The 233055-nt window shown below is 33.5% G+C and overlaps 20 protein-coding genes, 2 long non-coding RNA genes and 6 pseudogenes across 51 annotated transcripts in view; 13 read left to right on the plus strand and 15 right to left on the minus strand.

Annotated features, from left to right (window-relative positions):
- The first annotated feature begins 19954 nt into the window (after positions 1-19954).
- LOC146908542 (BON1-associated protein 1-like) lies at positions 19955-20707 on the plus strand. The gene has a single exon (XM_085723520.1). It carries the CDS (start codon positions 20090-20092, stop codon positions 20591-20593), a length of 504 nt encoding a protein of 167 aa, XP_085579646.1. The 5' UTR covers positions 19955-20089; the 3' UTR covers positions 20594-20707.
- Positions 20708-21262: 555 nt separating this feature from the next.
- Positions 21263-25098, minus strand: LOC146908543 (E3 ubiquitin-protein ligase At1g63170-like). The gene is made up of 5 exons (XM_085723519.1): positions 24484-25098; positions 22986-23105; positions 22760-22892; positions 22316-22474; positions 21263-21949 (listed from the first exon to the last, which is right to left on the minus strand). The coding sequence occupies exons 1-5, from the start codon at positions 25005-25007 to the stop codon at positions 21779-21781; spliced, it is 1107 nt and encodes a 368-aa protein (XP_085579645.1). The 5' UTR covers positions 25008-25098; the 3' UTR covers positions 21263-21778.
- Positions 25099-28713: 3615 nt separating this feature from the next.
- Positions 28714-31587, plus strand: LOC146908544 (pentatricopeptide repeat-containing protein At2g03880, mitochondrial pseudogene; annotated as a pseudogene). The gene has a single exon (XR_015020388.1). The product of XR_015020388.1 is annotated as a pentatricopeptide repeat-containing protein At2g03880, mitochondrial pseudogene (transcript).
- Positions 31588-32087: 500 nt separating this feature from the next.
- On the minus strand, positions 32088-36147 carry LOC146908545 (shaggy-related protein kinase theta-like). The gene is made up of 13 exons (XM_085729850.1): positions 35854-36147; positions 34841-35098; positions 34658-34750; positions 34373-34432; positions 33975-34247; positions 33818-33892; positions 33655-33711; positions 33429-33569; positions 33197-33247; positions 32998-33093; positions 32822-32905; positions 32598-32700; positions 32088-32518 (listed from the first exon to the last, which is right to left on the minus strand). The coding sequence occupies exons 1-13, from the start codon at positions 35914-35916 to the stop codon at positions 32457-32459; spliced, it is 1416 nt and encodes a 471-aa protein (XP_085585976.1). The 5' UTR covers positions 35917-36147; the 3' UTR covers positions 32088-32456.
- Positions 36148-53221: 17074 nt separating this feature from the next.
- On the minus strand, positions 53222-60626 carry LOC146908546 (homeobox-leucine zipper protein ANTHOCYANINLESS 2-like). Its single transcript, XM_085729851.1, has 9 exons — positions 60343-60626; positions 60007-60239; positions 59796-59913; positions 58887-59549; positions 58324-58425; positions 57966-58181; positions 55796-55970; positions 55269-55636; positions 53222-54190 (listed from the first exon to the last, which is right to left on the minus strand). Exons 1-9 carry the CDS (start codon positions 60430-60432, stop codon positions 53819-53821), a joined length of 2337 nt encoding a protein of 778 aa, XP_085585977.1. The 5' UTR covers positions 60433-60626; the 3' UTR covers positions 53222-53818.
- A 14980-nt stretch (positions 60627-75606) lies between these two features.
- Positions 75607-76852, minus strand: LOC146908547 (uncharacterized; annotated as a pseudogene).
- Positions 76853-80778: 3926 nt separating this feature from the next.
- LOC146908548 (putative F-box protein At3g25750) lies at positions 80779-82574 on the plus strand. The gene is made up of 2 exons (XM_085729852.1): positions 80779-82214; positions 82312-82574. The coding sequence occupies exon 1, from the start codon at positions 81078-81080 to the stop codon at positions 82188-82190; it is 1113 nt and encodes a 370-aa protein (XP_085585978.1). The 5' UTR covers positions 80779-81077; the 3' UTR covers positions 82191-82214; positions 82312-82574.
- A 1344-nt stretch (positions 82575-83918) lies between these two features.
- On the plus strand, positions 83919-86543 carry LOC146908549 (uncharacterized; annotated as a pseudogene).
- A 1482-nt stretch (positions 86544-88025) lies between these two features.
- Positions 88026-93763, plus strand: LOC146908550 (uncharacterized; annotated as a pseudogene).
- Positions 93764-98982: 5219 nt separating this feature from the next.
- On the plus strand, positions 98983-101241 carry LOC146908551 (uncharacterized). The gene is given in 4 exon segments (XM_085729853.1): positions 98983-99059; positions 99667-99919; positions 99922-100866; positions 100954-101241. Coding segments are annotated over 2 exon segments (1119 nt in total). The 5' UTR covers positions 98983-99059; positions 99667-99721; the 3' UTR covers positions 100843-100866; positions 100954-101241.
- A 1252-nt stretch (positions 101242-102493) lies between these two features.
- LOC146908552 (putative pectin methyltransferase QUA3) lies at positions 102494-108006 on the minus strand. The gene is made up of 7 exons (XM_085729854.1): positions 107302-108006; positions 105327-105530; positions 105020-105230; positions 104669-104930; positions 104160-104534; positions 103599-103694; positions 102494-102999 (listed from the first exon to the last, which is right to left on the minus strand). Exons 1-7 carry the CDS (start codon positions 107713-107715, stop codon positions 102792-102794), a joined length of 1770 nt encoding a protein of 589 aa, XP_085585980.1. The 5' UTR covers positions 107716-108006; the 3' UTR covers positions 102494-102791.
- A 1564-nt stretch (positions 108007-109570) lies between these two features.
- Positions 109571-110869, plus strand: LOC146908553 (uncharacterized). Its single transcript, XR_015019841.1, has 2 exons — positions 109571-109769; positions 110461-110869. It is a non-coding gene; the product is annotated as an uncharacterized LOC146908553 (long non-coding RNA).
- A 645-nt stretch (positions 110870-111514) lies between these two features.
- LOC146908554 (uncharacterized) lies at positions 111515-113416 on the minus strand. The gene is made up of 2 exons (XM_085729279.1): positions 112185-113416; positions 111515-112094 (listed from the first exon to the last, which is right to left on the minus strand). The coding sequence occupies exon 2, from the start codon at positions 112028-112030 to the stop codon at positions 111515-111517; it is 516 nt and encodes a 171-aa protein (XP_085585405.1). The 5' UTR covers positions 112031-112094; positions 112185-113416.
- A 1407-nt stretch (positions 113417-114823) lies between these two features.
- LOC146908555 (uncharacterized) lies at positions 114824-127101 on the minus strand. 3 transcript variants are annotated; one of them, XM_085729855.1, is made up of 9 exons: positions 127016-127101; positions 126805-126900; positions 126421-126690; positions 125876-126319; positions 125591-125783; positions 125414-125508; positions 125146-125245; positions 124217-124256; positions 114824-115151 (listed from the first exon to the last, which is right to left on the minus strand). In XM_085729855.1, the coding sequence occupies exons 1-8, from the start codon at positions 127028-127030 to the stop codon at positions 124225-124227; spliced, it is 1245 nt and encodes a 414-aa protein (XP_085585981.1). In that variant the 5' UTR covers positions 127031-127101; the 3' UTR covers positions 114824-115151; positions 124217-124224. The 3 variants fall into 3 exon arrangements, with proteins under 3 accessions (XP_085585981.1, XP_085585983.1, XP_085585982.1); XM_085729857.1 differs by having other exon boundaries at positions 114956-115151; positions 124217-124253; positions 125203-125245; XM_085729856.1 differs by having other exon boundaries at positions 114956-115151; positions 125203-125245.
- Positions 116635-117949, plus strand: LOC146908556 (uncharacterized). 7 transcript variants are annotated; one of them, XR_015020392.1, is made up of 4 exons: positions 116635-116789; positions 116878-116982; positions 117278-117318; positions 117842-117949. It is a non-coding gene; the product is annotated as an uncharacterized LOC146908556 (long non-coding RNA). The 7 variants fall into 7 exon arrangements; XR_015020396.1 differs by having other exon boundaries at positions 117288-117318; positions 117842-117924; XR_015020393.1 differs by lacking the exon at positions 117842-117949 and adding an exon at positions 117428-117445.
- On the plus strand, positions 118796-121858 carry LOC146908557 (abscisic-aldehyde oxidase-like). 5 transcript variants are annotated; one of them, XM_085729862.1, is made up of 8 exons: positions 118796-118891; positions 118967-119032; positions 119239-119607; positions 120087-120182; positions 120349-120722; positions 120823-120892; positions 120998-121375; positions 121629-121858. In XM_085729862.1, the coding sequence occupies exons 3-5, from the start codon at positions 119359-119361 to the stop codon at positions 120412-120414; spliced, it is 411 nt and encodes a 136-aa protein (XP_085585988.1). In that variant the 5' UTR covers positions 118796-118891; positions 118967-119032; positions 119239-119358; the 3' UTR covers positions 120415-120722; positions 120823-120892; positions 120998-121375; positions 121629-121858. The 5 variants fall into 5 exon arrangements, with proteins under 5 accessions (XP_085585988.1, XP_085585984.1, XP_085585986.1 ...); XM_085729858.1 differs by having other exon boundaries at positions 120611-120722; XM_085729860.1 differs by having other exon boundaries at positions 120611-120722; positions 120826-120892.
- Positions 127102-127379: 278 nt separating the features above from the next.
- On the minus strand, positions 127380-130107 carry LOC146908558 (uncharacterized; annotated as a pseudogene).
- Positions 130108-131818: 1711 nt separating this feature from the next.
- Positions 131819-137429, minus strand: LOC146908559 (COP9 signalosome complex subunit 1-like). The gene is made up of 6 exons (XM_085729864.1): positions 136937-137429; positions 136008-136328; positions 133918-134034; positions 133741-133826; positions 132394-132628; positions 131819-132288 (listed from the first exon to the last, which is right to left on the minus strand). The coding sequence occupies exons 1-6, from the start codon at positions 137330-137332 to the stop codon at positions 132112-132114; spliced, it is 1332 nt and encodes a 443-aa protein (XP_085585990.1). The 5' UTR covers positions 137333-137429; the 3' UTR covers positions 131819-132111.
- Positions 137430-139499: 2070 nt separating this feature from the next.
- Positions 139500-144463, minus strand: LOC146908560 (putative methyltransferase PMT16). Of its 2 annotated transcripts, none has more exons than XR_015020398.1 (6): positions 143667-144463; positions 142209-142419; positions 141765-142062; positions 140700-141242; positions 140105-140657; positions 139500-139986 (listed from the first exon to the last, which is right to left on the minus strand). XR_015020398.1 is itself a non-coding variant. In XM_085729865.1 (6 exons), exons 1-6 carry the CDS (start codon positions 144360-144362, stop codon positions 139746-139748), a joined length of 1917 nt encoding a protein of 638 aa, XP_085585991.1. In that variant the 5' UTR covers positions 144363-144463; the 3' UTR covers positions 139500-139745. The 2 variants fall into 2 exon arrangements, 1 of the variants encoding a protein (XP_085585991.1); XM_085729865.1 differs by having other exon boundaries at positions 140105-140182; positions 140850-141242.
- Positions 144464-153987: 9524 nt separating this feature from the next.
- On the minus strand, positions 153988-159024 carry LOC146908561 (sorbitol dehydrogenase-like). Of its 3 annotated transcripts, none has more exons than XM_085729867.1 (7): positions 158489-159024; positions 157845-157969; positions 157324-157530; positions 155875-155938; positions 155679-155789; positions 155411-155554; positions 153988-155148 (listed from the first exon to the last, which is right to left on the minus strand). In XM_085729867.1, exons 2-5 carry the CDS (start codon positions 157845-157847, stop codon positions 155776-155778), a joined length of 288 nt encoding a protein of 95 aa, XP_085585993.1. In that variant the 5' UTR covers positions 157848-157969; positions 158489-159024; the 3' UTR covers positions 153988-155148; positions 155411-155554; positions 155679-155775. The 3 variants fall into 3 exon arrangements, with proteins under 3 accessions (XP_085585993.1, XP_085585994.1, XP_085585992.1); XM_085729868.1 differs by having other exon boundaries at positions 157324-157535; XM_085729866.1 differs by having other exon boundaries at positions 157324-157560.
- Positions 154820-155575, minus strand: LOC146908562 (ATPase 2, plasma membrane-type pseudogene; annotated as a pseudogene).
- A 10860-nt stretch (positions 159025-169884) lies between the features above and the next one.
- LOC146908563 (F-box family protein) lies at positions 169885-176089 on the plus strand. The gene is made up of 6 exons (XM_085729869.1): positions 169885-169981; positions 170674-170850; positions 171940-172359; positions 172450-172631; positions 172982-173100; positions 175521-176089. Exons 2-6 carry the CDS (start codon positions 170715-170717, stop codon positions 175798-175800), a joined length of 1137 nt encoding a protein of 378 aa, XP_085585995.1. The 5' UTR covers positions 169885-169981; positions 170674-170714; the 3' UTR covers positions 175801-176089.
- A 2204-nt stretch (positions 176090-178293) lies between these two features.
- On the minus strand, positions 178294-183065 carry PEX11C (peroxin 11c). 3 transcript variants are annotated; one of them, XM_085729870.1, is made up of 8 exons: positions 183022-183065; positions 180647-180860; positions 180251-180325; positions 180094-180168; positions 179922-180002; positions 179727-179801; positions 179456-179629; positions 178294-178538 (listed from the first exon to the last, which is right to left on the minus strand). In XM_085729870.1, exons 2-8 carry the CDS (start codon positions 180836-180838, stop codon positions 178500-178502), a joined length of 711 nt encoding a protein of 236 aa, XP_085585996.1. In that variant the 5' UTR covers positions 180839-180860; positions 183022-183065; the 3' UTR covers positions 178294-178499. The 3 variants fall into 3 exon arrangements, with proteins under 3 accessions (XP_085585996.1, XP_085585998.1, XP_085585999.1); XM_085729872.1 differs by having other exon boundaries at positions 182874-183065; XM_085729873.1 differs by lacking the exon at positions 183022-183065 and adding an exon at positions 181444-182822.
- Positions 183066-185896: 2831 nt separating this feature from the next.
- Positions 185897-188608, minus strand: LOC146908565 (ARM repeat superfamily protein). The gene is made up of 2 exons (XM_085729874.1): positions 188516-188608; positions 185897-187748 (listed from the first exon to the last, which is right to left on the minus strand). Exon 2 carries the CDS (start codon positions 187715-187717, stop codon positions 186035-186037), a length of 1683 nt encoding a protein of 560 aa, XP_085586000.1. The 5' UTR covers positions 187718-187748; positions 188516-188608; the 3' UTR covers positions 185897-186034.
- A 153-nt stretch (positions 188609-188761) lies between these two features.
- Positions 188762-193409, plus strand: LOC146908566 (protein FAR1-RELATED SEQUENCE 5-like). Its single transcript, XM_085729875.1, has 3 exons — positions 188762-189167; positions 189943-192304; positions 192397-193409. The coding sequence occupies exon 2, from the start codon at positions 189946-189948 to the stop codon at positions 192298-192300; it is 2355 nt and encodes a 784-aa protein (XP_085586001.1). The 5' UTR covers positions 188762-189167; positions 189943-189945; the 3' UTR covers positions 192301-192304; positions 192397-193409.
- Positions 193410-195190: 1781 nt separating this feature from the next.
- LOC146908567 (uncharacterized) lies at positions 195191-196259 on the minus strand. The gene is made up of 4 exons (XM_085729280.1): positions 196164-196259; positions 195951-196072; positions 195789-195861; positions 195191-195688 (listed from the first exon to the last, which is right to left on the minus strand). Exons 1-4 carry the CDS (start codon positions 196257-196259, stop codon positions 195542-195544), a joined length of 438 nt encoding a protein of 145 aa, XP_085585406.1. The 3' UTR covers positions 195191-195541.
- Positions 196260-211753: 15494 nt separating this feature from the next.
- Positions 211754-218638, plus strand: PWP2 (periodic tryptophan protein 2). Of its 2 annotated transcripts, XR_015020399.1 has the most exons (8): positions 211754-212979; positions 214076-214327; positions 214409-214501; positions 214987-215358; positions 216294-216638; positions 217035-217262; positions 217726-218304; positions 218441-218638. XR_015020399.1 is itself a non-coding variant. In XM_085729876.1 (7 exons), the coding sequence occupies exons 1-7, from the start codon at positions 211798-211800 to the stop codon at positions 217894-217896; spliced, it is 2643 nt and encodes an 880-aa protein (XP_085586002.1). In that variant the 5' UTR covers positions 211754-211797; the 3' UTR covers positions 217897-218399. The 2 variants fall into 2 exon arrangements, 1 of the variants encoding a protein (XP_085586002.1); XM_085729876.1 differs by lacking the exon at positions 218441-218638 and having other exon boundaries at positions 217726-218399.
- A 12133-nt stretch (positions 218639-230771) lies between these two features.
- LOC146908569 (cyclin-B1-4-like) overlaps positions 230772-233055 on the plus strand; it is a 2709-nt gene continuing 425 nt past the window's right edge. Inside the window, exons 1-9 of one of the 11 annotated variants that reach the window (XM_085729882.1) lie at positions 230772-230998; positions 231184-231248; positions 231326-231367; positions 231453-231532; positions 231633-231714; positions 231991-232067; positions 232447-232573; positions 232673-232718; positions 232833-233036. In XM_085729882.1, coding sequence (XP_085586008.1) covers positions 232467-232573; positions 232673-232718; positions 232833-233036 — 357 coding nt within the window. In that variant the 5' untranslated portion in view covers positions 230772-230998; positions 231184-231248; positions 231326-231367; ... (2 more) ...; positions 231991-232067; positions 232447-232466. Of the gene's footprint in view, positions 230999-231031; positions 231062-231183; positions 231249-231325; positions 231368-231452; positions 231533-231632; positions 231715-231990; positions 232068-232446; positions 232574-232672; positions 232719-232832; positions 233037-233055 lie in introns of those variants that run through there. The other 10 variants (XM_085729877.1, XM_085729885.1, XM_085729880.1 and 7 more) reach the window with 10 other exon arrangements.

Raw genomic sequence — 233055 nt, forward strand, 5'->3', positions numbered from 1 at the left:
TTAGCACGGGTCGATGGTCTAGTTGTTCCAACGATTTTGTAAAATACCTTTCTAATAATTTTGTAAAATAAAATAAAAGTATGACAATTATTTTACTAGTATATGTAAATAGTTAGATATATACTCATTTTTGTTTTTTTTACTAGAGTTTGCACACATATATCTTTTATTTTTACACATTTGTGCAAAAAGATGAATCATAAAAGAAAAGAGGAAAATCCAAAGGAGTATATGTAGAGAAATAAGAGATCAAATACATTAGTAATGTTTAGGAGGTTTCTCATATAAGTTCAAAGTGTGTTGGAATTCCTAATTAATAAAAAAAAATTGAATCTTACAAAATTTTATTTGATTATTAAAAACACAGTTGTGTGATAAATAATAGACACACAATACATAAATTTAATAAAGGTTCAACTTTACAATTATTTTATATTTATAACATATATAATATCTATTATCACATAACATGCATGAATCAAAGAATCACTTAATACATGACTCCAAGAGTCGCTTAATACATGAAGAATTATAGGGAGTTGATTTTTTTTAAAAATAGTGGCGTTATAGATTTTGTTGGCGAGGTTCTTGTGATTGATATGCATGACTCAAAGAAGAATATTAAATAAATGAGAATGATGAAAAATCAAATGTGTATGATTCATTAATATTTGAAATTTATTTATTTATTTAATTTAACTTTACAATTGTTATTATTTACATAATATTCAAAATTTAATTATTTTAATTAAAATTTAAAATATATTATTTATGTTTTCATTAGTTCTTTAATTAAAATTTATAGCACTTAATTTTATAAATTAAAAGCAAAATTGTCAAGTTTAGATTACTTTCAAAATTAAATTTCTGATGTGGAGTATCAAGGTTGGTCTCAAACTTGAACAATACTCGAGTAAACAAAAATCTGGAACACGTCTGAAGTAATGGCAGTCAGGGCTACATTTTGTAAGTCACAATGCTTGGTCGATAGGATACATGCTATCTCACTTGCATATAGATATATTTAAACTTGCATATAGATAAAATATATTTGGTTACTTCAGACAATAATTTATATTTGGTCGATAGGTCTCAAACTTACACCAATGCTTGTAAATTATAGATATACGTTAAAATATATTTAATTTTTTTCTAACAATAATTTAAATTTATTTAATAAAATATATCATTTTTTTATAGAAAAATAAAAATATCATATTGAATATATAAATTTACTCAAAAAAAAAACTCTAAACAAAAATGTTTCACAATTGGTCCTCTAGCCTAGTGGTAAGTGGCACAGATATAACCTCCAACGCGGTGCAATACTTAAATTTTAGGGGATTCAGAAATTAAAATATTTATATATGGATAATTGGTGTAAATTAATGGAGCTAGTCAATATGTGGCTCCACCTGTTGTTGCAAAGTCGGAACGAAAAAAATGATGCAATACTTAAATTTCAGGGGATTCAAAAATTAAAATATATTAATGGAGTTGAGGGGTTTAGCTCCACACCCTGACCAATAGGTGGCTCCACCCCAAGTTGCAACTTTGTGTAGTGCAGAGATCCAATATGGCATATGACATGGAAATGAAGTTAATGGAGTCTCAAAAGATTGATGATGAAAATTGCTGTTGACACATTCCATTTGGCTGGGACACACATGTAAAATACGCTTTTGCCCCCTCGGCAGTTAACTGCCGAGGAATTTGAAATCCGGCTGCAGTTAACTGCCGAGGAATTCCTCGGTAGTTAATTGCCGAGAAAAGCTGTTTCATCAGATGAAACAGTCATCTGCTCCCCCTACACACTATTTTCTCATCACCTTCCATACAACTCCAATCCAACCCAAAATCCTAAATTTTTTTCCATCAAATCTTGCTCCAAAATGATTCAAGCATCAAGCATAGGATGATTCAACACACTTTTGACGTAAAAAAACAGGTATTGTGCATTTTATTCGGTTTATTTTTTGGAAATGTTACACTGTCATGGTTGGTTTACAACGTCAGTCACGTAACACTGGCATGGGGAATCTCGGCAGTTTACTGCCGAAGAAATCTTCGGTACCTTACTGCCGAGGAAAACTTCGGTAGTTAACTACCGAGGAACTCTTGGGAAAAAATTTTGGTGCGAAAAAATGGCAGCTACTGCCATTTTTTCCAAACTTTTTTTTCTTTGTTTTTTTTTTTTTGTTTTTTTTGTTTTAGTTCATTATGGCATTGATGTTTATGCATTAGTTAGTTGTTAATTCATATTTATGTGTTGTTTAATTATAGTAATGACCGAGAACGCGGAAGATGTTTTGGAAGAGACAAAACATAATTTTGTCCAAATTTCCGGAGATGTCAAGCCGCCTAAGGTTGAAGTCAAACCAAACATTGAACAAGCTTCTAAATATGTTAGCCCCGGTGTCGTCTCACTTCAAGCCCACGAAGTGGACACGGCTAGGTTTTTTTCTGACGACATTAAGTTTCAAGATAGAGAAGAATTGCTTGGGTGGGTACGGTGTCAAGCAAATAAGGCGGGATTTACAATTGTTACACAAAGATCAAGCTTGATCCATCCAATATTGCGCCTAGTGTGTGAAAGGAGTGGAGCTCACAAAGTGCCTAAAAAAAAACCAAAGCATGCGACAACGGGCTCAAGAAAATGCGGGTGCTTGTTCATGATTAGTGGATATCAAAGTACGCAAACAAAGGAATGGGGATTGAACATTCTTAATGGAGTTCACAACCATGCGATGGAGCCGGCTTTAGAAGGACACATTCTTGCCGGTAGATTAAAGGAGGATGACAAGAAGATTGTACATGACTTGACCAAGAGCAAGATGCTTCCAAGAAATATTTTGATACACTTGAAGAACAAAAGACCACATTGCATGACAAATGTGAAGCAAGTGTACAATGAACGTCAAAAAATATGGAAGGCAAATAGAGGTGACAAGAAGCCGTTGCAATATCTAATCTCGAAGTTGGAGGAGCATAACTATACTTATTACTCAAGAACACATGGTGAAAGTAATACAATCGAAGATATCTTTTGGGCTCATCCAACATCCGTTAAGTTGTTTAACAATTTTCCAACGGTTTTGGTTATGGACTCCACCTACAAAACCAACTTGTATAAGATGCCAATGTTTGAGGTAGTTGGGGTAACTTCGACCGATTTGACATATTCGGTTGGGTTTGGATTCTTGATGCATGAGAAAGAGGAAAACTTTGTTTGGGTTTTAAAAATGTTGCGTAAACTTCTTACTTCAAAGATGAATATGCCTAAGGTGATTGTTACCGACAGAGATGGGTCTTTGATGAAAGCGGTTGGAATTGTTTTCCCGGAAAGTTATGGTATGAATTGTTACTTTCATGTGCAAGCAAATGTTAAACAAAGGTGCGTCTTAGATTGTAAATATCCTATGGGAAAAAAGGATGGGAAAGAGGTGAGTAATCGCGATGTTGTCAAGAAGATCATGAGGGCATGGAAAGATATGGTTGAATCGTCCACTCAAGAGTTATATGCAAATGCATTAGTGGAGTTCCAAGATGCTTGTAGTGATTTCCCACCTTTCCTAGCCTATGCCATGACCACCTTGAATGAAGTGAAGGAGAAAATAGTGAGGGTATGGACAGACCGTGTGTTGCATCTTGGTTGTAGATCCACCAATAGGGTAGAATCGGCTCATGCTTTGGTGAAGAAATATTTAGACAATAGTGTGGGTGATTTGGGTACTTGTTGGGAGAAAATACATAACATGTTGTTGCTTCAACACACTGCGATACAAACAGCCTTTGGTCAGAGCGTTACCGTGTTAGAACATAGATTCAAAGATGTCACTTTGTACTCCGGCTTAGGTGGTCATGTGTCTAGATATGCTTTGGACAACATTGCTATGGAAGAGTCACGTTGTAGGGAAACGTTGTGCATGAACAAGGAAATTTGTGGTTGTGTTCAAAGGACATCTTACGGCTTACCATGTGCATGCGAAATTGCAACTAAACTCCTTGAAGAAAAGCCAATTTTATTGGATGAGATACACCACCATTGGCAAAGGTTACGCATGGGAGAAGAAAGTAATGAACTTGGTTTTTCGGTGGATGATGAGTTGAAGGGTATTGTAGAACGTCTCAAGAAACTCCCTTTCCAAATGAAGCTTGAAGTCAAGGAGGCTTTGCGGCAATTGGCATTTCCTGAAACCACCATGATGTCTCCACCACCACAAAAAGTAACAACCAAGGGAGCCAAGAAAAAAGTGGACATTGCGAGGTCTAAAGGAAGAATTACATCCACTAGCCGGATCCCTTCTTCTTGGGAGGTTGTTGATTCCCAAAATCCGGATAGTCAACCGTCACCATCACCAACAACATCATCATATAAAAGGAAAAAAGGTGCTCGTCTTGGTAAAGCACCAATTTCCCCACTTCCACCACCTTCTCGGTATCCAAAGCCTAAGGCTATCCCGGTTATGAGGCCTATTGATTATATGCCATGCTTCATGCTTCCATTTATTGAAAAAGTGGTGGATGTTATTGGCGATGGACATTGTGGATTCCGGGCTATAGCCGAGTTCATGGGCTTAACCGAACAAAATCATCTCATGATTCGTACACATCTTATTCAAGAATTGAAAGATCATAGAGATGATTATGTTGAAGTATTTGCGGGTGAGGATCATTATAACTACATTTTAAATGGCTTACATCCTCCCGCAAATACAAAAAGTTGTGCACATCTTGTTGATAAGTGGTTGACTTTTCCGGACATGGGGCACATTGTTGCTAATTATTACAAAAGGTGTGTGGTTGTGTTGACAAATCTTGAAGTTGGTAACTCAGAATCTTTTTTCCCACTAAGAGGGCCACCACCGCCGGGCAAGCAAAAAACTCCCATCATGTGCCTTGGGGTAATTCCTAATCACTTTGTGCTTATTTACTTGAGGAATGGTTGTCCACTACCTCCATCATCTACGGAGTGGCACAATCACAAGAAATAAGATGCGGTGACTTGGGAAGATGAGTATTTGGATCAACATGAGTTGTTCCGAAAGCTCATGGCTATTGAAAGTGGGAACAAACCGCCAAAACCACAAAAGGAATCAAACAAAGCGGCGCCTATTTTGTTGGACACTCCCGAAAAACCAAAGCAACAATTTGAAGTTATTGCGGAAGATGAGGAAGATTTTATGTCACTTGATCTTCTCCAATCACTTGGCAATTAACAAGGGATTTTCTTGTCGGTGTTAGTCCTTTTTTTTTGGTAGAAATTACACCGACGTATATTTTGGGGTCAAAATTGTAATGCCAATTTTTTGTGGCCAATATATAAGTAACATTATGTAATTTATATTGATATATATGATAACATGACTTTTATTGACTTGAAACTAGTGCAATACTTATTTATAGCTTATTAATGTTTGCGCATTTGATTTATTCGTTATTACATTCCATTTAATTTTGTTCTAATCTATGATTATTTTGTTAAAGCTTTTGTCAAGTGAAACATGTCAAAGGTTGCAAGAATTGAAGGGCGTGTTAGGTATTGCGCGTTTAAAAAGACGGTTAAGGTTATGATAACACCGACGGACTCTATTGATGATTTGAAGACACAACTTAACACTTATTTTGAGCATCTTGGTGAAAATCAATATACACGTCACTTGTCTGCTCTAATGCCAATGATAGACCTAGGAGAAGATAGAGATGAATTCACATGGAAAACGGCAAGCTATATGCCTTGGCTTATTAAAGACGATAGCGACGTCGGATTTATGTTTAGGAATATGGTGGAAAATAATGTATTATATATATATGTTCGTTCCATATGCAATTGTAATGAATGTAAGTAGGGATTTAATTTAATGATGTGTAATGATGTGTAATGACTTGTAATGTGTTGTTTGATTATGGACACTATGTTCCGTTTTGATGAATTTCAAACTTTTGTGTGGTTTGAACCAAATGTCGGTTTGATTTAATTATGGACATATGTAAAAGATATTGTATTTTTCTTGTTTATGACCGAGTTTCATTGTTGTATAATTTGAATTGCATATGGAAATGCTCTGGTAAAATTACAGGTAAAAACTGGCCGAAAAATGGCTTGGAAATGCTTAGCATTAATGCAGAACCTGATGTCTGCATAAATGCTTTCCTCGGCAGTTAACTACCGAGGAATTCCTCGGCAGTTAACTGCAGCCGGATTTCAAATTCCTCGGCAGTTAACTGCCGAGGGGGCAAAAGCGTATTTTACATGTGCGTCCCAGCCAAATGGAATGTGTCAACAACAATTTTCATTGATGATAGACAGAAAAAGAAAACTTGATAAGGGCGAGGATATATGTAGCATGCCTTGTCTTATACAAGGACAAATCTTATGTTGAGATAGAGTTTCCTTTTTGCGTGGTTTCACTGCTGCTGCTGCTAACCCTAGTAGGTATTTTAGATACTGTTATGAAACATGGCATCCATTGATGAAGGAGAGAAAAGCTTGTGAATTCTTTCTATTGATGGAAAATGAAATGTTACAATATGAGAGAGTTAACCCACTTATGGGGAGGTTACACCTATATATACTAATAGGACTAGTACTCCATGTAACTAAACTATGTATCTCTAATAGTCCTCCTCAAGTTGGAAGGTGTTCAAAAACACATCCAACTTGAAATGAGAAAATACAAGGAAAGATGCCGGAAATACATCGGCTAAGAAAAATATCAAACAAGTGCTCATCCAACAAGAAGCAACCACAACTCAAGGTTGAACCAATGGAAGGAAGGAGCGATGAAGGACGTCTTTTCTCTATCTTCAGGAGACATTCGTATTTGATTATAACCAGAGAAACCATCCATAAAGGAGAACACTTTGGATTGAGCAGTACTGTCAACAAGCACATCAATATGAGGCAATGGGAAGTTATCTTTTGGACTAGCTTTATTCAAATCTCTGTAATCCACGCACATCCGAACTTTCCCATCTTTCTTTGGTACTGGTACGATGTTGGCAATCCACTCAGGATATTCAGCTGTCATGAGGAAGCCCGCATCAATTTGCTTTTGTACTTCAGCCTTGATCTTAAGAGCCATGTCTGGACGAGACCTTCTCAATTTCTGTTTGACAGGAGGACATTCAGGTCTTGTCGGTATCCGATGTTCCACAATCTGGGGATCTAAACCCGGCATATCTTCATAAGACCATGCAAAGACATCTGGATAGTCGTGGAGAAGCTGAGTAATCTTCCTTTTCACTTCTGGCTCAAGTGCAGCACCAATCTTGATCTCTCGCTTGTTCTCTTCAGTACCCAGGTTGATAAGCTCAATTTCTTCCTGGTGAGGCTGAATGGCTCTTCTTTCTTGCTCAAGCAGTCGAGTGATCTCATACGGTATCTCTTCATCATCATCCTCATCTTCAGCTTCATATACAGGGAATTCAAAATTTGGAGGAACCATAGGGTCACTGTGTTCAACGGGTTTATTATGGTTCAATCTGCATAATATGATTGGAATGATTTTAGAAAAAGTTTTTCATGCAGATTTTTGAAATTAATAAGAAAAATACAGATGTTTTGGTTTTTTCTGGCATTACCATTATTTCCAAGAAAAAGGCACTAAAAAGTAAAAAAAACAAAGAGTCGTGAGAAAAACGACAACTTTTATTGATAACGGCAATGCCGAAACAAACACGCCCTTACAATGATATCACTTTCGCCTTGGGCAGAGCGAAAGGATTGTTATTTTGAAAACAAAAAAACATGAGCAACAAGACACATTACATGGAAGCATGCATGACTAAAGGAACATCAATGACTTCCCAATTTCTCACAGTGCCTCCTGGTATAACAAATGTAGGCACGTGACTTCCTTCAGCAGCATCTTCAGTAATAGCGTTGATGAACCCAGCACTGTAGAAAGTTCCCTTTGAAACAGCAGATGTTGGAGAGAATCCAAGGCCCTCTTTACGCTTGTTTTCCAGAATCTGAATTACTTTGCCCCAGCCAGCAGCTTGCCCTTGTTGAACAGCCCCCTGGGCATCTTTCAATGAAGCCATGCTAGTACCAGCCCTCCGGGGTCCTGCACCCTCGACAGTCAAGCCCTGAAACGACGTCCCTTCAGCGGACCCTGCTTCAACACAAGAGAAAGATGACACTTGGCTAACCAGATATGCCTCTTCACCATGTACAGTGACAATCTTACCGTTCCTCCTGAACTTGAGCTTCTGATGCAACGTAGAAGTTACCGCTCCAGCGTCGTGGATCCACGGTCTTCCGAGGAGACAACTGTAAGAAGCATTGATGTCCATGACTTGGAAAGTAATTTGGAATGTCTCAGGACCAATGGTAATTGGCAAGTCTACTTCCCCAAGAACATCCTTGCGGGATCCATCGAAAGCCTTAACCAGATAGCTGCTACCCCTCAGGGAAATTCCATGATGACTTAATTGCCTTAGTGTGGACTCAGGCATTACATTCAACGATGATCCAGTGTCCACCAAAACGTTGGATATCATATCAGGCCCACAGTGCACCGAGATATGTAGAGCCAAGTTGTGATGTTTCCCTGCTTCGGGGAGTTCATCATCACCGAATCCCAAACTGTTGCAAGCAGTGATATTACCCACTATTCCATTGAATTGCTCCACAGAGACTTCGTGATCAACGTAAGCTTGCTCAAGTATCTTCATCAACACCTTCCTGTGAGCTTCTGAGCTCATGAGCAGAGACAAGATGGATATCTTTGATGGGGTTTGTAGCAGCTGGTCAACAATCTTATAGTCACTTTTCTTGATAAGCCTCAGGATTTCGTCCAGATTGGACTCTTCAATAGATTGGCCTGCCGGGCCGGTGTTCTTATCAACAGGAGGAACAACTGGTGGAGTTATTGCGGCAATAGGTGTCACCGCCTTCTTTTGAAACAAGGGTGGACGGATTTTTCCGCTTCTCAGAGTTGTAATTTCACCGGCAACATTGTCAACTGCAGCTGGGGATACCAGAGGTACTTCCACTCCATTCTCGATCATGGTTGCATTGTATTTGTAAGGAATTGCTTTTGTAGAAGTATATGATACCGGACCAGGTAACCTGATCACCAAAGGTTCAACATTCCCTGTATGAGATGCAGTTTCAACAGGAGAATCATGGAACACTGGCACAATCACGCATACATCACTGACGATCAAGTATTTGTCATCCATCAGACCCTGGATATCATCTTGCACAACACAACAGCCCATAGGATTCCGAAGACATTCTGAACAAGAAGTATGATCATGTTTGAACAGAGAAGCCTGGCAAAGTTTGACATGTAATGGCACCAAGGGAGTAACGACATTGCGGACATCCAACATGGGATCCTCTTGAGGAACGGGGACCTTTTCAAAAGCCTCAATCATATTAACAGCAGCATGGTTTGGGAGTGGATTGTCAAGAACATGAGGAACACTATTCTCAAAAGTCAACCGTCCCTTTTCTATTAAGTCTTTCACAATATATTTCAGAGCAAGGCAACCCTCAACATCATGGCCCTGAGCTCCCTGATGAAATTCACATGTTAGATCCTGTCGGAACCTGGGAGGCAATGGATTAGGCGGAGGCCTGCCTGGTCTAGTGACACAGTGTCCCTTGGCCAGTAGAGTTGGGAGCAGCTCACCGTACCACATTGGTATTGGTGGAAAGGAAGGTTTGGGTCAGGGACCCTGTTGTTGCTGCTGTTGCTGTTGAGCAGGAGGCTATTGTTGCATTTGCTGAGCGATGGCATTGACGGGCACTGGTGGTTGGCCCGGTGGCAGAGGATATTGCTGGTAGAATGGTGGGAAGAAAGGATGCTGAGAGTACTGCATGTAATGATAAGGCATAGGTAATTGTGTAGCGGCTGCAGATGGGTTACCAGACACCATCCCCACATCAGATTCTTTCTTCTTATGATGACCATTACCATACTTCTTTGGTGCACTGTTTGAAGATTCACCTTTCTCTAGGACAATAATACCATCTCGGACGGCCTCCTCTAGACGCGTTCCCATTGTAACCATATCAGAGAAGTTGTTTGGGGCAGAGACTATCATTCTCTCCTTATATTCCTTCTTCAGAGTCTTCAGGAATGTCTGTGTTAATTCTTCCTCATCAAGTCGAGGAGAAACACGGGCAGCTGCCCCTCTCCACCTCTGAGCATATTCACGGAAGGTTTCATCTGATTTCTGAGACAAAGCTTTAAGAGAGTCCCTATTTGGCTTCAGACGAGTGTTGAACTCATAATGACTTTCAAAAGCAGTAGCCAGATCCTCGAAAGTATGGATGTTGTCTTTACTCAAACTAGTGTACCAATCTGCTGCATCATCTGTCAAGCTACTCTGGAAGCAATAGATCATTAGTGCATCATTGTCGGCGTAGTTAGCCATCTTTCGGACATACCGGATAACATGGTTGTGTGGACAAGAAGTCCCATTGTATTTGTCAAATTCTGGCTCTTTGAATTTCTTAGGAATCTCAAATCGGGATACCAAGCATAGATCACGAGCTTTAGCAGGAGCACCATTGTTTCCTCGGCTAGCCTTGACCTCACGGAGTTCTCCAGCCAACTCCATCAACTGTCTTCTCATAGCTTCCATTGCGGGATCTTGTCCACGCGGAGTATCGACATCAATTACCTGTTGCACAGTGTGTACAATAGGGTCTGTAACAACAGTAGTCACCTGAGGCATAGTAGTGGACACAGGAATCTGTCCTTGACCAGCACAACCAGAGACACCAGCAGCAGTATTAGGAGAATAGTAAGCTGAGAGACCATAAAGACGCCCATTGGGCATAACAAAACGAGCATCAGTAGCCACAGTAGATAGTGGGATGGACGGAATTGCTTCAGTAGAAACTGGGACAGATGTGGCTGGTTGTTCTTGTGCAGCCAGCAAAGCAGACATAGTGTCATGGGCCTTAGCCAAGTCTTCCTTCATAGCAGCCAATTCGGCACGGAGCTGAGCATTTTCTTCTTCAAAGTTAGCCATGATTCTTCTCTTGTGAAATCTTGTCTGATGAATTCTATCTGGTTGGTAGACTTTGCGGGCACGAGCCACTTTTCAGACTGCGGCGGACAAAACCAGGAGGCAATGAGCACGAGAGAAGTTTTTTGTGGCCAATGAATGCATATGATGCATGAAATGTGTTAATGCATATGCAAAAAGACTCTTTTTTGTGTTATCGAAGGGTTTTAGACAAATTAAAAACTTGTAAACATTACTAAACAACAATTAACATAAACGGGAAACAAACAACCAACATATAGTTTTACAAGACAATTCTGACATAAACAAATGGAAATAACAACAGGAAAAAGAAACCCTCAAGCATAGGAAGTGGAAGCATCATCCTCAGACTCAGACTCATAGCTGCAGTATCGTGCATAGAAGTCACGGGCACCCCTAGCCCTCTTGGAGTCCCTCATAAGCATCCTATATTTCTCTTCAATCTCTCTCTTAGCCTTAGCTAACTCTTTCTTCAGTGTCAAGACCTCATGAGTCTTCTGCTCATCCTTTCCATCCAAAGTCATGATCAAGTTCTCAGCCTCATAGTATCTAGCCCTCCACTGATGTTTCTCCCGACTCTCCATAGCTAGATGCTCCTGATACATCTCCTGGGTAGGTGGGAGTAGAGGCAAAGGCATGGTAGGAACAGATGCAGACACATATCTCATAGAGGGGTAAGGCATACCAATCTCCTCAGCTTGGTTTATCACCCACTGTGTATAGGCTTCATGAGCAACACCGGACCTTACACCCATATGCTTCACCTCTTTCTTCCGAAGCTTGGACCAAGCATCCATGAAATCCTCTCTTATTCCTGTGGGAGCATTGGAGTAGTGGAAGAAGTAAGGAGCTGTAGCAAGATTGATGGGCTTATCTTTCATCGGAAAACCAAATTGTCGCAAAGCGAGCTCCGGGTTGTAGTTGATTCCACCCCGGGTACCAAGAAGAGGTACATTAAGAAACTTTCCACCACCAAAGATGATTTCCTTGACTCTAGAAGCGGGAGTGAGCCAAACCACTTCATTAGGAGTGAGAGCCATAATCCTCTGTGAAATAGACCAATTCTCCGGATTGTCGTGGAAAGACTTCGGAAGGTGCGAAATAAACCACCTATAGAGGAGAGGCACACAACAAAGAATGTATCCACGACCCTTGCCAGAACGATCATGAATAGCATGGTAAGTGTCAGCTAGCAAAGTAGGAACCGGATTCTTGGAGTGGAAGATCATAATAGCATTCATGTCCACGAAGCCGTCAAGATTCGGAAAGAGAATAAGCCCATAGATAAGAAGTGCAAGAATAGCCTCGAGAGTGTCCTGACAAGTGGTATTGAGATTGGCTTTCCCAAGAAGATACTCTAAAGTGAACCCTCGGATGCGTGCCTTAGTGACAAGATTCTTAGAGACATCGGTGGTCTTGAGGTAGAGATCCTTAGCAATAACCAATGGAGTAAGAGGAGGCTCAAGTCCTGAGAAGGGTACCCCCTTAGCAATAGACAGATCCATCAAGGAAGAATAAGCCTCTAGAGTAGGCACCAGCTGAAAGTCCGGAAAAGTGAAGCACCGATAGTCCCGATCATAGAATTGCACTAGAGTGTGCACAAGCTTCTCATCCACATTAGTATGAAGAATAGGAAGTAAAGCCCCGTAGCGACGTCGGAAACCAGTCGGATCCTCAATCTTGAGTGCCAAATCTCTCAAACTAGCCAAATCCACTTCCTTGAACTTGTAGGACTTAGTCATCTTCATCCCTACAATGTTTACAAATTCAACTTGTCTAAGCCCTTCGATAACAATGCATGGAAAAAGTTTATGCATGTATGCATGTATGCATGAATGCATGATTATGTTCAAGTTCGGTGAAAACATGGTGGGTTGAAGTTCAAAGTCGAGGAGTCATGGGTGGACACGGTGTCCGGTGAAACTAGGGCTTTAGGATAATAGTAACCGGGTTCTAAAAAGGTTCCCAAGTTGCAACCTCTCCGACGTATATCACGGTGTCACGAGACAACACTCGCTCCATGATTATCCGTGGAAGGTCTAACTTGAGTGTAGTATCGCGTGACGACTAAAACTCGAGACAACACTCGGTTTAGCCTCCGCACTACATCCTAGAAAATGGCCATGGATGGGTTTGGTTATCTACGGTTCATAGCGTCATAGAACAATTAGAAGTAAAGTGCCTAAACGCGACAACACGCGCCGACAACATCACCCCCAAAATGCCTCAGCTATGTGGGATTGATCGCATAATCCAAAACACGAGGCAACCCCCGGAATGAATTGTCGATTATATCCCTCCTAAATCCTAAGTTCACTCAGCCCGGGTGCAGGACTTTTGATATTCTCACCCCACACGTTTGCAAGTAATTAAACATTTATTCATATAGGAAAGCAAGTAAAAGAAGCAAGTAAAAACGAAGCGCAAGCGTGGAAATAAAGACTAGGCGTAACTCTCGAATCTCCCCAGTGAAGTCGCCAGCTGTTTTATCTTGGTTATGGGTGCCTAACACCTTCCCGTAGCGAAAACAACTCCCGGACCTCGATTCTCAAGGGTTTTGCTTACTTTTTCCCTTCCCAAGAAAAAATAAGATATCACCGGTTTAAAAGGTTCAAACGTAATCAATGTTTGACACCCGAAAACCAAGATAAAACAACCACCATCCGGTAGAAGCCAATATCAACAAAGCCAATTAAGGCACAACGCTTAACCATCAAGAGTTCTCAAGAACTCAAGAAAGAAGCACAAGACAAGAAGAACAAGGATATCCAAAATCAATGATGATATCCAAAAAGAAGTGCAAGGAAGAGCCATAGTCTACAATGGAAGGAGGTCATATGCAAGACCAAGGTTCCAAAGATAAAAGTGATGCCCTCCTATGCCGAGCCGAGACAAGAAAAACCAAATGCAAGGAAGAGCCATAGTCAACAATGGAAGGAGGTCAAATGTTGAACAAACTTCACACCAAAAGTACCATGAAGCAACAAGACCAAGCTTCCAAAGATAAAAGTGATGCCCTCCTATGCCAAGCCGAGACAAGAAAAACCAAAAGCAAACCAATAGAGATGCATAGTCATGTGATGTGTCTTCAAACCATAGAAAACAAATCCATGTTGATGCATTCAAACCATAGGCCAAAACCAATGCTTCCAATAATGAAGCTAAACCAAATCCAAAAAAAAATCTTCAATTGTCACAATAGCCAGAAACAAATAATAGGCCAAATCACAAAGCTTCAGAAAGCAACCACTCCAAACTATGAAGACCAACAAAGTAGCAAATCATATACACTAATCCATAACCAATGATCAAAGGTGCACTAGTAGGAAAAGGGATTGTACTGTGTTGGGTTTCCATGTTTGAGCATAAAAGAATAATAGTCACCAAATTACCACTATTTGTATCCCAAACATAGACATTTGAACCTGATGTGCTGACAACTGTAGTATCATGAGGGACAAGTCCCCACACCCAGTCACTATGCCGCAACACCACAGTGCATTTCATCGAGTGCCGGTCCCAAACACGAACAGTCGTGTCTCAAGAGCCACTATAAATCCTTCTCAAATCTAAAGCAAGTGAAGTAACCGAACCATCATGACCCCAAAGTCGAACCTCAATATTCTTATTGGGTTGTGAGCTTCTAAGCTCAAACAGATGGGGCAAACCTTCAACAGCCCTCCAACAATGAATGAACCCATCAGTACCACCACGTTTAGCATCCATGCCATTGGATTAGTTGTCATGGATTCTAAACCAGCACCAATACCAAACTGTAGTACACAAACTCTGCAATGTTGCACATCTCCTTGCAAGAGAGTAAATCCAGTAGCTAGCAGTTCCCACACAATTATACCATGATGTATGCGCAACTATACAGAACAAACACCAATAACCAGTGTTGGAAAACTGAATGCAACACCAAAAAAAATCAGCGAGGACTTTCCACAAACACCTAGTGAGCAATATAGTCACATACTGCAATGTCGACACAACACGTTTTTGAAGACTGAATAGTCAATACGACACAACTTTAAAACCAGGAAGAAGTTGGAATATCAACGATGCAGAGAATCGATGCGAAAACGACTCCGACTTGAATCGAAAAATATGTTAAAGATGAGTCGCAAGACGAATTCGAATCAAGAATTGGAATCGAAACTGGAAATTGCGATCGAGTAATAATTCGATCAAGACTTTTGAATCACGCATGAAATTGAACCAAAACTACCAGAACAAAGTAGAACGAACAGAGGAAAACACGATGTGGTCGAAGTAACCGAAAATCGAAACTGAATTGCGAAAACACAAAATTGAAAATCGAATTGAACATGAATTGTGAATCCCACATGAAATTAGATGAACATTGAACAAAAAACAGAACGCGAAAACCTAGAATTTAGGGGAAAGTGATCAAAACGAGATCTAGCCGAATTAAGAGCAAAATCGTTGATGAGAAGCCACAGAAAAAGGATTGAATCAAAGAAATTGGATGAAATTGCGATAAGGTAAGACAAATCCGATCCAGAATGACGAAAAAGAAAACAGAGAAAATTGAATGGATTTTCTCGAGAAAGTGAAGAGAGAAAAAAAAATTCTAGAACAGGAAAGAAAAAGAAAATAGAGAAAATTTGATTTTCTCAAGAAAATGCAGCGGAAAATATCCTTCAAGGCGGATACCAAATATGCTCTGATACCATGTTATGAAACATGGCATCCATTGATGAAGGAGAGAAAAGCTTGTGAATTCTTTCTATTGATGGAAAATGAAATGTTACAATATGAGAGAGTTAACCCACTTATGGGGAGGTTACACCTATATATACTAATAGGACTAGTACTCCATGTAACTAAACTATGTATCTCTAATAGATACCAAACCCATGTCCTCGTGAGCTTAGCTCAGTTGGTTGGACAATGCATAAAAATATGCAAGATCCGGGGTTCAAACCCCGGCTACTACCAAAAAAAAAAAAAAGATACCAAACCCATAGTAGAATCCCAAAATAAGCAAAATCCATCGATTTTGATTGCGATTTTACGATTTCTTATAAACTAAGTCATTTATGACTATATACCATTTATAACATATATTTATTATTATTATTTTTTTGGGTAAAATCCATCGATTTTGATTGCGATTTTACAATTTCCTATATCGTTTCTACAAAAGTCCTTGAGTAAAATCCTTCGATTTTGATTGCGATTTTACGAGTCCCGATTTTGCTATTCCCTTTCGACCTGAAGTAAAGTCCCGATTTTGACAACCTTTGTAGCCATATTTTAGAGTTTTGAAACCATAATGATAAATTGTTAAGTGAGTAATACTAAGAGATCACTTCCTTCCTCATTGGATTGTAATTTCTCCTTTGTAGGCTCTAATTACTTCTTTGCAGTAATGATGTTTCCATTCACAATCTTTTTCATTTCTATTTTTATGTTTAAGTTCATTACGAGCTAAAGCACGCTTGTGGTCAAGGAATGATGAGGGTATGGATATGTTTGCATGTTAAGTTTGTAACAACATTTATGCTTCTTTTAAACAAATTGTTAAAACTCTAATCATTAAAATATAACTTGATCAAATTTATTTTACTGCCAAGTTCCTTGAGCTCGAGAGAGGAAAGGAATGGAAGTACCAAGCAAAATATCCTTGTATGTTATGTTTTTTAATCTTTAATTAGAGTATTGGTAAAAAAAAAATATGATAAAAATTATAATAACATATGAAGTATTGGTATATGAAGCATGGTATATGAAGTAATTGCTTTCAATCATTACTTCCAATGTCAATTTATCTGGAAACAAGTCTCTTAAGACTGCATCAAACGCAATTCAAGATTTCATAATCCTAAATAACTTCAACTGTAACATCAGACCTCCTAAGGCTCCCATAATCAAAGAAAAATTCTAGAGTCCCCCCATGATTGGTTGGATTAAGTGTAATACTAATGGAGTAGTCACTGGTTCTCCTGGAAGCTCAACTAGTGGAAGGATTTTTAGGGATTCTAATGCAGACTTCATTGGTTGCTTTGCTAAGAAGTTACCAAGCTGAGGTGGTTGGTGCCTTGAGAGCCATAAAAGTATCAAAAGAAAGACATTGGAACAATCTATGGCTTGAGACATATTCTCTTTTGTTAGTTGCAGCTTTTAAGAAAGATATTATGATTCCTTGCACCTTAAAAAAAAGATGGAATAATGCTCTTCTTGTTACCAGATATATGAATTTCATGGTTACTCATACTTATAGGGAAGGAAACCATTTAGCTATACTTGGTTTAACCCTCACTGACATACAAAATTTGATCCGAGCGGCTTTCATAAATAAAAGGCCAAATACCTCATGAAGTCCTTTAAGTTATATGTTTATAACAGATTAGTCCTTTAAGTTCTTTTTTGTTACCAATTGGTCCTTTAAGATATTTTTTGTTATAAATTGGTCCTTTAAGTCATAGAATATTTACAATGTCATCCATCTTTTCAGCAAACTTCATTAAAAAGTGCTTATAATTTAACATTAAGATGGTACGTCCAAAAGTGCTTATGATATCAAACATGATTATTTATACACATTTTCTTCTTCTTGTTTTTGAATTTCAAGCCTAAATTTACATATAAATAACCTAAATTTACATAATTCAAGAGGAGAGAAAGATAGAGGATGTCAATTAAAATAGAGAGCCTAAAGGACTTGTAACAAAAATAGAGAGCTTGCGATTGGGGAATTTAATATGACATAATTCAATGGGTTCGACACAGAAAGGAGATTCAATATTTGAAACAAAGAAAGAAATCGCTTAAGATGAGCTTCTCATGTTGTTGAGGATCTTCTACTGCTCTTCCTTCTGCAAAAACAAGGGAGATTGGAAATCGCTTAAGGTGTTTTTAGATTTGCTGCACAACTAAGCACAATTGCTTTAACACTCTCCCTTTGACACCTTCGCTGCCATTGGTCCAGGTGGTTGTTAATTTAAAATTTTGTAAAAGGCAACCGAGTAAGTCAATTAATATGGTTTAATTTATTTTTATTTTAATCAAGTCCTTTTGTAACAAAAAAAGAGTCTGCAAGGCTATCTGTATTCATCCATCATCCTCAAGCATCAATGGAATCCTTGAAAGTGTATCACTACGAGATGAGAGCATGCAATTTTTGGGAAGAAATTGAAGAACACAACCATTCACTTCACAAATACTCCATAGCTGCTGCTGCCCCAAACGAAGGATCTGAACCAACATCACATTCACAACAACCTGGCGGCTCATAACCATGCTTCAACCTTCAGTACCTAAATCACCTAAACATCAACCAAAAATCAAATCTTTCCCTAAGTTTCACAAAAGGGTCAAGTCAAATTATTCAAATAAACTATCCATCTCCAAAGAATTCATATTCTTGTGCCAATAACTATGAACAGTCACAAAAAACTCAAGTATTCCCTTTCTTTGTGTTACCCAGCATAGCAAAACTCAAGTATTCCCTTTCTACTGCTACTATCTCATTCTTCTTCTATCTGTAGCAAAAATAGAGAGCTTGCGATTGGGGAATTTAATATGACATAATTCAATGGGTTCGACACAGAAAGGAGATTCAATATTTGAAACAAAGAAAGAAATCGCTTAAGATGAGCTTCTCATGTTGTTGAGGATCTTCTACTGCTCTTCCTTCTGCAAAAACAAGGGAGATTGGAAATCGCTTAAGGTGTTTTTAGATTTGCTGCACAACACAATTTTTGAGTAATAATAATTAAAAATTAAAAATAATTCATGACTTGTTCAGCCGGTTACAAGTTTAAGATATTAAAAAGCACATGACGTGTCTCCTATAAACGAGAGAGTGACCAACCGCGACTGTACGGGCGACTGCCCCTAGCACTGCTCTTGATGAAATTAGGATAATGGTGCAAACATTTTATGACTTAAAGGACCAATTTGTAATAAAAAACACTTAAAGAACTAACTTGTTATAATCATGTACTTTAAAGGACTGTAGATGGTATTTGACCTAAATAACTACATGAGAGAGAGGTTGCATCATCTCTTTAAAGGTAAACTTTGCTTTATACAGAATCCTAGAATGTTTTCTCCATAATTCATGAAAATATTCAAAAGACAAGTCCAAACATTTACATGGACTACACCATTGCACCTTAATAATCAAGACAAGCCTAAGTATTTTTATTTTTCTTTAAAAAAATTGATAGAAAAATCACACTTGTCAAAGAACCGGATATAGTAAAAATATTTTGGACCTTATATAGTCAACTGTTTAAAAGTTTAAAAAATATTCTTTTCAATACAATTTTTTCATTTCTTAACAAATGTCTTGGATGCACTAGTTAACACGATTTAAAGGATGTGGGTACAACACGAATTTTGGATCAACTTATTTTTGAGAATTCCAAAGTCTAAAGTTGACTTGGTTGTACAAATTTTGGATTTGAATTTCTTTCCAAATGGAACTTACTTAGCATTGGGACTTTGGAACGGATTTGCAACCATTTACCAGGCACCACTTTGAAAACTACTACTCTCAGCAGAAATGAAATTTCCAAGTAACTTCAGCAAAAACTAGTCCAAACAACCACATATATAGCTCATTTTTCTAACCCCTAGCCACAGTTCAAAATGTCAACATGCATTTTCCACGGTCCTTCACAAATTGGACCATGTCTCATTACTTAAAATACATTCTTCTCAAACGTTTCCAAAAACACAATGAGAATCAACATAAAGAAACAACCTCTATCTTTCTCTCCTCTTTCCCTCACATTTCCTTCCAAAACACACATTTATAACCCTCCACTTCTTTCCCGTTTCATTTTCCATCAACCCTTCACTTCCCAAGATTCCTCTGCCCCAAAAAAGTACCCTATACATTGTTTTCAACGTTTTGGAGCAAATTAGCTACATGGGTTTTAAAAGAGGTCTACTATACCGCGATCAAGTTAAGTCACCACATCAAACTTTTTTATATCTTTGAACTCGTATCAGTCATATTTGACTGTGGTTCTCTATGATATCAAAAAACTCGACACAGTCATCATAATTGTAAACATTGCTAGTTATCATACAGGTGATGTCTCGCATTTTAGAAATAACCATTTTGAATGCAGAAAACCTCCATATGAATCAAAACTCCATAAAGAAAAATGCATTTGTTTCTCTTAAGTATGATTCAAGCAATGAAATTTGTTACTCCACAAAAGATAATTCAGATGAATGTGGTGGAGGAAGCTTTCTTTTATGGAATGAGAAGCTTGTGATGGAGGTGCCATTGAATGCAAGGTATATAATAGCTGATGTGAAATGCAAAACATCATGGGGGAATATTAAAAGTGTTGGAATGGCCAGAATACCAGTGTCAGATTTGTATTTGCAAGATGATCAGGTGCAATTTTTCAGTTACAGGTTATGGGACAATAGGGTTAGAAGAAATGGTGTTATCAATATTTCAGTGACGGTAAAAGTGATGGAATATTCTAATCCGGTGACCGGAATTCCGGTGGCTGGTGATGATGGTTCTGCTGGGGTTGTAACAGGGATTCCAGTTTGGTTAAGCAACATTCGAAGGGATTGTTAATTTGCTTGTAGTATTAGTACATGTTTGGTATCACCACCAAATTTTGGTAAAACTCAAATTGTAGATGTTATCCTGAAAATGAAGCAACAAAGAAAAAAAACATGTATTTTCTGATATGACTCCCTTGGAACAGGCACAATAAAGAGCAAAACCAAATAATCACCAAAATGAAAATGACAACTGAGGCAAGTATTTATAAATCATGATTTGTTCAACTCTAATATAGCCTCTTTTCCACTGCTAAATGCTGTGATATTAATTTCTGCCCGAAAAATAGAAAGCAATAGGTATACTTTTGATTGCTGCTATCATCAATCATATGGAATAACAGAATTGAATTTTTCTCATTTTTAGCAGTGACACAATCATGCTGTTGTCGATCTCAATAATTAGATAAATGACCCGTCGATTATATTTTAAAATTGATTCACAGAAATTAAAATAGAAGTCACCTGATCTTTATTCGACATAGAAACACATGATACTGGGAGCTTTTCATCAATTTTCATCAAGTCAAATGTTTGAGTGGTATATGCTTCTTAGAAAGTAAACACCAACAAATCATTTGAAAACGCTTAAATACAGGCCACTCCTCTTTCACTCTACACTAAATTATTCAAATTATTTTTTATGTTAATGTGTTTTATACTTTGAAACAAAGGAGAAACATTAAAACAAACATGCACTAAATCAAGTATTAATCAACTATAAAAAAGTATTTCCATAGCCCACAACACCTGTTAACTCATTTGCCATATAAAGCAACATATTTTTCTTCTAGCTTTATGACCTTGTCATTTAAGAGATATACTGTAAAATAAAACAATAGGTGGAACCTTAAGCAAGAAATGTAATTTAGTCAAGTTATGAGCTAAAGTGAAAGGACTCAAATTCTTCATATATACCAATGGAAACAAATTGTTCCCTATATGGTTTGGTTGAAACCGCTGATTATAGACAACACAATGAAGCAAGTTGTTACTGACAAAAATTAGAGACGAAGAAATGAAACTAGTCTTCGAGTTTTGCGTCTATAACATTTAGCGATGGAAATTAAAATTGAATTCCATTTTATTTCACCTCCAATTTTTGTCAGTGACTCTGGTAATGTACTTGCAACAAAGTGAATATGAGATTGTTGTGAAAAGGGTTATGCCGACCTAGTCAATGCAACAAGTAAATAGTTCAAACTTCTTGATTGGGGTTATCAGTGCTCAAAATGTCAAATTTGCAGAGAGGGCAGGTAGCACAGATTAGCAGCCATTTGTCGATGCATGTACAATGAAAATGGTGGTTGCAAGGAAGTTCTCTAAGTTCATCCCCATCATCATAGGCAGAAAGGCAGATACAGCATTCCTGGAATTCACCATCAATCAGATCCATTAAATGTAAAAACAAGTAAAATGTCCTAAACCTTTAGAACAAAAGTTAAATCTACAGCCAAAAATACTGTAATTTACATTGTTTACCATGTCACTATTTAGATATGATTTTGCAGGTGTTAAATAGGTAACAACATGATGTAAATAAGTTTTCATAAGCCAGCAAGGCTTTAGCACCAAACATGGAATAAACCAGCAAGGCTTTAGCACCAAACATGGAATAAGCCAGCAAGGCTTTAGCACCAAACATGGAATAGTTGTAAGATATTATAAAAAATAATATTTTTTTTTAACATTTTTGAATAAAAAGAAAATCCAAATTTAATAACTAGAAACTTACTGCATCTTCTAAGGCAATAACATGCTCAGAAGCTGTATCACTGTCACATTCCATCATCACTCCTCTGGATGATTCTTGGGCATCCCCTTCTTCCTTAGATTCCTTTATCATTCTAAACTTATATTTTGGCAACTGATCAATCTCTTCCATGGTTGCTCCCTGTTGCAACATTTGAGGTCAAATTAAGTCTGATAAAGTTGAAAAAGACTGATAAATGCGAGAAATGGAATGATAAAAGTTTATAAAAAAATTTATGATTGTTCAAAACATCCCCTTCATCAGCCCTATTGAAACTGAACCGGTTTTGACTAACTCTACTGACGTAAGACTGATGACACATACTCCAAATTCATTGTTCTTATTTTTTAAATGAATAGCTACAAAAATTTAGTAATCTCAAGATAACCTATACGACAAACAATAAAATAAGGAAAAACTATTTACCTGATCAGCCACTGCATACAAAATAGCAAGTATGCATGGAAGACAACAACAAACAGCAATTCCAATGAGACATGCAACAGCAACACAAATCACTACAATGACAACGTCGAAAGCAAGAAATGTAATACATAGCCTGCAAAACACAACATGCACGATGGTTACAAAATTGCAAGGAAGAAACATGGTACTAATGAATAAAGAGATACTGCTCTAAGTTGTAACTAACCAGTAAAGCTGAGGTGAATCCTTTGTCAAACTCTGACCACCTACAGTTACCCAGTAGAACCCAAGAATCCACCATATGAATGATAGAATGGTATTTGCAGACTCTATGTGCTTGATGATACTGATAGTTCAACCAATAATACAGGTTACAAACTTGATAAGGCCTAAATACAAAGTTAAATACAGCAAAGCTAAACCACATTCCAAACAAGATACTCTGAATTATGAACAGAATTCAGTAGGCAATGAAAATCTGAACTGCACAGACATGATGCAGTGCATATATTAAATGATTCAAATTTAAAATTTTCAGTTCTACTATCCTCCATTGTAATTCAATCATGTGTACTCCAGAATAACACTTCTCACATATCACCACGGCGCACAGCTCCTCGCACAAAGATAGGTGTTAAAATTAGAGCAAGGTAAGCAGAAAACAAGGTCAAACCAGCTCTATACGAGTAGTGATGGAAACTGAAAAGAAGTGAAGTAATGTGCACGGATGTGCATACAGCATTACTCCTCGCGTAAAGATGTGTCTCATTTGATCTACAAGAGACCGATCGATGCTTGACAATCGTTCAAAACTTTAACAACAACTGACACTGCAAACTTTAGGTAGAAGTTCAAGGTCTTCCACGTCCTTATGATTGAGATAGTGACATGGTCGATGTGTTGATTCAACAAAAACAACATAAACCAAATTTAAGTTTGATTTTGATGCACTAATATTCATTTTCCTCCACGTTCTTTTATTTGCAATTTTACGTGTAACTTTTGCCATGATTAAGGCCAACTAAGGTCTACATTCGAGAAAAACATATAGACAGGCATATCACTTCACGACTGTTGCACTACTAACGTGAACTTCACGTTAGTAGTGCAACAACAACAACAACAACAACAACCAAGCCTTATCCCACTAAGTGGGGTCAGCTACATGGATCAAATTAAATTACACTATAATGTTCTATCATAAACCATATTTGGCTCCAACCCATTAACCTCAAAATCTTTCCAAATAGTTTCTCTTATAGTTTTTCTATGTCTTCCTCTACCTCGTGTAATATAACTATCCTCCATCTGATCTACTCTCCTTACTACATAATCAACAGGTCTTCTCTCTACATATCCAAACCACTAAGCCTATTTTTCACATATTTTTTGCTATAGGTGCTACCCCAACTCTCTCTCTAACTAATGTTCTCAATTCTCATTTCTACAAATTCAACGCAACATCCTCATCTCAGCTACGCTAGTAGTGTATGCGAATATAAATACAAATGATACAACATTTTTATAGGTTCTCAATTCTCATTTCTACAAATTCAACGCAACATCCTCATCTCAGCTACGCTAGTAGTGTATGCGAATATAAATACAAATGATACAACATTTTTATAGAGATAAGAATTAACAAATTTTCAATTTTATATATAGACTAAAAATATATTCATACGAAAACAAGAAGATTGAAATTGAAAGAATTGTATGTGTACCTATTTTCCTCACTCTCATGCTCAGAAGCAAAATCAGATTCACTCTCAGAACTAAAACGCCACCGTAAACCACTCTCCAAAACAGAATCATCATCATCATCTTCCAAATGATGATCCCTTCTCCTTCTTCTAAATTCCGAAACAACACACACCGAATGAACCAACCCCTGCAACAAGTAACCCAAAATCCACACCCTAAGAGGCACACACGGTTCCTCTTCACTACTCAACCCCAAAACGACAACACTAACAACAAGAAACGACAAATTCCACGCTATATCAAGTGCTACAACGGGTTTTGAATAAGCCCACTCTCTCTGCCGGTTTTCTACCTCCGTTGCTGCTCTCTCTCGGACACGGACTGATGGTTCGCGGAGCATCATGCGATGTGAGCTGGCGCGACGGAAGAAATGGGTGGCGGTGCGGAGTGGTGGTGTGTGGTGGATGGTGCGGCGGAGAGTGCGGCGGAGGAATGGTTCGGTGTCGCCGGCGGTGGAATCAAGAGTTGGATTTGAAGTGTCCATTTTTTTTTATTTTAATCTTTGATGAGATTTGATGAAATCAAGAAGAGTGAAATGAATGAGTTGTGATGAATATTTTGGGGGGTTTTGTTTTAGAATGATAAAGAAGAAACGTTGGTTTTCTTGTAGAACGTCTTTCTTGACCAAAATATTCTCTTGAAAAGATTTGACCAATGCAATAATTTTAGCATATTCTTACAAAAGGATTTTTTTACATTATTAATAAAATGTGTATGAAACTCGGTAAAAAATAATACTAGTTCAAAATTTAAAAAATACTGGTATATCCCTCGAAAAAAAATACTAGTATAAACATTTTTTAGGGGGAAAATACTAGTATAAAAATTAATAACTGGTGTAAAAACATTAATATTATTCCTTAAAAAAACATTAATATTATTATTATAAATTCTGTTATTTTATTTCTGGGTTCGAACCTCGGCCCCTGCATATAATAATGCATGTCCCTACCAACAGAGTTATGCTTCTATTATAATACTTACTGTTGGAAGAGATTTTTATAATATTTTAAACATTCATGAAAATTTTAATTAAAAAATACGAAGATTACATAAGAGTTGAGTTAAAAATAAAAACTAAAAGTAGTGATGAAAAACTTCTAAGGGACTAAAAATAAAAGAATTTTTTTTAAAGGGATTAAAATGAGAAATTTATATATTTATAAGAATCAAAACATTTTTTTTTAGGGAATAAAAATCAAAACATATTTAACTCATTTTTGTATAAGTAAAAAAGTGATTGAATTGTGATTTTCGTTTTGTTATTCTTCTATTAGCCATTGCTGTTATAACATTAACATAATCACATTTATTTCTCCCTCAAAAAAAAAATCACATTTATTTCTTTTTTCACAAGAAAATAATACTCATTAATCAACTTGTGGCAATAAATCAAAAGTCAATGCAACATTAACATAAGGGGGAGTTTCTTCACCCCAAACAAAACTAGATCAACTAGAAATAGCAAATTTTGCTAAGAAATAAGCACTTTGATTAACTTATCTCCTAACCTGTGAAAAAACAACATTGTTAAAGTTAAAATAAATAAATTTTGCACTCTCTACAACAACAAAAAAGAAAAAATAAAAAATTTGCACTCCACCACAATTGCTCCCAAATAGGTGTGCTGCATGAGTATTATATTAGGATATTAGGTGTGCTACCTTAGTATTATTGAGGGCTGCTGCAACATTAGTTGAGTTTAAATTTGCTTCTTCACCTCACACAATTAAACGTGGAGAAGTGGGTGTTCGAGATTCGAACCTCAACCCCTGCATAAATTATGCAATGTTCTTACAAACTTAGTTAAGTTCATGCGGACGCTTTTACACTTCTAACAGTCTATTTTTCTACTCGCCTATTTTTTTTTAACAAATATTCACCATTTGTTTAAGGAATAAAGTTTTAGGGGGATGTATTGGATTGAGATTTCGAAGGATTTTAAAAGACTTTTTAGTTTTAGAAAAATCTCGAGGTATTCAATCAAGATTTTAAAAGATTAGAAATAATTCCGGTGGTATTCAATTAAGATTTTCATGATTTTTTAAAGAGTCCAACAAAATCCGTTGGTATTCAATCAAGATTTTTCACAACTTAAAAATTGTCCCTTGGTATTCAAAAACTTATAGATTTCAATGGATTATTTGGTAGAATGGATTTTGTGAGACTTTTTAGTTGAAAATTTTAAAACTAACAATCTCATACAAAGACCTGAGATTTCTTGAGACTTTTTTTTTTTACTCTCATTATATGTTTTTTCATTGTTTCTCCCACTTCACTCATCAACATGTGTTACTGTTGATATCCTCCTTTTTCATTTTTTTTCCTTTGAGTGAGCATTATTATGTCATGCCTGGTTTTTTTATCTTTTCAGATTTTTGTAGTTTTCATTGTTTTTATTCGAGATCACGCTACCAAATGTTTATTTTTTTTCCCCTGTTCTTACATGTCTATTAGTATCAATACGTTGTATAAAAAAAATGAAATTAAAAAATACTTTTTTTTTTAAGAAATGAGTTTTGTTAAGTAACTATTATTATTATATTAGTAGTCAGCAATCTCATAATAGTAAAAAAATACTGTATATGTATCTCGTTAATTGTTAAAAAGTTATTTCAAATTTGAAGTTTTTACAGTTTAGAAAATAATCAATCTTTGTTTTTTTTTTTTTACAAAAAAACATTAATCACTTTGTTAGTAAAAGAATTTTCTATTGGTTTTATTTTTCTTTATTCAAACGCAATTTATTTGTTTTTTTTTTTGAAAAAGCTAAAATTGAATTTATTAAAATCACAATGAATCTTAACCAGCACAAGGAGTGCTAGGCTAGGAGTCTTAAAGTAACAACATACAAATGATAGATGGGGAGCCCTTAAAGGAAAACCCATACACCCGTGAATCAAAGAAAAAATCCAAAAAACCTATATAAAATGCCTACTAACAAAAGGCTATCTCTGAGATCAATTAATAGAAAAACCAAAACCAAGCTAACCGCATGATCAACGAAACAACATAAACATATGTTGTACCAAAATCTTCAAACATCGTCACAACACCACAAAAAACAACTTTCACCACCTATATTATGCTGCTCGCACACAACCCATGAACACCAACATAAAAACCTACACAACAACCTTTGAAAAACAATCGGGAATAAAACCCCAAACACCACCCTTAACTCTCCCAAGCACCTTCATCCAAAACACACCTCGAAGAACCGCAAAAGCCAACCACAAACCCTTGTACAATCATACAAACAAGGAAATAAAAACATAGCCATCACTAACAACCACCAAAAACCACCACAAACACCACCACAAAAATCAACACCCTACCACCATCGTCACCAAAACTACCATTGACCACCACAAAAACCACCATTAACTATCACTAAAAAGCAACACCAGCCACCACGCGCATCACCACCAAAAACCACCACAAACACCACCACCAAAAACCACCACGAGCCCCACCACAAAAGAACCAAAATCAGCACCACCATGAAAACCGCCATGAAGCACCACAAACCAACACAACCAAAGATCCATCGAAACCATCACCACCTATGTTGCGAGCAAACATAACCTCCACCACAATCAATAGAGAAAACAAATCAAATAGTAGCCCCAATAAAACCAAAAAACCATCGACAAGCATCCAACGACACACCACGAAACCCACCAACGTCCCAACCAAGCGAAAAAAAAAATACCAAAAACACAAACCAACCTTTACGACGATAGAGAGAGCAACCGTACGTCGGAAAGGTACGGTGGTGTGGAGGACAGAGATCCTCATCGCACCACCATCCATTTGATCTACATGACGGCGGCGACGGATTTGAAATATGTGTGAGGAAGAAAGGAGTAGTGCAGTCCTAGGTTTATTGAGAAAGGAGCACGGCGGCTGTTGTTTTTTTTTCTAATAGCAGTAACAAAAAAAGTTTTTTTTTTACAAAAAAAAAGGTTTGTTCCTTTTCCCCTAAAATTCATTGACTCCTTTGAAGTATTAAAATCCCATAAAATCCTTAAAATTCAGTGTGATAAATCCATTAAAATCTTGAGTGTATAAAGTGTTTTACATAAATACTCTTTTAAAATCTCACAGAATCAGTACAATCTCACAAAGTCTTTTAAAATCTAAAGACTTTTTTTTATTAAAATAGTCTTTTAAAATCCTAATCCAATACATCCCCCTTAATTTAGGGCTTTAAGTATTAATAATATCTATCCGACTAGCGATATTAGTTCCATGCTTCTACTATTGCAACCTTTTGCCGTGGTTGAACAAAATCACTGATCAAAGAACGGAGCAACAAGTTGTTATGCACAAGTTCAGCTCAAAAGTTCTATCCTTTCCTCACAACCCATGTAAACTCATGTCATTTCTCCGTTCCGTCCACACCACCATTGCCGCTTCTTATGAATCCATCTACCAAACCAATCAACTCCTTAACCAGTTATCAAAATCCGGTCGAGTCAACGATGCACGTAAACTGTTCGACAAAATGCCTCAGAAAGATGAATATTCATGGAATACCATGATATCTAGCTATGTTAATGTGGGTAGATTAGTTGAAGCAAGAGAGCTTTTTGATGGGTGTTCGTGCAAAAGTTCGATCACATGGTCGTCTATTATATCTGGGTATTGTAAGTTTGGATGTAAAGTTGAAGCTTTTGATTTGTTTAGGTCAATGAGGTTAGAGGGATGGAAAGCTAGTCAGTTTACTTTAGGGAGTGTTTTGAGAGTGTGTTCGTCGTTGGGTTTGCTTCAGACAGGGGAAACGATTCATGGGTTTGTTGTGAAGAATGGATTTGAAGGTAATGTGTTTGTTGTTACCGGACTTGTTGATATGTATGCGAAGTGTAAGTGTGTTTCAGAGGCGGAGTTTCTTTTCAAAGGGTTGGAGTTTGATCGGAAAAATCATGTATTGTGGACTGCTATGGTTACTGGTTATGCTCAAAACGGTGATGTTTATAAGGCGGTTGAGTTTTTTCGTTACATGCATGCGCAAGGGGTTGAGTGCAATCAGTATACCTTTCCGACCATATTGACAGCGTGTTCTTCTGTTTTAGCTCGTTGTTTTGGCGAACAGGTGCATGGTTTTATTGTAAGAAGTGGTTTTGGAAGCAATGTATATGTTCAAAGTGCGTTGGTTGATATGTATGCAAAATGTGGAGATTTAAACAATGCAAAGAATATGTTAGAAAATATGGAGGATGAAGATATTGTTTCGTGGAACTCTTTGATGGTTGGGTTTGTAAGACATGGGCTTGAAGAGGAAGCCCTACTCTTGTTTAAAAATATGCATGGAAGAAATATGAAGATTGATGATTATACATTCCCTTCAGTCTTGAATTGTTGCGTAGTAGGTAGTATAAATCCGAAATCTGTTCACAGTTTGATAATCAAAACTGGATTTGAGAATTATAAGCTTGTTAGCAATGCTCTTGTTGACATGTATGCCAAAACTGGGGACATGGATTGTGCATACACAGTGTTTGAAAAGATGCTTGAGAAAGATGTTATCTCATGGACCTCCCTTGTCACTGGCTATGCACAAAACGATTCCCACGAAGAATCGCTTAAGATATTTTGTGACATGAGAGTCACAGGTGTAAATCCAGACCAATTTATTGTAGCAAGTATTTTGAGTGCCTGTGCAGAACTGACTCTGCTAGAATTCGGTAAACAAGTGCATTTAGACTTTATTAAATCAGGGCTTAGATGGTCGCAGTCGGTGTATAATTCTCTTGTAGCCATGTATGCAAAATGTGGATGCCTAGATGATGCTGATGCCATTTTTGTTTCGATGCAAGTGAAAGATGTAATTGCTTGGACAGCTATTATTGTAGGTTATGCACAGAATGGTAAGGGAAGAGACTCCTTAAGATTTTACGATGCCATGGTTTCAAGTGGCACAAGACCAGATTTTATCACATTTATAGGATTATTATTTGCTTGTAGTCATGCCGGTCTTGTGGATGAAGGTCGCAAATACTTTCAACAAATGAACAAGGTATATGGAATAAAACCTGGCCCTGAACACTATGCCTGCATGATTGACCTATTCGGGCGATCAGGAAAACTTGATGAGGCGAAGGAATTACTAGATCAAATGGATGTGAAACCAGATGCAACTGTATGGAAATCACTCCTTTCTGCATGTAGAGTGCATGGAAACTTAGAGTTGGCAGAAAGAGCAGCTACGAATCTTTTTGAGCTAGAACCTAAGAATGCTATGCCTTATGTTATGCTCTCTAACATGTATTCTGCATCCCATAAATGGAACGACGTCGCGAAAATTCGAAAGTTGATGAAATCAAAAGGAATAGTAAAGGAGCCTGGATGCAGTTGGTTAGAGATAAACAGCAGGGTACATACATTCATTTCTGATGATAGAGGACATCCAAGGGAAGCTGAGATTTATACCAAGATTGATGAAATTATACTGAGAATTAAGGAAGCTGGTTATGTACCAGATACGAGTTTTTCTTTGCAAGACATGGATAAAGAAGGAAAAGAAGCTGGTCTTGCTTATCACAGTGAGAAACTGGCTGTTGCTTTTGGATTACTAGCTGCTCCACCAAGTGCACCAATCAGGATATTCAAGAATCTCCGAGTTTGTGGGGATTGTCATTCAGCTATGAAATATATATCAAGAGCTTTCACTCGCCATATCATCTTGAGGGATTCAAATTGTTTTCATCATTTTAGAGAAGGAGAATGTTCTTGTGGGGATTACTGGTAGGATTTTTTTCTTAAAAGAACTTAACACCAGTAGTCTTCCAGTTTCAAGGGGAATTGCAAGCTTTTGGGGCTTGACACAAAGTTTGCTGCTTCTGTTGTACTATCAAGGTTAAGTTATTTTTTTAATGTTAAAATAAACATAGATAAGATAAATTAACATTATTCCAGAATATTAAGAACTTATGTTTGATACAAATTGTTGAGATGGAGGAGAATGCTAGGCTGCATTTTTTTCATTTGAAATTGAACATTATGAGCTGTAAAATGATAACATATAAGATTATAGATTAGTGATAGTTTGTTTCTTAAAATATTGCATGACTGAGGGATTTAGCAAATAAATATAAGGGACGCAGAAGTGTTTGGAGTCCAATGAATATTCCTTTCTGCTCAGAGTAACTTGCTGCTGATATATACAGGCATAACCAGTGTATCAATTAGCAGAGATTGTTATCTTAACCATGAAGTTAAACATTCTGGTATAAAAAATAAATATTTTAAAAAAAAAAAAAAATAGAATGGTTCATCTTAACCATTGAGTACCCGTGGTCTTTTATGGCATGAAATGAATAGGTGGAAAATAACTCGCAGATCACTTAGTGTTCTTTGGTGGTTTTAAAGAACTGGAAAATGATTCATTCTCAACATGTAAATCATGTCACTGAGAATGTTAAGAAAAAAAATGCTTACAGGTCATCAATTTATATGGTGATTTAGTCCGAAATATGTAGTTTAACAAAACTCTGGCTGTTATCTGAACCTAGAGTCACATGCAAAATAAAAAAAGAAGACCAAAACAAAATCAAGAAGCTTGTGAGAAATCAAAAAAATATGCCTATTCGTTTGATTGATGATTCCACATAGACCACTTTGAGGAACAAACGAGCTGGAACTATATGAAACATGAGTAGAAGAATTGTATGAACTCATTATCATTTAAAACTGAGGCATACATCAATGATAATCTACTTAAAAAATGGCACTCCTACATCATCCATGAGATTGTCATCTGCAGGTCCTTTGATAAAGAGGTTGCAAAGTTTCTTGAGGTTCAAATGAGTTGTATAGTCTTGATTGTGGAGGTTGGACAGCAGAGACCTGAACTGTTAGGGAAGGTAGCATTGCTAGTCTGGTTATCTATTCATCCAAAGACCAATTTTGCAATGCCCAAGACAAAAAATCAACTCCTTGCATGCTCAGGAATTAGACGTCGACGCAACTCATCAGGTGCGCCTGCTAACTCTGCAAAGTTTTTAATTTATGTAAGCAACGAAACAAGATTTCATTTTATTGATCATATTTAGTTTATCAGCATGTTTACCTTGGGCTGTGAAATCAAACAAAGGGGGAAGTTCTTGTCCATTCGGTAACCGGGCGTTTGGGTCCCGAAGGTCATCAAAGAAGGAATGTGCACATGCATCCAACTGTAAAACAAAATATAATCATCACTTTTGTGCAACACAGTAACTAAAACAAATGTATGTGACTGAATATACGATAAAGTTACAACTGGTATCATTAAAAAAATCAAATTAATTTTCTTACAGCAGTGCAGCGTAGATTTGGAGAATATTGAAGCATCCTCGACACAAGATCCACTGCTTCAGAAGGCATGCTCTTGTGAAAGATCTGGATATTACACAAGTATTAATATTTATATTTATCAATTACAAAATTTATAAGCCTCAGAGACAAGTAGGAAGTAATGAAGAACTACTAACCTTGTGCCATGGGTGAGCTTTAATCTGTGGAAACTTAAATTCACTGTAATTTGGATTCATGCACTTTATTTCTTCTCTGGTAGGTGTTCCCAAGATCTATAGTACATAATTACACTCAGATTGTAGATCCAAAAACCAATATAAAGCAATTTTCAAGAAGAACCTGATAAAGCAAAAGGACACGGACACAAAAATTTACCTTAATGATCTCTACCAACTGATCAACCCCACTCTCTCCGGGAAACAACGGCTGCAAATAACGTAGCATACTTATATAAGAATCAATCTAAAACTGTGGAACATTCAATAAATTAATGTCTGCGTAACACTTAAGAAATGCAAAATCAATTAAGAATTCTCGCACACAATGAACTTCAAGAAAATGTTGATTGCTATCAAATAATTTTTAAACTTCATCAATAACTTCGCACCTGTCCTAGAAGAAGCTCAGCCAAAACACAGCCAGCAGACCAAACATCAATAGCAGTTGTGTATTCAGTTGCACCAAATATAAGTTCAGGAGCTCTATAATACCGCGAACATATGTACGATATGTTGGGTTCACCGGGCAACTAAAAGATCAATAATATCATAAGGTTAGGTACATTCAATCACACAATTTTCAAACTCATAAAGAAAAAACAAAACAGAACGTACCAACATTTTTGCACTACCAAAATCACATATCTTTAACTGATGACACACGGGATTAACCTGTGACGCACAATCGCATGCCAGTTTAATACATGTTTAGCATCTCCCAAAATAGAATATGGTTCACAAACAAGGAAATTCGAAAGGGAAAAAAATAAATCCATACCAATAGATTCTGAGGTTTTATGTCACGGTGACAGACTCCAACCACATGATGCAAATAATTTAAACCGCGGCATATCTGCAGGAAAAATCATAAACATTACCAAGGAAACTCATAACCAAAATAACAATAATGAAAATTGACTCAATTTCTAGATTACCTGATATGTATATAGTTGCACATAAATTATAGGCATGTGTTGGTGCATCCTGACATAGTGCTTTGAAACTCTGTAGACAGTTTCAGGTACAAACTCCAAAACTAAGTTAAGGTACACCTCATCTTTTTCAGCCGTCGAGTAGAAACAGTGCTTTAGTTTAAGAACATTAGTATGTTCAAGCATACGCATAACCTGGAGTTCCCTGTTTTTATATCTCTTGTCTTGTAAGACTTTCTTTATTGCAACAGATTCGCCAGTTTCAACGCACTTAGCCTACAGTATATTCAAGCCATTGTGGATAAGCAAAGTCGGTAACTTGACAATTTCATACAACAGTGAAACAAAGGATATCAATCCTTTTACATTGAAAGAAATACCGCCAAAACTAATATAAATACCTGATAGACAACGCCAAAAGAACCGGTACCAACGACACGTTCTGCCATGTATGAGATTATCTGAGGCAGGCAAAAATGAAGTTATTGAATGCAAAATATTTTGCAGCCAGCTTATCAACATGATTTATTATGTATCTATGATGACATAGTAAGAAAAATGTTCTTAAGAATACCTAGTAGTACAATGCATAAATACTGTTAAAAAAATATGGATTCTAAGAAAAAAAATTCTTGAAATGAGAGTGGAGAATTGTATAGCAATTAAGGAGCTTGTCAGAACAATACCCTCTTTGGTTGTCCATCTCGACCACCGATAGAAGTTGTAATTACTTGACCAGTTTCCGTTCCATTTCCGTTCACAACAGTTGCCTCCATATCCTGCACACAACAAATCAATTAGAATTAGTTTGCAGTTTTAGAAATATCATGTTTATGACTAACATAGAAAAAATAAACTCCAATAAATACCTTTTCATTGTTGTTTTTGCTTTTATCATCTTTAATTTTCATTTCGTGTAATTCTTTTGGAAGCTGATCAAAACCTGACTTCTCGGTTTTAGCCACCGCAGAAACATTAGAATTACAAGAACTAGATGTCTCTTCTTGTGATGCATCTACATACTTATCCTGATTATTTCCACCCCTCTCAACACGGTTTGTTTCTTCATTTTCCTTTCCTTCAGTTTCTAAATCAAACTTGGCTCTTTTTGTTGTAGAATCCCCTCCCTGAAAAGTAACAGTTTGAATTTTATTTAACTATTACATCTTGTACATGTTAGCATGTGAAATAAGAAAACCATATCTCAAAGTACATAAAATTTCCTAGCTAGTCCACTTAATTCAGTTTACCATATTTAGCTCTTTCCATAATTAAATTAACAAAATGCAAACAAGCAAAACCTAGTATACATTATCCAATCAAGAACTTAGACACAACACATCTGTTTCTTGAATATTATCATCATCTTATTTTGACAAGGCTACACCTTCAGCAACACAATCATGCAAATCACACAAAGCTAATGTTCAATGGCTAAGAAAATCAGTGTCTTAAATTCACAAGTTCATAAATAAATAAACATATAAAACAGCAAATGAGACAATATGAATCTAGGAAGCAGAACATAAATTTGTAAGATCATAAAATGTTTTGAATAAAAACATCCAAATCTCATAAACAAAACATACAAAAAAATAGTGGTCACAACTCACAAAACCACAAGTTCCCATAGACAAATTTAGGAATTATTTAAATTAAAAAAACACAACAAGATCATCAAAAAATAAATAAAAAAAGAAATTAAATGTAATGCCTAAAATATAAATCCATTCCATCTTCCCTAATAAACATATTCATTTTATGAAAAACATTATAGTTTCTTCCATTTCTCCAGCTACCAAACAACAAAAAAACAACATTTTTAAAAAATTATAGAAAAAAAGTAAATTTTTTTGAGATGGTAAAATGTGAATAAACTTACAGGATCTGATGAAACAGAGGTTCTACCAGAAGCAATGCTTTTCAACCTTCTCATCATATTCATATTTCTTGATACCAACCACAACACACTCAAAAATCTAAACACCCACAAATCAAACCTAAAAAAAAAAACTTTTTTTTTTATCAAAAACAAAAGAGAGAAACACAAAAATGAGAGAAAGAAACACTCTCTCTCTCTCTCTTGTTTCTCTCTCTTGTTTCTTTCTTTTTCTTTCTTCTTCCTCCTGTTTCAGTTGTTTTCTGCAAACAACATAACAAAAATGAAACCAAAAACAAAACAACACAAACACAAAACAAATCTAATGAACCCTTTTTTTCTCTCTCTTTCTAAAAAATGGGTGACAGGTGTTAGTTAAGATTTTGAATGGTCAAACATCCATCAATTCCAATCATTCCAAGCTTCAAAGTTTGTACCTCAGTCAAAGGAAAGATTTTGACCGTTGATTGAAATGATGGAGAATGAATGGTCAAGATGTTCTTGTTTTCAAAGAAAAAGTTGGTAGTTTTTGGACAAAGATGTGAAATATAAACGGAATATTCGGGGGGTTTAAAGTAATGTTCCTACATGCGATATTTTAGGATAACAATGGATAACGTTTTATCAACAAAAATAAATAGATAACGTTAAACGTAATTTACGTATATACTTTACGTAAAAAAGAAACAAATTGGTTTTAGTAGAGTATGTATATTTTGAGGTGATACATGCAAGTATGCAACAGACAAAAGTGCTTGAGTTTAGCTGGCATAAGATTACTCTTAACGGTTACAATTGTCATTGTAATTAATATAATTAATGTCCCACAATTTGAAATTTTGAATAGAATTTGTCTTTTTGTGATATGTGATAGGTGGGTTCTCCTTTTTTTTTTTTTTTTAAAGGTTTGGTTGCCTCTGGTTGAATTATAATTGGGAGAGGATTTGATTTTCTTGAATTAATCTTTTGAAAACTAAATATATACATTTGCTCAATTTTATGTATGTGTATTATGTTGAACCTTTTTATTTGGACCAAATACACACGTACACTTTGTTAAGGATGTATTTTTGGGTTAATAGTGTTTTTCACCCCTGTAATATATGTCATTTCCGGTTTTCGCCCTCGTAAAATTTTTGGTTTGATTTGCACCCTCGTAAAAAAAAATTCCAGAAAACACCCTTTTTAGGTCATTCAAAAACCCAAAATTCTTGAAAAAAAGTTTTTTGAATGACCTAAAAAGGGTGTTTTTCGAAGAAAAAAAAAATTACGAGGGTGCAAATCAAACCAAAAATTTTATAGGGGCGAAAACCGGAAATGACATATATTATAGGGGTGAAAAACACTATTAACCCTATATTTTTTGATGTATTTAGGCATACGGAAATATTTGTGGTGAAGAAGGCACATGTGAACTTCTTGTCACAGTTAGGCCAACGGATAGGATAGAAACATGCATGTGTGGACTTGATTGGAGTTTCGCCACTTGTCGGATTACAAATTGGGGCATTTATGGTGGGACAAACAGCCCTCAAAGTCACATCAAGTAAATTGATCAAATATGATAAAGTATGTTCTGACAATCAACATGTTCTTATATATCAATTTGTGTTTGACACTTTTAGCTTTCTAATCACAAGATAGAAGATCAACATTTAGGCCAACGGATAAGATGGAAACATGCATGTGTGGACTTGATTGGAGTTTCACCACTTGTGGGATTACAAATATGGGGCATTTATGGTGGGTCAAACAACGCTCAAAGTCGCATCAAGTAAATTGACCAAATATGAAAAAGTGTGTTCTGAGAATTAACATGTTCTTATATATCAATTTGTGTTTGACACTTTTAGCTTTCTAATACTAGAGGTAGTTGACATTATACATAAATTTCAAATGATCATGCATAACAGTGTTATGTTTCTCAAGTCCATCCATGAATTTTGTGTTTAAAAGAATTGATTTTGTTGTCCAAATAGACTTGGCGGCGTACCTTGTTATTTGTTAGCCTTCCATTCATATTCTCTATAAATATATTGGATTGATAAAAAAAAACATTGCAAATTCTCTCTTTATTAATTTCTTTTTTGTCAATATTTCCTCGATCTCCATCTATCTATTGTTATAAAAGAAAAATAAAATTGGTGTTTGATTAATCTTGCAAGGCATTTTAGAAAGATAAAATTGAAACCAGAGATATGGATATGCGAGCGATTGCAACGTTAGAAAAGAAGGTGGAAGTATGTCTCTGCCTTAAGAATGTTTGAAACCAGAGAAGTAACCAAACTTTGATGGAATACAAAAATGGAGATAATTGGTCTCTAAAAGTGAAGAAATCAGAAGCTGGAAAAACGGGTAGGGGTGCAACACTGCTGTTGTGTTTGTTAGCAAATATATTTGTTATTTTTATGGAATTTGTAATTGGACACTTTACTAATGAGATCATGGACTCAACTAATGGGCCAAATCATTTTGTTTAATATATTTTTGATGAAAATTACTCTTTAGAAACACATGAATTGCTCACAAGCACCTAAAATTTCTAAAAATACTCCAAACGGCAATTAACTCCAATTTGCAGTTGAACGGTATTTACAAACCGTTCCCAGAAACGAGAGTTAGGATGCTCTTATATATATATATATATATAAGAATAGAAATGCAAAATCAAGACACAAAACGGCCTGTAACACACAAAGAATTCAAAACCAGTAATTTTTCCAATAACAATTAACTAGCTAATAGTCCAACCACAATATACCATCATTCATAATTCAACAACATTACACCTTAACTTAAAATTCAACAACATTACACCAAAGATTAAAACTCAACACTAGTTCAACATTATGAAAATTTATGACACAATTCAAAATTACATCATATCTCTACTTACATTTTCTATACTTACAGTCTAACGAACCAAAATATATAGTACGCCACATGAATAAGACATCCAAGAAAACGTGAATTGTATGTCGCTGTCATCCTTAAGAATCTCATAATGATAAAAAAAAAAAAAGGCTCAGTTGTCGTTATTATCCGCCAGATCTATGTATGGTTAAGTTGCGTCTTCAACTCATACAATTTTTTAGTGGGGGTTAAGAAATCTTAATTGTCTTCTTCAAAGCTATGTATTTGACATGAGCTTCCACATGATCTGATAGATACGTGATTTATTTGAGAGATGTAGACACAAAAGAAAATATCAAAAAACGATGAAATGATAAAATGAAATGTAGATTCACTAGACACATTGTGTGTGTGTGTGTGTGTTTGTTATCCACGTTGATTGTCGGTGCATTGTGCACAACATAAAACATAACAGACATATATTTATATAATGTTAGTGATATATTAGGCACAAAAAATTAACATTGCATTATCGACCACATAAAAAGGTATGAACCCCCAAAAAAGTGTCAGTGCACTGTAATATTATATCATATACATGTCATATCATATCTAGCGAAATTTCTTCTTCATCTTTACTTACTATCCACCGAAATCAGATTGTACTCTTCATTTGTTTCTTTTTTGGATGGTTGGTCTCCTCTTTCAATATCCATCAGTTCCTAAAACAAAATTGTCTCTCCATAAATGTATCTTCCCAATGACTCGGCTTAATCTTGTATAGTTTTCACTTCGTACATGAGGGAGAGGTAATGGATACTCATCCTTCATAATTGCATGAACAAAATGATTGAGGATAAATCCAATGTACATAATGTGAGAATTTGGGTTATGTGGTGGATGACCTCTAATTGGGAAAAAGGTTTCAAAAATACCATTTTCAAGTTTTTTCAACTCGAATACTACTTTACTGTAGCAAGTTGCAATAATGTGACCTATATTTGGTAATTTCAATCACTTCTCTTTTAGTGGTTGTGTTGCCAAGTTGCAAGACGTGATATGTCCATTATTGTTTTGAAAAGCTAGATGGAAATCTGATTAAAACACATTTAATTTCATATTATATAATACGAAAATTCCTATAAAGGTGTTCAAATTATATAATCCCAACAAAGATATTTTCATAAATAAATAGGGGGGGTGAGAGGAGAGTAGGGGAAAAAATAAATTGCTAAAAGCAAATTGAGTGTTTTTATTATAATGCACAAAATGATACTTCCTCCGTCTCAAAATAATTGTCTCTCTATCATTTTTTCTGTCTCAATCTAATTATCACTTTCGAATATCATCCAACTATTATACCATTATTTATTGAATTTAATCCAACTTAACTACTCTACTAACTACAATTAATAAGGTTAATTTAATAAATAACACTAATTTTACCATTTTTTGATAAAGATATTAATTTTACCATTGTAATCAACATAATTAATCATTTTCTTAAAAATTGTGCACAAATTTTAAATGACTATTATTTTGAGACATATGAAGTAGATTGTATCTTACTCATATTAATTAATGGATGAATGAAATCATTTTCTCTTTTAATAGATTGAATAGATCGAGGAACAAAAAATCTTTTACTACCTCCGTCCCTAATTATAAGACCCTTTTGAGAATTTTTTTTGTCCCTTTTTATAAGACGCCTTTGCTATTTCCAACTACATTAATTATTTCTTTACATACATGCCCCTATTTATTATACACAAGGGCGGGTCCAGGTATAGATGAGGGTGTGCACCTGCACACCTTGAATTTTTCCTATTTGCACCAATAATCTTACTTTTATGTTATTTGCACACTCTGGAATTTTTGTTTTGCACCTCCTCATCCAAGAGGCCAAGATTGCACTACACTCACGCGTCTCATATAACTGGTAACGTTTGTCTTTGAAATTTCAATGCTATTAATTTGTTCATAAACTGGCTTTTAATGTTATTATTCTCTTTGATAGTAGACTTTTATTTCCCATAAAAGCCAAAACGCATGGGCATTGAACTCATTTTTTAAGGTTTTGATTTCAATTACTCATCTGCAACACCAAGTCAAATCCATTTGTTATTTACTTGTAGACAAAAAATACTCATTCCGTCTCAAAATAACCGAGTCATTTGCAAAAAATAATTGTCACAGAGACACCAATTAATATTAATTTCATCACTCTCATTATATATATATATATATTAAAATTATAGTTTTAATATTAATAATAATTAATAAAGTTAAAATTTGCAACCCCGACTCAGGGTCTTGGATACGCCGCTGATTATACATCTTTTTCTTCAATAAGCAATAAATAACATGTTGAAAACATAAACCAACCCTCTCTCTTAAAGGATAAAATTGTAAAACCAATAGTAATTACAAACACATTTAATACAAATATCCACTATCTTAATTCCCGTTATTTTTTCAAAAGGGTCCTATAATTAGGGACGGAGGTAGTACCATATTTAATCTAATTAATATATATTTGTGACCTTGAGAAAAAAAAATGTATTTATTCAAATATTTATTTTACAAGCTACAAGTAATTGTAAATTGATTATTAGTTTAGCTTATAATTTTCTTTATTATTTATTGAAGAAATTATGCAGTTGAATCTAAATAGTAACTCATTATTTATAAATAGAAATATCAGTTATTTTTGTACCCAAAAATAACATCAATTAACCGATTTGACTACTAAGAAAAACCTTTTTCTTATAAATGGATCACCTAAAAAGGTGATCATAATGGATAAAGTTTTTCTAGTTGTACATGTAGAACAATCCATGAAGGTCACATTTACAACATCTTTTTCTCGAAAGAAATGGGCTTGAAATTGGAATATTAGAGTGGTTTGTAATAATTTCTTAGATGTAGTTATCTAATCCCATCTAATACCTCCAAATTTGGCCATCATTGTCTTAACTCTTAATACAATGCTTCAAGAAGGATGTGGGGAATCGTGGATCCCACTATCATGTGTAGGAAGCAAGGTAGTAGTGAAGACACCACAACACAATATATAAAGGAAGAAATAGGGAGTGGTTATGGTGCATAAGTAAAACTCATGCACCATGCATAAGCCCAGACCGGATCCGGCCCAGTAAACCAAGCCCAAACGAAAATTACTTTCTCCACCCGCGAAATTGCTTTCTCCACCATAATCATCACCTGTAACAACCTCCCGTCGCCTGTAACAAACTTCACCGGCACCGGCGAACATCATCACCGTCGTCGTTTTCCACCATCATCATCATCGTCGTCATTCACAATCTTCATCACCGTCGTCCTTTTCTGCGACTTCATCATCAACGTTCGATTCTTCCATCTTTTTTCACCATAACCGCCACCGTAACCGTCAGTCACCATAATCATCACCACCGCACTTCATCATCATCAAAATCACCTTCACGCAACCATTCTCAACTTCACGCAACCATCTTCTTCATCATTACGGTTGTAGAAACTGAACTTCAAAACTCAACAAAAATCAAGAACACTCTTCAAAAATGAAATATAAACAGGTATGAACTTATCTTGAGAAGTTGAAATAATTAGAAAGTGTTTTGAAAGTGATTTTGTTAGTTAGAAACCATTTCTGTTTTGTTATTATTAGTTAGAAAACCTAGATTGACATTCTAATTTCTAATTGGGGAAAATGAAGTCAAATTAATGGTTTCAGAGTGATTAAATGTGGTGATTATAGTATGTTTTGTTTAAAAATTATGCCAAAACCATTTGCCTGTGTAAATGGTTTCTGAGATTTTCACTATGAAACCATTTTCCTGTGGAAATGGTTTCAAAGTGTTAAGTTGGTTCAATTATAGTGTTGTTGTTGTTTGTTTGTTCATGATGTAAATTGATCATGTAGATCTTGTTACTATTGGAAAATTGATCATGTAGATCTTGTTCATGATGTAAGTAGGTTCAATTATAGTGTTGTTGTTGTACTATGTAAACACTTGTGCTGAGGAAATATGGTAAAACCATTGTGCTGAGCAAATGGTTTTGGTCAGTTGTACTCCAAAACCATTGTGCTGAGCAAATGGTTTTGGTCAGTTGTACTCCAAAACAATTGTCTGTAAATTGATCATGTAGATCTTGTTACTATTGGAAAATTGTTCATGTAGATCTTGTTCATGATGTAAGTTGATTCAATTATAGTGTTGTTGTTGTACTTTGTAAGCACTTGTGCTGACCAAATGGTTTTGGTAAACTCTAGAAAATATGCTAAAACCATTGTGCTGAGCAAATGGTTTTGATCAGTTGTACTCCAAAACCATTGGCCTGTGAAAATGGTTTTGGTGAGTAATAAGCTAAATTCATACTCCATCAGTTTTCAATCAAGTAAAATTCAGTTTACTTCAGTTTTATAGCATAAGTTTTATAGAATCAGTTTTCAATTCAATGATCCTTTACTTCAGTTTTATAGCATCAGTTTTGTGTTTTATAGCATCAGTTTACTTCTGAAGTTTTAACAGTAATTTTCAATGATTCAACCATAAGCTTTGTATGTAAAACCATTGGCCTGTGGATATGGTTTTGGTAAGTTATACTCCAAAACCATTGGCCTGTGGATATGATTTTGGTGAGTAATCATCAGTTTTATAGCATTGAGCTAATAAATCACAGATTGAATATTCACATTGAGATAAAAACATCACATATTGAATATTCACATTGAAATAACAACATCACAGGTTGAATGATTCAAATCTGTGATTTTATCTCAGATTGAATGAGTTAAAAATCACAGATTATAGCATCAATTTTCAATTCAATGATCTTTTACTTCAATTTTATAGAATCAGTTTTCGATTCAATGATTCAACAGTAATTTTGTATATTCAACAGTAATTTTCACAGATTGCATCGAATTAATAGAATAACTCGCTGGATAATTACGTCGGAGTGAATAACGTCGGAGAAGGTGAGTAATACGTCGCAGAGAAAGATGAGAATCACGTCGGAGTGAATAATCACGGCTAAGAATCAAGTTGCAGATTCGAGAAACAGTAAGAATAGCGGTGCCGGCGATGGATTTCTGAATCGGAAGAATTAAGATGGAGAAAGCGAGTAAGGGTGAATAACGTCGAATAGAAGGATGAGTAAGGGAAGAATCACGTCGAAGAAGCAAGCGACGCTGAGAATCACGTCGGAATGGCAAGAAACCGGTGAGAAACCGGTGAGAATCTTGATTGCGCCGGCGACGGAATATGGAAACGGTGAAACTCGATCTGGAAAGGGAAGAAACGCTGTAGCAAGCAGAAAGCATAAGATTAAAACACGTGTACAAAATCCGACGGTTATGATATATTTGGGCTGAAGCATCAGATTATAACACCTGTCCTTGATCTAATGGTTCAGATTGGCTTATGCATGGTGTATAAAAATATCCTTATGCATAATAACTTGTGCCGAAGAAATAGGCCCATAATATCGATAACCTTTCATTTTCTTGACTTTATTACCTTCATCAACAACTCAAGTTTTAGGATTTGAGAGATTAATTCTTGTGATCCTCATGTGTATCTTTGTGTGTATGTACATGCATGCATTCATGAGTCACAAGTAATTAGATAGATAGGGAAAGGAGAAAGAGTCAATCATGGAAATTAACTATGTTGGAAAAAATCAGACATGAAATTATTTCATTATAGTAAATCATAAAGAAATATCATCACAAATATACATAACTCTAAATAACATAGAATAAAGAACTCAAAGCTTATCTATTTTGACCAAGTATTTTGCAATTACTGTTATCCACTAGAAGTATTTTGCAACAAGAATTTTTACAATATCAATCGATCATAACTTCATATAATATAAACCTTTGACTTCTATTACAATTACTGTTCAAATCTCACACACGGCTGATTGTAGTGGATAATGTACATTTTTTTTTATGTGTATGACAATTAAACTCTAAAAAAGATGCATAAGGCCAACATTTTGACGTGAATACTCAATGGCTGATTTGGTACTTTGTGTTGTAAATTCAAAAGTGGGTCCTTCACTTTCAATAAATGAATAACAAAAATACAAATTTGGATGGCTACTCGTTTGGGGGTTCAACTTTTTTCTCTACTATTCACATTGAATCCAAATTTTACCATTTCTTTTTGGATACTTACATATATCTGTACAATTAATACTTTTTTTCTCTTCAATATTTGATTCATGAATGGATTATAGAATGTGATGGGTCTAAAGTCCAAAAAGCATATCTTTAGGCTTTTGTTGGAAGGGGATCCACACAACGGTACGACGTAATTGAGACTCCAGTCGAACAAAGGAACATGAACTCTAAGGCTTTGTTTGGGAGTTTGGAGGGGAAAGGAGGGGAGGACTTTGGGGGTTGGAAATATATAGAAAAATGGACAAAAAAATTCACATTTTTTGAAAGAACAGTTTTTTAGAGAATGATAAACTAATACTTATAATTAATATACTTTTAATTTTAAGAATATTATAACAACATAGATTGGATTTGAAAAATTCATATAAACCCTTCATAACCCTCAAAACCCTCCCTCAATACAATTTTTGAGTTCCCCCAAATGAGGGGGATTTTTTATTATGAGTAAAAAATTAATCTCCAAAGCCCTCTCCTCCCAATGTCTTCTATTTCTTCCACTTGCTCCTTCCTTTTTTCCAAAACCCTCCCCTCCCCTCCTCCTCCAAACTCCTAAACAAAACCTAAAGAAATCACACATTCACACAATCACACCTCTAACAATCAAGAGCAACTTGCCACTGTAATAATATATAACAAAAAGAGAACAATATTGAGACATCATCTATAACTTTTAGACATTTACAGAATTTGAGAACTTTTGAAGCATAAACTCTATTTATCAATAACATTTTGAGATTGAATAAAATTTCTAATATCTTCTCAAAACATGGTAGATTTTCTACATCTACTCATATTTCTCTAACTCTCTCTTATTATCAAACTTTTTTTTTTAAGAAACTAAATTAACCCACCTAAATTGACATCGGATAGAGTCGAACATGAGACATCGAGGAGGAGCACACTCCAAGCTCTCTTATTATCAAACTTAAATAGCTTTTGACAACAAAAAGATGCGATCATGATCAATAATTGAAGAGAGTCGAACCTGAGACCTCGAGGAGAAGCATACTCCAAGCTATCTTATTATCAAGGGTTAATATGTCTTTACCCCCCTGTAATATAGGCGAGTTCCGGTTTTCCCCCCTGTAAAAAAGATTCTTTCGATTCCAACCCTGTAATATAAAGATTCCGTCGAAAACCCCCCTGAGCACATTTGAGACCCCCCAGCTGATGACGTGGCATGACGTGGCACGCTGAGTCACCCTTTTCTGCTGACGTGGCGTGCTGACTGTATAATTAATTTTATTTTTTATTTTTTTATAGGGTACACGTGGCATTTGTCATTTTTTATGTCTTTACCCCCTGTAATTTAGGTGAGTTCTAGTTTTCCTCCCTGTAAAAATTTTTAAAATAAAAAATAAAATCTGGAAAATTTAAAAAAATAATTATTATTTAAAAAAATGCTGGAAAATTATTAAAAATTGAAAATAATGCAAAAAATACAAAAAAAAATTTAAAAATTTAAAATCTGGAAAAAAAATTCGCATGACATGTGTGTATATACATACCACATCATTAAATCATTTTAATAATAAAACTTAGAAACTGAAAATCTTTTAAAAATAACAAAAAATCAGATTATTTTTTAAGAAAAATAAAAGTTTGATTTTTTTTAAAATTTTAAAAATAACAAAAAATCAGATTATTTTTTTCAAAAAATAAAATAAAAAAGCAGAAAAGACATTAAGATTTTTATCAAAATTTAAAAAATTGGAAAAAATTTCGGATTTTTTTTGAAATTTAGAAGATATTTAAAAATACTGAAATTTAGTTTTCAAAATAAAAAGTTTAGATTTTTTTGCGAAATAAAAAAACTGGAAAATATTTAAAATTTTAAAAATCTGGATATATATTTTTTAAAAATCCAATTACAACATGAAAATCAAATTTTAAAAATCATATAATCTGAAGAAAAAAATTGATTTTAGTTTAATTAAAAATTCTAAGAAGCTTGAATTACATAGGAATATTTTTGTAAAAAGAATTATTAATGCGTGTAAAATTTTAAAAATTACACTCAGGTTCATCGAGCTCGAAAGAGCTTTATGCTTGCTGCTTGAGCAGGGAGTTGTTGACACTTGGGTTTGTTATTGTGTTGGCAGTCAATCCATTCGCTAAAATTAAATCCTAAATGTTTTTCACAAATGTTCACTGTTCATATTTTTTTTGTAATCTGGTTTCGTCTCCGTACGTGCGTTCGCTGATTTATAACGATGTATGCCCGTTTTGGGTTTTACTTGGGTTAGGTTTTATGTTCCCCCAGTCTCTGTATCTCTCTCTTTTTTTTAATGTATTTTTCTTTTTGCTTAAATTTTTTTTTAAAAAAGCGTCTAATTTAAGAGACATTAAAATTTAAAAAGTGAGTACCTCAAGTTGCTCTTCCAATGTCTTTTGAACTTCGCAAAAAAATCTAAACTTTTTTATTTTGAAAATTAAATTCCAGTATTTTTAAATATCTTCTAAATTTAAAAAAAAAATCCGAACTTTTTTATAATTTTTAAAATTTCGAAAAAAAATATATTTTTTCATTTTTATTAATTTTTTTGGAATTTTTTCATTATTTTCAATTTTTATTAATTTTCCAGAATTTTTTTTTAAAAAAATAATTATTTTTTAAAATTTTTAAAATTTTCCAGATTTTATTTTTTATTTTTTAAATTTTTACAGGGGGAAAACTGGAACTCGCCTAAATTACAGGGGGGTAAAGACATAAAAAAAGGACAAATGCCACGTGTACCCTATAAAAAAATAAAAAATAAAATTAATTATACAGTCAGCACGCCACGTCATCAGCTGGGGGGTCTCAAATGTGCTCAGAGGGGTTTTCGACGGAATCTTTATATTACAGGGTTGGAATCGAAAGAATCTTTTTTACAGGGGGAAAACCGGAACTCGCCTATATTACAGGGTGGTAAAGACATATTAACCCTATTATCAAACTTAACCAGCTTTTGATAACAATTGATCAATAATTGAAATGTTTTGATAAACAAAGAAGAAATTGAACTTCGTTATCATCTAATAATTCATGATTATGATCATTATTGAAATATTTCACCGCCCACTTTTTCTCAAAGTTAACTGTTGTTTTTTCACCAACAATTACATCCTGACGACTTCCGTTTCCTTGACCTTCCAAATTCCAATTTGTTTGTCTAAATTAATGTTACTTGTAGGATGACAAACAAACTCTCTTTTATAAATATCCGATGAATTATCCTCTGATTGATTCTTTATTTATAAACATAATGACGTCTAATTCAAAAACTATTTTTTCGTGCAAACATACGGTAAAAGTTTTAAGCCACATCATCACGGTTAAATACCCTCCCTTCATAAATAACCCAATCATGTTATGGCTCTTAAAACGTTAGTAAATCTATTATTTCCTCATCTTCATATACTAAATTATTATCTTTAAGAAGGTCCAAGGACCAATCAATGACCTCATTTCTTCCCTTAGCGGACATAATCATCTCAGTTCAAATCTGAATAATAGTATTTAATTAAACAAATAATTATTGACAAGAACAATTATAAATTACTGAAAAAAGAGAAGCAATAATATGAACTTTTTGAATCAAATGGAAAGGGAGAAAACCAAATAACATAGCAACTGATACATGCAAAAGATTGAATTTAGGGTTAAATAAATGATACTAGCTAGCCCCCCAAGTCAATCCAAGCATGAAGATTAGAGGCAAGATCTTTCATGAAGAGCAGTAGAAATCGGACAAACCACAAACTAAGCACACAAAGATCCACCACGGACAACCCCGCAAAACACTTCCACGAGGAGAATTTTATTCTATCCATTGGTTGTTCAGCAGTCACCGACTTATCAGAGAAAGCAAGCTTATTTCTTCGTAGATTTTAGGGTTAATTATGTTTTTGGTCCCTACAAAATTGCGACCTTGTAAGTTTAGTCCTTACTTAATTTTAATAGCATTTTTAGTCCCTACAAAAAAAAATTTACTTATAATTTCAGTCCTTGCTGAAATAAATTTTGTTTAATTATCCTTAAACTCTTAAATTTTTTAACGATTCTTTTTATACAAGTTTAGAACACTATGAAAGGTTCATTTACTAAAATCTATAATTTTTTAACATGAAATAAATTAAATATGAATTTTTTAAAACGACAAAAGTTTAAGATATAAGTAACAAAAATATGGACGTAGAAATCAAATTTTTGCGATATTTTTTTCGGAGGACCTTTTAATAACGTTCTTAACACGCCTGTAAAAAATTGTTGAAAAACTTAAGAGTTTAAGCATAAATTAAACAAATTTGGATTGAGTAAGGACTAATATTGAGTGTAGAAATTTTTTGTAGGGACTAAAAATGCTATTAAAATTAAGTAAGGACTAAACTTACAAGGTCGCAATTTTGTAGGGACCAAAAACATAATTAACCCTAGATTTTATTTATCCTTATTTATTAATTTTGTTACGTCTGCAGCAATTTAACCTAATTTTTTTTCCCGCTCGTTTGCTTTATTAGGTTTGCAATTATTTAACCTAACAAATTCCATCTATAAAAAATGCATTGCACACCAATTTCATTCCTATTCGCTTGCCTTTTTTTGTTGAAGAAAATATTTTCTACCATATCAATGATATTACGGGTTAAAGATTATTTATTGAACTATTAATTGGTGTTTGTAATTTTTTTTTCTTCTGATTCTTGCACAGCTTCTTCTTGGATTAGTATTTTTTTTTTTTTAGATTTGCTTTTAGAAAGTAAAAAAAAAAAAACTGGTTACATGTTTTGGTACGTTGGAATAGGAGGTTTTATACTTTCACATTATTTGATGGTGATCCTTCGCAAGAAGCTATTTTGAATATGAAGTGTAATTGTCATATAAAATAGGAGTAGGACATCTGCTTGTTGAAGCATTGGTCACTTTCCCAGTTAGAAAATAATTTTATAATCTTCCAAAGTTGAAACTATTCAAAATATATAGTACGTACTTATAACTAGTAATTAAGTAAACCAGATGGGGCATCGATTCAGCGTTTCATCCGGATCGACACATAAAAATAAATTAAATCACTGATGTTTTCAATTGTATATGAAATTTATGCAATTGAGATGCTCATACAAAACAATTCTACGAGTATTTATTTCTAAATGTTAAAAGAGTCTCACACCGGATAAAATATAACATGAACATGTGTTTATAAGTGTGGACAATCATCACTTCATAAAGCCCGTTTTGTGATTGTGTTAGACTCAACATGATTCCTAAGATGATATAAGAGCTTTCTTTAAGAAATCCGTGGGTCATCTACTATCAGGTTTCTGCTATTGGGTCATCCACCATTTATGTCTACGAACCAAAGCCTAATGTTGGTCGTGAGAGAGGTGTGTTAAAGAGTCACACGTCAGACAAAATATGGTTTGGACATGTGTTTATAAGTGGAGGCTATATTCTATTATATCTTTCTCAATACCTATATCTTTCTCAATACATAAAATTGCTAGTTCTTTCAACCTTTATTGTGACATTATCAATCCCATACATAAAATGGCTTAAAGCTTCCAATCACTCTCTCCATCATGTGGCTGCTATTTTGAGAAGTGGATAATTTGCAACAAAAACAATATACTTTATCTACATGTTTAAAGTAAGCTAACCATTTTCTTTCGAAATTCTCCCCATTACTCAAGTTTATGGAAAAAATAAGAATACGAAAAATGCTTAGAAAGTCTGTCTATAAAAAATGTGATATTCAAATCTCTAATAAGTCATTTTTCAATTAAAATGTCTTTGGTTTTAAGATCAAGATTACCTCAATTTTTAGGATCATAGATATCTACAGGAGGGATGAAGTGGTTATCGATACCTACGTCAATATTTGACGCATCAAGAACATTGTCATTGTTGGAATTGTCATCATTCAAATTTTCATTAGGTTTTTCAAGCTTATCTTCTACAACCAATCTATCACAATTCGAAGAATATTCTACTATTTTAAAAACAATTTTTTTGTTACCATCATATTGGTATGAAGTTACTACTGTCGTTTAACAGTGACTAATCTTCGTAGGGAACTTGTGGGGCACATAAGGCGGGTTCTCCCCTCCTAATCGAATTTTTTTCATACGCATGAGTCAGTAATCGAACCCTTGACCATCAAATTGTGTATTATTTTTTTGTTTTTGCTTGTTCTAAGAGTTTAGCTGCAAAACTCACACACACACACAATCTGTAGAGAAATGAAAAATTGTGGATTCGAACCTGCATCTCAACATATGAGATGTTGATTCAATATTTTTCTATCTAAATTGTATTTACATGAGAAATATTGATGTATCTATCAATACCATAAATGAAAAGTGAATTCTCAAAAAATAGAATAAAAGTGATATATATATATATATATATATATATATATATATATATATATATATATATATGGTTATGATAGAAGACACCTTTTATGAAGGTGTCTTTTATCAAGTTACTCTATGAGCATTTGCGAAAAGACACAAACTTACTTTTATGAAGGTGTTTTTTAGCAAAGTTATAACTAAAAAGTGAAAATCACACCTTAAGGTGTGACTTGATAAAAGACACCACCAAAGGGTGGCTTGTAACATAACCCATATATATATATATATATATATATATATATATATATATATGGGGTTTGCCAGAATAGACCAACTCATTTTTATGAAGGTCTATTTTAGCAAGGTGCATCTTTTACTTTATATATATATATATATATGGGGTTTGCCAGAATAGACCAACTCATTTTTATGAAGGTCTATTTTAGCAAGGTACATCTTTTACTTTAGACAAAAATACTCTTATGTTATTTTTTTGAAAAAGAATAAACTAAAGGATACAATTGTAATTGATGATTAAACATTTATTTTTATTTCTGAATTTAATTTTTTTGGGTCCCACTTATCCTCCTTGTTAGCACATGTGACATGTCTATTCACGTTTCTTCTTCTTCTCAATTCAACCTGTAACACTTTTTTTCCTCCAACTAAAAAGAAATGAGATCTAATTTGGGACTATAAGCTTCATGCTGAAATAAGAAAAGAGAAAGTGGTGGAATGGATGTCTGGTACAGAGAGAAAGAAGAGAGGTTCTGAGAGAGAAAAATTAGAGGAAATCTACAAGTGAAAAAAACAAGAGAGAGAGAGAGAGAGAGAGAGAGAGAGAGAGAGATTGATGGCCGGACTGTGCAGAACTGAAGATAGAGAGAAACGAACACGAGAGGGAAAAGAAACAGAGGAGAGGGTCGCGTGCGGTGGTCCATGTTGATGAGCACGGCGACGCTGGGGTGGCAGAATTGTTCACGGCGATGGCTGTGGAAAGTTGCTAAAAATTGCTAACAAAGAGGATAAGTGGGACCCAAAAATAATAAATTCAGAAATAATAATAAATAGGGTTAATTATGTTTCTAGTCCCTGTAAAACAACGACCTTGTAAGTTTAGTCCTTACTTAATTTTAATAGCATTTTTAGTCCCTAATTTTGTTTTTCTGCACTGAGTATTAGTCCCTACTCAATTCAAATTTGTTTAATTTATGCTTAAACTCTTAAATTTTTGAACAATTTTTTACAGACATGTTTAGAACATTACTAAAAGATCCTCCGCAAAAAATTATCGCAAAATTTGATTTCTACATCCAGATTTTATTACTTTTTATCTTTAACTTTTGTCGTTTTAAAAAATTCATATTTAATTCATTTCATGTCAGAAAATTCTAAATTTTAGTAAACGAACCTTTCATAGTGTTTTAATCTTGTCTCAAAAAAATCGTTCAAAAATTTAAGAGTTTAAGGATAATTAATCAAACTCTGTTTTAGCAGGGACTAAAATTATAAGTAAATTTTTTTTATAGGGACTAAAAATGCTATTAAAATTAAGTAGGGACTAAACTTACAAGGTCGCTATTTTATAGGGACTAGAAACATAATTAACCCTAATAAATATTTAATCATCAATTACAATTGTATCCTTTAGTTTGTTCTTTAAAAAAAAAAACATAAGGGTCTTTTTGTCTAAAGTAAAATGTGCACCTTGCTAAAGTAGTGTGGGAAGTATCAATTATATCTTCTTTTTTTTTTTTGAAGGATAGTATCAATTATATCATACACTTGAAAAAAAAATACAATTAATATCACTTAAAACTTAAATTGACAATTTTTTGGGACTAATATCGTTTCTAAAATAGGTAAAATAAATAAATTTGGAGGATAAATAGGAAAGTTGTAGTAGAGAAAAGGGGGTAAAATTTAAGAATAACATTTAAACACAAATTAAGAAAAGTAAAAACAATAAACCAATGGCAAAAAAAATAAATTCACATCTCCTCACATTCAACAAACTAGATTCAATTCTTACAAACTAGTAATACAAACTAGAGAAACAACTTTGTTCTTGCATGTTTTCTGCTAGTATAATGGGTCGACCCGAGTCAATACCCGAACCACCACCCTTTCCTTTGTGTTAAAGATCCGAACCCAACCAAGTCTTGGATACTCACCACCATTCAAGGAGTTTTTTCACGCGCGGTTCGTTCTTGACTCCACACCCTCATGTCCTTCTCACGCGCCACTTTCAATCTCTCAAATTGAATAATATACTAATTAAAATATTAGTAATAGAACTACTTATCACGTTTATAGTTATTGAGGTGAAACTCAAGTAAGATATATATCAATTTGAAAATAGATTTCACAAACTAAATTTCACCTCATAACTACGAAACTGAATTCCCTACCATCAACATTTCCTGCAGTCGTGATAATGGTGGTTGTATGATCTTGATCGAACAATCACAGCCATGTGACTGCAGATATTTGCTAGTTGCGACATATCATTTAAGAAAAACTTGTTACAAAATACAAACAACTCAAAGTGGAGTCAAATGAGAGTTGATGTGTCATGTGACATTAACTCTCACATTGAAGTGCTACTTTTATCTTTTGAATGGTACATGAAATGAGATTGTTCACCGTTTCCACTGATTCCACCGTGAGCTTTGCCGTCGGTAGACTGTTCACAAGTATCTGGAATGCTACCGTCAAAAGTGATCCACTCGCTCTCCGCTGCGACGCATCGTCGTGATTACCACTCTCGTCGCTATGTCCATCTGGTAACACCGCGAAACCCGACGGAAGAAGCGCAACATAAGCTGAATCGCCACCGTTCATTACTACATGCATTGCAGGAATATCTACAGGAGCGTACACAACAAGCGACCCCGATGCGTCTGTGCTTGTTTCTTGTAGAATTAACATGCTACTTTGACTTGAATTAACGGCCTACAACAAGAATTAAAAAAAACAACGTTAAAAAAATGAAAAATTATTTGATTTTCAGAGTTTTGTTGGATACATATACTTATAACTAAAATTAATTCAAAATTTAAATTTAATTTGAAAGAATTAAATATTAGATGATAATATGACATTAAATAATTTATTGAATGATAAAATAAATATCCAACAAAATTTCATGATATAAGAATGCTTTTTGAAATTAATATTTATATTTTATGTGTTGTCTTTTTCGTTAAGTTTTAGGGTTGGATAGTAGTCAATAAGTCAAACCTTGGTACCACATTTTTTGTTTTCTTTTTCTAAACATCAAAATTTAGGTTAAAAGAATGAGGTCAGAACTCAAAAGTTTAGAAAAATAGGAAGTTGACAAAAGTTTCAGATTTTGACTTTTTGGAAAAATTTGCTGAAACAAACGCTGCCCTATTTCTGTTACAAATTGTCTTGATAGATGCTTCCAAATATTTTCAACCCTGTCCTTCTCAATTTCACCTTTTCATCCAATGACTACACGACAAAACAAGATTCACGTTTCTTCTTCTCTTGAAAACGTTATCGCCATACAACAATCAAATCAAAAATAGTAAAACGTACACCATTCATTTCTAAATCTCAACCTCTAAAAAAAAAACTTCTAAATTACAACTTTCTATTTTATGTACACGGATACAAATAACCTTAGTGCAATGAAAAATAAAACCAAAATGGCGTAATTGAATCATATTTCACTACCAAAAAAAAGTGTCTGGCAATAATATGATTTTATAAAATATTTACATAAAATTTATAGATATGAAAAATTATATTTATACAACTTTTAAGTTTTTTGTCTCTAAATATTTGTGGTTAATACAATTTTTTTAGTAATATATGGTAATTAAATTCTAAATAAAATTGGTCTTTTTTTAATCGTCTAATCATGTCTACCATTTTTAAAAATACTTAATTATGTCATTAATGTGGAAAATAAAGACAAAAAACACTAAACGAATTCTAAAATCTAATTTTAAACTCAAAATATGATAAAAAAAAATGGCATTTAAGATGGAAGAGATATTCATACACTAGCTCGTAGGAGGGAGACACAGTTGCCATGGTCATGTCCTTTGGCAATGTGAGCCATCTCTTGCATTGGACCACCATTGGAAAGTATGTCCCATTCACTTCTAAGCTTCTCGTTGCGAAGGAAATCAAAGACTTTTTGTGGTGAAGCGGGTAGCCAAACTGAGGTTGCAGCACTAAGCACAATCCCTGGTGGCTCACCCGGATCATCCACACTCTTCCTTGTCATTACCCTAACATCCTCGCCCACATTCCCTGCATTCAATTTGTTCCATTTGTGCACCGTCGATGCACAAACTCCGGCACAAAAGTTGTTTGTCATTCGGTGCGCTAATTTTAGCATGCTACGTCTTCCTCCCGCACTTATTGCTACACATAGGAACATAACACCGTGGGTTATTGTGGAGAAATGCATTTTGTTAAATGTGTGTGTAAATATGGTGTTTGAATCCTCTATACAACTGCAACATCATAATGCAGTTGTACGTTGAGGATCCAAGTCGTATGTGTGTATGGATGGATATATACCTGAGTGTTCTCTAGAGGGGAGTGATGCTGACATTAAGATTGCTAGACATTCACATTGGCGTTGTAGGGTTGCAACCCAACGTTGTGCGCCAAAACCCATGCCAAAGCTTAGCAAGGGTCTATAAAGCTGGTGAACTTGGCTTTCTTCATATTCTGCATGCTCCACCCATGTCACCTGCATATCATATGTTCATGTAAATCAACCACTTTATTGGTTATACGATTACCATGCTCATTTTCCTACCATATTCATGAAATTCCAACTTTGAAAAGTTTATTGTAAACATAAAAAAAAAAAAAAATTATCTACAACAGCTGCACCACAACATAGTTGTTAGCTTTCCTTCAAAAAAAAAAAAGTTGTTAGCTATTAGATCTAAATGTAAGTAATTATTGTTGAATCACAATTAGAACTAATGATTAAGCTTTAATAATAGTCGATCGAGTTACTAAATTTTCCTGAAATTAGTAGTTACGTTTGAAATCACGATGTGTTTCACAAAATTACGGTGACATGGTCATTTTATTAAAGCCCATATATACTATAATTTGGCAAAATCACGAGTATTCGTGGTAATTTTATCGTTCTCACTATGTATTTAAGCTGTCATCATTCACACATGTTGAACAGGAATGAAGGAAGCTGCTGATTGATTATGATCATGATTCATGGACCATGATGTACAAGTATGAACAGAAAATCTTGGAGAAAGCCTGGCAAGTTGACTCAACGACAGACCAAGGTATCTACCTTATGGAGATCGAGCAAGTACATACATAAAATAATGGTACTACTAGATAAAGTCATCATCCGGGATTTTAGAGAAGCTACGTGCAATATAAAATTAGGTTCATCGAGATTTGCTATATTTTGCAGTGTGGTGGCAAAAAGACAAAATATTCAGTCTATTATCTTGACTCAAAGGGTCCACCTTGAATATAGTATATAACAGACCTATATGTTTTTATAGGGTTTAAAACCAGGTTACACACAATTTCATGAATTAAAATAATATTCTTATAGGGAACAACCTGCATGAGAGATTGGAATAGAAACATCATATGATTTTTTTTAATAGAATGTGATAAAGTTAAAAAAACAACAAATTAATTACTTAAAAGGGATTGTAATTAATGTGTTCATGCAGCTACCAAAATTTAAGTGATGGAGACTTCCATGATTAAATTAATGGATTCACCTAGATTTCACCTACATTGATGTGTTCATCACTCAAATAATTTTTGTGATAGACACAAGAGAGGAAGCATCCTAGCCCAGGTTGCATATTTGAGAGACTAATTATAAAAGAGTAATGTTAACCGGTGCTCCCGGATCATTGATTAAGAAATCAAATGTATTAAGTATTACATTGAAACTTTTGTTTTTAACTCTTATAAAACATAAAAAGTGTTATTTTCATTTTAAAACTTCATTTTCTTAGTTTCCTTAACCAGTGTCCGAAGAACACCGGTTAACATGACCCATTATAAAATTAATAACATGGGAACCATCACTGAGAGAGTGGTTCTATAGTGAATACTCACTAAACAAGCTGAAATATTACTTTGAACCATGAGCTTTCTAAGTTGCTTGGGAAAGCAAAAGCTCCATGATTCCTTAGCTTTGTGTTTTCCCCCTCCCCAACTTTAAAATATTGCTCAATTCAGCTACCATGTTTCAATTACTTGTACACCAACTTGAAATAAATAAATAAATAAATGTGATGAAAAAAAAAACAGTTGAGATAGTAGTACGGTTTACTATAGGTGTCCTTTACATAGATTACAAAAATTATTAGGATACAACTTTTGACAGATTGTGAATCCTTTATTACTTTTTGGAATTTGGGAAGGTAAAAATGCAGTAAATTGAAATATAAAATAAAATGATTCACACTACTAGAAAAAATTGAAAAAACAACATAAATTAGAGATGAAAAATACAAAATTGGTTTCTAAAAATTATGTCCCTAACATGTAAACCAATGTTAGAAGCTAATTTTGCATTTTTGTGTTACTAACTTTACGTCATTATTTAAATTTTCGTCGCTATTTCAATTTTAATTTGTATAAACTAATAATGTAAATTTTTTATATACATCTATTGGCATCGCATCATGTATTTTATAAAAGGGTTTTGCTAACGAGTTTTTTTTTTTTTTTTAATTACCTTAGAGTAACCATTTGGCATATCTTGAACCACACAACCAGAAGGAAGCCTCCTACAGTTAAGAAAAGTGGGTGCACCAGCTGAAGCTTCTCTGATGGTATCTATGGACACATCAACCACTGCCCATACCCCTTCTGCATGCTGCTTGCAAAACCTTAGAAAACTCACCTCACGAACAGGAACCAATGGAGAAAGTACTTGAAGTTCAGCTTGCATCTGTAAACAAATAAATTTCATAAGCTAAAACAAAAATATATAGAAGTATTTTTAAAGTGATGAAAATAAAAGGTAACTAAAACATTATAGTATTAATGGAAAAATTTCTGTTTATGTACTATATAATTTATAATTTATATACCAGTTGTAGAGCACCATTTCTGGTTCCATTTATTCCACTAGATATCACTTCAGTTGTGGAGCTTCTTGCAATCACACAAGGGAACATCTCTGACCATCGATTCTGTTATACAACAGAAACAAAATCAGTTTCAAGTACAACAATTTAATATATATTATTATTAATAAATCACCACTAAAAAATTATATTTGCAACATAAATTTATTAAGACAAAATATAAAATTTGTCTATGATAATTTTATCATCATACAAATTGCTTTCTAGTTTCTAAAATATTTTGTAGTAGTAAACTAGTAGTAAAAAATAGCTTGATTACTAACCTCCATGACATAGTTCAAATTAAACATGAGATAATTGTAAATATTGGAGTAGTCATTAGTGTTACAGGTATTAATAATAATTTTCATTTCTTCAATTTTTTCTTAATGAATTCTAGTATAGTACTAAATATATTCATCCAAGTAAAATGAAAAAAATAAATAAATCATCCTAAGCCAAGAATGATTGAAAGGCTAAGAAGAGAAGTTGGAGAAAATTGAATGAAGTAGTTGAAAAAGGCTTACTGAATCCATTAAAGTTTCAACAAGAGCCAAGCTGTTTATGATAACAACACCACTTTCTCTAGAAGCCTCAGAAACAAAACCATTTGGTTTTAAACCAATACAAGGAGTACTAATAATCCTTGTATATTCCTCATGATTAAAAATTTCTTTTCCACTTTCAACACTTCTAATCCAAAGAGGCTCATTAGTTTGTGCCATCTTCACTAACTCATCCATTGCAGCCAAAGCAAGTTCAAGAAACATAGACCTCTCCATTGATCTATCAAAACCATTACTATTAGTATTTGTTACCATATTTGTTCCTCTTGTAATTGAAGGTGGTGACATTGACACCATGCCAAAATCTTGACCTAAAGGCATTGTTGAAGGCAAAGTATTGTTCAAACCATTAAAACCAATTTCTAAACTCGAGTTTGGTAACGACGTAATTGGACGGCCTAGAAACTTGCCGGCAAGTGTACAAACTCGGTCTAATTCATCTTTTAATCTTGCATTCTCAATTCTTAGATGTTGTTCTTCAAGTGAAATTTCACTAATAATTGCTGGTCCTCCACAATTTGAACACATTGGATTCCTCATTGCTTCTCTTATTGACATGTTCTCAGCTCTTAATTTATCATTTGCTTGCCTAAGTAGTGAATTCTCGTGACGTTCCAATTGAGTCTGATATAATCAACAAAAAATAAAATTAGCGACAAAATTAGAAAAAGTTGAAATAACGACAAAAATTAGAGACGAAAAAAATAAAATTAGAGACCGGTTTTTACCATTTTTTGTTTCTAAATTTATGTTGCTATTTCAACTTTTTTTTTCTTCTTCTAGGAGCCGTATGAAAATATTGAACTCCAAAAGAAAAAGATACTATTCCATGTGAATACAAAGACTTTTGGAAAGTGTTTTTTTGGTTACCTTCATTTGTGTTCTTCTATTTTGGAACCAAAACTTGACTTGTCTTGTTTCCAAACAAAGCCTTTTGCTAAGTTCAAGTCTTTGTTTTTCATCAGGGTGAGGACACTCTTTAAACATCCTACAAAATATAAAAGACAAAAACCAAACAATTATTTTTTATAAACTTCATAAAAAAGATGAACTTTTTTATGAAGGAAATTATGATACATACGATTCAAGTTCTTGAATTTGTTGAGGAGTGTGTCGGTGATAACGTTTTTTTCTTGGTGGATTGTCGGCAGCATCAAAATCATCACCAGAAATACCATCCATGTTATCACTACCAGATCTGCAGCTTTCATGTTCTTCTTCTTCTCTATTCCTTCTCAAACCATTATTTGTTTGATGGAAATTTTCTGCCATTAATCTCTTCATATCACCACCTTGTGCTTCTATATTTGTTTGCTGTAATAATATTCAATATTTCCCAAACAAGAAGAACATAAAAAATTGTTTGAAGTAAAAATATAAAATCATATTATAGTATGAAAAGAAAATAATCTCTTACAAGTGCTAAAGATAAACCAGATGAGTTGAACATGGATTTAACCAAAGTAGGAGTTGATAAACGAGGTTGTGAGATTGCACTAGAAGGCATTATTCTACTTATTGTCACCAAAACTCATCAAAGTAGAAATTTTTTGCTTTTAATCAAGCACCATAAAAGGTTCTTCATACATAAGTAGGGTGTTATTGTTACTAGTGATTCAGCTTTGTGAGTGTTCTTATTTTTTTGTATTGATTCTTCTAGCTTATCCTAGAATTTCCAAACTAAAGGGTTTCTTAAGAAATGAATTGGATTGTTTAGAATCAGCCTTATATACTTGGGTGTACGATAAAAAACAAACCTTTTTGAAGCCAAGACAGAAAAGAAGAGAGAGAAAAGGATAAGATAAATAAAAAAAAAATTACTACGATTTATGTGAGAAAAAAATAAAGAAAAAACTCTTAATTATGAAATGTTTGAGTAATTAAGAAACTTAATAGTAAAAAACTCTTAATTACGAAATGTTTGAGTAAATTATGAAATTCTTAATTACTATGGTAATTAATAAACTTAGTTACTGATGTTGTAGTACAAGAGAGTGATTGTAAAATGAAAAAAGATAAGGAAAATGATATTTCTCCCAAGAAATAATATCCCGAGAACATCACGACCTTGCATTTCTCCACCTTATTATTATATTGGCAGCTACCCATGTATTGTGTAAAAGGCCTTTATCCGACGGTTCCAAACTATTCGTGATAACTTCTTTGATGTTTTCTTTCCCACTAAATAGCACCGCTCAAAAGATAAATAAACACACAATTTGACACCAACATTGTATTTTGCGTGGTTGGTTGAATTTTTTTTAATCCTTTCCCTCCGGATGCATACACAGAAAAGGGATGTGTTGCATGGTCCACCTGATGCATGCACCGTCGAGCATAGTTGTCGCTTTCTATGTTCCAATAACACAACTCTCATAAAATACAATGGTAATTTGCTTTTGTTACAATTAAAATTAAATGATGAGTTAAATTATTTTTTTTTTGGTGACCGGAGTTTAAACCCCAAACCTTACATGCATTGTCCATAGTAACTGAGTTAAGTTCACAAGTGTTTGAGTTAATATCTTTAGCAAACAAAAGATATAAATTATTTATAAATAAAGGGAATACAAAAGTATTCTAACCGCAAACAAAAGATATAAATTATTTATAAATAAAGGGAATACAAGAGTATTCTAACCTTTCCTAAAAAAAAGTATTCAATCCAATACAAGAAAACATGGAACTAATAAAAATGTTGAATCTTCTTCAAAATAAAAATAAAAATGTTGAATCAAATAAAAAGAGATAACGCAACACAATATTTTTGGGACTCAAATTCTTTACTGTAATGTTTTCACGAGGTTTCACATTGTAGTAGATCTCGACTGTAAATTTAAAAATTAGACGATACAAATGCTAAATTAATTTCAAGTGCTATGTATTGGATGATACTAGAATAGAAGATAACTTGCGCAGCAAGTTATCTAGTTAAACCTAGTTTCAGTTTGTATTCCATATGAGCTAGTTCACCATAGCTATTCTACACTAGCATTTCATGTATATATATGCTTGTACTCTCTAACATTGAATAATGAGAATCATTTTTACTTCATTCATAATATGGTATCACGAGATTCTCTCAAGAGAGAGAAGTTAGTTACGATCCTTTTCTCTTTTCTAACCGTTTCCGCCATGGAAGCTTGAAGTTCAAGCTTCGTTTTTCTCTGATTCTTCATCCTTTTTCGCGTGAATCTTCTTTGTTTCACCGATTATTCTTGTTCTTTGATCTCAATTTCTTATTGAGATTCTCTTTTCTTATTTCACCATTTCTGTGACCTACTTTCTTCGTTGTTCTTCAATCCTCTGTTTTTGGTTCATTTCTGATTGATACACTATGGTTCGTTCTCAACCATCCAATCAAGATACTGAATCTCCTTTCTATGTTCACCCTAGCGAAGGTCCACATTCTGTGGTGATTTCTCCAAAGTTCAATGGTTCCAATTATCTTGCATGGAGTAGATCAATGCAACGTGCTCTTGGCGCGAAGAACAAACTTTCATTCATCAATGGATCCCTTCCTGTTCCTGATGATGATGATCTTAACAAAAACGCTTGGGAAAGGTGTAATCACCTCGTGCAATCTTGGCTCATTGCTTCACTCTCTGATTCAATTGCACAAACAGTTGTCTTTCACAACACTGCTTTTGATGTTTGGCAAGATCTCAAGGAGAGATTTTCCAAGGTTGATCGTATTCGCATTGCAAATCTACGTTCCTCCATTAACAATCTTAAGCAAGGTTCCAAATCTGTGTTGGAATATTTCACTGAATTGAATGCACTATGGGAAGAACTTCATTCTCACCGTCCAATTCCAACTTGTACTTGTCCTCATCAGTGCAGATGTGCTGCTATGAGAGTTAACAAGGAATATAGGATTGAAGATCAGATAATTCAGTTTCTAACTGGTCTCAATGATCAGTTTTCAGTTGTGAAAACTCAAGTGCTTTTACTTGATCATTTACCTTCATTGAACAAGGTATTTTCTCTTGTTGTTCAGGAGGAGAGTAACAATGTATATACTCCTTCTCTTCCTTCTCTAGAAGAAGGTTCTGTCCTTGTGAATGCCTCAGATGCTAGAAGACCTCAAGGGCGTGGAAGGGGATCTTCTAACAAATCTTCTGGTAGATATTGCAGTTTCTGCAACAGATATAATCATACCATTGAGTATTGCTATCTGAAGCATGGTTTTCCTAACAAACCTAATCCACAAGCCAATGTGAATTCTCAAGCTTCTATGAATTCTCAAGCTAATGCATCTTCAGCTGAATCTTCTGATGCAAGCAATGTATCTGGTAGTATTGGTTTGGCTCAGGAGAAGATTGATCAACTTGTGTTGCTTCTTCAGCAAGCAAATTTGGTTTCCTCAGTTTCTAACCCTTCCCTTGGCCCCACTACTAACCACATAAGTGTCTCTCCCAATATCACTTCTGGTTATTCTGCTTCTTCTTCATCTGCAGGTATAACCATTGTTAACTCATGCTCTTCAGTTTCCAATTCTTTTTGGATTCTTGATTCTGGTGCTAATGAACATATATGCACTACTTTATCCTTGTTTACTTCTATACATTCCATTCCACCTGTTTATGTCAATTTACCTAATGGTTCTTCTGTTATTCTTAATCAAGCTGGTACTATTGTTTTCAGCCCTCAGTTTTACTTGACCAATGTGCTTTATTCTCCCACATTCAAACTGAATCTCATGTCTGTTGCTAAAGTGTGTCAAAGTTTATCTTGTGTTTTTCATTTTTCTGATAACCAATGTCTTATACAGGACATGAAATCTTTGAAGATGATTGGTTTGGCTAGTCAACAAGATGGACTATACAAGTTTCATGTTTCCAATTTAGCTTCTTTTGATTCAGTTTCTAGCAAAATAAATGTACCTTGTACTTCAATTTCTTCTGTTACTTGTAATTCAAGTATTTCCATTCCTGTTCAAGCCTTATGGCACTTTAGATTGGGACATTTATCCCATCAAAGATTGAATAAAATGTCATCTTTGTATCCTATGATTACCAATGATAATAAAGCTATTTGTGACATTTGTCACTTTGCTAAACAAAAACATATACCTTTCAATACCAGTTTATCTCATGCATCTTGCAATTTTGAACTTCTTCACCTTGATATATGGGGACCTTTATCTGTTTCCTCCATACATGGTCACAAATTTTTCTTAACTATTGTTGATGATCATAGTAGGTTTTTATGGGTTATTTTACTTAAATCCAAAGCTGAAGTAGCTCATCATGTCCAGTCTTTCATTACTATGATTCAAAATCAATTTCATGTCACTCCTAAAGTTGTTAGGTCTGACAATGGTCCTGAGTTTATGCTTTCTATTTTCTATGCATCTTATGGTATAATACACCAAAAATCATGTGTTGAGACTCCCTAACAAAATGCTAGAGTAGAAAGAAAACATCAACATATTCTTAATGTTGGCAGGGCACTTCTTTTTCAATCCAAATTACCTTCCTCATATTGGTCATATGCTATTTTGCATGCTGTCTTTCTTATCAATAGGATTACCACTCCTGTCCTCAAAAATCAATCACCCTTTCAGGTTTTATATAATAAACTCCCTGATGTTACTTCTTTTAAGGTGTTTGGCTGTTTGTGTTATGCTTCATCCTTGCAAGCTCATAGAACCAAGCTCCAATCCAGATCTAGAAAATCTGTCTTTCTAGGATACCAGTCAGGATACAAAGGTTTCAATCTTTTAGACATGCACACTAGAGACATATTTGTATCCAGACATGTCATATTTCATGAACATGTTTTACCATATCCAACCACCTCAGAATCTATTACCTCTAATTGGGAGTATTTTTCTTCTCCTTCTTCACCATCATCTCCTTCTAACACTGATGAACCTCTTGTTCATCCCCCTATCATCATTGATGACTCTCCTATTGAGTCATTAAATCCTAGCTCTTCTCCATCCCCTCCTTTACCTATTCCTGTTAGACATTCTTCCAGACAAACTAACACTCCTTCTTATCTCCAAGACTATGTTTGTAATAGTTTTCATACTTCTGCATATCCTATTTCTGATTTTGTTTCTCATAATAAACTGTCTAACCATCATTCTTCTTATATCCTCTCTTTACACTCCAACCCTGAACCAAAATCATATACTGAGGCAACCAAATTTGAGTGCTGGAGGCAAGCTATGCAAGCTGAAATTTCTGCTCTTGAGTCAACTGGTACATGGAAATTAGTTGATTTGCCAGATCATGTAAAACCTATTGGATGCAGATGGATCTATAAAGTGAAACACAATGCAGATGGAACTATTGAAAGATATAAGGCCAGATTGGTAGCCAAGGGCTATAACCAAATTGAGGGTCTTGATTTCTTTGAAACATACTCTCCAGTGGCCAAAATGACAACTGTCAGATTAGTTCTTGCCTTGGCATCTATTAAGCATTGGCATTTACATCAGTTAGATGTGAACAATGCTTTTCTTCATGGAGATCTGCAGGAAGATGTTTATATGACTCTTCCACCTGGTGTTTCCTCTCCCAAGCCAAATCAAGTTTGTAAGCTGATGAAGTCTTTATATGGTCTTAAACAGGCCAGCAGAAAATGGTATGAGAAGTTGACTTCTATCTTACTGCAACATCATTTTGTTCAAGCAGCTTCTGACCATTCTTTATTCATCAAACAAACTGATTCATCCTTCACTCTCCTTCTTGTATATGTGGATGATATTATATTGGCTGGTGACTCTTTATCTGAATTTGATCACATCAAATCCATTCTGCATACATCCTTCAAGATTAAAAACCTAGGTCAGCTCAAATATTTTCTTGGTCTTGAGGTGGCTCATTCTCACAAGGGCATCTCTCTATGCCAGAGAAAATACTGCCTAGATTTGCTTTCAGATTCAGGTTTTATTGATTCCAAACCTGTTTCTACACCCTCAGACCCTTCTATCAAGCTATATGCTGACACTTCACCTCTTTATGAAGACATTTCCTCCTATAGAAGGTTGATTGGCAGGTTACTTTATCTTACCACTACAAGGCCTGATATTACCTTCATTACACAGCAGCTGAGTCAATTTCTATCTAAACCAACTCAAATTCATCATCAAGCTGCTTTAAGGGTGCTCAAGTACCTCAAGGGATGTCCTGGCAAGGGTCTTCACTTTCCCAGAAGCTCATCTTTACAGTTACAAGGTTTTTCTGATGCTGATTGGGCAGGGTGTTATGATACTAGAAGATCTATCAGTGGCCAATGTTTCTTTCTAGGAAACTCATTGATATCTTGGAGAACTAAGAAACAGTTAACTGTTTCTAGATCATCCTCTGAGGCAGAGTACAGGGCTCTTGCTTCAGCTACATGTGAACTTCAATGGCTCCTTTACTTGCTTAGAGATCTTCACATTCAATGTCATAAGCTTCCTGTTCTCTTCTGTGACAATCAAAGTGCTATTCACATAGCTTCCAACCCTGTGTTCCATGAAAGAACCAAGCATTTGGACATTGACTGCCATATTGTAAGAGAGAAGCTTCATGCAGGCATTTTCAAACTTCTCCCAGTTTCCTCCAAAGAGCAACTTGCAGATTTCTTCACCAAATCACTTTTACCTCAGCCTTTTGGTGTTTTACTGTCCAAGATGGGTTTGCTAGACCTCTACCAACTTCCATCTTGTAGGGGGATATTGGATGATACTAGAATAGAAGATAACTTGCGCAGCAAGTTATCTAGTTAAACCTAGTTTCAGTTTGTATTCCATATGAGCTAGTTCACCATAGCTATTCTACACTAGCATTTCATGTATATATATGCTTGTACTCTCTAACATTGAATAATGAGAATCATTTTTACTTCATTCATAATACTATGCTTATTTGAGATTGGACGGATCCAATAAACTATTTCTTGAGAGATATACAATAGATCCACTCATCCACATTCCATTAATAAAAATGCATGTATAGAGAGAAGTTTTAGATGATAATATTTTCCATTGCTCTTTTTTTTTTAGGATGGATTTAGATGATAAATTAAAGTCATTAAGGAGAAAGGGGGAGACAAAAAGGTACAGATAAATATATTTACGTAAACATGTGGACTCTTTTTTTGAAGGAAACATGTGGACTCTTGAAAGCTTTAAAACAAATATGCATCCAAAAAGGGTAGGCTAGGTTGACTCTGTATACATTGTGGTCACACTTTCTCTTTCTTCTTTTATCTTCTTCAAGTTCATCCGTCTTTGCTTTTTGTTATAAAGTTTATGAACGATTGAAAAAGGTTCTAATATGCTTTAGGATGACTTTTTAAGAATATCAAAGAAAGATGAAAATTTACAAATTGCATGGAAGTTACTTCTATCCTCGGAATCTTTCCCAAACTGTTATCGGGGCTCTCAATAATTTGACTAAACTAAATTAGCATAAATCACCCGTGATATTTTTTTTTTAATGGTCGGGGTTTAAACCTAAACCTTATATATATTATACATTGTCCCTACCAATTGAGTTAAGTTCGCAAGAACAAATCACCTGTAATTTGACAACAATGAAATCATCACAGAAATTTACGTGCATTTTTAAATTGAATCTACTACCACACCCTTCTAAGGGATATCGGAATTCGAAGTTAGGAAAGCACTAATATATGTTCACAAAAGATAAAATTTATGCATTGAAATTATGTCAATTTTTATTTTTTATTTTTTTCTCAATAGACGGTTACTATTTATAAAATCTTTAACATGTGTCTTGCTGGTATATGTTAGCATGACCATATAACTTAAATTTCTATTTTGTTCAACGATGGAGAGATGAGAGTATAAATTTTAACCATAGGAGAGGTAAAGGGGAAATATTTTAAGAAATTTATGTTTGGTTCCACGAGTGGAGGGAGAGATTTTAATGGAGTAAAAATGCAAAATATATATTTTTTATTGTTATTTAACATAACAATAAATAAACCAACTTTAACAATGTGATCATCCGACATATTTCTTATTTCTCTTAATGGTTGAGGAGCCGAATGTTGAGATTTGGCGAGAGGAGGCACTCGATTTGTTTTCAGGGTTCAAGGTGGGGAGACATTTGGTCTCGTGGTTTCACACCTTCAATATACAAAAGCAACTCTTTTTCCAGGTGAAGCAATAATGGAGAATCTTTGGACTTTTAAGATGGTCCTTATGTGCTTCGAGCTAACTTCAAAGCTTCCGGTCAATTTTACAAAGAGTTGTGTTATAGGGATTAATGTGAATATTCCCTTCTCGGGGGTGCCAGAACGTTTCTTGAACTACAAAGTCGTGTCTCTCCTCTCAAAGTAGATTGTTTTGCATGTTGGGGCCAATCCATAAAGGGATTTAACATGGGAGCCTCCCTTGATCCCCCTCATTTCCAACATACATGGTTCATGGAGTAATAAGTATATTAGTCTCGATGGTAATGGTTCTTTTCAACTCCATCCTGAATAGTATGTATATATATATATATGTATATATATATATATGTATATATATATATATATATATATATATATTACCTCTCTTTCATGAAGATGCATGTCAAAGTGTGAAAACTGATCATCCATCTACATAGGTACTTCCTTTAGAGATGGTTCTAAGGGAGCTAGCAAATATCTTGGGTTTGGTGGTTGAAGTTGAAGCTTTGCAAGACTTAGAGAGGTCTTAGGGATTGGGGACCTTCGACTCGTTAATTTAGCTATGTTAGGTAAGTGGAGTTGAAGGATCTTTTTTAGGGTTCCGACCCTATGGGGGAATATTCAAACTACTAGGTATGGGCCTCATGTCTCATTTGATCGGTTGTTCTAAGGGGGTTTTGACCTATTTCATCTCAATGGAAAGACATTTCGTTGCTTAGGTCAGGTCCAAATTCTACTCAAAATTGGTTCTCAGAAGGGGGGATGGGTAAGATGGCCACCATATCTTGAGGCCAACCACTTGATTAATCTTTCTATGAAATGAAAATCACTGAAGAGAAAAAGAAATATCTTAATTCTCTTAATGAAAGTGTAACAACATTTTTACAACTTGTCTAAAACAAATTCATTACCAGTCAAAATATAATACTCATTTCTATCAAAAAAAAATATAATACTCATTGAACTTTATTTTTTTACAATTTAAATGTTGTAACTTATAAGAACATAAAATAATATATTTTTGTTCTATAGTATAGTTTTGTCTAATATTTTTTTATTTTCCATTTCCATTATATTTAAAACTGGGAAACATAAAAGTATATTACTATTATCATTATATTTAATTTGGCTTATTTGTTTGCTTGAATTGACCAAAATGTATTTTTTTTTACAAAGAATTGATTGCATATTCATTTGTAAGAAAATTTAATTATAGTTTACTTGACTATATTCTTACTTCTTGTTCAAAACAAAATTAACACATTTTTTTGAACAATAAAAATTGTTTATTATTTTTATCAAATAAATACATTAAAAATATTAAATCTTTTGACAGTCATACAACTTTTTTTTTTATAAATGATGAAAAAAAATTAGAACAATTGTTTATTATTGTATATGTGTATATATATAGAAAAAAAAAGTTTGACTATTACTACTTTTAATTAATTTATATAGTGTGAAAAGAAATTACATTTGACTTTTTTTTTTTGACAAAAAATTACATTTGACTTGATTAAATATATCTTACACTACATGTTGAAGTGTGTATAAATACATCCTAACCCTCCCCTTTTTATCTATTTCCCTGAACATATTTTTCTATCACTTCTTACAAGTCTTTTGAGACATAACCATAGAGAAGTGAATTGTATCTCAAATTTTATATGTCACAAAATTGTGGGTATACCAATTCATCAAGTAAACTTTACAACCAGGTCAAAATCATATTTTTCCTTGGCCTCCACATCAATCAATGCAATATATCAAATTGGATTTATGGTCTCATATTCTCATGAACATGAACAGTTCTTTAGAAAAAGGGAAACATCCTTCCTCTTTAAGAAAGAAGTGTCAATCGCTATGAGAAATTGAGGCCTAAAACCTACTTTAATTAACTATATTGCATTGGTTGATGCAGGGGCCACACGGAAAAAAAAAAGATTTTTAAATAGTTTTGGTATCCAAAATATTACTAATATATACTATATACACACCCAAACATCGTAAGTTATGAGCTAATTTTTGCTAAAATTGGTTCATGTAGTTTGAAGATTTAATGTGTTAATCAGTCACTTAGATATAGAATATATTTGTTAATACATTACAGGTGAGTTTTTTTTTTTTTTTTTACCCTATAGATGAGTCAGGATCCTCTCTATTTTTTCTCTTTATTTTTTTCTCCATTATTATAATTTTAAAGAGCTTTTAATTAAATGTATATTAAATAATTTTTTTGAAGGAAAATATATATTAAATAATTTGCCTCACCAAATATCACATTATTGTATTTATATTTTCAAAACTTTATTGTTGAAAAGATGGAGAGAGAAAAAAACGAAGAGAATCTTAACTCATTATAGATAGATTTTATCATAAATATTCAATAGTTTCTTTTGATCAATAGTCAATAGCTCTGCTTGGCCGTATATAAAATGTTCCTCTAAATCTATTTTTAAATTACATTATTAATTCTGAAGTTATTCTATCGGAAACATTTTGATTGGCAATAATAGAGGTTGGATGAGAGGTCAAAGTACAAACAATATCTAGCTAGCAACCCATGTTCATTGAGTTGGATTGACAACCAATGAATTTCAACGGAGTGAAATATGTAGCAAAAAAATTGCCCAACTTTTTTCAATTATTGCTATGTCAATTTCTACGGATTCATACGACTTTTTCGTGGTATATCATCTTTCCACGTAAATAATTTGCACATATAAGAATTCGCATCAACTTTTATATATTCAAGTGTCTCCGGTCACAATTATAAAAAAAAATATTTTTTAGATTTATTGAATAAATAATATATGTGATATATATTATAATAGTGACTAGATGATATATATATATGAGATCCGTGAAAATATTGGATATGAAAACAAGAAGTGTTATGTTAAAAAAAAAGTGTGTTAGAGCATCCACAACCGATGTGTCACTTATGTCTACATCATCAATTTTACAGTAATATTTAATAACTATCAAATTTTTCAGTCCTGTGAGCATAGCTCAGTTGGTAGGACAATGCATTATTATATGCAGGGGCCGGGGTTCGAACCCCGGACACCCCACTTATTCATCTTATAAGGTGAATTCTAGCCACTGGGCTACCTGACAAAAAACAAAACTATCAAATTTCTCCAACACATCGTTCAAAAGAAATTATTTAATAGATCCTAAAAATAGTTCTATATCATTACATTGCAACAAAATTCATTTATTTCATATGATTTATTGAACGAGACCAACGAAAAGTGAAGATAGATAGTGTGCTTCCATAGCCACATTCTCCATATAGACGTACACCTAAATATTCTACTATACTTCAGAATGAAGGTGCCTATTTAGTATGATGCTAAATAGGTAAAACACTTACGATTGTGGACAGTCTTAGTGAGAGAAAAGGATTAAATGTGAGTACAAGACTCTAGCGAGATATATTCTCATTTATTTTACTTTTGGGAATTGATAGATACAGCGAGAAAATGTATAAAAAAATTTCTCGAGAGTGTATTTGTTAACATCTTTCCTTAATTACATACCATTACCTCCCTTGATTTTCGACCTATAACAAATTTAATTGGCTGAGATCTTTTCTTCATTATTTCTTGATAAAAACTCCCTAGATAAATAACAATGCTCTAATTTTTTCCCTCTTTTAGAAAAAAGAGATAGTTTTTTTTTTTTAGGAAAGAGTAAATATTTATCAAAATAAATAATTTTTGTCATCTATTAAAAATAAATAATTCTTGATAAAAAATATTTATCCACTGAGTTTATCATCTATTAAAAAAAGAGTAAATATCAAACAAAATCGATTACACTATTTAATAAATAATTTTTGTATTTTAAAACATCTAAAAAAAAACTTAAACCAAAATTAAGTGATTTCAGTAAAATATATATCTAAACGTTTAAAATGCCTCCTATAAAAATTTGCTTTAATCCTCTATGTGTATCTTGTTGCCTGTTGGCCCTCGAAATGATACTTGCAGTTGCAGCCACAATTTTCTTTTGGTGAAGCCACCAGCTACAATAATATCTGAAAGGAAAAAACTGAGTTTAATGTATGAAAAATGCTCTTCTCCCAACAAGTTTTGCTCATCCCCACCAAACTTCCAAAAATACTCATGACGTGAGTTAACTCACGTTGCGTGTCGTTTTAAAGGCCAAACAGAACCTCATTTCCTCATTTCTCATCTAAAATCTCTCTCAAATCACCCAAATTCAAAATTTATTCAAGTTCAAATCAAACAACACTTCAATAACAAGTAACTTTTCATAATCAAACACAATTAACCTTTTTATGTTTATATGTTAGATTTTTCCTCTTAAATTGGATTTTTTTAGTTTTAGGGTTTTGTTTAAATTTTGATTTTTTTTGCAAGAAATGATACAACGTTACATGCAAATGACTTATATTGCTTAATTGTTTATATGTTTGCATGTTTATATTGTAGTTATGAGTTTTAGTGTTTATGTATAATTTGCATTCCAAATGTTTGATTGAAATGTTTGAATGAATTTTTCATTGATTGTTTAATTTCTTATGGTGTAGATCTGAAACAATGAACCATCATTTGTTCAAAACTCAAGTACGTTTCAACGGTGGAAACCGTCATTTGTTCAAGGTCCGGGCGATATCACGCAAAAGGATCAACCGAACGAAATCAATCAAGGACTCAACCCTCGGAGACACAAGGAGGGTGAAGGACCTTCAGTATGCACGTCCTGGTTATTTGCAGACCGAAAAGATAATGCTGACAGACGATGACTGCGTGAGGAGCATGTTCTCCAGATATTACAGGGAACGCATGTTCCAGGTAATTGAGTTGGAAGCTACGTTGCTAAGATCGCCTGAAGATATTCTCAACAGTTTGATTCTGCCAGGAAAATTATGTTTAGATAGCATCGTTATTATGTAGTGTCTTTATTTTGTTGGAATTAAGTTTAATTCTTGTTAGTTTGCTGAAGATGAATAGAGAGTGAGGAGTAGAGAATGTGAGAAATGGTGAAGGTTGGAAGAGTATTTATAGGGGGAATACATGCCTAGGTTGTATCTAACCATTATGATGAGTCAAAAACGTGTAAAAAATGTGCTAAACCATCTGACCACCGTCCAAACCGTCCAAAAAACGTGACAAATGTGGTGCAGAAAGGTGCGTGAGTTAACTCACGCCATCGTCCAAAGGTGCATGACTTAACTCACGCCACCGGCCAAAGGTGCATGAGTTAACTCACGCAGGAAGTATCTAATGTTAGTTAAGTCACGCATGGATGCTTTCGTCATTTCAATTGGGAGGGAGCGTTTTTATTGGGAGAAGAGCATTTTTCTTAATGTATAGGAGGCTTCTCTAGTAGTTAGAAAAGACTTCTTCCACTTTTACCAAAAAAAGAAAAAGTGGAGACTTCTTTCATTCCATAATGGGATCAAATTGTTTGTGTATGAAACGTGTTCGGCGCCATTCACTTGAACAAATGTGAATTGAGCTTATTATTATTTTGGTCAAGGTATATACTAGAAGAAAAAAATGGTGGGAAAGGAAGAAAAAGGGGCATAAATGATTATGGCCCGAAAAGAAAAAAAGAACGACCCAATTATGAGAGAAAGAGATTGGTCAGCAAAAATAATCTAATTTCATTAGTGTCTTGTTGCCCATATAGTTTGTTCTACCTGATGTAGTATGGAGTAGCTGCTTCAATGAAAATTGCACATGCAGTGTTGAGCCATTGACATATCAATCAATAAATCTAGATGTAGATCATCCATTTTCACACTTTATATATTTATACATTTAGGTTTCTATATTCCTATATGTCCTACATGTCACCAAAATTATCCCCATCCAGCCTCCTCTCCTTTTTTTTTTTTTTTTTGAAGCAGAGTATCACTCATTGATAAATCCAACTATGTTGATTTACTCATGATATAGTAAATGTTATTTATATGCATCACATGCATGCAACAAGATCAACTTTAAAGTACCAACTCGATTTTCATCTTGAGTATCTCGTAATTTTTTGGAAAACTAAGATATCCGTGGACAAATGAATAAAACTAATCTGTGATGGTGTCAATTTAAAATCTCGAATAGGAGTATAAAAGGATATGAGCAATTAACATTTTGTATTTAAGATAACAAATATGATAGTGCAAGTTTGATGCTTAGACTCAATAATGAGAGAAAGAGAGAGATTGTAACTTTCTTGTGATATCGGAATGCTATGTACTAAGATCAGAATGAATAAAGTTTATTGATGAATGTAAAATTATGAATTCAGTTATTCAACAGTTTACAAACACGTGCTAAAATGTGGTAACTTGTTTCACAAGTCACCAACTGATTAGTTAGTTCCTTTAAAAAAATCTTAATTGATTAATTAATTAATAACTCATTACTATTAACAAACATAGTTGGATTTATCAATAACAAAATACACCATTTTGTTTATGGTAACAAAAGAAAAACAAGATGGAGTACCAAAGTCTAGAGATATGATGCTGGGCAATAGCAATATACGAAGATTTTTATAAAAAAAAAAAAAAGTAAATAGAAGAAGATCACAAGACCTAACAACTATAATCATTGTTTTTTTAGTGACAAAATATAAGTATTGTTAATATATTATTAGAGTTGGAATTTGAACTCTCAAAAATTTAGCAATGGAAATTAATGAAAGAAAAAAATATGAATTTTTCTCTAATTCTTTCGTCACATAATTTAGTGACAAAATTAGAGAGATTTCACATTTTTCATACCTTCTTCACATGGCATGGAACATGAACCAAAACCAAGTGAAAACAACAGCTTAAATGTGGAATATAATAATGAGCTTATGACAAGGTGAGTTCGAAAATTCAAAGGCCAATTTTAGAATGTGTCATTGTCAAAGTTTGCACTGAAATATAGGATACTAGGGAGGGTGGCTCGATCGAGGGATACTTTATGATTCATAGACAAGCAATTGCACATGAGTCTTTGCATTCAACTCATCATATCTACACGCAATGACTTCATTATTAAGGTGTGATCCATAGAGAAGTTTATGTTTTGATAATTTGAGAACAATAGCAGGCCTATAGTAGAAGAGAAAGGGCCACACTATGCTTAATTTGGTTAGGTTAGTTATGTGTGCTTACATTTATGTATGTTAATTTATGTGTGCTTTTTATTTTTTTGAATTTTTTTATCTATAGGTTAGTTCCTACTATATCTCCACACATAGTTTAAAGAGTATCTACAAAAGTATTTACATTTACCTCCATCTAATGACCCTATCAGGCTCGTACCTATGACTTCCAGATCAAAAACCTGTCTTTTTACCACTAAATCAAACATTTGGAATTTGTAAGTGTTATAATCTTGGTGAGTCATTGGGACATAATCAGCATTTTTTTATTATATAAAAACAGTGTTGCATAATTTGCATTTAGGTATAATTAACATATATGGAGGCACTGAACATCTCCAGAGCCACTGATATACTTTAAACACAGATGAAGAATTTGCTGCAATTTTCTCAATTTCAGCATATGTGCGCATAACAGGATTTCACCAAATATCCATTCAAGACGCCTAATTGAAGCAGTGACATTTACAAGATTAATGTTTCATATAGAAAAAACTAATAATTGAATGGATAATCGTTACCTAACTTAAAGATGAACTGATCTATCAATCCCATTGAAATTGCGGTAGAACCCAAAAACCTCGCATCCCCTTGAAGGAAATAGGTAAAGATTGTCTCTGACAGCTTCCATCCTTCACATTATAGATCTCTAACGCTAAATCATGCATATCATTGTCATAAATAAAATAAATTGAATCTTTTTCTAACTTGGAGAAACAAGAGGCTGACACAGAAATTGAATCACCAATCCCGACAAATAAAATGTTGTCTTCCAAACTCTCAAGCTTTTTCATTTGTTCAAGTTTTCCACTCCGGGCATCCAGTTCCAATTTATAAACATCAAGACTTTCATCTAAAACGATATTTAAATATCTTCTCACCATCCATATGTTTCCATTCAAAGATTTCACAAAATAAAGCCTTTCATCATAGCATTGGGATGGAACACTATATCTAGTGCTAGCTATCTTCTCATAGTAAGTAAAATTAGGGTCATATGAGTCAGCACAAGGAGGATTGTTGATCTTGAAGGATACAATGGTTTTTCCGCTGCCATCAGCAATTAGCAGACCTTTATAAAATACAACATCAATGATAGCACATTCATTTTCTATATGAATCCAAAATGGTTGGCTTGCTCTTTTGAATGCAAGATGAGAAAATCCGTAAATGGCAGCAACGACATAATTATTTGGGCTTGTAATGGGGTCAGCAGACAAGGTAGCCTTGTAAACAGATTTGAGAGGTGGCAGACTAATGGGAGGTATAGTACTACACTTAAAAGGATTGACTAGAGTTATGGCATCGTTATATTCCATTAATGAAAGCCAACCAAATGAATAGTCCATAGACCATTTAATTTTCATATGGGATAAAAATGCAATGGGGTACTCTTTGTGACTTAGAATGCTATACAAGGATCTCTTCTCGTTGGTTTTTTTACGTCTTCGAGACAGTTTGTCTGTGAGGATCATGAGCATAGGTGGTATACTAATCCTAAATTGATGATTTTTATGGTTAAGCTTTGCAACAGATAGCCAACTCCTGCACACCACACCAAACCTAATGTGATCGATGTGTTCTTCCAACTTATCAAGAACCAAACTAAGAGGTAGTTCTTCTAAGTTGGCCCAATCTACTACCTTCCTCATTGCTAAGCCTAAGAGTGTTCTTCTAAGATAAATGTTCACTCTCGACCACAAATAGCTTTACCTGCATCATCAAGCAATGTTGTCAATCGAGGATATATAGCGGAAATGGCAGATTGTTAAAATTCCGCTATGCAATAGTGCTATAGCACCACTCAAACAACTATTCGACAACATTTTGTACTATATAGTGTATCGTGGAACAATAGCCGTTTGTCCAAATTCCACTATGCCCGTAGTGTTATAGCTGCTATTTAACTACAATGTCATTAAATTTACAGAAAGAAACTCCTTAAAATTCACAGGAAAAATAAACACGGACATATTAAGCCATCAATCAAAGCACGCAGCCAAGCGTGAGTATTAGGATTTGTTTGGATAGGCTTATTTGAGTATATCTACCGACATAAATACTTGTGAGACTGTTCATAAGAGCATATGAAAACAACTTATGACATGTGTTCATCATTGTTTCAGCTTATTTTCTTAACCTCGTTAAAATAGCTTACAAGAACAGCTTATAACTTATACAAAAACAATTTAACTTTGTTTTATCTTCTGTGTTATAAAAATAGCTTATACATAATAAGCGTGTATCCTATAAACTGCAAATTAGGTTTTTTTTTTATCCAGACGAGATCAATTGTTTTCACTCTAACATTTTAAGCCATAAGAATTCAGCACTTTAAATTAAGTAAAAATAAAAAAGTCAGTTTAAGATGTTGGATGCAATAAACAGAAAAAATAAAAAGCCAATTTGTTGTGAATAAATTTATTATAGCAGAAAAGGAAGAAACCTGAATATGGTGCCTTGGGGAGGAAGTAGCACAAGGTTTGGTTGATTTTACGCTGCTGTGTTTTGTTTGTCGTTTTAGGGTTTAAATAATCTCTTCACAAGGAAACTGGGTTGGGCTTCTAATGAGAAACATGAGCAAAAAACCCCCAATTACTAGGTATTGACATTTCGCAGTTACTTTTCCCACGTTATGAGTTCATTGCATGCCCTAATCAGATTCTAAAATCCGTTTTTTTTTACGTGATTTGGAGATTTTTACGACGTCCGTTGGAATTATATAATCTGAATTAAACAGGACACGCAAGAAATCGATAGGGTAAAAAAAGAACCAAATATTGACATTTACGAGAAAACAAATAAATTGACGATGCTTATTTAATTTCCAATATCAAACGTAAAACCGTTGGATTTTAAAATTGAACCAAATCACTACATAAAATTTAATATTTCTTTATTTATTAGTATAGATATTGTATTAATCTATTATTCATTTGCATTTTGAACCTAACGGATCATTGATATTCCATAATATTAATTTTTAATATATTGTATGTTATTTCTTACATCAATCATACCACTTTATCTTGATTTAGTATGAGTAAACAGTGATTTTAGTTCCTAACCCTGCACCTTGCTATCACAAAAGTCTCTGACTCATAATTAAATACTAATTGCTACAAAGGTCCTTTGACAGTAAACACTTACAGGCACAAAATGACATCATCACAGGCACATATAAAAACAATCACTACTATAAAAAGAACATATCTTTTGCATCATTGACGTGCATTCTTCATCCTTGCATATAGCTTTGCACCTTTGTTTTTCATTTTTCAACCATTTTATCTCTCTTCCATAGTATACAGTGTAGTTCCTAGGGATGTCAATGGGTATCCGTGGGTACGGGTAGTATGATATCCGTCCCCGCCCCGTTGGATAAATATGATACCCATACCCGTCCCCATACCCGTGCAGGTATCTCTATACGGGTAATCCACAGGTATTTAGATACCCACGGATATCCGCGAGTACCCATGTATTTTTGATTTTTTTTTGTACAAAGAAAAATTCAACTTTTAATTACCTACAAAATTCAACTTTTAAAGATCCATACATAACATATTCCATTCAAATTTCATAATTCATACCATAATCACACAAAAATAAGGATTCTTACATAATCCCAAGCAAATTCATCATACCAAAAAAGATTAAATCAATTCAAATCCATAAAACAATTAGAAAGCCCTAAAATTAGTTTATTCCTCTAAAATTAGAAAGCCCTAGATTCTAAAATCATAAGCAAGTAATCATTCTAAGGAGAAGAAGAAAAGAAAAGAAAAGAGATGAAGAGAAATTTTTGACTCTCTTGAGAGAAAGAACAGGGAAAACTAAAAAGTCGTAGAATAAACTAGGGTTTTTTTTAGACACCACACTCATATATATATATATATATATATATATATATATATATATATATATATATAAACACATGAATATTTTAGTAATTTACGTAATTTATTGACGGGTACGGATACCCGCGGACACGGGTATCATCAAATCTGTGTCTGTGTCCATAAAGTAACGGGTAGTTAAATACCCGTTTAATATACCCGCGGGTACCCGTTTAGCTACCCGCCTCGTGCCCATGACGGATTTTATCCACGGATATCCGCGGGCACGGATTTTTTTTCCACCCCTAGTAGTTCCTCACAACTTCTTTGAATATATCCAAAGTTTTAAACTTTGCATGACAAACTTTGCATTTGAATTAAATTGAGGGAAAACTTGTCTTCCATTTCTATCATCTTCATCATCGTTAAGAAAATCATTCTCAACAACATTCTTTTCGACAATTAATACACATAGTTTGTCATAACCTTAGTAACAGTAAATGTTTCTAGTCAGTGACCTAACTAATAGTAAGTATGCACAATCTGGGACCTTAATAATCATTTTAATATTTTTTGTTTGTTTATTCTATATGCTGAGAACATCTTCATTGAGGAAGATGACCCAGTTCTTGACGAGTGAGCAATACTTCATTTGGACAAGTTTGCACCAAAATCTATGATTCAATTTTGGTGTTTAATGGAAGATTTGATTTTGAACAAAAGACTGAATTAGATGAGATTTAGGGATTTAAGATTTAGGGATTTGAGGATCAAATTTGGGGTCTAGGGATTTGAGATTCCAATTTGTGGATATTGATTTTCGACCAGGGATCAAAGTGACTATTTTTTACTTTCACTTTAGTCCCTGTGACACCTTATGTACTTTGTCAGCACAAAACATTTGCCACCTCATCAGTTAACATAAGTTTTTAACGGTAGATACTAAACTGATAACGGAAGTGCACATTTACATTTAGGGACTACTTTGTATTTAATCTTGAGTTATGGACATTTGCAACAATGAGGTGTAGAGTCAGAACTAAAGTGACCATTTACTTTTATAATATTAATTTTGATAGAATTTTTTAAGAATTCTAATTTGGATAACCGATAACCGATCAAACTCCTATTGGATCTAATCAAATCAATATATCTTTTTAAAAATAATCTATTTAAATGATTAATGAATTAAAAAAAAACGAATCATTTTGATTCCTTAGCTAAACACCAATCTGTTACTCATCCACGACGAATCAGGGATTAACATTAATGAAAAAATAAACTGAAATGGCAAATATTTTGGTGTTTAAATATGAATTTTTGACTTAGCCCGTGAACACCCTAATTCAAACCTAGTGCCCGCCGTCCACACAAACTTATAATCCGCCGTCTCCTCTAAGCTATTGCATGAGCGAAATTAAATGGAAGCATTCAGGTTTCTTCTCTTCCTATTCATTTTCCTGTGCATTGCAATTTTGTATCCAACTTCATAAAGTGAATATCCAAAGATAATAATACCAAATTAGTCCTGACATTTCTAGATTGGGTACATATTAGTCCTTCTCTTAGAATGAGTCGAGGATCAATTTGCCATCCGTATAAAAAATGTTAAGAGACTTATTTCGTTATTATTATTTTTGAAAGAGACCAAATTGAGTCTTTATTTTAATTTGAATATGAATTATTTATGATAAACTTTTATGCATAAACTTACATAAGTTTTTTTTTCTTTTCTTTGTATATGTTATTAGCTGTTTTTATAAGCTATATTAGCGAATTTACGAAAATAAACAGAAAAGAAAAAGCTTGTGAAAATTGTTACATGCAGTCTTCATAAGTTCTACCAAACAATCTTACAAAACTTATATAAGTCAATTCAAATAGAGTTTGGTTCAAAATGCTATTGTGAAAACAATAATCCTCATACATGCGTTGATTGATAGGGTAATATGGAATTGTAAATAGAATTTCTTTCTGTCTATATTTCATGTGATGAATGCAGGCTATTTGTGGTGGAGAGTGAGCAAGTTTCTTAACGATGAGGAAGGTGGTAGACTGGGCTAACTTAGAAGAACTTCCTCTTAGTTTGGTTCTTGACAAGTTAGAAGAACACATAGATCATCTTAGATTCGGTTTCGTGTGCAAGACTTGGCGATCAGTTGCAAAGCTTAACCATCAAAACCATCAATTTAGGAATACTATACCACCCATGATCATGAGCGTCCCAATCGAATCCAAGAGCAGTAGATCCTTGTATAGCCTTCTAAGCCACAAAGAGTACTCCATTCAATTTTCATCCATCACATTTATAACCTGTCATGGCTCTTCATTTGGTTGGCTTTCATTAGTCCACAGTAACGGTTCCATAACTCTACTCAATCCTTTTAAGTATGGTATTATTCCTCCCATTAGTCTGCCACCTCTCGAATCACCACCTTTAAGATATCTCCGGAGTGTTACATTGTCTGCCGACCCCATCATAAGCCCAGATGATTATGTTGCTGTCGTCATTTACAACTTTGGCCGTATTGCATTCAAAAGAGCAAACCAACCATTTTGGATTCCTATAGTTACAAATTTATTACATTTCAATGATGTTGTATTTTATAAAGGCATGTTAGTCGCTGAGACCCACTCAGACACTATTCAATCCTTCAAGTTCAACACTCCTCCTCCCCCTGATCGCTCAAATGACCCTAATTTTACCTACTATGAGAAGATAACTAGCACTGAATATCGTGCTAGAGCCCAAGATTATGCTGGACAAACTTATCTTGTGAAATCATTGAATGGAGACATATGGATGGTGAAAAGATATCTAATCGACATCGAAAAGCTTTCATATGGACTCGACGTTTACAAATTGAAACTGGACACCCAGAGTGGAAAACTTGTACAAATGAACAGACTTAAGAGTTTGGGAGACAACATTTTATTTATCGGATATTGTGGTAATTCCTTTTCTGTGTCTGCCTCTTGTTTCTCCAAGTTCAAAAAAGATTCAGTTTATTTTCTCTGTGACAGTGTTCCAGAAGATTTAGGGTTTGGGATCTATAATGTGAAGGATGGAAGCTATCAGATACAATCTTTACCACTTTCCTTCGAGCAGACGCAATTTTTTTGGGCTCTACCTCAATTTCAATGGGATTGATTGATCAGTTCATCTTTAAGTTAGGTATTCTAATTAATTATCCATTCAATTGTATTGATCGTATCCTTTATTGCGTGCTAAGTTTAGTATCATCACCTGTTTGTTATTTCCGTGTCTACAGGCCATTCTGATCTGATTGTGATTGTCATTCTGCGTACCAAGTAACTGAGATGAAGTTGGAATCTCACCCATGTTTCACATGATGTTTTAATATTTAAGCAATAAAAAAATTTCCTGGAAGAATTTCCTTCTGGTATTTATGTTATGTGCTCACATTGTTGTGCTGCCTATTCTATTTCATGTGGTGTATATCAAATTGATTTTGCTGCTCAGAGATATCTTATATTTAGGTGTATGATTTGTTGTGATCTTCCTTGGCACTAACATCTGTTCTTTTTCATTTATCCTTATATTGTATTGTATATTATGATATCTTCGCGACGGCCATGAACTATTCCAACATTCATTATATTCCTGATCCCTTGCAAAATCAAAATAATTAAATTAAAGACAGAGGATTTCATCACAATATAGCATTATAACAAACATTAATCTTGTAAAGGTCATTGCTACTATTACACCTTAAAAGAGATGCAAAACTGATTTATAGTTTTGGATCTTAGGCATTGCTATTTGATGAAAGCATTGCTATGCATGTCTCTAAACTTCAATTCAAACCCAAATTCTACTCGGTCATAAAAACATAAAGCCAGTTACTTTGAGTATTTGATATTGTTGTTCCTGCTGTAATGTTTTTCAGTGACAGCAAATCAACCATTCAATTGACTTCAAATCCTAAGTCATGGATGATCGTTTTATAAAAGAACATGTTCAACCTTCCAAGCTGAACCATATATTTTTTAATATTTCTGAAGTTTCAGACATTTATATGATTTGATATAAACATTCATATTCCAATTATTTTTACTGATTCTATCTCTCCCATTCTCTCAATTTGGGTTTTCTTCAAAGCTTGGTTTCAACCCATTAAACCGCCCTTTTCATTTCTTTTTCCGCATTCTACCTCTAATTTTAGATTAAGGGAAAAGATTGTTGCTACGAGTTTGAATTGGGAAGGGAAAATACACATTTATTGGAGTCATTAGCTTGGAGCTCTCTCAGGTAAAATATTTAACTCATGAAATTTTTGGAGTAATTTGAGTTAGGAAGTAATAGTTGGTATTAGAACCAAGAAGTAGAAAACACGATTCAAATTTGGGGATTTTGGCAAACATGTAACATCCTTTCTTTGTACCTTGATCGTATGTTTTTGTGAACTAGTATTGATTTGAAATTGTGAAATATTTGGAGTGAAATACAATTGTGGTGGGAATTAGAATATATGTTGTTCTGGTATACTTTGATTGTTAATGATTTATTTGTGTGTGTTATGATTGAAAGTTGTTCGCTGCACCGAAGAGATAATGCAGCCTATGAGTAACGTTATCACAGTAATTATAGATAATCTATGTTTTTTTTTTGTAGTGTTACAAAGTAACGAGGCAAAAAGAAAAGAAAAAAAGAGGGAGAGACAAAATTAAGTTCCAAACTTATCTCTCAGGATGAGAGATTCTATGCCAGGCGGAGGGCAGTTCCCGCGAGCAGAGTACCTTGCATGTGATCCTTCCTTAGCCATAAAATCCGCACACATATTTTGTTCCCTAAGAACATGCACCAATGTTGTATACCGTTTGTTGCAACGAAGAGATAGTGCAGGCTATGAACTAAATGGTTCATAGTATACCGTTTGCTGCAATTATACTTACATCGGATCGACCCATAGCCTGCATGCCACGTGTTTACCGAAGTTCGGTAAAAGCGACAGCTCATAAGGCCTCCTAGGAAAGCCCTGCGGTCCAGCCTCAAACTCCATCCTCGACTCCTCCTGAGCCTTACCCTCCTGCTGGTGAGGCTGCTCATACTGAGTCTAATACGCCTCATATTGATGCTGATGATGCTGATACTGCGTCGGGTCCAGGACGCAACCTCTTGTGAAGATGAACCCTCCGCATCATTAGCCTTACCAAACCTCGTGCCCCCACCTCTCTGTCGACTAGCCTGAGGAGGGTGTTGTGCTTCTTTTTCCCTCTCATCTCCTCTAAGTCTATAAAGCCTCTGAGACATAACTGCACAACATTTCAAAAAGCAAAAAATCAATGATTTTTTCATACGGACATTGTGTCATTTCTAACTATTTAACAACAACGGTTAAATTTCGGCAGTGTCATTTCAGTCTGTAAATTACCACATTGCAATCAAACTAACTATAATCAACAATATTAAACTAATTTCATCATTACCAATCCAAAAAAAACAAACAAAATTTCAATGAGACATTTTAGCAAACACCTAGAGTCCTTTCAATCAACTTAAAATCAAACAATTTCTAAACTCTAAACTACCACATTGCACTCTAAACAACATCTAAACTACAATTCAAAACTTAATCCATCAATAACAATCCTAAAAACTGACATGCAAGCCAAATTTAAACAAAAACAAAAAATCATAAATTTAAACAAAAACAAAAAAGGAATGAAGTAGGATAAGCATAACTTAGCTGTTGATTTGGTTGATTTGATGTTGATTTGGATGAAGTAGGTGAAATTCGCAAAATTTGAAAGAAAAATCGTATTTGGGAAGTTGGAAATATGAATGGGTTATGTTTCTGTTGTTGTCATATAACACTCAAGTCACACAAAGTTATATCTTGCGTGAGTTAACAAACTCAGGGACATTATTGTCACTTCAGTTGTGAACAAGTGAATTTTGCTGGGAGAAGAGAATATTCTATTAGAAATTGAGTAAAGCCCTAAAACGAGAAACAAAACACTGAGGCAGCGAAGCGAACTATCCAAGTATCAAGCCTTCTGCTACTTTTTTCTTCCCCAAAGGTGTCGTTTAGGTTTCTCTCTTTTATTGTTATCATCTAAATCTCCACGAACGGATTTCTCCGTTTTGCATCAAACATCGTAAAGTCAATTCTTTTACTTAATTCAATTACGTTTTGGGATTTCTTTTCTTCTTCCTTTGTTATTTTGAAATAAACAACATAGAAGAACTACCTCTTAGAAGAACTTCTCAAATAAACAACATTCTCAGGCTTGGCAATGAGGAAGGGGGCAGACTGGGGCTAACTTAGAAGAACTGCCTCTTAGTTTGGTTCTTGACAAATTGGAAGATCACATAGAGCATGTTAGGTTTGGTGTCGTGTGCAAGAATTGGCAATCAGTGGAAAAGCTTAACCATCAAAACAATCAATTTAGGATTAATAAACCGATCCTCGAAGACGAATGGTATTGGTCTTATACGCATACAAAAAACGAGAAGAGATCCCTGTATAGCATTCTAAGTCACAAAGAGTACCCTGTTACATTTTTTTCCCGTATGAAAATTATAAGGTGTATGGACTCTTCATTTGGTTGGTTTGCATTAGTGGACAATAACAATGCCATAACTCTAGTCAATCCTTTTAAGTGTAGTAGTATATCTCCCATTATTCTGCCACATCTCAACTCTCCCTACAAGGTTACCTTGTCTGCTGACCCAATTACAAGTCCAAATGATTATGTCATTGCAGCCATTTACAACATTGGTGATCTTGCTTTCAAAAGAGCAAGCCAACCATTTTGGATTCATATAGCACATGAATTTGCTATCAATAATGTTGTATTTTATAAAGGCTTGCTATTTGCCGACTGTGAAGGACACACCATTATATCCTTCAAGTTCAACAATCCTCCTAACTCAAATAACCCTAATTTTACTTACTATGCGAAGATAGCTAGCACAAGGTATAGTGTTCCATCCCAATGCTATTATGAAAAGATTTATTTTGTGAAATCATTGAATGGAGACATATGGATGGTGAGAAGATATTTCATCAATCGGTATGACAAGTCCTCATATAAACTTGATGTCTACAAATTAGAACTGGATGCCCAGAGTGGAAAACTTGAACAAATGAACAAGCTTGAGAGTTTGGAAGACAACATTTTATTTGTCGGAAACCATGGTGATTCAGTTTCTGTGTCAGCCTCTCGTTTCTCCAAGTTAGAAAAAGATTCGATTTATTTTATTTATGACCATGGTATGCATGGTTTAGAGTTAGAGCTCTATAATGCGAAGGATGGAAGCTGTCAGAGACAATTTTTACCGATTTCCTTCAAGGGGATGCGAGGTTTTTGGGTTCGACCGCAATTTCAATGGGATTGATAGATCAGTTCTTCTTAATTTAGGTATTTTAATTAATCCTCCATGCAATTGTACTTTATCCTTCTTTTTGCTTGCTAAGTTTGAATTCGTAACTTGTTTGTCTGTTGTTTTCAATATGTAGAGGCTATTCTGATCTAATTGTCATGCTAGAATACTGCTGCTTACCAAGCATCTGAGATGAAGTTGGAACCTTTTCCATACATATGATGGTTTAATATTTAAGCCATAACAAAGGTCTTTAAGGCTTCCTTCATTAATAGAGAGAGTAGAATTTTGAGTTATCATTTTCTGATTGGTGTAGTAATTCACTTGGTTTTTTGGAAACTATATATATATATATATGTCATGATGTAACAAGAGCTTTTACTATCCCTAATTATTTTTTGCTTATAAAGAAGTGTTGGGAACACGAAAGTGTCTATATTTAGACGAGTGATTTTTTTTGTTTGCTCTATAATTCTATTAGATTACACATAATAGTGAGTGTTTCATCTATTTAGCATCATACTAAGCAGGCACCCCTACTGTGAGTGTTTCACTTTTTGCGGACCTCATTTAATAAATTTAAATTTTGTTGAAATATATGATGGTATAAAATTATTAGAGGGGCCTATTTAATAATCTTTTTTAGGTTTTGGGTTCAAGAAAATAGGTGTGTTTTTAGCGGATTAGGAAGATAGGTGTTTATTAAGTACTACCATAAAATGAGGAGTATTACTTTTCCCACCCTATGCGTTTTCTCGCGCGCCCTTTTTTCCAATTTTACCCCTGGTCCGGATTTCGTATTCCGGAATGGAATGTTAGTATTTTTCAGATGTTTCCGGATTTTAAAATCCGGAATAGTATTTTAGCAGAACTTTTGCAATTTTAAGCTCTACAATTCGTAAAATAAAATGCGAATAAAATAAAAAACAGAAATAAAAAGACACAAACATAAAAACAACTCATTTTATTAATATATGAACAATACATTACAATCATTTTCAAACTTTTTAAGTTTATTACATAAGATCCTAAATCTATTTCTAATCTCCTAAGAGCCTAATTCTAATCTCATAAGAGCCTAACCACTGGTATGTGATAGGACATACCAGTAGTTTGGCTATTGGAGGAAAACCGGAGGAGGAGGGAAGAGGAGGGTAGGAAGAAGAAAACAATGCCCCTGAGGGAGGTGGGGGTGCTCGAACTTACGCCCAGACAGGCGAAGCTAAGAACCACACTGACCCACATGACCCTCAAATGAACTGCACTTCTTTGCAGCGCGGTTCCATCCTCATTGACCGTTCATACAAACCCTGAAAGTTTTCAACGAGGCCCTTATCTATGAAAGGCCAACGATGGAAAACTATGGTTGTAGAAGGAAGAAGAGGAGGAGAGGGTGGGAGAGGATGGTGTGAGAAATGGTGGGGTTTGGAAAGCTATTTATAGGGAGGGGTGGGTCAAAAACGGTTGGGAGGCAATAAATTCAGTCAAAAAACGTGGTAAAACACGTTTTTTTGACTTGACCACTGACAAAAACGTGTGGTGCAGACCACCGGCCATGACACTGATGCATTCCGGAATATACAATCTGGAATGCACCTTTGGTTTCCGGAATATACTTTCCGGATTAATGCGATAATGGTGAACGAGGGAAAAGTTGGCACTTCCTGTAGGGCTAAGGACATTCCGGAATGTAAAATCCGGAAAGATTCAGCATTGGATTCTTTTGAAAGAGAGCCATTAATGTGGGTTTGGACGGTTACAACCACTAACACGTTTTCATTGACTGTATTAATGACCTAGGACTTGTTTAAGGCTATAAATAGGCTTCCATCTTCAACAAATACCTCCATTCTTCACTTCACCTCTTTTCTTCAATTTTCTTCAAACGTTTTTAGTTTTTTAGGGGTGTCGGTGTGTCATGGTCATTGTTGACCGTTCATATGAACCCTGCAATAGCATTTCAGCTTGTGTGGGGTTCATATAACGGCCAACAGAGACCCTTGACATCAAAGAAAGACACAAAAAGGCGCACAACATCTGGTTCAGATTTAATTTTCCGGAAATCACTAACAATATGGTCCGGATTATATAATCCGGACTAGGGGTATTTTTGGAAATTTTGCAGGGCGCACGAGAAGGCAGTAGGGTGGGAAAAGTAAAACTCTAAAATGAGTGATATGTACATAGGGAACTCACTTAATTACCCAAACTAGGGTGCTCTATTATGGATGCTTTTAGAAATAATTCTATTTGAAGTATTGTCCGACACTAAATAAAGATATTGGATAGACTGAGTTTTAGAGATAATTCTATTTGAAGTTCTGTCCGGCACTAAATAAATACGTTGTCGTCATTTAGTAGTGATTAATCTCCGTTAGAAAATCTATTGGACAGGCTCCCTCTCAACTAGATTTTCTCCGTACATTGTCAGATTACTTGCTTAAGTTGTCTGTGTAAAATTCATGTGGAAGTGGAAACAACTAAAAATTTTGAGTTCGTTATGTAGTGATACTCACAAAATTCACCCCATATAAAATACTGTATGGTAAAATTTCTCTGGAACTGCATCCGTTATGTAATGATCCATGTACACAGGGGAGATACAATATAAAGAACAAACAGTGAAATATAACCGGATCGAAACTCTTTTTTCCAATGAATAATAAGTAATGTCAAATAAAAAATTTGAATTTCAATTCATCCATGAAGCTTAGTGAAAATATAATGAACACCGACTTCTGCTTTACACATAAACTGCACAAGTTTTCCCATTTTTGCCAATCCTATAACCTTAATGTCTTCTTTATATGAACAATTTATAGAACATTGCTACTCCTTGTTGCAAAGAAAGATATCGCATAAGGTCTTGGTCAAAACTAGAATTTTTTATCTGCCGTGTGAGTCAGGTTCTTTATCATAAATGGTCGGCTTCCACCTCAGTGCATGAGCAATATGCACCGCTTACATCGGGATCATCTCTTACTACTACAATTCCCTCCGGCCGCAAAATTCGATCAATTTCCACCATCAAATCAATAATATTACATCTACAATGAAGTTGTGAAGAAATCGGGTTGAGGACACAAAGGAAAAAGAATTTGCTTTACCATAGGTTTGACATGAATCTAATAGGAAGAACCCATTGAAATTCAAATATCTTGAATTGATACAAACTATTCAGAATAATGTAACCTAATTGTTATGAAACATGGCATCCATTGATGAAGGAGAGAAAAGCTTGTGAATTCTTTCTATTGATGGAAAATGAAATGTTACAATATGAGAGAGTTAACCCACTTATGGGGAGGTTACACCTATATATACTAGTGGGACTAATACTAGTGGTAACTAAACTATATATCTCTAATAGTCCCCCTCAAGTTGGAAGGTGTTCAAAACACTTCCAACTTGAAGTGAGAAAATACAAGGAAAGATGCCGGAAATACATCGGCTAAAAAAAATCATCAAACAAATGCTTATCCAACAAGAAGCAACCACAACTCAAGGTTGAACCAATTGAAGGAAGAAGCAACCAAGCAACGCTTAACCACCATCCGGTAGAAGCCAATATCAACAAAGCCAATTGAGGCACAACGCTTAACCATCAAGAGTTCTCAAGAACTCAAGATAGAAGCACAAGACAAGAAGAACAAGGATATCCAAAATCAATGATGATATCCAAAAAGAAGTGCAAGGAAGAGCCATAGTCTACAATGGAAGGAGGTCATATACAAGACCAAGGTTCCAAAGATAAAAGTGGTGCCCTTCCAATGCCGAGCCGAGACAAGAAAAACCAAATGCAAGGAAGAGCCATAGTCAACAATGGAAGGAGGTCAAATGTTGAACAAACTTCACACCAAAAGGACCATGAAGCAACAAAACCAAGCTTCCAAAGATAAAAGTGATGCCCTCCTATGCCAAGCCGAGACAAAAAAAACCAATGGCAAACCAATAGAGATGCATAGCCATGTGATGTGTCTTCAAACCATAGAAAACAAATCCATGTTGATGCATTCAAACCATAGGCTAAAACCAATGCTTCCAATAATGAAGCTAAACCAAATCCAAAAAATAGTCTTCAATTGTCACAATAGCCAGAAACAAATAATAGGCCAAATCACAAAGCTGCAGAAAGCAACCACTCCAAACAACGATCCAGGACAAAGAAACCATGGAAAAGTAATCAATCCAAGAATCTTCCAACAATCCAAAACTGAGCCAGAATCATAAACCTCACCACCAAGGACATGAAAATGCCATGTAGAACGCATAAAAGAAGGGAGCCAAGTGTTAAAGACAATCTGCCAAAACTGATGAAGAAAGCCACATAGACTTAAGGCGTATAAGGGAGATGCAGATGCAATACCATTCAATCTTACACCATACACTTCGATAAAATCTCTTGAAAAAGTGCCTTAGGTCCACAATGATAGATGGCTAAAAACTGAATGTAACTTGCCAACAAGATATGTTGAAATTGCAATAAGCCATAATTACAATTCTACATAAGGCCATGTATTCAGCATCTAAGTTCACCATAAGCAATAACCAACATAGATCAAAGTTCCAAAGGTGTGTATAAGAAAGTATGATTCCCATGCTATACACCAACCAAGTTTCACAAATGTATCTCCAAACCAATAATTGGCAATCCACAAGTATAAGAAGATACCTCTCGTAAGTCAGCATATACACAACCAAAGGGATGATCAATGTACCAAATTGAGAAACCAATGCACTAAAGGAAGCTGACAAAGTTGATTTGTACAAGAAGTTTCATCATATACCAGCTGAACAAATAACTTCTGAGCAAAAACCAATAAGTCTTCCATTGAGGACTTTCAACAAACACCTTGGAAGCAATATGCAAGGTACGAATGAAGCTGATCAAGGTGAAATCCATCACAACAACTGGATCAATCACAGAAAGTGAAGTAGAAACATGAAGACATCCAGAAACGCGATTCCAAAATCTGAACCGAAATTACTCCTCCTAAAAGCACTTCACAAAACAGAACCAGGTTGAGAAATGTCCAAATCTATTTCCACTGGTGGAAGATGATGATCCACTGGTGGAAGATGATGATCCACTGGTGTAACAGCTTATGGAAAACGCGCTTTTCTGAAACATCTTATCTGAAACACACTTTTTCCAAATTTGAATCAAAAGCACTTCTGCAAGTGTTGAGAATGAAATCTGTATAGAATTTGAAAAGCGAAACTGAATTCGAATTGCGAATTGAACAAAGGATCGTGAGAGAAAGGTAATCGCGATTGTAACTGAATCGCAAACCCTAAGATTTGGGAAAAAGACACAAACAGAATGACGAAGCAATCGATCGATAAAAAATGTAAAGGAATCGAATGAAATTGAGATGCGGATCGAATGAGAAATCGATCGAACAAATCAATAACAGAAAACGGATTCGATTACAGGATAAAGGTGATGAGAAAGAAAACTGAATCTCATTGTTGAGATTGTAACAGAATCAAGAACAACAGAAAACGAAGGAGTGTGAAAGGAGAAAAAGAAAATTGGAACGAGAAAGGAAAAAAATAAAAGTGAGAAAATTGAATTTTCTCAAGAAAATGCAGCGGAAAATATCCTTCAAGGTGGATACCAAGATTGCTCTGATACCATGTTATGAAACATGGCATCCATTGATGAAGGAGAGAAAAGCTTGTGAATTCTTTCTATTGATGGAAAATGAAATGTTACAATATGAGAGAGTTAACCCACTTATGGGGAGGTTACACCTATATATACTAGTGGGACTAATACTAGTGGTAACTAAACTATATATCTCTAATACTAATAGCAGAAGTAAACCATATTTTTTACATTTATGAAGTTTCAGAAATTTAAATTAAAGTTAACGATATAAACCTTCATATTCACATTAAAAAGTTAGTCACAGTGAATTAAAGTTTCATAGAAGCAGCACAGGCTAAACTTCCAAGAAAATTGTATAATTTCAATACAAATTTATAAAATTAATGCATGCAACTTATTTCAAGCAGCAATCTCTCTCAAATGTCTGTAAAAAGAATGAGTAGAGTCTTAGTCCAACTTGTGTCTAACATGTTCTCTTCTAACCATCCTTATTGGAGTGTGGTAGCATCAATGCAAACAAGGAGTGGGAAGTGAAGATTTTACATCATACATGGCTGCTTGCGTTGATAGGGTACTATGGCCATGTTTCGTTTAACTGAGAATTGTAAATTGAGTTTCTGTCTTTACTTGATGATGTAGGGAAAGCTATTTGTAGTGAAGAGTTCTCAGTTCTACTCTTTCAAGTAAATAATACTCTTACTCTTAGTTTGGTTCTTGACAAGTTGGAAGAACACATATATCATCTTAGGTTTGGTGTCGTTTGCAAGAATTGGCGATCAATTGCAAAGTTGAACCATCAAAACAATCAATTTAGGATTAATATATACCACCCATGATCCTGATCCTGACAGACCAATGGTATTGGTGTCATACGCATAGAAAAAACGTGAAGAGATCCTTGTATAGCATTCTAAGTCACAAAGAGTACCCTGTTACATTTTTATCCATCAAAATTAAATTCTGTTGCAGCTCTTCATTTGGTTGGATTTCATTAGTGGACGATATAATGATGTCATAACTCTATTTAATCCTTTTAAGTGTGGTAGTATACCCTCCCATTAGTATCCTTGTCTGCTGACCCCATCATAAGCCCAGATGATTATGTCGCTGTTGTCATTTACAACTTTGGCCATATTGCTTTCAAAAGAGCAAACCAACCATTTTGGATTCCTATAGTTACAAATTTATTATATTTCAATGATGATGTATTTTATAAAGGCATGTTAGTTGCTGAGACCCAGTCAGACACCATTCAATCCTTCAAGTTCAACACTCCTCCTCCCCCTGATCGCTCAAATGACCCTAATTTTACTTACTATGACAAGATAACTAGCACTGAATATCGTGCTCGAGCCCAAGATTATGCTGGACAAACTCATCTTGTGAAATCATTGAATGGAGACATATGGATGGTGAAAAGAGATCTAATCGACATCAAAAAGCTTTCATATGGACTCAACGTTTACAAATTGAAACTGGACGCCCAGAGTGGAAAACTTGTACAAATGAACAGACTTAAGAGTTTGGGAGACAACATTTTATTTATCGGATATTGTGGTAATTCCTTTTCTGTGTCTGCCTCTTGTTTCTCCAAGTTAAAAAAAGATTCAGTTTATTTTCTCTGTGAGAGTTATCCAGAAGATTTAGGGTTGGGGATCTATAATGTGAAGGATGGAAGCGCTATCAGATACAATCTTTACCGCTTTCCTTCAAGCGGATGCAATTTTTTTGGGTTTTACCTCAGTTTCAATGGGATTGATTGATCAGTTCATAAGTTAGCTATTTTTTAATTAATGATCCATTCAATTGTATCGATCGTATCCTTTAATGCTTGCTAAGTTTAGTATTATCACCTGTTTGTTATTTCCGTGTCTGCAGGCCATTCTTATCGATTGTATCAATTGTCATGCTGCGTGCCAAGCATCTAAGATTGAAGTTGGAATCTCACCCATGTTTCACATGATGGTTTAGTATTTAAGCAATAAAAAAAATCTTGGAAGACTTTCCTTCTGGTATTTATGTTCTGTACTCACATTGTTGTGCTGCCTATTCTATTTCATGTTGTGTATATCAGATTTATTTTGCTGCTCAGAGATATCTTATCTTATAGGAGTAGGAGTTCGTCTCTCTTGTTGCCTTGTCTTCCATGTACTTGGGAAGAGTTTCCGTTTGTAGTTTTCATATTTTCTTGTGCTTTAGCTAGATTGAGTTTAATACAATTTGACTTATAAAAATATAAATATTATTAACTTTATATATTAATTTTTACAATTTTTTAACAATTGCTCCTTTTCATTTATCCTTATACTTTATTATATATTGTGATATCTTTAACTTCGCTCTCGTGCACAACTACTACAAGCTATTTCCAACATCCACAAGTCTCGGAATAATACATTCTCAGTGTGCAACAACCGTGGACGACACTTCTTTTAATACAATTTAAGACTAAAATTGATTCAGATAGTACTTAAACTAATTGTTAATTAAACCGGAAGTCAATTTCAGTCTCAGATTAATATGGCTACATTACTAAGAAATATTAGAAGTCAATCTTGAATCTCTGGTAGACCTGCAAACATAATTAAGTGAAGATCACAAATTAATCTGATTTACCCGGAGACATAATCAAGTAAACTTAAAAGTCAATCTCATTCTCGAATTGACTCGGATATCTAATTAAGTTAGTCAGAAGTCAGCGAATCCCAGATACAATAAAAGGCTGAGGGTATCTACTCCTTCCCTGGTATAGTTTTGAGTAATGGAGTCATTTTAGAATGAAATCATGGTGTATATTGTTGCTAGCCTTATTGTTGTAACATATGCAGGTCTGGTTTTATGTTTGAATGTCATATTGAGCTGTGTTGTACTGTTTGCTAAACATGACCCTGCTGTTGCTTTCTTGCAATTATCACAGATGGGTTGATCCCCTTATTTGTAGTGCTGCGATGGGAAAATTTATCAGCTGTTGTAGGCTTGACTTGCTGGTTTTTAACTTCGCTAATTTATATTTATGTGGCCGGTGATTTAAAATATATGTGTCTCTTGCTGCGGTTATGTTTCCCGACTTTGAAAAATAGGTAGAAATTAGGTTTTGTTCTTTGTGAGCTTTTAAGCTAATTTCTTGTAACCCCATTGTATCACTTTCATCTTAGTGGATTGGAGAGCTGCTCTCTCCCCCATAGTAGGTCATATTGGACCGAACTGGGTAAACAATATTGGTGTGTTTGTTTTCTTCCTTTCTTGCTTATCTTTGTTGCTTTGAATATATTTGTGGTGTTGCTTTTACACTAAGACTTAGGTCTATTTTGTTGTTCTTGTTTCTTGAGGCTACTTTACTCATTGATTACCACTTCCTTTGCTCCACACATCTTTGTTTGATTAATGTGATTTTGTCCGAATTTTGCTCCACACATCTTTGTTTGATTAATGTGATTTTGTCCGAATTCACAACAGTCTTGGCCCAACATGTGTCAAAAGGATGCTTTTCGAACCATCCTTATAGGAGTGTGGTACAGGTTTGGCAGCATTTATATAGTAATATTTGTTTCTGCTTTGTCTGTTGTATAATGTTTTGCTTTTGAAAATTGAAATATTTGCTGCTCTATAACATGCATTAGAACCGTCTTTTGGAGTTAAATCATTGTAGACAACTTCTCCGTATAGAGTTCTGTATATTTTTGTGTCTTAAATGACATATTTAAGTGCTTTAGGGTTGGGGATCTATAATGTGAAGGATGGAAGCTGTCGGATACATCTTTACTGCTTTCCTTCAAGCGGATGCAATTTTTTTGGTTTCTACCACAATTTCAATGGGATTGATTAATCAGTTCATCTTTAAGTTAGGTATTTTAATTAATGATTCATTCAATTGTATCAATCGTATCTTTTAATGCTTTCTAAGCTTGGTTTCATCACCTGTTCGTTATTTCCATGTACAGGCCATTCTTATCTGATTGTGATTGTCATACTGCGTACCAAGCAACTCAGATGAAGTTGGAATCTCACCCATATTTCACATGATGTTTTAATATTTAAGCAATAAAAAAAGTCTTGAAGACTTCCCTTCTGGTGTTTATCTTCTAGGACTAGGAATTCGTCTCTCTTTTTGCCTTGTCATCCATGTAATCTCATTAAAATAATATGTCAAAAAAACAGCATGGGCAAAACTTCTAAGAGACTAGTAACAGTGTTAGTTATAAAAATTCCAAGATCAATCAGGTAAAACATAGGCTTTAATGCAGATTAGCAAATTGATAATGTGCAACATAGTTCAAGAAGAAATCTCTGTCAAATATTTGTAAAAAAGTTAATAGAGTTCAAGGGTATGTTGAAAAAAGGTTCACACCTGGGAACATTGTGAATTGATGATATATATATACTTGTTCAGATGCACTAAATAACAAAAATGGATTACAATATCAGGATTTCAATGATGAGTAAAAACTAGTACCAGTGCATATTTAATAAAAGTCCTAAGTAAATATATTTTTCTTTTCTTTGTATGTATGAGCTTGTGGGTGTTATTAACTCTCTTCGTTGTTCTCTCAACAAATGCACGTGTCTTGCTTAATAACTAAGTTCATTTTTTTGTACACTCATTGCTATTTCATTTCAAAGTGAGTTTTTTTATTGACGACAATGTGAATGTGCCAAACTCATCTCGGGGATGATTTTTGTAGACTATTCCTTACTCAATATCTCTTGAGACGAGAAGAGTTACACCATACTCAATCCCTTTGTGAGAGAGCTTTACGCAAACAACCCGTTTTTTAGAGTTCCTTACTCAATATCTCTTGGGGAGGGTTTCACCTTACTCAATCCTTGTGTGAGAGCTTTATGCAAACAACCCCTTTTCAAGAGCGTTTAACGTGTGCATGATTCCTTACTCGACCCCTCTTGGGGGAGAGTTTCACCATAAATCCCTTTGTGGGGGATATTTACACAAACTACCTCTTTTTAGGAGCATTTAATAAAATAATAAATTCTTGAAGGAAAAAAAAAATTAAATAAGAAATTCCAACCTTTTAAGATTTGGTTGGTTTGACATCGCTGGATGCTACGTCAGAACCTACGCCTACGCCGAAAGCTTCAATTTTGGCTGGTTTCGGTTCAACGCCATCATCAGCAACATTTTCAACCATATCACTTTATGTCTATTGAATAAAAAATAACAAGGAAAAAATAAATAAGTAACTTGTGCAACAAGCTAAGAAAGGAAAAAAAAAGTGCGCAAAAATTAAAAAATTGTGCATTACTTCTGCGTAAGGCTGGCAATGAACCGAACCAACTCGAGTATAGTTCGAAATTCGACTCGGCAATTAATCCATTGAACTTGGTTCATGAACCTAATGAGCTGAACTTGAGCTGAAAATTAAGTTCGTTAAATAAATGAGATGAACTTGAGTTATAGATGGCTCGACTCGTTTGGTTCATGAGTTAGCTCGATTATATATATAATTAATTTCATATATTTAAATAATTTTATAGTTAGTTTTTGATACTTTTTATATTGATGAAATTAATTAAATATTTTTAAAAAAGGCCTTAAGTCTTAAAACCTTTCGGTTCCTTTTCTTAAAAAGCATAGGAAGTAGGAACGTTAACTTTATTATATGTCTTTATTACTTTTGCAATTTCCGATTTCATTTCCAATTTACATTATGATTACTTTTGCTTCCTTTTCATTTTCAATTGTCCACGCAAAAAACTTCTGCTCTCCTTTGTTTCTAGTCCAATTTTTTTGTGTATGTTTACTTGAGTTTTCTTGGTTTATCTCTCATCTTGTGGTGCTCCTATGTTAACCGTGAGTGATTTGTAGTAGAGAATAGATGAGTTTGTTTTGAGATTCTTGTATTCCAATGGTAGTGTAGCATCAAAATAAAGGGTAGTTTTTTTCCCTCTTTTGTATAGATGTCCATGATTTCTCATATTGGATTCTGATGTTATTGTTTAACACAGTAAAAATGATACTTTTCCCTATTTTTGTTTAGCTTATTTTGTTTATAAGCCAAAATAATGATATTGGGATGAATTCTTATAGGCACTTTGTTGTGTCTTATCCTACCGAGGAGTTTCATTGTTTATTCCCTTACTCCCAAGTGATATTTTTGCAGGTTGTTTACGATGCAAAGCAATTATCTAGTCTAGTTACTAAGAAGAAGAAAAAACATAATTGGTTTGACTACTATGAACTTAGATGTTAATGTTATGCTTCATTTTTATTTCACAAAAGTTGTTGACTAATTTTTACAAGGTTTCTTTCCTGGGATTAATTTGATGATTCCTCTTTTTTTTGTCAACAATATAAGTCAAAGATCTATAAATTTTGACAAAAAATAAAATTAACTTTTGAGTTATGTGATTTGAACAAACGAACTGAACCTATCGAGCCGAACCGAACTGTTCGTGAACTTTAAACGAGCCGAACTCGAGCTGAAAAAAAAGTTCGTGTCGAACTCGAGCCGAGTTTCGAGCTTAACCAATTCTTATCGAGTCGAGCCGAGCTCAGACGAGTTCGACTCGACTCGGCTCATTTCCAGCCCTACTTCTGCGTGACTTAAGACACGCTAGTGTTAATATCCTGCGTGAGTTAAGCCATGCAGACTAGACAACGTGTGAGTTAACTCATGCTAGCCCTATCGTCATCTTCAAAAAACTGACAAACCAATCAGCAAAACTAGCAAAAACGAATGAGTTTTGATGATACATTGTCTGATATTTGATGAGCGTAGAAACTTGTTTCCTAACGATTTGCAGTGATTTGGAATGAATAGATTGACCCAAAAAATCGTACTTTTTAGGTTTTTAGAGGTGGAGGGAAAGAAAAATGGGGTTGTGAATATGGACGGCTGGGTTTTGGATACTCATGCAGGAGCATTTCAGTCTTTTCGATTGGGAGCGAGCAATTTCTGTTGGTTAAAGAGAAGAATTCTTACTTTACTTTGGAAGAGGCCCATCATTAACATATTAAAAATTAAAGCCCTAAAACGAGAAACAAAACACTGAGGCGGCGAACTATTCAAGTATCAAGGCTTCTGCTCTTTCCCCCAAAGGTATCGTTTAGGTTTCTCTTGATTGCATCAAACATCATAAAGTCAATTATTTTACTTGATTTAAATACGTTTTGGGATTTCTTTTCTTCTTCCTTTGTCAAAGGTCTGAATGAACTTTGCTGCTTAAAATGCTATTTTGAAAACAGTAATATTTATATATAATCAGCTGTGAAGCCTGGATATACTCTAAAATATCGGATACCAATACCCACTCACAGATACATAGGTTTTATTAGTTTTATCGGATATCAAATATCTTATATCAATACATATTTCTTTCAAGTTTTTTACATGCTTATAAGTTTTATTATGAAAAATTTGTCCTCGTACCATAGTCATATTGTATCCTAAGTTTTAAAAAAAAGTATTGATCGTATTGCACCCGTAATACATATATGGGCTTCAAAGATAATTAGTTATAGAAACAAATAAAAAAATACATGATAACATATCTATATTTTCATGATATTATGTACAAGAAATGGATGAGTATCTTCTATATCAAATGATCATATATAAATCATGACCATATTTAAAATGATCATATAGCTATGTTTCTTTTCGTGAGAATTGTAAATTGAGTTTATGTCTTTACTTGATGATGAAGGGAAAGCTATTTGTGGTGGAGAGTTCTCAAATAAACAACACTCTTAGGCTTGGCAATGACGAAGGTGGCAGACTGGGCTAACTTAGAAGAGCTACCTCTTAGTTTGGTTCTTGACAAGTTGGAAGAACACATCGATCATGTTAGGTTTGGTGTCGTGTGCAAGTCTTGGCGATCAGTTGCAAAGCTTAACCATAAACATAGGGTCAACATGCCACCAATGATCCTGATCCTCAAAGACCAATGGTATTGGTCTCATGAGTATGCAAAAACCGGGAATCCTTGTATGGCATTCTAAGTCGCAAAGAGTACCCTGTTACATTTTTATCCCGTATGGTAAATGAAAGGTGTCTGGGCTCTTCATTTGGTTGGTTTTCATTTGTGGACAAGAACAATGCCATAACTCTAGTCAATCCTTTTAAGTGTTGTAGTATACCTCCCATTAGTCTGCCACCTCTCAAATCTGTTTACAAGGCTACCTTGTCCGCTGACCCCATTACAAGCCCTAATGATTATGTCGTTGCAGCCATTTACGGATTTTGTAATCTTGCATTCAAAAGAGCACGCCAACCATTTTGGATTATAGCTCGTGAATTTGCTATCACTAGTGTTGTATTTTATAAAGGTCTGATATTTGCTGACAGCCATGGACACACCATTGTATCCTTCAAGATCAACAATCCTCCTTGCGATGACACATATGACCCTAATTTTACTTACTATGAGAAGATAGCTAGCACTAGATATAGTGTTCCAACCCAATGCTACGATGAAAGGCTTTATTTTGTGAAATCTTTGAATGGAGACATATGGATGGTGAGAAGATATTTAATCGTTTTAGATCAAAGTCTTGATGTATATAAATTGGAACTGGATGCCCAGAGTGGAAAACTTGAACAAATGAACAAGCTTGAGAGTTTGGAAGACAACATTTTATTTGTTGGAATCGGGGATTCAATTTCGTTGTCAACCTCTTGTTTCTCCAAGTTGGAAAATGATTCGATTTATTTTCTTTTTGAGATTGATTCTAGGCTAGGGATCTATAATGTGAAGGATAGAAGTGAGTTTGATTCTAGGCTAGGGATCTATAATGTGAAGGATGGAAGTTTTCGGGAACAATCTTTACCGCATTCCTTTAGAAGATACTTTTGGGTTCAACCACAATTTCAATGGGATTGATCGGTTGATCTTTTTATAATTTAGGTATTTTTACTAATCCTCCATGCATCCTTTTTTATGCTTTGCTAAGTTTGAATTCGTAACTTGTTTGTCTGTTGTTTTTATGTGTAGAGGCTATTCTGATCTGATTGTCATGCTACAGTACTGCTGCTTACCGAGCATCTGAGATGAAGTTGGAATCTTATCCATTCATGATTCACCTGATGGTTTAGTATTTAAGCTTCCTTCGTTAAATAGAGAGTAGATGTTTGGAAACCATATGTGTTTATGTCAGGATGTAACCAAGGTCTTTTACTAATGAGGGATGCTATATATCGCGAGAGGTATTTTCAAGAGAACCTCACGAATGCTTTATATTTCTCATACCGCTTAAAGCATGCAACTTTTTTCTTTTTCTAATTGCAGATGCCAATATTTAATTTATCCACACTGAATTCATTCTACACATGTATGCTAAACCACACCTACAAGCTTTTATCTCATCGTGTCTACTTTAGAACCACCTCACTGTTTCCATACATGGTTCAGGCATAGGATAAAAGCTCTTCTATAATTTGGATAAACAATTATTGTGGAGTTCATTGAAGTGCCTTCTGTTGATGTATCGAAAAAAAAAAAAAAAAAGGAGAGACACAATTAGCATACTAGCAGTTTATTGAAGTGCCTTATTTGCATAATTTGCCAATTTTTAGACTGCTTGTCCTCGTTCGCTATGCTTTTGCGTGATATTTTTCGCTATATTTAGCATTTCTCTTTACTATTTACTACCACTAATTACTTTTTGCTTTTAAAGAAATATTAGGAACACGAAAGTGTCCATATTTAAACCAATGATATTGTTATTGATTACTATAGTTAAATTCTATTAGAGATAATTATGTTTGAAGTACTGTCCGACGCTAAATAAATATACATCAGGCCTATACCATATTTTCTTGCCTCACGTATTCTATTAGAGATTACTGCATTAGAGATAGAATTGGGAACATGTCACACACTCATTCATACCATAAATATACATCAAGCTTATACCATATTTTCTTGCCTCACTTATACCTCTTCGCATCTTCTACCATATTTTCTTGCCTTTACTTGTACCTCTTCATATCGTTCACTATATGACACGATTGGAGTTTTACATTAATTTGCAGGTGTACGTTCATACCTCTTCATATCGTTCACTATATGACACGATTGAAGTTTTACACTAATTTGCAGGTGTACGTTCATACATTTGATATATGCATTTTGAAATGTACAATTATGTTTCCAGTGGCACAATCAAAGTGTGCATTTTAGTGTCTTTGTGTTGAGTGGTGAGTTACATACAGAGATGTAAATGTGAACTGAAAATAAAACGTTAGGTGCAATTTTTTTATAACTATATTTTAGGTACATCGTTTAGCAATGAGTTTTTCCCTCTCAACCAGATTTTCTCCATATGTTGCCCAAGATTGAATTCATAACTACTTAAGGTGTCCACATAAAATTCACGTGGAAGTGGAAACAACTAAAACATGTGAGTTCCTTGTGTGGTGATACCCACATTAAATTCACCCAATAATAAATAATGTATACTAAATTTTCTCTTGAACTATATCGGTTAGAATGAAAATTTGGGATCATAAGGAAAAGAATCGAAAGAATACAGTGAAATATAACCGGATCAGAACTCTTTTTTCCAATGAATAAGTAATGTTGAATAAAAAAAATTGAATTACAATTCATCCATGAAACTTAGAAAAAATATAATGAACATTGACTTGTGCTTTCCACATAAAACTGCACAAGTATTCCAATTTTTGGCAATCCTAACCTTAATGTTTTCTTTATATGAACAAGTTACAGAACACTGCTTCTCTTTGATGCAAAGAAAGATATTGTTGACACCACCACTGAACAATAAAGGGAATTTTACCTAAATTACACCGTTGTCAGTGGAATGAGAGTTAGAGCTTCCATAAGGTCTTGGTCAAAACTAGAATTTTTTCTCTGCCGTGTGAGTCAGGTTCTTTATCATAAATGGTCGGCTTCCACCTCACCGCATGAGAAATTTGCGCTACTTTGTCAATTACTTCGGGAGCATCTCTTACCACAACAGTTCCCTCCGGCCGCAAAATTCGATCAATTTCCACCATCAAATCAACAATATTACATCTACAATGAAATTGTGAAGAAATCAGGTTGAGGACACAAAACATCAATGATTAAAGCAAGGTAAAAAAATAAAATTTGCTTTAGCCTAGAGGCTGTTGCTGTAAGTTGCGGTTTGACATGAATCTAATAGGAGGAAACCATTGAACATCAAATACCTTGCACTGATTCAAACTCTACATACTCACTATTTAGAATACTGTAACCTCATAGCAAAAGTAAACCATATTTTTTACATTTATAAAGTTTCAGACATTTAAATTCAAGTTAACGATATAAACATTCATTTTCACATTAAAAAGTTAATCATAGTGAATTAATGTTTCAAAGAAGCAGCACAGGCAAAACTTCCAAGAAATATTGTAGAATTTCAACTACAAATTTAGAAAATTAATATGTGCAACTTAGTTCAAGCAGCAATCTCTTAAATATCTGTAAAAAAAAAATTAGTAGAGTTTTTCAATTTAGGAATTCAATCAAATTGTCGAGATCTATAAAGGTCAAGTCTTGTTACGATAAAAAAGATCTCTTAAATCGATTATATAACAGCTTAGGTAACCTAGAGATGTGACATCAGATTAGCAGTTTAACAAGAAAAATACCTTTTTTTACCAGTAGCTGGATCTTTTATAAGTGATTCAATGCTGGCCACATGGATCAGATCATAAGTTCGAGGGTATGTTGAAAAAGGTTCACACCTGGGAACAAAACCTACAACTTAGATTCTCCAAGAAAATACATCCATTACGATACAAATGGATATACAAGTTCAAATGCACTAAATAAATAAATAAAATTGACAAATATCCGAACCGCATCCAGATTAAAAATTAAAATACAATCTGAGAGCATAAGTTCATTACTTTTCACTTACAACAACATCTACCACACATTCACATGATATATATGAGTTGTAATTGCCAAAAAAAAAAAAAAAAAAAAAGGTAAAGCCGTAAGTATCATGAAAGCAACTCAAGACAATTATCATTACATGCAATACACAAATTTTCCACCACATATCTTATTTTAAAATCATGTCTGCAAGGAAAAATGGAAGTTTGCTTTGCCAAGTATTAAGATATAGGCCATAAGATCACAACCCTAATGTTTCTGGAAAATAATCCCTTTAAGAGAAGATGCATGAACTTTCAGCAAAAACTCACCAATCATGATAGACACCAATAAGTCCTCTGTCAAAGATCGCATCAAGAGTTGGTGGCTTTTGAGCTGGAACTACATTCATCACCCACACAGGATCAGATTTTAAGGCAGCTGCAAAACCCCCATATAATGCATTCATGTCCATAACGTTGCGTATTGATGGAGTCCCCAACTTTATATTTAGTGAATTCTTATAATGTGCAACCCTCCGTACCCACAGCTTAGTGTCAGCCTCATATACATCAACACCGGTTTTCAGGAGAGGGGACCTCGAAGGTGCGGCAGTTAGCCTCTCTGGCCACTTGGGAATTGTTCCAATAGCATAATCTCCTTTGATAGACGACGTACTACTTACACATTTCTTCAATTTAAAGTACCTGCAAAATGATCATCTTAGTTTTGCAATTTTAAGTAATTAATAAGAGATATTTTCACAATCTCAGCATTCATTGAAGTGTTAAACAACTATACAAGACAAGAAGAGATGCAAAGATAATCAAAGGAAATTTACCAAGCTTGACTTAGGTCCCCAGAATCATCACATAATTCAAGACCAAACTCATTTCCATTAGGAAGACACGAATCTGCTGCTGGCTTCTTCCAGATTGCAGTGTTTTCATGTACAGTTATCTGTTCATAACACAAGGCCTTTGCCACAGCCTGGAGATCTGACCATTCTTTTTCCTGTTTAGCCCACCGAACAGGAGGACCGGAGATGACTAGATATCCACCAGGGCGAAGTAATCTATCCACTTCAATGAAATAAGTTGCATCTGCATAGTAAATTTTCTGCATAAGGAAGTGACAAGCATATATAGAATATTTGAAGATATGCAGTAGCGATCTGCAATGCAGAACTTACTGTAGGCTGTAAACGGTATCAAACACCGAGAACAATGAACCAAGTCAAATCCAAAAGCAGGAAATGGAAGTCTTCGAGTGCCAAGCATAGCAACAAAAGCCGGTATTCCTCTTTCCAAGGCAAATTGTATCTGCGATTTATGTGAATCTCTTGGAGCAAATGACATGGTTAAAATATCTTGAGCTAGTAAATATCCTCCAAAACTAGCAACCTGAAGTAAAATGGAGTAAAATGGATGTATTTGAATGTTAAACAGTGATCAATTCTAGTATAAGGTTTAAAAAGTAAAGAGGAAAACCTCGCTTACCCCACATCCCATGTCAAGTGCAGTCCTCAGAACACCTCCATTTATGGGAATGTATTGACTAAGTTTTTTGATATATTGTTCTGCTCCATCTGGAAACATCGTACCACCACCGGGGAATATAAAGTGTTGACCTTCTCGTTTCATCCACCCCTGGTGACCTTTCCTGTCAGCAATCTTGTTGTGGGGCATGTTGCTATGCCATATCTGCACAAAACATATTATATTAATGCATTAAGACAGATAAATAAAAGAGTACAAATATCAACATTCCAAGAGCAGATGAATCAACCGATTAATGTCTCTCTTGCCATTCCATCAGCCTATCACCTCTATATTAATTTCATTGCACTACAAATTGAATCCTAATTTGGCTTCACATTCTCACCTCATCTCAATTTCATCACACTGTAAACTACTCCCTCCGTCCCTATATCTAAACACCCATTTGATTTTATTTTTGTCCCTAAATGTAAACTCCTTTTCAAAATACTAGATGCATTTATTACTTTTTTCCTAAACATACCCCTAATTAATACTACTAATTTGTCTTGAAATATGAACAATCAAATTTATTACACATACAAACAAAGGACAATTTGATAATATTAATACACAAAACAGACACATTAATTACACCGACAACTTTTCTTAAGAAATGTGAAAAAAGCAAAGGGGGGTTACATTAAGGGACGGAGGGAGTAGATGCCAGTAAATACAACCCAAACATACAGCACTATCCCATTCTAAACAAAAAAAAAATCCACAAAAACAAGCTCCTAAGTCCTTCACAAAACACAATAACTCCCTCCAAGTTACACATAACAAGGCACCACAACCATAATAGCAACAATAAGACAACAGCTGAATTCTTCTTCCATATATGAAGTCTGCAACATAAATCAAAACCACCAGTGTCCAATAATGCATCATGTCTACCATTTTCACTAACTTGCCCTCATTGCAGTAGCTTCTCAGTTAAAATAAGATTGATCTTCAATCCTGGAAAATACCTCTAAATTTAAAGGTACTTGTACGCGAGATAAATGTGAGAGCTTCTGAAAAAATTGAGACAATCTAGTTTCTACTTAAACAAAACTTAGATGTGTATCCTTATGTTTTGAGAATGGTATTATATATTCAACAGTATAAATATGACCATTATCAATTTAATATCAAATGAAAATTTTAATCTCCATGGCATTTTATAATTGGTTAACAGTATAAACAACCCCTACACAACAGTTTTTAAATTTTGTTCTTTCAACAACAACCAAGCCTTATCCCACTAAGTGGAGTCGGCTACATGGATCAAATTACGGCATAATGTTCTATCATAAACCACATTTGCATCCAACTCATTAATCTCTAAATCTTTCCTAATAGTTTCTCTTATAGTTTTTCTAGGTCTTCCTCTACCTCTAGTGATTTGACTATCCTCCATCTGATCTACTCTCCTTACTACACAATCTACAGGTCTTCTCTTTACACGCCCAAACCACCTAAGTCTATTTTCCACCATCTTTTCTACTCAAGGTGCTACTCCAACTCCCTCTCTAATGTTGTAATTTCTAATTCCCTCCCAAATGGTCTTACCATACATCCAAGGCAACATCATCTCCGCTACACTTACTTTATTCTCCGCTACTGCAACACTTTATTGATCTTTGACGTCCGATCTCAAATAAACAGTGAAGATTATTTAAAGATGATATAGCAAACGTGTAATGTGAGTCAACTGATGTCAAATCGATTACCGAAAACAATTGATGCAGGTAAACGTGTGGTTTTTCAAATCAAGGGAATTGCATGTAACCACGTGTGTCAGTGTCACTATGTCAGACACTCACATGTGTCAGACACCAAACACGCTTTTAAGTACATGAGTGCTACGTAGATAACAAAGTATTACAGTTAAAATTAAAAGTTAAAACAAGCAACTAAACATTAACCAACTTTCCAAAAAACTACACCACACCTTATGCATGCTTTCAGGCCACCTCACCGGAACCCGATACCCATTAGGCGGTGGAATCAAACAAACCGCAGTCTCCTCCGGCAAAGGACAATGTCTCTCCCTATAGTAATTCATCTCTCTACTCAACTGACTATTCCTCCTCGGATCCTCACACGGCATATGATCCACCTCACTTGCAGGACAAGCCTCAATACTCTTCCCATTTAACATCCCTTCCTCAATAGCCACCACAAGACGGTTGCGCTGTTGTGGATCAACGGTGGACGGAGCCAGCACACGGCGGCGACCAAGGGTGGTGTAAAAGAGAACAAAGAAGAGAAAGAGTAATGAGAAAAAGGCAATGGAAATGAGGTCGATGAGACGCCATTGACGTGTGTTGGTGCGTTTCCATGGTGGGAAATTTGAGTGACGCATTTTGAGGAAGAAGGTGGATCTGATTAATAAGCTATTTGGGTCATTGAAATTGATTTCAAAATCGGTTTTTGATTAAGGGATTGAAAAGGGTTGTTTGTAAGATTCTGTGATGGATATAGAATGTAGTGTTAGGAAAAAAAATGTGTAACTGGATTGATTTCAGTGTCAGCATGAGTGTGTGAGAGAGTGACTCTTTTGTTGTGATTCTTTTGTTATGAAGTGTTGTTGTCGGTGGTGGTTTTGTTTTTTTTGGATGTGAGAATAATGTGAGAGGACTTAAGAGTGAGATGTGAATGAATTCAGAGCAAGATGAAAGATCTTATGCTTCAAGGATTAGATCTTAATTCTTATGCTTCATGATCTGGTTATCTATTATAATAATGGGTTAATACGCTTTTGGTCCGTGTAATATTAACGAATTCCGGTTTTGGCCCTTGTAAAAAAAAGTTTAGATTATATACTATCATTTCATATTCTTCCACTTTTAGTCCCAACATGTCAGTAGAATCTGCTGAGTTGGCAAGCTTACTGTGTAATTTTTTATTTTTATCATTAAATTTTAATTCCACTTGGCTTTAATTTTGATTTGCATTTATATTCAAAAATTTGGAAACAAATTTCAAAATTAAAATAAAAAAAACTTAAATTAAAATTAAAACTAAAATAAATTAAAATTAAACTCCATCTTCATCTTTTTCATTTTCTTCAAAAATCAATTATAGGGTTCCATTTTCCCTAAACATCTTCTTCCATTTCTCTTCAACTTCCACAAAACGATGTTATTCCATACTTTGGAGAACAATTTTCAACAACAACCTCTTCTTCATTGGTACTCGATTCACAGCTAACAACCACGTTTTCACACTCTCGCAGCGGTGGATAAACAAAAAGATCCAATTTCTGAGGTTTCCGGCGGATCTGCCATGTATTTCAACGTAAGCAAATCCAAACTCCGGCGAGGAGAAGGTCGTGAGCTTGGTTCAATTTCTTCTTCTCCAACCACAACAAATCTTAAACATTAGATCAAAATTCAATTCAAGTGAAGAGAAGAATTTGTTGAGTAATATCAACACATTTGATGAAGACGTTTGGATCACCTCTAGTCCAGGCGAAGGAGGCGGCGGTTGTGGTGTCACAGAGCAATAGAGCGGCGTTGCAAGCTCATGGAATTCGAGATGAGACAACCAAAACCCCCACTCCTTCTTAATGCTTCAGAAATCCAACCCCACCCCTTTAGCTTTCCCTTCATCAAAGAGTTGAAATCCAATCATAAAGTTTGTTTACTAGGTAATTTTTGGAAGAACACAACGAAGAAGTGAAAAGTGGAGGACGAAGCTAGAGATGATTCTGACCATATTTCTTTATTAATGTTTAATTCCATTTTAATTTTGATTGTAGTTTGTTTTTTCATTTTTAAAATAAATGTTAATAATAAAAGAATATATGGAATTAATTTAATTACATAAAATGTGAAAATAACCCAGTCAGCTTGCCAACTCAGCAGATTCTGCTGACATGTTTCAATGAGGGATTAAATGTGGGAGAATCTGAAATGACAGGGACAGAATCTAAACTTTTTTTTTACAATGACAAAAACCGGAATTCGCTGATATTACAAGGACCAAAAGTGGTATTAACCCTATAATATAATAATATATAGGAAATGCTATCAAATGGCACCGATGCACATACCACCATAGGTGGCATACCACTCATACACCACTCTTATGTGGCACATTTAATTAATAAAAAAAATTGCCAAATCCATGTCACACAAAAATGAGTAATGATAAAAAAAATATATATTATTTGTAGCAGAGGATTCGGCCCATCTCTCTCCCATGCCATTTCCCTTTTCTCCCAACCTTATCACCTCGCGAGATTTCAGCGTCGTCGTCGATCTTCGATTCTCCCCTTTCACCCATCGTTGATTGAAATCCATTGTGTCTTCATTATTATCTATTTGTGTTGTCTCTCGTCGGCGGTTTTCTTTCAACCGTAGCACCCTCGTTGACACTCTCTGTGTGCTCTCTCGTTGGCGATGTTCAACTCAGGTATATTCATTCATCTCCCTTTTGTTTGATTTGGTTGTTCAATCTGGTAATTTATATCTGTGTATATTCACTATTCATGTTGTATCTGGTAATTTATCTCGTCGGCGTTCTTCATTATTGCGGTGATTCACTATTCTTGTTATTCATAGTTTAATTAGAATTATACTTAAACATTTATGTCCCTGTGAGCTTCTGTTGGTAAGGACAGTGCATAATATATGTAAGTCTCGGGTTCGAACCCCAGACACCATAAAAAAAAAAAAAAAGACTTAAACATTTATGGATATATTGAATTTTTTTTAATTTATATCTAAAATTTTGGCAGTACTGAAGTTAAGAATGGGTTGAATTTGATGTTATGTGTGTTTATTGATGGATAAAGTTTGTTTAATAGAGGCTGTGGGCATTCATTGGGTTATTCTATAGCCAGTTTTGTGGGTCACAGAACAAAATAAGAATGCATTAACGAGAAAGTTTAAGCTTCAACAATGGCTTATTATTATACATGAGGTTTCATGACAAAACATTATAGCATTGTTTGATCCATCTAATTAGTCTCACCTAGTGGGAAACAACTTTGATGGTTATTGTTGTATGCTGGGTTTTTTACTCTATGCCCTTATCTTTGAGATCCATTTGTTATACACTTTTTATGCGAATATATTATATTAATTAGTATCATTCTTTGTAGAGGCGGAACTCGTAATTTATTATGTTTTCAAGTGGCACTTGGTCTTAGCTTGAAAACTCCTTTGGCAGCATCGGCATCACAGTCAGCATCATCACAAACATCTGTATGTATTTCTTGTTTTTATGAGATTGAAAGGGTTATTGAAAGGGACGTGGCAAATGTATCAGATGATGAAGCACATCATGCATCAAATATGTTGACTAGAATTAAGGACAAGCCAAGAAACCGTGTAAAAAGTGGGGTTCTGCTTTCACCGTGGGTGAAGGATGGATGCATAAAGAAGAAGATTTAAATTAGTTTAGTGTTTTGATATGATTGTAATGTAGAATTTTTTATGCTATTTTTTATTTAGTAGGACCATGTCGCACCTATAATATTAATGGAAACACCATATGTTGTTAGTTACTAACATTGTTGAACTATCCTACAGTTTAATTACTCACTCTGCCTGTTATGTAATATATTTTTTTGGGAGGTTTTTTGTTCTGTTTTGTTCTTTGATATAAAAAAATGTTTGTGTCGTCATTGACAGGTGAAATCTTAGCATGTATATCTTTAGCATGAGTCAAAGGGCAACTAATATCCATCTTTAACAGGATTTGGTGAAATGTTACCAAACCTGAGTTTGAAAAGGCTTTTAGTGCAGTGATCAAATGAGATTTTGTGTTCGATTCGCCTAAAATGGGATTATCTATACCTGGGAAAGATAAACTAGCCAAATATATGGTCTGTGTGACCACATTTTTTAAGGTGCGTGACCACAAATTTTTTTCAGAAATTAGAACATATCCGTCTTTAGGCGTGATAAACTCGCAGATTGTAAAAGAAGTTATTTATGGTTGGAAAGGCTTTTAGTGTAGTGATCAAAGTAGATTATGTGTTCGATTCGCCTAAAACGGGATTATTTATACCTGGGAAAGATAAACTAGCCAAATATATGGTCTGTGTGACCATATTTTTACAGGTGCGTGACCACTATTTTTTCATAAATTATGACTTGTCCGTCTTTAGGCGTGATAAACTCGCAGATTGTAAAAGAAGTTATTTATAGAAGTTATTTATGACTTGACGTTGCACTACTAAGATTACCCATTAAATCTTCGTAAACAGCAACACCCCAATTATACGTACTAAAAGAGTCTAAATCGTCAATGAGATTAAAGAAAACTTTTTTAATATTAACATCCTTGTGTGATTTCGGAAAATATAAGAGACACAAGGCGAATAGGATGTAAACTCTACAAAAATCATTCATGTTGTCCCCTTCTTGAAGGACCTCCAGCTTTGAATGTACACTATTAATATCAATAATTTTGTTCTTGTCAAACAATGTTCGAACATGACTATCCCTATCAATCGATTCCAACAAAGATTCTCCTAAAATAGGCAAACCTAGAGCCAAACAAAGGTCTAGATGTTTAAAGGCTACAGTCCTAACGCCTACTCTAAATCCTAAGCTACTTGCATCCCACCTATGCATTCCTTCCATAAAGTACCATTCATTCCTATATAGGTCTTCATTTCCACCAGATATTGGAACGGAGTTTCCATATTCTACTCCTTTGCGCATCAGACAATTTTCGGTTAATATCTACCAACTTATTGGTACGGGGCATTTGAATCTTTATCTGTGGCTGAAAAATTAACATTATTCATTCATTAATGACATCAAACACAAACAATTACATACACATTAAACGTCTAATTAAGTAAAGTGTACTTACACCAACACAGACACCACCAACCCTTTTTCATTTGTTTTCGTTCATGATGTTTACCTTATCTGTTGTATACAAAAACAATTTCTATCAACAACAATTAAAACACACACAAACACCAATTCTCAACACACGTTACAAGAACGATTTGAAAAAATCCATCTTATAACTAAAATACAAACACCTTTTATAATCACATGTTTTCCACAAAATTTGAAGAACGTTATGGAGATAATACTGTGACAAGTTAATGTTTTCCTATCTTTGTTATTAGAGACATACTGACAAAAATTTATCTGCACTTAACCATATTTTAACATAGACGTAACCACATTTCTTTCCTTCAAATTTCTAACACTTTGACAATTTTTTAACAAAAGTGTGGCCACAATTCTTGTGATTAAGAATTTGACACCAACTCTACGTGATAACATTTAAAGGAACAACCACAATCAAACTAAAAAATTTGGGGAAAACTTATGATTTTTTTACTAACAGTAATACAATGATAAATGAATGTTTTCTATGTATATCATGTTTTCTATGTATCACAAAAACAAATGCAATTCTCATCAAGTGCAACCATTAACGTAATAAAAGCATCCAAATGGGTAAGGTGCAAAAACTTCATAAATTGGTATAGCTAATTCCAGAAAGCCAAAAACATATGCACATATTAAAGAGCTGTTGAAATATTGTCCATGTTGAAATTTGTGTGCGCGAGAGAGATTTGATGTAGTAATTCAATTAAACAGTTAGCTACATAAAGTCTAAAGTGGCACCATAATTTATATTATACAAGCTGGTCAATTGAAAACAATTCAAGATTTAAGATATACATCACCTTCAACGGTTCGATTCGGCGACGGAGACAACAGTCAGTGTCCAATCGCAGAAGGAGAAGAGACCTTTCGTTAGAGAGAATGTGGTCGTCGGAGGCTGGGAGGAGATGGCGGTCGGAGATCAGAGACTAGGAGGAGATGGCGACGACAGAGAGATGCAGAGAGCAGAGATAGCGTTTCTCAGAGAGGAGACAAAATATCAATTTTTTTGTTTGCTAGATCTATTCTTTTCTTTTTTATCATTCTTTACAAAGTTAATTTTTTTAATATTTCCATGCCATGTCATCGGTGGTAGAAAAGGGTGTACCAGCAAAGTGGTACATGAATCTTTTTCCTTTTTTTTTAATAAACCTTTAGGACACTTATTTAAAAGTTTAAAATTAAAATTTTATCTTAAAAATTATGCATTAAACATATTGAAACTAAAAAGTAACTTTGTTTTTCATAAAATTTATGAATTATTTCTATTTTTTAATACTTAACCAATGTCATTGGGCATTTGTTAACATAACCTTATAATATTGGTAGTATGTTATTAATTGTCAAATATCATAAATATTAATTCTCTCAAAAAAAATCATAAACATTAATTAATTGATATAAATATTATTATGAATCAAGAATGTCCTTTCATGTTATTATCAATCAGTTGATCCATTAATTTTACTAAATACTTTAATTAGACTATCAGCTATCAGTCATTGATCATAAATTGTCACTCATTATTAGCTATAAGTTACGCTAGCTTATTAGTTATCTACTGTTTTTATCGAACCGACGTAAATTACCATTTGGTAATTTATTGTTAATTTAAAATATTTTAACAAACCATAAATTCTTTTAACATTTTGGGAAGAAAAAAAAAAGTTAAAGAAAATTTTTACGGGGCCAAAAATGAAACCAAACAAAAAAAACCATATATAGTTCAAATTTCGCTCATGTAGTTAACGAATTTAATTTTCAACTCAAATTCAGTTTATTTCATTTCATAAACCAAATTCAACGAGTTAATTATCAAGATGAAAATGCATTTTTTCGAATAGTTCTGCATTTTCAATTCAATAATTCTAACTTTATTTGTTTAATATCGTAGAGAGATGAAAATCTTGCTGCTTCACCTCTGGTTTCACCCCATCACCATTTCATCACGCTCATCGACACAACTCATGTCATAGTCATTGGACTAAGGGGTGTTCATGGGTGTGGGTTAACATGCAAACCCGATGATTCAATCGACCCGACCCGATAATTACCCATACCCATCTTAACAAACAAGGAAATGGCACGGTTCTTATCAGTTTTATCAAACAACAAAATTTAAGAGTGAAGAGCTTAAATTATTCTTAAAAAAAAAAAAACTTTAAATAATAATTAAAGTTAATAGAAACATGTTAATTGCCAACACTACAAAAATAGGTGATCTTATCAATTGGCACAATAACAATTAAAAAAAAAATCAATTGGCACAATAAGAAATTGTAAGGTCAACATTGGCACAATAGTAAATTCCAAAGTCAACATTGAGTTAAAACAACATAAATTAGTACTCCCTCCGTCCCGCAATAGATGACCCATTTGAAAATGTGCAATTTTGACCTAACTTACTTTGACCGTGTTATTCTACTAATATACAAAGATAAATAATATCATATAAGATGTCGTTAGATTCGTCTCGATGAATATTTTCAAAATATTAAATTTTCATAATTTTTTCTAATATATTATTCAAGATATTTATGCTTAAATTATGCATTGGCATGCGTAATAAGGTCAACTGTGTCAAGTATTATGGGACGGAGGGAGTAATATGTTTCAAATCATTATGAGTGCAAAACACGGCAATCCACAAACGAGTGCTATAACTTTAAATATTGTTATTGTAACATGGGTCATGTTAACATGTGCTCTAAGAACACATGTTAAGCATTAATGTCATTCCATTAATGGTAAGAATTTATTGAAAATAATTTAATATTAAACATTTTGACAAATAAATTAACACAATTTCCGATACATAATTTTTATTAGTGAAATTCTTAACATATGCCCTAAAGGCACAAGTTAACATTCTCCTTGTAACATATACTGAAGAAACATTTGAATTATTTAAATATTATGCATTCTTCAATACCTGCAAAATATAAAACGAACAATAAGAATAACACGCAACGGTTTGTCAAAAAATAATAATAATAATAATAATAATAATAATAATAATAATAATAATAATAATAATAATAATAATAATATAATTACAAACATCACATCAACACAATACATATGCCATAATAAATAAAAAAAGTGAGTTATGTTACTAGTTTTAATAAGATACTAATAATTTCATATCAATAGAGTGGACAATACAACATGAGACACAAAAGGTTATCACTTATCATCTTTCAAGTAGAGGTTATCATGCACGAGACAACACAACATCCAAATTTCTGTCCCTCACTAAATCATGGGACAATTTTCTGTCTCACGCACTCCCTCTAGCCTCTGCTATCGCTTACAAGCAAAAACGATCTAAACTATAAGCAACTTTCAAATAACTTTACTACATTTAATGTTATACTTTTTAGAATACCGTACATTTAACTATTTTCAGATAAGAGAAGTAGGCGTTTAATGATTGATGATAAAAGGTCGTTATTGCCTGTGAGGTTTTTTAGGTTCAATCCCTACTACATCATTTGGTATCAATGTACCCTATATAAGAGATAGAGAGTTTATGATGCAAAATTCCCATTCAGAATAGCTACCAGTTCATAGTTTTTCTCTGGAATTCTTTCGTTCTCAATCAGTTTATAAGAGAGAGAAAGAGAGAGAGTTTAAGCTACCCTTAGGCTTTGTTTGGGAGTTTGAAGGGGAGTGGAAAGGAAAGGCTTTGGGGGAGAGAAATGTAAGGGAAAATTGAGAAATCTTTTACATTTTTTGAAAAAGTACTTTTTAGAGAGTGATAAATTAATGCTTATGATTAATATATTTTTAACTTTAAGAATATTATAACAATATATATTAAATTTAAAGAATTCATATAAACCCTCCTAAACCCCCCAAAACCCTCCTCCAATACAATTTTTTAGTCCCCAAACGAGGACAGTTTTATATTTTGAAGAAAAATAATCCCCCCAAAGCCCCTCTTTCCAATGTCCTCTATTTCTTCCACTTACTCCTTCCTTTTCTTTCCAAGTCTTTCCTTCCCTTCCCTTCCCCTCCAAACTCGCAAACAAAGCCTTAAGCCTTTATGATTGCTCCATTACAAAGATCGAATCAATTCCAGCATTTACTATATTGGTAAATAATAACATATGAAGTACAACTTATTCCGTTTTTTGTAAAAGAAAAAGTTAAACTAATCTTCTAAAAAATAAAAATTCCTCACACCACAATCTAGTTTAGTCCCCGCATTCCAACTTCCAAGAACATTTATTGGATACGTTGGGGTTTTTTGAGAAGTATTTTAACAAATCCACCATCACTTACAGACTATTAACAAATAAAGTATCTATACCTAATATGAAAATAAATGTCCATAGAAATTACCATTTTGCCCTTCTGAGGGGTATTTTGGTAAATTGGTAATTGGACCCCCCAAAAAAAAAACAAAAGAAGGGGGACGAGAGAAACGGGAACGGGAGAGGAAGAAGGGGGACGAGAGAAAGAACGGAAGAGGAGAGGGGAGAGAAAGAAATCGCCGCATCGCCGCCGTCGACCTCGCCGTCCAACACTCTGATCTGCACCGATTTTAGAAGCAAAGGAAATTAAGGTAAGCTTATTCTATCAAGCCCAATTTCAATTTCAATTTCATCCAAACCCTAACCCTTTTCAGCCCCAATTTCAATTTCTTAATGAAGGGTTAATTAAAGTTGCTGCATATGTGTCTCCTTATTCAAAGAAAGCTTAATTGAAAGTATGGGGGTTGGGTTTGCAATTGGAGGAAGAAACAAGAAGAATTGGAGGTAAATTTTTGTACAAGTGATTGTAAATCATTTCTGTTTGATGTTTTCTGTGAAAGATTTAAGAAAAGTGTCTGTTTAAGAAGATACATAGGGACATGGTTGAATTTGATCTGAATGGTGTTGAATGGTAGTCTCTGTTACAGTCTAATATCAACCATTTTCCTTTGTATCTGATCTGTTAAAATTATGCCAGTATTGTCAAATAGCTTTTTTTCTTTAGCTACAATTTTTTTAATTTTCAGTTAATTAGTTTTATTTTTAAGTTGTTTATTGATTTTTGTTTTTTTTTTTCAAGACACTTCTAGATTTTAATCTATGATAATTTCATCCCATAAGGTATGTTCTATGTAAATTTATATTTAAATTGAATGTAAAAATTGTAGGGTTAAAATATTGATGCTGTAATTGTTTTATGATGAATGGTCTGAAAATCAATTTGTTTCAGGTCTGTCCTTTAATGTTTTTTATAACCCTGTTTTATGATGAATGTCCTTAACTGTTTTTGGTCTTGGATATGGAATTAGTTTATATTATACATAATTTCAAAATTGGACTTGAGTATGTGTTCTACCTATGTCTTTTCTTATATTGAGCCTTTGTGTGCTAAAGGTTTTATTTTTGTGTGTAATTCAAAATATTGTTTTTAAGTAAATGAATCTGTAATTTCAATTCCTTATGCTTATGAAAAATTATTACTTTTTTTAGCATAATATTGACATTTTTCTGGAACCCCACTTAAATTTTTATTGAAAAGAAACTGCTTTTGGTCATGGATGAAAAAATAGTTGATATTTGATAATATAATTTTCAAAATTGGCCTTGAAAATAGTTGATATTTGATGTATGTACTTGTGGCTAGGAGTTTTGGGAATTTGATGGTTGATAGGTTCAAGATTGTTATGAGCTATCAGCAGAGTATGATGGGAAGCATAGGCCAGAGAAATTGGAGGAACCTGGGAATATGCTGACTGGTCTTGATGCTGGAGATTCTATTGTTATAGCCAAATCATTTTCTCACATGCTTAGTTTGGTAAATTTAGCTGAAGAAGTTCAAATTGCATATAGAAGAAGGATTAGGTTACTAAAGAAAGGTGATTTTGCTGATGAAAATTCTTCCATAACTGAGTCAGATATTGAAGAGACATTCAAGAGTCTTGTGACTGAACTTAAGAAGACTCCTCTGGAAGTCTTTGGTGCTTTGAAGAATCAAACTGTTGATTTGGTCCTAGCTGCTCATCCTACTCAGTCGATTATAGCATTTATTGTCCATAGGCATGTTTGGATTGACTTATTTGAGGTTATCTATCAACATAAACATTTGTGAGACTATTTGGCAGAATTTATATAAACAACTTATGACTGTCTATAGTTTATGAAAACAATTTATAGTTTATATGAAAACAGTTATCAAAGTAGTTGCTATCATTTTTGGTCATATGTTTGATTGAAGAAACTCTTCAACTATCAAGTTAATTTCAGTTTTAAGTTAATTTATAGAATCCCTATCAAATTTCTGTGTTTTCTATTTTTTTCGCCTATCTTTAAGTATTTAAGATGGAACATTTTGGTTGTTTCTTTCAATCTGTGGCCGTATATCATTCATCGTTTTCCTTAACCATGTTTCAGGAAAGTTGTTTTTTTCCTCTGAAAATACTAAAGTTGATTTATGCAACAGTGATGGTGAAGGTCTGAACTCTGAAGGAGAAACTTTAAATAGAAATTGGTGAGTTTTTCTTCAAAATCCTGCATAAAACTCCCCTTCACTTTCTTTGTGCAGTGTTAACTTCTTTTAAACTTTATGTTTGATACATTTATGTAGGGTATTGGGTTGCATAGGTTATTGTTGCTAAGATTCATCCAGATGCTGCTTTGGACAAAGTTTATCTTCTTGGATGTGGTGTTCCAACTGGTAAACTCTTGAATTTTATCCGCTTGAATTGTTAGTTTTTGTGTTGATGATAATTGTGACGAACTTCTAATATAGTGCTGGACCGCACATCGTGTCATGGTGGAGAAGCACATTTGAAATGTTTGCGGCGGAAAAGCCAGGGTAAAAAACTTTTCTTTCCCTTCTCTATTCTAACATTTGTAACTTTGAGATGTGAAATTAGTTTAGAAATATATAATCATTTGAAGGGAAAATGCCTTTTTGATTGCAAACTTTTGAGTAATGTAGATTGATTACTATTGCATTTTGTTAACTCTTTTCTCCTAATCTATTTATTGTTTATGGGCCCTTATATATATGGGATGAAGACGACAACAACAACAATGAATGCAGCAAAGGTAAGAAGAATTGGATGAAACAGTGACCATAATGTTGATGAAGTTGGTGGAATTGAAATTGGTCAGGGTCTCTGGACAAAGGTTAAACAAATGGCTGCATTCGCCCTCGGTGCAATTCAATGTGCTGGAACTAGAAGTCTCTTGGACAAAGTAAGGGTTGTACAAGCTGATACAGTGAGCTTGATTCAAGGGGGATTCACTGCTGGGAGTACTACATCAGAGGCAAGCTGCAAAGCAGTTAGGCTTAGCTGCAATATCTTGGTTGAAAGGTTGGAGCCTCTCAAGGAAAAGCTGCAGGAAGAAATGGGCTCTATCAAGTGGGAGACACTTATTCTTCAGGTAGCTACATTATTGTTATGTTAACGGGGTTATATTCAAATATTGATGTATTTCTCTTCAGCAATAAGTTTTGAGAACATCCTAATCATGAGTGTAACATGAAGGAAATAGTACTTTATCTGTTTTCTCTCTTTACGATCCATATGAAAAAACTATTTATGTTTAAATTTCACTGTTGTCTGCAGTAAATTATAGAAACTTTTATTTTTCATTTCATATTGATGCATCTATCATGGTATTTATAATTGTGCATGAGGTATATCTTTGTATTTGTAATTGTGCATGAAATACACTGCCTCAACCTTTACCTGTTAAGGTCTAATAGTATGTGTGCGGAAAGTGGCACTTAGCATGTTCACAATTTATGGGAGAATAATCCAACCGTTTTAAAGTGGAAAATACTGAGGGACTAAATGTGCAATGGAGTTGAGGGAAAATAATTATTTTTCTTCTTTTGCTGACTATTTATCAATCTGCAGGCATACATGCAATCTGTGAACTTATCAGCGTCTTCATTTTACGTACCCAGCAATAACTCGATGATGTGTGTTAATTATGGTGCTGCAATAAGTGAGGTAATATGTTTTTCTATGCACATCTCAAACCTTAATGGTATAAGTTCATTCAAAGCTACTTTTATTGAATGTAGAGTACTTAAATTGTCACACCAGTCGTATTACTGAAGTAACTGAGCTGAATTATTGTATGCCATCATTCTAAATAATGGAAATTATTTCTCAGGTGGAAATAGATCTTCTGACTGGAATAAAGAGTATTATTTCATATTGTTATTTACGTGCAGTGTAGTATTGGCTAGGAATAAAGAGTATCGCTCTGTCTTTGACGGCAAGATACGTGCAACTCATGATTTTATTTCATAGCTTATACTAGAACAATCTTATACGGTTTTACTTATAAAAACACACTCTCACAAGGCATGAGCTGTTTGATTTTCACTCCAAGTGAATGTGCAAATTATTAAACAGTCAATTATTTTTTTCAGGAGAAAAAAGTGAAGAAGCTCTATCTTGCTCTTGCAGCTTCTCCTTTACCAGCTGGAATCATTGATCACTATATGCGTCCTATTAACATGGCTCCTCGACTTATTTCTGAAGGTAACTACACAAATTGTAGTTAATTTGATATTGGGCAAATATTTGAACATTTTTTTGTTGATGTTTGAAGTATTTATTGATCAAATGTTGTGTTTACTAGAAGCTTGAAGATTGCTGAGGCTCTTGAAGTACAAATGGACGTACAAAAGAAACTTTATGAACAAATTGAGGTAGCACTTTACAAATTATGATTTATGATATATACTCATTCTTATCTAGATTACAGTTGATGCATAAGAACACATGTTAATCAATTTGGAACTTGATTTCATTAGGTGCAAAAACATTTAGAGTTTAGAAATGAAGCTCAAGGAAAGTACTTAAAATTTTGCAATGATGTCTGGGACAAGCATGGCTGCACCTCATGTTGCTGGTCTTGCTGCACTAATCAAGCAAAAGTTTCCCAATTTCAGTCCTGCTGCCATTGGATCTGCTTCTACAGTTCTAGACTACACGGGTCAGAATTGTTTGAATTTTAACTCTACTTGATATGGCTCATATCTAAACTTGCCCTCAATCACAATAGCAAGGTTGAACCAATCTAGAGAAGTTCAGAGAACATTACAAAAAATGTTTCTGCACGTTGGATTGCAAAGCTTGCAACTCCTTGTCTCCTTGATGCACTTGGCCAATACCCAGACTATGAAGTTAAGGTAAAAATGTTTATTTTCATACCACCCCTGGTTCTTTGATTAAGTAATTCCTTTAAGAAGTTGTCCTGTTATACCATGATAAAATTTTGCTCTATATTTATTTTAAACATGGATGTTTATGCATACATAGATGTTCATTTAAACATGATTCCAAAAAGAAATATTCTTTGTTAGGTATTTTATTTGACTATCAAAGTATTCTTGCACATCTTTTTGAATGAAGGTTTATTTTATGGTTGGTTTTTTGTGTCAGATCTGATATTATTATGCAATGTGCATCTTATGGAGAGTGGTGAAGATTCTGATTGTGAGTGATTTTGGAGAAAATGAATCATTCTTGTATTGACTGAGGTACACAGAAGAAGAGAGAGTTGGTTGACATATAAGTAATTAAACTAACTCTAACTGATTGTAACTAACATAACTAACTCCTTATACCAATTAAAATGTCATGTAAGGTTTAAATAAGAAGTTTAATTTTCAGCATGATCTTAGGTAGTCATCATTGACAATTTACTTACCTTTATTTTTTTTAACCGTTCCATTAATTTTTTAAGGAGGTTCCATTTAATTTTATTACCTTTTTTTCAAAGGAATTTTATTATCTTTTTATCACTTATATATTTAATTTCAATATCGTTTAATCATCACAATCTCACAAATATTTTTATTCACGCTGTCATTTAATGATCCCAAATATTTTTATCTCATTTCTTCAACCTCGCGAATATATACACACATTAACGTTTAGAGTAATATTTTATGTCCGTCTGTTTGTTTTTTTGTTACACTAATGCATATAATTTTTTTAGTGTTTCTTGGTTGAGTGCTACCTCACCAATTTTTTTTTTACTATTTTCCAATTTTTATATTTTTAAAAACTTTTAATTATTTTACAATTTTTTATTTTTAACTATTTAAAACTAATTTGATGGTTCTTGGTTTTTAAGGTTTATATTTTGACATATTACAATGATTCACAATTATCTGTCATTTTACCATCTATCCTTTCAATGTAATCTTCCAGACTGAATATTACTAAGCATATGTGAAGAGACTGAATATTGCTCAGCTGATATTACTTTTTTGACGTTAAAGAGATTTTTTATTTTTTAACAGTCAAATTATTAATAACCAATTTCCTACACAAGACGCTAAAGAGTTTAATGTGTTTCTTTCGTTCATTTTGTGTCATGTAAATATTGGTGTTAATCCCTTTTTAGTAACTATGACAATAGCGCTCACTTTTATAATTTTAACTAATATGTAATTTATGATGTTTTCCTGCACTTGATAAAGCTTTAATAAATATTTTGATAAAGATTTATAATTTTTGTGCAATATTCATTAATTTGTTCATTCTTCCTTCGGAACAATTTTTTTACAAAATACGTTACTGAACCCCATGCCTTAGACCATGCATCACAAATATTTGGATTATGCGACCTTCATTCTCAAATTTACGAAGAATGGTAATATTCCGTAATTTGAACATCTCTCCTTTAAAATAAGTTTTTTAAAAGTGCCTATAATTCACATGAAAGGACTCGATACTAAATTGCAGTTAATATCTGCCTTTGCTGTAGATCTTGTGAAATGATTTATATATGTGGTACTAAATTGCAGTTAATATCTGCCTTTGCTAGGGGTGGCAAAAATACCCATGCCCATGGGTAAAATCCGTCACGGGTATGGAGCGAGTAGCTAAACAGGTATCCACAGGTATAATAAATGGGTATTTGACTACCCATTATTATATGGACACAGACACGGATTGGATTGTATCCATACCCACGGGTACCCATACCCGATAATAAATTAAGTAAATTATTAATATATCTTTATATATCATATCTTATTACTTAAAGTTGGTACCTTATTGAAGAAATTTTTACCGCCCACCTAAAAATCCTCAATAATAACCTATTTTTATTTTAAATTTTTTTAATTCATCTTATTAAGTTCACCGTTTCCACTTCATTCACATCATAAAACATGTAGATTATATAAGAATCATGAATTTTCTATGAATTATGTATGATTTATGAAATTTTGAGTGGATTATGTATGGATGTTTAAAAGTTGAAGTTTTTTGGTAATTAAAAAAGTTATTATTTGTACCAAAAAATAAATAAATTCAAAATTCCATGGGTACCAATGGATACCTCAATACCCACGAGTACCCGTATAGTGGGTACCCACGAGGATACGGGGTGGACACGAGTATCATATTTATCCAACGGGGCGGGGACATGTATCATATTACCCGTACCCATGGGTATCAATTGACATTTGCTGTAGATCATGTGAAAAGATTTATATACGTTGAAGCTAAAACACAAAATGATATAAAGTAGGTAGAGAGGCTTTCAGCTATCTGTCTGATGCAGAAGTTTGTTCACCTGAAAGAACTTGATACTAAATTGCAGTTAATATCTGCCTTTGTTGTAGATCATGTGAAAGGATTTATATATGTTGAAGCTGAAAGTCAAAATGATATAATCAGGTAGCTTTGGTAATAGGGTTTTCATTGGTTTATAGATAGATATCAATTATTATTGGAAAAGTGTTTCTACCGCTGACTAAATATGTTTTTATTTGTTACTCGTGATCAAGCCATTTTGAAGATTTAATTTTGTAATCCGTAATGCAAGAGTACTCTAAATATTATATTATGATCTATAATTATCTGTCATTTCGCAATCTATCCTTTCAATATAATATTTTGTCAAATACGTTACTAAACCCCCGTGCGAAGCACGGGTTTGTAACTAGTTTGATAAATGAAATAGGTTCAGCTGCATTTAGGATTGAAAAAATGCAAAATCTAAATAACATTACCGGTCAAATCAAGGGCTGCTATCGGTATTACTTTGCCCTCCTGACATGTGCAAATTAGAAATTAAATCAGAATCACGCATACAAATTTTGTAAGTAAATTGAAAGAACAAAGCATAAATTAATGATTGAAAACAACTATAATCTAAAACCATAACACATAAAAATCTAGTTTTATAAAAAGGTTTAGCAAGATTCCTAAAATTGGGTGATTTGGTAGACTCCTCTAAGTTCCAACACAAATCATATCATTTTTTCAAAACAATAAGGCTTAATTAATGATTTGGTCCCTTAAGTTATTTGCTGGTTACATTTTGGTCCCATAAGTTATTAACGTTACAATTTGGTCCTTTAAGTTATTTGTTGGTTACATTTTGGTCCCATAAGTTATTAACGTTACAATTTGGTCCCTTAACTTATTTTTTGGTTTCGTTTTGGTACCTTAACTCTTCCTCCGTCAACCACTATGGTCCTTTGTGTTATTAGAGTTAAGGGATCAAAACGAAACCAAAAAATAAGTCAAAGGACCAAAACGAAACCAAAAAGTAAGTTAAGGGACTAAATTGTAACGTTAATAACTTATGGGACCAAAATGTAACCAACAAATAACTTAAGGGACCAAATCATTAATTAAGCCAAACAATAATTGAAGTCAAAAGAAAACAAACATATGACAAGCCACATGATCATGTTACACTCGGTTATGACATCGAGAAGGTGTAAATACTGCCACACCAGTCATTGGTATAAAGTATAATAACCAGATACGAAAAAATGGGGTGAAGGTAAATATTACACTACTCTGTATGGAGAAGTTGCACTTGGATAGAGAATAGTCTATACGAAAATCATGCAACTCATTCGAGCAATGTTCTTCAGAATTTATATAAATTAATCATAAATACAAAGATATTAATTCCAAAATCACTCACTTAGATGATGAGGTTGAGCAGTTCCCGGAGATAGGCTTTCGACAGAGCTAAAATTACCTTGTAAGCATTCTTCATACATAACCATGAGTTTCTTAGCTACCTATGTAAATCAGGAACAAGTGGAACATTGTAAGCATTCTTTGTACATAAAATAGAAATCGTGAATTTAAGAAAATAGAAGAACCAAAAATAAAACAAAGCCAAAAATTCATAATAGGAATAAGAGATAATTCTAAAGCAATATAAAAAATGGAAAAATGACATATACCTCTTTAGTGGTGGCAAAGACAATTTTTGCAGGAATAGGGAGAGGATACAATTCGTTCCTGACAATCCATTCTATGTAATCAAAAGAAACCGGCTCTTTTTCCGAAAGAAAAAAAAAAAAGGATTAGAAAAAAGAAAAGAAAAGAAATCAATTAAGTGATTAATTTAACGTGCTTACTTATGGTTTGAGTGAACCAAAAGAGGATGTCTTCAGCAAGTTGCTGAAGCATTAGGGAGGGATTAGAGGCACATTTGTTGTGAATGAAGACATGACGCGCCCACAAATCCTCCATAAGCAAACGAACCCCTTCTTCAAAAACTCTGATTGAGTTAGTAAGATTAGAACCATCCATCTCGGACGAAGAATTAGCCTTCAAATTAAAAAATACAAAAACTGTTATTATGAGGAAAGGAAAGGGGGACACAGTAATAACCAGGTAAGTTAAGGTCGATTATATGTTACCTGTTTCTGCTGCATTAGAGGACAACTAACGTTGGCTTCCTGGATTCTATTATCAAAAGAGGGGGTTTCCTGGATGATCTCAACAGAGGGAGTTGTTTCCATTCCATACTTTTTGAGGTAAGTTTCCATTCCAAACTTAGTTACCTCTTCCTCAAATGTCTCAAGGTAGGAGGGGGGAATGTCACCAAGGCGAATACTGAGAAGAATAGAATTCTTGAATCTCTCTTTAAAAGAGGTGGATTGGCTTAAATTGTTAAGGTAGTCCTGCCGGAAACGATCTTGCAGGTAAAGTATGGTCTTCCTATTTTTCTGAATAGAGGGTAGGCTATCTATTTGAAACTTATTTACTCGTTTCCGATGAGCATCGGCTTCCTTGAGAATCTGAACAGAGCTAAAATCATGTTGTAAGCATTCTTGGTACATAGACACTAGTTGATCACAAACCTACAATACAAAATAAGAGTAAAGATTGATTGCAAACACGGACGGTTGAAAAAAATAGAAAATGATTATTGAAGCAATAAAATTAAGGGCACGCAACGCACCTCTGGAGTGCTGTTATCCTCAGGAGGAACATGAAGGAAAGAAATAAGTTGAAGTTCAAGTTGAAGTTTAATAGTTGCTGAAGGCAGGTGTTTGGATCGAATGAAACGAGAAAATATGCTGTCACAAAGCCATTCAACACATCGCTCGGGGGACGACCCATAGTCAGAGAAGCTTTTGTACCTTAATTTCAATCGAATAACCCACCAAAAGTTGATAGCCAAACTAATCCCTTCCCTAAATACTTTCATTGAATCATCTTCTGGAACCATCTAAGAATTAACAAAACACATAATTCATTCATTATTATTTATTCTATGCATCGATATAGAAAGTAGAAACAAACTTCAACAATCTACAAGAACGAGAGCAAAAGAATATATTACCTTCCCTTCCAAAACAACGGAAATGTCCATAGCTTCCTTCAATGCTTTCATCGAATCCTCTTCTTCACCTACCACGTCTCTATAACAACCTTCCATCTTCGAATTAACCGAAAGAAAAAAAAACACAATAATTCATTCATTATTATTCTATGCATCGATACAAAAACAAACTTCAACAATCGACAAGAACAAGAGCAAAGGGATATATTACCTTAATAACTTCCATAGCTGATTAGATATGTTACGGATAACGAAAACGAGAAGCAGTTTATCCTTAGGGTTTCGTTTCCAGATTCTGCTTTTGCTACCGATTCATCCATTTATTTATTTGGGTTTGGGATTAACGGGCTTGCTTCTTATTCTTTTGGTTGCTTTGGGCCTTCTATCTTTTGAAAAAATAACATTAAAATATTCCATTGCCTTTTGAAATAAAAGCCTTCTATCTTAATTATTACTTTCTCACCGGAGTTGAATCTAAATCACAAGGTCTCAACTATCTTCAATCCACCTCATCCATTATACCAAGCAATTATCATTCTTTTCTTGAATATGTATGTATTCTTAATAAAGTCAATTACAACTTTTCATATTTATAAGTATAATAATAATAATACAATAATACATCAAACATCTGTGATTGTGTAACATCCAATTCAACTACACAATCAACTGAATCAAAACATACCTTTAGCTTAAAGACATCAACTCTCCTTCAGCACAAACACAGAAAACGGGAGAACTTCTTGAGCAGCCAAAACACAAAGCGGCAGAAAAATATGAGAATCAGCAAAACAATCTGCCCTACCCAAAAAAATCCAATAATAAAGTGTGATGTAATAGAAGGTTTCATCAAGTGGGTTCAATATCATCCAAATATAAATCACATATGCACCACCTGTGCAAAACACTGAGAGACACATTACCATTATGAGCAACCACATAACATACTTGTTAGTAACACGATTATTGTCAGAGAAGCAGATAAAGATTTGAGACATAACAGTAAAAACAGTTCATGTATTTTGGTCTCAACAATCTTCAAGGGCTAAGGTGTTTAGATATCTGGCCTGAGTGATTGCAGTAACCATGGGTCTGCATGGGCTTGGAAGACATCTTAATATTTTTCTTATTCTGTCATGGGTAGAATAAGTTTTTCCAATTGATCTTAATTCGTTTACTATAGATGTGAATCCAGAGTACATTTCATCAATGTTTTCTTCTTCATTCATTTCGAAGATTTCAAATTTTCTTACACGGATATCTATTCTTGTTTCTTTTACGTGGCTTGTTCCTTCATGATGGATTTTTAGAGTGTCCCAAACCTTTTTTGCAGTATCACATTCATCAACTCTTTCACTTTCTTCCATGCTTAGTGTGCATGCTAGATAGAGTCGAGCTTTAGAAGTTAGAAGTTTTTTTTTTATCTTCTTTTGACCATGATGCCTCTGGTGTAATTGTTTCTACTTTGGTAGTTGCATCAGTTGTCATGGGTACATGATTTCCATCAGTGATAACTTTCCACATGTCCACATCTTGGGATCTTAGAAACAGTTCCATTTTCCCTTTCCAGAAGTAATAGTTTTTTCCAAAGAAGAGCGGTGGTCTTGTGCATGATAGACCTTCTGGTATGTATCTTTCTTTTGACATTGCTTCTTCCTGAATTTTTTTCTCCAACACTTGTTAGGTGTTTTTAAATTAGAGCACGAGCTCTGATACCATTTGAATTAGCAATAAACGTCGTAAGAAAAAGGGGTTTGAATTGTGACCCTTTTTAATTTTAATCTTGAAACTTAAATAAGTTTATATACTCAAGAGTAAAAATCTTGGTAATTGTTAGAGAAACAAATTTATGGTAAACAATTATTTTATAAGAATTACGGAGCTGTAGATTGATGTGTTTTAAATAGTTTAAATAAGGACTAGAATGTTCTGGAGAATGATTATATTAACGAGAAGAATGATAAAATATTATTACTGATAAATGTGAAAACAGAGAACTCTGGATTAATTTAATTATTAATTAGGACCAGATTGTTCTGGAGAATGATTATATTAAAATGCAAGATGATATTAAAGGTTAATTTAAGACCATAGCACTCTGAATTAATTTAATTAATAAGGACCAGATTGTTCTCGAGAGATAAATATTATAATAGTGATTAATGTGTGTGTGGTGTAAAATAAATGACAAGAGAAAAGGAAGAAATAATAACACAGGAGATTTATGCTGGTTCACCAAAGTCGGCTACTTTCAGTCCCAACGCCTCGTGTCAGATTATCTACTAAAGTATCCTGCTAACAGAAACTTCTGACTAGCACTATATATTCTTGATCACACCAGATCAGTCTGTTACACTCTGTATTATCAACCTCAGCGTAGACTTCTAAAATTCTTTCTCAAACTATTATTACAAATAGACTTGAGAATTCAAATATGATTTGTATGATGAATGGTTTTTGTTTGATCTCGATTTCTCAACACTTTTGTGAGAGTATGATGAAAAACAAACTCAAAAGATTATGATCCAAAATACAACGAGAGAGAAAAAGCTTGTTTGTATTTGGTAGAGCTTGTGAGAGAATGATATTTGCACGTGAGAGATAATTGATTTGTTTTGCAAACTCTTGGTTTGAGACTTCAAAGCCTTCCTCCATTTACGGAAGTTGAAAACTTGATGCCCCCTTCATAAAACCAGCTGGCCAATTTGTAAGTGATTTGCGCTCCAAACAATTTGCTTGAAGAAAAACATGAGAATTAACAATTGAAGAATGATCTTGAGTTGTCCAGAATGTTCTTGAGAATGTCCAGCAAGCAATGGAGAGAGAAGGACGCGCATAGCAAGCTGTTTGTTAGTTGTTTGCGTGATACAACTCATCAGAAGTGATATTTGATGATGTCATGCCATGACATCTTGCATATGACACTTAGATGCTTTATGAGATTGATCTTTTTTTCTTTAATGAGTCAAAGGAAACTTTTAAGGCCCATAAGTATTAATTGTCCAAATCAAGTCATATGATATTCCTTAATTTGGTGAGACAAATATCACCATAATAATTTCATGATCTTCATGTTTGATTAGGTGCACAACTTTCGTGAGCATTGTGTTTGATTGCCAAACACCCCTGGTGGGTTTATTGCAATTTGGAAAGTTAAGGATGCAATAACCGTGGCTACCACCATTAGGGAACCTCTCACATATCAATCAAACATTTATCATAAGTGATTCATGAAATCTACCAACGACAAATTGTTTGATGATACCTGGTAGCGGAGAGACAAGGGAGAACTATAGAGGCCATAGTCCCCCCACATTTTTCATAAACTTTTTTCTATATACACACTACAACTGAACTAAATTAAAATGTTTCATAAAATATCTATTAGGTCATGGCCCCCAATTAATCTAATTAAAATGTTTATCATGTTACTATATTAATTGACAACTAATGTCATTAGTTTTATACTTATTAAAAAAAATAGTTTTGTACTTCACATTGTTTTAAATTTTCTCATATTTTGCAAAATATATCAATATAGTCCTCTACACAACACATTTTAAATGAAATGAACCTTAATGATATAGCTTTGCAAAATAAAAGACTCTTTCAAAGCAACAAAAAAAAAAATAGCAGATTAAAGTCCGACCATATTGATATGGGGTACAATCCAAAGAGAAGTTTCATTACAATCCAACATTGATACGAGGTAAAGGGGCGCACACATACACAATAAAAGACTCTTAATCTAGCAAATTAAAACGTAAAAAGACCCATTTTAACAAGATGATGATTTATTTTATTTTTTTACGCTTAAAAATTCATATAGAATTTATGGTTTGTTAAAAAATTCCAATTTTTTCCGGAGAGAGATTCTTATAATATTTTATCGAACCGACGTAAATTACCATTTGTTATAGTTATATTTATTGTTAATTTTTTCCTATCACAAGATAAATTGGTATTATTAATAAAAGATATATTTAAAAATAAAAAAGTAATAAATGCATCTTAAAATTTATAGAGGATCTTATATTTATACGATTTTTTTAAAGGGTGTTATAAATTTATGGACTAGGTGCATGTTGTATCATCATGTACTTTTACAAAATTACGATGGATCACCATAATTTGTAGTTTTTACAAAGATTCAACTTATTTTTTTGGTCAAGTAGTTTAGTAATCATGATTTTATCCCTTAAAATGAATAAGTAAGAAATCTCAAATTCAAACTTAGACTTTTGCAACGTCTCTATCACTGAATTATGCTCACATATTTTTTTTAACCATGTAATAGATAATAAAGTATCTAGTCCGTTTTGTCGAAAAATATGTTTGGTACACAGTAAATTTTTCCTCCCAATCGAATTTACTCTATGCTCAAGAGTAAGAAATCTTACATTAGATTTCAATTCATTGGCATGAATTACATACATAAATGCTCAAGAGTAAGAAATCGTACATTACATTTCAATTCATTGCCATGAATTACATACATAAAGGGTTAAAAAGTGGAAAACCTCAAATTCAAACTCACGCTTCAACCTATCAAATGTCCTTACAACTACCCAAATAAGTTGTAGTTACATTATCATTATCATAAATAAATTGGTATTTTGTTTATTTTTCTACTCAACTACAGTGATTATAGGGCAGCTTGCATTGTCTTTAGATGATTCCTTTAAAAATCAGATCTAATTAAATGGTGTTTAAATTAGATCGATTTTCAGCTGGTACAATTTACAATTGTAAAAAATCTGTTTTTTTCAGGGAAATTGTAAAAAAAAAAAAAAACATATTAATACTAGTGTTATAAAGTAACAATAAAATGATGTTTATAATACTAATATTATAAAGTCGCGATAAAATAATTTTCATACAAAAAGTTAAATGAGATGGTAAAAAAATTATACATAAAAAAATTGATTCGATTTGAAAAAGGAAATAGAAATCCGATGCTAGCAATCTCTTTTGTAAAAGGAATTTGAAATCCGATGCAAGCACTCTTCACATATGAAGATCCAAAATAATCCAACAGTATTCGATTTTGGTCAGTTTTCAAAATTTAGATCAGTTTGCGTTTTATATTTGGATTGATATGGATATAAACATCCCTACTCAAAACTAGACACCAAATGCAAGTACGCCATAATATGTTGGTAACGCTCTGCACAAATGTACGTTTGCCACCTTGACAATCAAGGAATAGGCAAAAGCAATCTAACTTCAGTATAGAACCTCAATCTATGTCAATGCCTATGAATCAAAACAAACAAAAAACTTGATCCAGTTATGATAAATCCATGATCACAGCCTCCTAATTCTTGACTTACTGCACTCATACTTAAGGAGACAGGATCTCAGGAACATAGACTGAAGATCTCGATCAAAATCCCTTCCATTTTCTAGAGCCCTTTGAAAGGTAGCATTCCTTAGATCAGCATGTCGTGCATACAAAACCTTGTTGTGTGAATCAATTCGTGCCTGCAAAAGCATAATTAGATACATAAGCTATGCTTTTCTGATACCTAAAATTTAAGAGACCAAAAGGCATTTCACTCTAAAATTAAACAGAGGAAACTAAGGAACCTGTATCTGATTATCAGTAATCAAACTCTCAAGTTCTTTCTGAAGTCCAACAACAGTTGTCTTGAATGCATTAGCCATCATATTCAAATCAACAGACACAAATGGGTGTGTGTACTGGATAAGGGCTTTTTGGCGGATTTGATCATAAAGTGACTCAACATGAGGATGCAAATGTATGTCCAGCAACAAGTTTGATTTTAGGTTCCCTAGGTACTCCAGACACAATGCATAACGGCTGCAAAAAGAAAGAAAATGTATTATTTAGAGGAGAGATAAGCAAAAGAACAAATAAGAAACAGAGTTTGAATAACATGCCAATTAGAATTAGTGAAATAAAGTACTCCTAAACTTAAAAAGAAGCCAACCCCATTTTGCCAAATACCATATGTACTTGCAAAAGTGCAATAATTGTATTAGGGTTTGTATTGTACTGGTCATGCCTTGAGAATGCTCTCAAAGGTTGTATTTATAGCCCTCTGTGGGCCTGATTTATGATTACTTAAACAGTAAGTAATGAGGGTATTTAAGTCTTTTAGGCCAAGCTCTAGAGGTTTCTAGAAGCTGGCTGAGGCGGCACCCTGGTAAAGGCGCCCCTTTAGGAGGGTGTTGAGGCCTTTACTAGGGTCTTTAGGTCCGTTGGAAGGGCTTCTAAATCCTTAGGAAGATATTGGCAGTCCACCATAGAATATACATTGGAAAAGATACAGATCAAATAGATAATAATTAGGATTGACAGTGACCTCTTCAACACTTTACCTAACTAACAAAAAATATTCTTGCAACATACATACACCATTCGTCAAATTATTACTTGTAATAATGAATCCATGATTCATGGGAAATATCCAGATCCAGATACCAAGTTCAAGTAACGGCATTCTCCATTACCTCCAACACCACTACCCCATAGTGACAAGAATAAGAGATTCTCACAATCACACACATACAACATTGACAAATGTATTACATTATTCAGTTAAAAATAGCCAACCCCGGAGATCAATTTTAAGTTTGGATCTACAGTTCTACAATGCCCCTTGTTATAACTAAAGACTTCTGTAACATACAAATAATACTTGTCATTTATTGCATCACACAAACAATGTCATGTAATACTGTTCTCCATGCATACAATACAATATTATTATTATTTTTTAAATCCATGCTCATTATAACATAAATAAAGCTAAGCACCATATATTATCTGGTTACTACATAGCCTAGGCAGTCCAGTTCCACCAAATGGGGAGTCTTGATAATCTATTTTCAGCTCATTTAGGCAAGAAAACAGAAATGTGATGAGTGGAGTTCACTCATCAGAGAAAAAAAGAAACTGCAACAACTTACCTTGAGTAAAAATCATTTATAAGCTCCCTTACTTCAGGCACTAACTCTAAGAAATTCCTGAAGACAGTGTTGTCAATAACTTTGTTCTGCAAATAAAAGAAAACAAAATCAGAAAGGCAATGTAATCAATGTCTCACAATTGCCATTTACAAGCAGAATAATAAACCGAGTACATGCCTTTAACTCTGTCCGATCAAACGTAGCAAGAGCACAAAGTCCTCCATACATTGCAACATCCTGGGATGAAATCACTTCATTGTACTGACTACCTAGTTCGGGGCTAGTCTCGATAAACTGAAACAGATAATGAAGACTGTCACCAAAAAATTATAAACAATAATGTGAACATTTTATCATTATTCAGTCAAAGGTAAATGATATTGAATCCTCCAACAATTAATATGAATGCTCATCTTGATTCCAACCACAAGTAAAATGAAAATGATAGATTATACAGATTAAGAGATTTTCAACGATGTGAAAGTCAGTATTCTTTCATTTTTGGTGTATTACAGTCCTGGACAATAATATCAAAATCACATAAATCATACTCCCTCCGTTTCAAAATGAGTGTCGCTTTAGGCTTTGGCACACAGATTAAGAAATAGAATGAAATAATCATTGGATATAACGCTTTTACAAAACTGCCCTTACTTTAACAAAATTAAAGTTGCATTGAAAATTGTGTGAGAGAAAAGTTGGAGTGTTTATTGAGGGTAAAGTTGGAAGACAAAAATTAAAGTTGTATTGGAAATGTAAAGCGACATTCATTTTGAATTTTTTTTTTTGGCTAAAGCTACACTCATTTTGAAACGGAGGGAGTAATAAATAACAATTTTGCTTTCTCCACCAAACTGGGCAACTCTTCATACACCAACTCACATGTCACAGATGAAACTCCAAAATTAATAAATAAAACAATTTGAACCCGTCACTGACTCTTGGTCACTCGTTATCCACTATCCTCTCCATGGATGTTTTTCTGATGTTTTTCTATAGCAACTATTTGAGCAAGACATTTTCCACATAAGAATGTGACGCAACCTTCATCCACACAACAATTACCATTGCACAATATACTTCTACCAGAAGCAAGGACAAAACAAGTGATGCAATACTTAATAAATGAGATCAATTGAAGAATTGACATACTAAATTCATAACAAGCTCGCGCTTGAATAAAAAAAAGTGTTGTGGCATAATCATAATCAAAAACAGATTCATCCTAAAGCCCCCTGCTAAAAATTTTACCAAGTAACTCACTCTTTCATCGCCCCAATTACAGCAGAGCAAATAATTTTTAGGCCCTCCTCTCCATAACCAGAGGATGATGTCAGTTAGTAAATAACAACCATATAGTGGACTGCACAGGATATATACATAGTTGTCATATAACATGTTTTCAAGGATCACCCACAAATTGGGTATAGAAATAGACCCGAGTTACTGTCAGCATAAAGACTCTATTTGTATTTCACTGTGTCTTCAGAGCAATAATGATTTCTTCACAATGAAGCATTACCTTTCTGAACAACTATAAATTCCCACTAACTAAAATTGTATCTTCATAAGTTGTTTTTTCATAAACTACCTTGACAAGCATGTGAATAATACCTAAAAGCTTATTTATTTGCATAGGCTGTTTTGCATAAGCTCAAAAGTAAGCCGATCTAAATGGGTCTTTAATCTAAAATAATGTTATTAAACATAGGCCATGTCGGCGCCATGGCAGAGGCAGGATTTTACAGACCGCCACACAAAGGCGGTTGTGTAGCAGTTTTTTATGGTGGGGTCACAGCGGCTACCATGAAGGTATCGAACATGGCGGCGCAGTGGAAAAAACAAAAACATGAAGTAAAAGGAGAAAGCATGGGTTGGGCCGTGCGACCCGCCAAACCCAGGCCAACAATGGGTAATAACCCAACCCTAAAAAAATCAAGGTAATATCTGCTCTATTTATGCATATTCTGTTTTCTTCTTTTTCTATATTTGTTTTATTTGCTTGAATTATGTTTAATTATGTTATAAGTATGTTTAGATTTTCCCGCTATTCTTCCGTCATAATAGGCCGTTACGCAATCCGCCATATGTATATGGAGGATTTTTGGCTCACCGCCATAATCCACCATCCGACAATGACAACACTAATCTAACCTCTTTGCTAAAATATACATCATCTTTCAAAACTTTAAACCAAAGAGCTCTCATAAAAAACTGCAGTCACAATCACAATCACAATCGAAATACACAAATAACTTTGGACAAACCTTTCGAGCAGCAAACTTGTACTTTTTGGAAAACAGATTTGACAACCCAGCAGCACAGCGTAGCTTTGCAGCTGTTATTGTGTCAAGGGGGTCCAGAACCGCTTCTGCCTTGCTAACATGGGTGCTAATATGGGGATACTGACCCATCTCAATGCTGACCAGAATCGCATTCAGAGACATATGAATAGCATGCTTCGATGTAGTGCAATAATCCCGGGTCCGAATGTAATTCTTAAAAGCTTCCCCCAATTGGCCATGAGCATAGTAAAAATCTCCAAAATCATTGTACCCCATTCTTATACTCTCTTTAATCAAGTTCGTCTGCGCAAAACAATCAAATACAGTCAAAATGAATAAACAAAAACAAATACCTATAATCTATAAGACTATGTCCTGTTTGGAGAAACAACTTACTTAAGCACCTATATCATAAGTGTTTATCTATAGATTCTATAATATATTTCTTTAACAAAAGATAAAATAAACTAGTTTCATACAATCTAAAAATTGTTTTCATAAGCTTTCTTTAAGAGCTCGTGGAAATAAGATTAAACAATTTATCTCCGTACCACCGACACTTTTGATTGAAGGCTAGTCCCAATGTCCGGCATCCGTAAAACACCGACACAACACATGTGATTACATTGAATTGTGTAATTTTCTCAAAATTTTATCATGTGTCCGTACCGGTGTCCGCTTTCGTGCTTCATAGTTCATAGCAATTATCACATTCAAATCAAATTCAGCAAAATTTAATAAATACAACAAACAAACAAACAAACAAACAAACAAAATCAACATTAATAATAATATTCAAAAATACATGTTATATTATAGTATTATACATTGCACATTGAAAATTTAGACTAAGATGATGAAAAACAACAAGACCTAAAATTGAAAATTGGAAATTATAGAAGAATATATACCCTATAGGAATTAAGCTCAGAGTCAAGCTTCTCCTTCTTCAGCTCCGCTTTCTTCTCAATAGCATCACACCAAGCTTCATCTAGGGCATAACCAGAACCCAAACGACCATTAATCTTCTTAACGATTTCCCTCATGAGAAAAGTGTCTTCTCCCTTCTTGATTTCATCGAAAGCCAAGCGAAGCGCCTCCAACTGCATTGTGGTGTTGTTGCCGCAGTGATCGGCGATGAAGAGAAGACGGGAGATTCTGGTCCGGCCGGAGTAGAGGCTAATGTATGCCTCGAGGTCGAGTTGGTCTGACGCGCTGATGATTTGACGGTGGTTGGTTTGGTTGTTGACGTCGTCGATATTGGCGAAGGCTTCGAGAGCAGAGGAGGAGGAATCGTCGGCGTCCATGTTCTGGGGATTGCGGAAGAACCCCAGCGGAAGAAGTGGGGGTTTTTGTTTTCGTTACGGTGGCGAGAAGTGAGTAGTGTGAGTGCAATGCTTAACCAAATCCTCCGTTGGGTTTTGCTCTCTCAATATATAGAAACAAATTAAAAAAAAAAAAAAAGTAATATACGATTATTTCTTTAATTATTTAGAATCTAATGCCAACCCGCGATATCACCATCCCGTTTTTTAGTCGGTTAGACGAGACAAGTTAACCGAAAGTAGTTGGTTCAAATTTACAATTCATTCTATCAAAATCAATGTGTTAAAAAGATCAATCCAACAAACCTAACATGTTTTGACATTCTTAGGACGATACTACAAGGTCTAGCGAAAATTATCAATGCACAATGTGTGTAATCGGAATACCAAATTCAATTCTTATGGATAACAAATTGAGGGGGAGTCACTACTATTGAATGAAGTGTGAGCATAATGCTTGACCAAACACTATTATATTGGTGATGAGCTAAATGTTTAAAGATAAGGCACACATATTTAAATTCTCTAACTAATGCCAAAAAGGGATTATGTCTTCACCATAAAGTTTCTCTACCATATCACCCTCAAGAACGGGTCATGGGAAAGAATGAGCAGGAAAGAGATAAATTGAGATTCAGATGACTGTTTCTATCGCATGTCGTCATGTGATCATTTTAGATGAAGATACGATGTTTAAGTGTCTTTATTTCATAAGAATAATATAATCCAATATCCTTATAATGTGTTAGTTTTTTAGAATTTAAACTTAAATTTGAAAACTAAAAACTTAGAGAAATACGATAATGAAATCTTTTGTTGTGGTTGGTCAATGTTAAATAAATTATTTTACAATTTAGGTATATAAAAAGCGTCATTGGATCAGGTGAGTTATATCTTGAATTTTGAGTTTCAAAATTCCTTTTTCCATAAGTGTCATCTTCGAATTATCTCTAAATATTTCATCAAGATCAAACATATATGCACTTCATTCTGAATCAAGATTGTCAATAGGTTGACTCCCTCTGCTTATCCTCCTCATATTCATGTTTGACCTATATATCTTCCTCCAGTTCTTCATGAGTCAGAAACTTTCAAAGCATGTTTAAGCATCCTTATTATGCCCTTCATCCTCTGCCCATGCACCCGTAGGCTACTTTAGAGTTCATCAATTAACATTGTACCCACATTATTTGACTCCTCAATTAAGCAAAATACAAAGTCAAATCTTGAAGTCATTGATCTAATGACCTTTTCAACAATTATAAGTTTCTCCATCTTCTCACCTTGTGCCTTCATTTTATTTGCAATCACAAGAGTTCTTACAAAGTACTCGGTTCTTGCAAAGTACTCATCTACAATTTCTCCTTCTTTCATGCCAAGAACTTCAAATTCTCCATGATGTTCATATCTAGTGTCTCCATGAGCATACTTTCTCACCTTCAAATCTTTCAATGTACTTTCTTCAACATCTTTTATTTGATCAAGGGTGGCACTGGACGAGATCATCAGAATTTCACTCTCAACCAAGGTCTGACGCTCCTTCAATGGAAGGAGGTTCTCCATGAGCTTGTCCAATGATCATAGTGTCAATCCGACATTGAGATCGCTGATTGAACAAAATTCTTACCTTCTATCATGATTCATGTGCTCACTTGAAAACTCATGAAATTTTACTGTCATGTAATGTTATCCCAATAAATATTCTAGCAGCTTGAATCATCGAACCATCTCTCCATCATCAGGCTCCACTCACTTTTTACTACTTCTCTACACATTGTTATTTGTATGAGCCAATCATTTCAAAATACACCTTTCTAATTCCTAACAAAGTATTTTCTTATCTTCCTCACGTATTTATATAGAGATCTTATATATATATATATATATATATATATATATATATATATATATATATATATATATTGGATATTTTTGTTAAAATTTCTCATTGTCCACCACCACCATTGGTATGATTGGATTTGGACCCTAATCATCACTTCAGGGCATAAAATAACAAATATCAATAAGGAGGTCTCAATAGCTGATGAAATGGTTGAAAATTTAATATTCTACCTAATATATTGTTGATTTAATCATTAACAATTGAGTTTACAAATTCATCAAGTAAAGGAAATTGTTCATATGCGAATTGAATCAAAGATCATTTGATTAACTTCAATCAGTTAATTTTTCATTTGACAACTTTGTAATTGATGGATAAACCCCAAACAATTTTTTGGGGTCAATAATTTGCTTTAATGAAAATTTCACTTTGCAAACCACCCACATAAATGGGGTTGGAAAAGAATAAAAATTCCTGAAAATTTAAGTTGACATGAAAAAAGAAAGGAAAAAAAAATTCACAAATCTTAAGAAGACCAAAAGGAAAATCAAATTATAACTTTCTTTGTTGATTTTGTTCAGGTTGTGGGGATGTCCAATACTGCTTGACTGCTACAAGTATCTTTTCTCTTTGGTGTGGTCCCTTTTCATGGTCTGCAATTCTAGCATCCCATTGCATTGCATCTGCAAATCTTTTTACCTTCAACAACACATCCACATCATCACGCAATATCACACTCCCTTGTGGCCTCAATATCCTATCCATCTCAAGAAGAATGTCCTCTATATTACATCTGTCACACATTAAATAATTTCACAAAGTTATTATATGAGTGGTAAACATATTTTATATACATAGTCACAATTTAAATAGTTATTTCTGAATTTGGCAAAACCAATTTTACAATTTACCTGTCCTCATAGAGGGTAAAAAGAGAATCAGCATGTATAAAGTCATAGGTTCGAGGATAAGTGGACATGGCTTCACACCTGAGTGGAGACAAAAAGCAGTTTATTAATGAAACATTAACTACTACCATGTGATGAAATGTGTAAAGCAGCACAAAATCTGATTCACAATTTTCTGTCTATTGTAAAGGACAAAATTAGGTAGCACTCATAGATCTGAAGAGATAATTTGCAATTAAATTATCTTCACGATAAAGCTATACTATAAGTGGGAAGTAATAGAAAAAGATTAACATAAAGTGAGTTTTGCCTCCAAAAGTGCACAATTATAAAGTTATCGAACTCTAAATTTTAGTGAGCTAAGATTAGGATGCACTTTAAATTTAATTATTGGTGGATACAACACTTATGCACGTTACATATAATATACTACTCACTTATTGAAAGAGTATGCTGCAAATCTAATTATGCTATCAAAAAGCTACTTTCTACTAAACTAATCAACATTTTGTTTCCTTTAGCAAACCTCTCTCATTTTTTGTAATCAGTTTCTCACCTCAAATAGCATCTCTAATAAAGAACTTAAACAATTTTTCACTCTAACAATACGACTCTCTTAAAAACTCAAAATGAGTTCAAAAGTTATCACATATTTATTTACCTTTCTTTAAAATTGGTTGGTTAAGAACTAAATACATGTCACAAAACCTAGTTAACAACTGCTATTAGAAATGGAAGAAAGACTTACCAGTTCTGATATGTTCCGATCAATCCGCGTTCATAAACGACACCAAGTGTGTTGATCTCAGCCTGGACCGGAACAATATTCATGACCCAAACTGGATCATCAATCATTGCAGCTGCAAATCCTCCCATGTAAGCATTCATATCAAGTAAATTACGGTATCTCCCCGGCTCTGCTAGCTGATAATCAAGTGTCTTGTAGTATGCAACTCTCTTCTTCCATAACTCGGTATTTTCTTTGAACATCTCAGCTGTGATTCCATCCAAACTTCCACTGCTAATCCTTGGTGGAACTGATGTTAGTCTCTCAGGCCAATTCGGCAGTCCTCCACCACTAACTTCTTTTATGTCAGATACCTCAGGAAGTGGTGTCAAACATGTATCCATTTTGGTGTACCTAAAATGAAGAAAAGAAAATTAAAAACTTCAAGAACAAGTAACTAAAGAGAAAAGGGGAATAAAGCAAACAAATAAATTATTTTTTTTGGAATGGTCCAAAAAGAATCTCCACTTTCGAAAAGGTGCATAAACCAACTAACAAATAAATAGATTATGCAACTCAAACTCTTTATCATCTAAGTGGTTTTGGTATCACTGCCAAACTCTATTTGGCAGCAAGCATAAACTGCTTTTTTTTTTTTTTTCTAACTGTAAAAGCAAAATCAGTAGCACAAGCAACTATAAGTGAGTCAGTGTGACATAATCTGAAAATTGTCAATAAAGTTATGAGTGCCTTATAAAAAAAATCCGCGACCGTGACATCAGTTTTTTTCGGTCCATATCAGTCTCATTTGACCAAAATTCTCCGCAATCTTAACGATCACAAACTGATCTTGAATTCTCGATTGCGACCGTGGTCACAATTCAATATCTTAAAGGCATTAATTAATATTTAAAAGAATAGGAAAAGGTATATTACCATGCTGAGTCAGGATCCTTTGCATCACAAAAGGGTCTATTCTTGAAGACCTTTCTTGTTATTTTGCAATGAATATGATTAGTAGGCTTTTGCCATATTGCAATGTCACCCTTCTGAACTAGTTTTTTCCAACAAAGACTTTTTGCCACTCTCTCAATTGAAGTCTGTTCAGCATTTAGATCCTCACGAGTCCTCTCCCACCCTTTCCAATGGCTCTCCCAATTTATTGGTGGCCCTGATAGAATCCAATATCCTCCAGGACGTAGCACTCTATCAACTTCAGTTAAATAAATTCCATCTACAAATACATAAAACAAAATTTATAAGTCACATATTCACACACACTTGCTTTCAAATTAAAATGTGTCTGGCACCGAACACGACACAAGTGCCATGACACATGTTAGACCCTGACACATGTTAGACACCAAAGGATATATTTACCATTCTGGCCCCAAGGAATTAGGCAACGAGAGCAATGAGCCATGTCAAAGGCTCTAGAAGGGTAAGGAAGCCTAATTGAGGCAATAACACCAATCAAAGCTGGAACTCCTCGTTCAAGAGCAAATTGAACTTGAGCTTCATGTGTATCTCTTGGTGCAAATGACACTGCTAATATGTCACGTGGCAAAAGATATGCTCCCCAACTTGCAACCTGATTAATTCAATTGTAACAACATGTCATTAACCAATTAAAATATTTTAACTTATAAAGTACGTTTACTTTGAAATTTTCAGCGATACCACAAATTTGTGCACATGTGACTAGTAAACATATTGCCACAACATGAAGTAACTTAGAAATAAGGCTAAATATACATGATTGAGACTCCTCAACAAACAAAATAACTTCAAAATATATTTATCGTTATGATTAACACTAAGTGAATTTGAAATTCAAAATACAATATATAGTTGTTAATAATGCATAGTCTAATATATAAAATGTAACTTTTTGTTTTATATCATTAGTCAACATGAAACTAGGTACTACTTTACTTCAGTTCCAAGAATTTAAGAAGATTGTTTTGCAAACTAGTTCTAGTTCTAAAGTGAACCCTATATGTTTCCCTTTTTTCTCTCTACGAAAAGGATAGATTTACGGTTGAGTCTATGATGTGACGACCAATATACCTTAACTAACTATATATCAATTTTCTGGTCAAAAAAACTACTATATGTTTCAATTTCAAAGCATGGTCCATATTCATCACGTCTTTAAGATAAGATAGCCAACCAAGTCACAATAATAGACTGGAAAAAGAAATAAAATATTGACATAGAGAACATGATTGACGTATTCACAAACAATTAGAAAATATCAGAAAAAAAAAAGTCAAATGTGGAAAATTTATATTATAATTACTATAAATAAAAAATTACAAAACTTGAGAGAAAATGCTGAATTATAAAATTAATCTGTATCCCGTCTGTTTCGCACAATGATTACCAAAATTATATACAATTTTCATTTCATATAAACTTACCAAAATCATATACATTTATAAAAAATTTCATAAGAAACGATTCCTGGAAGCAACTAAGGAAAGAAAATATTAATAAAATATACAATATTTATTAATTTAGATTCCCAATTAACCTACATTCCCTTTCCAATTCTCAAACGTTCTAAATAAAGATAAAATCTCAAAAAATATTACCAAAACTAAAATCAACCTAAAAAAGTTAATTGAAATTTTTCAATTGGTTGGGTCCAAACCTTGAATAGGGGACCAATCACATTCCTGCTCATGGTTCATTTTTCTACGAATGTTGTTGAACTAACCATAGAGGGGAAGTGAACCACCCGGTTCATTGACATTGAAAATGAAAACATGCATGCATGATAGTAAAAGAAACCGGTTCAAGAAAACTTAAACCGGGAGTTCAAGAAAAACGTACCCCACAACCGGTGTCTAAAGCGGTTCGGACGGACCCATCTTTAAGGTTGATGAGTTTTCCGATATCATCAATGTATGCACCAGCGCCACGTGGAAACATGGTCCCACCACCAGGAAACCTGAACCGGTCACCTTCAAAATGAACCCAATTCTGGTTTTTTTTCTCAATCGTCAATTCTTTATGTGGCACATTAGCATACCAAGCCCAATCACGGCTCTCAGGCCACCTCGGCGGAACGCGGTAGCCATATGGTGCCGGTATCCGACACCGGAGAATCTCCTCTTTCTCCGGACAGTGTCTCTCACGATAAATTAAATTCTCCCGAGGAAATTTCAACGACCGCTGCACGTCCTCACACGGAGTATACTCCGATAAACCGATGTCGCATACCGGCGCGTTAGTCACACGCGCTGCGGATTCTGGTGGGTCGGAGACGTTATGATGTGCTGAAAAATCAAGAGTGATGGAAGAAGTGGTGGTGGAGGTGAAATTAGTTTGTGGGCAATCAGGGCGGATGATGGTGGTGGAGTGGTGATTGTTGCCGGAGATGGCGGCGGAGGTGGTGGTGGAGGAGTTTTGCCAGAGGCCAAGGAGGTAAAAAAAGGTGCAGAGGATGATGGTGAAGGTGAGAAAGTAGAGTCTTGAGAGAGGTTTGTTGGGTTTCTTGTTGAAAATTGATAAGAAAGAATTAGCCATTGTTGTTGGATAAAGAAAACGGAGAGAAAGAGAAAGAAAAGGGTGGAAAAGAGTTACAATCAGCTATATGAAACCATGGACGTTACTTGTTTCATGAGAGTGACGCGGTTGTATTATTATGAACGTATATATAGAGAGAGAAAGGAAGGAAGAAAGAGAGAGAAAGAGGGTTTAGTTTGGACTGAGGGGTGTGTCAGAATAGACGGCTTGTGTTGTACTGTTAACGAGACAAACTGTTTATTCTCTTTGCAGATTTTTTTTTTTTTTTTTTTTTGAGGGGAACATTGTAACTCTTTCAATTAAAATAAGGAATATTTGTTTCAAAACTATTGATTGATGATATATAAGAATTTTAATGTCGAACAAATATTTTATTGTATTATTATAATATAACCGGATCGAACCTCTCAAGAAAAAAAGTTGATTGAAGAAAGAAATTTGACTATCTGCTAATATTATAAATTATAGAATAATAAAATAAAGTTAATAAATATCATAATTTCTTTGTGTTTTCCTCAAACTAATTCAAATTCAGGTCCATTTATTTTTTTACGTATTGCATATTTTATATTTTTTAATGAAATCTATATATTTATTGCATATTTTATATTTTTTTAATGAAATCTATATATTTTTTGTGTAGTCAACTTTTTTTTTTTGTTACAAGGGAAAATATCAAAAAACTAAAAAGGCAAAAAAAAATCGGCCCATGGAGAAGATAGCTCCCCAAGCATCATTTTTAAGCAGATTATTCATCTCAATAGGAGACAAGTTGATAGACAAGTCAGAATCAAACGAAGCTCCCATTTTAGTCAAAAAATTGGCACATTGGTTGCCCTCCCGCAGGGTGTGAACGATAGTAATATTGTTGAGGCATAACATATCCTTTATGTCTTGAATGAGAGCAACATAGATATGGTAATTCATGGTTCACTTGGTAATGAGACCGATGCATAGAAGACAATTTGTATAGCACATGAGTTCCGCAATATCCAAGTCACGAGCCAAAGTTAAACCATGATAGATTGCAGAGAGCTCTGCTAGCAAAATGTCCCCCAAATAATAAAACAAGAGAAACTGAAAAGGTAGTGGCCAACAGAATTTCTAATGAGCCCCCTGTAATGCCCTCCTTTTTATTTAATTATTTTAATTAGTTTTAGAATATATTTATATGATTGGTATGATTTACATGATTTATGTGATATTTTCTTATGTTATATGTTGGTATTTACTAGCATAATATAATTGTTATTTGGTGTAGAAATATATTTGTTATTTGTTATAGATATATTTGTTATTTGGTGTAGAAATATATTTGTTATTTATTATAGATATATTTGTTATTTGGTGTAGAAATATATTTGTTATTTGTTAGAGATATATTTGTTATTGGTGTATTATTATTATTAAGTGGGGGAGAGATATATTTAATTTAGAAATAAATAAGATTATGAGGAATAGAGTAGTTTTGAGGTGTAAGAGAAATAAGAAGGGGGTTAGAATAGAAAGAAGAATAAGTTGTTGGGCCAAAATAGATTTAGGAAGAGCGTTTAGTATTATAAATAGAGAAGCTTAGGTTAGAAAGAGTTTACCGGAAACCGCTTTTTGGAAAAGAGGAGAACAAGAAAGAAGAGAAGAGGAGAGAAAAGTCAAGAGAAGAGGAGAAGACCTTAGGAAAGAAGAACGCTGCCGCTGATTCAGGAATTAATCTATGGTGAGGGTGAGACTATCTTGCATTAATATTAAGTTGTTAAATCATTAGATTGCATCTAACAAGTTGGGGAAAGTTTGTGAGAATTTGAGAATTAGGGTTTTGAGAGAGATTTGATGATTAGATGATGAAAACTTGTTGAATTGATGTAGAAATTGTATGCAGTCCTTAGATAACCCATAGGATGATTATTGGATGTAGTTTTGAGGTTAAAACCATGAAATTGGATGAGATGTTGGTGAGTTTAAGAATTAGGGTTTAATAATTGTAATTGGTTGTTAATAGATTTGAGAACCCTTTGAATTTGCATACAGTAAGTTGATGAATAATTAGTGTTCTAATGATAGGTCAATCATAGAGTAATGATTAGGATCAAGTTTGGAGAGTATTGGATCGAAAAAGAAGTGGAAAAGATTTTCCCAAAGCGAAATCGCAGCTGAACTGCGATTTTGCTGTCAATATGCAAAATGCGTTTTTATTGTCTCAGTTTGACAAGTTTAAGTTCTGAACTGGGTTTAAGTGTAAACACAAAAGTTGTAGGTATGGATGTTAGCTTTCTAATGCCGTTGGTCTCATGTCAATAGGATTTATAGAGCTTGAGTTATGGTCAAATTACTGCATGTAGGTCACAGTGAATTTTTATGGACTTTCAGCACAACTTTTCCGAATTTAAAATAAAAACTGGTATTGATCGGTACAGAATTGGTCTTAGGCGTAAACATGAAAGTTTTAGATAATTTTGTTAGCTTTCTAGTGGCTTTGGTTTGACGTGAAAATAATGTTTGGTCTTTGAGTTATGATTAAAATACTACAGGGAGGTCTTAGCGAAATTGTACGGTGACAGCATTCTCTGTTTCATGTTTTTGCGTTTTGTTCATATGTTTCTGTTTTGAATTGATCTTTGTTCTAAACATGAAAGTTGTTGATAATTGTGATATATTTCCAGTAGCTTTGGTTTGACATGAAAATATGTTGTGGATAATTTATTATGTTTTTACAAAGATACATAGTGAATTATTGTCGATGTTTAAATACGATGTTATATGAAGTTGTTTATGATTGATGAATATGATGTTTTAAGATGTTGTTTATTATCATTTTGTTATATTATGATATGACATGAATTATTTATGTGATCCATATGTTGTCAAGATGTTAAGACGTTAAGATGATAAGAGTTGTTAAGTCGTCGAGTCGTTATGAAGTCATCAAGTTGTTAAGATGTTATGTTGTCAAGATATCAAGATGTTAGGATGTCATAGATGTTCATAAAGTTTCTAAGACGTAAGATGTTGAGTCCATGCATACTCATTTAAAGATGAGGGCTCATGCCCTGGAGCTTTTGCTCAACCACGACGATGGAGCTTTTGCTCAACCACGACGATGGAGCTTTTTGCTCAACCACGACGATGGAGCTTTTGCTCAACCACGACGATGAGGGCTTATGCCCTAGGAGTATATTTATGCTCAACCACGATGATGAGGGCTTATGCCCTAAAATGGTACCACATGCATTTGCATTTTCATGATGATCAAGGATGGTTTAAGACGTTAAGAGTTGCATAGTCGAGTCTAGATGCATTGTCAGGTCAAGTTGTTAAGATGTCAAGTTATCAAGATGTTAAGATGTTAAGATGTCAAGTTGATGAGCTATTAATGAAGTGCTTTATGAATGATTATGATGCTTAAGATGATGAATGATTATGATGTGTATGATGATTGATTACGAAGTTGCTTATGATGATTGATTATGAAGTTGTTTATGATAAGATGCTATGTGATTTATGATAAGATGCTATGTGATTTATGGTATGATGCTATGTGATTTATGATATGATGCTACATGTTTACTAATGATGATATGTGATGATGTATGTGATATTATTGATAATATAAGATGAAGTATATGACTAATATATGAAGAATAGTGACACTAGTTAAGAAAGTTTAAGTTGTTAGATATGATTAATGAATTATAAGATGTTTAAGTTGTTGAATGTACTTTATATGATTTATATGCTTTATATTATTGTTTGAGAAATCTCACCCCTCTGCTTGGAAATGTTGCTCTTCGTATGGGTAACTTGCAGGTAACCAGGATTAGTTGCGGTCGTGAGTGGACTCCTCACAAGTGTGTCTTAGGTGCTCTGATACGTAACGGGATGGGATTATGTCTTTACTTTCTGTTCTTTACGTATTACTTTATGAATCTTTCAAGAATTGATGTTGAACTAAGTTTTATGAAATTTTATATTGAGGCCCTTGTGCCAAAGATTATTTAAGTCGTCAAACTATTCCGCTGCGAAGTTTTAAAGATTATGTTGTTATATTTTTGAAGGATAAATTATTATTCCATTTACGTTTTTTTAAGAAATGTGACATTCCGTTTTATGATGAAAAACTCTGATTTTATTTAAGAAATTTTTACGTTGGGAAAACGGGGTGTTACAATTGGTATCAGAGCCTGGTTGGTCCGTTCGGCCAAGTAGAAGAGTCGTTGTGTCGTGTCGTCATGTTTTCTAGTTAGTAGTTATGTTTTATTATGCGATCATGTTTAACTGACTAACATTGATGTGGTTTTGTGATTTGTTTGAAGAAACAATAATTAAATTTATTTTCTCTTGTGCTTGAATTTCGAGGACGAAATTCTTTTGAGTTGGGGAGAGTTGTAATGCCCTCCTTTTTATTTAATTATTTTAATTAGTTTTAGAATATATTTATATGATTGGTATGATTTACATGATTTATGTGATATTTTCTTATGTTATATGTTGGTATTTACTAGCATAATATAATTGTTATTTGGTGTAGAAATATATTTGTTATTTGTTATAGATATATTTGTTATTTGGTGTAGAAATATATTTGTTATTTGTTATAGATATATTTGTTATTTGGTGTAGAAATATATTTGTTATTTGTTAGAGATATATTTGTTATTGGTGTATTATTATTATTAAGTGGGGGAGAGATATATTTAATTTAGAAATAAATAAGATTATGAGGAATAGAGTAGTTTTGAGGTGTAAGAGAAATAAGAAGGGGGTTAGAATAGAAAGAAGAATAAGTTGTTGGGCCAAAATAGATTTAGGAAGAGCGTTTAGTATTATAAATAGAGAAGCTTAGGTTAGAAAGAGTTTACCGGAAACCGCTTTTTGGAAAAGAGGAGAACAAGAAAGAAGAGAAGATGAGAGAAAAGTCAAGAGAAGATGAGAAGACCTTAGGAAAGAAGAACGCTGCCGCTGATTCAGGAATTAATCTAAGGTGAGGGTGAGACTATCTTGCATTAATATTAAGTTGTTAAATCATTAGATTGCATCTAACAAGTTGGGAAAAGTTTGTGAGAATTTGAGAATTAGGGTTTTGAGAGAGATTTGATGATTAGATGATGAAAACTTGTTGAATTGATGTAGAAATTGTATGCAGTCCTTAGATAACCCATAGGATGATTATTGGATGTAGTTTTGAGGTTAAAACCATGAAATTGGATGAGATGTTGGTGAGTTTAAGAATTAGGGTTTAATAATTGTAATTGGTTGTTAATAGATTTGAGAACCCTTTGAATTTGCATACAGTAAGTTGATGAATAATTAGTGTTCTAATGATAGGGCAATCATAGAGTAATGATTAGGATCAAGTTTGGAGAGTATTGGATCGAAAAAGAAGTGGAAAAGATTTTCCCAAAGCGAAATCGCAGCTGAACTGCGATTTTGCTGTCAATATGCAAAATGCGTTTTTATTGTCTCAGTTTGACAAGTTTAAGTTCCGAACTGGGTTTAAGTGTAAACACGAAAGTTGTAGGTATGGATGTTAGCTTTCTAATTCCGTTGGTCTCATGTCAATAGGATTTATAGAGCTTGAGTTATGGTCAAATTACTGCATGTAGGTCACAGTGAATTTTTATGGACTTTCAGCACAACTTTTCCGAATTTAAAATAAAAACTGGTATTGATCGGTACAGAATTGGTCTTAGGCGTAAACATGAAAGTTTTAGATAATTTTGTTAGCTTTCTAGTGGCTTTGGTTTGACGTGAAAATAATGTTTGGTCTTTGAGTTATGATTAAAATACTACAGGGAGGTCTTAGCGAAATTGTACGGTGACAGCATTCTCTGTTTCATGTACGGTGACACTAGTTAAGAAAGTTTAAGTTGTTAGATATGATTAATGAATTATAAGATGTTTAAGTTGTTGAATGTACTTTATATGATTTATATGCTTTATATTATTGTTTGAGAAATCTCACCCCTCTGCTTGGAAATGTTGCTCTTCGTATGGGTAACTTGCAGGTAACCAGGATTAGTTGCGGTCGTGAGTGGACTCCTCACAAGTGTGTCTTAGGTGCTCTGATACGTAACGGGATGGGATTATGTCTTTACTTTCTGTTCTTTACGTATTACTTTATAAATCTTTCAAGAATTGATGTTGAACTAAGTTTTATGAAATTTTATATTGAGGCCCTTGTGCCAAAGATTATTTAAGTCGTCAAACTATTCCGCTGCGAAGTTTTAAAGATTATGTTGTTATATTTTTGAAGGATAAATTATTATTCCATTTACGTTTTTTTTAAGAAATGTGACATTCCGTTTTATGATGAAAAACTCTGATTTTATTTAAGAAATTTTTACGTTGGGAAAACGGGGTGTTACACCCCCAAATCCAGCATGTTGCGGTGTTCCAAGGCAACCTCCATCCACATTGAGAATGATGCACGAGAAGTGTAAGCAATTCCACTTGATTAAACGCTCTGAATTAACAACAACGACATTCTTGGAGAAAGCATTTTTGATGACTTCTGCTCAATTTTAGATGTTGAAAGAGAGTCAGTTTGATGATCATACTTAGTTGTTCAGGCAAGTTAAGTTACGGTGTCTCAAAGCCTACCAAATACCAGCCGAGAAAAGATTAGATCGAGTAATTTTACTCTTAAATATACTTAAACTACTCTAAAGTAATATTTTACTCTTAAATCCATAATTTAAAGAGCTAAAAAACTAATTACAATTTTTAGTAAATATTTTTCTAAACCAAAATTTCTAAATAATATAGGTATAATTAAAATAAAAAATTCAAATTAAAAATAATATAACATATAGAAAAATGTGGAAAGACGAACACGTTAATACTCATCTTTCTGCTTGATAATATTAATAATAATGAAAATATACAAAACTATTTAAGGAAATTTTATATGAAAAAAATTTGTCACAAAATAATAATGAAAATATATAAACATTTTAGGAAATATCTTTATGAAAATTGATCGTCGTAAAATATCTTCTTTTTTTTTGTGAAGGACGTATAAAATATCCATTTTTTAGGGGATAAAATATCCATGTTTATCTCTTCAGAAAGATAAGGTCGAATGAGACACCCAAACATAGTTGGGGATTACCTATATCGATAAAAGCCGTGAAACACTAAATGAGGCGCCCAGAGCCAATATGAGCCCTCCAAGTAATCAAAAGGTTGTCCGCCTCTCGTGTCAATAGTGTATAAATGTCAAAACGTTCATACTAATGTTGCCAGTTGGAAATCCTCAAATAGAGCAACCACTGTATACACATTCTTATTTTCAAAAAAGCCTCAATACACCTAAGACCTTAGTGACTTGAATGTTGGAGTGTCTTTACAGGTACAATACTCCGCATTGAGGAAGAACCGCCGTCAAGTGTTGTATCATCTTCGTAGCATCCACTCCGGTTGTCTCTCCTAATTGTGTTCAAGATCAATGACGTCGTTCGTGGGGACAAATTTATCGAACATCGTTCCCTTCGAATCATTCGCACTCTCTAACTAACAAATATGCAATGATTGGAAAAGGTGGCAAAACAAACGGCTACTAAGTCTTGAACACTAGCGAGCATCACAGTTCACCCAACTCTATCGTTGTAAGGAGTAAGATCACCATCGATTCAGGCTGTCAAATGGGTTGACACAATCCAACCTACTCCAACCTAAGGGCCCGAATACATAAATGAATAAACCAATCTAACCCATCATTATCGGACTGCATTTCAATGCATTCGACCCGACCCACGTGGGTTAATGGATCTGGACGCCCCCGTCTCATTTTAACTTTTTGGTTTATCTACTCTTTTTTTTTTTATTTTACCAATTTGATGTGTTATTTCCTCACAATTATCAATTTGCTCGGATATGATTCAATGCAAGTGTCAATAATTTTTATATTAAAATTGGATATCACATTGAAGAAGCTCTTAGACTTTTAAAGAATGTGTATGGGCTTCTTAGATTAGGTTTTCCTCCCCCTTTGATTATTCATAGATTGAAGAAATATTTTGCAAGCGTCCCATAAAGCCATTGCTATAATTTTTTCTTGAAACAATAAGTGTGTGTATAACTATAAAATGTAAATATCTTGCAGATTATATTGTCAAAGCCTAACTAATAAAGTTTCTCCTTACTATGCATGAATACTTAAAATATTGGACGGTGAGTACCCGTCGTGCCATGCGCGCGGTCATCCACTTTCTCACGAGTCATGTTTTATCATAGTATAGTATAAGCTAGTTGCTACATTTATTCATTTCTCAAAATTCAAAACGATGTTTTAAAATTAGTCTAAATAATTGTAAAATAAAAATATTCTAATTGAATTCCAAACATCATGAGCTCTTCTCGTTACAAACATGCTGGCGACGTGACGTGATTAGTTCATCGTCTTGTAAGCTTCATTTTCATATTAGTTTTGATCAATAATTATTTACTAACGTTGAGTATATAGTTGTGCAACATATATCCAAACTTACAAAGTGTACGTAGTGAAGTGCCCCACCATCCCTTAATTTGTGATATTTATATTTATAAAAATATAGCATAAGTACAACGAAGATAAGAGACATGTTACCATACAAATATGGATATGCATGGTGCATATAAACAGCCAAGATTTTTAATACAGTTTTTAGAAGTCAAGCTCAAACATGTAATTGTCTAAAAAAACCGAAAACATATAATAGTGGATCCATATATGCTTATGCATGTATCTATTTGGCTAGGAATCTTTCTAGGTTTTTTCTAGGCCAAATATCATTTGCATTACAACCAATTAGTCTTTAAGCTTTTTCCTTACAAATTAGTGCTTTAAATCATAAAATATTTGTATTATTATCCTAATTTCATCAAACTCACTCAAAAAAGTGTTTATATAGATGTTTAATGTTAAGTTGGTTTGTCCAAATTCATTGCTCTCAAAACTAGAGCTCATAGGTGTGTTATTCGGTCTTGATTCAAAACAAAATTGACCGATACTTGATTTATAATATTGTTAATTATTTTATTTAAAAATTAAAAAATATTGTTAATCAAATATTTATATGTAAAATTAGGCTTGAAATTCAAAAACAAGAAGAAGAAAATTAAAATAAGTAATCATGTTTGATATCATAAGCACTTCTGGACCTACCATCTTAATGTTAAATGGTTTATAAGCACTTTTTAACGAAGTTAGCTGAAAATATGGATGACAGTGTAAATATTCTATGACTTAAAGAAGCAATTTGTAACAAAAAAAAAAAAACTTAAAGGACCAATTGATAACAAAAAAAAAACTTAAAGAACTAATATGTTATAAACATATAACTTAAAGGACCGCGGAGAGTATTTGACTTTTTTTTTTGTATATAAATAATTTTTGCCTAAACGAAGTAGAAAAATGGACACAACTTTTTCTTGGTTGATATAGAATAACAATTTAATAGCAATCATGGTTATGATAATATGCAATATTATTCGGACCATGAGGTGTGTGAAAATGTGCGGTCCTACAAAGCTCCATTTTTTAGAACACTAACTAGTTACAAACCCGTGCTTCGCACGGGTTAAATTTGCAGATTTTATAGAAATTTCGTTCCAAGGAAAAAGTGATCAAATTGCGGATAATAGTTGCATCTTTTTAGTAAATACCCGCCATTTAATCATAAAATCTTGATGCATTAGAAGAGCATATTACATTTTGAGAAAACAACATTATAATTTACATAATATTAACTGAAACCATTAAACCAACAAAATAGTTCTTGACGCCTCATTTGGAAAATACTAAGCAGAGGAGGAATTGAAATATTAGTTTCATATTATCGACAAAATGAACGTAGCATTCCCTTTAAACATGAGTTCTGTAGTCTTCATTGTTCTATAGAATGCATGAGCAGGCACAAAACCAGTATCCTACTGCTCAACGCCATATTTCCCTCATCTATTCATAACAGTTTCCACTCTGCAACAGAAAAAATCATGTAATGGTCTCAGGTTCATCTTCAAACATAACCGAATGATGCCATCAAAGATATAAGCCACAAATTCAAGTCAAAATAAACAACAGAAATGAGGACTATGCCAATATCTTATGAGAGCCATGCTTCTATGAATTGAGTGCTATTGAAGTTCAATTTTCAAATTGAAAGCATTTGCCTTGACCTTATCTGGGTTATGAATCAAGGACAAACTATTGCCCAAGCAAGGCTAGAATTGTTATACCAACTACGTTTCTTCTTTTCTGTTGAATTACTTTCGACAGAAAATATTCATGAATCATATTTATAAAACCTAGAAGGAATCATTGGATGGTAGTTGCAAAAAGACACGATAAATAATTGTAAGAAACTGTTATAATATTGTTCAAATTACTTCAATACTGGAAGAAATTGCTTTGAAAGAAAAAACCATCAATGTAGACCTAGAAGCACTTCTTCAGGAAAGCATAAAGCAGAATGAAAGGTTTACTATAGAAGAGAGATTGTTAACACAGATATATATGAAAAAGCCAGCTGAAGTGTGCAACTTGCAGAGAGTAACAGACCAGATATCTGACATTTCATTTCCTCAATGGCTATCATTCTCTTCGTGATAGCACCTTGCTGAGACAACCTATGTGAACCAGTAGCTATTGTAACTGACAAAACTGTTGGCATTGCAATAGGAATTCCTCCAATCAGAAGCACCAATAGATTGTCAATTCCACTCCTATACTTGCGGCACTGAATAGGATACATGACAACAATCTCGATGATCATTCCCAAAGCAATTGAGCAAATGCAGAAGTTACCGATGGCTGTCAACACATGATCATAGCCATGGACATAAAATTGCAGTTTAGTACTAAAAGTGCAACAAAAATAAGCAAAAGAAAAATCATATTAAAGAAACATTAGAATCACATTTCGACGTCGATCCAACTTTTTTGATATATTAAGCAAAATACACTTATGTACTAATTTTTCGTCATTAATTCAACCTTTTTTAGTAGTGATCAGCATATATTAATGAACAAATTTTGCAACATTATTGAAGTCAGAAGAATAAGAGTTAAGTACCTTTTGGAAATGACCAATTTGGTTAGTGCTGTCGACCAAATGAGCAGCCTTACCAAAGAAGATGTGCACACCAGTAGAAATTACAATAGCCTCGAGTTCTCCTTGCTTTACAGTAGAGCCGGAGTAGACTTCATGACCAGGGTTCTTGGTAAACAATTCATGCATCACCAATTTTAGTCAATTTTACAAACACAAAAATAATACCTGGCGATTCTCATCATGTTCGATGAAACTAATTGCCTTTAATTAAACATCAAAAAGAAAATACCTAGCGATTGTGCACATATTCCAAGTATAAAGGCACATGAGGATAGTCAAAATGTTTCTCATTAACCTTAGTAGAAGCTTTTTGAAAGGCTATAATATCACCATTTTATAACTGCATTCATGGAAAAAGAAATCAATAAAAAAGCCAATTATACTGTAACTTAGTGTGCACCAACTGGGTATGTACTAAATCTCACTTTCTTCAAATGTTAATTTCTTGTCAAGAGGCTCACACATGACATTTGGTTCAAACATAATCTCCTGCGCAACAATATGCATAATGAATTTGGTAACGCTAAATGATTATCAATCACTCAGAGATCAGAAGATTCAGATCCTGAAGATGCCATTAGAAAAGTTCCTCTCCCTTATGGTAAGTAATATGCAATGATAAATTTTCATAGAACACAATGCACTATTTGCCATTAATTACCAGCTAGCTTAGTTACTAAACATAAAAGGATGCACTAAAAATATAAATGTTTATGAAGTTATACATACAACAGATAAATAATTAATTACCAGCTAGCTTAGTTACTAAACATACATGTACAAATGATATAACTAAACAGGCAATCAATTTTCTATGTCATTAATTATGCCAAAAAACCATCTGTGTTAGAGTATTAGCATTTCATCAAACATCATACGTGCGTACAATTCTACAAAACCAATCCAAAAATTCAGTTTTGTTAGTAGACAGATTTCAACTTTGTCAATTTAATTAAAATATCAAACGACGTCCGAATTGACTAAACGAACATTCCTTGGAAAGCTTAGAATGCCAAGATTATAAATATAATTTTAGTTTTGGTGTTTAATTCTCCAATTTGTACAGTTTTCCTAAAGAACATGTACAGGTACAGAAACAGGGTATAAACTTTTACTCAACTTACAACATGAATTTCTCATACTTTACTCAATGAAATTCAACGATTCTTGAGCCTATTCTGTAGGTATTTTTGTCTACTTTACAAAGGTTCAAGTTTCACTCTCAAATGATCTATGTATAAAAATGTATGATCAATTTACTAACAGGGTAGCCAAGCTGCAAATTGCAGAATTTTCAATCTATTCTCTCTTTAACTTACTCAATTGATTCTACATATACTTTCTTAATCTAAGACATTATTACTATGATACAATGATATAACAGTATTATTCGCTAATAATATTAACTTTAACATCCTTGCCAAATTCAATCAAATGCATTTCTACACAAATTTTCAGCACTTTCCCACATATTATACTTTGAGCAATTCTTGTCATTTCAGTCCAACAAAAAACATATAGAAACATAGAAAATCAAGTAATAACAATAAAAAAATCAATGCATTCATTTGGGGGAATTTCTAATCATGCAAAACAACCTAATTTTTTTATGTTCTACCGCAGGAATCTAGTTTCGGATTCAACTTATAGAGAGAGCAGAAAAGTTAAAATACACGAAAGAAAATAGAAATGTGTTCAAATTCCACTACACTAAAGCGCTATAACACAACTACGGCTGCAATGTCATTTTTCAAATTTCAATATGCTATAGCCACTACTTGCAACATTGAAATTCATATTTTTAGATTTTTGTACTTCGAATTGGACATAACAAAGAACTATACTTTGAGAATTTATGGATTCTTTCAGCAGACTTGATTAGCGAGTGAGCCATGAACTGGTGGAGTAGCAAAAAACTTCATATCAAGGCATAGATTATATCGACCAAGTTTGCAATTATGACAACGCCAACAACTGATCCCAGGCTCGATTGTCACACGGTCACCTGTCACCAAAGTCTTTATCTGACCACCAACTTCTTCAATGATCCCAGCACACTCATGACCAATAACCATTGGTTCCTTAACTATAAAATCTGCACATCTTAGTGTCTGAAAGTAATAAACTAATCAATAAAAGACGATACTTTTTACTAAATAGATTATAGAACAAAGATAAATGCAGGATATAGCCCTTGAATCAAAATTGCAGATTATGTAGGAAACCATTTGGAGAAAAAAATCATTAAAACTCATCAAATCTAAATGTATCTTTTTTTTTTCTCATTGAATATTGAAATCAGATGTAACAGAAACATGCAAAAACCCTAAAATCATGAAAACAAAATATCAAAATCACCAACCAACAACAAAAAACGAAAGAGCCACGAACTCACCATGACTTATTCTAAACACTCTCAATAGATTATGCTCCAATTCAAAGCTCTTGCCATTGCTATCCCTTCAGCCCTCTTCTCTTCTCTTGCTCTTAAAACCATAGCTTCAGACATATGCTTCAGTCCTTGTAATTTCAATCCAGGCAGTGAACCGAATATTTTAACATGAACATTCCAACCACAATAGAGCAGATTTTTTATTCAACAACTGAAACTTGTAACTCAGTTTTCTCCATCATAACATAATTGAATTAAGCAATTCCAAAGCCTATTTCAAGTTAATTTATGTCTTCTTTCTAATGGTATAAGTCACATTTCAAACTGGTGCATGAACAGAGAGATATGACAGAACATTCCAACAACAACACTTCAGATTTTTACTTAAGCAGCTCAAACTTCTAACTCAATTTTCTCAGTCATAGAATAACATAATTAAGTTCTTCCAGAGCCTATTTCGTGTTAAATTTTGTCTATTTTCCAATGGTTCAATTTTCACTCAAAAACGATGCCAACACAAGTATTTATGACCGTTTTTCTGACAGTAGGTCTATACGAATTTTAACCAACATTTCTTAAAATTATACCATAACCAACTAACAAATCCTTCTCTATCTAATCAAATTCAAGTTTAAAAGAGAACTTACCATAACCTTCTGAATCAGATTAAGCGTATCTCCAGCTCATAGTTTCTGCCTTCTGCAAAACTTCAATTTCTCTACTCAACTCTCCAAAATCCAGCATTGACCCAAACTTTCAGTAATCCTTTTTCTGCAAATTTCTTGTTTCTATTGCCAAACCAAACCACAATGGATAAATATTCACACATACCTACCCACTCTTCCAGCAGCAGAACAACCAAACCCTAGCCTCATTCTTCCTTGTTTCTTACTTCTAATCATCAATTCAAGTCATAATCAGCACAACAACTTAATTGCTACTCTATAAACAATCTGATGGCAACAGTTCAAAACTTGTGAGCTTGTGGTTGAGTTCAGCTAGGAGGGAAAAGAGGAAAGGAAAGAAGAATTTTAATCCTGCATAAGGATTAAATTGTTCCAAGGATCAAGATTTGAAGCTTGCATGCTGATGGATTGGGGTGGAAGAAGGAGGGAAGGCGTGAGATGTTTAGAGAGAAGGAATAGAATATGATTTCTAGAGAGAGAGGAAGAGTAGAGAAAATGAGAGAAAAAATGTGGTTTGACATATATATATAATCCTTAGGTAAAATTACCAGTTTATCCTTCCTTAAAAAACATTTTTATATTAAATAAATAGTTAGTGGAAACAATGAGGTGGCACTAAAGAAAATGCACCAATAAGGAAATTACCTGAATGCCCCTAAAGTGCCTAAAATGAGGGCAAAAATGTAATTACCAAGGCCTTGTTTTGTTTAGAATAAGTTAGTAGATCACTTGTGTAGAAAAGACATTTTAAGTCCGTTTTATAGGACCTTTAAGCAAGTATCTTAAAATGTTTCAATATTGTAGTATGAGTGACACCTTTGGATTAGAATTAGGGATGAGAATAGGCCAGACCTGCCTACGACCTAGCCTACCACAGGCCAGACCAGGTCAGGCTTTTTTCTTAAACAGAGAAGGCCTAGGCTTTTTTAAAAGCCTATTTAGCTTAAAAGGTCAGGCCACACGCCATTCAAAAGGACTCTTAGGCCTATTAGGCCGGCCTATTTAAGCAAATATGAATGATATTATTTATTATTATATTATATTTTGTACGTTGAATTAAATAAAAATTTGTACTTTTTCAGTAATTTAAGCTTATTAATATACATTAATTTTTTTGTATATTTAAATGTATTATTATAAACTAGAATTGAAATATATATAATATATAGTCAAATTTCCTAAAAGCTCATGTTGATTATCAAAACAGAGTTTAATCTAATTGATAAATTAGTTCGCTAGTCTATTTAAACTTAGATCGCATTGTTTATTTAAAGATGTTCATATGAGATAGGCCTTTAAATAGGCTTGCAGACCACATCAGGCTTTCAGAAGGTCAGGCTCAGACCTAAAAAGTAAGCCTATGATAGGCCGCAGACCAGGCTTAGGCTTTCAAAAAGTTTGGCAGGTCAGGCTCAGGTCTTGCAAAGCCTAACTCGGCCTAGCCTATTCCCACCCCTAATTTGAATTCTTTTCTACCATCCTTCTCCCTTTCTCCCTCCTTCATAAAGTTGTATCCATCTCTCTCTAGATTTTAGAGAGAAGATCAAGAGAGATTGAAAAATGAGGGAGAATGAGGGAATGATGGAATAATGAAGATGATCCATTAAACATTTTTTAAACTGGCCGGTTCAAAATCGTCTTAAACTTATGTTTTAAGTTGGTTTCTATCAACGGCTGGCTCAATATATATATATATATATTAAAATAAGGGTCTTGTTAACAAGTGCCCTAAGGGCATTGTTTAAGGAACCCATAAAAGGAAAATATGTCTTGAAAATATAAGTCAAACACTTGTTAAAGTCATACTCGTACAATTTCCAATGCAAAAGTTGTTACTTTTATATGCTTAAATAATGCCCTTAGGGCACTTGTTAACATTTTCCTTAAAATAATTATAATTTTGTCTATAGTTAGCTACAAAAATTACATAATATTGTAGTCAAGTGTATAAACGTTTATACATGAACTTCAACAAATACTAGTAACTATAGCTACCCATGTATATATTTCTTATCAGTCCAAACTCACTTTATACTCCTCTTTTTAAAGGTATTTTAATAGCATTATTTAAGGGTTGGAGAAAGAAATGGCCTTTTTTGGTGACAAGGAACGGTAAAGGGAACATCAACCTTGATCAAACCACACCATTAATCAAATCATCCTTGGCAACCCTACATAAAATAGGTATTATTTATAGAAAATTACACATGAGTGGAAGACAAGTGGACAACAACCGCTAAGTTTTTTTGAATGACAAAACAAATCATCATAAACATAACATTTATGAACCAAGAAAACATAAACCAGTGTCTTGAGTCACTATAGAATCTCTAGTCAAAGTTAGGAAGACTCTTGGAACGATACAAACTATTGGTTGTGCACAGGTGTTTTTCCCTTTCAAATTTAGCCGAATAATGACGAGAAAAAGCAATTTTTGGTATGAGTTGAATGAAAAACTATCAACAGTAAAATTAGGAAGTTATATAAAGAGCTAATGTTGGAGAAAATTTTTGATTGTTGGTTTTTGAGCAGTTTGCCAATGAGGCCTAACATATAAGTGAAAAGGTTGCATTGAATAAAATGAGTTTTTTTTTTTTTTAGCTAAAATGAGATGATGGGATGCTATAGAGTGTTGGTGCAGAAATGAATTGCATTGTTTGCATAGGAGGGGGAGTTTGTGAGAGCCAAGAGAAATTAATGTGGGACCATTCTAAAATACAACATGTGAGATTCTTCTAATGGTGTACGTATACCAAATAGAACTCTTAAAGATATGATAAGAAGCATGATATACTATTCTACCTTATCAAAATCACTATGAGGAGAGGCACTAATTAAATGCGGAGCTTAAGTTCTCAACAGAATATCAACTAAAGTAGTTGTTTACGAGCTTTGAAGGGTAAAGTTTCTAGTATTGTGTTGAATGCTAAGGTTAGCGACCTTATTGATCATTCAAACAAAACTTGCAAATCATCACTGGTTTTCCAATTGCTCTAATGATTACTTGAGTCCATGTTGACGAAACAAGTAACCAAATTTCGGAGAGAGCTACCCCTCTTCTTGAAGATTGGAGATTGACCAATGTGGTGAAAGCAAATGAACATAGCAGTTTGAATACCAGAAATGGTGTGCATCAATATCCGAATGGTGTTGGGGGCAGAGACGGTCGAGACCGACTCTGTTACGGTACAAGTGTAACATAAACGCCTCGTTTTCCTCATATCACCATAAGATGAGTACTGATATGTGTATCCGAGAAGATAACTGTTGTTTCGCGATCACAAAGACTCTTTGGTTTTTCTTGTTGTGTTGAGTTGATATTGGGGAAGCATTAAAGCTATATTATGTGTTACTATGGGTGCATGACCTAGTGTTCGATAACATTGATTTTATTCTTGAGTCCAAGAAGGTGATGGATTCCTTTCACCGAGGCAGCACAGACATTACACAATACATAACTATCATGAATAATTGTAGAAATTTATGCTAACAAGTGAGGTCGCTCACACCTTAACGCAGGTAGCCACATATTTAACTAACTCTCATACCTTTATTAATGTGCCATCATGCATTTGTGATTTTTTTAATGGATGCATTTGTGATTTGATATATCTAATAAAATGTTATAAGCATGTTTTTCTATAACAAAAAATGTGTGGAGGATACAAAATTATTTTGCTTGTGGATATTAGACAAAATTAATGTTGGAACATGTGTGGAAATTGAGTAAAAAGACTAAACACAAATTCCCATGTTGGGTGGAACTAGTGTTGTGTGAATTGAAAAAAGTGGAAGTCCCACATCGGATGGAACACACACATTAGTAGTGTTTATATAGTGGGGGTGTACCTCTAATTAATGGGGGTACATAAGCACTAGAGAAAAAATATATATTGATATATATTTTATTATTTGGAAATGATAAATTAAATAATTAATTTAATCATTATTAGAAAGTGCTTTCTTAGTCCCCAAGTTTTGCTAAAATATTTTAGTACATAAATAATATATTTTTGTACTAAATTTAATATATTTTAGTACTCAATTAAGATATTTTTGTACTAGATCTAATATGTGAATTACTTAATAGCAAAGTAATATGTTACTTGTTCCCAAAGTTTCTCATATTACTTGTTCCCAAAGTTTCTCACTTATTAGTTGTGAATTTTCTCTATAAATAGAGAGCTCACATAATGCATTCCACACACCGAAAAGAATTTCATTGAGTTGTCGGGAATTCTTTTCTTCTCTTCTCCCTCCGACTTGTGTTAACAAGTTTCTTCTGCTTCTACTCCTTTCTGTCCCTTTCGGTTTCAAATAAAGCGGTTACGTACCGTATCGAGTGGCTTCGATCAATCGATTGAACCATATTTTAAGAGTGTTCTTAAGACCATAGTCCCTTTTTCGGTTTAATGTCCCTTCGGAATTAAGAGTGGTCTTAAGTTCATAGTCCCTTTCGATAATATAAGTCCCTTCGGAATAAAGAGTACTATTAAGATCATAGTCCCTTTCGTAATAATAATGTCCCGTCGGAATTATGAATGATCTTAACAGTATATAAATTATTTAAATATTTTTCTATTTGAGGAGAAATGGTGGTATCACCATATTTTGAGTGGTCGTAGTACCATATTGAAAGTTTGGAGAACTTAAAAGTTAGAATGGTGGAAACACCATATTTGAGTGGTCTTAGCACCATATAGAATGGTAATAATACCATATTAAATTGGTTTCAGTATTAATGAGTGGTCTTAGTACCATATTTGAAGGTGTAATTCTCGAACGGTTTTCTACGGTGCAGTAGTTAACCGCACAGTTGTAGCTGGGCTTGTTTTATCCTGGAGGCGGCGTGGTTGATAGTCTACCTTGCACAATTTTGGGTAGTGCCACGAAACGTCTTAAAGAGAGCGACCTGGTCGTGACTCAACCTAGTAACAACTTCGGTAGATAATAGAATTTGGAAATCCAAATACAATAGTTTGGAAATCCAAAAACAACAATTTTAAGACGTTTCGATCTGCAATGTCTACCGAAGAAGTTACTTATTGAGGTTCAATTGTCCCTAAATACATTAAGGATAAATCAAGCTATAAAATTACATTCGACTGAAACAACGAAGTGTTTGTTGTTTCAAACAACAACACTAAAATTCAACGAAGAGCAACGTTGATCCTTACTTGACATTAGAAGCCAGAACTTGCTTACCGTTGATATTAAGTAAGAATACGCTTTTAAAGAACTTTTATTCAATTACATAAAAGTATGAACCCTACACGTTGGATATGAATTCACTCTTGGGTGCTATTGAAAAGTCAACGTTGGCAGCAAATCTTTTACTGGTTACTATTAAAGATATTGGTTGCTAATGTACTAATAGTCACTTGGGATGGACTCATTTGTTACTACTTATTGCTCTTGGAATAACCAGATTGGGAAATTGCCTTGGTTAATCGGTTAAAAGAACTAGCATGACTTTAGTTCGGTACGGAGTGCTAAAACTGAGAAGTTAGTTACTCTAAAAATTGGAAAGAATTTGAATTTCAGATTTCTATTGAATAAGACTGAGTTCACTCAGACTTAAAGAGAGACTTGTCTACCATACATTCTTGTGCAAAAAGATTGCACCTTTGATGGTATGTTCAAAATTAAACTCTCCTTCTATTTTATTAGTTGTGTGATTTTAATATTTGACATATCAAAATTTATTGTGTGAACAAGCGTTTAATTTTAAACTTGAGTAACTTGGACTTAATTCCAACGTTATATGAGTAGACAAATTTATTTATTGCAGTCAAGAAATATGAACCAAAAGTTCATATAAATCAGAATTTAGAGAATATGAATCTCTAAACATAATAGATTATGATATGTGTGAATTTGATGACACATAAATTAGAAATGATAAAATGATGTTTTTATCATATTTATTGATGACTGTGAATTTTGGAAAATAAAATTGATATGCTTGAATGTTCAATTTTTATAACGAAAATTGAAATTTATAGAGTACCCAAGTCTAAGAACAAAAATTCTAATTAAGAAATTTTTGAAGAAAAGACAATCCAACTTGTCTTATTTTTGAACTTGGAATTGTCCGGACTATATTTGGCTTCAGGACCCCAAGAGAGTTAAACTCACTAGTAGAGCCTATGAATGTGTATTCATTAGGTATGTTATAAATAACGAAGCATATAGGTTTTAGGACCTAAATGTTAAAATGATCATAGAATTAAAAGATGTTGATTTCTATGAAGTAAGTACCCCTGTAAATTAAAGAATAGTGGAGGCACTAGTGGGCGTAAATTAAATTCCCTTCTAAAAATTAAGAACTAGTGGGGGCACTATATCTAATCACATTCATGTAATTAGAAATAGTTATGAAAACATCATATGAGATGTTATAGAACCTCAAGGAGGTAAGAAAGCTAAAATTGCTAAAGAGTATGAACTTGGTTTATACATTGGAAGAAGATTCATTAAGCCTTAAAGAAGTTATATCCTCATTGGATGCTGAATTATGGCAAAAAGCAATAAACGATGAAATGAATCTTCTAGAGTCTAACAAAACATGACACTTGGTTTACTTGTCTCATAGTTGCAAAATCAATCGGTTGTATTTGGATTTTGGGAAAAAGAACTAAAACCTGATGGTACGGTTTATGAATACAAGGCCCTCCTTGTAATCAAAGGTTTTAGACAGAGAAAAATATAGACTTCTTCGACATTCATTCACCAGTCACGAAAATGCTATCCATAAGAGTACTAGTCTCTTTAGCCGCCGTTCATAACTCGATAGTACTCCAAATGGATGTGAAAGTTGCCTCTTTTTATGGTGAACTAGAAGAAGAAATCTATATGAAACAACCTGAAAGTTTTGCGATTCATGGACAAGAAAACATGGTCTGTAAGTTAGATAATTATTTGTATGGTCTAAAATAAACTCCTGAGGAATGGCATGAAAAATTTGACATTCTAATGCTATCGAATGAGTAAAAAGTGAATGAAAGTGACAAATAATATTTGCACGATCATATGTCTCTATGAAGACGACTTGCTCATATTTGATTTAAAGATTCATGTTATGAATTATGTGAAATCATTGTTTATCAATAACATTGATAAGAAAGACCTAGACAAAGTTGAAGTAATTCTTGGTTTCAAGATTACTAGATCGAAAAAAAGAACTTTTTTGATAAATCTCACAAAGTTGAGAAGTTCTTAATGAAATGTTATTATTTCACCGTAAACTTGCAATCATATATCATGATCCAAGTGTAAGAACACTTGAGATGGAGTTAAACAAACAGAATATGCGAGCATCATTGGCAGTCCTTAGGTAAGCCACTGAATGTATTAGACCCGACATTGTCGATGTCGTAAAACTCTTGTGCAAGTTTACTAGTAGACGGATGAGAAGCATTGTCATGCTATAGAAAGAGTCATGAGGTGCCTTAAGAAGACTATGACTCTAGGATTACTTCATGAGGAGTAACCTATTGTACTTAAATTGTACAATATATCAAATAGAACATCCTTCAGATGAATATTTAGCGACTAGTGTTTGCACATTGAGCATCACTAGAGGAGTTGTTTGTTAAAACAAATGATATTGACTCAGTCCACTATGGAATTAATCTGAGATGAGAACACTAGAGAAAACTAGTGAAGAAGCAAGTTGATAAGATACTTGCTAGCTGAGAACCCTTAGTGGGTGAAACCGTTGTTCGAAGTGTTAAATCATTGTGATAGTCTGCAGCTATTACAATAATTGAGAATCGTTAGAGACGATAATTAAGGCATGAACACATGAAGGATTAGAGAGCTAGCTACTCTCAAAAGGAACGGTTAAAGTAGATCATGTACGTACTGATAAAGAATTAGTTAATCCTTTGACGAAAGGAATTACTAAAAAGAAAGTCCTAAACACATCCAATAGGATGGGACTAATGCCCAAAGATCACAAGTGATGGTAACCCAACCTACATGACTGGAGATCCCAAGAAATAGGTTCAATGGGTAATAACAAGTCACAAGTGATAGAACATGCTATGATAAAAGTAAGAAAGCATGATTCCTGCAGCGATAGAAGGATGAGATAATAGAAACTCTTAATGAGATCTATACTCTATTTGGAGTGGAGTACATAGCTACAGGAGTACTCTTGATAGACTCACCTATACGAATGTGGAACTAAGGGCCGGTTCCTATGGGATTCGGGGCAGAATACCTAGAGTGTTCGTTAAAACCGGGATACACGTGCAAGGCCATAAACGCACGGGCTTTTAGAATACACCTTAAGAAAAGGTTTGTGTGTGGGTTCTATGTCTGAGATAGAGTTCAATGCTGTAAGCAACTCTTGTTAATCAGAATTTTACTCGCTATGTAAAGGTTCAAGTTGTACGCGACACCTTTGTTTACTAGCAAATCTTATGGAGACGTTTTTGACGTTATTTATGAAACCATTTTTTAAATTCAAGTGGGGGATTGTTGGAACATGTGTGGAAATTGAGTAAAAAGACTAAACACAAATTCCCATGTTGGGTGGAACTAGTGTTGTGTGAATTGAAAAAAGTGGAAGTCCCACATCGGATGGAACACACACATTAGTAGTGTTTATATAGTGGGGGTGTACCTCTAATTAATGGGGGTACATAAGCACTAGAGAAAAAATATATATTGATATATATTTTATTATTTGGAAATGATAAATTAAATAATTAATTTAATCATTATTAGAAAGTGCTTTCTTAGTCCCCAAGTTTTGCTAAAATATTTTAGTACATAAATAATATATTTTTGTACTAAATTTAATATATTTTAGTACTCAATTAAGATATTTTTGTACTAGATCTAATATGTGAATTACTTAATAGCAAAGTAATATGTTACTTGTTCCCAAAGTTTCTCATATTACTTGTTCCCAAAGTTTCTCACTTATTAGTTGTGAATTTTCTCTATAAATAGAGAGCTCACATAATGCATTCCACACACCGAAAAGAATTTCATTGAGTTGTCGGGAATTCTTTTCTTCTCTTCTCCCTCCGACTTGTGTTAACAAGTTTCTTCTGCTTCTACTCCTTTCTGTCCCTTTCGGTTTCAAATAAAGCGGTTACGTACCGTATCGAGTGGCTTCGATCAATCGATTGAACCATATTTTAAGAGTGTTCTTAAGACCATAGTCCCTTTTTCGGTTTAATGTCCCTTCGGAATTAAGAGTGGTCTTAAGTTCATAGTCCCTTTCGATAATATAAGTCCCTTCGGAATAAAGAGTACTATTAAGATCATAGTCCCTTTCGTAATAATAATGTCCCGTCGGAATTATGAATGATCTTAACAGTATATAAATTATTTAAATATTTTTCTATTTGAGGAGAAATGGTGGTATCACCATATTTTGAGTGGTCGTAGTACCATATTGAAAGTTTGGAGAACTTAAAAGTTAGAATGGTGGAAACACCATATTTGAGTGGTCTTAGCACCATATAGAATGGTAATAATACCATATTAAATTGGTTTCAGTATTAATGAGTGGTCTTAGTACCATATTTGAAGGTGTAATTCTCGAACGGTTTTCTACGGTGCAGTAGTTAACCGCACAGTTGTAGCTGGACTTGTTTTATCCTGGAGGCGGCGTGGTTGATAGTCTACCTTGCACAATTTTGGGTAGTGCCACGAAACGTCTTAAAGAGAGCGACCTGGTCGTGACTCAACCTAGTAACAACTTCGGTAGATAATAGAATTTGGAAATCCAAATACAATAGTTTGGAAATCCAAAAACAACAATTAATATACTATTTATCCTATCTTTTGTTACCTTCCTAATTACTTTTATCACGTTGTTCCTCAGTTATCCATTTGTGAGCTTATTACATCCATTCTTCATGCAAAATCTTCTTCACCCATATGTAAATGCCGTTACCCAACATGCTTGACATTGAGGGTTTTTGATTTTGTTGAAATGTTTTTATATAGAGCAGTGCTATTTAAAGGGAAAGAAATTTTCCCGAACTCATCAAGAATAAAGTATTGATCAATTAAAATGTCAACATGATAGAGAAATTGAAAATGTATGTTCAAGACAAAATCGTGATCCTCTTCTCGCGAGATCCCGCTTTTATATATGCTTAACATTATTGATATTCGATGTTGCATCTCTATATTCATTTAAATTTTTTTAAAACCATGAGATTAGAAAAAGGAATATCATATCGTGCTATAAAAAAATGCCATGCCCTATAATTTATGGTGTGATGTACATGTTTAGTGTTATTTTAAATAAGGATAGATATGAAATGAAAAATTATAAGTCATTGTATTCGATTCAATTTACAAATAATGAAATGAAAAATTTATGTTAATGAAAATTGATTTAATTGGTACGAAAGCGAGTCACTTACAAAGTCGTTAATTCTACTCCCGCTAAAGCGCTGACTTGGTCATGGTGAGTTGCCATAACTCACTTAAACTTTCTCTCATCAAAAAAGAAAAAGAATGAGAAATTTATATGTCATAAAATATTCAAACAATTAAATGTAATCTTTATTGTATTTCACTCTCATTTCCATTGGGCTTGATACTCATCTCTTCCATTTCATTCATTTTACATTATCCAAACTAACGGAAAGATGGACATCAGTCTGTTCTTCTATCCGTTTTTCTATTGCGCTTAACTCTATATAGAAAAAATATCAACATTAATGTATTCTCTTCTATCCGTTTTGTCAAATAAGGTTTATTTTAATTGTTTCAAATATTTTTTATGTAGTGTTGTATTTTATTTTAATGTAATTTGACTATTTTTAAAATTATTAAATAAAATGTCACCTTAAAATCATTCATCTCTTTAAATATAAGCATAAAGTACCGTTTGAACTGTAAATTCAGACACATAAGCCGAGGTGTCTGGGTTCGAACATCAATATAGTAATTTTTGACCTAGTAATTTCAACATTTTTGTCAATTGAGTTATGACTTCGATAAAACGTCAAAATTGTTAAGTCAAACGTCGTGACTGAGGTTTGGATCTCAGCTATTCAATTTGTATTTGTATGTTTCTATGATTATTGTCATTTTTTCTAATGTCTATATATAAAAAATATAGTTTAGATTTTTGATTTTTTTAAGGAAAGATTTTTGATTAAATCCTCTCCTCAAAAAACAAAAATTTAGATTAAAACCTAAATTAATTTTTTTATTGCATCACATCACTTAATTTTTTTTTATAATACATCACTTAAATTGAATGTATACACAAATTAATTAATTGAAATATTTTTCTTCCTCTCAAAAAATAGCTATCAAAAAAAAAATTTGAAATATTTTTCTTAATTGGTCCAATCTTTGCACTACTAAAAAGTAATTTGGTCCTATCTTCTTCTTCTTCTTCTTCTCTTCTGCGATTTTCTTTGATTATACTTCTAGGGTTTCGCTCCTTCCATCATGGACTCATAAAAGGTTAAAGTTTTTCGATCTTCTCCTCAATTTCTCTATAATCTCGTATACCCTTTTACTCTCTGCCTTCAATTTTCATTATTCTTCAGAAATTTCGCCTCTCAATTCAATTTTCCATTCTCTTTCCCCTCTTTCAATTCAGTATTTGTTGTTAATAATTTAACCTAAAACCTTTTTGTCTTGATTACGATGGTTTTGATTACCCAATTACGTTAATTTCATGACCCATTTCTCAATTCCTTTGAATTTTGCGTTTTTTAATTTTGAATTTGCTTGGTTATGTATTAAGTTGATCATGTTTATGTGACAGTAATTGGATTTATCTCTCTTGCGAATTGCAATGTATTATACTATTATCTGTTTGTGCCATGATTCGATTGTTGACCTAATTGGTGGGTATTTTTTTTTTCTTCAATTTCTGTCACTCCATTACTTTGAATTTTGAAATTATGTATCTTAGGAATAAGAAAAAGGAAGTAAAAAAAAATAAAAACCTTATTTTTTTGGGCAGGAATTGTTGTCTCAATTTTTGTTTTATATATTCATGAATAAGAAGGAATCACTTTGATCAATTAAAAAATGTTATAAAATATGGACCGAATTTTTGTATATATATTTGATTCTTCTGCCTCACTTTTGAAGTTGACAATGCCATTGCCAACTGTTGTAGTTGACCTTTTGATTCAATTTTGTAGGTTTGAGAAGATAACCTAGTTTGGTTTATTCACCAACTTCCATGTCCATGATGGACCATTCTAACGATTTTCTCAGCTTGATCGATATCGATACGTCTCTCAAAATTTTCAAGTGTCTGGATGATCCAGCGGATCTAGTCCGTGTCTGCTGTGTTTCACGATCTTGGCGACATTTTGGTGAGTTATAGTTGTACTTTATTTTTATGCCTCAGTCTCATGAGAAGTTCAAGTTTAGATCCTTGATGGCATATGTTTTACATTTCATTTTACTTCTGATATGTTTGTCCTTTTAGAATTGTGCTCTCTCTGCTATATTTTACTAGAGGTTAAATCCTCATTCATACTGCTCACACCTTTACAACTTAAAGTTAAATCCAGGCACTAAGCATTGTTTATGATGAAAATATGTACATATCATAGTAACAACTAGTTCTTATTAGAAACTATCTTCTTTTTAACTACTTCAAGCACCAAGCATTATTCTATATGACAAGAATTCCTACTTGTCATAGCAATGCTTTCTTATTAGCATCTTTCTTTGTTTCAACTACTTTAGCATAATATACAGTAAAGCACTGTTTTGGCCCCTCTAAGATGCACTCACTTTCAGTTTTGGACCTTTGAAGTTACTGGGATAGGCAATTCATTTTTTAGACCTTTGAGTACCTATGTAACTGAGTAAATTTGACGCAGACTTGGGGGCTAACTCAGGCATAAGGCAGCTGTTTGACAAGAATAAATATAAATATGTGACATACCCTGTACTTTGTGAAATTTAATATCTCCACGAACTACTGGTTTAGATCCTACTATGGCTAATTTTAAAAAAAAATGCTGGTTTGATGTCTTAAATAGAGACTTATGACATGGTCAGTATATCATTTAGTATATTTGGCTGGAAAGTGATTAGAAGATGTTTTGAATGAATTTTATTTGATCTTGATATGGGATAGGATTGAGTATTGGCTTCCCGTTGATGTATTATTTTAGCAATCCTTGTTACTTATGAGTTATGCATTGGGATTTGAAGGTGAATTATATTGATCTTGTTTTCTTTTACATTCTGCATTCTACTTATTTTTATCTTTCCATTAAAAAAGCACCTATCTCTTTCAAAATAAATAAATTATAAAGGCACCTATCAAATGAAAGAAACAAGTTCATTACCAGTGGGTTGCAGTCGCAACTGGATTTCTCATTCTCAATAGATACAAATTTCAATTGAAAATATTTATTGCAATGATTAACTGATGTTATGGTTTGCAGTGGTTACAAATGGCCTTTCTAAGCAGTTGTGCTTGAGAATGTTTCCTCAATTATCTAGAGTTGCTTGTGTTGTTGAACTGAACCAGAATGGAGTAAATGGACACACAGAGGTTGGATCTAGCCAATCTATGGAAAGTCCAGCTCTTCAGAAAGATCACAGAGTCTATAGTTATTTTGCCAAATCCTGCTTATCTCCTGTTGTTGAGGATTGCATAGCTAAGGCAATTGGTGCTTCTAGCACTGATAATTTCCCTCAGGAGAGCATTGATCACACTCTTGAGGAAAGAGACAACATTGGTGGTAGATTTTCCTATTGGTCAAGTAGTGGACAAAGTAATCCCAATGTACCCGAGACATTAACATACCACTTGACCTCTCAAATATGTGTTATTACAGAAATCAATATTCAGCCTTTCCAAGGTGATATTTGAAATCTTCAGAAACTATGTGCTCGACTCATTTATTTGACTTCCTATGTTTTTTCGCTAACAATATTTTTTAACTGTCCAGCTCACTTTCAGATGGGGTCACCTATATATTCAGCAAAATCTGTTAGGTTTAAAATGGGTCATCTTAAAGCCTCTTTAGATGATTTAGCTGGTGAAACGGCACCCAAAAAAAGAGATAATATAGCTGATGAAAGTGAAAAGTATGTATGGACCTATACATCACCGGAGTTTCCAATGGCTCAGGTTTGTACTTAGCTAGTTTCTGTACTTGTTTTTCATTGAATAATTTCTGTTGCATTGATTTCTTGATGCTTGATACAAAAAACTAGATATGCTTTGTTTAAAAGGACACTCTTCTATAAATATTGCAAGTAAATTGAAAAGTAAATTTGTTGGATGATCAGAAAATGTGTTGTATTACCCTCCAAAGTAGTAGAATGACCTAGCATGACGTTGCTGATAAAAATAAAATGAAAGCTGCACGACTGAATATAACTCTACATTCAAATAATTTTCCTTCAGTAACACTCTACTAATGTTTTTAACAATCGGAACTGTTTTATGTTTTTCTGAAAACGATTCCTTGTGAACAGGAAAACCGGCTACAGAAGTTCACGCTTCTAGAACCTGTACTCTGTATTGGTGGTATCTTTCAGATTGAGCTTTTGGAAAGGGTACAGAGGCAAGAAATGGATGGCTTATTATACATTTGGTGCGTTTATTCATTAGCAAACTTGTGTGTTGAGGTTTTATTAAAATTGTTGGCATAGTAGGTGTAGTATCCTATATAAATTCACAATAAGCCTGATGGAGCACTTGGTTTTAACTACAATTTAATCGTATTGTGTGCACAAATGATTTTAACCTGAGTACTGCTGAAAGGTGTTTGCATTTCATGGTCTTTTTATACTTAGAGGCATACGGTTGCAATCAAGTCAGGTTTTGAGCAGTATTGCCTCACATGGAACCATGCCTGGATTGAGTGGTTTATTTATCCTCTCAAACCCTAAACCCTAGGAAGTTATAATCTGGTGACTGGTTAAACAAGACAGTGTGTGCTATTTGAAAGTTAAGAAAGGTAGTAGGTAATCTATTAATGAGGTATATTGCAGTAAGAAAGGCATGGTCCCATGATAAAGGGAGGGAGGCATGACTTAAAAGGGTGAGTTCTAACTCAACAATATGTCGATGTAGACGCTCCACAACACAAACTGGACATTTACCTTGAGCTCGCGGGGGAGGTGTGTGTTTGTGTGGTGGGGGGGGGGGGGGGGGGGGGGGGGGGGGGGGGGAATATGGAAGTTGGTTTAGTTAGATGACAGCTGTCTTTGATTAATGACAGTTGTAACCAACTCAGATAGTTGACATAGGTTAAGTTATTGTTATTGAAGGATAAGGCACAGACACACAGTTATATAAAGCTATTGGCGACCTTTCGTAACTGAAATCAGAATCATTTAAATAAAAACAGAATTCTGAAACTGTCTTTCTCTCTCTCCTTTCTTTCATCTTACAGTGAGTTTGTCTAGCTGCTGGCTTGATGCTTTGCTGTTCTTTCGAACTGAAATTCAGTTATTTCTATCTTGTAGCAAAAGATAACAATTTATGCTTAGCTATTGTCTTATTGCACGTGAACTGTATAATGTTTTAGCCTTGTATTAATGATCCGACATCCTTTGTGTCCTCTTTTATAAGAGTCATTTGTTATGCTGATATAACCACCTAGGCTAGAGTTTAATGCCCAGACCCTGGTAGATGGGACCACAGTATTTTAAAATTTTTGGTTTAAAGGCTGCTTAATTCGGGCACGTTTGGCATCTCTCTCCAGAAGATATTTATCTGTCAATCAATATTTTCCCTCATTCCCCTTTCTTAGTTTTCTTTTTTATATTGTTTTATGTCATTGCTGATTATTGCCTTTCAACTAGGGCTGGAAATGAGTCGAGTCGAGTCGAACCTGTCTGAGCTCGACTCGACTCGATAAGGATTGGTTCGGCTCGAAACTCGACTCGAGTTCGAAACGAACCTTTTTTTCGACTCGAGTTCGGCTCGTTTAAAGTTCACGAACAACTCGGTTCGGCTCGTTAGGTTCATTTCATTTGCACGAATTGCATATTTCAAAACTTTTTTTTTTTTTGAGAAAAAAGGTTTTTTTGTCAAAAATATATGATTTTGACCTTTAAAAAAATAACAAAAATATAATTGAAATAAAACTACCGTAGAAGGTAGTAGCAATTTATATATTACTACTGTAGCATATAGTATAATAGTATCACTATTGGTTTACATTGTTTTAGTAATGCACTGCTCATATTTGTATATACTCCTCCTCGCTACTCTTTTCAAAACTCCCCGATGTGGGACAATTTTTATGCACATGTATATTTAAAAGCTTTGTGTGGGCATTAACTTTTTTTCCCTTTCTCTAGTATTACAATTATCTTTGATTTTTATTCAAATTAGCAATAAGTAATTATTCCTATGAAAAAAGTTGATAATTATTAGATGAAGCTTGTAATAAATTCTATATTATATAAAAAGTGGGTGTATATATATATCGAGCTGGTTCATGAACCAAACGAGTCGAACCATACTTAGTTCAAGTTCAACTCATTTATTTAACGAACTTAATTTTTAACTCAAGTTCGACTCATTTGGTTCATGAACCAAGTTCAACGAACCAATTATCGAATCGAGTATCGAACTATTTTCGAGTTGGTTCGGTTCATTGCCAGCCCTACTTTCAACCTAATGGTTGGTGCATTCGTGGAAAATTAAAATTCTAACGGGCTGTTTTCTCCAATTTTTATAAAGATTAACATGAACTTTCACCAAAATCTTGTTAAACATTAATAGGGAAGTGTTGTTGAATTTGAATTTACCCTTGTCTCTGTTCTATTTTACACTTATAATTCAATTTTAAGAAGTTTCCCCAAGTAGTTTTTGATAGAGCAAGATGCAACAAAATGAGTTTTTTAGCTACATAATCTATAAGTTAAGAAATGGACACACTCTGGTTTGATTAAAAAGGGGCACGTTCCTGACTATGAGTTTTTTTGCTGATTATTGCATAAAAAAATATAGTATTGTAGATACTTGTGCAAAGTTCCTGACTTACAATTGTGAATGCAGTATTGCTCATGTTCAAGCTCTGGGAATTCAGTTGTCACCAGCATTCACTGTTGATATTCTTGGGCCCTCTGGAATGTTTGTATTGAAGAGAAACCACGGGCCCAACTGTCAACCCACAGTGACTTCTGAAAATCAGTCTGAAGCAATCATAACTGATAGAAATTTCCGACAAATTGTGAATATATTGCGGGCACAAGTAATGGGAGTAGAAGCTATGGATGGTTGGGATGAAGAAGAATATGAAATTGAAGATGATTTTGATGAAGATAATCCCTTGTGATCTTTGCTGGTATAAACTGTGACGACCCCCCACCCCCCAAACAATAAAGGAGATACGAAAATTTAAGAAACTTCAGGCGAGGAGTCGTTGCAATGAAACATGTTTCTATGTATACTGTAACCTTTTTAAGTTCAGGTTTTCTGTGAGTTTACTATTTATTTTTATTCTCAGTATCTTATAGTCTTGGATTGTAATATGTTTAAATTAAATTCCTTGCTGTAGTTGTACTAACTGTCTGCCAGAAGCCCAGAAACTTAATTGGTTGAGTATGTCATGTTTATTTGTTTAACTCGGTCCTTTTCAGTGGAGCTAATTCGGATTTTCACCCTCCAATCTGTTTTGATCTGTCCTGCACAATCCATCAAAACAGGGTTGGCTTGTAAGGCTCATTTTTAATTTAATTTATTGATTTTACTTTTCTTCTGTTTTGTTCAATTTTTAGAGTATTTTTCTAAATAATGAAAAACTGGTTTGAATCAGGTGCCAAATTTGTTTATGCATTTATGTTATCAAGTAAGTATACATTGTTTTCTAAGTATAGAAAATAAATACCATTTTTTTACTCTTTATCGAAAAAGATTACACACCTAAAGCATTAGGATGCATGTTTTCCCCAAGAGAGAGCTCTGGTGGAGTTTACCCTCATCCGTCCGTTCTATCTTCTCAATGATCAATTGCGTACCATTCTCTAAAAGAAAGACTTTTGTTCAAGCTCTGAACTACGAATATACTGATAAGCAAGAAATGTGTGCCGTACATCGGATTTAGGGTAGAGGCGTCAAAGAATAACCGTTGTGGTTGACGACTTCTATTAAAGGGACTCTCTATCAAAACTCATTGACTTGTGCAACAAGCTTTTCAAGCTTTGGAAGCCATTATGTCTATGGAGAATGGTTACGATGAGGTTTTTTCCATTGGTTCCTCGAGTCTACAAATTGTGTTTTTTGTTTCTATCATTGACTATATTTGTATCTCGAGGAGTGTTATAAACATTCTCTTTCTAACACTCTCTCCAACATTTGCTCTTTTGGAAAAATACACATATGATCTTACTTAGGATTATCAAATTTGGTCGGGTACATCTTTGTCTATTGGTTTGCCCTAACCTTTGAGCGTTGAAGTTTCATATAATAAATGATCAATTGCCCAAGAAAATTTCTTTTATATACATGACTCTTTTTTCTTTTCCGTCTTTTTATCTTCCTTTCAGACATTTGCATCGCACCATTATCATATTAGTTACTTTCTCTATCTTCTTCTTTTTACATTGAATTTATATCTACTTTCAGGAATGAGATTTAACTTAATTTAAACTTGCTTAAATTAAGGATGCAACATAATTTGATCCCCTCCAGAATATTATCTTAGAAATAGTACAAATAGATTGAAATGAAAATAAATCAGAGAAAAAATTCGTAAGTAACATGTTAACGTGAGAATCAATTGTAGATTAAATGAAAAACTCCTTACCCCAGCCTTTTGGTTTAAAGGATAGCTATAGTTTTTTTTTTTTTTTAGAGAGGGAGAGAGACAGAATAACTATGATTTTTTTTTTTATAATAAATTATGAATTTTTAAAGAATGGCTTATTGTCTTGGTTTAACTAATTCGGCTTCTTCATAAATATCTATAAGCTTATAAGAATATTTTCGTAAATAAAGGAATTCTAAGTTTATTTTAATTTGAAAATCCTATGGGTGAAAAATTATTAAAACAAAACCCTTTAATTTGTACTTCTAATTACATTCAAATGAGAATCGACCAGTGGTTCTTGTTTCACCTTCATAGAATGGAAAGAATTGGCATGAGTATGCAATAATTTTAGCCTTTATTTCAAAGAACAAGCAAAAATTCTTAAATGGCAGCAAATCACACCATGTTTGAGTCATGGATGCGGACACCATAATACCAATATCAGAATCAATTGTGAAATGCATAGTTTGGATGCAGTTACATATGCGTGAAAAATATCTTCAAGATAAAAAGTATATTCATTCAATCTTCGTGTAAAATTACATCATAGTTTAAAGTCACTCAAATTTTAAGAGAAATCAATATACTCTTAAGTTGATAGCTTAAAGAATTTGATCAAATCAATGATAATCACGAAGTAAAATTAAGAGTTTAATTTTCATGCACTATCCGTCTATAAAATGTTACACTGTCAACTCATCACAACCAATCACATGTGACTATGAATGTGATTATAAAAAAAAAAAAAAAAAAACAAAATGATCTAACAATTATGATTGATTGGCAGTGTAAAAATTGTTTACCTTAACCGTGTCTATAAATTAAATCCTAAAATTAAGTTTCAGAAAAACAATTTGTGAATGTACAATCAATTTAGTCCTTTAAAATATACAACAACGTCATACAACTCTTTCATTTATAAGCATCAAAATTTTCTCTTCAATTATAAACTCGATATATCGCAAAAATTGATGTAATTTTACGACAAAACATTAAAGTGATAATTTGACATTGCATAAATTCAGAGTATAAATTTATATATTTATAATAATCGAAGGAGTTTAAAGGACCAAATCCGAACAATAAAATGGTTTCTGAAAACAAGTCCAAACAGGGCCTTGTTTTCTACTAAGACGAAAACCATACCGATTAATATCTCCTGACAAATTCATACAATTATTTAACAACAAAGAAGCATGACGGGAGCCAGTTTATTCTTTCATTGCTCACGATGTTTTTGACTTAGCTGAGGCAGGAGGAAGCAACTGCATTAGACAAACCAGAGATCGTTGTCAGTGAAAGGTAATACTCCTAAGCAAAATTGCAGCGCAAGTAAAAAGAGCATGACCCTTCAATGATAGAGGGGCACATTTTTATCTATCGTAAAGTTTTAGTTAAATGACTTTCAACTGAAAATGCAAATAAATACAGAGGTCTAATCATATTTCACCATCATGATACATCACAATATTACTTTAAAAACTTAATTGATCTATTGACAAGATAGTGACATATAATTGAACGGCCGTGTAAAACTCGTTTATACTATCAGGGTGTAGTTATTAAACTCTTAATTTTGAACATTGTCAACACAAATTATGCTCTATCGAGTAATCTCTAATTTTGTTTGCCTCGTTCATTAGTTGTGTAAAAGGTATGTGCCAGTGTCATCAAATCTTGGATACCCGAGTATAGCACCCGACCCCGAAAATGCTACAACAAGATAACGGATAGTAGGCTGGGCCCTATGTTGAAACTTCTTTATAGTTTATAATATATATATAGATAAAAACTCAACAACTAGCTGTGAATCTGTGACTAAACTAGTGAGAGGGTGAAAATGACATTAGTCCAGCAGAAGTCTAAATGCTGTCCTGGTGGTTTTTAATTGTGAAATTTCAAAAATACCCAGAGTAAAAAAGGCCTAATGTTTAAACTGTAAGGGATAATGCAGTTTTTGTTATATCATTCTGATAGCTTTAGCAGCTCGGACAGCAGCTATTTTGGCTGCTACTGCGTGTCTTTTAGCGAAAAGAGACTGCTCCCATCTGCTACACCTCTGTAGCACGCTATTGACAACACTGGTATGTGTGCGCGTACACATAGTATGCAGATACAAAATTTTAGGGACTCCAAGAAAAATAAGAAGCAAACTTTAATAATACAAGCAAGTAACATGTACCTGATAGCAAGATATTAGAGATGAAACAAATCCAAATGCCCCGGTAACACGGGGAGTGACTTTCTCGGGTGCCAACTGAAGCAGTCCAACTGCTACCACTGTATCAATGCCTGCTTTGATGAGTGAAAGAGTCCTCTCATTTGATTTTTTTAGCTTGGCCTGGTATTGCTCATTCTGCATCCATAAGTAATAAAGGTAAGGAAATTGCAGTCCCAAAGTAAACCAAAGACAGAAACTTCGAAGAATTTATACACATGCATGGACAACATACATCATATTTATTACTGTTCTTGATTTCTCTCTCTATCTTCTTCATTGATCCAGAAAGTCTTCCAAGCTCCCCGAGCTAATCAAACACATAAAATGTCATACAATAGGTCAAAAAAAGTGAAGAAATAAAAAGGCATGATTGGTGCATGTATATTTGTTAGCATCAACGAGGAAGATGTATATATAAGCCACAAACCTCAACCAAGGAGGTACATATTGAGGAACCCAGCCAACAGTAGAGAGAAATCCGGCCAACTAGTTCGGTACGCTCTTTATTCTGTAGTTACACAATAAAATCCGTGTATAGTGTTGGATGATAATAATACAGAAGCAAACAAAAGGAGCTGATGGAAACAATTATTTCTTACGTCGATGACACCGGTTCTGCCAAGCCACACAAATTGATCAAGAAACAAGAAAGTGGACAGCAATGCATTCTTGGACTGAAAAAAAAAAAATCAACAAGACATTAGGAAAATAAATTAAAGATTGAAAAGGATAATAATGTCCTAAGAAATATCATACCTTTCCCAACAGAATTAGGGGGAGGGGTGTACCCTGTGGTGATGGACTTATCAGAGCATGCAGGTCATTGACAAACTGCAATTAAAGAGTAAAGTATTATTACATGAACTAATTAATGGCAACATCATTTCCATGTCAGAAAATATATTGGAATGTTATATGTGAGTAATACTAAACAAGCTAAGTATTAGACTTTCTCAAATTTATCCTTTTATACTTGTGTCCCTTAGAAGTCAGATCCGAACAAAGAATATTAAGCATACAACAGATCTCGTCTTCTTTAAACAAATCAATCATAGAGGATATTTCGTTATAAAGCGTGTACCAAAATGGGCACACAAAAAAAAGGATAAATGGTCTAGCATACTTCAAAAAGAAAGAGAAAATTAACCTAACCTTGAATAGACGAAAAACTTTTCGTGCTAAGCTGGTTGTTTTGTCAACATTCTGCGCTTTACCAGGTTCTCCATTACTCAAGAATTTGGAACCATATTGTATCGCTCTGCATATCTTGTCCCTTGCCTCAGCCTTGTTCAAATATAAAACAAGAAGGCCAAGTTCTGCCCTGGTTGCATCCAATGTGCTCATTTTCAATGCTAATTAGTAATCACTGCCATAAACAAAATCACAGCACGGTTCATGTTAAATGAGGAGGGCAATGAGAATTTGGTTTTACTAATCTTACTTTCCATAGCATTGTTTTTAAAGAGTTCTCTAAAAAAAATCAGTGCCACGAACAAAATTGTTAAACTATATTCAAAAGAATAACCACAAAGCTACTATCAAAAATTTCAAAATGCTGATAATTTTCTAGGACTAAAAATTTAGCACAGCCATGAGAACTTAGTTAAGACAATGAAAGCTTGACAGTGTAAGTGACATCTTCTGCAGAACTATTGTTTGAATGCAAAAAACAGATGCTTGAATACTCATATTTCTTGCAACCATCAAATCCAATGGAGAAACTCCATTTAAAATATCAGAAAAAGTGAAAACACATTGAGCTTCTTTAGATTTCAATATACAACACAGTGAATTTTCTTTTCCATTGTCATTTATTGACTCAGCCTTCAATCAAGGGACTAAACATAACAAAAATCAGCCTTCAGGTATGAAACTTTCTGCTAGGCGCATGAAGCACCCCTATTTTTATTGGATGTATTAGGCCTACGTTAATTTTCTACTCTACTTACTCTATTTTTATTTATATCAACCCAAACCCAGTTTGATTTCATTGGAAGGTTGCAGTAACTCTCCACCAGACCAAATACCCATTCCTTGCAAGATATTTCCCAACTTTCCATCATACCGTGGTAATCCAATCTTACAAACAATGTTCAAAGCACTCGAGCAGACACAGATTGGCCAATTAATCCCTGTCAACAACAAAAGGCTTATTATTTTTCACTTGATGGGATTGGCAACACGGATTAAATGATGCCTCTGTCTTTTGTCATAAACAAGAGGATATCTCCTAAAAATCATCCTCGGAAACATAAAGATACAACCGAGGTGATATCTGGTGAGGGTGGGAGAAATTTCCACCATTATAACATCCCTTCCAACTGAGACTACAATAGGGCTAAGCTTTCAAGGTTGGAGATTTGTTCTTCAAACTCTGAAATACAGAACATTCAATCCTAGTTCTGTGATTTCTGTCTCTAGGTGATAACTTGGATGAGATCAGAAATGATCCTTTTTTCTTATCTATAATCATCTAAACAATATGTTCTTAAACTCGTCAATGAATAGATTAGTAAGTAGTACATGAATAGATTAGTAAGTAGTACCTATGAAGCACGGACACAGACACAACATCCGACACGTCAAAACCGGTAGTAAATTGAGAAAATTAAATAATTGAACGTAGCAAGATGAGTTGGTGTCAGACACGTCTTAAATCTTTATTTTTGGTGCTACATAGATTAGTTAGTAGTACCTATGAAGCACTAACACAGACACAACATCTTACACGTCAAAACCAGTAGTAACTTGAGAAAATGAAATAATTGAACGTAACCAGATGGGTCAGTGTCGTACGTGTCTTCAATCTTTATTATCGGTGCTACATAGGTTAGTTAGGCACTCTAAATTCTAAAACATAGGTTTGGTTCACAAGTTCAAAGGCAAAGGAGGATTATTTGCAAGAACAAAAGGATTTGATAGATATCATAAGGCTGACCACAGTTATTTAAATTCACCCATCCAAAAGAACAATCTTCCTCTCTCTATGACACATCATTGAAACCAATAAGCAAATAAGTGCATCAAATCAACATCCATGTTTATATATACATTAACGGAAATTAACTAAACATTCAAAGAACTTTCATCAAATCAACCACAATTAAAATTCATATATAAAATTCACTCAATCAAATCATGTTAGTTTCCTTCCTATGTTACAAACAATCACATCATATGAGTGACAACATCAAAATCTTCAATTTCTCAGTTCTTTTCTATCAATTTCACACGAACAAACAATATAACAATAATAATAGCAAAACCAATCCATCAAAGCAAATCATAAAATTTCAACGACCCAGTTTGAGAAATCTGAATTCGGAATCAAAATAAAATCCCATCAAGCTGACCCAAAATCAAAATTGGCATACCCCACCTTAAAAGATTTGAACTTTTGTATCTGAAAACAACTGGGGCACGTGAATTATTCTATTTGCTAATGATTGAATGAAAAAAGAAAAAGTAAAAGAAAAAATCACGGAGAGAGAGAGAGAGAGAGAGAGAGAGAGAGAGAGAGAGAGTACCGAAGAAATGAAATAGTGTTGGATAATCACAGAAATTGAGCGAGAAGAAAGAATGAAATGGGCCTGTAAGAGATATAGAAGAGAATTGTGATAAGGGCTTGTTTGGTTGTGTATTTCCCAAAACAAACAAACAAAAATGGATTAAATTAAATGTGCTTTCATTTCGTTACCAAAACTTGTACTATTGCATAAAAAAATGATGAACCGTTCGATCGATGAGTCCTATGTCAACGTTGTTGGTGCATTCATTGGCTATGGATTAGAGTTTGTTTTCTATTGGGATCGACAAGTTGTTGCACACAATTCAAGGCCTATTTTGTGATTGATTCGGATTTAGGAGAGAAATGTTTCCGACACATATTTTAACACACATTTTTCAACACACTTTTTTTAGTAATTTGTTAAAATTTACACGTGTCCAACCAAATCATGCAAATCACGTAGTATAAATTTGGTAGGACCCATGTGTATTTTATCCGATCAAAGAAAGTGTGTTGAAAAATACGTGTTAAAATATGTGTTCCCAACATTCATCTTTACTTGATTCCGATTATATAATCTGAAAACACTCTAAATTAGAATTAAATCTTCAAGTTTGAATGTGTGCATGACTAGTTTCGTTTATAAATTTGAAACACTGTATTATCATAACATAATTAAAAACGGAGTAAATAATGACGATTAATAAACACAAAAATACGGACTTGAATCACATCCTCTTTTTTTTTTTTTGAGCAATGAATCACATCCTCTTATGAAAGAAGATATAGTATATTTGAAGACTATTACATTTTATGCCATTGTTTCTCGTGCGTCCTAATTTTTTTTTCTAAAAATACTCTTTATTCAGATTATACAATCTTGTATAATCTGAAACAAATTGTAGTGATTTTTGGATTATATATAATCTGAATTATGTTTTGCCCATATTTTTAAAGAAACAAAGACGTATATTATTTGAATGACATAATTATAGATGACAAAAATATAAAATAAATGTAAATATAAACAAAATTAAAAGGAAAAAGATTATACAAATTCTCATTTTATTAATATATCAATACATTTATGATAAAGTTGAAGCTTAAAGCTTATTGTATAAAATATTCAAACATCTAATGCTAATTTATTAAAAACCTAAAGTTAAACTTGTGGTGCAGGAAGATGGAGGGGGAGGAGAAAAGATGGAGGGAGAAGTGGAAGGGGTAAAGTTTGTTTCCTGTCTAGAACGAAAGACACTTTGATGGTTAACCTTACACTCAAGCAGACCAACCTCACATCTAGACAAGTGTCGCTTCTTTGCAGCATGGTACCATTCATGACCGTCATACAATTCCTGAAATTCTAGAGTAGTCATTTTGTATGAAAGACCAACGATATAAACACATTATTGTAAAAGAAAGGAGGAGGAGAGAGTGTGAGATGATGGGACGAAAATTTGTGAAGGGTTTAAAGGGTATTAATAGAAAGAAATTTGTGAAAAATGAATTTCATTAACAATTCATAAATTATGGTCAAAATTTTGAAGGTTTAAACAATATGCATATTTGGTTTGAATTGCAAATTGAACACATATTTAATATGCATCAATATAACATTAGTATATACACCTTGTAAAAAAAAAATAGTATATTTACATTTTTTTTATACATGAGTATATTTATACGAGTTTTGTTAATGAGTGTCTCAGACGCTTTTTAAGGATTTCAAAAAAAAAATTATTTTGTATAAAGTCAAATGTTTCAATTTTCAATATATTGATTACACATATTTTCATAAAAATCATCTTTTAAAGATCTTAAAAGTATTTCAGAACCACCCATTAACATTTCCCGATCTATATCTATTGCATACATATTTAAGTATGATTATCTCACCTTCATCCATCTTTTATAAAATTATAATCAATTGCCAATTGCATCCATGTTAATTGACTAAACACTAGCCGTAGCCGATAAGTATGGGTTGACATTCACAACAAACAAAAAAAAGCATGAATTGATGAAAATAAATAAATTAAATATGATATTTTAAATTGTTTGCACCACTGAGTGAATAAGCATCAAGCACTCATTTTTATCCAAATTTAGTTTGCATCCCATATCACATGATTAAGCATGTCCATCGTTGAATTGAATGGATAAAAAATCTCAAACCCATGGAGAACCATTGCAAAGTTACTTAACATATTCAATACAAAATTCAACGATATACTAAAAAAGTAGTATTATAAAAATATTAATTATTTTTTTTGTCAAAGAATACTCAAACAAATAAATACTTTTTTTATTTGGTAAAAAAAAGAACGTAATAAAGTTGAGCCTACGACAAATATTTTTTTTGGGATGATAAATAAATATTATAAACAACTAAAAATCAACAGATAAAATACAATAAATAAATAATTAAGTATTAAAAAAATTATATGCGGCAATCCTTAAATGAACTCATTTGCTATCAATCTAGTCTCTTTTTTGGAAGCTAAACCAACCCACTCAAATTGACATGGGAAGAATCGAACCTGACACCTTGAAAACATCACACTCCAAGGTCTCAAACAAACACCACCAAACCAACTCAAGTGAATTTATCGATTTCGTCTCTTACGTCACTCGGCGTAAATGTACCATAAAGAAAAGAAAATATCACTCCGTGTAGATTAGTCCATGAGTTTGCCTTACTATTTTTAATTATATTCAATCTTTTTTTTTTATGCCATTTTGATGTATTAGTTCTTCGTTATCATTGATTTGTTGAGGTACGGATGTATATGAGTGTAAATAATTTTTACATTAACATTGAATATTAAAGTAATGTTTTATTCCTTTACTGGCCAAAATTTAGAAGAGAAAGAACATAGCAGAGACAGAAAGAGTAAACAAAGTTTAAATATTTTTATATATAATGTAACATTGATTACAATACATGGTTTAGCAAGTTTATGCATTCCACTTTATACATTCTTAGCTATTTTGCATCATGATATAAAAAAAGGATGCAACATTTTTTTACACTATTTCTTACCAAACAAACTTCTTAATTTCCCTCTTTCCAATCTCTCATGTAACTTTTTAGCACCTGGAGTATCCATCTCAGTAAGTTTCTTCAAATATCCAATAGCACCATATGAGATCATTAGCTTCTTACATTTCTTACTTGAAGAAATCAATCCAAGGCATGTAACTGCATATTTTTTTGCATTGTTTTGAGGACTAGGATCAAGTAACTGAACCAAATTAGGCACACTTTTATCATCCTTCTTAACTTCTCTTCTATTATGTGACACAGTTAACAAGCTTGCTAATGCTTGTGCAGCAATTTCTCTAGCACTGTTTTGTTTAGCCTCAAGCACCTTAACAAGGAGAGGAATGCAACCGGCTTCGCCGACCAATTTTTTCATTTCTGTCGAGCTGCTAACTCGGCAGATTGCTGACGCAGCGGCATTTTGTGCTCCTGGGGAGCCGGATTTCAACACGTGAACCAAACGAGGAAGTAATCCTAGCGAAATCAAAGCTGTCTCAGAAACCGACCTGACCAAATTCCTTAACGCTGCGACTGCAGATTCTTGAGGAAGTGGACCGTCAAGATATGCTAAGAGACTCCTAACACCGCCTTCCGATACAACGCTTTTTTTTAGACTCTCATTGCTTGCAGTGAGGTTCTGCAAACATTCTGCTGCATATTCTTTGGAACCTAACAACATTCCACAAGTTAACAAATTGATCATAACCCTCACAATCCCTTCTTGAGCCAAAATCTGTCTCACCTCAGGAACAGCTGAAATATTCTTCAATGTACAAGCTGCTGCAGCCTGCGAAACAGAATCGCCGGTTCGACAAAGCTCAACCAAAGGACAAACGCCACCATGTCCGACGATTTCACGCGATGTTTCAGCCGACATTGATAACCTTTGTAACGATATTGCGGCCTTTTCTTTACCTACAGCACTTCCTGATTCAACAAGTCTTATAAGAGGTGGAAGAACACCTTCAGAAACTAGCCAATCCTCGCAGCTACCCGATTCGGCTAGCGAGCATATAACAGTAACCGTTTTCTCTCTTATCCTTGTTGATGTTGCTGTAAGTAATTGAACCAGTGCAGCAATGTTGCTCCTGCTAAAAACAGCCAAAACATTCTTTTCATCTTCTTTCATAACCTCAACAACACTGTCCAAAGCTTTGTGCTTCGCTTCTAAGTGACCGATCTGAAGGCGCGCAAGTAACTCCCTTATGTTGTTGTGGGCTACTGCATCAGATTCTGTCGCAGAACCTGACACGGAAGACGCATTTAACGGCAAAGTAGCCTCGCCAAGCATACCAGTTCTGATCAAAAGTCCACAATCTCGTAAATTCAAATCCATTTTCCCGATTAATGCATCCAGATCACTCTGCATCTGAAGTTTACCTTCATACTTCTCCTTCACACACAATTCAGCTGATTTGATCGCGCCTTCAAGCGACTTCGACAACGCCTGCAATTGTTCCTTGCAAAGAGCATTCTTTGAGAAACATGGATGGCTTGATAAGTTTGATAACATTGATGGAATCTGTTCTAATCTAGAAATGATCATTTTCCATCTAGTAGGAAAACCTTTAACCTCTTTTGCTTTATCAAGAGCAATAGGAACAAGTTCCTTTGCATGTAACAACCAATCTTCTGTTGAAAGTATATCAACTGCAACACCATCTTCCACCATGATTTTGATTTGGTAAAAGCAAAATAGATAACTGCCACAACAAATGGAATGCAAGTGTTCAAAGAAATGATCGAAGATGTCAATTTGCAAATAGAAAAATTGATAATAATTGACATAAGAAATTTTAAAAGGTTGTGGAGCAGTTGCAATCATAAAATAAAATCTTTAAATTATAAATCAAGATTCCAATAGAAAAATTGTGAAGCACAAAAAAACAAATGGTCCAACAAATTTCTAGAATCTCCTATGATATTATAATCAATTCAATTCACACAAAGCATGTTTACTTACAAACATGACTTGGCCAACAAATCTGAAGTACCTAAACATGTCCCACTAGTCTTTTCTCTTACTTTAGCAAGTGATCATTTAATGCCCAAAAATTTATAATCATACAACATAACCATATATCATGCCCATTACAAATTAAAAATTAATTTCCCTAAAAAAAAATAAGAAGATATTTTTGTCAAATTCCAAAAGTACCCTTTTAAGTACAAATGTACTATTGGTAATTTTGTATTCTTTCTTGGGATAAATTGGTCAGATCAAAAAACAAATCTCTAACTTTACTTTTGAGCATGGTTTTGAATATGACCCATCTCAAGAGTTAAGTAGAAATCTTATCTTAGCTGTGCTTTCTCAATTTTCTCCTCTTAACTATGAGAAAGGGAAAGGCTTTCCTTCTATAGAAAGACACAAGTCTCTATCCACAGTTGTATATTGTGTACATAAAAATGCATCATCATTCATCACCACAAAAAAAAGGAAGGAAGAATAAATTATTTAATTATGTACCTTAAATCAAATTGACTTGTCAAATATTCAAAGAATTTATAGCTATCATATCATATGTTACTGTAAAACACAAAACAAAAGTTATAAGACTCCATGTCCCATAAAATCTAACCATACTAAAGACAAAAATTACTTAATCTTCACAAAAAAGAGAACTACTTTTATTTCTACAAGCATGAGATCAAAGCAAAGAACAATAACAATAACAAAAGGGAAAAGGTTTAAAGACCAACCAACCTTAAAGAAGGCGCCTTCTACCGTGAGAGAGGGTTACAAATCCCCTATGGTGAGCAAGTAGATTTTTACCGGCAATTACAAGTTCAGCAGGTTTATAATATATATTTTCCCATTTTTACTTTTATTTAATGAAAATTAAAATTAACACTTAAATCTTCATTACATACATCCATAACTTTTGTCCAAAAACAACACACACGTCCTTACTCTTCTCATTCAACAACCAAAATTGAGTTTTAAGAAAAAAACATATATTAATTACAAAAATCAAGATCTGTTCCATCTTCTTACAAACAAATATGCAACACATTCCTTATGAACAAATCTGTTCTGTTGTCTTTCAAACTGAGTTCAAGTGAAAGTAGCATCCTGAGATCCAAACCAAGCAAAGCTAAGGGACTCTTTGTGTTGTTAGGTACTTACCAAAATTAAGTTTTATTTTTATTTTTTTTATGTTCCTTCAAACTGAATTCTTCTGTTATTTATGTTTTTGTATCTTTGTTTTTGAAATTTAAGTCCAAATTCATGATTTTTCACCATTATATTTGACATTGATGGCCATATGTGTATGCGGTGCTTATTTATGTGTCAGAACTGTTCTTAGATGTAACTAGTACTAAGTGCAATTTTTTTTTGAAGATACTCAAAACAGCTTATATAATCTTAAACAGTTTTTTATTATTTTTCTTCCAATTCTCGCCATTTAAAAAAAAATCTGTAACAAATAAAGACAAACTTCTAAATTTTTATCTCGTAAAAACACTGTTACAATTTACAAAGAGACTCTGTGTTATGAGAACCCAGATTATTGATTCTAAAAAAAATAAATTGATGCTAATTATTGGTGTTTAGTGAAGACAAATTTTGTTTTGCTGACTTGTGTGCAGATTCCTTCATCCATGTGACAGTTCACCGTGTATGTATTGAAAATGTGGTATTGCAGTATTTTCAGAGACTATTTGTCTCCCACATTAATTAGAAAGAGATAATTTTTCTCTAAAACTCGTTTGTTTTCCCATTAACCTTTTTCATTCCTTTTCCTACTGATGATATTATAGATGACCTGATTTGCAACTACCTCAATGTTGTGGCACCTAGTTTGATCTCCTTAGACACATTTTCAACATTAAGATTTACAGAGTAGATGAAATTTCAAATTTATGATTGTTAAAATTATGCTTCTATTGTAGGTTATGGAGGAGGTAACAGAAAGTTCAGCTGACAGTAATGACAATATTAACATCGAGGAAATGGACGAAGCTTCAGACGAAGGAGATAATATGGATGACAATGGGGCTAATGAGTGTGATGGAGATTTAGAAGCGAGTAGCGATTCATCCGAGTCTAATGGGAATGTTATAGTCATAAATGGCATCGGTGATATTTTAAAGATGGACATGAAAAACATTTCTGTAGATGTAGTTGAAAGGTTTGACTTTGCTGATTTAGATGTTGCATATAATTTCTACTCATGGTATGCAAGGGTAAACGGATTTTCTGTTCGGAAGACCCAAGTTCTGAGGGACCGTTTGGGTAATGTTCTGCAGCAAACGTTTGTTTGTTCGCGGGAAGGTTTTAGAGAGAACAGGGGATTGACCTTGGAGAGGCGGAAGCGAGAACCCAGAAATGATACCAGGTGTGGATGTTCTGCAAAATGTCGTGTCCACATAGACATTGTTTCGAAGCGTTGGTATGTGACCGTATTTGAATTTGCGCATAACCACGAGCTGTTGGATGGTTTGCTATGTGGTCTTTTACCGGCACATAGAAAGCTAACAGCAACTGATTTGATTGAGATTGAAAAGTATAAGAATGTTGGTGTAAGACCATATCAAACGTATGGTGCAATGGCTAATTCATCAGGTGGTTTTCACAAGTTAGGTTTTGTGAAAAAGGATTTGTATAACCAATCAGGAAGACAAAGGAAATTAGTTTCATCTGACTCTTGCGGTGCACTGAAGTATCTTCATATGCTTCGTACAAAAGACCCTTTAATGTATGTTGCACATACTGTAGACAAAGATAAGAGGCTTGAACGTCTTTTTTGGTGTGATGGAGAAAGTCGTATGAATTATGAAATTTTTGGTGATGTATTGGCCTTTGATGCAACTTATAGGAAAAACAAATACAATTGCCCGTTTGTTATTTTCTCCGGTGTTAATCATCATAACCAAACTGTTGTCTTTGCGACAGGTTTAGTTACGAGAGAGACGGAAGAGACATATGTTTGGTTGTTGGACCAATTTGCGACTGCTATGAATGGTAAGGCTCCTTTATCCGTAATAACTGACGGTGATGTTGCAATGAAAAATGCCATAAAGAGTATATTTCCAAAAGCACATCATAGATTATGTGCTTGGCATCTTCTACGGAATGCATCATCGAATGTTGGGATTGCTGATTTCATGTCATATCTTAAAAGATGCATGTTGGGTGATATGGAGGTGAATAAGTTTGAAGAACTATGGGAAGAAATGGTTGAAAAATTTGGCCTGCAAGACAACAATTGGATCAATGAGATGTATGCAAAAAAAAGAATGTGGGCGACTGCTCATATCAAAGGAGAATTTTTTGCAGGTATACGAACCACATCTCGGTGTGAGGGTTTACATAGTCACATAGGTCAATTTGTGCATTCGAGAATTAACTTGACTGATTTTGTCCAGCAATTTCATAGGTGCCTTACATATTTTCGATTTCGAGAGATTGAGTCCGACTATCATTCCAACTATGGTCAACCCGTATTGCAAACTAGTTTGCGATTCATTGAGAGATCAGCATCGAACCAGTTTACAAGGGAGATTTTCTTCCTTTTCCGTAATGCTCTGAAAAAATCTTTGATGTTGAGAATTATTGAAATTCAAGAGATGTCCATGGGTTCTATCTACAAAGTTTCAAAGTACTGTGGAAATGGAAGTGTCTGGCACGTTACACATTGTGAAACTCCTGTAGATTTCAAATGTTCGTGTCTTAGGATGGAGTCGTTTGGACTGCCTTGCGATCATATTATTGCTGTTTTGATGTATCTGGATTTTGATCACCTTCCCAAGAATCTAGTTTTACACAGGTGGACAAAGTTCGCTACAGATACAGTTCGATCAAGATACACAAATGGTTCACAATATTGGGATTCTCAAATTGCTTCAAGGTATGCGGGAATTATTCAGTTGTCGAAGGATGTGGCTGAGAGGGTTTATCAAGATGTAGAGGAGTACAACCGCATTGTAGATTTTCTTAGTGCTGAACTTTTGAGGTTGAAGAATAAACCAACAGCTGTTGGTATTGATGCTAGCACTGGGGTACACAATGTAGTCGTCGACGAAAGTTTACTGGACCCTACTTGTGTGAGGACTAAAGGGTGTGGATCTAATCCAATTGCTACGCCTGGTGGAAGTAGGCGTCCTCAATCATGTAGTCAGTGTGGTGTGATAGGACACAATAAACGATCATGTCCTAAAGGAGTCAACAACTTTGAAAATGCATGCACTTCGAGTGCGACAATTTATGAAATTAATGAAGATGATGAAGAAGGAGATCTTGAGCTGTGATAAAGTAAGTTAAATAACATTGAAGCATGATTATGATTATAGTTAGTTTAATTTAGTTTGAACTTATTATCTTATGAATATTATTTACTGATGCAGATTGGAATGAGCTCGTAGTTGATGTTGGTTAAAACCTTATATGGAGCAACTGTCAAGACGGTGGACACCGGTGGGTTTATGGTTAATGTATTGTTTTGTTTGTAGTCTGGAAAATCATTTGTAGTATGTCTACTTATGTACTTTTGTTGTGTTAGTGATGTAATGTGTATTCCCCTCACCAAAAAGACAATGTGTTACTTATATGTGCGTTGATGTATTGTGGTTTAATGGTATCAATGACATTTTCTTAGGAAATATTATGTTGTTTAGAATATTGAATATGTTTTATGTGTTGGCATATCTATTTACGGATGCCTGTTGCGGCGCTTCTGTTATTAAATGATACTTATTATGAATGGTGCTGGAGTCCTAGAGAATGTCTGATTTGGTAAGAGACTGGTTGGAAGTTTGGAGGTTGACGCTGGGGTATGCGGTGCGTGCTGTGTCCGGTTTGTGTGCTGCAGTTTTGTATATGTTAGCCTCAGGTCTGCCTTCTGTTAGCAGTGTCTGTTTTTTCTGGTTTTTTCCTTCTACAGGATTTCTGTTTTGTGTTGTAGGAGTTTTTTTGTTGTTGTTGTTAGTTGGGTTTCTGGTATTTCAGTGCCTGTTATTTTGTTCTTGTTCTGCTGCCGTTTCATATTTAATACGCAACAGCTGTAGTGGTGGTCACATTGGGGCTTATGATGTTGCCAATAGACAATCAAACGGAGGTCGAATATGTTTTTTTTTTTTTTTTGCAGATGTTTTACTTCAGGAAATGCTGCTTAGGAAGGTTATGCTATGTATGATGCTAGGTTGTGTTTCGAAGGTGAATGAATGTGGAAAGCATAAATCTTCTTCGATTATTCTATAATGCATTATTACTATATAATGCATCATTACTACTTAAACTCTGTCATTGTTCAGTTTTTCAATTACTCTTGGTTTAGTTTCGAAATTAAGTAAGCATCTATTATTTGTAGATTGCTACTCTGCCAAGTTGCCAATGAAACCACTTGGATTTTTTTGTTTCACTTGGATTATCACTAGTGAGTTTTTATCAAATCTAATTTATATAGTTTATAGCAGAAATCAAATGAAGAAGTGTTAGAACTTATCAGTTAAATGACAAGATGATGTGAATATTATTAATTAGTTAATCAATATGAGAAAGGTATTTGGTTTTGGAGACTAAGAGGATGGGCTGCACGAAAAAGAAGGAACGGGAAAGGAGCAAGCAAAAATAAGGGAAGTTTCTTCTATAGTGCATAAAAGAAAAATACTTGTCCAATACAATCTTCTTTTATTTAACAATTCTGAAGTTCTACAAGTAGGCTAGAGCTATACAATGAGACCTTGTTGTACTTAAGCCTAACATATACCCTTTTTGAGCAATAATTTACAACATAAATAAAATTGAAGAGGAAAATTATTATTTGTGTATCTATGCTGTAATGTAGATCTGTTAGTGATGAGTTTGACTATATCTTTTTTTTTTTTTTGACGGCAAAGGTGTTTTCATTAGATGAAAATAGAAGTTACAAAAGAGTGAATATTTGCCTGACTTGGGACATGCCCCAACCAAGTGCTACATCCAACATTTTTTGACAATTTAACTAGACTATGAGCAATAGAATTTAAACTACGATTAACATAAACTACTTGAGATCTAGCCAACTCTACCATAAGCTCTTGACAATCCTGGATAATGTGATCAATAGCAGCTACAACATATTTTGAGTTGACACAATTAACTACTACTTCTGAATCTGAGAGCACAGTGACAGTGTTCCAATGTAACTGTTTTGCCATTTGCAGTCCCCATCTAACCCCCAACGCTTCAGCAAGAGTAGGGTCAGTTACTATCCCCTCTTTTCGGCAAGCTGAGAGCACGACAGAATTGGTTTGATCAATAGCAACTAGCCCCCAACCTGTATAATCATCCAAAAAACAGCCTGCATCAACAAAAATTCTACCACTTGCCAGTAGTTTTCCAGTAATCTCATGATTTAACCTTGCCAATTCTACCACTTGAATGGAAATAGTAATCCTCCTCCTTGATGCAGAGAGAAATTACAGCAATCTCAGGTTAAAAACCGCAAATTAGCATCAACCGCGATATCTCGCAAAGATTAAATCAACAATGATAAAAAAAAATTAACAACATACAATTCTTCCAAATAGGTAATTTGGCCTAATTCCTTTGCAAGAAACCCCTTCAATGATGAATCAACAATGCTTCATTTTTATTGAAATTAATATCATTCCCATATTTGAGTTAAAAATTTAATCTTTTTAACACAGAAAAGGATCATAAGATTAATAATTTCAATAAAAATGCAAAATTAATTCTACATTGTACAATTTCACAAAGAAAATAAAAATTGAATAATTGAGATCTGAAAGAAGAAGAAGATACCTTCATTTGATGGTAGAGTGTCTGAATTCATTTGACCAATCTTTATGAGCTGATTTAATCAACGCGGCAACGCCGCTAACATGAGGAGAAGACATTGAGGTACCAGAAACAATGTTGAATAGGCTCTTCTTTTGTCAATTTTGATCATACTTGGACTAGTTTTTGATGGACATGCAACTAAGATGTTAACACCAGCAATATGTGAATAAAAAAATTCACCCAAAACCCAACAGCAGCTACACCAGAAACCCTGCAAAACAGATCACAAACAGCACACAAGAAAAGCCAGCAACTTGGCTGCCACACCATCTGTTCAAGGCCAAAACTGAATGAATTTCAGCAGTAGCCAATATGCACCAAATATAGGCGGAGAAATAAATATCATACCAAGAACAGTTCCACAACCATTGCACATATTTGATTGACATAGTCTTTTTACAAACAGACAAACACACATTGTGTCCATTAAGTGAATTACAAACACACGTAATATTTTCTTCAAACATAAAGCATAATAGATACTTTTCTTAGAGTAAGAACATACCATGTTCTAGTGGGAATTTAGCCAAAAAAAGAACATACCATGTTCCAAACATAGTAAGACCATTTGTCAAAATATATCCTTAATAGGATAACCTTAAAAATATGCTAAACTAGGACAACCACCAGACCTTTTAAAACATCACAAGTTACTTAATATACTAGAGTTAACCTAAGTGCTTTCCATCCAAAATACACAAACTTGCTTCACTTGTTTGACTGAGCAGCAGTTCTTGCAGCCATTGCTTTGTTCCATAACGCAACAGCATTGTACTCCAACATTTCCTTGCAATCGTTATGACCCACCAACAGCAAACGCATAGTTATTTTCATCCTAACTTTGTTTTCATCCATCTGCATGTGAAAGAGATTTGATATCAATCAAAAGTATAAAAGGAATTAATAATATAACAGCTGTCACAGATACAAGTAACTGTGTTTGATGTTCGCTTACCACACCGTGAATCTGGCTGTTGAAGTTATTCTGCATGTTAATCCATTCTGTTACCCACACTCCAGAATTATCACTACAATCATGTTAAAAGATGGTGATTAGATTTATTTATCCACTATTTAACCTCTTGGTAATAATGAAACACATTGTCATGTTGTTCACCTGGTACCACAATATGGAACGCCACGGGGCTCAACAATGTTCCACATGCTCAAGTCAGGTATCACACAAAAAGGAACTTCATTCCCATACACTCTCAACACAAGTTCAGACAACTTTTCAGCCTGCAATCTCACAGTAAAAACAAAGGCTGAAATGTGTATTTTTTTTTATTTATTCAAAACTTCATATCCCATTCAGTTTAGGATTTCTTACAATTTTGTGAATTGTCAGCCGTCTACCACCCTTGTTTCCATCAGTGAGATTTGAATCCACATGATATATTCTCCTTTCCTCTATGTGGACCACCATAAGATACCAGTGGCCTTCAAGCACTTCTTCAATAGGCACATAGATCTACACATAAATTAACATAATTACTTAATAAAGAATTATGATTAAAGACTAGTTTGATTGTTAGGAGGTTATGTAAATTTCATTACCAAGTTAAGTTTATCAAACTTAGGCATCCAATCTTGAATGTAAGTACTTTCAAGTCCATCAACACTAGTTTCCTTTGCAACATCCATCTACCAAATAATGTCGTAGGTAGTTAGTGTCATCACATAGTTACTTACAGTGGTAATTCCAAGGAACCTGTCATGATATACTTACCGCAAATGACGGAGGGAAGTACCACACAGTTCGTGATGTAACATTTTTTTGATTCCAAGTCGCTTTCAAAGTCATCGTGTGTATGACCTTGAAAACATATAAGATGTTACATTTTCTTGTTTAACAAGTAATTTAATTATTATCTTTACAAAGAGATTATTTACCTTTTCATTGACCCTACCCTCAGGCATTAAGCATTGAAAATCAGTTCGCAATGCATAAAATTTTCCCAAACCAAACACCAAGTCACTGTTACATGTTTCAGACAAGCCAATAATAAATATTTTGTTAACTCCTTACTGTCTAATTTAAAAAAACAAAGTAGCTTATATGTACCAAAACTAATTTATTGTGAGATAGTACTTACAAATCATCAGAATTCAGAGGTCGGAAAATGTAAGCACAAACTTGAGCTTCTAGCAATGACAATTGCATATCAACTTTTGGCCTAAACTCACACATCATATACTACATTTTTCGGTAAATAAGAAGGTTTTTCATTATTGAGGTTTAAATAGACTATAAAATAAGAAAAGGTTACAATCAAAAAATAAGATTCTACCTTTGGAACTGTTGCACCTGTTACTTTAGTCTTTTGTGATTTTGCAGCCCCAATTTTACCTTTCGCAGCAGGGGTGGATGACCTTGAGATGTTTGACACAGATGCAACAGTCTTTCCACTTTGAGAATTTCCAGGTGTTGAGTGTTTAGGTTTTTTGAACGTTGTTTGGGACGGTGAAGGTGTAAAAGACAGCTTTTTTGCGACCATTGCAGCATCATTTAGTATAACCTTCATGTTAAAGTAACATTTTTTTTGTTAAAAACAAAACAAATTATTACTACAATGGGAAGTAAGCATATGTATATTTATGGGAAGTAAACAAAGTATACCTTGTTTCTGGATGTTTGGTGGAAATCACTACCAACAAGTCTGTGAAAAGCAATATCGTCCATAACAGTGTCAACATAGGTCATTGGTTCTTTTCCTCTATCACTTAAGCCACAAGAAACAATAGTGCTAGTACTTGATATACCATGGTTGTGTGAGGCAGACTTATTTTGGTGATTTTCCGGTATGTTTTCATCATCTATTACGATTATGGTTGAGACATCATTCACGTTGTTCATAAAATCATTGTCTGATTCAATAGTGTTTTTAGTTTGGATGGAAGGGGTTGTCCATTGAGCTTGACCATGAAATTTGCTCTTATCTTCAAACACTGACTTATGTTTCTTAGGTTGAGGGTTAGTGTTTTGTTCTTCACCAGCTACATCAGGTTTGATGTTCACTTTAACCATTCCAATTAGGATTTCTAGAATCTTAGTGTTTGTGGATTCAACTTGTTCTACTTTTGTGCTTAATTTCTTCATGAATATAACAAGGACAGAAAAAAGAAAAACAAAATTTAGTTTTTGATACATAATATAGCATAACACCAAATCATAAAAAATAAATTCAGTCTTTCATACAAAACAGAACTTAACACCCAATCTAAGGTATATAAACATGCATAAAACTTGCCTTTAGCTCAATGACAACTTCTTCAAGTTTATCAGTTCTGGTATGTTCATCATTAGAGGTTGTCTGGTTGCTTTGAATGCAAGGTGGTATGACAACCTACATCAAAATTAACTCTCCATATTACCATATGACTGAACCAGTAAAAGAATGTTTCAATAATTTTGCTAAATAAACCCATGCTAGAATACCTTAGGGATGACAATTTCATTGACACTACTGAGCTCATATTCACCCTCAATGTGTTGTTCATAATCCATCCTATTAAAACAAGGAAAAGAATGAGCCAAGTTACGAAAAACATATTTGTATAAATCTTCTTTTTAATTAAAGAAAAACATTTGTAGGAAATTATATCAACATTTTTTGAAATTAAATTTATGGAAAATCATATAAATAAATGTATGCTCCTTACCCATACACAGATTGATCTGCTAAGTTGGTGTTTTCCATTTTCGGTTTGTTGCAGCAGGTGTTAGAAGTAACCTCTTGTGAAATGAGCTAGGACTTACTCCCACCCTTTATAATGATACAGTTTTATTATAATTGTATTTTTTTAGCAACCAAATAGCTTGACAAGTGATTGCTGTTCAATCAACCCACATGACGTTAATTGATACACATCTCTTAGCCTTAGAGTAGTAATGATTGGTTTTTGCTTTAATTTTGCCAAATTACAACTACTTTTATTTTACTTAATGTGTCTAAATACCAACACTGGTATACGAGTAACTATCAAATTGGTCCCTGTCTTTGTAAGTGATTATCAAATTAGTCACTAACGTTAATAATATTTCAAAATAGTCTCTGTCTTTGTTAAAAGTTTATCAATTAGACACTTGTTTCTATGTTTTTTTGCACATGACGAGGGACTTAATTGAGAAACTTTTGAAGAAAATAGGAATTGTTTTGAAATATTATTAAAGTCAGTGACATATTTGACAATCACTTACAAAAACAGAGACCAATTTGGTGGTTTGCTCGGAGACCATAACAATAAATAACCTAAGTTTAATATAAAATACATTTTATATTAAAAAACAAATATTTTTTATGGTCAAAAAATAAATTAAACCAACATAACATACTATATGATTGTTAAAAAAAACATAACATATGACACAATGGTCAAGAAACACGTAACACGTGAATTTAAAAAATCAAAATAAACACAATACATTTGAACACACACATGCATGCATAGAAATTATCACATAAATTATAACACATTTGGCTAATATTTTTTTTTTCCTTTTCCCTTTGTCTTTGCTACATCAACCTCAGCTCTCACCATGGCCAACTCCATTTTTAACTCTAAGTTTTCATCCTCAAGACTTTTAATAGTGTGTACCATATCCTCCAAGTTGTAATGGTTGAAATCACGAATCTTCCTACCACAATATAACAGCAGTTGTCGAATTAACAAAACAGCAACATCCTCTTTTGCATCATATTCTGTCTTTCCAAACCTACCCACTAATATAGTTCTTGTTCCTTTTGCACCAACTTGTAAAGAGGCACTATACTTAACATACTCAACTCCTCCAAAGCCATGAACCTCTTGTAGTTCATACGTAGGCAATGGTATCCTCAATGTATAACACATCTTATCAACCTCTTTCTGCATGCTTTTTTGGCTTATCCAATCCAAAGATGAGGTATCTTCAGCAAAGTAAGGTTCAAACTCTCCTGTAAATTTTATATGTTCATGGAACACGTATAAAACTATCAAAAGTTAAAAAAAATTGACACACACATGTTACCCACATATGCAGTTGCTGAGAAGATAAAACTTACGTGTACAAGAGAAATTGTCAACGGTTTCATAATTAACCTGCTCAACGTGACGTTTCGCCTCATACTTACGGCTTGCTTCTTGCTCATAATGACTGTGTTGTGAAGATTCTTCATTGTTGCTGGAAAAACTAGAATGGATGTTGAATGCTTTCCCTTGAGAATCATGGTGTATGTTTTGAGCTTGTTTGCGTGGTATACCTCCTTTGATATACTCCTCGTCGTAACCTTGGTTTTCACAGTACAATATCCATTCTCTCACAGCCTCTTCATAAGTGTTGTATCCCACATATTCGTTTCCTTTGTAACGATACACCTGCATGTGACATAACGGCCATGATAGATAAACACCAGGAACTTTGCCTCTAAACACAACATAAGCTGCGACCATTTTTCTGAAAATTTTAGATAACACAATTCACAGGTTGTGTGTATTTGTATGTGAATGTCAAAGCAACAAGATAAACAATATATATGTTGGTTGGTCTTGCATTAATGAACTCTTTAATGGTGCAAACATCTGCAATATCATTTATATGCGGTTGTTGAGTTTTCTTTAGCTGGTTTGCAATTAACTATCACGTGCCCTGCCTTGTGTTGAATAGACTATAACTACAATACACTATATTATCATTCAAAAAAATGACTACACTATATTATAAAATAAATAAATGATCAACGAGTGTATCCGATACACTCTTTAAAAACTCTAAATTATACGTTTTTATGATAATTTATGTAATCAATACATTGAAAATTAAAATATTTGATTCTTTTAAAGAATAATTTCTTATTTTTCAGATACTTAATAAATGTTTCGGCGACACTCGTTAACAAAACTCTATATAATAAAACTTTGATGTCTATAATTATCACCATATGCTAAAATAAAAGTAAAACATAAAAAATTAAGTCATTTAATCAGTCAACAAAGAAAATAAAATTATAAAATTTCCCACACAAAATAATAATAATATAAAATACTATGTCTGTTCCTTAATATTTGACACAGTTGACCTTATTATGCATATCAATGCATAATTTTGAGTTTAAATATCTTGAATAATATATTATAAAAAACAATGAAAATTTGATATTTTGAAAAGACTTCTCGAGATAAATCTAACGACATCTTATATGATATTAATTATCTTTGTATATTAGTAGAACAATATGGTCAAAGTAAGTTAACTCAAAATAACACATTTTCAAATGGGTCATCTATTGCGGGACAGATGGACTAGTTTATAATTCATTATGAACAGTGACTTAAAGCTATAAAATATAAATAAACTCGATGAATTTTGTAAAAAAGTTAAACACTGACATGTCTGATCATGTACATAGTGAGGCCTTAGGGAATGAACACGTGTGTGTGCTAGCCCTATGAAAAGACAAGACAAGGCGCATTGATCAGGCCGCTGGCTACATCTTTTATTTCAAAGAACCACTTTCATCCACATTTGCTTGCAGAATATAAATTTCAGCGGTAAATTATCCCGCCAAAAGTTTAGTTCCAAATATTAAATTTAGAGATAATTGTCATTTTGGTCCTGAATATGTAATGAATAGTCACAATAAGCTTTGAATGCATTGACATTTTTAAATAGTCTTTTTTTATAGTGGTCGGAGTTTGAACTCCGGACCTTGCATATTTTATGCATTGTCTTTACCAATTGAGTTATGCTCATGAGGACTTTTAAATAGTCTATGATTATGCATTTCGTTAATCAGAATAATCTCTCGTAACAAAATATTATGTTAATACTGTCATATTGATCGTCCATCATATTTACATAATATTATATGAAAGGAAAATGTTAACGAGTGCCCTCGGGGCACTCTTTAACCACTTTAAATGGTAAGTTTTAACGAAAAGTTGTGTATTGAATGCATTGAAAATTGTAATAGTTAACTTTTTAAAAGAATATTTGCTAAATTTGATATGCTTAAAGACTGCCCTGCGGGCACTCGTTAACAAGACCCTATATGAAAATATGTAACCTTTTGTTAACCAGTGTCGTTGGAGCATTGATTAAGGAATCCATGAATAAAAAATTTGTCTTGGAAAGATAAGGTGTTAGGTTTCACCAAATAATTATTGCTTCACTTTTTATGAAAACTTTATTGTTTTGGATGCTTAATCAATGTAGTTGGCCACTGTTTAGCAGTCCCTAAATAGGTATTATCAAAATTTAAGATATATTTTTTCTTAAAAAAAACATTTTAGATATATTTTAACGTCATAGACTATTATGTTTAGTTAATGTTAGACATTCATCGACTCAAATCATTATCAACCCATTATATTTAAGGTTTAATGTGTTTTTTCTCCTTAAAAATAAGTATATATTTAGGGACCGATACTATTGATGATAGATTTTTTTTTTAATTTTAATGAGTAATTTATTCAAAATAATTAACAAAATAATAAATAGACTATCCCTTTTAAAAAAATAAATATAAGATAGATTATCGGTATTCAATTCACCTAGGAGGTTGAAACTTCAACCTACAACCTAGTATTTCAGTATTCAATTCACCTGGGAAGTCGAAACTTCAACTCATAACCTAGTATTTCAGTGAGGAAGTATTCAAATCTGTTTAATTGACCTAAGATGTTGAACCGTCCACTGAGAACCTATTGTTTCGGTATTCAAATATCTTCAATCAACCTAGGACGTCGAAACTTCAACTAAGAACCTAGTATTTCACTATTCAATTCACCTGGGAGGTCGAAACTTCAACCCATAACCTAGTATTTCGGTACTCAAATTTCTTTAATTGACATAAGAGGTTGAATCTTCAACTCAGAACATATTATTTCAGTAATCAATTCACCAATGAGTCGAAACTTCAACTGAGAACCTATTATTTCAGTATTCAAATCTTTTCAATTGACCTATGAGGTCAGATATTTAACTGAGAACTTGTTATTTCACTCTTCAATTGACATAGGAGATCGAAACTTCAGCTGAGAACCTAGTATTTCAGTACTCAAATCTCTTCAATTGACCCAAGAGGTCGGATATTTAACTGAAAACTTACTATTTCACTCTTCAATTGACATAGGAGGTCGAAAATTCAAATGAGAACCTAGTATTTCAGTATTCAAATAATCTCTTCAGTTCATCTAAGAGCTTGAACCTTTCACTAATAACCTACTATTTTAGTATTCAATTATCTTCAGTTCACCTAAACAATTGAACCTAATTATGAGTGTTTTTTATTATCCCAATTTTACCCTTATACAACTTTTTCTCTAATAAAGATTGTTGTTGGTGTTATTGAAATAGATAATCATGTTTAATTTGGTTTGTTATAACTAGATGATTATGATCGGGGCTTTAGAAGATTTATTAGGAGATTGTGAATTTAAGAGTGATAATTATTCTAGATGATTATGATCAGGGATTTAGAAGATTTATTAGAAGATTGTGAATTTAAGAGTGATAGGCTTAATCGCATGTTTGATCTCTTATGTTAATTTTAGTTTTCAAATTGGTCCTTCATGTTTTAAAAGTTTCAAGTTGGTCCCTTACGTTTTAAAAGTTTCAAGTTGGTCCAAAAAGTTACTCACGTTGGAATAAGTCAGTCTCTTCCGTCACTTAAATTTAAAGATCGAGGTTGACAATATGGGTGATGGAACTTAATTTATTTAAAAAATCAGTTTTAAAACATTTTTTTAATTTTTTTTTGTTTTATTAAACTCAATATTATGTTCTTAATACGTCTATAAAAAATTGCTCAAATTTGAATTTAATATGGACAAAAGCTAAGTGCAGAAATTTTTTGTACTACAAAAAAACTATTAACTTAGAAGGTCTTAGTTTTATAGGGATTAAAAACATATTTAATCCTATATTTTTTATAAATATAACTAGGGGTGTACATAACTCGGTTTGGGTTGAGTTTGACCAAACCCAAGACCTGAACCATATAGAGCACCACGATTTTGGTGAGGTAAAATAACCACCCGTTATATTATTGGTCTGGTCTGGGCAAACCAACTAATTTTTGGTTTAGGTTGGGTTGGGTAGTGGGTTAGCCAAATTATTTTTCTAATTTTTTGTTAATATTAAATGACGAGTCATCATATTTTTCTCATAAAAAATACTAACTTTTTTATTTTCTAAATAAATTGTATAACATATTTTCACTATATTTTAGCATAAAAAATAATAAACGATAATATCAAATAATTAATTTCATCAAAAAATACTTGCAACAAACTAAAGTTGCATTACATAAAATTGCATTATCTCTTTCAAAAAAATAAAATAAAATTGCATTATCATAAAAAAAAAAACCAAAAAGTGCAACATCCAAATTTGTAAATCTAGAATGATTTGATTTCGAATATAGAGAATGTATTCTCCTTCTTGAAAATTAGACTTGATTTATGACCATAATATTTTGTATTCTCCTTCTTCTCAATGAAAATAGAAATAAAAATGTTGGCATTATTTGGTAAGTGACTTTATTAGATTTGAGCCTGGTTTTACCCTAAACCTGTTATTTTATTATGAGTTTTTCATTTTTAAAACCATACTTACCCAATTACCCAACTCAACCTATTTTTTTTTTGGGTGGGTTGGAGATGTTTTAAATTTTCTACAAAATTCTACCACAATTTCTTTTTTAAATAGAACAAATACTTATTAACATTTTTTTTTTCAAAACTAAACATCACACTAATTTTTTCATTAATTTTTTTCAATAGATTAACTGAAAATTAAAGTCTGCTAACAATGTCAAAATAATAAAAATGTTATAATGGTTGTTCAATTTAATAAAAAAGTATTAAATTAATAGAAATAGCAATTTTATCATTCTTGTAAAAAAAAAAAAAAAGGAATTTTATCATTTACGAAACAAGAATTTTTTTTCTCCAAATTTTCTATGAATGATACAATGTTAGGTTGTCATTTCTTGGATGCTAACGTCGTAGCGAAACAATTTTAAGATTATCTTTGAATAATTCCAATATCTAACTACTCATGTGCTAATAACCTAATAATATGAAAAAACCTTGTCCAACACTATTCAAACAGGTTGCCCTTCTCAAATCCACACCATTGAATTAAAAATTAATATATCTTATGGTTGTGTTAAACTATCTCACAAGAGGAGACTTGTTTCACTCTCTCACCGAAGCCTTGGCCCTTAAAGAACCAGTAACTGAGAAGCAACCCAGTTTGGCTTAATCTTCAAACTTCATGGTTCTCTTTCTCTCTCTAATAATACAATATACAAGTGGTGGAATGCTTCTAGAATAATGAATGAAGACAACACAATCTGATCCTAAGCAAAAACGTGTCTTTCATACTCTAAAGACACTAAGACAAAGACCCAGAAACAGTTTTCTCAATTTCAGAAAAAACCCATAAATAGTTTCTGCTTCTTAATTGAGAAACAGACACAAAATGCACTAAATCTCATTAAAAATTATTTTTTTCCAAAATATATATAAAAAATACTACATAAATCAGAAGAATCTTCCACCTAGATTTCAAATATGTTGTAACAGAAAATGTATAAGAAAAAAAACACTGAGCTAAGAAGTAAACAAGTTTCACAATTTTACTACAAAACGACAAGACAAGAAGTGTAAGATAAAAACATGCACAGTTTGAGTTGCACATATACAATTTCAAAAAACAAACTTTAAACTGTTTTTTTCTCTCTCTCTAGAAATGCTAAGATAATGAATGTGTCAGGGTTGTTGTCTCACAAAGATTCTCTCTGTAAAAAAAAGTGTTATTTTTCTCTGTCAACAACGGCAAAGTCACGTTTGATAATCTAACGGCCATGACATGATCTTAGGACAGACAATGCAACCGTTGGGATTAGATTGTGTGATCTTTGAATAGTCAGAAATTTTCCAAATTTTGCTTTTTTATGGATTAACATATGTTCTGTTCTTATCAACACTCACTAAAAAATTTCATTAATATAATTCCCACTAAAAAATTTCATTAATATAATTCCCACCCCTAATACTAAAAGTCTTATAGTAATATTTAAATATCTTAGGTTGATCAAGTTATGTAACTTTTAAGCAAGTCAAATTTTTATGATATTATTTATGTTCGTATATAATCAAATTTTTCTCTCATTTGAGAAACTTGACATGACAAGGTGAGTAACCTGAAAATTGTAGAAATAATTTAAATAAGATAAGATATGATATCATCATTATTATTTAATTTGGTTTCCCTTACATATATATCTTTATTCTTGTTACAACTTAATCACAACTATACAGTTGTTGTCTACAATTCACTCATGCATAACTGATACATTTTAGTTCAACATCTTTCATTCTTATATATTATAACATCAAAATAAAGCCAAATTCAGTAGTCTCAATGAAGATTATTATCTTTTCAAACCAATAAATTCTACATTTTTACACTCATAATTCATAAAACAAAAATAAAATATTAGGACATATTGTGTATAACAGCTCGTATGTATTGACTCCGGTAGAATGCTTAGGCATATTCCTTTTAAGGTATAAACTAGGGGTGGCAATATGATCCATGAAATTCATATCCATCCAATCCATCCACTACAAAATCCATCCAATCCATCCATCAAACAAAAAAATTTGTTAATGGATTGGTTTGGATCAATCCATTAAAAACTATGGATGGATTTGATCCATCCACCTTATGTTAAAAATCCAATGGATCACCTCTTTAAAATAAAAAAGTCCAATGGATAACTTCAAAAAATATTAATCTTTTTTATTTAAATAATTATACTTTTGAATATCACTTTTTTTTAACTAAACTATTTTTTTTAATTAAATCATCTCTCTCCCACTTTTTTTAATTTCATAAAATAAAATACCAAAACGAATAATTTTTTATGCAAAATAACTTATTACGATCTTTTTTAAAAAAAACAGCTTATTTATTCAAAAGAGCTTATTTATGCAAAACAGCTTATTACGATCTCATTTTCAAAAACAGCTTATTTATGCAAAACAACTTATTACGATCTCTTTTAAAAAAACAACTTATTCGAAACAACTTATTTATACAAAACAAATTATTAGGATCTCTTTTTTAAAAAACAACTTATTTAAAACACCTTATTTATACAAAACAACTTATTACGATCGCATTTGAGGTAAGCACAGATTAGGTGTGTAACAAAATAACATCGAATTTTTATATTTTTCACCTAAGCTAAAAGTTGTACAACAGTAAACTGGATGCTCAATGCAAACGTCTACGAATACAATGGTGTTTTTTAGTCAAATGAATAAACAATTCATATCATAATAAATCAATTGTAGACTACTTCATTTTTATGAACACTGACCCACAAAGAACACAGATAGGTAGAAATCACTACTATATCTTAAATTTTAATGAACAAAATCAATTGAAACTTGATCACATGCACTAGTACAGTGAAATCTTAACTTCCGCCAACAATATAATCTTTGTACAGTGACAATAAACGCAGTCACAAACTACATGATGTCGGAAAATATGTAAGCAATTTGTGATAAGTCCTAAAAAATCGCGTTTTGATTATTTTAAAAACAAAGATTACTGACTGAAAATTTACACAGTATGATCATAATAGAAGTCACAAATTGCTGACTGCAAGCAGTCTGTGACAGCATGCAAATCCAATCCGTATACCATGACCTTAAAATTGTTGTGTGGGGCAAAGAAATTAAACAATAATCACACAATCCATACTATAAACTACATGCAAGTATTGTGAAAACTGGTTGTTGTTGTTGCAATCTAGGCATATTATAAGCTTTCTTGAGTAGTACCACTTCAATCCTTGAAACAATACTACAAAGACATAATATTACTGACATGTGTTGCTGGAGCACCGTGTGGTACTTTGGTCGTTTTTAAGGAAGGTCCATAAGTTATGGATCATAAGGGATATGAGTCTTGCACACCCAGCTTGAATTGAGGAAGATTTACTCATTTTAAAAATAAAAATATAGTGTTAGTAAGATTTTATTCATGTATTTCACACTCATTTTCCTTATCTATTTGTTTACTCATGCACTCATATGTAGACCTAGGGTTGATCACAAAATCAAGACCGGCCCGAACTCTCACATGTAGTAGTCAATACCTTTGCTGTATTTGTACAGTTACTTTTTCCTATCTTATATATATATATATATATATATATATATATATATATATATATTTGCCATTAAAAAAAAAACATGTAGTAGTCAATACTAGTCAAAGTTTGTTTCGGGTAACAACGTGACTTTTCTATTTTAGTTGAATGTTTTGAATCGTGTGTTATAAAGAGATTTTGAACTGCAACATCAAAGAGGTATGTTGTGGTCCCAATAGTTAGTTGTTTGTTGCTATGTTAGTGTGTACTAGAGTCATGCATGCAATGTGCTTCACTATTTGACAAGATTGTTTGTTCCATTCTATTGGCTTTTAAGGGGCCATCACCATTTTCAACTTCACCACATCCTCTACCTCTCAACAATTCTCTTTGTTCTCTCAAACTTCTTTTTTTGAAGAGGAACATTTTCAACTTCATATCCAACCACGTTTGAAATACAGATTTGTGTTAATAACTTTGAAGTTGATTAAAGTGAGTGTTCTTGTTTTGGGTATCATATTACCCCTAGTTGTGTTTATGTGAATTTCGTGTGTGTATTGTAGGAGCAATGATGTGATTGTTTGTTTTTATGTGAGTCTTGATTTATGTCCATTTAGGAGCAATGAAATTAGTTGTATACTATGTGTATGTGTCTTGGTAATAGTTGAATGAATTTCGTGCAAACATGACTGATGACTGTTTGAGTGATTTGTATTCAAACATATGGAGTTTTATCAAGTAATGATGATTGTGACGATGTTTTATTTAGACTATTTTTTATTTTTTGAAAATTTTATTTAGACTATTTGATTGATTGGTTGATGTTGATGAAATATTACGTATATAAACACTTAATTGAATTTGTGGAATTAATTGTTTTTTTTCATAAATTGTTTAACTGATATATTTAACTTGGATGAAGTGATCTTTGTGACGTGTTAGCATATGGCGTGTCATTTGAATGTAATGCATGGATTGCAAATGTCGTGGACGAGACGAACTTGTGAAATAAAATGTTGAATTAGGAATGGACCAAAATTTGTGTAGTCACAAACCACAAATTTAAATGATTTAGGTATAATTTTCACATACGGAGAAAAGTTGAAATAGAAAAAATTTAAATTATTGTTATTATTATTAAAAACATTGGTTGGTGTGAATTTTACGAGTGTGCCTATGTGATTTGGATTTGTAGTTATGACTATATAAGAATTATAATTTTAACTATACGGTCACAACAACAAATTACACTTGTTTAAGCACGCACGTAAGATTTATGCATAACCAATACTTTTAATAATAATAAAAATTAATTAATTTTTTATCTTTCTAATTTTTTTTCTATTTATTTATGTGTATGCCTAAATCATTTAAATGTATAATTGCGACCACAACCATTGTTTTAAGCATCATCCCTTGGTGGAATTAGTTATAAGATGAAATTCCATTAGATTTGTGTTCAATCTAATGATAAGAGAGATAAATTGAAGTTGATATTATAAAAAAAATGCAGTTGTTTATTAACTTAGTAAATGATATAAAATATTTTTTAATTAGATAAAAGTGGTGAGTTAAAGTATGAAACGAAGGGAAACGAAGCCCTGCAGACTTCCATAGAAACTGTCCAACAACAACAAGAGAAGGAAGGATCACAGCATGGCGACATGGACGATCCAGACCCTCAACCACTTTCAGCAGATATATGTATACATTAACCGGAAGAAATCCTAAACTAATGTGATACACGAGTCCAAAAGCGTCTAAAGAAGCCACATTTCAATAAAATTATTTATAGATTTCTCTTTTCCGCAACTACCAGAACATAATAACGAGCCTGAACAGACAACCCAATGATAAGCCAAATTGTTTTTGGTCGGGATCCTCTTATGCAAAGTTCTCCATTCAAGAAGAGACAATTTAAGAGGCACAACTTTGTTCCAAATTAACCACTGTAAACGGGGGAACGATCCTGCTGCTCATTTTGATTCAAAATATTATAAACTCCTTTAACTGAATAAGCTTCACATGGATCATGTTTCCAAATCCATTTATCTCATATAATATCCTGCAACAAAAAAAAAAATTCAGCAAAAAACAAACTCCACAACTTGCTCATCTTCCAAAGCAAAGATTCTCATCCTCCACCCTTTACTCTGAACTCCCAACCTAACCTCCACATATATGTTACTATATTATCATCAACACAAAGATCAAAGAGACGACTAAATCTATAACATAAATGACCTCCTTCTAGCCAGAGATAATTACATAAAGAAGTACTTTCTCCATTACCCACTCCTCCTGTCAACACTTCTTCAAACCACATTCCCTCACTCACCCTTACTGCTTCTCTAAAGCCCTAGAAATCTTTCCACCAACTTTACGCTTTATCACCTCCACTTCTAATTTGACCACCCTCTACCCCATACACATATGCCAACTTTAAACCACAACCCTCAACATGTAACCTCTACCACCACATACCCAACAACGCCAAATTGAATTATCTAATCTAATGTAATCTAATTATTCTAATCGCTAAACCTCCATACTCCCCACCAAAATACACCTTATGCCACTTAATTCAATAAATTTTGCGAGCATACCCACTTCACACCTAAAGCAGAAAGAAAGTAATGACAAGACAATTTTTTTTAGAGAGATAAGACAAATTCAAAAAGGATCAAATTAACCTTCAACACTCTAATATTTTTTCAACTTTTTCTTCCAAATCAATGTATCATGGATAAGCCTTATTAACGCGTTGTTTAGTTTAACACATTCTCATATTTTTTTTTTTAGCAAATATTCTCATTCTTATTAGCAACATATTAATCCACTCTTTTATTAACTAAAACTCATACAAGTCTTCCTTAAAAAAAAACTCATACGAGTCTCATTAAAAATTTATATGAGACATACATTATTTAGTGAAACTCATTTAAATTCTAATCCATAAAAATAGGGATGACAATGGGTACCCTATGGGCAGGGTACTGCAGTGTCCTTACCCGTACCCGCGTTTGTAAAAAATACCCATACCCGAGCCTTTACTCTTGTGGGCAACAACTCCCTACGGATACCTCAGTGCTCATACCCGTACCCATTACCCGCATTTTAACTATGAAAAGACATTAAAAAAAACACAATTGAAATAAAACTATGGTTAAAATTTTTCAAATCAACTCAAAACAGTACGAATCCTAGTATTTAACAAAATAAAAAACATTCCAAACATTCTTAAAAAATTGTATGCGAGAAGGAGGGATCAATTATTGTATTAAGTAGTTTTTTAGGTTTAGGCTTAGGCTTAAATAACTAAATAAATTAATTAATTATACTCCAAAAATAAATAAATTATTTATCATATAATATATATGTATATGCGGGTTGCTGGGTTGGGCAGTATAATACCCTTACCCGTACCCATACTCATATAAATTCGTAGCTAACACCAGGATCCAAGCCTGGACCAATGAAAGCGGGATTTTAACATATCCATTGTAGGTATTTTTTTTTGCAGGTATCCATCAGGTCTGAGTCCAATTGCCATCCCTTTAAAAAGTGTGTTCAAACAAATAATATTTCATTTTTTTTTATAAGAATAATATTTCATATTTGTTATATATATATATATATATATTTTTAAAAAATTAAACTGAATACTATTACAGAACAAACGGTGCGTTTTGGTTCGCTTTCCATTTCATCCCTACCCCTAAACCCTAACACCATAAACCTCCATTCCCGCCACACACAGACTAAACCCTAAAACACCACAATACACGGTGACGCCGTTAACGCAAAATGAACTTCCGATTCCAGAACCTTCTCGGAGCACCATACAGAGGTGGCAACGCCGTCATCTCCAACAACACTCTCCTCCTCTCTCCCGTCGGCAACCGTGTCTCCGTCACCGACCTCCGTAAATCACAAACCACAACTCTCCCTATTCAATCCTCCTCCAACATCTCCCGTATCGCCGTCTCCCCTGACGGCACCTTCCTCCTCGCCATTGATGAAAATAATCGCTGCCTCTTCATCAACCTCCGCCGCCGTGCTCTTCTTCATCGTATCACGTTCAAACACCGTGTCGGTGCGGTGAAATTCTCCCCCGACGGAAAACTCATTGCTGTCGCCGCCGGGAAGCTTGTTCAGATCTGGCGTTCACCAGCTTTTCGTAAAGAGTATTTTCCGTTTGAATTGATTAGAACTTTTGCTGATTTTCATGCGAAGGTTACTGCTTTTGATTGGAGTAGTGATTCTAATTACTTGCTTGTTGCGTCTAAGGATTTAACTGCCAGGATTTTGTGTTTGAAGAAGGTTTATGGTGGTGATAAGTATAGGCCTTTTTTGTTTTTAGGTCATAGAGATTCTGTTGTAGGTTCGTTTTTCGGTGTTGATTCGAAAACTAGTAAGGTTTCTAAAGTTTATACTGTTACTAGAGATTGTTATATTTTAAGCTGGGGTTTTACCGAGGATGAAGTATTGTCTGAGCCTCCAGCGCCGGGGACGCCGGATAGGGATGTGGAAGGGGATTTGATGGTTGAGGATGACGGTGATGTGAAGAAGAGGAAGGAGCGTGAATTAGACGATGGAGGGTATTTATGTAAAGGGAAATGGGAGTTGTTGAGGAAGGATTGTTTTAATCAGGCGCCTGCGAAGGTTTCAGCTTGTGATTATCATAGAGGGTTAGATATGGTGGTTGTTGGATTTTCTAATGGGGTTTTTGGGTTGTATCAGATGCCGGATTTTGTGTGTATTCATTTGTTGTCGATATCGAAGGCGAAGATTACTACTGCTATGTTTAATGATCTCGGGAATTGGTTGTCCTTTGGCTGTGCTAAACTTGGTCAGCTTCTTGTGTGGGAGTGGCGGTCCGAGAGTTATATTTTGAAGCAGCAGGGTCATTACTTTGATGTTAATTGTGTCGCGTATTCGCAGGACTCTCAACTCCTTGCTACTGGAGCAGATGATAATAAAGTGAAGGTATTCACTCTCACATTGTACATTTTGCTAATTAATATTTGGTTTGAGTTTCTTAGATAAAATGAATTGTGCAAACACTGAATTGATCATGATGATATAATGTCACCAGAACATTAATAGTCAAATATTTGTATATGTGTATAGTGAAAAGTGAAACATAGATAAAATGTTGGACCTAGTATGAGTAAGGTAACAGAACTGTCAAAAAGAGCCGAGGAGGAGTGTTTTCTTATCAAAACATGTTGACAGAAGCACTATTCAAATTTTATGAATTGTGCAAAGATGGCGTGCGTCATACTTGAGGGAAGCTTCAAGTTGGATTATAGAGCTGTAATCTAGGCCACACCGCAGACTGAAAAGTCTTAAGCACACAGAATACGATAGCATTGATAATTGTAAATTCTTAAGAGGTGGAATTATGATAATATATGATGTGGAATGCTCAGGGCTCTCACTGGGATTTTATCTCGTTAGTTTATATTTTCAGTTCATCAGATTTAAGAGATGGATGGGGGTCCTCGGTCCTCCAATTAATGTCTTAGATTAGTTTTCTTTCAGACTTTCTGTACATGTTACAATCCATGTAAAATAATTATTGGAATGTTTTTCTTATGTTTATACAATAGAAAGGGTATGCAAAGTTTTGAGAACTATCATGTAAAGACTACCATCTAAGTTTGGTTGTAAACTTTGTTTTTATTTGTACATTGATGTATTTGATTTTAAGGCTTTTTTTTTTTTGTTTAAATATACAAAAAATCATATCTACATTCAAATGAGCCAAGCCTCACATTTATCTGTTATATGCTTTGAAAAAAAATATTTGAAACTGATACTAAAATCATAGATATTTATGTTTTGAAGTATAAAGGAAAATTTCAGATTTTAAATAAGTAGTACTATTTTAATATGGATGTGTTATTTTATTTATTTTTATTAATCAGAGTGCACATCTACATATAAATCAGTATAAGTTTACACGTTTAGGTAGGGTGTTTCACATTGCAACTTTGATAATCTTTGTGTATTGCATTGATTTTAAATTGAACAAGTTTAGCAGTGAATTCATTGAAAATTTCGTTTTTATCTGCTATAGGTTTGGACTGTTTCCTCAGGCTTTTGCTTTGTTACATTTTCTGAGCACACAAATGCTGTTACGGCTCTGCATTTTATGGCAAGTAACAATTGCCTTCTCAGTGCATCTCTTGATGGGACTATTCGTGCGTGGGATTTAGTACGTTATCGGAATTTTAGGACATTTACTACCCCTTCTTCAAGACAGTTTGTTTCTTTGGCAGCAGATCAAAGCGGTGAAGTGATTTGTGCGGGCACTTCAGATTCCTTTGAGGTACCATTTCTGAAAAGTTAGTTGGGTTCTCCACATTTCTTCTTTATTTTTACACTTTCTGGTCAATGATATTTGCAACAGATTTTTGTGTGGTCGATGAGAACTGGCCGTTTGTTAGACGTGCTTAGTGGTCATGAAGCTCCTGTTCACGGTCTAGTATTTTCTCCTACAAATGTGAGTTAGCTTTTCTTCCATTGTTATCATCTACATAAGTTGATGTCTTGTTATCTTGTATAATGTGTTTAGTTGATTTTATTTTTATGTTGTTACAGTTTCTACATGTTAGAAATACAATGTCTCTATGAAGCCATGGTTTAATATTTGTGATTTTATAAAATACTCCCTCCGGTCCTATTTATAAGAAACATTTGACTTTTTTGATTCATTGCATAAATGATGTATTTGGTCTATATTCTAGACAAGATACATCAATTACTCAATGAATCTAAAAAGTCAATTTTTTCTTATAAATAGGAGACCGGAGGGAGTAGTTATTTTCTAATTATACGCCGATGCCACATAGTATTATCAAATACAATGCTAACTATTGTCTCAACTCTTGAAACACGATAATGACTAGAACTGCTAAAGTTTAAAGTTTGCATTTTTTATGGTTTTATATTGGCTAATTATAGCATTATTTTTATTTCTCTGTGTAGGCTGTCTTGGCTTCATCATCATGGGACAAAACTGTTCGGTTGTGGGATGTCTTTGATGGGAAAGGAGCAGTCGAAACATGGCCTCACACACACGATGTTCTCACAGTAGTTTTTCGTCCAGATGGAAAGCAGCTAGCTTGCAGTACATTGGATGGGCAAATTTATTTTTGGGATCCAGTAGATGGTTTGCTGATGTATACAATAGAAGGTTCAAGAGATATTGCTGGAGGTCGTCTTATGACTGACCGTAGAACAGCTGCTAACTCGAGTACAGGGAAGTGCTTCACAACCTTGTGTTATTCAGCTGATGGAAGCTACATATTAGCTGGGGGCAGTAGCAGATATATCTGCATGTATGATGTTGCTGATCAGGTTGGTTTGCATGTCTTTTAATTTTACATATCTATAAATATCAGCATATAAACTTTATTTATTGAATCCTAAAAAATGTATTTCCGAGAAAGCTTCTTTGTTGATTCACATCACAACATATGATATAGGTTAGGGGGATGTTTTAGTAGATAACTTGATTAAGTGTTCATTTCGTAAGAGCTTATCATATAAGAATTCAGTTTATGTATATGATGTTTCTATTCAAGATAAAATTAGGTTGAACTCTATAAGGCATAAGCCATTTTTACAAGCTATCATAAGGATCGTATGAAAATAAGCTTAAAACAACTTACGAGACATACCATAAGCTATTTGTGCAAATTCTTCGAAACACTTGCACTGCTGCTTACATCGCAAGATAACTCTAAATAAACCTTTTTCATCACCTCAAATAGTTATGTTTATGTGAGATGCGCAGTTAGATAATTCCTGAACAAAAAAATATCAGGAAACATTATTCTATATTCTATATTCTATAAAAACCAATTGTTGCAGTGGTGGAAATTGAGGAGAAAAATATTTCTCTGTGCAATTCATAATTACCAGTGGGTGCCTTCTCGTGTCTATGAAGCTTGGTTGAGCTTGGAAACTAAGCTTTTGTCAACAGTTGAACTTTAAAACGTGGAAGTTAGGTTGTTTAGACCTTTTCCTCTTGGAATCCATTTAGGAAAAATACCGCTTGTATTTTTAGAAATCGATTTAGACCTCTTCTCTCCTCTGCCTTATTGTCTGTGTATTGCCTTCTAAACCTTTTATGTTGGTGATGTCATTTGCCTTTTTTCTGTCCGTGTTGTAGATGTTGTAGTGTTCAATATCAATTTTGGTGCATATTTAAAATGGACCAACCCCAACTTTTTTAATTATCATGACTTATAGTACAGTTCTGTTTATTAATCTGAATCTCTTCTCTTCAGGTTTTGCTGCGACGTTTCCAGATAACTCATAATCTTTCATTAGATGGAGTGCTTGACTTTTTGAACTCAAAGAATATGTCTGAAGCTGGACCTCTAGATTTGATTGATGATTATAACAGCGACGTTGAAGAAGGTGTTGAAACACAAACACGGGGGAAACTAGGATTAGATTTGCCAGGATCTGTGTCTAACCGTGGAAGACCTATTATTCAAACAAAATGCCTTAGAATTGCACCTACAGGGAGGAGTTTTGTAGCAGCAACGACCGAGGGAGTGTTAGTTTATTCTGTTGATGAATCATTCATATTCGATCCAACTGACCTAGACATAGATGTCATACCAGAGGTATTATTTTCCTCCCCCAAAGTTGTCAATTTGTTCACATTTCTTTTTGAGAGACGTTCACTTTGAAGAATAAAAGATTATTACAATAAACTATTTTTCTGTCGAATACAATGATTTTAAAATAAGTAAACAACTTGTTTTTCAGTTTTGATTGTAGAAAGAGGAAGCATTTTTCCTCTTATAGTGTGGGTTTTATAATGCTATCAATTTTTATATTCTCAACTTCAGAAGAACATAATCAATTTTTCCACAAATTTTGCTAGAAAGTAAATTTTCTGCAGTATATGTAACTTCACAATTTCCTTTGCTCAACCAAGCTATATATGATGATGTTGCTTCATTACTGTATCTCCTCTTTTGATGTCATTAGTAACATCAATTTACATTGCTCAACAGGCCGTTGATAAAGCTCTTAATGAAAATCAACCAAGTAGGGCTTTGATCCTCAGTCTTCGCTTAAATGAGGACTCTTTCATTAAAAAGTGTATTTTTACTGTTAGTCCAGCGGATATTCCAGCAGTTGCCACATCAATCCCATACAAATATCTCCAGCGATTAATTGAGGCACTTGCATCTCTTCTAGAAAACTGCCCACATTTGGAGTTCATACTTCGATGGTCTCAGGTATTTTTTACTTGCTTAAATAAAGCAGACAAATAAAGATAGAGAGGAAGTGAAACCGATGAGAGTGTTGGAAGAAATAATCTTAATAATTCAATCATAAATTGATATAGTTAATAAGTAAACTCTATTATGACCATTTATGTATGATTATAAGGTTAAGATCACCTCCATTTTTTTATATATATATATATATTAGTTTGATTAATATTTTATTCTATAGAAAATTGTTAAATTATCTAATTTTGTAAACCAGTATCGGGAATGAACTCCATTGACATTATGGTTATGTGAAATCTAGACTCCTTAAAGGGTGGGAGGATTCTATAATATAGAAAATCGAGATTATTGTGTTTAATGGTGGATATTTTTCCATTGGAGAAAGCATGAGGTTATCAATTGAGAGAATCCATTCCTAATCATATCCAATAGTTCCACAACTTAATCTTTATCTTTGTTATGGCAGGAGCTCTGTAAAGCCCATGCGAATTCTATTCAACAGAACTCTAGAAATTTGCTCCCATCATTGAAATCATTGCAGAAATCCATTACAAGTATACATCAGGATCTTGCCGATACATGCTCCTCCAATGAATATATGCTGCGATATTTATGCTCTTCCAGCGCCAGTAAATAACTGAAAGCACAGCTCACATGTTGGATTTTAGTAGGCTTTGCTCGGAAAACTGTCCACCTTGATGGTGCTATTTTAATATAATGTTTAGCACCATTGGATTGTAGCAACCTATGAGGATGAAATCAAGATTTGTTATTGGATTCATCGCAAACCAATTTTGTAGCATCCTTTCAAGCAATTTACCCAATTTTGTTCCTGGAAGGCGTGGTGACATCCGTAATCTTTGTTTCATGGCCTAATTGCAACTCTTGACCAAGACAGTTCAACAGTTACACAATCCAGTGACATTTTTTTTTTTAATGCATTGGTCTTTATAGATTGCAGAGGTTAAAATTCAAGATACCCAGAAGTGTGTTTTGGATTATTTGATGAACAATGTTAAGAGATCATGTCAGAATATTTACCCAAGTAATACATCTTGTTTTGTTCAATCTTGGATCACTTTATTTCATCTAAACACCGTTTGATTGTATTAAAATTCGTGAACTCTCATTTTTGTTCAATCTTGGAATTATTTATTATTTTCATGTTTGTTTTATTGCAGTCATGATACTGGTCCATGAACAAGTCTCACATAAAGAGCTCCTCAAATTAATCAGGTTTCCTAAACGACATAATACCCTTTTGCTCTCCTTTTGTCTTTAAACAACCTTGAACCTTATGCATATGCTTTTTCTTGGTCTAAAATACCATCTCTGTAAAACGCTCTCCCCTAATAGTAGAACAAATGGTTATTCAATTATTTAGTAGCTGCCTCTTTCTCTTTCTCATCGGCATGAACGCTATGCTTATTTTCCTCTAACATCATTATCCTTCCAAGCATACATATTGCTACAACATCTTTAAGTCATGAGCAACTCGAAGAAACTGCAATAAATGCAAATTTCCTCTAAGGAATAGATAAAACCATGCATCCACCTCATAGATTTCAAAAGCAACAATCTCATGAATCATAAGCAACTGAGAAATAGGTGGAATCCAATTCTTTAAAGAAAGGGTTCATAGCAATATGCAGATAAATGAACCATAACCTGCAAATATTTTATGAGCAAAATAAGTGAGCCATAGGAAGCCAAAATCATGACCAACTAAGGGTTATAACTCTACATGCAAACTGATTAATAATTAAATGAATCCTCATAAAATTTACGAGACTTGATATAATCTTTCTAAAAAAAACTAACAGACATCATCCAAGGGGCACTGTGCAGGGTGTTCAATAAAAATAGTAAAAAGAATAAACTTTGAAATTTAACAAGGATTGTCTAGATGGCACCGCCATATCCAACATATGGCGCCGCCATCCTTCATAAAATTGGTGATGGAGGTTTTCCAAAAATCTGCCACTGATATCCACCATGGTCGATATTTGGCAACATTCCTTGACAGCAAATGGAACATCAATTTCTGGTATATGATAGACAGCAGAAGTTTAAGACCATCAAAAGATTATCATTCCACCTTAACAGAAACACTTGGGCATAATGCTTATTGGATCATCCTTTACTCTAATTATTTTTCTTTATCATAAAATGTATGTTAACTATCATCCACCACATCAGAAAACTTAGCATCTAATCCTAAAAAGTAGAGAAAATACATCGGCATAAAAGCAACAAAACAAAATGCAAATCAAGGATGCTACGAAATGTAAAAACAGTTAAAAGAGAAGATTCAAGTACCGTAAGTATCTACTGTGAGGAATCTGACAAGAATTCGCTCCATCCAGAAGATTCGAATGGGTTCATTTTCCTTGACATTGCTTGATATTGAAAACAGAAACTTAAAAACCTAACTTATCATCTTAAAAGATTCAATGAGACCTCCAACTGTTGCTGTTTTAAATGCACCATGCAGACTGCAAAATCAATAATTATGAGTATTTATAATTCTTTCTAAGGACGTCCAAAGGATAATAGGTTATCATTCAAGCTGCATTTTCTAGTGATACGAAAAATTCATTAACATACTGATACTGGAATCAAGGTTACTCAAACTTCAAAGTAATCAATAATATGAAAGAACTATGAAGTTTGAAATTCCATGGACATCCAAAAATGATGCTTAATGAAAAATCTCAAAACTGCGAGAAAAACATATGAACCATGAAAAACATATTAACATACTTTTATACTATCTTGGGTATTTGTTGTTATTTCTCTGAATCAAGAGGAGGACATGCATCAAGGGGAAACTCAGATATTCAAACTAGGTTGACACCTCTGTGTAACCCCCATCATATGTCGCCTATCTCATATTATATACTATTAAAAAAGAGGAAAAATATATACAAGAGGGGGGATGGACCTGACCCTCAAAAGCGAACCAAAGGAAGAAAAAAAATAGAAACTAAATCTAAAATTGGCAAACCATAATGGTATCTAAAGAAGTTGTCTCTAATAAAAGAAGGTAAAAAAAGTCCACCACATAGAGCCTTGTATATCATGCCCATGATTAGCAAGCTTGTTTGCACATCCGTAACCTCGAATATTCCAATTTATTAGTGAGGAGTGCGAGATGGTGCACCCTTAGAGTGAGAGTTTTGTATGCATCTCTTTTGAGTTGTTGCTTTTGTTTCTTTGTCAAATAGAGTGTGAAAGTAGGATCAACTTCATATTTCTTACATATCTCGAATTTGCATAAACAACTCAACTTCCTTTTGTAACAATGGATTGCTATGTGGAGGAAAGACCAGTGCTTTCTCATTATTCGCCACTGTTACCTCATCATTAATCACCTGAGTGTCTGGCATAGTCACCTCAAAGGAGGAGTGAGTTGCTGACTTTGATGAAGGTTCATCAGGCACGTCAACGTGCGCTACAAACTCTTGATGTGAATCATGTTGCACGTTTACGTGCTCTCCAAGTTCTTGCTGAGATGCTGAAGGATCATGTTGCACGTCAACATGCGCTACACGTTCTTGAGGTTGTGGAAGGTTAAACCTACACACCTCATCTGTAACGTTTTGCAAGGCAAAGCTGAATGATGTACTTGAATTCCAGTATCAAGCATGATGATAATGGTGGCCCTCATGAAAAGGGTCTAACCCTAGCACAACGCTACCTCATCTTCATAAATTCATTAAAATGTGGATTGTAAACAATTAAACCAAAAAAAAATAAACGTGATACAAATGAATGTCACACTATTTTATTTTATGAGGAACTAGACTCTAACCCGTACGATGTACGGGTTTTGTAGTGTTTCTTATATAAACATCAAAGTGACTATATTATTAATTTTAGAGTTACATTCAAAGTAATAGAAACAATGAAACTAAGCGATGTTTGAGAGTGATCGACATGCAAAATCTCAAAAAAGAAAATTATAACATTAGTTTGCATCAACAAAAATGAACATGGAATAAAAGTCATAAATTAAATTATGTGAAATTAATCAAACATGAAAATAAACACAATAAAAATGAGTGTTAGTGGCTTAAAAAAAAGGCCTTTAAGATTACATATCCATTTTAGAAGCAACTATATTTCAATAAAAATGTTAGTGGTCTAGTTGTAAAAGCTCTAAGGTGTTGTTATGGGTAATTGGTTCAATTCCTTGCAAAACAATTTTTAAAAAAAATATATTTAGACCAGCCAAAAAGGGCGGGATTAGGGTTAATTAAGGTTGATTGGAGAATATCTAACATTTATATATATATATATATATATATATATATATATTAAGATATTCATTCCTTTATAAAAATGAAAAAGATTCGTTAGGATTGTTATAGAATTTTTCAAGCATGTGATAGTTTTTTTTTTTTTTTTTAAGGAATGTGATAGTTTTTTGTTTCTTTTGTTTTTAGGGAGGGATGCGATAGTTTTATTTTCACGGGATATACCACGTAATAATTTGATTTATTTTTAATTTAGAAAAATATTGATTTACATTATGTCAACGTGTGGAAAGATGGGCATTCACATAGCCGTCTTTTCTTTTTTTTATTACGCTAACACATATAGATTATGAACGATATTTTATATAAAAAAAGTCTATATAGATTAAAATTATAAGCATAAATATTTATGAATTTCAAATGTAACAAATAAAATTGTTTAAGGTATAGTTTGAATAACAAAAGTCAGCCTAAAATCCTCTATTGTTTATAAATATAGTACAAATATATCATTAATAATTGTAACAAAAAAAATATCATTAATAAGTGTATTACAACAACTTGTCAAAAAAAAAAGTCTACAGAAACAATAGATATATACAAACGATGAAACAACATGATATGAATAAAAAGCTTATCAGCGATGAGAAATATTAGGGATTGCTGCATTTTATAAGGAATTTGTTAGTTTAAATTGGTGCGCTGCATTTTATATGGAATTTGTTAGGTTAAATTGCTGCTAATCTAATGCAGAATTTTAGAGGGAAGTTATTAGGTTAAGTTGCTGCAGACCTAATAAAATTAATAAATAAGGATAAATAAGGATAAAAAAGGCATGAAATTGGTGCGATCCATTTTTTTAGATGGAATTTGTTATGTTAAATAATTGCAAACCTAAAAGCGTAGAAAATATTTGATTCAAAAAAAAAGGAGGATAGGAATGAAATTTGTTAGGTTAAAAAATAAGGATTCAGCTGGCCAAAATTATAGCAAACTTGATAAAAAAATTCGGTTGGCATTAAGTAAGATGATCAATGGCTAAAATTGAATGGCACCTAAATGTGCAAGATCCAATGGCTCAGAAAAGTGGAGGGAAAAATGGGCGGAAAATATTAGGGCAACAATAGCTTGAGGGGTTAAGCTTTAGTAAGTTAGGGTAGAAAATATTTGCTTCATAAAAAAATGGGCAAGAGGATAGGAATAAAATTGGTGCGATGCATTTTTTTAGATGGAATTTGTTATGTTAAATAATTGCAAACCTAAATGTGTAGAAAATATTTGATTCAAAAAAAAAGGAGGATATGAATGAAATTTGTTAGGTTAAAAAATAAGGATTCGGCTGGCCAAAATTATAGCAAACTTGATAACAAAATTCGGCTGGCATTAAGTAAGATGATCAATGGCTAAAATTGAATGGCGCCTAAATGTGCAAGATCCAATGGCTCAGAAAAGTGGAGGGAAAAATGTGGGGAAAATATTAGGGCAACCATAGCTTGAGGGATTAAGCTTTAGTAAGTTAGGGTAGAAAATATTTGCTTCATAAAAAAAAAAGGCAAGAGGATAGGAATAAAATTGGTGCGATGCATTTTTTTAGATGGAATTTGTTATGTTAAGTAATTGCAAACCTAAAAGTGTAGAAAATATTTGATTCAAAAAAAAAAAAGGAGGATATGAATGAAATTTGTTAGGTTAAAAAATAAGGATTCGGCTGACCAAAATTATAGCAAACTTGATAACAAAATTCGGCTGACATTAAGTAAGATGATCAATGGTTAAAATTGAATGGCGCCTAAATGTGCAAGATCCAATGGCTCAGAAAAGTGGAGGGAAAAATGGGGGGAAAATATTAGGGCAACAATAGCTTGAAGGGTTAAGCTTTAGTAATTAAGAAGATATGCAATTTTATCACTTATCTAATTAATAAATTAATTCATTCCGACTCTATTTGATTGTTCATGTCACTATATTGAGTAATGATATTTTGACATCCATTTGATGACAACTTTGTTGACAACCTTGTTTTTCTCACTTCTTATTGGTCAAAAACAATGGAGAGAGAAAAAGGAAGAGAGAGAATAACAACATCATGTGAGTATGAGAAAGAAAGTTGTCAAAAAATTGTCAAAAAGTGGTTGTCAAAATATCATTTCTCCACTATATTTTACTCAACTTCAATTGCTTATGCAACATCATGGTCCAAGAAAAAATAAATGTCATGATGATCACGTGGGTGTGTTTTATTTTTCATGCGAATAAATTGATTGTGTTAGGAAAAATATTCAGTACATAACCGAAAAGCTGAACAGTAAAATAATAATTGAGATGAAACAGTGATGAATTGAAGACTTATTTAACTTTTCCATATGCTTTATTTAATGTTGGCTTAAATATGTTATTCGGTCTTGCAAATAGGGGTCGCTTAAAATTTCGTCCCTGCAATCGCTAATCATTTTTTTTTTGCCCCTGCAAAGTTTAATCAGTTAAAAATTCGTCCCTTGACCCAGTTAATGACTGCCACGTCATCAAAATTACCATAATGGCATGGGAATTGACAAAAATACCCCTGGGCTAATTTTTTTTTCCTTCAAAATTTTTTTTTTTTCAAAATTTTGAAAATTCTTTTTTAAATTAAAAAAATCTGAAAAAATAATTAAAAGTAAAAAAAAATTCAGAAAAAAACTGTTAAAATTAAAACTGAAAAATTTTCGGGAAAAAATCGTAAAAAAAATTCGGGAAAAAACTGAATTTTTTTTTGAAGGAAAAAAAACAAAAAAAAAAAAAAGCCAGGGTATTTTAGTCAATTCCCATGCCATTTTGTTAATTTGACGACGTGGCAGTCATTAACTTGGTCAAGGGACGAATTTTTAACTGATTAAACTTTGCAGTGGCAAAAAAAAGGATTAGCGATTGCAGGGATGAAATTTTAAGCGACCCCTATTTGCAGGGACGAATAATATATTTAAGCCTTTAATGTTTACCACTTTACCTCATGTATTTTCTGTTTCACCTAGATTTGATGTTTGTTTAGTACTTCAAAAGTTCAAATTGATTAAATTGGTACAAAGGACTCTTTTTGGGGCTGGATGGATATATGGTACATATGGGTTGTTTCCTTGTATGAAACACATGTTGATATTGAAAAAGATTGATATTATGGCAATCTTCTACTTGTGATTTTTGTTGTTGACAGGAGCCACTTGTGAATTTTGCTAAATCGTAATTTGTTTCTCCCCCAAAAAAGTTGGGTTGGCAAGGGACACATCATACAAGTTGAGCTCGTAATTTGACTATATATTGAATATTTTTAAATAATTTATATAAAAAGTTATACAGATATACTATAAGATATACATATTCATTCACCAACAATTAATTGGTCCAAGTGGTAAAGTATGTGATCAAAGGCTCATGCATATAGAAAAAATTACATTGGAAGGAGAGAACATAGTTATCTTATGTGTCCGACATATTCTTCGACGAAGATTAGTCATTGCTAAACGATATTAGAAACTTTGTACCATTATTATGGTAATCCAAAAAAAAAAAAAAAACTCTTAGAATTTTCTTAGAGTCTCGCGACTCATATCACTAGATTGTTCATTCGAGAACTTATAACTATATAACTTGATTTATATGTCCTATGCTTTTTTATTCATATAACATAACTATGTTATTGGTTATAATTTTTTACTAACTTTGTTAACGACTAATATTTGTTACGGAACTTGATTGCCCATCTTTTGTGAGTTTGTGCCTCCCAATTGCCACTATTTTTTTTCTTCATGCATACGATTTGACTATATATAAGACATTACTTAAAGGATTTGAGTTCAGTTTCGCTCCAACAAATATAATATTGACAATTAATATATATCCTCCGTTTTTTAATGGAAGTTTGATACATATCATACATACTTCGAGTTAGTGCAACACAAAGAAGTTTCTATCAGAAAGTTAATAGTGATGATGAGAAGCAACCTTCCTATAGTTTCTCTATTGCAAGTTGCTATTGATCCCAATGCCTCTTTGCCATATGATATATTACTATATCATTCATGATGGTCGAAAAAAGTTTAAAAAATCTTAAGTGGTTTTAAGAGTTTCATAATTTGAGGAAGTGGATAACTTTTTCAAAATTATATACATAGTTGACTATTGACACTTGGGACTAAAGATTATTATATATTAAGTATATTACTCCCTCCGTCTCGGAATAACTGACCCATTTTCTAAAAAAAAGTGTCCCAAAATAACTGTCCCATTTCAATTTTCAATACAACTTTCATCATTCCCAATACAATATAACACTAAATAATACTACTTTTATCATTCCCAATACAATATATTCCACTTTCCCCTTTATTTATACATTTTTCTTAATATGTGTGAAAAACAGAATTGTGTCAATTAAATTGAGACGGAGGTAGTACATAGCAAGGCAAAAATCTGGTACCTTCCCTTTAGTGGCTAGTGTCATATCTTCTTTTCCTCCTACCTTCTTTCTTGGCTTGAGTGATTGTGTTTGTATTATCTAATCTAATTATTATTACATATATATGACATATTGTTGTCACGTGACTCATGAGAAGCCATGTGTCTCATTGACCTACACATATATGAGTCTTTGATTATGGGGTTTGGTGGAATGGAAATACTATTTGAATTAAATTTATCTGCATTTGATTTGCATTTCAACTGCTTCTCAATAGAATCTAAATTGGAAATGAATTATTTGCATGTCAACAGCTTCTTAATATATAGGACCTTAATTGGAAATGTTGCTCATGAACAGAAATCAACTATTTAAATTGAAAACTGAAATTTTGAATTACATGTCAAAATTGAAAAATTCCTTAACCTCTTTACTTTAAGGCATTCCATTCATTTGATTTACAAGTTACTAGATGCATTCCATCGAGCCTTAATTTATTTAGTTCAATAAGAATATTGTGTAGTGCGTGTTTGATATATCACGATGATGTAATACATCATAATTTTGTAGAAACTACATAATATAGTTTTTAGAAAATCACGATACATCAATATGATTATGACATATCCGTGTGATATCAAACATAAACTTCAAGTTATTTTTAAGATTACAAAATGGACTTATGTATTTTTACTAATGTTTCAATCATGCAATATTATTGTAAAATTAGTTTGCATCCGATCAAAAGCACACCTCCATTATACTCATGTTTCAATCATGCAATAATGACAACACATATAGTATGTATTATAGAGATCTAAAAAAGCAAAACCTGAATTATTTTAAGTTTAACAATTAAATTAAATCTGAGATTGGAATAAGTACCTTATCTGGACTCCAAGTATTCTCATCTAGTCACCTGCTTGACTTAATATTCTAAATCTAAGTGGCAAGTAAAACAAATTAACCTTATTTAGAAGAAAGATGCATTGCACTATATTCTAAATCTGAGATTAGAATAATGTACTGTCTTGATCGGACTTTTTTATCTTTGTTTGTCAATAATAATTAAATAATTAATTACTATTTACCCTAAATGTGAGGTGCACATATTCTTCTTTTATTAAGCAAGAATCACTCTTTTCTGCTCTCTCGCACCCGTTAAAAAAAGACACGTTTGCTTGTGTCTTTGCTTATTTCACACGTATAAAAAGAATGATTATAATGAAAAAAGAATAATAACTTTGTCAAATTAACCTTATTAATTAAGGAGGTATTCATCATTATTAAAGTAAAAAATATTGACTTATAATATACATAGTACTGCTTATATGATATTGAAAAAAAAAACTAATTAATAAGTATTATATTGAAAATTAAAAGTATTTAAAATAACATTTATTTTAGACTTTTTTTCCCTACAAAAATATCACTCATTGTAGTATAAGGGAGTACAATACTACTATTATAAAGAAAATATATGTCAATCAACAATGAATTGGTATAACTAGTAATGAGCCTTATTTTAAAGACGTGGCAAGGTGAACTGGATGCGCAAAAAACTGCACCATTGCAACAAATATGATAATTTGTGAACATTGATAATAGGTATATATAGCTGATATTTTCATAATTTGGGTCACTCAAAAATTTGAGGTCATATGTTGTTGCTCATACTCATCAAGCTTTGTGTCAGCCCTGATAAGTGATAAAATATTCAGACATCTTAAGCAAGTTGTCAGAAGTTTGGTTTTTAGTTCTTGCGAGTTGATAAAATTTGATTGAGAGGAAACTCATCTTATGGGTCTAACAAGTTTATTTGCCATAAATTAATCACTGCTATCTATAACATGGTAAACCGTGTTTTTTTTACATAATTTATATTAGATAATAGAAATGCTTCAATAGTTAAATCATTCATGTAAGTTCACATGTTTTTGGTTTTTGTCCCTATATATTTTTTTGTTCTAAAACAAATCTTGTAAGTTAAAAACGTTTTGCTTTTGTTCCTGCCGTCTTCATCCGTTACAAAAACGCGCATGTGGCAAACAAAGATGACATGGCAGATGCTGCCGTGGCAAACGACGCTTATTTAGCAAAGCGGATGATGAGTTACACAATGAGAGGGACCAAAACTAAAGAACGAAATTCGCAAAGGGATCAAAACCAAAAAACGAGAAGACAAAAAATTCATATTTAAAAACCTTGGTTCTTCCCTCTATTTTTGTCTTTCTTCCTCCATTTTCATCTTAGCCGCACACCTTCGCCATTTCTTACACTCATATCCTCCATTTCAACTAAAAGTTCTTAGATATATCATAAAACTGTAAAATTTCCATGATTTCCACAAAAGCATAGTTCTTTTGCACAATGATTTGTTCTTTGGAGATCACACTTCAAGATTATATCCCCTTCAAACTCTAGTTTTCCAGAGTATAAATTTGGAGCTGATCATCATATTTTTCAACAATCTGCTAAGGATAACCATGGTCCTTTGAAATACGTCACTGAACAAAAAGTTTCTAAATTGTCAGAGCAGAACAAACGTATCTTAGTTTGTGACCTTGCCAATATATTTGACAAGAACTTGTCTTTAACCGTTTAGTTGTCTAATAAGGTTCTATATTTTATTGAGGCCTGTTATTAATTCTTTTTCTTTCATGGATAGAAAAAGTCATTCAAATATGTAATGGTCAAGAAAGGGAAAAAAAGGTAAAAAAACTCATGTTTAGATTAGATCATTTTTCGATTGTCGAAGATGGGTAGAAGAAATGGTGAAGGTGTGCGGCTAACATAAAATGGAGGAAGAAAGACATGAAGACGATGGAAGAACCAAGGTTTTTAAATTTGAATTTTTTGTCTTCTCATTTTTTCGGTTTTGGTCCTTCTACGAATTTTATTTTTTGGTTTCGGTCCCTCTCAATGTGTGACTCGTCATCTACTTTGCCAAATGAGCATCGTCAGCCACTGTCACATCAACCTCTATTTGCCATATATACATTTTTGTCACGGATGATGACGGTATGGACTAAAATCAAAACGTTTGCATCTTACAGAATTTGTTTTACAACAAAAAAGATACAGAGACGAAATCCAAAAACACGCGACGACGATTTAACTATTTAATTAAGCCTAATGGAAATGAAAATCCAACAATCTAATATCCTAAAAAACATGTTTTATATTTATTCAAAAAACGTGTCAACATTTTGTCAAAAAAGTGTCAATATCTTTATAAAAAAAGTGTCAACATTATTATGAAAAAATAAGATTGATTTTAGAAATCGACATGATGAAAAACCTTAAAGCTTTTCCCACTTAAAAACAAGAGTGATAGTTTTTGTATATAAAAAAAAAATGATGGTGCGGTACCAAAAAGACAAAGATCAGGATATAACCAAAAAAAAGACAAAGATCAGGATAAAGTGTGACAACTTTTTTCTAAAATAATTTAATTATTTACATAAATATATTTCTTTTTGGTGTTCTTTTTTTTTTTTTGAGAGGTTGGTGTTATTTACTTAAATATTGTTTTGACCAAAACTAACTTAGATATTATTAATTAAAAAAAAAAGTTCAATACAAAAAGGAAAAATATCAAAAACATGGTGACTAGACCAAAAACAGACTGCCCTAACTATACTGTATGAGCAACCATGTTCGTTTGTCGTTGAATAAAATTCACTTCAAAGCTATAATTTAAAACTAACTTAGTAGTAATATGAGAAACTATGACATTAAACTTAGCTTAGACACATCATTCCTAGGAGAAAAAAATATTATATTTTTGGTAAATAGACAAAATCATAATGACTATTGGAAATTGACATTGACACATATAAATAGAGGAGTTGGGTTTCGAATATTAATCACATGTTCTATCTAATAATTTTGACAGTTTTATCAGTTGAGTTATAAATAGATATTTTAAGAGATTAATTAATCTTTTCATTTTGTTTGGTGGTGTGATGATAATTAATTAATCATTTGAGAATTAGATTAGTCCCACAAATAAGCACAAGAATATCTTGATATAACCTAAAAAATATTGAGAAAGTATATTTGTATAATCATTTTAAAATAACTTTTAGGACAACATTATTTTTCCTAAAAAACAATAAAATAGAGAGGGAAAAACTTAAAGCCATGAAAGAATTGGCAACAAAAAGATTTTAATCATGTGTCACCTTTTTATTTTAAAAACATAAAAGCAGTACCTATAATGTATTTTGTCCGGTCATGCATCATGTCATTCACACCATATAACAAGCCTCAAATAGAAAAAATAATAATACTGCTTGTATGAAATAAAGTTGTCTTAATACGTTGTACAAATACCATTTTTCAAGTATATTATTCAATTCAACCATTGCGGATCCTAACTTTGAATGATGAGAAATTTTGTAGATACAATACCTACCTCACACCTCACATGTAAAATCTAAATTCCGTATGGTATGAGAATAGAAATAGGCAAAAGACATGAATTATGGTACTTATCCTAATCGAGAACGGTGAAGTGAAAGGCATGTGAGTGAAGGGAGTTTGACAACTGTCAGATCAGATCCTCTAAATCTATAAACAATCTTGTACTCCCTCATTCACTGTTTTTTACCGTTAAGATCTTTTGCCGCCGAAAATAATTATATCCACTTCCAACCGTTCGATCTAAAGCACTCCAACATCTTCTACTAAACTAAATAAGAAAATAAATGTCCGTTGATTTTACAATTTTGCCCTCAGAAGGGGTATTTTCGTCATTTAGTATAGTAATTGGGGGAGTGTTCCCCTATATATATGCTAAATTTCCTTCTTTCTCTCATTTCTCCACCAACTTTCTCTCACTACAAAACAGATTTCTTTCCCTTCTCTCTCTAAAAAAACAAAAACGTGTTCTTCTCCTTCTCTCTTCTCAAACACGGCCTCACTTCTCTTCTCTCCTTTCCATCAAATTTCACACATGCAAATATGATTTTGTAATCTTCAGCCTAATCTAATGATCTAACAAGTTCTAATTCTTCATTTCACCCACTCAATTCTGATTTATGGTGAGTTTTGTTTGATTGGGTTTTTGTGTTTTTGTTATTTCACACACTCAATTCTGATTTATGGTGAGTTTTGTTTAATTGGGTTTCTGTGTTTTTGTTATTGTTAATGAAATTGTTAATTATGTTGTTAATGTTGTTGATTTAATTGATGTTTTTTATTTGATCTTGTGATTTTGATTGTGTAGGTATGAAGAGGGCTGGAGAAGATAGTTGTTGATTTTAATTGTTGTTAATCTTTGATCAAAAACAGGTTTAGCTACAATTTTTTTAATTTATTTTCAGTTAATTAGTTTTAGTTTTTAAGTTGTTTACTGATTTTTTTTCCAGGACACTTCTAGATTTTAATCTATGATAATTTCATCCCATAAGGTATGTTCTATGTAAATTTATATTTAAATTGAATGTAAAAATGGTAGGCTCAAAATATTGATGTTGTAATTGTTTATTTCAATAGATTGTCTTGATAAAGAAATGTTGAAATGCACAGTGAAAAAGAAAAGAGGTGTTATCCAGTGACAGATTTCTGAGTTGCAAGTAGGCATATGCTAATAATGTTATGACCACTTGCATTTTGGACTAACTTTTGCATGACTTTTGTATCTACTGGTTTATCTATACAGTAACATGGTTTTAGCATAAATTTTCAGGAGGAGAGAGGACACTAGAGTGGGAATTGGCAAGGGTAAAAGTTTCTGCTAGCAGAATCATAATTGAAGGTAAATTACTTTTTTCTATGTAAGCATATAATAAATCAATTTTTCAGCTATAAATTACTTTGTGTTACCAATTTATGATATGAAAAGTTTTTTATTTGTGGGCTGAACAGGTGATAAGTTTTATGTGTATGTTGGTCAGGTTTAAATTAGTGATTTTCTGGGTTTGTTGATGATAAGTTTTCTTTGTGTAGACTTGAAAGTTTGATTGATTTTTAATGAATTTGGTTGATGAATCTAAATTTTTAATGTATTTTTCATACTATGCATATGTGGCAGAGGCAACACCAAAGCGTTTGATGAGGGTGATGGAGATTCCAGGACTCACTTTGGAACATCTTAAAAGCCATTTACAGGTATCATAATTTTTTTCCTGCACTGAATCCAAAAACTATAAGAGTTTGAGCTTATTTGATTTTCTGGTTATTACACAAATACAGTATAGTTCCTTATACAAGAATTGTATAAAGAATTGTATACAAGTATAGTTCCATCTCACGTTGAATTTTTTGTGATTAATTTGTTCTGTGTATATGGGTCTATCAAATTTTCATAGATTTTGAAATGAAATCTGAGGGTGGTTTAGTTAAGTATTAGGGTTTATGTAATAATCTGGAAAATGTTTAGTGAATCCACGGGTGGTACCTTTGTTGTACATTTTTCTGCTATGGTGTGATTTATAATTTTTGATCAGTGAAATAATGTCTGATTTATGCTTTTTGTTAATGGAATTAGGTGAGAATAAGCAAAGGAATATGGGGGTTGAAGGAAGAAACAGAAAAGTACTTCAAGATATCCAAAATCTTGTGATCAACCCGGCAGATCTTGGTGCTAATGCTAATGTCACCAAACGCCTCACAAGGTGCTGATTCCATAACTTTATAATTGAAATTAAATCATTACCACATGTTGTATATCTTTATAATTTGCCTGATTTTATTTGTTTTTATTGTTGTTGCAGGGCTCAGTTAGAGGCTCTTGCTCAAGCCGCAGCCGAGAAGAACAAGGTACATTTGTTGTTGCTGTTATCATGTTTACTTTGTTCCATTTTCAAAGGTTGTGTTTCCTTAGTACATTGTATCACTAAATTTGTTTTGATGGAACTCTTTTTGTTGTTGTAGAACATTGTTCCTGCAGCAAGGGTGGAACATGCTCAGAAGCAATGTAGACTAAGAATAAGAATGAACATAATTTGTCAAACACAGGCTACTTGTAGAGTTGTGCCCAAGGATTTGGTTGAGAACATTGATTCATCTTATAAGGATAATGAATTGACTGCAACTGAGTATATTGATGACATCTACAAGTATTACAAACTCTCTGAAGTAATGTTCTATGCTTTGT

Source organism: Medicago sativa, chromosome 7 (assembly GCF_051527215.1).
Source record: "Medicago sativa cultivar Bolivia chromosome 7, Bolivia_mono, whole genome shotgun sequence".
Classification (NCBI taxonomy): domain Eukaryota; kingdom Viridiplantae; phylum Streptophyta; class Magnoliopsida; order Fabales; family Fabaceae; genus Medicago; species Medicago sativa.

Excerpts from the sequence above, each read along its gene's own strand:
- LOC146908559 (XM_085729864.1), bottom strand. The coding sequence starts at position 137,332 with ATGGACGCCGACGATTCCTCCTCCTCTGCTCTCGAAGCCTTCGCCAAT. Across the intron at positions 136,329-136,936 it reads CTGAGCTTAATTCCTATAGG|ACGAACTTGATTAAAGAGAG; the intron begins GTATATATTCTT and ends TGTTTTGCGCAG. Across the intron at positions 132,289-132,393 it reads TTACTGATAATCAGATACAG|GCACGAATTGATTCACACAA; the intron begins GTTCCTTAGTTT and ends ATGCTTTTGCAG.
- LOC146908542 (XM_085723520.1), top strand. The coding sequence starts at position 20,090 with ATGTCTCGCATTTTAGAAATAACCATTTTGAATGCAGAAAACCTCCAT.
- PEX11C (XM_085729870.1), bottom strand. The coding sequence starts at position 180,838 with ATGAGCACATTGGATGCAACCAGGGCAGAACTTGGCCTTCTTGTTTTA. Across the intron at positions 180,326-180,646 it reads AAGTTTTTCGTCTATTCAAG|TTTGTCAATGACCTGCATGC; the intron begins GTTAGGTTAATT and ends CTTTAATTGCAG. Across the intron at positions 180,169-180,250 it reads CCCTAATTCTGTTGGGAAAG|TCCAAGAATGCATTGCTGTC; the intron begins GTATGATATTTC and ends TTTTTTTTTCAG.
- LOC146908560 (XM_085729865.1), bottom strand. The coding sequence starts at position 144,362 with ATGGCTAATTCTTTCTTATCAATTTTCAACAAGAAACCCAACAAACCT. Across the intron at positions 142,420-143,666 it reads CTTTAGACACCGGTTGTGGG|GTTGCAAGTTGGGGAGCATA; the intron begins GTACGTTTTTCT and ends TGAATTAATCAG. Across the intron at positions 141,243-141,764 it reads AAGGATCCTGACTCAGCATG|GTACACCAAAATGGATACAT; the intron begins GTAATATACCTT and ends TCTTCATTTTAG.
- LOC146908565 (XM_085729874.1), bottom strand. The coding sequence starts at position 187,717 with ATGGTGGAAGATGGTGTTGCAGTTGATATACTTTCAACAGAAGATTGG.
- LOC146908563 (XM_085729869.1), top strand. The coding sequence starts at position 170,715 with ATGTCCATGATGGACCATTCTAACGATTTTCTCAGCTTGATCGATATC. Across the intron at positions 172,360-172,449 it reads CAATATTCAGCCTTTCCAAG|CTCACTTTCAGATGGGGTCA; the intron begins GTGATATTTGAA and ends TTAACTGTCCAG. Across the intron at positions 173,101-175,520 it reads GATGGCTTATTATACATTTG|TATTGCTCATGTTCAAGCTC; the intron begins GTGCGTTTATTC and ends TTGTGAATGCAG.
- PWP2 (XM_085729876.1), top strand. The coding sequence starts at position 211,798 with ATGAACTTCCGATTCCAGAACCTTCTCGGAGCACCATACAGAGGTGGC. Across the intron at positions 214,328-214,408 it reads GCACTTCAGATTCCTTTGAG|ATTTTTGTGTGGTCGATGAG; the intron begins GTACCATTTCTG and ends TATTTGCAACAG. Across the intron at positions 214,502-214,986 it reads TAGTATTTTCTCCTACAAAT|GCTGTCTTGGCTTCATCATC; the intron begins GTGAGTTAGCTT and ends TTCTCTGTGTAG.
- LOC146908555 (XM_085729855.1), bottom strand. Across the intron at positions 126,691-126,804 it reads CCGTTGTTTTGGAAGGGAAG|ATGGTTCCAGAAGATGATTC; the intron begins GTAATATATTCT and ends GTTAATTCTTAG. Across the intron at positions 124,257-125,145 it reads TGCTCAACCTCATCATCTAA|GAGGGCAAAGTAATACCGAT; the intron begins GTGAGTGATTTT and ends TGCACATGTCAG.
- LOC146908543 (XM_085723519.1), bottom strand. The coding sequence starts at position 25,007 with ATGGACACTTCAAATCCAACTCTTGATTCCACCGCCGGCGACACCGAA. Across the intron at positions 23,106-24,483 it reads CATGAGAGTGAGGAAAATAG|TATCATCAAGCACATAGAGT; the intron begins GTACACATACAA and ends TTGAACTATCAG. Across the intron at positions 21,950-22,315 it reads TTATTGCCTTAGAAGATGCA|GAATGCTGTATCTGCCTTTC; the intron begins GTAAGTTTCTAG and ends GGTGAATTCCAG.
- LOC146908554 (XM_085729279.1), bottom strand. The coding sequence starts at position 112,030 with ATGCGCAAAGGAGTAGAATATGGAAACTCCGTTCCAATATCTGGTGGA.
- LOC146908546 (XM_085729851.1), bottom strand. The coding sequence starts at position 60,432 with ATGCCTTCTAGTGCAATCTCACAACCTCGTTTATCAACTCCTACTTTG. Across the intron at positions 60,240-60,342 it reads CTGGTTTATCTTTAGCACTT|CAAACAAATATAGAAGCACA; the intron begins GTAAGAGATTAT and ends ATATTATTACAG. Across the intron at positions 59,550-59,795 it reads ATAGAAGAACACAAATGAAG|ACTCAATTGGAACGTCACGA; the intron begins GTAACCAAAAAA and ends TGATTATATCAG.
- LOC146908557 (XM_085729858.1), top strand. The coding sequence starts at position 119,359 with ATGGCTGCATTCGCCCTCGGTGCAATTCAATGTGCTGGAACTAGAAGT. Across the intron at positions 119,608-120,086 it reads GGGAGACACTTATTCTTCAG|GCATACATGCAATCTGTGAA; the intron begins GTAGCTACATTA and ends ATCAATCTGCAG. Across the intron at positions 120,183-120,610 it reads ATGGTGCTGCAATAAGTGAG|GAGAAAAAAGTGAAGAAGCT; the intron begins GTAATATGTTTT and ends TATTTTTTTCAG.
- LOC146908566 (XM_085729875.1), top strand. The coding sequence starts at position 189,946 with ATGGAGGAGGTAACAGAAAGTTCAGCTGACAGTAATGACAATATTAAC.
- LOC146908567 (XM_085729280.1), bottom strand. The coding sequence starts at position 196,259 with ATGGTGGTCCACATAGAGGAAAGGAGAATATATCATGTGGATTCAAAT. Across the intron at positions 196,073-196,163 it reads GGCTGACAATTCACAAAATT|GCTGAAAAGTTGTCTGAACT; the intron begins GTAAGAAATCCT and ends GTGAGATTGCAG. Across the intron at positions 195,689-195,788 it reads ACAGCCAGATTCACGGTGTG|ATGGATGAAAACAAAGTTAG; the intron begins GTAAGCGAACAT and ends TTTCACATGCAG.
- LOC146908552 (XM_085729854.1), bottom strand. The coding sequence starts at position 107,715 with ATGCGTCACTCAAATTTCCCACCATGGAAACGCACCAACACACGTCAA. Across the intron at positions 104,535-104,668 it reads GGGGACCTAAGTCAAGCTTG|GTACTTTAAATTGAAGAAAT; the intron begins GTAAATTTCCTT and ends ATCATTTTGCAG. Across the intron at positions 103,000-103,598 it reads CCAGCTACTGGTAAAAAAAG|ATGTAATATTGTTGATTTGA; the intron begins GTATTTTTCTTG and ends ATTTCATTGTAG.
- LOC146908545 (XM_085729850.1), bottom strand. The coding sequence starts at position 35,916 with ATGAATATGATGAGAAGGTTGAAAAGCATTGCTTCTGGTAGAACCTCT. Across the intron at positions 34,248-34,372 it reads CTTTTGGCGTTGTCTATCAG|GCTAAGTGCGTTGAAACTGG; the intron begins GTATTTATATTA and ends AATATACTGTAG. Across the intron at positions 32,519-32,597 it reads GTTTGATTTCACAGCCCAAG|AGTTAGCAGGCGCACCTGAT; the intron begins GTAAACATGCTG and ends AAAACTTTGCAG.
- LOC146908561 (XM_085729866.1), bottom strand. Across the intron at positions 155,939-157,323 it reads ATGGCTCACTCGCTAATCAA|GAGATTATGTTTGAACCAAA; the intron begins GTCTGCTGAAAG and ends ATTGTTGCGCAG.
- LOC146908548 (XM_085729852.1), top strand. The coding sequence starts at position 81,078 with ATGAGGAAGGTGGTAGACTGGGCTAACTTAGAAGAACTTCCTCTTAGT.